The 288,358-nt window shown below is 35.8% G+C and overlaps 2 pseudogenes; both read right to left on the bottom strand.

The window, feature by feature from the left end:
- The window catches only part of LOC141576841 (kunitz-type protease inhibitor 2 pseudogene), a 911-nt pseudogene extending 87 nt beyond the window's left edge, over nucleotides 1-824 (bottom strand).
- Nucleotides 825-78,245: 77,421 nt separating this feature from the next.
- On the bottom strand, nucleotides 78,246-79,959 carry LOC141576840 (60 kDa heat shock protein, mitochondrial pseudogene; annotated as a pseudogene).
- Between the last annotated feature and the right edge of the window lie 208,399 nt (nucleotides 79,960-288,358).

The raw sequence follows: 288,358 nt of genomic DNA, 5'->3' as shown, positions 1-288,358 counted from the left end.
CAGTGTGCCACCCTGATCAGGCAGACTATGGAGGCTCCCAAGAGGATCAGGACCATCACGGACAGCCCTGCCAGGACCACCATCACTTTAGTGCCGTGGGGCAGGGCAGGATACAACTCCTTGCCGAAGCAGCGCTGCATGCACTCCTCCTTGGAGGGGTAGCTGTTTTTATTGCACTGGCACCCTCCATAGTTGAAGTTGTCAAGAGTTCCTCTCGGCATTAAAGTACCAGCGTGGGAAGGCTGCGCGGCAAGGCCCAGTGACCGCCTTGGCAGTGCAGTATTCTTCATAGTTGAAAATATCACTGGAGATGTCACCAGCATCCTGATTTCTAAGAACACTTGGGACAGAGGAATCTGCTCCATTCCTGCTGGTGGCCGGACCATCAATGGTGTTTTCTGTGACACCAGCACATTTTGCAAGGCACTACTCCTTGGTCATATAATTATCATCATTCCCTTCACAGCCTCCATACACAAACTGCTGGCAGTATCTGTCAGTGACATTGTAGGACCACCTAGGGATGGCGGCCCAGCATCTTCCCACTATTTTCAAACTTGGCAAAATTCGTGGATGACACATTCTCCATTGGCAGCCTCAGCCCCAGAGAAGAGCAGCGCTGCCAGCAGAGCGAGGAGAACCCAGCACCGCTTCTGCCTACACAGCTGCGCCAAGACAGGCTCCACCTGGCCGCGCGCCACCAGCCGTTGGGGTCTCGGGATCAGGTGCTGGAAGGGCCTTTCCACGCACATGCACTGGAGCGCCTCGCATTCAGGTGCGGGTGATCGCAGATGGTCCCAGGGTGTGGTGCTGGCTCTCGCCATGCAGGAGATGTCCGGGAAGCCCTTTTCTCAGAACTTAGGTGTGTGGACACCCTGGCTCCTTTGCCCACGATGCTTCAGTCCGCTCCTCGCTCACCCCTGACTCTCCCCCAGTTCAGAACCCCGCTGCACCCACAAACGCTTGGCGGGCGCTAGAGGTAATGGCAGCCGCTTAAAAGCAGCTGCCCAAGGTGGTCCAAGAATGAAATTTTAATGTATGCTACAACACGGACCTCGTAATCATTGTGCTTCGAGAAGTAAGCCAGATATAGAAGGACAAATATTGTATGATTCTACTTACATGAGGAACCTAGAATAGGCAAATGCATAGAGACAGATATAGTAGTAGTATTTTACCTGGGCTCAGGGGAACAGGTGTTACTGTTTTCATGAGTATAAACTGTTTTGGAGGATGATGAAAAAGTTTTGGATATAAATAGTGGTGATGGTTGCACAATATTGTGAATGTATATATAATGCTACTTAGGTATATACACTTTTGGTTAAAATGATAAACATTGTGTATATTTTGCCACAAGAAGACAACAAAACAACACATTTATTACCTCCCAGTCTCTTCAGTCTTTCATAAGATTGCAATCAATGTGCTGTCCAGCACTGAAGTCTTATCTAAAGGTTCTACGGGGAAATAATCTGCTTTCATACTCATGTGTGATTGTTGGCTGGTTCAGTTGCTTGAGGGTTACTGGATTGAGAAGCTTAGTTCCTGACTTGCTAGTGGCTCATGCTCAGTTCCTTGCCACATGGGTTTTTCAGAATGGCAGACTGCTTCATCAAAGCCAGAAAGAAAGGGAGAGTATGTTGGAAAAAGAGAAATCACAATCTTTTATAACCTAATCACATGAGTGACATCAGTGACATCTCATCATCTCTGTCATATTTTACTGGTTAAAATTAAGTGACTACAGTCAGAGGGAGAGGATTATACAAAGATAACATCTCAGGAGGCAGGGTTCTTTGGGGGCCATCTTAGAAGTTGCCTTGCTGCAAAGAGATTATATAAAATGATACCATAGTATGTGCATGAAAATTATTATCACACTATTGTATCATCATATAATACCAAACCAAATGTTTCTGAATATTTAGCAACATGTACCCAAGGATTCAGATGACAGACTTGAATATTCACCTTTAGTCTATATTTTTCTTGTGCCACAAAACCCAGCCACAAAGATAAACACTTTGATACGTCCACCATTTCTTTTTGAAATGAGAGCATTTTGCATGCCATGTTAGATAAATAACATTTTTTGAAAGATGTTCAAACTATCTGGCCTTCTGCGATTTTGCTTGTTTATTATTGAACATCAATACTTTCTTCCAACAACTTGACACGCCATTATTGTGACTGTAAATCTGTGCTACATCTTTGTAGAATTGTAACTGATGCCCAATGACATCTAGCTGGTACCTTAAATTGTTTATCAATAAAATTAATTATGTCTTTGAATAATATACAAACATATAAGAGTGTGTATAAATGTTTGTATATGTAATTTGTGCATAATTGACCCCAAATAGACCTATTATTTCTAAGAAAAATGTGGTAAAACCTAAAACTCTGCCTCAGTTCTTAATAAAATAAAACATTTTTCATCCTACCTGGTCTCTAAGCTCTGATTAAATTGACTAATTTACTCATATTTCCATAAGATTTAAAACAGACATGTCTTAACTGCCTATCAAGTGCCTGCACAGGCTCTAGTTAATTCCTGGCATGAAAAAGCCTGCTTCATTTCCTTTACTAACTGTGAACTTTGGGGCAATTTATTTAGTAGCCCTTGGTTTCGGTTTTCTCAGGTGAAAATTTGATTAATAACATTTTCTGCTAGATAGGGATATCACGAGGATTAAATCAGTTAATACTTATAAAAGTCCTTAGAACAGTGTCTGTTATATCTCTATATAAATACATTTAGAGATAGAGATAGATAGATAAGGAGGGGTAGAGGAATGATTGCTTACAGCAAAAATAAAATGTTGCAACAAATGTATTTTTATTGTCTCTATCTCAGCTCCTCGTCCTAGGAGCTCTAGTTTTCAGCTTGGTGTGGGTTGGGGGTGAGGATTAAGAAGGTCACAGCAAGGTTGATGAAACCCTCGAGCTTCCAAAATAAATATAACCGTAGTTTCTGCTTTAAAATAATCAACAACAACAACAACAAAACATTCTTTTAGGTTAAACAGTGTCTTCCAGATAATTACTCAGTTGATTCAATATTTAAACTTCCTTTCAGGGTTATTTCTCTCTTCCTAATCACTCTTCAATTAGTTTCTTCCCAAATATAGCTTTTTAAAAATCTTTAATGACAGCACTGATCATTACAGTTCTTTTAGGGACATAGTAATGTTTTTCTCTTTTATTACTACTCTGTTAAGGTAGAGAATTTTCAGCATCACCTGCTAAGTCTTTTCCTAAGTTATTTTCCTCATGAGCTGGCTCAGGGGTCTACAATAAGAATTCCGCCATTACTGAGTTTGTCTATTCCAACTATGCATTCAGAAATAAAGTGGTAATTGGTATGAAATACTAATGGTATTTGATAACCAAGTCAATTTATAGCCTGTGTTTAATAATCTTGAAAAGTTTGGAATTTCCCTTTTCTCTGTAACATTCTAACAATTGTCTTATGTTTCATTATGGGAAGGTTGGAAAAAAGACTCACAGTATATTAGTTGTGGGAGGATCTCAGGTCCTAGTCCTGTTTCCTCCAAGTCTAGGGAGTGTGATTACAGTGTCGTCCTTAGAAGCACAAACCCTGGGACCAGACTGCCTTGCTTAACACTTGCTCTGTAACTCACAAGCTAGGTGAGTGTAGGCAGTTAACTTTCTAGGGAAACTGTTTCTCCTCAGTAAAATGAGGTATGTGAACACGTACTTCACAGGTTTGCTGTGAGAATTAGCCAAGTTAAATAATTGACAGCTGACCTCTGAACCTCTGAACAACATGGGTTTGAACTGCACTGGTCCACTTATAAATGGATTTATTTTCATTTAGTCCTATACAGTACTGCACGATCCTCAGACTGAATTGAGGGTGCAGAACTGCAGATATGGAGGACTGACTATGGGACTTGAGCATCCACAGGTTTTGGTATCCATGGCAGGTCCTGGAACCAAACCCCCAAAGATACAGTGGGGCACAGTATACCTCTTAAAGCAGGAATATTAAAGCAATCCAACTACTGAGGGGCACAGGATTCTTCTGAGGGCTGGCTTTGATTTAAGAATTCAAGAATCTCCAGTGACTTTGGCAAACATTGTACTATTCTACAGTCTAGAACTTTTCCATCATGTAACTTCCCCTTTATCCTTCACTTGAGGTCAGACTTCCTTCAGGGTCTGATGACTATCCGAGCTCCTCCTGGATCTCTCTCCATTTGTTCTTATAAGCATTGAACATAATAAAATCCTTGCACATTTATTGTCTTGATATTTGCCTCTCAGAGAGTGTGTAGCAAAGGACTTGTTATCATTTGCGTTAACCAGGAAGCAGACTCTGAGATGATTAGCATACAATAAGCTAATGATCATTCTTGAATTATTTATCTGTGAGAATAATAAAGGGATCATCATCTGGGGAAAGGAAGAATTTGAGCTTCATGTAGTATTAACAAAGGTATCAGCAGAGCCTATAAGGAGATTCCAGTCAGAAATGACTTTTAGTATGTCCCAGTTTAGCACTGTGTCTCAATTTCACCTTTGCCTCTGTCAGTCATTGCATGCAGACAACCCCCGGGAGTGGAGTGTGGCTTTCTAATTCAACTGAAGGGAATATCAATGTATTGTATAATTATATTTTAATGAGTTTCTAATCTAGAGACAAGGTTTTGCATAGTTTCATATAACTTAATTAAGTAGACTCTACTTTTGGGGCTTGACCTATTCAAATACTAAAATGTATATACTGAATATTTCAATACATATTTATGAAACTATCTTATAAATATATATTTTTATAGAATTTTAAATCAGTTAATGGCTTCTGATATTACACATTAAGAACCTTCACTAATTGCCTATATTAAAAGTAAAATTTTTATATGGTACCATAAAACCACATAATAAAGTATTATTAGTCTCCTATACAAAGTATTTAAAAAAAATCCTAGGTTGGGGTACTCTGAAACTTAATGGTTTCTTCTGTAGTACTTCTGTAGAAAGACCAAATAGGTGCTAGATATACTCTTAGCCTTGAGAATATATTATGGTATTCTATAACTCTAAGAATTCAAGAATTCTTAGGGGTTCCAAGCAGAGCTAAACTACTAGGATCATTTACCCACTATTATGTTACTGACTATAACCTATGTAACCTGTCTGACCAGTAATCTTCACTATATTTAAATCAAGCAGGATTTTTCCATAAGTGAGCATTTTCTTGGAGCTTGCAATACTTATCCTAGGTTTCTGTGCTGTTAATTAGCCTGTGAACTCCAAAAATTAAGACTCTGCTCCAACTAATTTGCAAATGACCTCAGTATTACCATTTCCATAATATCTTTTATATAAACAAAGACAGTTTTAAAAATATATACCAAGAAGGTATAATGTGATAATGGATATTCTAAAAGAATGTTCTAATATTCTGACATTAAAAAGGTTGAACAGATGCTTCAGAGACTTTTGACTTTGATTTGTTAGTTATTCATCATTGGTCACCACTCTCCTACGTTTGATAGAGCATGAGAAGTGCTCCCCAAATATCAAAGTAATCATTTTTGTGATTCCTATAAATACAAGCTCTGGGGAAAAGACAACTGAACAATCAAGACAGGGTAAAGGCAGGGAAGTATTTTATTATAGGCCACTTCAAAGATCAGTTCATACTGCCCCATAATAACAAGTTTACATGATCCTGCCTAAGTCTGCTATTAGCAATTGCACAGTTACATTATGCATGACATTTGACTATTCATAGAAAAGAAAATGTACTGTATTCCATTAGTGGTTTCCTATGAGTGTAAGTCTACAAATTACTGGTGATGTTTAGGCTGATGTGTTACTCTTTTGCATATTTATAATGCTCCTGTCACACTCATTATTAATATGAATGCAATGTGAGGTATTAAAGATCAATATGATTTCTATCAGTTTCAGATTCTGTTTGTGCTAAAACTCTTATGCAAATATGATAGTGTATTTACATTCTGCACTTATGCATGATCATGAAGGAATCTTGTGCTTTACCTTATATCACAGCTGGTATACTAAAAGTGTAAAAAGACACCTGAAATAAGTTAAAGTAAATGCTGTTATTTCTGAAATCGGGAAATGATGAGAATCTCCAGTGGCTGGCTAGCCTTTTGATTCAGAACAACTTATAAGTTGTTGACAGTGTCTAGGAAGACCAGCAAATCATTTTTCCCCAAAAATGCAGATTTGTTTTTAATGGCAAATATTTCCAAAAGAGGTATTTTATAGAATGCAGGTTTAAGCAGAGTTTCCTGGACTCTAAGAAGTGTATCTTTCCCTTTATTGTGTGTGTGAGTATAAAGATTTTTGTGCCACATGCTCCTATATGATTGGTCCCTTAAGAAAGTTTAAAATTCTGTGATGGATAAGAACAAAATATATCTTACATTGTCAGTGTGCCTGTCACAAATTAGATTTGGGACATTTTAGTTCCCTGATCTCAAGAATTTATACACTTTCACGATGAAAATAAATTACTGAAGATTTTGCTTCCAGCTTTGACAGTATAGACATAATCAGACCACAAATACTAGTAATATTTTTTTTAAGGAAAAAAAAAAACCAAAGTGGAAAACAAACACAAATCTGTGTTCAAAGGCACTGGAGGGTAGTCAGTACTCAGGCCAAGATTTAAGAAGTAGAAAACACATTGAGGTGACCTATATTTTTGAAGGCATTGTTTTTTTCCCCTCGGTAACTTTGGCTGTCAGAAAGCAGGAACCTTCAGTTTGTAGCAATCTCACTGACTTACCAAGGCAGCCACGACTTGAAGAACTACTACCTCAAATAAAAGTCAACTACAGTTGATTTCAGGATGCAAATGTGTTTAAATGTTTAAAAATCTATCATGCACCTCACTACTTAGGAGACCAAATGAGAAAATTTGTATTTAATGCATAAATATATTTGATAAAATTCAGCACTCAATCATGGTTCGAGGAAAAATTAAAATAAGCCACACCAAAAATCAGGGTAGCCAAGAATAGTAGGGGTGATCCTTCATTTAATAAATGAGTATTTATATGAAGTACCGCATTAAAAGAGAGAATAGTGGAATCTCACTGCAGAAAATTAGAGAAGTCTATTTATTAAATTATTTATATTTTATGTTATTTTGGCAACATAAAAAATACAAGTATGACAAAGAGAGAAATAAAACTGTCTTAACACAAGGCATTACTGTTTATATAAAAAAATCCCGAGTATACATGTAAACTATTAGAACAATTAAATAAATTTAGCACAATCTCTGGATACAATGTCAATATACAAAATTAAATTGCATTTCTATACATCAGCAACAAGCTATTAGAAGATCTAATAAAAGAATTCATTTGTAATAGTACCAAAAATATCAAACTAAAATATATTTCTGAGAAGCATTAAAAAATCTAAATAAATTGAAAATTTATCCTTTTTATAAATGGAAAGATTCATTATAAAAATGTTCATTCTTTTAAAATTCATCTATGGATCCAAAGCAATTTAAAATAAAATATGTAGTTTTTTTTTTTCCTGAGAAAACTGACAAAATAAATCTAAGACATACGGAAATGCAAATGGCAAGAACAGTGAAGACACCCTTGCGAGGAATAACAAAGTTAAAGGATTTGCACTACCTGTTGTAGAGACTTATTTCCAGTTTATAATAATTAAAAGCATTGTTGAAATAAGAATTAAAGAGCAGACTGATAGAACAGAGTCAGACCTACTTGTACAGATACAAATCTGCGTATATAGTCACTTCATTCACAACAATAATCGCCACTATTTATTGTGGGTTCATCACCACTCGTGGGTTCTGGCCAGCAGAAGTCCTACTGAAACGGAATGAGTTACTCAAGACTCTATGGAAAAAGTCAAGAGAGCGAGAGAGAGTCGGAAGCCAACTCCCCGAACATCTCAATTGCTCCATTTACTGTCTACAATCAAAGGAGAAACCATTGACCATTGTGTGATGGAATGCAGCAATTTAGGGAAAGACAGGGTGGGATTTAGATTGTAGAGTCTAGCAAAGGTCAGAAGGCCCTCTAGGTTTTAGCAAGTATTATTTGTGTTGACATCAGGCAAGCCTTACAGCTTATCAGGGCAAAATGTCTGAGAAGTAGCTGCTTTAACATTATTCTTGGACTCAGGTGGCTGTGCCTGTCTTAGGTTGCCCCCCTCTGGGGGTCTTACCCGTCATTGGCTAACCAGCCTTTTCACCTCTGAGTTTGCAGCTTATCATCTTGGACTCAGGCGGCTGTGCCTGTCTTAGGTTGCCCCCCTCTGGGGGTCTTACCCGTCACTGGCTAACCAGCCTTTTCACCTCCGAGTTTGCACCTTATCATCTTGGAATGAGGCGGCTGTGCCTGTCTTAGGTTGCCCCCCTCTGGGGGTCTTACCCGTCATTGGCTAACCAGCCTTTTCACCCCTGAGTTTGCAGCTTATCATCTTGGACTCAGGCGGCTGTGCCTGTCTTAGTTTGCCCCCCTCTGGGGGTCTTACCCGTCATTGGCTAACCAGCCTTTTCACCTCTGAGTTTGCAGCTTATCATCTTGGACTCAGGCGGCTGTGCCTGTCTTAGGTTGCCCCCCTCTGGGGGTCTTACCCGTCATTGGCTAACCAGCCTTGTCACCCCTGAGTTTGCAGCTTATCATCTTGGACTCAGGCAGCTGTGCCTGTCTTAGGTTGCCCCCCTCTGGGGGTCTTACCCGTCATTGGCTAACCAGCCTTTTCACCCCTGAGTTTGCAGCTTATCATCTTGGACTCAGGTGGCTGTGCCTGTCTTAAGTTGCCCCCCTCTGGGGGTCTTACCCGTCACTGGCTAACCAGCCTTTTCACCCCTGAGTTTGCAGCTTATCATCTTGAACTCAGGCAGCTGTGCCTGTCTTAGGTTGCCCCCCTCTGGGGGTCTTACCCGTCATTGGCTAACCAGCCTTTCACCTCTGAGTCTGCAGCTTTTTATAACATCATTCCAGCCCAAGACTCATTTCTTTGGGGGCCTACAGTTTACCTTTAGGGAAGTCATGGGGAGAGGGGAATAATATACATTCTTATAAATATGTTAAAGTGGACCACCAGCCCAGAAGTGGCTGTGGTCTGTTAGAATTTGTTAACCCAATCATGGGCTCCCACAGTTTATGCTGGATCAACTGAATATTCAGATAAATGAAAATGGGCCTGGACTCTTATCCTATGCCACACTCATAAAAAAAAAAAAAAAATCCAGTTGAGTTGTAGTCATAAATGGAAAAAAAAAAGTAATTTTTCCAAAAGAATTATAGAAGAATATCTTCTGCTTACTTTGGGAGAACAACATTTTTTTTAAGATAAAAATAAAAGAGCAAAAAATTAATAATGAAGGAAAGTATTAATTAAATAGACCTTATTTAAATTCAGAATTTGTATTTGTAAAATATGTTACAATTAAGAGATTGAAAGTACAAACCAGAGAATAATTAGAACATATATCTCAGACCGAAGATTCATATACATTAGCATATAAAGATTGCCACAGATCAATGAGAAAGCACAGACTGTGCAATAAGAAAATGGGAGAATAACTAGAAAATGCTTTTCAACAGAAGATATTAAAACTGCAACACACCTACTAAAAGATATTCAACATTATTAGTCACAACCACAACAATTTACCTATATATCCCACCTCAACTAAAAAAAAAAAAAGTGTTGGTGAGGATATAGTGTGATTGGAATTACATTTATCATTGGCAGGTTTGTAAACTGGTGCAACCATTTTAAAAATAGTAAGTTCAATGTATGCATATCCTATTATATACCAATTTCACTCCTACATAACTTTACATCAAAAGACACGCATAAAATTGTGAAACCAGCATTATTTGTAATAGCACCAAACTGGAAATACCACAAATTCCATCAACAATAGAATGGACAAATAAATTGTGACCTTTGTTCATATGTAACATTGTTTAGTAACCTAAAGTAATAAATCCCCACTATGTGCAACAGCATGGATGACCCTCACAGATCACTGCTACATGCAACAACATAGATTAATTTCAAATTATAATCAGTGAAAGAAGTCAGAATCAATAAGTACTGTATGACTTCATCGATGGAAATTCCAAAACCAAGAAAAACTCATCATTGCTGACAGAATTCAGAATAATAGTTCTTTGGGGGCATAATGCCAAGGAAGGGGCACAGGATGTATTTCTGGTTTTCATGGTGATTTTCTATACTTTGATGTGAGAGGTTCTCAACACAGTTGTGTTAACACTGAAAATTAAAGAAGCTATACACATTTTATGCATATGTTTTCCATCCTGTACATTGTGTATTTCAATAAATATTTTAAATCAAGTATTTGTATAACATTGTTTTGAGGAAATTGTCACTATTCAAATAATAGCCGTATTTCTATTAGGAAATATAAAACCATACAATATGTGTTCTTGTAGCTGCACTATCCCACCATGACATTTACTTCTGAGAAAGAAACTGGAGGAAGAAATGGGACATGTATCCATTTATTGATTTCTTCACCCAAATATTAACCCATATTTATGAGAGAAAGATAACATAAATCACACTAAATATTTTGAAAAATAAAGACATTTTATCACAATAATATATATTTCAAGAAAGGGAATGAAAGAATGAACTCTCTCTCATTTCTGCTATCAAATCTGTACTCTTGCCTCAAAGTTATTTCAAATGCTAAAATTAAATGTAGTTTCACTCAGCTCTCCAGTCAAAATCAATGGGCCCTTCTGTTATTCCAGAGTGCTTTGCTTGATTTCCATATTATTATTATAATACACATATAATTCTGTTTTGCATAATACTTATTTGTTTAATGCCTTCTCCTTCATTAGGTTTATGTGTGACAATAACAAGTACAAAGATGAATTCATGAAGTTTCTGTCCCCTCATTTTTTTTTACTTTAAAGGAAAAGTACATACCTTTAATTGTATATTGCAATGAAAATCTATAATAAGGACTGCCATTAAGATGGAAGAAAGATACATTTGAACAAATTGCATCACAGGGAAAATCCTGTGACCAAGGGAGGGTATGAGCCAGATCTAAGTATATAGTAAGTCATTCCTTTGTTATTTTATTTAGTCAATTATTCAAGATTTATTGAGTGTTTCTACATGCCTGGCACTGAGACAGCTGCTGGAAATACACTAAAGAGTAAGATGCAGGCTCTAACCTAGAGAAGTTCAGAGTTTAATGACAGAAATCCATGCCTTGATATATAGTCACAGCAGAGTGGAAGGCATGTATAAGCTATGGTTCAAGCACTCTGACAGCACAGAGGAAGAAGAGATAGTGGCTGAGTGGTCAGTAGATATAAAAACAACATCAACCATATATATTTTTCACTTTTCACACATAAAGCACTTCTCTAAATTTTCCACACACGACTCCTTTCATTTGTGTGTACACTAAATCTCTTCAGCGGGCATTATTACTGAACTTAATGGATGAGGAAACCAGGAAACCAGGAGTCAAACTAGCTTGTCAAGGATACACAATTAGTAATTCACAGATCCAGGCTTAGAAACTAAAATCATCCAATTTCAAAGCTCTGAAAATACGATCTTAACCATTCATCATGTACTCTCTATGAACATACCCTCAAGTGACACTTTTCCACATGCAGGCATTAAGGTGAAGACCGAAAAAAAATCACAAAACTCTATTGCACTGAATACAGATGGGACTCAGAATTTTCTTCAACACAGGCCTACTGGCACTACTGATTTCTCACAGGTACACTATTAATTTCTGCCTTGAGAAGTCTGTAGAGAAAGAGAAACACTGAGCATGTAGGTAGGTGAAACAGTAGGTGATTATTAACCTTGAACTCTTCATCTGGTCAGTTGCTTATCTCCACTTGATTTTGTTCTTTTTCTGGAGTTTTGTCCTTTTGTTTGGAAGGTATTTTGTCTCCTCATTTTGCTTAACTCTCTGTTTCTGGATATATTAGCTATGTCTCCTGGCCCTGAATGTGTGGCCGTACATACGAGGTGATCTGTGGGACCCAGGGGCACAGTCCTCCCTGGTTAAAGAGCCAGGTGCTCACAGGTTATCTCCTGGTTGGGCCGCATGCACCCTCCTGTTGCGATTAGGCTGTAACCACTGGGGGTGTGCTGGCTGCCCGCCAGGCCTGCTAGCTGGGGAGGTGACTCCTTTGGGGACACTGTAAGGAAGGGCAGGATCTGGCCTGGCTGACTGAGAGGTCCAGCTGTGTCTGCTGCAGACACACTGATGTGTCAGGCTGGCCCCCCGCACAACTATCTGTGAGACCCAGCTGCATCTTTTGTTTGTGTGGTGTGTGGAGCTGGCCCCCTGCAGTGGGGCAAGAGAATACAGAGGTCATCACAGCATATGCTGATGTTGTTTCAGAATTTTTGTTTCTTCTTTTGAATTTCATTATTAATCTTTACAGTGAGTAACAAGAAATTTAGACATGTGATCATATATTCAATTTCCACTTTCACAAAGCAGCTCTGATTTTAGCATCTGGTATTAATATGGAGTGTTACTAAATTCAGGATGCAGTTAATGTGCATTTTAAATCTTAATTTGTTCCATGTCTTATGCATTTATTAGTAGAGAATTTTAAGGCAGTACTGTTTTTGTGGTGAAAATATTGAGACTTAAAACTTGATGTCTAAATGAGAATCAAAGCATATTCAATGGTGCTGCACCTCCTGAAATCTAAATGTGAGACAGTGCCAACCAAAAATGACAGGGACTCATGCTGCTGGAAAAGCCTTTCAACTTTGATAAAATGTCTGCTCCAAAGTATCCAATACTCTTCCACATTGAATACAAGCAATTGTCATTTTGAATTTTTTCATGCATGAATTACAGAATACAGAACTGAACAAAAAATATTTTATCTCTAAAGAGAATCAAAAAGAATGAGCCTCAGTTCGCGTATATAATATACAGTGCTGAAAAGTCTGTAAAAAAAATCTGTAGGAATTCCCGAAGCCTAATTTTACCTCATATTTTTCATGCACTTCTCAATAGAACTATTTAATCAAGAATAATGAAAATTAATGATTATCAGACAGCACTTCATTTCCAAAGAGCTGTAGGGAAGTTAACACCCTGTTATACAGACTTAGCTCTAACAGGCTTCTGGGTCACTGGTGAGCTGGTTCAAATGTGGATCTACTGTGCTGATTAGTCATGAGTCATGTGTCTGCAATTACAAGGGCTGTGCTTGGGTACTCTTCAAAGACAGCACTGTAGAAACCAGCTGTCTATTAAAAGCTTTTTTTCAAAATACATAAGTCAACTCAACATTGGAGAAATATCTCATTTTAAGAAAAAAAAGACCAATATAGATATGTGAGGGGGCACCTCAATTATCTAAGGAAGTTATCTAAGTCTGATTATCTAAGTAAGTTCTACAGTGGAACATTTTACTACAACAATTTTGCTTAGATGTCAGGTACTTTCTCTATGTTTCAAGTACAATCTTGCCAAACTAAATAATAATAATAATAGTATTTTTTCTAATTTCTTTCTCTCTGCTTTTTTTGTTTTTGAAATTCTTTTTTTTAAATCAAAGTTATTTAGCTTTATCTTTTTTGGGAGGCCTAACTAGGTTTGTTTGTTTGTTTATTCATTTATTTTAATGGCAGTACTGTGGATTGAAATCAGGACCTCATGCATGACATGCACTCTACCACTGAGCTCCCCCCATACTCTGCTTATTTTTATGTAGGTCTTCTGTTTTGGACAATATTTTCTTCTGACACTGGATGACATCATCCACTGCTACCTTCTCAATTTTCACATGTGTACTCCTTACTTGAAATCTACTCTTAACAAATTTCTAGGATGCAGTATATATAGTATTATTAAGTATATTCATCATGTACATTCAATCTCTAGATTTATTCATTCTTTATAACTGCAATTTTATATCCACTGAACATCTTCCTAGCTTCCCCACCCCACCACCATTCAAATATGTGCTCCTATGTATGTGACATTTTCAAATTCTGTGTATAAGTCAGACCACATAGTTTTGTTTTGTTTGATTTCTATATATGGCTTATTTCATTTAGCATAATGTCCTCCAGGTCATCCATGTTGTCATGAATGGTAGGGTCATTTTATTTTTTGAAATTAAATAATATTCTGTTATACATATATACCACAAAATTTCTTTATCCATTTATGTGTCAATGTACATTTAGGTTAAAATGACCTTTCAAGGATGCCAAAGCATTATAAAGATATTGTAATGAATTATTATTAAAATGCTTAAGACAAATGAACAAAAACAAAGTTTTAGCAATGAAATAGAAGATAAGAAAAATTAAATTGAATTTTATAAATAAAAAATAGAATAACTTTTAAAAAAATTGATGGACTGGCTCAACAGCAGAATGAGGTATACAGAGGAAAGAATCAGTGAACGTGAAGAAAACAGAAATTACCCAATCTAAACAAAAGTAAGATAAAGACTGAAAACAAAGAAAGCAGAGTCTCAGGAACATGTGGGACTTTAACTACCTATCTGACAACTGTGTCATCAGAATCCTGGAAAAACAGAAGAAAAGGGTGGGGCTGAAAATGTATTTGAATACTGAACTGAAAACTTCCAGCATTCAGCAACAGACATAAGCTTACAGATTCAAGAAACTGAACAAATGCCAAACAGAATAAACTCAAAGAAACCACACCAAGACACATGATTTGTCAAAATTCTGAAAACTAAAGACCAAGAAAAAAATTTTAGAAGTACTTAGAGTGAGTGAGACAGTACTTACATATGGGGGAAAATAACTTGAATGACACCAAACTTCCCACCAGAAACCACTGCAATCAGGAGTAGCCAGCACAAAGTTTTTTAAGTGCCTGAAAGAGAAGAACTATTAATCTAGAATTCTATATGCAGGAAAACATTCCAGAATGAAGAAGAAATCATGTAATTCTCAGAGAAGGAATGCTAAGAGAATGTGTTGCCACCAGACTTAAACTTTCTCTTAACTACTTATCTCTCAACAAGAGAATCACTTTGTTTCTACATCTCCTTTCAGAGGACCGAATACAGAGTACCTTCTTTTTAATTTCTAAAAAAAAAAACTTCTGGCAATGTAAAATATGTTAAAATTCAAAAAGCCATCTTCTCAAAAAGATTTTCTCATTCTTTTTGTTGACAGAAATGGATCTACATTCAATGTTGCTTTTAATTATTTTTCCCCTCTGGCTTACACTTACATAGTTTGGAAAAAGGTGGTACTTGTTCACCCACTTTTTATTTATAAGATTAAAGATTTCACTGTAATATCAACACAGTATTAAGGACAAAATAAATATAGTTGAAGTGGAGAAAAAGATCCTGAACTCTAGGAGATAGAAGAAAAATCAAAGAGAGACAGAGAAAGAGAAAGAGAAAGAGAAAGAGAGAGATATCCAGAGAAAAATTTGAGACAATTTAAATGCTTTGCAGTTTTCCTAGCCAAAAAAGAACAAAGACACTGCAGTATATTGGTAGAAAAATTAACAAAGCACATTTGTTCTGTAGTGTATGAATTTTCATTAATTAGTTAAAATAACAATAACTGAGATTAGTAATGTACATCCTGAAATTTTTTCACTTAAATATTTTTAACATCAAAACAAATGCTATCTTGTGCTCCAGGTACCAAGCTTGAGTCCCTGTGACTCTTTTGCACACAGTGTTTCAATTTAATGAGTTAATTTTGGAAAAGCATAGTAAGAGATATATTGTGATAATCTCTTTATATTTTAAATAATTGGAGAGGATATCATATGGTTAGGCAGATTTAATTTTCTTTCATAAATATTACATAATCTTTATAACTTGTGCTTCAAAGAAAATAATCAGTTTCCATTCTCATTTGATTTACAACAATTTAAAATGCTTACATCAATTTAAAGAATATCTTAAAAGTCTTTTAATTTTAAGAAATGGAATAGATGGAAATCTGATCATGTCTGATTTTATTAAAGTGATGTGGAATTGAATCTTGTAGAACCACTTCAGTTTATGGCAAAAAAAATCTGACCACAATGGAAAGGTTCAGGTACACTCTCAGTCTCTTTAATACACGTTCTCTCCTGTTAAATGCCTAGCATTCCCAAAGGTAAATGGTAAAGCACTTTCTTCACTATTTTCAGAAAGCAAACATTTTAGATTTCTAATCTTAGCACAATGACTTCATCTTCAAACTAAATTCTGTATAACACAGGCATGTGAAAATATACATACAATGTGATTCTACCAAGATATTAGGTTTCATTTTTGGGGAGTAAGTTTGAAAATTGTGTTACATATAAAAGCCAATAAGTAAACTTTATAAAAGAAACCATTTGAAAGAAGGGATTCTCCTATATAAATTAAATGATTTTTAAATGTATATTAGCCTTTATTCTTTATTCCATAGATGCTTAAGTGAATGAATGTCACAAATGCAAATTCAGATTTTTAAAGAAGTTTTTAAACTAACCTGTTTTTCCAGAAACCTGGTTTGGACTAGGTTTGATAAAGTCTAAGGGAAATACTGGGCTCACTATATTAAAGAATTAAACTTTAATTCTAAGTTATGTAGATCTTTGAGGACAGAAACAACTTATATTGAAACTATGATTTGGGTGGTAAGTTTCTATTTAAATGTCTTCAGATGATTCAACGCTTTCTTTCAAACAACTAAGAAACAAAAAACATTATGTGTACTTAAATATATCAAAGTGAATCATATTTTAATCAAGTGTTTTAAATCACTGTAAATCTGAACTCTAAAAAATTTTAATGACACTATAAAAAAGTCTGTTTCATTTTTATTTATCAGTTACATTTAATCTTAGTTTTCTCAATACACACTTCAATGATATTCTGTGTCAACAAAGAGTTTCAAGTGAATGATACACTCTATGTTATTCAGAAAAATTAGCAAGAGTTTGGAGAATTTTACAATTTAAGATAATTAAAGCAATCAAAATACAAACCTTCGTAGAGAAAGGTTATTGTGGGAAGCCTTCAGAGAAGGATGTTTGTCAAAGTTTAAAAAGTCTAATTTTTTAACAGAATGCAGAGAAAAAATCTCCTGGGAGAAAAATCTCCCTTTTGAAATTCTCAGTTATTATGTATATTCAGGAGGTTTCAGAATGAGAGAAGTAAGCTAGGAAGGACATGGGGGCAGCCAGTGTCTACCAAACCTTGAAGAACCAGAGCTATGTGTCAGAGATCCTAACATTTGTTACAGAAAAGTCTGGAAGAAATCATGCTCCAGGTCAATGAAAGACAATCCACAACTTCAGCTGCTATTGTTAGTAGAAATTCTGTTCTTAGTAGAAACTCAGAAGAGTTAGAATTTGATAATAAGGAAATATATTCACATATCACTCACTCATACATGAATTAACAGTGCTAAGTGCTTTTCTGCTTAATTTAATACATTAATATTTTTCTAGGCAATTAAGTGTATGCAGGAGATGGGATATTGGGAAAAGTACAAATTATAAGGCATACCAAACATTGTATTTTAAGTTCTATTCTTGGTCTAAGCTGTTTGCTACAAAAGATACCAATGGTAGACCATAAATCAGATAAGGATTAACTGTGCTGTGTTCATTTTTTAGCTATATTGCCTTGGGCATGCTATTAAACACCTCTGAACCTCAGTTACCCACACAGAATAAAAATTATTATAATGGTTTCCCTACAAGTTTATTTTAAGAATTAAAAATAATACTTGAGAAAACTAGCAGGAATTAGGCACATTACATATAGCTGATGATGAATTAGTGATCATGTTTTTTATTTTTATTATTATTTTTGTTTATTAAAGTATAGTTGATATATAAAACTATACAAGTTACAGGTGTACAATAGAGTGATTCACAGTTTTTAAAGATGATACTCTATTTATAATCTCATCATGATCTTTTTCCCTCTGAATAGGTCCAACCCTTGTCATTCTATTCCAGAAAAGCTAATGAGATCTCTGCATATTTCTTCCTTGGTTTCACACCATTTTTTCTCATAGTATAAACTCAAGGTGTTGAGTAATTTTTCTACCATTTGCCTGCCTTTTATTCTACTTAGGTTTCTAGTTTTGAAATTTAAGTGAGTCTTACTCAAAGTTCTGTTTTTCACACTTGGCCCTGATACTCTGGATAAATTTCAATCTAAAATTTTGCTTCACAGGGATCTCCTCTGGGTCTTTAGGTAATACCTTTCAAAAAAAATCACTTAATGTATTTTATCACAACTTTATAGTGCTGTCCTGTGCTGCCTCATGCCAAGACTTTACCTCAACTTGGTTTGTAATTTATTTCCTATTCCAGTAAAGATTTCTTTTATTTGGAAATGCTTTATGAAAAAACTCATGTCTAATCTTTGGCAAATTCTGGTTTTGTAGTAAATTTATTGCAGGTTCAATAAAATCTGAATACATGTAATAATCCTAATATTTATATTTTATAAATAATATAGCAGACATTCATCTGTAAGTCAGATTTTTTTTTAATATATCACAGAGGGTGAATTTTGGAATCAAAGAGAAATAACCTGGGATTCTTAAATATCTCCGGTCAACAATTCTGACCCTTCTCTGTGCTTTCAATGGAACGAACTCTGTTTAATGGCTACACCTGACAGTAGCAATCCATTACAAGTGCTTTAAAAGCAGACATAAGTAAAACAACTTAAACACATCCATTGTTAATAATTGATGCTTATACATCATTGGCAACTATTGATTATAGGCTTAAAAGGAAGTTCTTTTTGTATTGACTTTGGAACTTCTGCCTTGCTATATAGGACTACAGCCACATGAACTTAATGGAAGTGTGTCACAATTCTAAAAAAAAAAAAGTAGTCAAAGAAACAAGATGCAATTGAGTCTTCTGTGGACTAGAAACAGGCTGTCCTTGAAAAGATGTTACAAAATGATTCCCTTGACATTAAAAAAAAACCCAAAAAACAGCTGACTGTTGTTACTAAGGGTACAATTAAATTGAGAACTGTTTTATTCTAGAAGTTTTAAATATGTGCATTCTATGTTTTAGATAAATATGAATTGAAGCTGAATTTTATCAACTGTTTACAATACCAGTCATGCTGTCTGAAATATTTTCATTTCAATTATTTTCCTCATGACTTCAAACACTTTAATTCTGTGAAGTAACAGCGGCTTGCTGATATACTAATGAAACAGTGGGACCACTATGAGATGGTCTCCATGCTTACTGTGGCTACTTGCTGTGAGAAATTATACAAATAATAGGAGAGGAAAGAGTTAAAAGGGAGAACACACTAGGACAAATAATATTTCTGTGATATAAGAAATCCTAAATTGAGTCCTAATTTGAACAATTATAGTTACATTCCAATGTTGGAGATATTGATAACTAGCTTGCAACACCAACTTCGCACAATGTTTGTTGTTTCCTACATGCAAAATAAGTGAAGTAAAAATTTGTCTTAATTCTCTAATAGGATGTCATGAATAGTAAATGACAACATATATGTAGAAGCAAACTGAAAAGTGTGAAAATTAAAAAAAAATAAAACAGTGAAAGGTGGGGGCTTATTATTTCCTTAGACTTAAGATAGAGAAGATATGATGGACAATGACAAATACAAGGATGTTGGTTAAAAGCAATTTAAAAAGTGGTTTTAATATGTGAATACAGTCATCAATAGTTCTGAATGTCAACCTGTTAAGAAAAAGTCTCTGGAGGAAGATGAACTAGAATATTTACACCAAGCTGTTTCACTGTCAGTAACTTATCCTGTTTGGAACATAAGCAGACTAATAAAGTATGTGTTTTGTTTGCTTGGGAATTGTGCCCTTTCATTATATGCACAAAGTAAATTTGTAATAGTTTATTGAGTGACATTAGAAATTTCAGCCAAGTTCAAAATCATCAAAACTGTTATTTCTAAGAGCAAGTAGATTCAAAATCTATTGTCTCTCTTTGCCAAAGTATCAAAATGTTCCTTCCTGGTGCATCACTTACTACACTTTGGGAGCATTATTTATACATGTATCATATATAATCCACTTTTGGAACCCGGACTAATTTTAAATGCATCATCCCCCTATTTTTTTTTATATCTGTTGAGTACTCTTTCCAGGCAAGGCAAATAACACCTGAAAATAATTTTTTAATCTCTCAGAATTGGAAATATGCCACACAGAATACATTTACAGACATGATTGCTAGATAAAAGCATTTGGTCATTCTGCTTATAGTAAGAAAATTAAACTTATGGGCTAAAAACTTGTGATAAGCCATTTGTAGTACATGCAACATATACTGTAACCTCTGACATACTGTAAAAAAGAATTATTATAAATGAGCAACTCAGGGCAGAAAACAGGAAAAAAAGTCAGGTGAGAATTTCCTTTGGTTCAACTTTTCATTAAAATCAAATGTTTGTTACAATTAAATTTTAAGACAAAATCCCACAGATTATATGCCTCATATCGTGAAAAGATATTGAGAACAGACCATAAAAAACTGCCAACATCTTAAAAAATAACTATGAAAAAAGGTTTCAGTTTGAATTAAAGGCTAAGAGTGTCACTTAATAGTTTTTAAAAAGCAACTCCCTTTTCTTTATATTCCTCTAATCAAAATTGTACAAATATTTCACAACATGATGTAAATAAGTAGAAAACAACAGATTTTATTCTTTCTTTGGCAAGGAAAAGTATTTGGTAAAAATAATTTACCCCATTTTTAAAAGATTATGACTGTGAAATATCATTTATAAGTTAAATAATAGAGCTAGGAGTTTGATATCATGGTTTTACTAAAAGGAAAAGTCATTGGGTATTGTAAAAAAATTATGATAGCATTAAGCCATCATTCCTTAAACCATGAATCATTTGTCCCAGAAGCATGCAATGTGATTTTGTACTAATTTTTTGCATAATAGGGAATTTATCAACATATCTACCACAATTATTGCCATTTTATTTTTACCATATATCAAATATTTCCTATGGTTTACATACTAAATATGTTAGCTCATTTAATCTTATATCAAGTTGACAAGAGTTTATATCACTTTACATTGGAGGAAATGTGAACTTATAGAGATGAAGTAACTTTGTTATTGTTATAGAGATTGAAAGTTGGAGAACAGATGTAAATCCAGATGCACTGACTAAATTGTCTTGAGGCACTATATTGTATGTTTCCTTCTTTTTTGGAAAATGGATCTTGCCATCAGGACCAATCATTTCTAGAATGATAGCTCTAAAAATAAGGGAGAAACTAAGCATGATCGTAGTAAGTACTTCTTTAACACGAGGCTGAGGAGTATGCTTCAGTAAACATTAACAAGATAAAAGAATTTTAATAAGGACAATATGTGTAACTGCATACGTGACATCAAAATTTCCACCCCGAAAGCCAACTCAAGCTAAACCTGTCCAAAATAACTATCTTGACTTACTCACCATCTACAACCAATATTTTTCCTCACCTATGTTTTCTCTTAACAAATGAGTACATTATTCACATAGGTCCTCAAGAGACAAGGAATGCTGAAAACAGTTATCTTTTTCTAAGAAGTTGCACCCCAAAAGATAACATTATGAAACAAAGAACATAAATCTTTGGTAGACAGCAAGCTGTCTCTGGATTTTCTTACTCCTCTGGCCAACAAATATCAATGTGCAGATACTTGCTGCACCCAGAGCACCCTCACACTCTTCTCCAAACAAGCCATAGTTCCATTTAGTTATTTTATTTGGTTCAAAGATCAAGAAATTTAAATTATGAGAACTACTCCCCTTCACATTTAAATGCAGCTGCATATAATCTGGTATTCTATAAATGGGAAGTCAGTTTATCTGTCTACATTTTTTCCCACTACAGACACTCATAAACTAGTGCCCATTGGTGGCACAGGGGAACCATAACTGAAGTAAACACCATCAGGAAACATAAGAAAAAAACACAGTATCACTGGTCCATGACAACGATAGACTCCTGTTGGAGGATCCTGCTTTAAAGTTCCCTGTGAATCCCTTGATTCTGCTTTCCAGGAGGAATTTTTCTCTCTATTGTCCTTCATGTTTCAGACTTAACAGTAAGAGGTTTTCCTTGTCCATTTTCCTCCATATTTAAGGTGGGTGTCAGGAATGAAATCTCTTGGGGAGACTTAGGTTCTTTAAGTTTGGGGACTCAAGGGTTAAGACTCAAATATTCAACAAATGTCAGTGACAATGTGGGAGAAAAGGGAACCCTCCTACACTGTTGATGGGGATGTAAACTGAAACTAGTTCAAAAAGATACATGCACACACCCCAAAGTTCATAGCAGCATTATTTACACCTACCAAGGTATGGAAACAACCTAACCATCCATCAACAGATAAATGGATAAAGAAGCTGTGGTATATGTACAATGGAATACTACTTGGGCATAAAAAAGAATGGAATTCTGCCATTTGCAACAACGTGGATGGACTGGGGGGGCATTATGCCAAGTGAAATAAGTCAGACAGAAAAATACAAATACTGTTTGATAATCACTTATGTGCAGAATCTAAAAAAATACAACAAACTAGTGAATAAGACAAAAAAGAAGCAGACTCACAGATACAGAGAATAAACTAATGGTTACCAGTGGGGAGACGGGAAGGGAGAGAGGCAATATAGGTGTAGATTTTTTTTAAAAGGTTTATGATGGGATTATATGAAATCAGGTATGTGAAACTTTTGAAAATTATAAAGCATTGCAGAATTTAAAGAATCTTTCACTCAATAAAAAATAAAAGAGTCAAATATTCAAAGCTTTTTAAATCAGTAACTTATTTGACAACATAATTTTCTCAAACATTCAGTGGGACTGAGATCCATTTATTTATAGTTAGTTTTTTGAGCCAATAACCACACAAAAATCTTTTCCAGAGAAAACTTCTAAAACTGATTTATGTCTCTGTATTTAACTTCCTTGGTTATTGCTCTCAAATTAATATGCATCTTGAGGCTGCCTGAAAGAATGAGTTTGAATTGGAAGGCCCTATTCTTAATCTACTCTTGGAGGTATAAATCTGAATGGTCCTATGCCATCCAAATCCTTTTTCAATCACATCTTTTACTTTTGAGGATTAGAAATAGTTGACTTTCCAAATATTGGAGGCCCCAAGATTTTGGATCCTTTTTATTAGCTTCATTATTTGCTATCAGACTTGCTCATGTCTTGCCTGAGCTCATTTCTTTAATACCTTGCTGAACTCAGCCAGTTAAGAGCAAATGCACACTCAACATTTCTTTAATGTTTAAAAAAAATGATATTTATATACTATAAAATATAACTACACATCACCAAGGAATCGACCAAAGCTTAGTTAGGTGAAGCAAAAGTAAACATTTCTTCTGCATTGGTCCAGTATGAACCCACTCCACCCCGAATTTTCTGTGAACTGTCCTTTTTTTTTCAAATTTATTATGTTTTTTATTGAAGTATAGCCAGTTACAATGTGTCAATTTCTGGTATAGGGCATAATGTCTCACTCATGGGTATATATACATATACTTGTTTTCATATTCTTTTTCATTAAGGGTTACTACAAGATATTGAATATAGTTCCCTGTGCTATACAGAAGAAATTTGTTTTTCATCTGTTTTTATACACAGTAGTTAATATCTGCAAATCTCAAAGACATAGTAAACAATCTTATGGTTACCTGGAGTAGGAAGGGATAAATTTGAGGGTCTGAGATCTGTAAATGCTTCAACTATCTGTCTCAAATGTTTTCCCATAGAACCTTAGTCTCAGAAGGTAACCTGGTCAACTTTGCATCTCTTGCACTTTTACCAAGGAGGAGGTTCTGTCTCCAAATTTCCAGGTCTATTACCAATTTCCTCTCTGCCTAGTGAACAACCTCTAACAGAGGCTGCTCTTTTTTTTTTTAGAATTTTTAATTTTTGTTGTTACAACAGCATCTGATTTGGTTACCAATATATGTATTATTTAAAATAAAATTAGCAGCTATAACAATAAAGAGAAAATAATTTTAGTAAACTACTCTATTTCAGAGATCTTAGTCTGATTTGTCATCGATGTATCCCAAGTACCCTAGCTTATTTACAATATTGACTTACTTATCCAGATTCAAATTATAAAAATTATTGAGTATGTTGGCTTACATAGATGAATAAACAGGAAATTAGGCCAAGAATATCATGCCAATAGTAGAAATGAAAATCCATGGATGTTGGTACCTGTATATATAATTATTTAGTTCAGTTAATGATTTTGTTATTTAAAAACACTTCAGTGAAGCATTTTGTGAATTAGTAAGGGAAACAAAAGTGTATTAACAGTGACTATTCAAAAGGAAGAAAAATGACCAAAAAAGAGGAAAACTAAAATAAATTCTAAAACTGTCAATAAAACAGCAGGGTAAATCTATGTCCTGGGTGACATTACTTCTGTAACATCTCTTCAGTAACAAAGAGTGTTTCTGAAATCATAAAATACTCAGTTGGTAAACCAGTCATTTTGATAACTGCATTGATTGGTTTTCTTTGCCTGTGATTACAACAGTTTCCCCAAACTTAAAATATAAAGCTGTTTTATATATAGGACATTTCTCATGTACATCTGCTCAGTATATCTTTATCAACATTAATTTAACAAAAGAGAGTATAACCTACTTTGTTTTTAGTGTACTCTACATTTTCCTCAGGAAACCCCAAAACATCAAAGAAACACACAACACAAAATATAACTAATATGATGAGAAATATTAATTTTGGGAGCAAATGTAAATATGTTATATTTTAGAGATGAAGACTTAAAAATGTTAACCATTTTCTTACCTATACAACAAAATGATTAAATAAATGATAGTGCATCCCTTGAAGCGACAGTATTCAGGTATTTAAAATAACATAGTTTACAATATTTAACCACATGAAGATGACTGAAACAGAATATTAAAGTGAAAAATGTAAGCTAAAATATGTATGTATATATATTTGTATTACATATAGTATATGTATTATATATAAGGTACAGTATATACACTATGGATACTATATATTGTATTATATTACAATAAGTGATATATGCAATACATATGACATAAACACACTTTCATGATAAAAGTGCAGAAAGAAGGTATTTTGTGTATGTGTACACACATGTGTTGTGTATGTGATGTCTGATGACAATGGGATGATTGCTTATTTTGTTTTTCATCTTTTTTAACTACTGCATTTTATAAGTTATTAAAATTAGACCACTCAAAAATATACACACATAATTCAATTCAATATAATTATTTTTAACTGTTTGTCAGGCATTTTCTTGATGCTCAGACTAGAACTGAAGATGAATAGGAGGACGAAAAATGGAAAGGAATGGAAAGGAAATGCCATATACTCAGCACTTAACAAATAATAGATACCCTAGGAATTTAAATTTCAACAAATAAATGTAAGAAATTTGTATGGGAATGTGGGACCATAAGTGTTATGACAAGCAATGTGTTAAGCACATTATCCATTTTATCTAAATCTGTATTTGCCATCACCATATGAAATTAATTTTATTATTCCAGTTTTAACAGATGAGGAAATGATAGATTAACATACTTGTCAAAGTTGGCTAGCTAGTTAAGAGGGTGACTATGACTTTGATTCTAATTCTCTTCATCTCCAAAAACTGTGTACTGTTCTTGTGGATCTCAAAAAACACAGTTCGCAAGAAAGACAAATAATGCTTTGTTACTAATACTATAAACAGGCAAAGTTCTATGAAAGTACAGATTAAAGGGAGGTAAATTCTGGAGTAAATGGATCCATGATTGCTGTCAGAGTGGGGTGGGGAGGAAGGCAGAGAAATGCTGTCTGATCTGTGTCTTCAAAGGTAGGATGAGCAAATTTTAGCAAGCATGGTGAGGGACATAAGACCTCCAGCCAGCACAAAAGCATCAGCAGAGATCCAGGAATTCAGGACTGGGGGTAGGGAGTTATCCACAGGTTATGTTAAGGGTGAAAACTCTGGCTGCAAACAAAGCTCCACCCCTCCACCCAACATACAACTTCTACCATCTTTCTTTCTAGCTGATATCTCCATATTTCACCTTTTTATATAGCATCAATGTATCTTCACCTTTCATTATAAAGTGTTAACCATATTTGACTAAGCTCTACTGTGAAATTCTCAAAAACTGGAAATGTGTGTGTTGATCTGTATTCAGCCAAATGAGATATGGCTAAGGATGGAAAAATATTTAGGATAAGTAAAAACAGTTACATTTTTTTACCTCAATTCAAACAGGAAAAAAAAAAGTTTAATTAGTTATCTCTCTAGCTTTAAAAATAATTTTTTTAAAAGGAGAGCAAGTACCTATTATTGAATACATGCTTTTAAATTATATTTAAAAATCTTCCTATCATAAGCAATTATTCAGATAGTTTAATTTATCCACTGACTTTCGTTTAATGAAATTTCACTTTTTACTCCAATGCTTCTTAACCCAATGCTTATCAAATTTTCTCTATAGTTTTATTTAATATAATTTGAAAATTTTAAATACACTAATAAATTTAATAATAAATACCCATAGGTTAAAAAAAATAACATTGAGAATTACTGAAAGATTTCTGAAAACCTGACCAAAATTTTATGATTTTATGAGAATGGCTCTTTTTATAAATAGACAAAGAATATGTATGTGATGTGTGTGTGTGTGTGTGTGTGTGTGTGTGTGTGTGTGTGTACGTGTGTATTCCCATCCAATTTAGGGGCCTGTACTTCCTCTCAGTTACGCCTTAAGACTTGCCTCAGAAACCTTTCAATGTGGGTTACTCTACTCAAAGTAGCCCTCGTACTGTCAAAATGATGTTCCATCTGTCATGGGAAGAAGCTTTTGTTTTAATGTATTTAAGTATTTGTATGTATGTATGGATTCTCTTTGGATTATTTTATGTCATCTAATACAATGATATTATGCAGTGAATAAAATACACTGGAATAAACTAAAACCTACATATTCATGCTTAAGTTTTTTTTTTCTCATGAAATTTTTTCATTAAAGAATGCTTATTTTCTTAGCTATGTTATATTCAGAGTTTTACCATTTACATAACTTTTTCACTCTATGAAAATTGCTATATATAGTAAAAATAAAAGTTCTACCGTATAAACGGTGTGAGCTCTTACATAAACATGTATAGTTAAAACTAAATTGGTTTAATATCGTGGAAATAGATGAGTGGTATCTTTGTTTTTGCTTTTGCTTTTTGAGTGAGATGAAGAACTTCTGCAGCATTCTCCTCAATCAAGAAAGTATACTGGACATACAAATTAATATTTTGAACTTTAGAGAATTTTAACTGCTAAGATAATTATTGTAACTTTTGATGGATTAAACTTTAGTACTGACTCAGGTTTTAAAAGACTTGACCCTAAAATCAAATTTATTTTCAATTCCTGTTTAATGACTATATTTAGAATTTATTGCTTAATTGCATCACACATCAATGCATTTTGCATTTTGATTAGGTAGTAGTTTTATGTGATTCTCTGAATCATTTGATTAGACATCCATGGAACAACTAAACCACACCCATTAACTCCACAAAAGACAAAACTCTCATTTCCTATATTGTGTTTGTAAAACTAACTTGTCTTCACAGAGACTTTCTTTGTATTTCTTTGTATGCTTAGCATTGTACCATCCAGAAAAATTTTTGGTGAGTTTCATCACCTTGAATTGTATTTCTGATCTCTATTTCTCAGTTCTTTACTCATCAATTCCAATCCTTAATGTGTATAGCAACTCATTTAACAGCTTGAATGTTGTAATAAGATCTACTGAGTTAAGGATATTGCTAGTCTCACTTTAAAATTTTGAGATGTAGACAGATATGAATTATTAGATATCATGTATTATATGACTGCATATAAATGATTATTATATATTTAAGTATAATAAACATGTAGTATATATAATTATAAGCAATCATATGCATATGATTATCTATCTGCATAAGATCTATCTGTCTAAAACTACATCTGTGCATTATATCTTCCCTGTGTAAAATCTCACAAAATGTCATACAGTGGTTCTATCATTTTGATTATTTGGACCCTGTTATGGACATTTCTGACAAAATGTAATACAGACTCTGAGCAGAATTCAGTTGTCCGTACAGAAGAATGTTATACACACAGTTTATATGAAAATGAGTGTATCCAAGATACCTGCTCACTATTTAGTGAGAAAACATAAATTTAAATGGAGAGAGGTAAACCTCATAACTTTCATCCCTTTACTATTGAAAGATTATCCAGGAAAAGAGTAGGATGATAGAAGTGATGCAACAATTTCCACTCTCAGTTTTTTGAAAGTCTCTCTCAAACACATTTACAACATATTAAATTTAGATTTTTAGATCTTAAAAAAATACCATGTGTAGATTACATTTTCTTGTGGACCTGTGACAGAATCAGGTTAAACAAGTCATATTTCATATTGAATACAAAACAGGGACTCTCATTTTCCAGCCTGTCTTGAGCTGATAATAGTTGTGAAACACATTATAAGACTACAACGTGAGGAAACAGACCTTGATTTTGAATTTCCTTTGTGCTCTAGCAATGGGGCATAATGTTCAGTTATGCTGTTATGAGATATCACTTGCACAGCTTATCTTAAAAAAATCCTCTAGTAATATTATTAAGAATAAGTTACACCACATGTATTCTATACTCAAATTGAAATTCATTCAATAGAATTTAGAAAACTTCAGGCTATTTCAGATTTTTATTTTCCATTGATTTGTTTTTCTTATAGCTTTTTTTCCCTCCCAAACAGAGTTTAAATAAACAAAAAAAACTGGGAGGAAATTTTTTAAATAAAATAACACTTTCAAGGGATTATCTATCATTAACATTGTACTCTAGATCCTTGTGAGGTTAGATGATTTCCATCAGAAATTATATTTTTCATATTCAGTTATATTTCACTGTTGACTGTGTGATACCTTAGTGGTAGTGGAGGAATATAATTAGAGAACACAGCAATAGAAAATCACTAATGGGATAATACTCTTTGCAACTGTCAGCAGTTTTTCACTTTTCACGTGAGGATGGGTTTGCTAATTGGATTAAGTCTGTGTCTAACTGTAACCTCAGCAAGCATCAGTTAAAGAAAGAATTGCCATGTCATACCTGGGTTGTGCACTAGGTGGTGAAGTGCATAGTTAATAATCATTTAAAGCACAGCCTATGTGCCTAATTATGCCTATTTGTTTGATTAAAAATCTGCTTATCAAGGCTAATTGTTCAACAAAATCTTCAGGGATATCTGGAGTAACCACTTATAGTATCTGAACTAGAGGTGGATTAAAGGTGTCATCAAATGTTTTAGCTTTAAGGCAACAAAACTGCAGCTGATTTTACAGGCTTTTTTAAAAAAAGGAGTGCAAATACTGAGTTTTAGTGTAAGAGGACAGAATAGAATTACAGTGTCATTCAGAATATTTTTAGTGATGAAATCCATATGGAATGCAAAAAAGAAAAATACAGAGGAGTACCTGCTGAGTGTGGAATCTATTTGTGAGCTAATTTTGTGTCTATGAATAATTTAATGATACTATAGTAGAGAATATATGCCAATATCAATGAACTCTATTTTAAAAACTTTTGGACAACATCTCCGGGGTCCTTCCATCTACATGGGGCCAAATGACTTAGGTTTTAGCCAGTGAAAAGTTAAGAGAGGCTGGCCCTTAAAATATCCCTTGATGTCCTACAAAAGATCTCTCTTTTGTCATTGGCTAGGGACATGCATAGCTTCAAGTGGAGTGTACTCAAGTCTTACATCATGACCAAACCATCAGATGGGTAAAACTAAGTTCCAAATGATTGCATGCAGCAGAGATGCTTTCCCACCTCCACAGTCAGCCCACATACGGTATGTGTGCAGTGACAGACAGACCTTTCTTACATGTCAAATTAGTACACTAACACCTGGGAAATAAGAATTCTGAAAAACACATTTGGTAGTTAATATAGTTTGAAGTTTCCTCTGCAACTTGAGAGGTACTGAAACTGGTAGTTTCTTTTCTTCCCCAGTTAGTGGAGAACTGTGAGACTTCTGTTGAAAATATAAATTCCTTTTTTAATCTACACTGTTCCAGCCTCCATTGTGGTCAGCTGTAAAAGAGTTAAAATCCTAGGTAAATGTGAAATAACTCAGCTGGATAATTCAGTGCCCTGGACACAGTTGATTGACTTAGAACAATCACTAGTGATATGAGCATTGTAGCCCCCACTTTATTTGACCTTCAGGATGGTTTACTTGCTGGTGTTCATGCTCAGGCTCAACACTCTTGAGCAGCAGCAGCAGCATGTACAAACTCAAGAAATGAGTGTTTACCTCTCCTTCACATTTTTTATTTCATCCTTTGTGGGCTTTCATTCTCGAACATCTAGCATCAAAATGAGAAGCTCAAGTTTATTCCTACTATGAGCTTTTAGAGATATTAGAAGACAGACATGTTACCATGCACTTAGTCAATTCAGTTTGGCCACCCTGTGGTCGCCACCCAGCTGAAGCTCCAAGTAATACGCCACTGGGTAGCATGGTTTCATTAATAAAAGTGTGAGCAGCATGCTACAATTAAATATCTATTAAATATATGATGTTTTAACTCACGATTCTTATTTTATCTAAACTTACTGTAAGAAATAAGCAAATATAGCAATTTATGGCCATTAAATTCACAAACTTTATGAACCAATATCAGTTATACTGCTTGGAGTTTTGCATTTAGAAAAGGATTATTATACAAACTGAATTAAATCAGAGCATTCAGAAAGAAATATTAGGGCATTTGTCAAAGTTCTATTATAATGAATATGATTTTAAAGAAGTACTCTTTGTAATCTTTCTATTTCTATACCTGTCCAGGTACAATGAGTTACTATTACACAAATTTTTATAAAGAATATTTTCCATGGTTACCTTCTTCTATTCTGAGGAAATATGTAAAATTCTACATAGGAAGCCATTGTTTTATAGAGAAAGACACTTAACTAGAAGTGACAAGAATCCATTCTACCACTAATCACTTTCACACTCTTGGACCATTTCCTTACTCTCCCAGTAGTTTGGTGCATCTGTATTGAATAAACTGCAAGATTGCCGATCCTTTATGAAACACAGGAAATGAGAAGAGATTTTAACATTCATACAGTTCCTCTGAAATTTACTTTTGTTTTCACTTCAAATACCAATTATCTTTTTAACCATCACTCCCTGTCCTATTTCAAATACCTCAAACTCCCACATAATTTTGATTTAGCTTAAATCTCCAAACTTCTATGAAGCTAGTACCTGAAGAGACTCTCTGAAGGAAGAAAGGAGAGAAGTGAAAGCAGCACCAGCATGGTGTCCATGTCTTTTACATATTAGTTCACCGCAGAAGAGACTCAAGTATATATTTTTAATCTTTAAATCTTGCATTACCAGAGAACAACTGAAACATTGATTTTTTGTTTCAGCCATTCAATCCTCATGAGCCTCAAGATTTTCCTGGATCTGAGTTAAGTGCTACTGGAATGGAAAATTGTAAAATACCTAACTCGTGTATAAAAGCATGTCTGACCTTTATATAAATGTGTTCAAACAAGTTAAATGAGGACATCATGACAAAATGATACGAGAATAATCAAAGATTATCAAAAACTAGGCAGCATTTTAACAAAATTTAGATTAGTGGAACTGTAAGTGTACCTTTACATTGACAATAAAAGGAAATACAGAGAAAAATGAACCACATGGAATGTACAAATTAGATGTTTAAGCTTTAAAAAAACTTGTTCTTCAGGGAGGATAGCTCAAGTGGTAGAGCACATGCTTAACATGCATGAGGTCCTGGGTTCAATCCCCAGTACTTCCTCTAAGAATAAAGTAAGTAAACCTAATTACCCCCACACCCCCCCAAAAGTAGTAAAAATCTTGTTCTTCTAGTAAAATCCTCTAATAATTAGCATTTCCGTATTTTGTTTTCTCAAGCTACATCAAATAACCTAGTAGAAGAGAGACTTCATAAGATGATTTCACAGAACCTCTCTAACGTAATATTTTGCAACCTATATGTTTTGGGATAAGTTTCTTCCACAGAGGAAATAAATGTCTCCTCTTTATAACCAAATTTCCTTTGGTATTACATGATTTTTACCAAAGTGATTAAGATTAATCTGAAAGATACACAGATAAGGGAGTTATGCCTCACAGTGACTTGGTAGAATTATCACAGCAAATAACTCCTGCAATCCAATGATTTTTAAACAATATTTAGAATAATGCAGAAGATAAATAGATGTTTGTGTTTGTCCACTTAGAGAATAATCATATATCTCTCTTTATATTCAATAAGTACAATCTCTGGTGGTATGACGTGCTTTGACAAACTTTTTCAGAAACCTAAGTGCTAGGTACCAATGTGTTTTCCTTCCAATCCTTTGTTCTTTTCTTCCAAATCCTGCAAGTAGCTTGGAAACCTAAGCACATTGTAGAGCTTTATCTTAATAGTTTTAATGATGAAGTGAGCATTTACTCACCCATTTAATTGCTTATTTCTCACTGATATTTGCTTAAAATTATTCAATTGACATACTCCTTGAGAGAGCAACTCTCCCCTGATATGGCATTACCTGAAAAATCCTCAAAAATAGATCTCTATAGCAGAAGCACAGGAAAGCTTGCCCTGGCTTCCTCCTCTAATGATCTCTCTCCTGAAACTGCTCATGTAAACACTTGCACAAACATTAGTGGATAGGGAAATTATCTCTGAGAGCAAATGTGGCAGATTATATTTTTCCAGGTATTATTTCTCAATGACTTCGTTTGAACTTGAATACATGGGCTATAAAGAGTGGAAGGTTATTTTTTTCTGCTTTACTCTAATATATGCTTAATAAATTTACTTCTTCTATGTGATTATTACTATATGATATGTGTTTATATCATATTTTTATTGCATATCTATTTTTGGCACAAGTTTATAAAGATTGGTTAATTTTTAGTTATCTGTATCAAGGAAATTGAACAATGAAGTGAATAAACCTCAGTGGGAAACAGTCAAGATCTATGTGAGTCACAGGAATGAATTATATCTATACAATAGCAGGGGCAACGGGTTTGCCTTTTTAATTGTGTGTGTGTGTGTGTGTGTGTGTGTGTGTGTGTGTGTGTGTGTGTGTGTGTTTATAACTCAGGCTTATCTGAGTATTCATCTTTATTCTCTAGTTGGCTAGCATAAGCCATCTGAAGGCATGCCAAGTGGCTAAAGAATGGGCAGCCAAACCTCTTAACAAACAGTATCCTCCATTTCTTCTCCATCTGTTTCTCTCTGCTTATTAGTTTTCTTAATATAGTTTCTCTTCTCCAGATGGTGAGAAATACGGTCACTGACACTTCCTGAGTCCAGCCATTCACAACTTCACTAGAAGATTCCAAAAACACAGAACTTCTATACCTGCAGAAGATGACACATACTAAGAGGTCAAACTAATAGATCCTCAATAACTGGGGGAACTATAGTACAATGTCAGTTATAATTGTATTTTGTGTTATGTATTCTTAATCATCACTAGATTTCTGCTAATATAACAAAAAGACCCATTTTTTATAATTATATATATATAATATATAAAAGGGTATAAGAACAATTTTTACATATATACATAATTTATGTATATATATAAATATATATATTTATGTATATATAATATAATATAAGTTATACATAAATTATGTATATATATACACATATACATAAATATATATATACACACATATACATAAATATATATATATATGTAAAAAAGAGTTCCTTTTTTTTTAGACTGGCACAAGTATAGTGGCAACTAAGAACTTTCTGTTGTTATTTTCTCTGGCAATCATACCAGCAGTAGTAGAATTTCACTTTGGTATTCAGTTTCTATGACCTGAGATGTATTTTTGGTAATTCAACTTCTCATTAATATGCAGTATCCTTGTCAATGAAAGAAAACAAAATATAATTTCTAAATATATCCTAATTCATTGAAATGTATTTAAGTTCTTTTATCATAAGACAATTCAATTGCTTCTTCATTAGCTAAAGCATTTAGCAGGTACTTATCTACATGTAGCACTACAGAGGGCCAACTTTATGTAAAGGTTTGATAGTTCACTTAAAAGAAAAATTTTATTGTTTATTTTCCCCAAATCCTTTCCATTTATTGCTTATAGCTTTGAAATCCTTTAACTTTGAATCAAACACTATTTTTCATTGTTAGAGAGGCTGTTTAAAATTAAAATGCCTAAAGATATGACACATAAATATAAGATTATTCAGACTAATGTTTTAATAAGACAGAGGGAAGAGCATAAATGTGTGAAGGCCCAGGATAAGCCACCCCGAAATGTGCCTCAAAGGCATACTGATAATTTTGAATTCAGGTTACTTAAGAAATGGCCAATGCAAAAGGGACTCTGACCTTCTTTTCTCTCCCATGAAAGAAGGATATAAATCTCTCGTGTGAAAGGTGCACTCCCTATGTTTGGAGGTAGAAGGACACCCTTACTGCCAGAGGGGGAATTCACACTGAGAAGCCTATATAAACTAACCTTGTTACTTCTTTAATTTACTACCCAGAGCCCAGACTCTGTTTAAATTCATTTATTGAGCACCCAAAACCTAAGTTTCTTTGTCCCATCAATTCCTCACAAATGTAATGTTTCTTTGTCTAAAAAATACAAAAGCTGCCTCTTTAGGTCTCATTTTTTTGAGATCTCCAATATGCACAAATTAAAATTTGTTTATTTTTCTACCACTTATCCGATTTGTGTCAATTTTATTAGTTCAGCCACAAAAAATTAAGAGGAGTACAGGGGGAAATTCCTCCCACACACACACACACAAATAGCAGTGGTAGATTTGATAGATACCAAATTTTCTTAGTATAGAGAATCTGGAAAAATGACAAACTTCAATAACTTGATACATCTCCTTTATTCATTTTCTGACTCCTGAATTTATCTTAATTTTCTTTATGAGCAGAGATAGTTGCCAACAAAATAATCATTTTTTTAAACTATAAATTGGAACATATAATTCCCTTCTGAAAAGCCATCTGTGCTTTTTGGTTATACGTAAAAACAAACTCAGACTTCTTAATCTGTTCAACTAAGTCTTGAGAAGTTTGACTCATTCATAATTTCATATGCTGCCCCCACCATACCTGCTACACACTGGACTCAGTGGTCCACTGCCCATTTAGGGAGAATGAGAAATCCTTTAGGGACCTTCTCCCATGTTATTTTCTCTATTTGGTGTACTCTAGAGAAGTGGATTTGTCCAAGGATAGACTGATCACTAGTTAGCAAATGGTGTCATAGATCAGAAAATAGGTATGTTCTTTGAATGTAAATCAAACACTTCACAAAATTCAGCTAATGTTTGTTTGTTTTGTATTTGTTTCATTTTCTCCTTAGCAAAGCTTTCTTAATGAAGTGATTTGCTTTGCTTTTTCCAGATGCGTAGCTTGAGTAACAGTGAATTTTGCCCCCTCTTCTATTTCACCCTCTTCTAACACTCAGGTATACTATCACACAGATACCAGTTTTTGTGTATCATTAGATTCCTTCTCCTCTTCCAAGTCTTAGCTTAAGGGTAACCTCATCTGGTAGAATCTGCTGCCCACCAATTTAAAATAATTGCAGAACTACCTCTGTGTTTTCTATCAAGACATCTTATTTAATTTTTAAATAACAATAATCACAACTTGCAATTTTATATTTTATTAGTCACTCACTTGTTTGTTTGTTTTTTTGTTAGCCTCTCCTAGAACTGTGAGTTTAATAAAGACTCATGCTATTTTTACGCACTATGCCCAGTGTCTGGAAGGTAGTATTCAATATCTAAATTAAAATACATACGTATATATTTGACTACATATTTAGATGGTTACTGAGAAGACACAAGTCTCTCTCCTGTGTTCTTTTGCTCCAGTTCATTAAACTGTGGCTCAGCGGCTTAGCAAATACCTTTGGTTGTATGGAGTACAACCAAATAAATCATTGATTCTACAAATTTATGATTTGTCTCAAGTCACAGCTTCAGGATACATCTTCCCTAACCTTCTAATTTGGGAGATATAGCCCTCATGTGTCTGTTACTGCAGTTTGTGTATAACTGTATCCTAGAAAATGTCACTCCACACTGAATTGATCTGTTTATGTGCTGTATCATCCATTGGGCAATACACTGCTTAAGGATACAGATTTTTGTAACTGTCTTTGTACTGCCACTTTTGTTTTTCACCTTATGTGTTATCATATAACATGAAGTCTGACTAAAATTAACTTCTAGGAAGACATTTCTTATTCATTCATTGTTCTTCTCCCATTACAATGTGAGCTCTCTGGAAGCAGGGGATGACTTGTATTTGTCTCTTTATTACCAGCTACCATCCCAGTATTAGAGCACACACAAACCTTCTATACATTCTGGAATGAAAAGCACATAATATTAAGTAATGGACGGCGTGTTTAAAATGACCCAATCATCCCTTTCATTCAGAGATGGGGAAATGCTCTAAAAGGTAGTATAATTTTCCAAGAGCATAAAGCCAACTAGTGAGAGAAATGTGATTAGACTGATTCTCCTGTAGCCAGTTCATGGCTTTCTGGTATCATCCAGTGTATTTTTGGATGTATGTTTTAGTTTCAGCTCGTCTATGCCTTAGGCAGCCACAACCTGAACAAAAGAGAGGAGCTGTTGAGTTTCTGAAATGATTATGAGAGCCCAAAGACTGCATATGAATTAAGGACAAAAGCCTTCCTAGGATCCTCACATCAGTATATTCCTTCCCTTTGGCCATGAATACACTCAGCAGCTTAGACAGGTATCATAAGGGAAAAAAAAATTTCTACATCCTAAACCATTCTCTACCCTGAGAATGTTGATATTTTCTATTATGTTTGAATATCTTTCTTAAAAAAAAAGAAAGAAAGAAAACTTATCTCACTTGGACAGGCTGACATTCAGCCAAAAGTAATTTTCAGCATTCCCTTGGTTTTAGCCAGGGAAAGGGTGATTATAGAAAGACAGTCCCACCATGCCTTTAGGGTTCATGAATCAACATCCTTATTTTTCTCATCCACACTATGGACACTGACACTTTGGTGAACTAAACTTAAGAAAGAACAGCCCATTCCCATCAAGGTGTGCTAGACTAGAGCACGCATGTGCAATGGAGAGCAAGGCAATTCTGTCTAGAGTTGTTCTCTTGGTTACCTTGTCACCCTGGTGACGTGGAAAGGCATACTGGATCTGACTGCAAAAGGATAATGGAGTGATACTGAGATGCGGTCAAGAACATAAAGCAAGAATTATATGTTTCCCTTTCTGGTCACAGAAATGGTATCAATTCTTTCAACTTACTGAAAGGAAAAAAGGCACCAAAAACCAAAACTATTGTTTTTAACTTTGTTGTTTCTATATCTAGGCTTTCCTCCAGCTGGACCTGATTGTAGATTCCTAAACATGCTAGCAGGTGTCATCATGGCTTTGCTCAAACTGCTGCATAGGTCAGGAATGCACCTGGACACTGACCCCCTCTCTGGCCCACACTCTGGGTATAAATCATGATTGAAAACTAAGTATGATAAGAAATGACACACTTCCAGTGGATTAGGATGAGCAGTGCCTAACCAAAGCAGAGTTAGCATAAGAAAAATCAGGAGAGAGGAATGACACAGAAATCAGGCAAGTCAAACAGATCAATCAAGTTAAATAAAACTAAATTATTTTGTAAAATTAAAACTGAAAAGTATTTATAAGCAGTGCTGTAGAAATGGAAATCAGATCAATTTGGCTCAGACAAAGAATGGGAGGTGAGTAAACTTATAATATCCAACTCTTGTAATTATTTTAGTTCCTATTCAATTTCTTCAAAAAGTTATTTTAAAAAATAAATAAATTTCTTGTTTTAAAAAATACAGTTAGGAGGTTCAGTACTTAAATATTTTCTCTTCAGTGGTGCATGTTAATTCAAAGTAAGAAGATGACTATATTGTGAATGACTTCAATTTACAGCAATGGTCCTAAGGCAATGTTCCAAGAGATCACTTCATCAAAGTGATTTTGTTAAGAAATGGCATCTTTCATAGAAACAACAATTGGAACAATTAACTGGTTTCAATTTTAATTAAACGACGATCTCTTTAGCTCTGATTCAATCACAACAGCTAGATAAATCTAGACAGCAACATTTAGCTAATTTAATTAGATATGGCATTGCTTTTCTGTATTCCACTATGAATAACTAGTTGGGGGCCAGTGTTTCTCCTACACAAAGTTCTCTGTACTTTCATTGGACAGACATAGGTAAACAATAGGCAAATTAAAACTACCTGAATGACATTTACATTTTTTTCAATTTTTACTTTTGGAAAGATTTTATGATGAATGGCAAATAATTGTCTTTTTCTCTGTTTACAATAAAATCCTCGACAAAAGAATTGTTTAATTTTATCAAGACATAAATTTAAAAATGATTTTGAGATAGTAAGGACTGATTTCACTATAGAAAACCTAATCCTACCTACCTTCACTACTTTTTAATTATTTTATAAAAACTGCCTTTTAATCTTTTAGTTCAATACTTAGTCCAGAGTTGCAGTATTAAAGGAAAAAAAACACGCTGAATAACAAATGAAAGTCAATTTTATTCCAATGGTATTACAACAGGGGAGAGATACTGAACTTTATTCCACCAAAACAAAGAGTCTTTGTTTTGGTGGAATAAAAAAAGTAAAGAGTAAACTTTCTCCTATTCTCACAACAGGAGGTAGTTTTACAACCTGGAACAAGAAGCCTACTGAAGTCAGGCCCCTCTCCTTCCACAGAGAATGGGAGATAGAGGTGCAATCTTTCCTCCATGTTTATATTACAAGAGATGCTTCGTAGGTCCTTGAGAAAGACATTACCTGACTCATAAAGTTGACAAGAGGCTTTTAAGGGGATTTAGACACATTTCAGAGGGGCAGAGAAATAGTTTGCAACTGCAAATCTCCTAAATTAAACACTGAAAGAAAAAAGATAATAAGGGGCTCGAGTCAAGAAGAAACCAAATCTAAAGCTTAATCAATCTGATGGAAATGTTAAGGCCTTCTTAGTTATAGTCAAAGAGCATTTAGGAATGAGGTCTCTACAATCCTTTCTGCCTTTTTCTCATGACCCTTAACAAGGTGGTTGCTGCAGCTCCTGCCATTACATCTGCATTTTAGATGGAAAGAAAAGGAAGGGCAAAGGGCAAAAACAAGGAGGGTATGAGGTGAGTCTGGCTCTTTTTTAAAGGATTTTTTTAAAGTCAACCAAACAAATTAAACGTACAATGAAGTGGCCATTACTGAGTCTTACAGCCGTATCTATCTATGAGAAAAGCTAGAGAAGTAGTATGCATTTTTTTTTTTTTTTGAGTCTGGGCATACTGCCACTCGAGTACAACTGGTTTATATAATGTTGTAATAGTAAAATTTATTTAATTTATTAAGAAAAGTAATAAAGTTTGATATTAATATTTTATTTTAACTATATGATGTTTTCCCAAATAATAATTATAAATTATTATGATATTTTCCCAAAGAATAATTGTAAATTATTATGATATTTTCTTCTCAATTCAGTCTTTCCATATGTTATTAAAGTTTGAGTTTAGGACTACCTTGGGAGCTTGTTACTGTATGTTCTTTGCACCTTTGTTCTGTTGCTTTTCCGCTGCCTTTATACCCCTGGCCTTTCATATTCAAAGGACTTTAAACATCATGAAATATCTCCTGATGCCATTGTTAAGTTTACTTTTAAGTTACATTTGTTTTTAGGTGCCATGCTTTATTCCCTTTCTTCTATCCTTAGGCATTCACAGTGATGTTCAAGGATTTTTGTAGACAGACATGAGGATTGAGTCTATGTTTCAAGGAAACTATCTCTTTCTATGCTGGAGTACATTTAATGAGTTTCTCCAGATTAGTCACTAAATCAGCTTACCCACTGCAAATTTAGACACTCAGAGTTTGCCAACATCATTCTAGACCAGAAGAACTGGCAAAACTGTCTAGCAGGTCTTAACATAGTTATAACAGTTCATTTTTAATAGACGTAAATAAAGTTGAAATATGAAATGCATAGGTAAATAACACTTTAAAAGACTGTTGGGGAATATGAAATGAGATCTGAAATAATGGAAAAGAAAACATATTCTTTTGTCAAATAAGGATATTCAATACAAAGTTTTTAATATGAAAGTATCCATTCTCTGTAAACTGATACATGAATTTAAGATGATCCTGGCACTAGGCCCAGGACCTGGCTTCACCAGCCCCAGGATCTCCTGGACTCTGCTCCACCCACCAGTAAGCCAGGTCCCCCAGAGTTCCACAGCCAGCCATCCTGGCCCCACCAATCAGCAGCTGGCAGCCTCAGCACAAGGCAGGGCCAGGCAAGCAACTGGACCAGGGGCTAGCCACAACTACCAAACTGCCTGCCACAATAAAGGGACCCACACAGCCCACATGGGGCATCCCTGTTGAATAGCTCTGGTGACCAGAGAGGAGTATACAGCTGGAACTTGTAGGACTTCTACAAAAAGCCACTTCTCCAAGCTCAGGAAACATGACCAACCTACAAGATACACATAAATAAAAACAGCAAGTTAGGCAAAATAAGGAAATAGAGGAACATGTTCCAAGTGAAGGAACAAGATGAAACCCCAGAAGAAAAAGTGAAGTGGAAACAGGTAATCAACCTGTGAAAGACTTCAAGGTAATGATAATGAATATGATAGAAGAACTCAGGAGAAGAATGCATAAACAAAGAACGATGTTAGAAGTTTTTAACAAAGAGTTAAAAAATATAAAGATTAACCAAACAGAGTGGAAGAATATAATAACTGAAATAAAAAATACAATAGAAGGAATCAATATTAGACTAAATGATACAGAGGAATCTATCAGAGAGCTGGAAGACCGAGTAGTGGAAATCACTGAAGCTGGGGGGAAAAAAAAAAAGAAGAAAAAGAAATGAGGACATTTTTAAGAGACCTCTGAGATTACATTTAGCATACTGACATTTGCATTAGCAGTCTCAGAGAAGAGGGAGAAGAAGGGGCAGAGAATATATCTGAAGACGTAATAGCTGAAAACTTCCCTAACTTGGGAAAGAAAACAAGACATCCAAGTCTAGGAAGCAGAGTCCTAACAAGATCAACCCAAAGAGGACCACACCAAGACACACTGCAATTAAAATGGCAAAAAACTAAAAATAAAGAATATTAAAAGCAGCAAGGGAAAAGCAGTAAGTTACACACAAGGGAACTCCCAAAATGCTATCAGATGACTTCTCAACAGAAGCTCTGAAGGCCAGAAAGGAGTGGCACAATATGTTCAGTGTGATGAAAGGGAGAAAGCTAAAGCCAAGAATACTCTAGCTAGAAAGGCTTTCTTACAGATTTGGTCAAGAGACCAAAAGTTTTGCAGACAAGCAAAATCTCTAAGAGTAAGCACCACCAAACCAAATGTTAGAGATTTCTCTAAGTGAAAAAGAAAAGGCCACAAGTAGAAACATGAAAATTATGAAAGGAAAAAGCTCATTGAAAAGGACAATTATGCAATAATAGTAGTAAGTCAATCAACCATATACAAAGCTGGTAAAAAAGTTAAAAGACAAAAGTAGCCGTATCATATCTAAATCCACAATAAGTAGTTAAGGGATACACAAAACAAACAGATAAAATATGAGGTCAAAATTAGTAATCATGAGGCAGAGGAATAATCCTTTATCTATACTCATCAAGGAAACAAGAGAGAAGGCTCATATCAATAAAATTAGAAATGAAAAAGGAGAAGTTACAACCAATGCCACAGAAAACCAAAGCATCCAAGAGACTACAACAAACAACTATATGCCAATAAAATGAACAACCTAGGAGAAATGGGCAAGTTCCCAGAAATGTACAATTTCCCAGGATTGAACAAGGATCAAACAGAAAATATAACAGATTGACTACCAACAGTGAAATTGAACCAGTAAAAAACAAAAACAAAACAAAACAAATAAAAAACCTCACAATAAACAAAAGTCCAGGAGCAGAGGGTTTCAAGGTAATTTCTACCAAACATTTAAAGAGGAGTTAACACCTACCCTTCTCAAACTACTTTAAAAAATGGAGGAGAAGGGGACACTTCCAAACTCATTCTCTGAGGTCAGTGTTACCATCATAAAATAAATGATAAAAATCAGGCCAATAATTTTTTTGGTTATATTTTATACAGGAATTATGTAATGTCAGAAGAATACTTTCTGTAATTATAAATTCCTCTGTTCTCATGAGACTTTATATGCAATCTTTATTTGAAGTACCAGCTCTGCTGTAACTATTAGAGTTGCCTAGAATGACAGGTTAAACACCATGACTATTAAGGTACTTATGCTAGTTTGACCCCATTGAAAATGAACATTATTTCTGGAAATAATCTTTCTCATCATAAAAATTAAATTATTTCATCAGATCCAAAGCCACTTGTAGTTATTAATATGCAAGTATAATTTCATGAGACTTGAAGTGTAGATTTAATTACCATTTTAATATTTGATCTTGCCTTTATATATTAAATATATTATTGAAGCCTTTCCTCTAGGTATAATACATATAGGAATTTTGAATATGATGCCACTTAGGTGGAAATATGACAAATGTCATTGTCAAAATGGAAGGTCCAGAGCAATGTTGAATCAGTACAGTATTTATAGAAATATCAATATGAATGGTACTAGAGTAATTTATTTTCCAACCAACTGGGGGCATAGGCTTAGATTTCATGCTCTCACCATTCTCCTCAGCATAATTAGAGGGCAATAAACACATCTCCAAAAGATGCACATGATTGAGGAACAGAAACAGATTTCAGAAATGCCTGGCTTAACTGATGTCCTGAGGAACTAAAAAGGCTGGAGGTCTCACTACATTATGCTATTCCTTCATATTGGGAAGGAGAGCATGAGAAGCTCTCTGCAGCTGCAAAAACATCCACTATCTCATTTCCTTTTTATAACCATAAGTCATATTTTCCCAGTTCTATGGTCAGAATTTGTGAATAATTATCTGTTCTTAAAAGAAGTGGGGATTCTTTGAAGAAGTAAGGAGATTTTGCAGACTGCATGTTGAATTGACTCTCAAATTAAAAAGCAGTGATGGATCTTCTGCAGTTAAATTTCAGCCACCATGGACAGCAAATTTGCAAATTAACTGATTATTAGTTTGCTTTTTATATGTGTTGATATTCAAATTAACATCATCAAGACTGATACGTGGGGTCAGAGTGAGAACAGATGAGGAATCAGGCATGACACTGGTACTCAAATTTAAGTGTATAAAATCATTCAAGAAATCACTCAAAAAAAAAAAATTCACACTTAGTAAGTGCGGACCTAGGCAGAACACAACTGTTTTAATGGATGACAAAGAGGATCAGGTTCAAATACTCCTTACAAATTTATATCCAAATCTTTGCCTTACTCTCCTCAAATTAACTTCAGAATTTCTGTGGTTTTTCAGTTAACTAGGTAAGAAAAAAATAGGTATTTCAGTTATGTTGCTTCAGGGTTTAACTGAAGCATGAGTTTGATAATAATACTGTGCTTGTGTAGAAAACACAGATCATACAGTGAAAGGGAATTTTAAAATGACATCAAATACACATGCTGAAATTCCATTACAAAGTGAGATAATGGAAAGAAATGATAAGTGTGCTCTTGTTCTTTATTCTCAAAATTGCACAAATGATAGAAATAAATATTCAATTATTGACCAAATTAAATGATGCCTAGTTATAATGGGTTGAATTATGTCCTCCCAGAATTCATGTCCACCTGAAACCTCAGATTTTGACTTCTTTGTCTGGAAACCGAGTCTTTGTAGAAGTAACTACAATGAGCTCAGATCATGCTGGGCTGTAAATCCAATGACAGGTGTCCTTAAAAAGAGGACAGGACACTCAAAGATGCACAAAGGAAAGAAGGCCATGTGATAATGGAGCCAGAGATTAGAGTGACTCAGTACAAAAGAAAGGAATGCTAAAGACTGCTGGCAATGACCAGAAGCTACGAGAGAGTCACAGAACAGATTCTTCTGAAAGTCCAGAATAAACCAGCTTTGCTGATACCTTGTTTTCACACTTTCAGCCTACGGCACTATCAGGTAATAAATACCTGCTGATTTATGTCACCAATTTTGTAGTAATTTGTTATGGCAGCCTTAGGAAATTAATGCATCAATTAGTTAAAGGATAACACAGTGCATAATTTGCAAAAGAGAAAATGGGTCAAGGAAGCTGGGCCCAATTTTTCTATGCATGATTCTTTGATAAGAGAAATTTGTGCTAATATGTAGTATACACAGAACTCCCAATATTATCTTGAGACATTAGGCTGCCTCTCTCTTCTTCTTCTTCTTCAAGAAAAAAAAAATGTTGGCAAAGCAGAATAAATTACACCAAAGATAACATGGAAAATATCTGATGACACAGGGTTCCTACACTATATACACGAAAGTAAATACCAATTGATCTAGAGAGCTATAGAAATGAAAAATATATAAAAAATTGAATGAAATACATGATATATTTTATGATATTAGAGAAGGGAAGAAACAAAACAATGTAAGAAGAGGTTTTTTTTGCTATCTTTGACTAATCAAAGTTTGAAAAATTTATAAAAAAATGTACACTGTGAGCTGATATAAAACCCGAACTGCAACCTGTCACCAACAATCTGCAATTCACATAGCCCATCAATTATGGATAAAAGAGTACAAATTCTATTTCAGAGCATCATTCATTTACCAGATTTCTTTTTGTTTAAGTAGTACACCCACAGGTGTCCCATACTGTTGATTTGGTCCCAGATCACCTAGATTATTCTGTCTTAAAAATTGCAGTAATCTAATGATATTTAATGATCAGTATGATATAGTGCTATAACTTATCCTCACTTTTATATCTAAATATTTTAAAATATAAATATCGTAGAATCAGTTTTTTGTTGCTAACAAACATTCCCCAAAAATTTGGAATTCATGCTTTAAATTTTATTTTTTGCATTTTGCAACCACTTGAATATGTGTTTTGTGCTAGTCTCAGTATGCTGATAGCTGGTATTGTGGCTGGACTGGCCCATCTGGTTCTTACTATGATTGCAAGATGCCCTCAGAAATGACCATCAGAAACTTTGAAAGGGACAAAATTTATGACTTAGAAACCTTGGAAACTACATGACATACTTGGGGCCACATGTCAAGATCACAGGTAAAGAATGAGAGATGGAGAGCATGCAGGCCAGGGGGTCTGCTTTTACTGGGCTCCTGGGTTGGCATCTTGGGGTTTGGCAAGCTCTTTATTTATTGGTGAATTTAAAACATAAGAGCAGGAATTTAAAGTGCAGAAAGAGATAAACAAACAAACAAACAAAAACAAGAGTCCTAAATGGCAGTTATCTAAGAAACCTGGGGTAGAGGAGTGTCTACCTCTTTATCTAGTGATATGGCTAGCAACTTGTTTACTCAAGATAGCTGTCTTTGAAGTGGATGCCTTGGCAATCAAAGCTTAAGTCAACACTTCTATTACAAAAAAGAAAAACTCTCAGGGCTTACACTAAAATATGTCATAAAAACTGAATCATCTTCTTAAACAATCTTACACACAAACATACACCTACACACAAGCACACACATTTACACACATGATTTCTATACCATTTTAAACCACTTAAGGTCTTCCTAAAATTCATCCTTAAATACTCTAATGATTCTCTGATCTCAAGAATTGCTGCAGAGTGGAGAGTATAGCTCGGTGGTAATGCACAAGCCTAGTATACATGAGGTCCTGTGTTCAAACCCCAGTACACACCTCCATTTAAAAAACTAAAGAAAAAAAGAAAAATAATAATTTTTGCAAATAATTTTCTATAAAATGCATTCAATTCTGTTGTCTATGAATCACACAAATAAAACAATAAGAAAAAATTATTATGAATATTAAAATAGTATGGATTCTTAAAGATCATTTTTTTGTTTTTAATACAATGATCTATAGGAAGTCTCCACAGAAAAGTTTTATAATTTTTTCAAAATACTCTTTTTCATATACTTATTAGTATCTGTATCTTATAAACTCCTCCAAATACTGTCCTTTCATTTCCCTTCCAAAATAATTTGTCAATCATCCAATTGACTGACATGATTTTACAAAAATGTTGTTTTTTTTGAAAAATCTATCCCTATCACATCAATGATAATGTTTTGGTATTTTACTCTCTTTTGTAATTTTTTATTTCAAATATTTTGCTTATTAAAAGTAAAAACACACACAATGGATGAAAATCATTGCACATGGTCTTATTTCTTTCTGGAATTATTATTCCCTGTTTAGATCTGTACTTGATAAATAGTAAGTTTCAAAAAATACATGTTAAATAGAGTTTAACCATGGAATTCTAATTATTTCCTTTCCTATGTTAGCAATATTTTTCAAATTTCTAAGCTTAATTTTTTCATCTATATGAAATGAAAAATTAAATACCTACCTTCAAGGATTGATTTATACATTAAGAAAATTTATATAACAGCATTTAACAAATTTATTAGCTTATAGGAAGAACTTAATGTGACTTCCTCTTCTTTTCTGTTAAAATTTTTTGATCTATGAATACGACATATGCTGTGAATTATTTACCTATGATTGGTTTTTAAAAGCCCTGGTTAAAAAAAAATGAATTTGTCAAATGATAAATGCAGTGATGATTTATTCTTCTATGTTGGGACTAAACTGAATTTATAAAACATAGATTTGCAGATACTAACTACTATATGTAAAACAGATAAACAACAAGTTTATGCTGTATAGCACAGGGAACTAGATTCAATATCTTGTAGTAACCTATTATGAAAAAGAATAGGAAAATGAATATATGTATGTATATGTATGACTGAACTATTATGCTGTACACCAGAAACTGACACGTTGTAAGCTGACTATACTTAAATTGAAAATAATCAATTCAGGCACAATTTTAACATTTTATTAAATATCAACTTTACCTCAAACATAATGCTTATTTATAAGGGGGATTTGGTAAAGACAGAAAATATCAAAAGTTAAAAATTACCTTTAAGCCCCTGCTTCAGTCCTCCATTGCCTCAAAGATAAAGTCTTTTTTTCCCCAACCCAATTTCATTTCTAAGAAGTAAGCATATCAATGGTTTAGAGGAGGTTCTTCTCAGGCTTTTCAATATAATCTCACTTGTATGATGTATGTAAGAGTAAACCTTCATTGAAGATGCATTCTACCAATGTACTGGATACCTTTCTTTTCTCCCCATACCCACTTCCACACTTCTCGGCCCTGATCTGTGTCCTGGATAGCTTTCTTGCTCTCTGTCTTCCAATTCAATTCCCCTGCTAAAGGCATTAACAGAAGTTAAGAAGATGAAGAGAAAATAACATTACAGCATTTGTTACCCAGATCCCTTACACCAAGTTTCTGTGCACAGGTTTTACCTTTCAGTGTAAACAACAGCTCTGTGTGCAGGCTGCCCTACACATCCAGCTATGTCTCTGGGTTCAGAGTCTGCTTCTTCCCTTTATAATTTCAAGCTTAGTGATGTCAATAGCTTTCTGTTTCACTAGCCTTGAGATACTGTATCTTCCTTTCCCTAAGTCCTTTGTGAATAGCTTTTGTTATGTTTTATTATTGTTAAACTCTCCTCAGTTATAAGTCTGAGTGGCCCATCTTTTTGTTGCCTGGGTCTGGACTGGTATATTTATATGTATATGCATTTCTGTACTCATGAGTATCTTCCCACTAGAATGTAGTATACTAGGTAAGTAAACAGTTTACGTAATTTTTTTCATAGGCTTTTGTTTTCTCAATTGAGAAAATCACCATGTAAACAATGGGCCTTTATTACTTGCTTTTAAAATATCAAATTAACATCTTCTTTGTTCTGGGATGACAAATGGAATCCATCTATATGTTTATATAAATAATATATTCATATTTATATATAAATTTATATAATGGCATTACTATATACAAGAAAACAGTATGTGAGAAACAACTAAAAACTCTCTAAAAATTCCACTAATTCAAGGTCATCAAACAAGGACATAGACATTTTCACAGCAAAAACCATCAAAACCATCACTCTGACATGATCAATTACAAACACAATCTTTTCTGTAAGCTGTATAGCTCTTTGAGAGAGCTTGAAAGTAATCCTGAAGATTTGGGATGGATGGTTTGTTTTGTTTTTGCTTTTTTCTTTTGTGCAGATCTTTTTGTCCATCAGACATATTTCTATACGTATGTTAGTTAAAATCAATGCATCCTTATAAAGCCCTCCTGCCAAAACACACAAAAATTCCATGAATGACATTATTGGGGCCTTTTAGGGATCTATAAATATACTGATGTTCATTTCCTGCACCTTCCATACTTAGTTCTTGCCTGTTTCTCATTCACTGTCATTCTCTTTCTTGTGATCCTGCACAAGGCAAACCTTTTGAAGGGTTGTGTTTCTTTAGATACAAATTCTGGGATGCACATATTCCACTGGCACTCTAGAAGTACCTGGGTATTTTCATTTCCTTGGATTTGCAATTCTGAACAAGCTGACAGGCTGCTGTCACCAAGCTCTTAAAGTCATCAATGATACGTAGTAGTATCTCCTCTCTCTCTCTAGATATCCATTAGAATTCACTTTTTTCCCAATTCCTACACTTCCTTTGGTAAAAATGTATAGGCTTTTACCATGAAGATGTCCCACTGTCTTAGGAATGCTTGATGTATTTGTTGTGTCACTACCACAACTGTGTGTTTGGTCATGCAGTCTTGTGGGAAGGTGTCAGCTGGTTCTGACTTTATGGGTGAGAAGTTGGAGAGCTGATTAGAACTGAGGAGGCAAGTTGGTTTACAATTGGTTAAGCTTTGAACTTGAGCTCATAAAGCATATCAAGGTTGTCTTTCTGTTTTTGAAGATCTGGGGTCCAAGGTCAATCATTTCCTTATGATACGTAGAGACCACTTCAGGAAACGATCATCTCAGTGGGAGGTCCAACTGTACATCATTCATTATGTCTCACATTGCTCTTACTTCTATGCATTAATAGCCCAGTAAGATGTAAAATAATAATTTAAAATATGATAAAATAATTATTTAAGAAATATGTCTATGTGCACTTTAATTTTATTTTTCTTTTTCAGTCTTAGGTAAAGCAGTTGGTATGTGGCTTGTTCAGCAGGCTGAACAACATTAGCAAACACATTATTTGATTTTGCTTCTGTAAACTGGTAAACAATCTCAGTATCTCTGTGTGGAGGAAAATGAACAAAAGCATCAGGATAACTGAAGACAAGTACAAGAAAGGTCACTGACAAGCATCCACATGCCTTCTCTTAGTTCAGATTAGAATATGTAGTGAAGAGAGACCAATCGTTGGATCAGAATGATAGCCTCACTAGATCTTTCTGCTTTAAAAACTGTAACAATAGATGATTATCAAAATATCTCAAGGCAGTGCATCGTATTTAAGGAGTTTGGGAACTTGAAATAATGAGTTATATTCAAAATGCTCCACTGTCAGAACTAAGAACATAAATAACAAAGAACATTATGAGAGAGAAGGGAAAGCACAGACAAGAAGGTTCTAGACAGATAATGGATAATCTGAGGGCTGGTAATAACACAGAACAATATAAAGTCAAATATTTTCATATTTTAATGGGAGTGGAGTGGCTGAAGAAAAGCTGAGTATTTTCTAAATTACTCTTGGAGCCCTTCCTACTCAGTGGATTTGTAAGTATCATTAACTAGGGAAGCCACTGATAATGACTTGTTAGAAACATATAAAATAAGGAGCTATCTTCATTAAAAAAATAATAACATGGTGAAGTCAGTACTTTTTACAACTCAGAATTCTGGTAAATTAGCCTAGTGGAGGAGATTCAGAATACTGGGGAAGGCTGAGTTTAGCATTGACAGGAAAAGACACTGGTGTTGGACTATGTAGATGAATTAATATCCTATCTTCCTCATTCCTGATTGTAAATTCTTATTTTTCACATAGAGAAAATAAAGTCTATAGTACCTAATTCACAGTGTATTTGTGAAGGAGGCAAAAGACAACACATTAAAAGAGCTTCACATAATGTATAGTGCAGAGATATTAAGTTATTTATAGCTGACTACTATTATAGAATTGTGACAGAATGCAGAACAAGTAAAAATAATAGAGTAATAGATTAAATTTACTATCAAGTTCTTCAAATTCCTTTCATTCTACTATCAACCAAAATCTGGTTTCCAATTTGTTCAGAGGTGACTAAAATCACTAATTATCTTCCAATTACTAAATCTTATGACCCCTTCTCAGACCATATATTTTTGACCTCAAGGAGGAATTTGACAATACTTAAATTTTCCTCCATTGTGAATTCTCATTTGTCATGGATAATACAAAGAAGTTCTCTCTTAGTTCTATTACTGTTTGAATATTGCTTCTCAAATTCTATCATCAATCTTTTCAACATTGCTGATTCCATAGATTCTATCATTATTTTTCTACTTTTCACCCTACTAATTTACTCAGTGTGGTTCCATATTAAATTATAAAGTTTCAAGCACACGCACCACCATCACATATAACTACATACACAACAAATATCTCTATTTCTATTGAGCTCCACAACTCATGTTTCCAATAAGCTACTCAGTATCTTCACCTAGATGAGCCAGAAGAGCAAGGAAACTGATATTTCCAAAGATTTAAATCATCTCCACAAACAGGTGCCAGCAACTTAAGGACAAACTTGAATCCTCAAGTACAAATAATTAAATTCAAGTAGACAATCAGAATTGTCCTATGTTAAGCCAGTAAACTTCAGATTGAATACAGACAAGATGGTTCATATACACTTCCCTCTTTAAATTTATGGCATACACAGTATGATTTTAAAATATACTATACATTTGCATGTTATATAATAAATACATGTATATTATTTTTATGCATATATGTATATACAGGTATGTATGTATATGTGTGCAGATATATGTAAAATGACATTCCAAATATCCCAGTTATTATACTTTCTTCATGTTATCAATCATATATGTATAGGATATATAATATGTATCATATTATATATTTTTTGGAATTTAACACAATCGTTAACAATATGCTAATGTTAATCCAAAAATTAGCCTGTAAAACAACTACAGAAAGCAGTAGCATATTCATTGATAATGTAGTGGGCTCCTAAAGCATATGTAAATGATTACTATAATGATACAGTTAAAAAAAATTAATAATTCACACAGAATAAGGCCACTACCTTCATATCCCTGAATCAAATGTGTTTACAATAATCACTATTCCTCATGTAAATCAGACATATGCAAATCTTGTTCCAAATGTATTTGATGGATTATATCCTAAATTTTAACATTTCAGTGATATACAAATATATATTCCTGTATCAAATTTAGCCCAATTTTGTCACTATAAACTAAAAGTTGGTTATATAATGTCAAGGAAAAAGAAAAAATTACATTATCTAAAAACAAAGAAAACATTAAAAAATTAAATTTAGAATGAGCAAAGTAGTAAAAATCATGAATAAAATAGATTATAAAAACGAATTTAAAACATCAAGAAGAAAAGTATGAGGTAACTAATTTCATGTAGTAAATCTAATTGTATTTAATGTCTAAATTCAGATGAATTTACATTGTACAATGAATTTACACTGTAATGAATTCAGTTCATATTTAACTTCTGAGAAACTCTTATAAATTTACACATTACAGTAAAGAGATTAGAAAAAGTACTCATCAATTCATGAGCCCATGGCTACTAAACCTATTTACCATGGAAGTAAATTTCTTGGCTTTTACTAGCATTGGATTGTCATAAGAGATCAAAAATGAAAGCAGGTATGTAACCCATGCTGAGTCATAAAAAGCAAGGAGTAGAACACTTGTACTAATATTTTAACTTTTTCCTTAACATGAATCCCTGCATTTGTCATTTATAAATCTTCTCTCTAAATGTTCTCAGTATTGGAAGGAACATGAACGCCTTACATTCAAATTATGAATAAGTTTCTAATATAAATATCATATTATATTTCTCAAGAAAAGCAATCAAATGAATTCTTACTCAAAGCTTTGTTTGGCTTCAATCATGAATCATTTTACAAACTTTTTCCATACTTAATTGGAACAGATGCATATTAGATTCTATCCTTCTCTCATATCCAAGAGATAACCAGTTATATTCAGTCTTAAAAGTGGAAGAAGGAAAATTTGTTGCAGATACAAATTATATTTCAATCAAATTGTGGTCAACCGATTAAATGAAACTTCAGCAAATAGGTATATTGGCCACCTGCCATGTAATAATCACTTTTAGGTTCTTTAGGGATTAAATATAAAAGTGAGATATAATTTGTTGAATCTGTTTTATGTGTGTAGCATGGAGGAATATTTTGTGAGCATTTTCTGGCATTCTTTTATTTGTACTTGTGTGAGCCATGAAACAGTCTAAGTTGTGGTCATATCCGAAATAGAAACTGACAGTGGTGCATAGTTAGTATTATCTGTATGTCTATGCATTTAAAAATACTCCTAACTGTGCTATTAATATATTCTGGTCATTCTCTGGATAGCAGCTAGCTAGACAGAACAGATAAATAGACATCACAGATTGACTGTTTTTTCTGTTGTGAATTAATTGAAGGTTAATATTTATATCCACAAAAATGGGTTATATTAATTTAATTTTATGTATAATTACCTGTGTGTGGATTGTGATTTAAGTTGTTAGGTCCTTTAATTCTTTAAATCTGGCACTGTCTTTTTTTTTCTTTCATACTTTACCATTACTAAGCAAATTAATAAATATATAATTTTGGAAGTATATAGTTGCCAATTGAAAAAAGGGAATGAATAAATAAACAGCCATTAATTTTGTGTAGCCAATGATCAAAAGCTAGCCAAATTTCACATAATTAAAACTTTTTTAAAAATGGGAATATCAAGTGTGTTTTATGATCCTCTTACCAGGGACTATGACTTATTCTTTAAGTAATATGGTAGTAATGTCATCAAATTCCTTCTATGGATCACTGCATTGGGGCAAAACACTGAAGTTTCAAATCTATGTACCAGTGTCCCCTTAAAAATAATTTAATTCTTCAGTACTGAGAGTTGAGTGTTCACTAAGTGTACAATTATCCCTGAAGGTCCCATAGTTTTCCTTACCCCTCTCTATGCCTGAAAAATCAAATGACACACTTATCATTCCAGAGAATTCAAGGGTTTTAGAAGCTCTGTGTCAAAAACTGGGGACAAAAAAATCAAATGTGTATTTCTTACAGTATCACAGTGTAGTTTGTTGTTCTTTCTTATGCTCCAGTATTCACATTTCTAAAATCACTCTGAAACTTAGACATAAAGAGAGGATTCTTTAAATTTTTGACAGGGAAGACATCCTGTTATATCTTGGCTCCACTGGCAGAGATAAGGAAGAATGGTTCAAAAATGAACCTTCAGAATTCAGGAAAGCAGATGCTCTGAAATTCATGTAGTGATTTTGCAGTCAATTATGATTCTTATTTGAGTACCTCTGCAGGGTGTTCCAAGAAGGATAGTTGGAAGATAGCTGGTTTTATTTATTATTATTTTTTTTAGAGTTTTTATATGATGCTCTTGACCAGTCCTGTGTAGCTAGGCTAGAGCTCTACAAATTTGAACACACATAGAATGTTTGCTTTGTAGCTACAAACATTTCTTTAAACATGTTTCTCTCTTATTACTCATTAGGGTCAGTTTGGTCATATTTTATTTATTGTTCTCCTATTTAATTTCACTGATACCCTTAAATATAAACTGAGGCCTTGTGATAGTGTCTGTATTTTTTCTATACTTTAAAAGTACTTCTCTCAAGTTAAAAATTTATAATTTAGATGAAATGACTGTATCTCTTGAAATCTCAACTCTCCAAAAAAGATAAAAGAAGATGTGCAAAATCTGAATATTCCTTTATCTTCCAAAGGAAGGTTTTTATTGAATATTTATTTTTAAATAGGAAATTCCAAGCTTAAAGTTGTCACTGTTTAATTATTTCAAACATTTAAAGAAAGGGCAATACCAAAATCAGAAAATAACTCATACTCAAAACACATAATAAATTTGAAGAAACGTATTAAAAAAGAAACATAAAAATGAGTACAAGAATTTAAAAAGGTGCTTTATAAATGTGGATATCAAATAAGCCAATAACTATGAAAAATATTCAACATTTTTCATCTGAAAAATGCACAATATTATATTATCATTACATATGTCCCCTACCCCCATGATGAAAATTTAAAAGATTGATAATAATATACGTCATCTAGTATGTGGAACAATTGAAGCTTTTGTATACTGTGAGTATAAACTGACTAAACACTTGAAAAACCTTTTGGCATTTTCTACCAAAACAGAACATTCTCATACTGTTGACTCAGCAGTTCTACTTCTAAGTCTGTAACGAAGAAAACTGTATATAAATGTGTACCAAAAGACACTTAACAAAAATCTTGATTCCAGCACTGTTCATAAGTGTCCCAAACTAGAAACAACCCAACGTCTATTAACTGTAAAATGGATATATAAATTATGGTTTATTTAGTCAATGCAACCTGGTACCATAATGAGAATGAACAAACTACAGCTACACAATCAATGTAAATGGATCTCATAAACATAGATTAAGGAAAAGCTAGACTCAAGAATATTTAATGTATATTCTCATTACATACAATTTTAAATTAGGCAAAAATAATGTATGTACCATCTTAGTGTTGTTAACCTTTTAGAAATGTAGTGACTAGAACAGAGTTTAAATTAGTCTCTAGAGTGCAAGTAATTTTTTTTATTTGAATGCTGTGCTATATAAGGTGTGTTAACTTGGTGAAAAATTATTGAGTTGTGCACTTATGATTTGTGCACTTGTATGTGTATATTTCATAGTTCCATCAAGAATTTAAGTAAAACACACACACACGACTATATTCACTATTCCTTACTTAATTCTTCTACTACTCTACGTTCCCTCCCCTATCTGTTCTCTCCCATTCAATGTTCTTGTTTCTCCTTAGATTTCAGATGAATAATTCTGAAAGGTAATACCAAGATCACCAAGATACTCATTTTGCAGAGGAAAACTATTTTATATGCAAGTAACAGAATATTACATCTAGTAGAAAAAGTGTCTTTTAGTTGATCCCATTAATTCACTGGGACCATTCACTGGTATGACTTCTATCTAGCCAATATACGTAACGTGTGTTCAGTTACAAGCCAACATAATTTTCACTCCATTTTTAAATCACAAGAGGATTCAAAATATCTCATAACTTCTGATAATTTTTTTTGGTTTTGATTTGATCCATTGAGACTCTTTTAAGCAGATAAATCTAATGACATCTGCATTCTAGTCAGCTCATATCTAGAATCTATAGAAATGGAGTTCAAGGATAATGTTAATAAACCAAATAAATAGGAGAAATAATTCTGTTTTTGTCTTTCACTTTTCCATTTCAGATAGTTGCCATTTTGGTTGATAAATGGCAATATTAATTGATTATATGAAAATTTTCACTGGTTAAAAAAAGGTTAATTTAAAATTATCCAAGATATAACAGAATAAAGCATAAGATGAGTTCATTAATTATATACTACTGCCTAATAAAAGTTAACCCCAAAACTTAGCAGCTTAGAACAACAGCATTTATCATTCAATCATGTGAGTCAGAAATCTAGACCAGGCTTAGCTGGGTCCTCTGGTTCAGGGTATCTCACAGGGTTGCAACCAAGGTTTGCACCAGGGGCATGGAATTTTTCCCAGATTAGATTGAAGGAAGATTTGCTTCCCCATTTGACTGCCATACCTCACAATATGGCAATCTGCTTCATCAGACTGAATGAGTAACAAAAGCAAGAGAGAGAGAATGTGAATAAAATGGATGTCATGGTCTTTTACAACCCAATCTTGGAAGTGATATCCTATCACTTTTTCTCTAGTATATTTGCCAGAAACAAGAATTAGGTTAAACACACAGTCAAGGCTAGGAAATTGTACTATAGTTTGAACACCAGGAGGTGGCAGTAACTGGGAGCTATTAAGAAGTTGCCTACTGCAGTAGGAAATTACAAAACAAACAAACAAAGAAACAAAACCTAAATAATTTACAGAGAAAAATCCATATGGACATAATCACAAATTAACTAGAAAAAGGATTTCCTAAAACAATTAAAAACCTTGAGAGAGAGAACATGAAAAGTTTCCACTTCCTGGTAAGTGTAATATGCTGCCTACTAGGATTTGTAGTTTTACTGATAGAAAATTACTTAAAATTTCTTTCATTATCTATTGGCAATCTTGACATTTCCTAGTTTCTTTATAGTGAAATACTTTGTTTTTCATTTTTGAACATAAATTTACTCAGCTAATAAAGACTTTATAAGGTATAAGATTAATTTTATACTATTTACAAGATAATGCTTTATAAATATAAAAGTACTCTGTGCAGACTGAAGTATAATCAGCCTCTCTTTACAATTTGTTCAACTTAATCACATATGAGAATTTCCAGAGAAAAGTGAAAAGGCTGCATTAGAAGTGAAGGAAAATCTGATTAAGAATTAATTTACAGAAAATCAACATGGATATTCTTAGAATATTACAATACAATCTGAAATTCCTATAGAGGTCATAAGTTTCTTCAAAAAAAAAGTCAGAAATTAGTATTTTTGGTGCATTTTATTAGAGCATATTGCTATGATCTTTGGTTATTATTTCCTAAAGTGCCACTCGCAAATTGCAACCACCTAGAATGTTAATCTTGGGATGATTTTAATAACTGACCTCGTATTTCACTGGTGGTAACCCAATAGCCATCAATGCCTGACCAAGGTCTGTTTTTACCCCATGGCTCATATTTACACAAAACTGACAGTTATGGTGAGACTGAAATGTATTCTCTCCTCAGTATTAAACATAGAGATTAGCCCAACATATACTTATATGGTACACCAGAGTTTAAAATCACTGTAGAGAAGATCCCAAACTGAATCATAGATATCCTCAAGTTCTCCAACTTTCACAATGCAATCCATTCCTCTAACATGAAAGCTCAAGGTCTTATCCAGCAACACTGCAGCAGTTCCATTCTTCTACTGGGCTTTCCATCCAAAGGATTTTTTTTTTCCCTTCCTTCCTCTCTCTCTCTCTCTTTCTCTCTTTTTGATTTACTTTGTTTACTTTTTTTAAGAATTCTAAGGGAGAGCTCATATGGTCTAAAAATCCATTCTGGATGTCCTTCTATACCTCAGCCAATCATTGTTAAGGTGACCCTTATGTCAATTTTTATTTTCATAAATAACTTTTTTAAACTATTTGGAAACAGCATGTCTGAAAGCTCTTACTCTTCCTTGCTTGACTTCTTGCCAATCTCTCTCCAGACTGCTTAAAATGTTGAAAGAATTCAACCCTCCACTTTCCCTTCCCTTGTCCCAGGTCAACCCCAAAGACTATTTTCATCACCCCCAAATCAGGTATTCAGCCTCTTCCAGGATTCAATTAGAAGAGAAAAACAGGTTTTCCCTTCTTTCAGAGATACCTCTAGTTTGAGTGATACCCTCAGGGCTGCAATCCCATCTTTATATGGAACATTTAGTTCCTCTTTGTCTCATTACCTCACTATTTGTGATTAGGATTTTGGTATTAACTTCACACAACCAATTGGCCCATCTAAATGTTTTCCTATACAAATGATTCAGAAATCTCCTTGATTCTTGAAATGCATTTTGTCCCTCTTTCTTTTTATTTATTTATTTATTTATTTATTTATTTATTTATTTATTTATTTATTTATTTGATTCAAGTACGGTCAGTCACAATGTATCAATTTCTGAATGTACAGCACAATGCCCCAGTCATGCATATACATACATATATTTGTTTTCACATTCTTTATCCCTCTTTTAGTCATCAAGTATTCAAATGTCCTTTGAAAATACCTCACTATACATATGAAAACTATGTGTAAATTTTAACGAGTTTTTTAGTAGGATTTTTTTCAGTTCAGTATCTTGCCTCATAACTCTTTAAAAAATACATACATTAACATATATGAATACTGTACAACCTACAAATCTACTTAATTATGCACCTATCTTAGCATCTCATTCCTGGAAGACATGATATTTCATTATCAATGGCCAATCTCTCTACCTATGCCCTCACTTTTTCAAGTGCATTCCTTTCCTTTTCTACTCCCTGTTATGCATCATCAAACTTCCTCCTCTATTGGGTCATCCTCATCAGATTATAAACATGAAAGCACAGAGTGGTTAAATGTGTAGCTCTAAGGTCAACTGGCCTGTATTTGAATCATAGCTTCCCCACTTACCACTTCTGAAACCTCAGCTTTCTCCTTTGAAACACTGAGCTAATTATAGTTTAATATTTCCACTCATATTTGATAAAGTTATGCAGATTAAGTGACATGATACAAGCAAAATACTTAGCACAATGCCTGGTACTAGGATTTGTTACTGTTACTACCACTATCCTCAAATACCTCAAACTTAAGTAAAAATGTCCCAAATTAAAAGAAAAAATTCCTTTATTAAATATCAGTGTATATTTTTCATCACATTTCTCATTTCCCTTCAAATCCAAAGTCATAGAAATATAGGTAGATAAATTTTATCCATTTTAACTCATTAATTCTCTAATTTTCATTCTTTTGTATTCAATATTCCCCAAAACTTCTGTTATGTAATTTAGACCTAGATCCCTTTTCTTTCTACCCTGTGGCTTTAACTGGTAACATCATCTTTTACCTTTTCCCCACAGCTATCGATCATATATCTTCATGCTAAAAAGACTCAAATTTAAGTCTCCTGCCTCTTTATTGCAACCTAGCATATCTCACATGCATCTTATGTGCTTCAGACTTGATTCAGACATTGTATACAACCTAATTTTGCCTCGGTTTTCTTTATTTCAGGAAATGGCACCAATATGTACTGCATTTTTCAAGTCAGGAAACACAGCAAATTTGATCCAACAGAACTCCATTTTCTTCCCCTTCTGTTTTGCTAGTTTTTATATATTATATCCACACATGTCAGAAAATGAACAATCCTAGGTTGTCATGATTGCTTTAAAAAAGTTAAGTTTTTAAAGATATTAAATGCTGCCCTATTCTTGATAACTACTTTTTCTTTTGTTTCTTTTTAGGCTAACTTTATATTAATAGCTGATAAAATAAATTTTCCCAAAGTCAATTTTAATTACATTTCTGGTGTAATAACTCCCTAAATTTTTATTCAATAATCAAATAGTCATATCTTCTTCATATTTTCATTTTTTAATGTTTTTCTCTAACAAGGCAGAAAGTGGTTTGAGGTACCTTAATAGAGAGTAACTTAATAGTATTTTCCTATCATGTGTAATTTTGGCATTTTTGAACATTGGGTTAAATTAACAGAACAATGTTATAAAAAAATTAACAACTTGGAGTTAGGGAAAATAAAAATATGAAACAGTTCTAATGGCATTTTATCCTACTTTTTTTCTATCTGCTTGACCCATTAGCAAAAAAAAAAAAAAATCAAATAATCTACAAATCCAGATTCTAATTACATTAAATAAGCAAAAACATCTTAGCAGTGCTGTGTTTGGCCTGTTGAGTGGAGACTCCACATGTTGTGTCAGGTTAGATATGTGGAAATCTTTTAATATGTGAGGAATTGACATATTGGCATTTATCACCACTGTGTGAAAAACAGTATCAGAGACAAGCTTCTTTTTTCTGAAAGAGAGTGTGTTATTAAATGTTGGGAACAGCTGGTTTGACAGATTGTCCTTGTTTGTTCCGAGCTTAGATTTTGCTGAACACTTGAGCATATATTGGATATGCTATTTAGGCTAGACATGACATTTCCTGTACCTCTTTAAAGGTCAGAATGACAGATGTCTGGGTATAATATTCTCTACGGGAAATATTTAAACAGTGATCAATGCTTATGTATTTTTCAAATACTGCTCTTTATTTTAAGTGGTTTTTAAGAATTTGGTTTTTCAGAGACCTGGATTTCAGTCTTGATTTTTCTATCTCCTGGATATAATGCATAATACTCTGATAAAATGAGGTAATACAAGTGTCTACTTCATAAGATTATTCTGAGGACTAAATATATGAAAATACTTTGCAATTTTAAAGTGCTATATGAACACTAGCTTCTTCATTATAGGTATCATGTATGATTATTTTCTATGTGAATAAACACACATACTAATTTCTAAATAAGTGGATAAATGGATGGAAGGATGGATGAATGTTAGAATCCACATCTAACAGATAACTGGCTTCTTCATACGTTGGCTGTGCTGTCATCCAATATTAACCATGACACAGTAATCAATTCAGCATCTTTCCACGGTATGGAAATACTATAATACTATTAATATTCTAAGCACTATTGTATATACCACATTTCCCAGACATTTAATGAAGGAGACAGGAGAAGGCTTAACACATCTCAGAGCATACAACTTTATAAATGCCTCTATTCCCAAGTCTAACTGCCGACTAGGAGTGGTGGTTGAGTTTGGGTGTTATTAGTGCCTTTGATCAGTCTTCATTTTCCAGTCTCATTTTTCCTTCTAGTTCCTAGATTCCTCTTGCTTCTGCCCAAATTTTCCATACCCTTACCATACAGCATATTAGGTTTACTCCAGTTCTTCCCTTGCCCCTCAAAATCTTATGTATCACAATTTATAAAGCATGGCTCTTGCAGTCATCATTTACCAGGGTTCACTTTCCTAAGAAGCAGCAGATGATTTTAAACAAGTGTGCTTCCCATTAAACAGGCTAGTTCCTAAATAAAGATACTGTTATGTGGGGGAAATGTCATTATGTTTAATCTGCTCTTGCTAATTATTTTAATGAACTCTACAGATAGTCTGATACAACTTCACATGAATACTTTTTCATTAAATAGAAATATTAGGATTATTTAAATAGAAATTGTCTTTATCTTAAAAGTGTTTTTGAGTGGTTCTAACATTATTACATAGAGTTTAAATCATCATTCACAAAAGAAAAATGGGGGTTTTCATTAATGTAAATGGAAATTTTTTTCTTAAAATTTTCTGTGACTCTCCATATAGTGGCAGAATTGTGTCCAACCCCAATCAATTTAGGTAAATTGCCATATTCATTTAAAAATTAATCTTATATTGTCCTATAAAGTTGTCTCTTATTCCTGTCACTTTTCAAGGGTTTGTGAAAAGAATTCTTACCTTTCTCTTAATCAATGTAAATTAGCTATAGTATTTCATACTTTAAATTTTACAAATAACATAGAAGAAATTTATGAACTTGGGTATCCCATGGACAGTCAAAGGAGAAAAGTCACATTTAAACATTATTTCACTTCTGTCTCTAAGGCATACTCCCAATATACCTTATTATTATTAATTTCATATAATATACATATTTTTGCAGTAGAACTTATTTGTTAAAACTTTAAAAATATTTTGGTAAGTGATCTCTTTTTATTTCATTTTTAGGAAGTTTTTACAAGTTTATATTTATGTTCCTAAAACTCTGTGTGTGTGAGCTTCAGTTGAGTATGTCACCTGGATAAATAATAATAAATATTTATATTCTAAGATTGGAAATACCCAAAAGGAGCATTCTTATTTAGTAAAGAAATATGTTTTTAAAACACATCCTTAGAATTCAAACAATATGTAAATCTAACAAATGTTTGCTCATACAAAACTAGGATGGTTCTAAAATTTTATGGAAAATACTATTCCAGTGTTCATGTCCATCATGATAGAATATTGTGAAATTCATATGAATAGATCCTAGGGAATCTCTAGGTACAAGTGGCATACATTGTATTATTGTCCTCAATGATCCACTCTCTCCTGTAGGAGTATCATACCTCCCTATTCTTGCCAATTCTCCCTGCAGGTGCAGAGATTTAGTCTGAATTATTGGAGAGGATTTTGTTCCCCATGTTTTGTATCTGAGTATCATCCTATTTCCAAGGCAGAGACCTCACTTGTGTAATTAGGATGATTTTCAGATCTCTGAACTTAATGTTCATTAAATATAACTTCCCTTTTCTTTCTTCCTACTTTTCTTCCTCTCTCCCTTCCTTCCTTTTATTCTTTCTCCCTCTCCCTTTCTCTTTTTCTTTCTTTTAAATATAATTCAATTTCTAGCTCACCTGTTTTCCAGGCCACAAAGAAAATTTTACTTTGTTTTCTGAATTGACATTATTCAGTATTAATGTGTTGAGAGCACAAGGGGTGGTGATGGGAAATCTGATTATGAAGCTCTCTATCAACACAGGCTTCACTGAGATGTGCTTGATCTTTCTATCACTAAGACACCTTTAAGACTGATAATCTCTTGGCATATTTGTTCCCTGATGGTTCTTGAGGGTGGAGAAATAGAGGTGCATGCTTCAGTAAGACTTATGCTTGGGACATAGGGATCTTTGTGAGACTAGAAACATCTGCTGGATTCACCTGTGCTCTCTAAACAGAACAACAAAGACTGCATGACACATCTCTTTGTAACATAGTTTCCTGAATATTTTAAGCCCACTGTTGAGATCTACTACTTAGGAAAAAAAAAAGATTCCTTTTAAAATATTACTGCTCACTGACAATGCACCTGGTCACCCAAGAGCTCTGGTGGAGATGTACAGTAGATTAATATTGTATTCAAGCCTACTAACACAACATTCATTCTGCAGCCCATGGATCAAGAAGATAATCACCATTCTAGATGTCATGAAGACATTCATGATTCATGGGAAGAGGTAAAAATACTCTAACATAGAATTAATTTTTAAAATTGGTTTTCATTAAACTTTCTGAACACTCATACAGCTCATTATTAGGGTAGAACCAATCTCATTTAATACTAGAAACATATTTGGAAAGGTGCCACCCATTCATTTGTTTTCTTTTCAGGTTAAAACTATGGAAGTCTAGTAAATGTAGAAAATGTTCCAATGCTGACTGAGATCAAATGTCAAATCATGAATGTTCTTGTGACAAACACATTAAGAGTGTCCTACGTGGAGTGGGCAGCTGCAAAGTGCAGTGGAGCAACCAGCGCCACAAGAGGGTGGGCAGCCACCTCCCTTCCTGGCAGGAACGCATGCAGCACTTGGCCACGGTGCTGGGAGAGGGTGCAATCCACCCACCTGCCCCCCAAACCCCGAGCACAGCATCTGACTGCAGCATTGGGAGGGGGAGTGACCCACCTGCCCACTGGGAAAGAGCTCATCTCCTGACCCAGTGTTAGGAGGGGATATGATCTGCAAGCCAACAGCCACTGGGAGCAGCACAGACAAGGGTGCCAACAGAGGGCCTCTGGAAACAGCAAGCTGAGTTCACAAAACAGGGCGAAGACACAAAGACCTCTAGATAAAATCATTAAGAATACACTGTCTCCAGGAGAACTAGATAACTGATACTTCTTAAGCCACAGTGCCAGAGAGATATGAGCAATATGAAGAAGCAGAAGAGCCACTCCCAATTAAAAGTTCAAGAAAAATCCCCAGAAAGCACAATCAAGGAAATAGAAATTGATGGCCTACTAGATCAAGATTTTGAAAAAGGAACAAAAAGAAATAGTGTTTAGAGATATAAAATATGTCAAAAATGAAATAGAAGCTATAAAGAAGAACCAAGTAGAATTAGTAAACTCATTTGCTGAGTTGAGAGTTGACCTAAAGGGTGTACAAAGCAGGCTAGATAACACAGAGAAACAAATAAGTGACCTAGAAGACAGGACAACAGAAAGAACCCAATCAGAACAGCTGAGAGAAAAACAAATAAAAAACAATGAAAACAATATTAGGGACCTATGGGGTAATATAAAGCATGCCAATCTACATATAATAGGGGTTCCAGAAGGGGAAGAAACAACAAAGGGAATTGAAAAGGTCGTTGAAAAAGTCATGACTGAAAACTTCCCAAACCTAAAGAAGGAATCACATATCCAAGTACAGGAGGCTCAGAGGGTCCCAAACAGGAAGAACCCAAACAGACCCACACCAAGACATACCATAATGAAGATGGATATAGTCAAGGATAAAGAAATGATCCTACTTTATAATGATTAAAGGAGTGATACAAGATGAGGATATTACACTCATTAACATATATGCACCCAATATAGGAGCACCTAAGTACATACAAGAATTACTAACAGAGATAAAGGGGGCTAATGATGGGAATACAATCATAGTTGGAGATTTTAACACTGCATTAACATCACTAGACAGATCTTCCAGACAGAAAATAAACAAGGCAATAGAGAAATTAAATACTACAATAGAAAAACTAGATTTGGTGGGTATTTTCAGAGCATTACACCCCCCAAAAATAGGATATATATTCTTTTCAAGTGCACATGGAACATTTTCCAGGATCGATCAAGTACTTGGGCACAAAAGAAACCTCAACAATTTTAAGAAGATAGAAATTATCTCAAGCATCTTTACTGACCACAATGCCATGAAACTGGAAATCAACAAAAGAGAAACAAAGGAGAAAAAAAGGAAAGCATGGAGATTAAACAATATGTTATTGAAAAAACAATGGATCAATGAGGAAATAAAAGCTGAAATTAAAAAATACATTGAGACAAATGATAAAGAAAGCACAACCACTCAAAACCTATGGGACACAGCAAAGGCAGTGCTAAGAGGGAAGTTTATAGCAATACAGGCCTTCCTCAAAAAAGAAGAACAATCTCAAATAAACAATTTAACCCACCACCTGAATGAATTAGAAAAAGAAGAACAAAAAGCCCCAAAAAGCAGTAGAAGGAAGGAAATAATAAAGATCAGAGAGGAATTAAATACAATAGAGATTAACAAGACCATAGAAAAAATCAACCAAACCAAAAGCTGGTTTTTTGAAAAAGTAAATAAAGTCGACAAACCTCTGGCCAAACTTACAAAGAAGAAAAAAGGGAGAACACAAATTAGCAAAATAAGAAAGGAAAACGGAGAAATTACAACAAACAAAATAGAAATAAAGAATATCATACGAAAATATTATGAAAAACTATATGGAACCAAACTGGATAAACTAGAGGAGATGGACAAGTTTCTGGAAACATACTGTCCACCAAAACTGAATCAAGAAGAATCTGAACACTTGAACAATCCAATCACTAGAAAGGAAATAGAAATAGCAATTAAAAACTTCCCTACAAATAAAAGTCCAGGACCAGACGGCTTCAACGGGGAATTCTACCAAACATACAAAGAAGAACTCATACCAGTCCTTCTCAAACTCTTCCAGACGATTGAAAAGGAGGGAATACTCCCAAACCCATTCTATGAAGCCACCATCACCCTGATACCAAAACCAGGCAAAGACACTACAAAAAAAGAGAATTATAGGCCAATATCACTGATGAACATAAACGCCAAAATCCTCACCAAAATTTTAGCAAATAGAATCCAACAACACATAAAAAAGATTATACATCATGACCAACTGGGGTTCATCCCAGGGACACAAGGCTGGTTCAACATACGCAAATCAATCAGTGTAATACATCACATCAACAAGAGAAAGGACAAAAACCACATGATCATCTCAATCGATGCAGAAAAAGCATTTGATAAAATTCAACACCCATTTATGATAAAAACTCTCGCCAAAGTGGGTATAGAGGGAACATGTCTCAACATAATAAAAGCTATATATGACAAACCTACAGCCAGCACAGCACTCAATGGTGAAAAACTCAAAAGCTTCCCACTAAAATCTGGGACAAGACAAGGATGCCCACTATCACCACTCCTATTCAACATAGTCCTGGAAGTCCTAGCCACAGCAGTCAGGCAAGAGAAAGAAATAAAAGGGATCCAAATTGGAAAAGAAGAGGTAAAAGTGTCATTATATGCCAATGACATGTTACTATATATAGAAAACCCTAAAAGGTACACAAAAGCTACTAGAGCTGATTGAAGAATTCAGCAAGGCAGTAGGCTACAAAATTAACGTTCAAAAATCAGTTGCATTTCTTTACACTAACGATAAATCAATAGAAGAAGAAAGTAAAGAAACAATCCCCTTTAAAATAGCACCCAAAGTAATAAAATATCTGGGAATAAATCTAACCAGGAGGTGAAAGAATTATACACAGAAAACTATAAACCATTGATGAAGGAAATTAAAGAAGACTTTAAAAAATGGAAAGATATTCCATGCTCTTGGATTGGAAGAATCAATATTGTTAAAATGGTAACACTGCCCAAGGCAATCTACAGATTTAATGCAATCCCTATCCAATTACAAAGGACATATTTCACAGAACTAGAAAAAATCACAGTAAAATTCATATGGAACCATCAAAGACCTAGAATTGCCAAAGCATTACTGAAGAGAAAGAAAGAGGCTGGAGGAATAACTCTCCCAGACTTCAGACAATACTATAGAGCTACAGTCATCAAGACAGCATGGTATTGGTACCAAAACAGACATATAGACCAATGGAAAAGAATAGAGAGCCCAGAAATGAACCCACAAACTTTTGGTCAACTCATCTTTGACAAAGGAGGCAAGAATATACATTGGAATAAAGACAGTCTCTTCAGCAAATGGTGTTGGGAAAACTGGACAGCAGCATGTAAAACAATGAAGCTAGAACACTCCCTTACACCATATACAAAAATCAACTCAAAATGGGTTAAAGACTTAAACATAAGACAAGATACAATAAACCTCCTAGAGGAAAACATAGGCAAAACATTATCTGACATACATTTCAAAAATTTTCTCCTAGAAGAAATAAAAGCAAGAATAAACAAATGGGACCTAATGAAACTTACAAGTTTCTGCACAGCATTGGAAACCAGAAATAAAACAAGAAGAAAACCTACGGAATGGGAGAAAATTTTTGCAAGTGAAACCAACAAAGGCTTGATCTCCAGAATACATAAGCGGCTCATACGACTCAATAAGAAAAAAATAAACAACCCAATCCAAAAATGGGCAGAAGACCTAAACAAGCAATTCTCCAAGGAAGACATACAAATGATCAAAAATCACATGAAAAAATGCTCAATATCACTAATTATCAGAGAAATGCAAATCAAAACTACAATGAGGTATCACCTCACACCAGTCAGAATGGCCGTCATTCAAAAATCCACAAATGACAAATGCTGGAGAGGCTGTGGAGAAAGGGGAACCCTCCTACACTGCTGGTGGGAATGCAGTTGGTGCAGCCACTATGGAAAACAGTGTGGAGATTCCTCAAAAGACTGGGAATAGACTTACCATATGACCCAGGAATCCCACTCCTGGGCTTGTATCCAGAAGGAAATCTACTTCAGAATGACACCTGCACCACAATGTTCATAGCAGCACTATTTACAATAGCCAAAACATGGAAACAGCCTAAATGTCCATCAACAGGTGACTGGATAAAGAAGAGGTGGTATATTTATACAATGGAATACAGCTCAGCTATAAAAACCGACAACATAATGCCATTTGCAGCAACATGTATGCTCCTGGAGAATGTCATTCTAAGTGAAGTAAGCCAGAAAGAGAAAGAAAAATACCATATGAGATTGCTCATATGTGGAATCTAAAAAACAAACAAAAACAAACAAACAAAAACAAAGTATAAATAAAGGACAGAAATAGACTCACATACAGAGAATACAGACTTGCGGTTACCAGGGGTGTGGAGGGTGGGAAGGGATAGACTGGGATTTCAAAATTGTAGAATAGACTACACTGTATAGCACAGGGAAATATACACAAAATTTTATGATAACTCACAGAGAAAAAAATGTGACAATGAGTATGTATATGTTCATGAATAACTGAAAAATTGTGCTGAACACTGGAATTTGACACAACATTGTAAAATGATTATAAATCAATAAAAAATTAAAAAAAAACTACCCCATAAAAGGTGAATTATATAGTCATAGGAAAGAATAATTTTAACAAAGCTTTAGTGAGGTTACATTTGATGTAGTGTTTATCATTTTAGTATAGATTCTTCATCCTATTGTTCAGTCTTAGAAAGTCAGAGTTACTGAAATATAGCTGTGTGACCTTAGAAATGCCATGTAATCCCTCTGATCCTTTTCTACCTTAATCTGGAAAAGGAGCATTTATTAACACTTTATATACAATGCTGTTAGAAAAAAAGTGAGAGGATTATGTAATGTGAAATATTAATTACAGGGTAACTAAAATTATTGCCATTTTAACTGTAAGCAAGAGCTAAGATTATAAGGGAAGAAAATGACTTTTCTCACAGCTCATGCATGAACATGTTCCTTTCAATGAACTGATGATAATATTTTGCAAGGGTTTCATACTTATATCCTTATAGAGAATAGACATTAACATAAAATGTGTGAAGTGGAAGGATATAAGATTATGGAGAACAATGAGGCTCAGTTACTTAATAGGAATGTTCTAAAAGAAGCATTTACTTTTCATTTTTATTAGAACATGACACGACTACAGAGATGTCTGGCTTAAAGACAGCTAGTTTTAGATGTAGTTTACAGAATTACTCTCCAACTGCATTTCTTTAATAAATATTTTGCTTCAAAACTGTTGTTGTCTACAAATCAGCAAAATCAGACTGTGGAAACTTCAGTTTCCTAGTAACATTGATACTTGTCTTTTCAATTCTGCTCTTTTCTACTTTTCTTTTATTCTAAACATTTGCTTTACTACAATAAAGATCCACAAAGTGTTCCCTATTTACTTCTTCTATTTGGTACCCACTGATTAACTGTATTTTGGGATAGAAGGATGGGGGTCAAGCCCAATAAAAAACGTAAGAGAACAACACAGAAAAGAACCTAGAACTTTGCATGGGCACATACAAAGGAATTACTTCTGTAAGCTGAAGAGCTTAGAATGAATTTAGTGAATGAACCAATGGAGTCAACAGACTGTAAACGGTTTTAAATATCTGCAGTTAGAATATAATGACATGTAGAAGGAATTTCAACAGCCATTACCCTTTCAATCTCTGATAGAATAATGAACCGACAGCTTCATAAGCATTTCATCTCTACTGTAAATTATTACATCGCTATTGTATATCCTAAAATAATCATCCTGAGTTTCATTTATTCATATCTGAATAAATGTTTTCATTCTAGTAATGTTCAAATTAGTAAAGACCTAGCTTTGTGCTCTTAGCTGGATTGTGAAATGCTTGAGAAAAATGCTGTTTTTTTAATGGTGGATTGCATGTGTTTTAAAATTATTATAACATTAAGAAAATCCTTTCATAAGTATGAACTATATAAGGTTATGATTTTTATTAGAGAAATTATAACTGTATACATAAAATTTTGAAATGGTCTGTTTAATTAAAATCAATATTATCACCAATTACAGTAAGTGATCAAAGCAGATAAAAATAAACCCGATGTGGTTTGTCACCAAATGAGATAATTGCAAGTCTATGCTTTAATATTTTAAACTAATCATTTACATAAATATTTTAATGATTTTTCTTGATCAACTACAGTATATTTCATATTTTGTGAGCATTTCCTTTAATTCTAAATGTGATTAAAAAAAGACTGCCTTAAAGATTAAATATATGTTAACTTAAATTGATACCAAATAATATCTTAATGAATCCAGGCACTTGTGTCTTTGAAATTAATGTTTTTAAAAGCATTCAATATCCTTTGTCATGCCATCATTTGGTAAAAATGTCAATGCACATTTTAAAAAGCATTCTGTAATCTGGTTTGATCTTTAAATATACTTAAGAAATGTTATTATATTAAACTGGGAGAAGTATTTAATATCCCAGAAAGTAAGTAAAAAATAAATAAATAAATTCAGGTCACAAGCTTACCTAAATTTTTTATTCTACTTAAAAACACTTAAAAGTGTTCTTTTATAATCATTTTTTCAAAGATTCCCAAATTATGTAAACAACAACAGAAACAAGTACAAATCTGCAAACATACTGCTCTCCTTGCAAACTGAAATAGAGTTACACATTTTGAAATTTTACTTTTTGCAGCACACAGCTGAGAAAGATTAATATTGCTCCTGTTGGTGGCATAGAAGCATAGAACTCTTAGTGCCACTCTACCAACTCATTACAGACAAGGAAGGCACAGATACAGTGAGTATTAGAGATCTGATGATAATCTTTAGGATTCTCAATCGAAGAACCTGGAGATATATAAGACAAATGCAACACTGACACACTCAAACAAATTTGGTATAGAATTGTATGAATATACTCTTCATCTCCTCTTTTTCTGCTATGCTCCTTTTTCTTATCTATTGCTCATCCTAAGTTTTTCACTCTTGGAATCTCCTCTGTGCCTTCTTAAACTTGAAATATTTTAGTCAACTGTGTTGACATTTAAATCCAAGTCCCTGTGTTTGTTTAGCCATTCTGGATTGACTCCCATCAGCCAGTCAGTTCCAGGTTGATGAACCTATCACTTATGTTTGCCACACCTGTGACCTACTTGGAGCATATCTTTTCTGCTTCTGGACAAGCTTCTAGGTAATGATCCCCTATCTACATAATCAATCTGGCTTATTGCCTGAGACTCTGATCAGCGTAATTACAAATTTTTGGAATAACTAAGAATAATTTAGTTACATCAGCTATATATAAAGAAGTGATTAAATGATGGTTCTAGTCAGTGAACTGTGAGAAATTCATAAAGTCATGTAATCACAACCATGACTAGGATACAGAAGTTTCCTAACTGAAAAACAAAACAAAACAAAAAAAAACTCCGATTTTACTCAAATGCTCTCCACGTCTCAACCCATGGCTACTACTAATTGTTTTTACTTTTCTAGAAGGTCACGCACATGAAATCATACAGTATGACAGTAATCTCGAATTTTAATTCTTTCAGGACACAATACATTTGAGACTCCTCTGCATTGCTGCAAGTTCTTTTATTGCTGAGTAGTGTGCCATTGTATGAATGTACACCCCGTAGGACATCTGTTTCTAGATTTCAACAACTATAAATTATTCTGCTACAAACAGTCACATGCAGGCTATTTTGTCAACAGCAGTATTTATTTCTCTGAATATATAACTAAGAATGGAACTGCTGGGTCATATGGTAAGAGTATGTTTAATTTATAAGAAATATTGTTTTACATTCCCTCCAGCAGTGCATAATTTACATCTGCTCAGGTCCTCAGCACTTACTATTGTCATTTTAAAAATATGTATTCACTTTAATAGATGTGCAGTGGTTTCTCACTGGGGTTTTATTTTAGTTTTCCAATGCCTAATGATGTTGAGCATCTTTTATTGTGCATATTTGCCATTGGTATATCTTCAGTGATAAACTATCATTCAAATATTCAAATTCATTCAAATACTTTAACATTGTCTTTCAACAGATATGGAGAAAAATAGTTTCTTCTATCTTTAGTTTGCATCTTTACTCTCTTAACAGTTATTTTTCTCAGAGCAATTTTTAAAAATTTGATGAAGCCTAATTATCAAGATTTTCTTTTATGAACCATGCTTTTGATGATTTAACAAAGAACAGTTGAGTTAATCTGTGGCCCTGAAATTTTTCTTTTCAGTTTTTGTCTAAAAATATTAGTTTTACTCTTACATTTAGATTTACTACTCATTTTGAATTAATTTTTGTATAAAGTATAAAATGAGATTTACCAGACTATCCTACCCCAACATATGCCTCCTTGACATTGGGATTATTTTGAGCCAAAGGCCACTGAGAACCAAGAGACACAGGAAAAGCTCTAAAATCTGAGCACAAGTTCTCCTTTTTTAAGGAAATTTACATTTATAAAGTAAATTTCCATTTCTTTAGAAATGTCTACCAGGAAGAGGAAGACTCTTAACAATTCTTATTAATGGAGAAAACATTGACTTAAAGCTGCAAAGCAAACCTTACTAAACAACCCATGTTTACTATTTTTTTCCATAACTTGCTTTCCCTGCCCAGAAACCCCAAATTCCTTTTCCTTTGTTTTAGCCTAAGATGATATATAAACCCAAGTTCTTACCAATTTGAGTTACTCATCTCTGAGTACTCCCATTTGTAAGTGCTATGCACATGTTATTAAACTTGTTTGTTTTTCTCTCATTAACCTGTTTTTCTGGCCAGTCTCCTTTACAGGGCCACTACTGGATAACCTAAGATAGGTAGATGAAAAGATTTTTCCTCCTTTGCAAAGGCAAGATCAACTTTTGCTTTTTGCTTATTGATATTCAGTTGTTATAGTCTTTGTTTATTGCAAAGATATTCTTTTTCCATTGAAGTACCTTTGTCAAAATCAATTGACTATGTTTATGTGCATCTATTTCTGTATTCTATTTTACACATCTGTATGTCTATCCTTTCACAAAGATTATAGTAGTTTAATTACTGTAGCTTAATGTAGTTTACTTAAAACCAGATAGAGACTTGCAGCTTTGTTCTTTTTCAAAATCATTTTGCCTAATCCAGTAACTTTGCATTCCATAAGCAAGATAGACCCAACATAGAGATATCCCAAAAACTCCTGCTGGAACTTGACTGAGATTTCTTAAATTTATAGGACAATTTGAGGGAACTAAAATCTTAATTATACTGAGTCTTCAAATCCATGAATATGGTTTATCTCTCCACTTATTTATATATTCTTTTTCTTTTATCAGTTCTGTGTAGTTTTCAACATACAAATCCTTCACATACTACATTAGACTTTGGACCCAAAGTTGCTAATTCTGGGAGCAGTTTAAAGGTAATTTTTATTTCAGCTTTTAATTGGTCATTGTTAGTTAATAGAAGAAAAATAATCAATTTTGTATATTGATCTTGTATATTGTTATCTTGGTCAATTTTCTTTTTATTCCTAGAATCTTTTAGGTACAGCCCTTGGCATTTTCTATGTAAATAACCATTTCTTTTGTGATTATAAACAATTTTTTTTCAAATCCGTATGCACTTTATTTATTTTTCTTGCTTACTGCATTGTCTATGACTTCCAGTGAAATCTTAGATGGGGAGAATGAAACAGATATCCATGACTTGTTTCTAATCACAAAGAAATCATCTAAACTTTCTCTAAATATGAGGCCAACAGTGAGTTTGTCGATACTGTCAGGTTAAGGATGTTTCCTTCTCTCCTTAAAATGCTGAGAAATTTTATCATTAATGCATACTGAGTTATTTCAAATGCTTTTAAACATACAGTAGTATGATCACTTGGTTTTGCTTATTTATTCTGTTAAATATGATAGATTACACTGATTTTTTTTAAACTGATTTAGGTAGAATTTAATATCATAACATTTATCACCCATTTAAGTATACAATTCAATGATTTTAGAAAATTTATATGGGTGTGCAATTCACAACAATCTAATTTTAAATTATTACCATCACCCCAGAGAGTTGCCTTCATGTTCATTCAAAATTACTCCCTTCTTAAACTTTTGTACACTGTTGATGGGAATGTAAATCGGTGCAGCCACTGTGGAAAACAGTATGGAAGTTACTCTAAAAAAGCAAAAATGGAACTACAATATGATCCAACAATTCCACTCATGGCTATGTATCTGAAGAAAATGAAAACATTAATCCAAAAAGATGTATGCACCTTAATGTTCATAGCAGCATTACTTACAATAGCTAAGATATGGAAGCAACCTACGTGTCTATCAGCAGTTGAATGGATAAAGAAGTAGTGGTATATGTGTAGTATACACACACACACACACACAGTTACATACATATATGACATGGACTACTACTCAGCCACAAAAAAGAATGAAGTTTTCCATTTGCAACAACAATAGATGGATGTGGAGGGTATTATGCTTAAATAAGTCGGAAAAAAATACTGTATATTAACACTTACATACAGAATCTAAAAATAAAACAAACCATGAACATAGTGTAAGAGAAACAGAGTCTCAGATATAGAGAATGAATAAGTTGTCACCAGTGGGAAGAGGGACAAGACAGGAGTAGAGGATTAAGTGATATGAACTATGTGTAAGATAAATAAGCTACAAAGATATAATGTACAGCAAAGGGAATATAGCCAATAATTTATAATAACTATAAAGGGAATATAACCTTCAAAAATTGTGAGTCACTATTTTGTATACCTGAAACTTATATTGTAAATTAACTATACCTCAATTAAAAATTATTTTCATCTTCTACTACCAGACTTAGACAACCTCCCCTAGACATAAGTAATCTACATATTTAACATTTCTGTTGTTCTTTATAACATGGCATGATATTACTTCATTTCAACCTAAGGTATTTTTAGTATTTCTTGTAAGGTGGGTCTGTTAGCAACAAATTTTCACAATTTTTGTTTATCTGGTCTTTATTTCACTTTCATATGGGAAGTATTCTTTTAACAGCCTTATCGATATATTATTGATACACAAGGACCTGCATATATTTAAAGTATACAATTTGATGATTTTGAAACATACATGAAACCATCACCCCAATCAACGTAACAAACATATCCACCATATCCAGAAATTAGGAAGACCTTTTTTTTTCTTTCTATAATGTGAGTACATTCTTCCACAGCCTTTTGCCTGCCATTATTTCTAATATAAAACAGCCTTCAATAGTACTGATTTCCTGTGTATGAACCATTTTTCTCTTGCTGCATTTAAAATTTTCACTTTTGGCTTTCAACAGTTTGACCATAAATTTCTAGGTGTGGATTCTTTGTATTTATCCTGTTTAGAATTTATCAAGCTTCTTGGATATGCAGACTAATGTTTTTCATAAAATTTGGGAAATTTTAATCATTTTTATCACATTATTTTTCTACTCCTTTTTTCCCAGTCCTCTCAGATGCCTGTCACACATATTTTGGTACATCTGGTATTTTCTAAAAGTTCTCTGTAGCTCTATTTATTCTTCAGTCTTTAAAAGATGTTTTTTTCCTTCACACTGGATCATTTATTGCTAGTTAAAATTGTAATGTATCAGACCACGTAGAGTTGGTCCAGGTATAAAAAAATAAGTCAACAGGATAAAATAGAGTGGAAAAATAAATTGGCACTGGATATATGACCGAAGTCACACTCCTGTTTAATGGAGAAAGGATGGACTAGTCAATAAACAGTTTCTCAAAAATTACTTAACTGGACAAAAGGGAATGTAAACTAAATTCCACATTAAAATCAGCATTAGATGGATTAAAATATTTAATACGTAAGTTAAAAGTTGAAAAGCTTTAGAAGCATTCGTATAAGAATAACTTTATGACCTCACTGGAGAGATGGCTTCTTAAATAAGACATCATGGGAAAATAATATATTTGATATCTTTATATAAAAATCGTCTTTGTATCAAAAAGTGTGATAGAAAAAACATGTTACAGACAGAAAACATGTTTGAGTGCATGTAACCAACAATTAATATCCAAAACATAAGAAGGTATTTTATATAATTCAATAAAAACAATAAAAGTAAAATAAAAATCAATACACTAACTATATAACATTATTTTCAATTACACTAGTAATCAGCAAAACCTCAAAATTATGCATTATCATTCTATTATTGTGATCAAAAATAAACACACCTATATAAACACACATACAAACAACAAACATCACACACAAAAAAAACAAAAAAACATTTAACAGTATCACATGCAGTCATGGATATAGAATATTAGAATCCATAATCCACTAATATTGAAATGTAAATTGTCAAAACTACTTTGAAGAACTATTTGGCAATATTTAACAAAGCTGAATATACTCATACCCTCAAATTTCCACTACCAAAGGTTTAAGATATTATAGATTATACATGAGCATAAGACATTACAATAATGTTATAGTGGGATTAAAACACAGTGGAAGGAGGAAAACTGGAAATATTGAATGTAAACAAGTCTCTTGAATAGCAAATAGAGGTGTGTTCAAAATATATTTTTTAGATTGGACTGAAATAACCTCATGCATATGTGCTGAGTGGAATGATGCACTGACATGTATGGGATTCAAACGCTGGTGGTTAGGTAGACATGAGGGTGAATGTCAATGGAAAGTTTATGGAAATAAAGTGTTTTACAGCTTATTGTGTATCTTTATGGAAATAAAGTTAATCTCTCCTCTTGGATTCTAATTTCCACCTCTGCAATCCTTCAGACAAAGTAAAAGACCTATTTCCTCAAGCAATGTCTCTATAATAAATGATCATGACAATAACATTCATATAGAGTATCTGACCCTTTATTATTTGACAAGACCTGTCCTTGCTAAGGCGTGGAGAATCAGACTGAGAGAGGCTAAGATATTCACCGAAGATAAAGTAGCTAGGAACACAAATGTAAAATGTAAACCAATGCCGACTGACTCCAGAATTCAACTTAGCCAACTTCAATAACTTAACCCTGTCAGACTGCCCATCTGACTATATACATACCAGTTCTTTAATTTGCAACTACTGCTTAAGTGTTTTCCATATTTTCTTATACACATGCTTTTTATACTGTGGATTTTTCGACCATAACAAAACTCTGAGATAGCAAGCTTCGAGATACACTTTTCCAGTTACCTGGCAATAAGCTGCTTGACAATAAGGCAATAAATCTGAGCTGAGATAGTCTTCACTATTTTACATTTCTTGATCCATCCTTGTCTAGACTTATTCTGCTTCTTTTATCTTTCTAGTTATATGAGCCAAAAGTATTTTTTTCTTTAAAATAATTTGAATTCACCAAAAGAGAGCAGAATAATCCAATTCCCAACCTTCAGTCAGATTCAGTCTTTCCCTTCCTTATGTTCTCATTATAGTTTCTTCACATATAGCATTTAGTAAACTATCATTAAACTTTTCTGTATACATTTCTTATTTTCTCAAGATGGAAGGTAAAGACTATATCTTCTTTAACTCTGGAGTACTGCTTTCCCTGATAATATGCTTCTGAAATAGTTATTGTAGGAAAAATTATACTATACTAAAATTGATTAAAAAGAATAAAGACCTGTGGCAGAAATGTGGTCCTTCAGTCAAAAGAAACTGAATTCTTCTATAATTGATAACATTGCATTTTAATTTTCCCACTGGCATAATAGGGATTAAATGGCCCTAAGGTATTAAAAGTATTAAAATGGTTAATGTAGAGTTTCACATTTTTAGTATATGTAGATTAATTGTACTGAAGATTGTGTATATGTAGCTTCATTTCTTCATGAAGTTTTCTGTCTAAATATGAGAAAAAGACTTCTATATTTCACATTAGTAATCGATATGAGCAACATATTATTTGCTAGAAACAATTACCATGCATAGAAATAATTTACCAGTTTTTTACCTACCGAAATATATTGTAACTATTTCCATGTTGTCCATAATTTTAATTATCAGGAATACTTACTTCATTTCCTAATAAAAGTCACATTTATTGTAGAAATATTTATGGTTATGCCAAAATTTAGTATGATTTTTTGTCACAAATAAAACTAATTTTATCTTTTTAACTTTAAACAGTTTTTATTACAGAAAGGTTGTCACATAATTAACTATTTCTCTGCATTGTACACAATTATTTTTATTCCCCACAGTAAGACTGCTTCCTAACTTCCTATCTGATGTTGACAGGTACTAAAATTCTAGTTTTAACAGAATAGTAATAAAAATTCCTCAGTGATTTAGGTTGAAGGCAGTTCACTGGGACATGGCTCTTGCACTGTTACTGGGAATGTACAAATGTCTTTTTACTCTTTTGTCTTTCACATACGAAAAACAAGATAAATTATCTGTAGGCATGGGCAGTGGCAGCAGTAAACCATTATATGTTTTCCACTGAAACTAGTAACTGATGGTTATAGTTATTTCCTTATACAATAAGCCACCTTTTCTTCCTTCATTTCCTTCAACTGACTTCTCTGAAGTTATTGGTGAGGAACGCTGCCTTGAGCTTCCTTCACAACTCAGTAACAATGGTTAAGCACTATTTCAGAAATATAACATGCTACCTCCCATACCAACTCCCATTTCATCATTCTACCCATTAGAGGGTCCTTCTCTTTAGAACTTCCTGTGACTACATCTTCCGCTATAATTAACCAGGAGGCCTCTCCAGCATCATCCAATAAATTAATTCTTACAACCTTCATTGGATCTTTGATTCCTTTATCATCAAATTCACATAATCTACAAGTGTACTGCTGTAACCAACTCCTGAGGAGCTTTGCCTAATTTTCTCAGCTATCACTGATCCTTCAATATCTGAATTCTTAGTAATGGTCATTGCAGGAATTTTGAGTGTTCTTTTAATAATTTCCATATCAATTTTTGATCTGCTTTAGCTTGAGTTATTGAGTCCAAGGCTGGAATGCACTGAAGCAGAGCACAAACACCTTCCAGAACAATGCGTTCCTCAACAGCAGCTCATGTAACACTGAGAGCACCTGTAACTCTTTTTATTCACTTCAACACCATCTGTCTCAACCAACTTTCAGCAAAATTACTCCACCTGAGTTCTGTCAGATGATAATTTCACTTTATCTTTTCACATTTACTGGTTGTAATATATAATAGCTCAATGATCTCTTAAATATGTTTTGCAGTTTGAACTTTGTCACCTTTTTCTTTCAAGAGCATGGCATCATCTTTGGTCACAATGACCTCCCCAACTTCTCCTAAGTCTAGAGGCTTAACAACTTCAAGATTTAGAGTCAATCCTTCTTTTTCAAACACGGCAATATCAGAATAATAGCTAAGATTTTAATATGCTTCTTTCTATTTAATATGCTTCTTGGTCACCAAAACCAAGAGCTTTAACTGCTTTAACTTGAAGACCAACTTTTAGCCTACTCAAAACAAGTGTATCTAGACATTCTCCATCAACATCTTTAGCAATTATGATCAAGGGCTTACAGTGAGCATAGGCAAGTTAAGAGCAGCTATAATAAACTGAAAAGAAGAAATTTTCTTTCATTCAACAAAGCATAGGCATCTTGTAATTCACATTTCTGACATTTTGATGTATCAATACAGTATAGAGAAATATAACCTAAATAAAATTCATTCCCTCAGTAATTTCTAATTCATCATTAAATGTTTTTCCATTCTTTACTGTGATGACACTCTTTCTTCTAACCTTTTTTATTGCATCAGATATGATGTAGCATTTGTCTCCATTTGCAAAACTCCCAACAAAGTGAGCAATTTCTTCAAGGATTGCCACAGGTTTAGACTACCTCCCAAGTTCACCAATTACAACATCACCAGATACCATCACACATCTCCTGATTTTCACTAGATTAGCATCTTGGTTAATCTTCTAAAAGCCTTCTTTGGCAATAAAACTTGCCAGCACAGCAGCAGTAGCATATCATTCCCATCCTCTTCATTTATGCTGTTGGCAACATCTTAAACAAGTTTAGTGCTAATATTTTTGTATTTATCTTTTAAATCAGTGGATTTTGCAATGGTCACATCATCTCTTGTTATTTTGGGACTTCCCAAGCTCTGTTCAACAATCACTGCATTTCCCTTTGGCCCACAGTAACAGCTACAAAATCAGCTAAAAGGTGTACAGCGTGAAGCATTAAGAATAGAAATCTGCAACCAAGTTTACATATTTGGCATAAGCCTAAGTGTGATGAGAAGCCAGTGCCTTGGACATTGGTTTTATCTGGGGAAGGACTGTCAGTAATTGAAACATTTCTGCCAGGCAGCAGCAGGGCATCTGTGGTGAGTGAGGAAAAACTAAATTCCTTTCGCTTGTTATTCATTTAATCCTGAGGTAAACAAATTTAAATTTGAACACACTTGAATGGAATGCCTAAAGGGGTAAAATTCATCTCACATTTATGTTATAGAAACTATCATGCTCTTAGAACAGATACATTTGAACACAATTTTCTATTGAGTAAAACAGAATCAAAATTTGTAGTTGCAAATTAAGAACTCCTGAAGCCTACAAATAAAATGTGAAAGTTATATTTTGGGTATTATATCTGACTTATCAAGCAGTCAATTTTTTATCTACTCTAAGTTCTCTGAGAACTGAGTTGAAATTGACTTAATTTAAAAATAGAGCAAAGAGCCTTCTGCACATTCAAAACTTAAGACATAAACTCACTCAAATAAAATTTGTTAAATTCACTAATCAAAGAGTTCCTCAGGCCTTAACCCAGACTAATGCTTTTGAGTGACTGAGCAATGTCCTTGTTCAACAGCCTTAAGAGAGCCTTTGCATTTTTTATCAAACAATATATTGCAATTAACAATTAATTTTGCTTCAATAAACTTTATTTCCCATGGTAGAAAAACATGTGATATGTTTTCAAACAAATGCTGTTAAGAAGTGTATTAATTTAAAAAGGCTTTGGAATGAGGGCATGGCCAAAATGGCAAAGTAGGGAGACCCAGAGCTCATTTCCTTCTATGGGCACATCAATATGACAACTATTTGCAGAATGACTGTTGATGAGAAGGACTTGAAAACTAGCAGAAAACATTTTCCACAACTAAATTTATAAATAAAGAACCACAATGAGACAAGAAGGAAGGGCAGAGAAGTGCTATAGTCAAGATTCACATCCCTGGGTAGGAGACCCACAAATGGGAGGATAATCACAACTGCAGAGGTTCTCCCCAAGAAGCATGGGGTCCAAGGCTCCCTGCTGCAGGAATCTGAACCGGGAAGATGAGCCAGCAGAACATCTGGCTTTGAAGGCCACTGGGGCTTGTGTAAAGGCTTCTACAGAAGGCTGTAGAAAACAGAAACTTCAGACTTAAAGGGCTCAGGAAAATTCTCACATGCTCCAAGACCCAGCACAGAAGAAGTAATTTAAAAGGACACTGCGTCAGACCCACCTGCTGATGTTGGAGAGCCTCCCAGAGAAGTAGGATGCAAAAGAGAACCCCTGGGACACAGATGCTGGTAGAAGCCATTTTGGGGAGCTTGTTCTACCAAGAGGACACTCATGCTGCCAAGTGCCACTATGGAGTTAGCAGTAGGGGCTTACCAACAAACCAGCCAGTCAGCTCCAGTCCTAGGACATTTTAGGTAAAGCAGCCATTCATGTGTGGGCCTAGTCCCTACCCACAAGCAGGCTGGCATCAGGACCCCAGAACCCAACAAGCAGTGCTCCATGATGCAGCCCCATCTACCTGCAGGCTGCAGACAACTTGATGAAAGGACAGTTCCCGCTACCAGCATACTCACAGCAGTCAACTCTGTAACAGAAGGGCTCATGCAGCCCACATATGGAGCATCGCTTCAGCATAAAGCTCCTGTGACCAGACGGGAGCATGCTGGGGCCCACAGGATGTCTCCTGCATAAGGCTACTTCTCCAAGATCAAGAAACATAACTGACCTACCTAATCTGTAGAAATAAAAACAGGTATCAGGCAAATGAGGTGACTGAAGAACATTTTCACAAGGAACACAGTAAGACTCCTGAACAAGAGCTAAGTGAAGGTAGAGATAAGAAGTCTACCCGATAAGGAATTCAAGTTATTGATTATAAAGTTGCTCAGTGAGCTCAGGAGAAAAATGGATGAACACACTGAGTTTAACAAAGAGGTAGAAAATATAAAAAAGAACCAAACAGAGCTGAAAACTACAAAAACTGAAATAAAAAAATGCACTGTAACAAATCAATAGCAGACTACATGATACAGAAGAGTAGATCAGCAAACTAGAAGACAGAGTAGTGGAAGTCACCTAAGCAGACTGAATTCATATCAAGTATCTTTTCAGATCACAAGAGTATGAGACCAGAAATCAACTACAAGAAAAAAAAAAAAAACCTGCAAAAAGCACAAACATGTGGAGGCTAAACAATATGCTACAATATGCTACTAAACAACCAATGGGTCACTGAAGAAATCAAAGAGGAAATGAAAAAAAAATGCTTGGAGACAAATGAAAATAAAAACGCAATGATCCACAGTCTGTGGGATGCAACAAAAGCAGTTCCGAGAGGGAAGTGTATAGACATATGAGCTTGCCTCCGGAAACAAGAAAAATTTTCAACAACCTAACTATACACCTGAAGGAACTAGAAAATGAAGAATAATCAAAACCTAAAGTTAGTAGAAGGAAAGAAATAATAAAAATCAGAAAAGAAGTAAATGAAATAGAGACTAAACAGGCAGTAGTAAAGATCAATGAAAGTAAGAGATGGTTCTTTGAAAAATGAACAAAATTGATAAACATTTGGCAGACTTATCATGATGAAAAGAGAGAGGGCCCAAAGAAATAAAATCAGAAATAAAATACAAAGGATTAGATGAGATTACTACAATTATATGTCAATAAAATGAACAACCTGGCAGAAATGAATAAGTCCCTAGAAACATAAAATCTCCCACATCTGAAATCAGAAAGAAATATGAACAGACCATTTACAAATAATGAAATTGAATCAGTAATAACAAACAAAAAAACAAACAGAAAAATCTCCCAACAAACAAAAGCCCAGGACTGAAAGGATCAGATACCTTTATAGTAAATTCTACCAAAAACACAAAGGAGAGTTAATACATAGCCTCCTAAAACCATTTCAAAAAAACTGAAGAGGAAGAAACACTTGCAAACTCATTTTACAAGGCCAGCATCACCCTAATCCCAAAACCAAACACACCACACACAGAAAAGAAAATTACAGACCAATATCACTGATTAATATAGATGCAAAATCCTCAAAAAAATTAAGGAAGTCAAATTCAACAGTACAATAAAAGGATCATACACCATGACCAAGTAGGATTCATCCCAGGGACCCAAGGATGGCTCACTATTTGCAAATCAGTCAATGTGATACATCCCATAGACAAACTGAGGAATAAATACATTATGATCATCTCAATAGACACAGAAAAACTTTTGACAAAATTCAACATCCATTAACGATAAAAACTCAGCAAAGTGGCTATAGAGGGACTACACCTCAATACAGTAAAGGCCAAATACGGCAAGCCCACAGCTAACACCATACTCAATGATGAAAAGCTGAAAGCTTTTCCTCTAAGATCAGTAACAGGACGAGGATGCTCACTATTACTACTTTTATTCAACACAGTATTAGACATTTTAGTCACAGCAATCAGACTGGGGAAAAAAAAAGGAGACAAGGCTTCCAAAATGAAAATGAAGAAGTAAAACTGTTACCATTTGCCAATGACATGATACTATACATAAAAAAATCTAAAGATGCTGCCAAAAAGCTATTAGAACTAAAACATAAATTCAGTAAAGTTGTAGGATAAAAAATTAATATATAAAAATCTGTTGCATTTCTTTGTACTAGTAACAAATGATCAGAAAACAAAATTAAGAAAACAGTCTCTTTTGCAATTGCAGCAAAAACAATAAATCTAAGAAGATAATGCACCTGTATTCAGAAAACTATAAAACATTCATGAAAGAAATTAAAGATAACATAAATAAATGGAAAGATGTACCCTGTTCATAGATTGGAAAAATTAATGTTGTTAAAATGACCATACTACCCAAGGTAGTACACAAAGTCAATGAAATTCCTATCAAAATACAATGGCATTTTTCACAGAATTAGAACAAATAATTAAAAAATTTGTATGGAAACACAAAATACCTTGAATAACCAAAAAATTCTTGAGAAAGAGAAACAAAGCTGGAGGTATTATGTTCCTTGATTCAAACCATACTATGAAGCCACAATAATCAAAGTAGCATGGAACACGAGAATTAATATATGTATGCATATGCATGAATGCGACATTGTGCTGTATACCAGAAACTGACATACTGTAACTGACTGTAATTCAATTTAAACAAACAAACAAACAAACAAAAAAACACTATGGTGTTGGCATACAAACAGACACATATCAAGGGAACAGAACAGAGAGCCCAGAAATAAATCCACAAGCATACGGTCAATTAATCTACAACACAGGAGACAAGGATATACCCTAGGGAAAAGAGATGACTTTAATAAATGGAGTTGGGAAAACTGGATAGTTACATACAAAAGAATCAAACTGGACTAGTTTCTCATATACATACAAAAATATACTTAAAATGGATTGAAGAGTTAAATGCAAGACCTAAGACCATAAAAAAATATTCTAGAAGAATCATAGGTAGTAAGCTCTTTGACAGGGGTCTTAGCAACATTTTTTTAAATCTGTTTCCTCAGGCAAGAGAAACAAAAGCAAAAATCAAAAATGAGAATACATCAAACTAAAAATCTTCTGCATACAGAAAATACTATCAACAAAATGAAAAGGCTGCTGGCTGAATGGGACAAGATATCTGCAAATAATGCATCACATCTGATAAGGAGTAAATATCCAAAATACCCAAAGAACTCATACAATATCAAAAAAAAAAAAAACCAAAAAATTAAAAAAGGGACAGAGGACATTTTTCCAAAGAAGACATACAGGTGACCAACAGGAAGGTGAAAAAGAGGCTCAACATCACAACCAGCAGGGAAATGCAAACCTAAACAACAATGAGCTACCACCTCTGACGTGTCAGAATCGCTATTAGCAAAAAGAGAACAAGAAGCCTGGGCATGGTTGTAGAGAAAAGGGAATGTAAACACGTGCAGTCACTATGGAAAACAGATGCCTTAAGAAATTAAAAATACAACTATCATATGATCCAACCATTCCATTTGAGTATTTGAAGAAAACAAAAACATTAGTTAGAAAAGATACATACATCCCTATTTTGTTGCAGCATTATTTACAAAAGCAAGATGTGAAAGCAATCCAACTACCCATCAACAGATAAATGGATAAAGAAGATGTGGTATATATCTACAATGAAATATGAGACATAAAAAGGAATGAAATCTTGACAACTGTGACAACATGGAAGGACCTAGAGGGTATTATACTAAGTGAAATAATTCAGACAGAGAAAGACAAATTCCATATGATTTCATTTATATGCGGAATCTGAAAAATAAAACAGAGGAACATATGTAACAGAAACACTCATAGATATTCACAGAGCTGGTGTTTGCCAGAGGTGAGGGTGGATGAGAGGATGAGCAAAATGGTGAGGGGGATTAAGAGGTACAAACTTCCAGTTACAAAAAAATGAATCACAGGGATGCAGGGTACAGCATGGGGAATATGGTCAATAATACTTTAATATATTTGTACAGTGACAAATGGTAACTGGAGTTATCATAGTGATCATTTAGTAATGTGTAGAAATATCAAATCACTATGTGGTGCACCTGGAACTAACACAGTATTGCAGATCAATTATAGTTCAATTAAAAAATTAAAATAGTTTTATCTGCCCTATGCTATAGTAAAATCTATTTTCCTAATTAAGCATTGTGTAAATGTTTTGTGTTTTTCCAATAACTATCTAATGACATTAAAGTTTGTTTCCTAGAGCCCAAAGTGTCAAAATTTTACATGTGTATTTAAGTGTGTGTTTATGTATGTAAAGTATATGTACATATATATTTAATTACATCAAAGTACTTTTTCCATAATTTTAATTTTTGTTTTTTATTCCCAATCAAATTTAAGCATAATAGGAGGGCAGAAATTTTTGTTTTCCTTTTCTTGTTGTTCATTGCTGCCTCCCCAGTGCTTAGGTCCAACCGTTGCACATAAAATTTCAGTCAGAATATTTTTATAATGTGTAGATAAAATTTTACCCACTAATATCATCCTGTATCTGCCAACGTAGATAAGTAAATAAAAAAAATCTTGCCCCTCTACAATATGAAATTGATTTTTGCTGTAGGATGTCAAAAGTTAGTTAAAGTCTATGTACAGCCCTTCATTTAATGAGCCAGGAGAACCCTCAGCTTTTGCAGCAAACTAGTCAGCAATAGGAGAAATTCATCCAGATGTTGAAATAAGCCCCCTGGAGCTGGTGGATATCTGGGATGTGGAGCATGAAATGGGTCCATAAGTGCGGAGGCCGGGAAGATGAACTCCATCCAAGTGACAATGTAGGAGAAAGAAGTTATAGGCAAGTTGAAAGCCCTGGGCTTCCCAGAGAACCTGGTGTTCCAGAACTACTTTGCTTGTGGAAAAACAAAAAGCAAAAAATAAAACAAAACCAACCAACCAGAGACACTGGCTGCAACTTCCTCCTGAATCAGAACTTTGACGAGGAATGATACTGGGAGGGAGGGCAGGCCACTCACAGCCCCCATCCTAAGCTCACTCCACAAATTGGAAAACAATCAGAAGCCTTAAAATAAAACTCCCCAACTTCCCACCCTCCTAAAGTGGCCTCATTCCCACCTTGGCTTGAGAGAACCCATGCCAGACAGCTGTCTCCTATCCCCTGTCCCAGCCCAGCCTCCTGGTAGGATTGGGCCTCTGTCCCATTTTCCTACATGCAGATGGAGAGATGGGTGCTTGCTTCCCCCTCCCTCAAAGAATCCCTGAGACTTCCCCACTCCTCTTCCAAGTCGAGGGGAACCTAGAGCCCCAAACTCTCATCTTGCATTGGAGTGACCCAATCTTTCCATCTGGGGTGAGTACTCGGAGGTCCAAGCCCCCCTCCATTGTCTGGTATTGACTTTTAGCCCGCATCCCTTTGCTGGGGAGTGAAATGTCTGGTTTGTTTTGCCCGGGGAAGGGGTAAGATCAGAGCCGCTCTGAAAGTCAAGGCCACCACCTACCCCGGAATACAGCAGTGTCTCTAATAAAGGTTTCTAACTGAATAAAGTTTTAAAAGCCAAAAAATAAAAATAAAAGGCGAAGGAGCCAGCTCCCACAGAGCAGGGTGTCTGTACGTGAGCTAGGCCAGAAAGCGAGACTATTACCCTGAAGCCGCTCTTGAGAGAAAAGACTTAAGGAACAGGCAGCGATGGTCTCCTACCTTACAACTGCTAGGACTGACGTTCAGCCCCGGACATTCGGCCCCGAGGATGTTTCCCAGAGCACCTCCGGGTTGCCGCAGCCATGCACCTCTGCTGACTAGGGACGGCGGCCTCTGGAAGCCTCTGGAAGCCTCTGTTCCTGCCTCGGGCACTTCCGGCTCCCAAAAGGCGCGAGATTTGCAACCTGCACATGCGCAGTCCACTTCTTCGCCAGCCTCTGGTGCAGCCTCTCGCTCTGCGGCCTGTGTGCGGCAGCCCTTCCCTCGCACCTGACTGGGCGTCCGGGCCAGGAGCTGCTGCGCTGTGAGTCTAAATGTGGAATTGTAGAGGGGATAAGGGGAAACAGTCGTCTTGGAGGATTAGTGTTTGCAAGATAGGAGGAGATTCTGGCACCGGGGGTCGGGTGGGGGTGGGGGCACGTAGGTGTTTTCTCGCCCCAGGAATTCCTCTGATCTCTCTCGATAACCAGTGAGTTTCTTTTGGGAGGAGTGTTCGGGGTGCAGCGACTTGGGCCTGATTCTGCCATTCTCTGAGCCGCCTCTGAAGCTCAGCAAGCCCCAACCGATCCTTTTCCTGCCCCTCCATCAGGACCATAGGTGGCCTATCTAAACCACAGGTATTTGAATTACATGTCTTTTGATATACTAAAAATACTGTTATCGTTTTACCTCCTATGATTTTTTTTAACATCTATTTAATGAGTCATTTCCTGTGCCCTGGGTGAAAATTCAAGCAAGTATATGACTTTGATGTCATAAGAATGTGTCATTCAGGTATCTTATTGTAGCAAGCAGCTTAATTTTCTGATGGATCCTTTTGGATCCAATACTGAATCGCACGGGCTACTCATAGTCAATGATTACACACAGCAGGTGTACTAAAAAAGGGTAATTTATGCAAGATATAGGGCTCCTCTAATGGGCAACTTTTACTCAAAGATTCTCAGTCAACCTGGAGAAAAGTTTCTTAAGAGAGGTCTGTGGTCTGAGATGCTTTCCTCTGTCTCCTTCAGGGAGACAGGCATATGGCTTGCTTCCAAGTCTGAAGGATCTCCTCTGGCTCCAAGCTCTTTTTCTTCATAGGAGATTGCCTATATATATATAAAAATAATAGTTTAATTTTTTAAATAAGAATAAATAATAATTTATATAACAATACATAATAATTATATATATAAATAAATACACATATATTTAAAATCTTGGTGTCTGCTTTTTTAAGTGCCCAGACTAACAGTGGCTTTTCTAAAAATTACAAACATAATCTCAGTTAAGAAGTTGGAATTTTGAGTACAAATTATTAATCTAAACTCTGAATTTGTTTTAATGGCAGGTCTCTCAACTAGCTCAAGCTTGCTGTCAATAGAAGCCTTTGTCGGAATGAGGGCTAATGGGTTGATTTTTGTCTCTTTGTATTGTGCTTCTCCTCTTCCTCCCTCCTTCTCCCAGTCTCTATCTCATTAGCCAGTTTCTCTCCAGGAGACTTGGGAAAGAAGTTGAAGAGAATAGGAAAGGATTTCCCACTGGAAGCTAGCTTCTCACTCTGAGACAGAGGCATAAATCTAACTTTGGGAAGAAGTCTTTCTTGGGCCATTTAAAGAGTCCCTTTTAGGCCCTTTTGTTCTATAATTTCTATGATCTAGGTAGATAAAATTTACCACAGCCTTTAGGAATTCTGGGTCACCCCAGTTCTTTTCTGCTAGAATTCCTCCATTATCTGATAGATTATACATCGTGATTATATGATTTATAAGAAATATGTATTTGGTCTTTATCTCTATTTGTGGCACAGAGCTCCTTAAAACCATAAGAATTTCCTAATAAGAGTAATAAAAGTGTCTTGATATTCATAACAAATCCCTTTCAACAACTCCTGAGTTTATGTTAATGGGGTGACTTTTGGAAAGCACCTAAGGATGCGAAGGGGCATCCTAAGGAAGGGGGCTGGTTGCTAGGGGAGCCAACCATATAATTAGGGGTTGGAACTTTCAGTCCACCCCCTGCGCTCTGAGGAGGAGAGACGGGCTGCAGATTTAACCAGTCACTAGGAGTCAGTGATTTAATCAAGTATGCCTATGTAATAATGTCCCCATAAGAACCCAAAATGTTAGGGTTCAGAGAGCTTCTGGATTGGTGACCTTGTGGGGATGCTGGGAAAATGGTGCTCCCAGAGATCATGGAAGCTCTGTGCTCTTTCCCACATACCTTATCCTATGCATGTCTTGCATCTGGCTGTTCCTGAGTTATACCTTTTTTTTTTTTAATTATTTTTATTGAAGTATAGTCAGTTTAGAATATTGTGTCAGTTTTTGGTGTACAGCACAATACTTCTGTCACATAGGAATATATATTCATTTTCATATTCTTAACCAAAGTTACTACAAAATATTGAATATAGTACCCTGTGCTATACAGTATAAACTTATTGTTTACCAATTTTATGTATATTAGTTAGTATCTGCAAATCAAACTCCCAGTTTATCCCTCCCCACCCCTTTCCCCCTGGTGACTGTAGTTTGTTTTCTGTGTCTATGAGTCTGTTTCTGTTTTGTAGATAAATTTGGTTTTTTATTTTTTTAATCCCAACAGCAGTTTCCCAATTTGCTGAAGAGACTGTCTTTACTCCATTCTATGTTCTTGCCTCCTTTGTCAAAGACTAATTGACCAAAAGTTTGTGGGTTTATTTCTGGGCTCTCTGTTCTGTTCTGTTGATCCATATGTCTGTTTTTGTACCAATACAATGGTGGCTTGATTACTGTAGCTCAAGTATTGTCTGAAGTCTGGGAGGGTTATTCCTCCAGCTTCATTCTTTTTCTTCAGTAATGCTTTGGCAGTTCTGGGTCTTTTGTGATTCCATATAAATTTGGGATTATTTGTTCTAGTTCTGTGAAAAATGTCCTGGGTGATTTTATAGGGATTGATTGCTATAGGTTGCTTTCAGTATTATGGCCATTTTAGCAATATTAATTCTTCTAATCCAAGAACATGGAATATCTTTCCATTTCCTTAGTCAGTGTCTTATAGTTCTCTGCATATAGGTCTTTCACTTCCTTGGTCAGATTTATTCCTAAGTATTTTATCCTTTTGGATGCAATTCTTAAAAGGGATTGTTTCTTTATATTCCTTTTCTGATATTTCATTGTTAGTGTAAAGAAATATCACTGATTTTTGTATGTTAATCTTGTATACTGCTACCTTGCTGAATTATCTCTAGTAGTTTTTGTGTGAATTCTTTGGAGTTTTCTATATATAATAGTATATCATCTACATATAGACAGTTTTACCTCTTCTCTTCCAATTTGGATCCCTTTTATTTCTTCTCTTTGTCTAATAGCTATGTCTAGGACTTCCAATACTGTATTGAATAGAAGTGGTGAGAGTGGACATCCTTGTTTTGTTCCAGATTTTAGGGGGGAAGCTTTCAGCTTTTCACCATTGAGTACTATGCTGGCTGTAGATTTGTCATAAATAGCTTTTATTATGTCACAATATATTCCCTCTATACCCACTTCAGTAAAAGTTTTTATCATAAATGGGTGTTCAATTTTATCAAATGCTTTTTCTGCATCTATTGAGATAATCATGTGATTTTTTTTGTCCTTTCTCGTTATATCCTTTTATAATAAACTGGTAATCCAGTAAGTAAAATGTTTCTCTGAGTTCTGTGAGTTGTTTTGCAAGTGAATCCAACCTGAAGAAGGGGTGATGGGAAACTCCAACCTATACACACACAGTTTCTTTCTCTCCTGTGTGGCTGAATCTGGTTTATAGGAAATCCTGACATAAGCCTCATGTTTATGAATACTGGAAATGCAAGCCTGCCTCATGCAGCTGTTTCTGTCAGGCTGCCACAGTGCTCTTAACCTTGTGCTAGCCTGAGACAGGGCCAAGTTCTCTTTGTCTTCCCCTACAGAGGGCTCCCAGGACATCATTTCACCACCCTTCTGGGGATGGGCAGACTTCACCTCTCAGCAGTGCTCACAGACTGCGAGAGCTCATATCCAAGAGTTCTCATCAATAAGTCTCTCCCCCAAATCTGCTTATTTTCTAGCTACATCACACTTAAGGGTCTAACAGCTGTGAAAATAATTCTTAAATAATTACTTTGAAAATTTCCAAGAGATGATTTTCCCCCTTCACCTTCAAATGTAACATTTATTATATTTGTAGTTCTTCATATACATTCACAATAAACACGTAATTATATTAACTGTAAATGATTAAAGGGCAGCTGGGGATAGAGAATAAGCAGCAGATTAGAGAGCTGGTGTTAGGAGTTTCTTAGTTCTCTCATGTTCACAGAAAATTGCTGAAATTACTTAGGAGTATTTTGCTAGGTAACTAGGCTTTAGAAATAAAATCCAGGGTGACAGGTAAATACCTAAGCCAAAAAGAGTTTTTTAAGTGTAATTGGATTATTATATTCCCTTTGTAATGAATGTTTTACCCATGGTAGTTAATCATAATTAAAATTACATGTGATAATTTGGAAGCTTTATAAGCAGAGTACTTTGGGGTTGTGTCCCCATAGGGATTGGGTATTAATCAAGAGAAAAGACAAAGTGAGGGGAAAATAAGACAAGTTGGTTTAAAGGAAAGGGTAGTTAAATAAGATGGTGAGAATGATTGCAGATTGTTAATCATAACATCAAATTCCCATGTCTCAAGGAATAATACTTTTGTTTTTGAATAAAACTGATAATTTCAAGATTTTTAATTCTCTTTCCATGTGATGCTATCATGTAAGACTTGTAAATCTTATGATATATGGGTATATATTACCATGAGGAATTCTGAAATATAACACTTTTATCACTTCTCTAAGCAGTTGTTTTATATTAGAGAAAAATTAAGATGTGCAATGTTTTCCAAGTTACATTTGTATGTAAAAGTTGTACTATGCACATGTGTGGAAACCTTCAAGTTATTGCCTAAAAATTGTATGTAATTTTAAAGGTCTATTGTCTAGCAGCACTATATGCAGAATGCATAGATGTGTGGTTAGTAAACTCAATGCAAGATTGTTCTTTAAAACATTTTCAATTTTTTGTTATTGAACTTGAGACTAGACAAGTATCTTTCCAGTTTGCAGATCCATCATGCTACTGAACCTGATCTTTTCATCTTCTGAAGTTAAATTCAGATTTTGATAGTTCTTATATTCAGCTGGAGCAGATTATTGGCTTGACTTAGTAATGTTAACTCTTAATCTACAAGAATTTTCTTTCTAAAATATGCATCTTTTACATTAATTAATTGTACTAAAAGGAACTTTTGTCTAATCAGTAAAAGGAATTGTCTAATACATCACTAATTATAACAAAGTGGGATAAATACTATGATAAGGATAGGCCCCAACTCTCGGTGAAGCACTTGGGAGGGGGGCTGCAACTCCCTTATTGTTAGATGTGAACGACATCTATGAGAAAGAGTACATGATAGTAGGTGCTTACCAACTGGAGGACAATTTCCCCTCACATACATTACCTGTAAATAACAATCAAATTTTGTTGCATAGGTACATATGTTGATTTATGAGCTTACTTAGGGATTTATGCCCTTAAGTAAATACATAAAAAGTTATTTGAGCCATCATGTACCTTCAGTAGAATGAAAATGGTGTGATATGGTTTTCAAAGCCCCATTAATAGAAAGAAAGTAAAATTGAATTATTGATTTAAATATAAATATGTTTATCTTGAATGCTAGCAAGTAATATATAAAAAACTAATAAAGAAGGATAGTAAAGGAAATATAACTTTAAAACACACACACATTAAGAGGCACTATTAAATTGTGTGTAAGTATTTAGGCTCTGGAGACATAGTCTGTGGTTTTCAGTCCTGTCCCTGTAACTTACTAGCTTTGTGGCTTTAGAAAATTATTTTATATTTTGGTCTTTCTGGTCATTTTTCTGTGAAATGGAGAAGATATTAGGCTAAATCACATGAAGTTGTCATACTTGGCTATTTTATTTTACAGCTTTATTGAGGTATAATTGATTTACAATAAACTACACAATTTAAACTGTGCAGCTTGATGAATTTTCATAAATACATATATACCTAAGAAACCATTGCCAAAATCAATATGTAAGCATAGTAGTCACTCCAAAGAGTTTTCTTGTGTCCCTTTTAAATCCACGTCTCCCTACCTTTTATCTTCAGGAAAACACTGAATTGCTCTCTGTCTCTGTGGATAGTTTCTTTTTTCCAGATTTTTGTTTTTTTAAGTGAATGGAATCATTGCAATATATATCTTTTTGGTCTGACTTCTTTCATTCAGCATAATTATTCTGACTCATCCTTGTGTTTGGAGATATCAAAGGTAATTGCTGGCTAGTGTTTTATTGTATGGATATTCCACAGTTTGTTTACTCATTCAACTGTTAGTGGACATTTTGTTGTTTTCTGTTTTAGGCCATTGTATGTATTTAGATATTTTATATGATATATATGTTGGCTATAAATATTTGCATACAGGAAATGATAGAGAAAAAGAATAAGACAAATAAATGACCAATACATTTAGGAAAGAAAAAGATACAAGTCCTCAATATCAGAAATGACAGGTGAGATTAATGCAGATCCTACATACACAATGAGAATAAAAAGAGAATATTATTAACAGCCATCTAGGAAATCTGATTAATTAAATAAACTGGAAAAATACCTTGAAAGACAAAAATTACCAAAGTTCTCTCAAGAAAAAAATAGATATACTGAATAGTCCTATATCTATTAAAGAAATTGGTTTCATGGGGGGAGAAAAAAACTTTCCATAGAAAGAATTCTACCCCTGGATTACTTCATGGATGATTATACCAAATGTTTAAGAAATAATTAATACCAATTCTACACAAATACTTCTAGAAAATTGAAAAGGAAAGAATACTACAAAATGTATTTTATAAGACCAGTGTTATGCTGATAACTGATTTAGATGAAGATGTCTACAAAACAAAACCAGAAACCAGAAAACTATGAAAGAACAAAATCTGTGGATCTAGCTACAAAAGTACTTCACACAAAGTTAACGTATCAAATCCAATAATATATTAAAAGATTAATGTATCATGACCAATTGAGGATTATTCTGGTAACACAAAAATCAATCAGTGTAATTCACTATATTCACAAACTAAAGAAGAAAAGCCATATGATTGCCTTGAGAGGAACTTAAAAAAAGAATTTGGCAAAATTCAGTCTTCTTTCATGATAAAATCTCTCAAACTGATAAAGGATAACTGTGTAAAACCCACAGTTAACAGCATACTTAATAGTTAATGAATGAATGTCTTCTTCCTGACATAGAGAATAATGAGGCATGCTGTCCACTCTAACCATTTCTATTTAACATTGTGCTGAAGATCTTAGACAATGTGATATGTTAAAAAAAAAAATACAGATTGGAAAGGAAAAGTTAAAAAATTATTTGCAGGCAACCTGATTTTCTAAATATTAAAGAATCTACAGAGAATTTGACATTTTTAGACTCCCCAAAGAGGAATTCTCTTGTTTTATCCTAACAGTAATATAATCTATTTCAAAGATTCTAATGACATATTTGAATACATTAATATACATGTAACACTTATCATAGTGTCTGTTCCAGGGGAAGTAACCTGAAACTCTTAGCTCATGCTTTTTGCCTTGCATGTTATCAGCAAAACTTGGAAACAATACAACACAATTCAAAATTGAAAAAGAGAATTAATGAGCAGAAAAATAAATATGAGAGATGGAATATTATGACAGCTTATGTCACAATATTATGTTAGTTTAAAGAAAATTAACTCTGAGTGATGAGTAAAAACTGGCTCTTTAGTTTCCTCCCAAAGGATGCTAAAAAGTAAATACCCATTGTAATCACATGTTTATCAATATGCATACCATTTTGAAACAGTTTTTAAAACAGATAAAGATACTAAGGAGATGCATAAACATTTTTGTTAGTCTGGCCAAATAGAATAGTTCTGGACTCCATTAAAGACATAAAACAACCTAGTGACCACAACCCAAGTAATCTTTTATAATAAATAGAGCAACAAGTTTTTAAGTATATTATATAGGACTCATTTTCTTTTCATTTTACAAAGATAATCTTTGTACATTAAGTAATAATGTGTACTGAGCAACAATGAATAGTAATGTCAGTAATTATAATCCAGGTAGAGCTACACACAAGGCTCTACATAATTTACATTTATTATTTACAACCTTTTTGTAAGGTATTGTCTCTCGAAAATGAAGAAACTGATGCACAGAGAGGTTGAGTGATTTGGCTATGGTTACACATCTTTTTAAATAGCAGAGAGAGCATTCAAAGGTCAGGCTGTCTACTTCCAAAGGCCACTGTTGACCTTAACTGTACTATACTGCCTCATCTTTTCTTCTTTGTTATAATTTAGTATTGCAATAGTTTTGTGTTGTTTTTTAGTAATTGTTGATGTGATTTTATGCCTCTAACACTTTCAGGTAGACTCATTTACTTGTCTTGGTCATTCAAAATGAATAAGCTTGCTCCTCTGAATTTCCTATCTTAAATCCATGTAGGTGAAATTGATTAACCTGATAATATGGAGTCAAGACAGTGTAATGTTAAGCACACAGTATCTTGAGCTGGAATCTTTAATGTGTGTTTTTATTCAACTACATACTAACTCAGTAACACTAGATGAGGCACACAACCTCTCAAAACTTTATATTTTTCCTTTGTATAGTTGAAATAACAATAATAGCAATATAAGATTTACATGCATCAAGAAATAATTAAGATAATTAGGCAAGTGTTAGTTGAGTTGGGCAGTGGGAGAGGGTAGCTGCTTAACTTTGCCAAGGTTAAATAAATAGGAAAAAAACACAAAAATAATTTCTGTTCTCTTCCTTGTATTTTTCCCCTAGAATTAAGTAGATATTTTTGCATCTTTATTTAGAGTGAGAGATAAATTATTTTAAGATATTAATATTCAGTTTTTTAGTTAGCTTTTCTACCAAATGATTGTGAAAATGTATGCAATAAGGTGTTTTTACATAAGATTATCCACTTTATCAATACATTGTATTTCATGTACATTGGGAATAAAAGTCGTAACCCTTCCTCATGAGTAGCACTTAAAATGCTGTATTCTATTTTACCTGTTACAGGGCAGTCACCTCAATTAGAACAATTGTTCTTAACAAGTAAATAGTATGAGCTATGACATATAAAATTGTACATGTAAAGAATTTAAAATTGTCTGGTATATGCTAAATGTTGCGCAATTTGATTTGTAGTAGTAGGATACAAATAAGGAGTGATAGCAGTTAGTGGTAGTTATCTTTCTAGACTACAGGGGATGTTAAAGATAATAACAATGTGATTTGCTCTTGGATATACAGCATCTAATAGCTCTTTAAAAAGGCTTATTGAATAAATTGATAACTTATAATTAGTGAGTGGACAAGAAATATCTAAACACATTAAAATGGTGGACTACATTCATCTAGATCTTCTTCCGTAGAGTAATTAAATTTCAAGAAAAGTAGAAATATGCTTTAGTTTTTACTGAATCTTCAAGAATTTGATCATTTTGGTTTCAAACAACTTGTAGCAGTATATCCATGTCCATATATTCCAAGAGAAGTTAGGGAAAATGCAAAAAACTCAATATTGTCTTATGAAATGGTTCAGAAATGAGAATAACTATGGAAGTTTCAAAAGTTACAGGAGAGATTCTGATTTATTCTATGATATTGGGACTTGGAAAAGGTACAAAAATGGCACTGTTTAAATAAAATTTATATCTATTTTGCTTATGAACTTCATTTTAAAATGACCTTTAATATTTTTCTATGAAACCAGTGTTGTATGACTATTATTAACCTACAGTTACCATTGATGTGTGACTAATTCAGAATATATAGTGGTTTGATTTATATTATCTTGGAATCTGTCGACTGAAATAAAAGGCACAGCATGTAATTTGAGAGTTATGTTTTATTTGGTGGAGTTCCTGTGGACTCAAGCCCAGGACACAGCCTCTCAGATCGCTCTAAGAGACTTCCACCTAGGCAAGGGGGAAACCAGGATATATAGGAGTTTTTTTGCAACAAAGACCAGTTAGTTGAAAGATCAAAAGGTTACCGTTAATTAAAGAAAACCAGATTATTTCAAGTCAAGGAACTTAGCTGTTTTCTATGTATGGGAAGGTGTAAATGTGTGGCCTCACTGAAATCATTACTTTGATATGCAGCTAGCCATCTAGGGCCAGTATCCTGTTTTTCCATATCCAGAGTTCCCCTCGGGTATGCTGTTGAGTGTGGTTGCAGAGACCAGGCTGCCGGCTTGTCAGCATCCTGAGTTCCCTCTGCTCACAGTCTGGGGTGGCAGTAGTGGCTGATAACTTGAAAGCCACAGAATTATTCATTTACCGATATGGCTGGCAATATTTTTCATTCACAAATCTGTATAGTAAAAAATATGCTATACATTTTTCCTTTGATGTTTTGGATATATTATTTAAAGGAAAAATGTATTTTATTAATATACTTTTCAAATGCTGTGGGTAGTAAAACATTTATTAATAAAGTATAAAGAACACACTGAAATAGTTCTTCTGAGATACAGTTGAGGTTTACTCTAAGAAAGTACTTTAGGGGAAAGGGAGAAGGGTAAATTAGGAGTTTGGGGTTAGCGTATATAAACTACTATATATAGAATAGATAAACAAGGTTCTACTATATGAGGCACAGGGAACTACATTCAATACCTTATAACCTATAATGAAAAAGAATCTATGTATATAACTGAATCATTATGCTATACACCAGAAACTAACATTGTGAATCAACTATACTTAGAAAAAAGAAAAGTACGTCATCTGCTATTGTTTGTGTAATACCAATGACACAATAATCAAATATTAGGTGAAATTTAACCTAAGACCTCTCAGTGGTTTCTTTTGTAAAACTCCTGCCCAAATAATCTTGTCAAATTCTTGTATAGTCCATAAAATCTGGAAGGCCACCATCGATGACTAAAAGTTCATAGAGGTAGTAATTTGTTATATTGCTGAGATAATCATAATGGTTACCTAATGTTCTTCTTTGTAGAAAACCCTTTTAAGGGTCAAACATGGTCAGCTAATGGACTTTGTACAAGGGCAAATCAATGAATAACTGTTTCTTAATATTTACAGATGGATTGAAAAAAATGGTACTTAGTGGAAATCACAAATTCTATAACAGCAATCTCGTTACTAGTTTTTTTGTCTTTAATAGGAACATTGAAAGAGGACAAAATAGACACAGTGGAGAGTCTAACACATTTATGTGGTAAGTTTGTAAATCACAGGAAGTATTTATTTTTTTGCTGGAAACTAATTCAGTTAAAAAGATAGTATCAAAAATCATACAGTTTTAGAAAGTTAATCAATATTTTATAGAGTAACTCAAGATAAAGCATTTAGGAAGGCAGAATCAAGAATATAGAGACATATATCCTTAAAATAGTGTGTCCTTCTCTGACCTAAATATGATCCTTTTAAATATAATGTAGAAAAAAGGTAAACAACAGCAAGAAAATGATTGTCCACTGCTTGCTAGCAGTTGTGTCAGATATTTAGATATGCATCATTTTTCTTAATCTTCATGAATTTCATTCATTAGATACTGTTTGAATTAGAAACCAGTTGAATGTTTGATGAAATAAAAGAAGCTGAGGCTTAGAAAAAGAGGACAAATAGCACTTGAGATCAGGGAGGTAGGTGATTGAAAATACTTTGATGTATACCATAAGTGTCAGAGGAAGCCTCTGAAGTATTTTAAAGAGTGATATGATTACTCTGGCTGTTGTGCTGAGAATAGACTGAAGCATTGAAGCCTAATTCATTAATCCAGGTTAGAAATGATGGTGGCTTGTACAAGGTAAATAACAGTGGACATTGTAAGAAGGGAGTAGATGTTTTATTTTTCAGAAACAGAGGCAAAACAATGTACTCAAACAGCACATGTAAGCTGTAAGAGACACTGGTGTTGATCATGTTGCTAAGGTTTTCACTTGGAGATGGAGTTTTCATTAACTGAGAAGGAAAAGATTGTGCGAAAAGCAGGTTTAAGGATAGAGAAGAACAGTAGTTCAGTTCAAGTCATGTTGGGTTTATGTTAAGAAGGAAATTGGATAAGTTCAGAAATATATAATAGGTAATTTGATCTCAGAACTCAGAGGAGAAATCTGACTAGAGGTATAAATTTGAAATGTGCAAAAATACATAAACATAGCATGTAGATAAAGCCATGTGACTGATTGAGCTCATCAAGTAAATGGTTATAAACGTAAAAGAAAAGTCAAGAGGCAGAGCCCTGGGAAATTGGAATGCTAAGGAAATAAAGAGAAACTATTAAAGAAGCCTGTGTAGAAGACATTGAAGTAGGAGGATAATCAGGAGAGAAATGGAATGGTCTAATAGCCATGTGAAGAAAATGTTTCACAGAGAAGGTAGTGATAAACTATTCATAGTTATTTAAATGGAATGCTAAATTTTCCAAAAATGTTACAGTATAACCATGTTCTCAGGTAGTTAAAGATTTCTTTGGATAGTCAAAGGCAATATACAGGCTTTGAGTAACGGTAGACTACATAATTTGGGCCAACCATCCGCTTGAAAAAGTATGTATGTAGCACATATGTTTAAAGGCACTAGGTACCTAATACAATAGTGGAGAAATACAGGCCAGGAATGGACATGGTAGAAGTCCAATGCTGTGAGACTAGCAGTTGATGCCCCTTTGCCCTGTGTTTTTACTTAAAAATTTTTAATTTTGATTTTAATTTTTTAGTGAAGTATAGTTGATTTACAATGTTTCATGTCTACAGCAAAGTGATTCAACTTTATATATATATGTCTGTGAGTATTTTTTTTAAATTTTAGCCTTGTTTTTTAAATCTTTTTTTTTTTGAGGTGCATGTGTAGGTTAGGAAGCTGAGCTAAAGTTTTAACATCATTGTTGGCTAAGGCAGCAGAAATTTGTGTCCAGAACACAACGGAAGGGAACCCTTGGTTAACCCATTTGATCAAATAATCTTAATTATTGAAATCGGACAAAGTGCAGATCTGCTGTTCTTCAAACACAGGGCAGATGGAAAGGTAAGTTTCTCAAAGATTAACATGATATATTGTACCTCAAATTATTCTTGAAATTTTCATGGATATTTAGTGCTCAATAAAAAATAACCAGCCAGAGGCAAATTAAAAACATGACCAAAAGCAAAGAAAATTATAGAGAAGGAAAATACATTCACAGAAGCTCTAGATAATGGAGTCATCATACTTATGTATAAAATAACTATATTTTATATTTTAGAAATATAAAAAATTAAATATGTGACAGAAAACTATTCGAGAAACAGCCTAAATGTCCATCAACAGATAACTGGATAAAGAAGATATGGTGTATATATACATAGGAATGTTACTCAGCCATAAAAAAAGAATGAAATAATGTCATTTGCAACAACATGCATGGACCTAAAGATTATCATATTAAGTGAAGAAAGTAAGACAAAGAAAGACAGATTTCATATATCACTTACATGTGGAATCTAAAACAAAATGTTATAAATGAACTTGCAACTCACAGACATAGAAAACAAACTGATTACCAAAGGGGAAATGAGGGAGGGATAAGTTAGAAGTTTGTGATTAACACATATAAAATAGATATATAACAAGGACTTACTGTATAGCACAGGGACCTATATTCAATACCTTGCAATAACCTATAGTGGAAAAGAATCTGAGAAAGAATATATATATATTCATATATATATATATGAACATACATAACTGAATCACTTTGCTGTACACTTGAAACTAACACAACATTGTAAATCAACTATATATTCATGAAAAAAAAAGGAACTAGGAATTTCCACAGCTAAAATGCATAGTAACCAAAATTAAAAATGCAGTGGATGGATTTAATACCCAAAAGCAAAGAAATAATGATTAATAGGAAGAGAGAGAAAGAGAAGGGAGGGAGAGAGTAATTGCAAGATAAAGTCTATAACTAAAAAATATAGATGAAAAGCATAATATACCAAAAGTACAAAGAAGTAGAGAAGAGAAGAATTAGAAAGTAATGACAAAGACAATGACAAGAATAAAATAATCCTGAAGATTTTTTTTTTTTAATTCTAGTTAAGTTGATAAATCTCTGGCAAGTTTCCTCAGGAAAACAGGATAAAGAACAATTAACTAAAAGCAGAAATAAACCTACCATCTACAAGAATTAGCAAAAAAGAACAAAACAAGCACAAAGTCAGAAGGAAGTAATAAAGATGAGAGAGGAAATAAATAAAATAGAGTCAAAGAAAATAGAAAAGATTAATGAAACCAAGAGCTGTTTTTTTGAAAAGAGAAACAAAATTGATAAGCCTTAACCAGATTCATCAAGGAAAAGAGGATCCAAATAAGGAAAATAAGAAATGAAAGAGGAGGAATAACAAATTACACCTCAGAGATACAAGAAAAAAATCATGAGAGAATACTACAAACAGTTACATGGCAACAAATTGGACAACCTAGAAGAAATTAATAAATTTCTAGAAATATGCAATTTTTCAAGACTGAGTCAGGAATAGACTTCTGAACAGACTGATCACTAGTAGTGAAACTGAATTTTTCATCAAAAATCTCCCAGCAAGCAAAAGTGCAGGACTGAGCCGCTTCACAGGTGATTTCTACCAAACATATAAAGAATTAATACCTGTCCTTCTTAAACTCTTCTAAGCAATTGAAGAGGAGGAAACACTCCAAATTCATTCTATGAGGCCAACATTACCCTGATACCAAAACCAGAAAAAACATTACAAAAAATAGTCTTTTTTATTTAAAGTCAGTTGATTGTAAATGTTAACCACATTGAAAAAATACAAGATTAGTGCTTGATTAAATTTCTAGGGCAATAGTTTAATCAAATTGACACTTAAAGTAACCATCACAGTAGAGGAATTCATAAAGTATATCATTCCAATTACATAGTATCATTCCCATTTATGTATAAGAAAACTGAGAATAATATATTTTTATATAAAATCCCTAATTTCACTAAACTTATTTGTGGCTGAGCTAAGATTTTCATTCAGGTCTAGGAGTCTCTCAAATTCAAAGCCTTAACCAGTGTATTGTAAAACTAAGACCACAAAAAATATTTTTAAAACTATATTTGAAACACATCAGTATTTCTTTTAGTTTTATATTTGTCTCCCTTTTCCATGTGTGAGAGAGATTGAATAACAAATAGTTGGACATAGTCAGAATTCCACTATGAAGAACTAACTCTTCTGGTCATAAGCAGGTAAAGGAAATAATTATAGTGATATTAACATTTTTCCTTTAAAGTATGAAATACAAATATTTGATCTAAATTTTCTTTGATTAATTCTTAATATTTAGTGCCAATTGTATTTTAAGCTGCTAAATGTCAAGTCACTTGAGACATGAGATGACAAAAAGGTGTTTTACTTTATTTGTAAAAAGGGTTGAAGAGAACATTTTTCATATTCTTTTTCACAAAGTAAACAACTTCTGATTTATTTCAGCTTTTCATATAAAATACTGCATTATCATATTGTGAGTAGTAAGGTCACTCATGACATGCTTCTGCAAAGTGTTTTATTCTTAGCATTAAAGAAGAAACTAGTAAAAGGTCGTGCTTGTTGACTTCATTCGTATTCAAGTTGTCTAAGTCATAAACATTCCACCTTAAAAGCTTTCATATTCCCTGAACTGTTCAGTTACATTATTTCCCTATCAATCTGTCACATTTGTATTATGTCAATTATGCATTTTTCCCTCAATTCATATTTGGCAATCCTTTTCAAACATGAATTAAAAATAAAAAATAAAAATAATTTCAAAATTCATTTCACCCCTTTTAAAATTTTTAAATGGCAAGGTGGATTACTTAAGCTTTGTATTATTTGATAGAATAATTAAATTTTAACAGTATTATGAAAGTTTATTTGAGCAATGATCTGTAGGTGAAGTAAATTCTTAATGTTACATAAAAAGCCAATAATGTTTTCAGTCTTTAAAAATACATTATTAAACAAATGTTATTTTTGTATATTATTTATCATAATATAAATATTACGTGAATTAGGTTGAGAATTAGGAAAAAAATGCAAAAGGAATAAGTCAGATTTCATCCAGGAGCATGATTTCCTCATGATCTATCTTCAATATTAGAAAAAAGAAATGTTAAAAGTAAAAGAATAAGAAGACTTCAAAAATGATAAAGCTAATTTAGTAATACCAACATCCTATAAGTAGAATTTCAGACAAAAAACATTACTGAAGTTAAAGAGGGACATTTCATGATATAGCACCAACTTAAACTTCCTTATGTAATAACACCAAATGTATATGCATTAACATGATTTAAAATATATAAAGTAAAACTGACAGAAATAAAAGGACAAAAATATAAATTCATAGTCATATTTGGAAACTTAAAGTAAATTTCTCTTAGTAAGTGATAGGCCATGTAGACTAAAAAAAAAACAAAAACAAATTGAACAACATGAAAAACAAACTTGAACAAAATGACAGATAAAGCACATCAACACCTCCGCAATGAAAAGTATTTTCAAATGCACTTGAGACACTTACCAAAATGAGTCATGTACTGGTCAATAAAAGCAAGGCTTAACAAATTTCAAAAGCTAGAATAAAATATAAAAAAAAAAAAATGCTCTTTGACAACAATGAGACTAAGCTAGAATTAAATAATAGAAAATCCATTAAGCAAGCAAGCAATATGCTTCTAAATAACCCATAGGTTAAAGGAGAAATAAAACAAAATTTGAAAGTATTCCAAAATGAAGAAAATGGAAATATGAAAAATAACTGTTGTGGGGGAGCTAAAGCAGTGCTTTAATTTATACTCTAAAAATACATGTTTCTAACATACATACATACAAGTAGAAGAAAGGAAATAATTGAGAGAAAACCAGAAATCAGAATTAAAATATATACAGAGAGATCAGCAAACCAAAATGTAAATCCTTTGAAAATTAAATAAAATTGTTAGTCCTTTAGTAAGTCTTATGAATAAAAGAAAGGAATATAAATTGCCAATACTGAGAATTTAAAAAGTAATTACCACCATATATTTTTGTTATTAGAATAATAAAATATATTATGTATAACTAACAATAAACTCAAAAATTTTGATGAATGGGCATATTTCTTAAAAATATATAACTTGACAAATGCAAGAAAGTAGTAAACAATGTGTGGTCCTCTAGTTATTAAAGACACTAAAAAATGTAAATAAATAGGACATGGTATTCAGTGATAAATTATTTGAAATACTTAAGTAATAATATCATCAAAACAAACTTACAAAGAATGTCTTTCTTACTCATTTTGTGATACCAATAAACCATCCCAAAGCCAACAAACAAGACAATAGCATTTGAAAAAATAGTTAAATAAAGGCCAGCCATCCAGTAATATGAGAGAAACAGGTCGCAGACCAAATAAATTTGCTCTAACTCTTCCCACAGAAAAACACACTAGATTTTCCATGTTAGTGAATTGATTTTTATATTGGTTCTAGGGAAATCAATTTATATCCCCTGCATTATGGATAGAGACTTTTTGTTTCTTCCCAATATTTTTATTTAGATAAATAATTACATCTACTACATAATCTTGTTTTGCAGCACCTTTTTGCTCACTTGAACCTAAATCAAGATTACTTCATAGATGCTTTATATTTTGCTTCATTCCCATTGTCAAAATTGTAGAAATAGCTAATTCCAGATATCATTATTTAAAGTACAGATTTCACTGATGAAAAAAAATTCTTTGCTTGATCAAACTTTCAGACTCTTGAACCTTCTAGGCTCATCTGTGCCGTTCCTTGTAAAATCCAGTTTTAGTAGAAATTTTTCTCTCAATTTAGCAAGAACCCTCTACAGTATCTGATCATCCTTGATATCTGATCTGGCTACTAAAACTAGTTGCATTGAACGTAGGAGTGATGATATCTCTTTGAGATTTTGATTTCAATTATTTTCTATAAACACTCAAAAGTGGAACTGCTAGACCATATCATAGTTCTATTTTTAATTTTTTTAAGAACATCCATACTATTTTCCATAGCAGTTGTACCATTTTGAATTCCAAACACTAGAGTACAAGAGTTCTAATTTCTCTACAACCTTTGTAACACTTGTCTTTTGTTTTTTGATAACAGCTGTCCTAAGAGGTGTGAGGTAATACCTCACTGTGGTTTTGATTTGCATTTGCTAATGATTAGAGATGTTGAGAGTCTTTTCACATATCTGTTGGCCATTTGTCTGTATTCTTTAGAAAAATGTCTTTTCAAGTCTTTAACCCATATTTGAATTGGGCTATTAATTTTTTATGTTTTTGTTGTTGTTATTGTTACTGAGTTATAGCAATTCCTTATATATTTTGGAAATTAACCCCTTATCAGATACATGGTTTGCAAATATTTTTTTTCCAATTTCTTTATATACTGTTGATTATTTCCTTTACTGTGCAGAAGATTTTTAGTTTAATTTAGTCCCCCTTGTTTATTTGTTGTTGTTGCCTTTGCTTTTGAAGTTATATCCATGAAGTCATTGCCAAGACCTATCTCAAGAAGATTTTTCTCTACGTTTTCTTATAGAAGTTTTATGACTTTAGTTCTTACATTTATGTTTTTAATCCTTTCTGAGTTTGCTTTTGTGTATAAGGGTCTAATTTCACTTTTTTGCATTTAGAAATCTAATTTTCCCAGCACTATTTGTTAAAGAGACTATCCTTTTGTGTGTGTGTGTGTGTTTGTGTGTTTGTAGTCTTGGTACTCCTGTTGAAGATTGGATGACCATACATATATGGATTTAAGTCTAGGCTCTCTATTCTGTTCCATTGGTCTATTTATCTTGATGCCAAAACAACTGAAATATTTACTGTGAAATATAAATATATCTGTGACTTATTTTTGTGTGCATCAGCAAATTAAGAGCAGGAACATGATGTGTGTGTGGGGTGGGGTGAGAGAGAGATGTGTTACCACTGAAATCTGACAATTTCATTTCCATGTTTAGCATAACGTCCCCTTATACCTTTCTGTATAATGTTAGGACAGTTCATTTTCATTGAGTCTCTCCCATGAATTATCAGAAGTTTTGACTAATATCAGGCAAGTTGCCAGAAATCCATACAGATTCATAATGCACAGTGGTTACCTGATACTTGAGTAACTGTGCCAAACCCAAAACTGGGAATGAGAGGCTCTCTTTTGATTAAAATAAATTTGGAAAATAGAAACCTCTAATGGATGATCATTTAACTCAGGAGATACCAGAGGGATTGGACAAGAAGCTTTAGCAATCCAGCCACCACCATCTCTTAGGTCAAAGATTTCAGTAAGTACTTTGTTGGTAAATGTTCACCATTTCCCAAGAGCCAATAAAATTTTCTTTACTCATTTTATTTACATTTATATTTTATTTATCCAAACGCGGTTAGCACTTACTGTGCTAGATGCTCTGTTTTAAAAGCTTTACAAATATTAAATTATTTAGTTTGTTTATTCATTATAACATTATGAAATAGTTACAATTATTATCCCTATTTTACAGAAAAGAAATCTGAAGCACAGAAAAGTTAACCACATGGCTGGAGATCACAGAGCTGGTAAGTGACAAAACAAGGATTCAACCTAAGTGCTTTAAAACTGGATTCCATATTATGGACAGTTTTACCTTCCAAAATCCTAACTCTTTTCAAACTTCCAGTAGCTTCTCAATACTTACCATAAAACTTCACCTTCTCTAGCACGGTCCTCTAAGTCTTTCGTATATATGCTTGAACTACTACTTATGTCTCATCTCTAATTATTTCACTCCTTATTTCTATGTCATACTGATGCCTCATCTTTTATATATATGCAATTTTTATTGATTGCAATATTTTAAATCAATTATTTGCTTGAATCATACTAAGTATTACTTTGATATTGAACTTGAAGTGTTTAAACTTCCTTTTTAGTTTTATGTACATCTGACTCTCACATGTCCAACTTATTTCTGACATATTATTAATGTTTATCCTGACACCCTCTCATTTTCGTATGCCATGAAACTGAATTGTTTGTATCACTCTGACTTATAATCCTGATTTTAGCCTGTGCTTGTGTCCTGTTGATGCTCAGTTTCTCTTTTCAGAGCATAATATTCTCATCAAGCCTCTAGTTTTCCTGTTAGCTTTATCCCAGAATAACACAGTTAGTTATTTTCTTAGAAGTACAGAAATTAAATGAGAAACTGTAATAAAACTGTACCATCATTGGACTATAGGAATTAAAATGGTGTCATGGAGTAAATATTTGTTTATCCCGTTGCTAATCATTATTTATAATCACTCAGCAATAATGAAATAATCCCAGAAATGTCATTTATTCCTATTAGGGATTGTTGTTTTCTCATGATCACTTTTTAATTGTTTGTTTTGAAAGCAATATTGTACAAATTTCAACTTTTGCTAAGCAACACTCAAAGTAATTATTAAAACTCTACTATGTTTCATTAGAAGGAAAGTGTGCATTTTCAATATAAATTTTCAAATATGAATTAGAAATAGCCTGAAAATTATTTATAAATGAATATTGATTAATAATGTATGATAAATATTTTTCTACTGATAATATTATGCTAACAGAAGATGCTGTTTTGCAGGTATTATTTTTATGATTTGCATTTTAATGAAACCTTTTTTCTTACATGTATAGACCTTTTTCAGAAAGCCATTTGTTTTATTGTTTCATATGTTTTATTCATACATTAATTGCAGGGAACCAAGCATATTTAATGTCTATTATTTTACTTATCAAGATATAGTACTCTAAATTTGGACTTTTCTATTTTATTTTGATGACATGGGTAGCAGAGGAGCTTTTAATCATGTACAGTGTGATCTTGAAGAGGTCAATAAGAAAGACTCTTTTAAAGCTGTTTTTGCACATTGGAGTTGTAAACTTGAGTGAAAATCAGTACTAAGAGGTGAACTAGCATACGATATTTAATAAATATTAACCAGCATACATAGCATACTCCTTTTGCCAGTGATTTTTCATACATGTATACATAATGCAGACTTCATAAGTATTATATATTAACTCACACAAATTCAAACCTTGACAAATGTATGTATGTCAAATATTTAATTTTGGATTTTTCTTTCTAAGAGAAGACTAAGAAAACTAGAGTAAATTGGAGAAATGAAACAACCATACTGCTTTAGACTGAATTGTTTGTGTCTCCACAAAATTCTTATGTTGGAATCCTAACCATCAGGGTATTAGAAAGTGGGATATTTAGTAGGCTATTAGGTATCAAGGGTAGAGTCCTTATAAATGAGTTTTGTGCTTTTGCAAAAGAGGCCCCAGAGAGATCTTTCATCCCTTCCACCAGGTGAGAACACGGTGAAAAGATAGTCATCTGTGAACTAGGAGCTGGGCTCTCACCAGACGATGAATATGTCAGTACCTTAATCTTGGACTTCCCAGCCTTCAGGACTATCAGAAATAAGTACTTAATGTTTATAAGCCACCTAGCCTGTGGTATTTTGTTATTGCAGCGTGAATGGACTAAGACATACAAATAATTCAAGCTTCTTTCAAATGCTTTAAAAAAAAATCTAAGTATTCCAATCTAAAATTTCCTTAAAAGTAACTCTGTGGGAAAAAATGATAAGGCATAACAATTCTAATGTAACAATTTTTTTTACTTCATTAGATGTAAAAATGACATGTAAGAAAGCAAATTTATGTATTTAGACAGGCATTGCAGCCTAATAGTTATGAACTACATTTACCATAAATTCCATTCAGATTTTAAAATGTGATCCATTTGATAGGTTTCACTTGGCAGAGTCTTGAAAGTATTATATATATATATTCAACATTTAAAAGATAAATGCTTAATCTTTCAGATTTGGAATGATTGACATAAAATATTGCTGTCTCAAGTTTCAAAAACAGAATTCAACACATTTTGATTATATTAAAAATCAACCTAACAATATACTCAAACAGTGGTGTAATGTTTGGGAAGAAAAAGCAAAACTAAGCAACCAAAATATTAACAACAAAGACTAGTGCAACAGGATTTTAGTTTTAAATTTGTCTTTGTTAGCTTGGAGTAATATGTGATAGACATCACTATTTTCTAAAGAGAAGTGCCAGACCCATTCATGAAAGATGTACAAAAACTAAATCAAAAATATCCTGATAATGGCTTCCTGATTACCCATTTCCAGCCTAAGTATGAGGAAAAAATAGAAAAGAACAAGTCCAGGGTCTGTGATGTGCTGGCTTAGTGGATTATAACTACCTGTCCCTTTTCTTCTCTCCAGAGATCTTTCTGCCCCACTTTAAACAAAGTTGGTTGGGAGAAGGAAGTACCTTCATAAAGAGAAAACTAGTGTCTTTCCTCCTGGTTGTATATTTACTGAGTGAGCAATAGAAAATTATATAACCACTTCTGTGTACCAGAAAGAGAACTAGTGAGAGATTTTTTTTTTTTTGAGAAGTCACCATCTGTTTTCTGAAATAGGATGTCATGTATTACAACAAACTAAAAATAAACTGGAGAATTTTGAGAGTAATAGACTTGAGAATTTTGAGTGGCCAGCTGGAACTTCCTGAGATAGCTGGAATAAAGAAAGAAAAGCATTAGAGAAGTCTGTTCCACATGTAATTTTCATGTCAGGAAATCCAGAATTTCCAGTGGGAAATGTGTATTTAGAAAAGGAGCTGGATGTTCGCTATCTTGATGGGGACCCAACCAAGGTGGCCTGGTTGGGACAGAGTAACTGCAGCAGTAAGGGGTTACAGTGTGTCACTGTGTGGGGACAGGCAAGAGTGAGGAGGTTCAAAGAGGTTCACCAGGAAGTGCATCACAGAATTTGAAAGCTGAGCAGTTCAGAGGGTCCTGTGTGGCCAATGAATGACCCACATATCAGCTCCCCACAAGTGACCGAAGAGGAGGGCATCTGATGCCAGGCAGCATATGACTACGGAAAAATAGAAAAAAAGCATTTAGTAAAAAGCCAATAGTCACAATACATATAGTTATACATATACATATATACACAATGTGTATCTTCCCTGAATTCAGCCCACTCAAAAAAATTACACCAGACTTTAATCTGAAGCACTCAGAGAGAGATTTTCAGGTGGGAATAAATACATCTCTAGTAGTAGTTTATAAGATGCACTCAGTGCTTCCTCATATACCTCCATTGACTTGGGACATTTTTCATGGTTTGGAAAATAATCTGGGGTAGTTATACTTAAATGAATAATACTAGGAAAATAACTGGATTTAAATTAAATTCTCTCACCAGTTGCATACATCATACATTTTTCGCCTCTATACACTAATGTAATAGAACTCTAGATCTGTGAAAGTGTAAAAGAATCAAATTACTTTGGCTCTTGTAACATGTTTTAATTTTATTTCCTGTAAAATTGTCTTCATTATGCATATAATCATGAAAAAGTGTACCAACCCATTCAGTATATTCTGGGCCGTTCATATGGATGCATAATTAATGGATTCAAAATGTTTTTAAGTTGGGGAGATTTTATTGAGTATGTCATAAAATCCTTCCAAATTAAAAATCTGACTATTTGGCAGAAAATGTCCAAACACTCTTGCACAAACAAAATAATATACATGCATATAGTTTTAAATATACTCGTATGTATAAATACTGAATGATCTGTATTAAATCTCTTGGCACCCATTTGTCAAAATCCCACTGAATTATCATCCCCTGCTGTGTGTATGATATGTGTGTGGCTTTTTATTTACAAGCATAATGACATGCACAGGAAGAAGCTAAAGTACTTCAGCAGGCTATTTAGTTTGCTATCTGTGAAATTCATTTTAGTTAAAATTGTACTATTATTATAATCATGGATATGTAAGAATTCTTTTTCCCATAAAGGAAAGTGGGAATAGAAATTGAATTTCTTCTGCTGAATCTTGTCATTTCACAGTGTGATTTCTTACTAGGTTTGCAGCATCCATCGTTTCTTCTTTCCTTAACATAGGGTGAGTGCACTACAGTAATACTGTGTTTAAAGCCAGACTCATGATATGGTGGCTGTGGCTGAAATACCCATTTAATCCAACAGATTTGAATACAGTTTATAAATCAGTGTAGTGAACGAATAAACTGTTGTAGTGTGAGATTACTTGTCACAGTAGTTTATATTAAGGGAAACATCACTTTAAACTAACTCTTCACCATCTGTTGTGTACTCTAATTTAAAAAGATCATAATTTACAATTGCAAAAGTAGGTAAGAAACAAATGATTAAAATGCATATTGTGTGCTATATTCACCTGAACATACATCTGTTCTGTTTATCTCTGTAATATTAGATACTAATTGGGAGACAAGCTCCTCTCCTCACATAGGAGGATAGATTTGGGGAGGGATGAAAGTAGGAATTATTACTTTTAGTACTGTTTAAAGCTTTTATTGAGATATAGTTGGTGTACAACATAAATTACCGGTATACAACATAATTTTTAAAGGTTATACTCCATTTATAGTTATTATAAAATATTAGCTACATTCCTTGTGTTGTACAATATATCCTTATAACTTATTTATTTTATATATAATAGTATGTACCTCTTAATCCTCTACCCTTACCTTGCTCCTCCCCACCCCTTCTAACTGGTGACCACTAGTTCTCTGTATCTGTGGATCTATTTCCTTTTTATCATATTCACTAGTCTGTTTTATTTTTTATATTTCATACATAAATTATACAGTATTTGTCTTTTTCTGTCTGACTTATTTCATTTGGCATAACACCCTCCAAGTCATATTGCATTCTTTTTTAAGGCTGAGTAGTATTCCATTGTGTGTGCATGCATACGTATGTGTGGTATACATATATATACCATACACACACACACACACACATTCTTTATCCATTCATCTGTTGATGGAAGCTTATGTTGCTTCCATATATTAGCAGTTGTCAATAATCCTGTTACGGACATTGGATTATATGTATCTTTTCAAATTATTGTTTTGGGGGGTGGGATATATACCCAGGATTGGAATTGATGGGTCATAAGTAGTAATTGTTTTTAAGATGATTTCCTTTTACAGAGTTTTACCACAAATTAAATTGGGGCCCAGTTAATAATAATTAATAATTATATATGATAATTATTATTACATTTAACAAAAATTCTCTATCATGAAGAGGTTGCCAAAATTACTCAAGTGAGACCATTATTTTAATTACATTGTATTTAGGTTGATCCAAATGAAATTTTGAACATTGAACCATTTTTTCCTACATAAAAACCAATTTCTTATGGTCTAATCTGTTAACTAGGAGGAAATTGAGTCAGTCTGAAATTTAGCAAATGACAGAAGCCTTTTACATTAGACAATAAAACAAGTAGGGGTTATTGCATAATCTAGTCATGATAGTTAAGTATTCATTTAGTTTTTAGATATTGAATAACTCCCAGAGAACTTGATTTTGTAAAGATATATAGAGTTCCACTGTACTTTTATAATAATATATAATCTTCTACTTTCAGTCCTACTTTCTCCCTTTTATATAGACAGGATCATGGGGAATTGTATTACATTTTCAGATTATATTGCTAGTCAGTCATTACTTTCTCTCTCTTTCACACACACACACACACACAGACACATACACACACATACACACACATGTAAATATGTGGTTGCAGTAGGAAAGATCAGAACTCTGACCTTGAATTGGCTGAAACAAACATTAGGAAGATTTTTAAGCAATAGAGTGAGAAGGAGAACAACACAGGTCATTTGTGTTTGCTAATTTGCTTTACCCAAAGGAAAAGTCAAATTTCTTTTTGTGACAAGGATTAATTTTACATCTTGGAGCAAAGCATTAGTGAAGTTAGTTTTCTCACCTCACACAGAGACTGGTAGATGGAATCCTCTCTCCCTTGAAGATTACATTTCAAGGGGATACTCTCAGGTCCTTAAGAAAGACATTCCTAGATTGTTGTTCATAAAAAGGTTTACATATCTAAGGGATAGTGGAAGGATTTGCAATGATTTGTTTTCTAAAGTAAGTGCTGTAGGAAATAGAAAGTCAGGGGTCTAGAGTCAGAAAGAAGCTTTTCAAAAGTTTAGTCAAGCTGAGGGGAACCTTAAGTACATATTAGTCACTAGTTTAAAAAAAAAACTGCTAATTGTATACTAGACCTATATTTCAAACATGAATTTTGCAGAAAATATTGATCTACCTCTTCCATCTCCACATTTTTTAATGAATGGGGGGGGCAAAAAACAACAAAACAAAACAAAACAACTTATTAAAACACATTTGAAGCATTTCCAGTTTCCACTCCAACATGCAAAGAACTTGTAAACCACCACTTTCCCCCTCACAACAGGAAAAAAAAAAAGCTAAAGAAACTGAAAATAAACATTTCTTAGATTCTTCAGAGAATTGAGGTCACAGTATAAACTACCACCCTGAAAACTGGAAAGAAATGTGAATACAGAAACTATAGATCAGTTTACCTGAAGCTGAAGTCTCTGGGGCTGGAATACTTACAGAATAACTTAAGTAAACTCCTGTAAGCTGAGTGTGGATCAGTTTGAGGGTTGAAAACTCCTCAGGACCCAGTCTAAGCATCACCCCTCATAGACAGTTTTGTGGGTTTTACCTCTAGGAGCCCCACCAGATTCTTATGGTGAAGATCAAAGAAGAACCACCATGTACTTGGCCAAGGGGAAGGGAAAAGTCACCATTTTGACATATATTTAGAGACAGTGTGTTTTGAAAAAACCTCCAAACCTCCACAATAAATGCCTATCACCTAAAGACTTCACTAAAGTCTTATCTAACTCAGGGGAGAGAAAATTAACCAACTCCAGCCACCTCTAGTGTTCTTTCTCAATTAAGGGACCAAAACTGTTGTGAAGCCTTGTGAAGCCATGATACAGGACCACAGGTCTGCTACAAGACTGAGATTTAATCATAGGATTATAGAAAGTGCTCCCTTCCCATACACCACAAACTTTGCTACCACATTAACAGGCCACTTAAGGTACTTAAACAAGTGAGAAGAAAATGTATTTTTACACAGTCATCTGCACATAAATGTTTATCACAGTCTTATTCATGATTATTCGAAACTGGAAACAACCAAGATGTCTTTCAATAGGTGAAAGGATAAACTATGTACATCCATAGTGGAATATTATTCAGTAATAAAAAAGAATGAGCTATCAAGTCACGATAAGACCTGGAAGAGCATTAAATGCATACTCTGGAGTGAAAGAAGTCAGTCTGAGAAGACTACAATAATGAATGTGTTTAACTGTATAGCATTATGGAAAAGGCAAAACTATAGAAACAGTAAAAAGATGAGTGGTTGCCAGGTGTTTTCTGGAAGGAAGGAATTGTAGGAGAGGAAAAATACTTTTCCCTTTATCCTTCTAGGTTCTTGGCTGAGACAGTCTCTGTAGTAAAAGAGTAATAGGTGAAAACAAACAGAAATTCAGTAACATGTATATACCTCCTGCATACGTGGGATTTACCCACAAAAACTGAAGAACTCTCCCAAATGTCCCAAGTCACCACACTGAATACCATCTCAAGTGAAAGACAAACGAAGATGTTAGGGGTGAGGGGAAGCCAGTTATAAGAGGTTACTAGAAAAATCACAATAAACAAAGGTAAGGGTATATTGCAAATTTAAGTAGTTGGCTTCTCTACTGATAAGAGTTTCTAGAGATTTATAGTCACCCTTCTCTTCCTGGTACAGAAAATGAGAAAGTCTTATAAATGGAGATTTCCTTACAATGTAAATATCTCTTACAAAAGGGAAATTCTACTCAGTTTCAGAGCTCCTATGTCTGCTGTTTCTTAAAAATAACCAGTTCAAAATATTCAGTATGCCAAAAGTGCCGTTTTTTGGAGTGGTATAATTTGCTCCCCTTTGGAAAGGATGAGCAGGTGAAGCACAGGGAATTTTTAAGATGTGAAACTATTCTGTGTGAAACTGTAACTGTAGATACATGGCAGTTTGCCAAAACTCATAGAACTATAAACACAATGAGTGAAACTTTAATGTAAATTATGTATAATATTTAATAATGTATTTTAATGTAATTAAATGTAAATTATGGATTATACTTAATAATAATGTATCAATATTGATTCTTTATTTCTAACAACTATATAACACTAATGCAAGATGTTAATAGGGGAAACTGTGGATGTGGGAGTTGGATATGTGGAATTTTGTATTCCATCTGGTCAATTATGTAAGTCTAGAAATGTACTAAAATAAAAAATTTATTAATTATAAAATATAGAAATACAAGAGGATTTGCTAAATAATTTATTTGAATGAAACCCCTTCTGTCTTATGAGAGAGTTGTAATTTACCTTGAGAATACATGACATTTGCTTTTGAAAATACTTTGATAATTGTTTTTGACTATAAAATATAAGGCTTGTAGGGCACAGCTTTCAAGGGAGCAGTATAACAAAGAGATGGCTAAAATGTTCTGTATATGAAAAGAACAGAATTTGGAATATAACAGAATATAAAATGGGTGATTCTGAGAGATAAACACCCAAGTGAATCTCTAAGATGACAGTTGAGGATGAAGAGGGCCTGAGGGGAAGGATTGGGGCGAGAGACTTACAATGTCCCAGTAGATAAAAGAATCATAAAAGCAGAGATAGTTAAATTATTTGCTACCTGATGCTGTAAAGAAACATATTCCATTCCCTCAATTTTTCAGCCAAATCCAAGAACAAAAATACAGCCAACACCCGAGTTATACCAGAAATTATTTATCTTTATTAGTCTGTAGTTTATTTTATTCTATTATGACAAATCAGTGCTAATCCATTTAAGACACCAACACTGAAGAGAATCTGTTTTGCTCTGTGATTGCTTTATGGATATTGAAATATCTGTTATGACAAAGTTTTCAGTATTGTAAGTTTAATGTTTTGTAAGTAACAGCTTTTTTTCTTACATATGGTGACTTACATTTGTAAAAGCTACACACAGCTAAGTTTTGATACAATATGCAAGTTATTCTAGTCCACCATACTAACAATATTTCTGTTTTTTATTTTGGAGAAAAATCTAAATCTACTTTTATTAAATGACAAGTGCAAAACTCTGAGAATGTAATGAAATATTCTTGTTATTCCAGAGTTAACTGACTTGAAGATAAATATAGGTGGTTTGTTTTTCAAGCAAACTAGTGTTTTGCTTCACATGCCAGGTTCAAGAGTTACACATGGTTAAATGAAACCAGTGAGCACCATGTGGGAAATTAACATTAATAACTATTTATTCACTCAAAACCTCAAGGTCATTTTTCTCCCCCCAAAACTGAATTTTTTCATTCTCATCTGTCATTTACACTCTATTTTCTTCTTATTTTAGACCCCCCAATCTTTAAAAAAATGGAACCAAATAAGAAATGAAACTGCAGGCTTTTGGATTTTAAAAATAACAGCAGTTTCATTTATTTTTGTGTAGAGTGTACATTTCAGAGTAAAACATCCTAAAATATTTTCAGGTTCTGTAATTAGGTGACAGCTGGCTTGTGAAGTATCCAATGCCAATTAGCAGAAAAACTTTCATAAGAGAACAATTGTAATAAATCTTATAATTTTCAAAAGGAAAAAGTGAGGAACTTTTCTGCTCACATCAACTACAAGTTGATATTTTTAGGATACAAAGAAACTTCTTTCTCTGATTATGCTTGAATTTTTTAATGCCCATCATGTATGTATATACACGTGTCTGTATTAAAAACTCAAGCTTAATCTGGGAAAGAAGCTTCCTTATATCCTCTCTGTGTGTGCATTCATGTGTATGTGTTTATAAACCCCTTTTAGTTTAGAAATATACGCTCTGTTGCTAAGAGGTTCATTACCATGATGCAGTCTCTGTAGTATCTGTCTTGTAGATATGTAAAATGTAAATTATTTGCTCACTCTTTTCTCAAGATAATAAAAATTGTGAGGGTACATAAGTGACCATGGGGAAGAGAAACAAAGGTTAGTGTGTCTCTATCATAGGAATAGGGAGAGCAGTGATAGAAAATGTGACTGGGGAGATTGTCAGAACTTTCCAGGTTGCCTAAAGGTTAGGGATTTTTTGTTTTCTGAATATAACAGAAAAGCCTACTAAAAGATTATTGAAATTTCTAATGCTTGGACTTTGAAGGAGTTGTGAATTTTCTATGTATTGATACTTTGACAGGAAACTGGGCATGAGGCCACAGTGTTCAGAAGGGATGACTCAGAGAATATTTTCTGGGGTCCTAGGAGTAATTACTGATGCCCAAGGAGTGGTATAAGAAGTAACGGTACTCCACAACTGAATTAGGCACAGGTTTTTATTTTTAACTCATCAGTAGAATTGTTAGAGATATCTATATATCAATCATTTCAATTTTAAAGTAATTACTCTATGTCTCAGAGTTCTAATTGGCTATGAAGCGGTCTCTTTGCACCCTTCCCTTTGTCTGTTTTTAGTTTATGTAATTTCCTCATTTTCCCCCTGAATAGTAGAAATTTACAACTGAGGGACTTTATACTAAAATTAGGATAGAAAAACAGAGCTTGTAAAACAGAAGGAATATTGACTCAGATGTCATAGAACTTATAACAGTGGGTCCATAACAAGTGTTTCAACATTGGTAAATTAGATAACTTGATTTGAGGGGAAGAAATAAGCAATTGCAGGTTGATTGGCAGGTATTAGTCTCTAAAGAATACCATCTACCATGCAAATTCTTATAGATCATATTTAAGGTTTAGGTATAGGAATATTCTTATAGAATGTTCAAGCTGTAGATAGTTTATATTTATTACTTTACATTTCTTAAGGTCAAGAGAGTACATTCTCTTTTAAGTTTTGAATATTGGGTTTAACTTTTTAAAACCAGTGGGTTTAAAAACACAGATAATATATGATATGCTTCGTTATCTTAAAATCGATTAAGTGCTGATTGACCAAAGGAGTGGGTCAGAGGCAGGAAAGGATCTAGTAATGATGTGGTAGGCAGCCTCTGAAATGGCCCCTGATGATTTCCACTTCCTGATATTTACCGCTTTGTGTGAATCTCCTCTTCTGGACTGTGGACTAGACCTGATTATTGATACAACAAATACAACACAACAAAAATATGTCACATTAGAGATTGGGTTATAAAATCTGTGTCTTTTTTCTTACCCTCTCTCACGATCTTTCTTGCTTTGAAGGGAAGCTGTGCTATGGGCTGCTCTCCTGGGAGGCCCATGAGGCAAGGAACAGATGACTCTTGCCAAGAGTCAGCAAGAACCTGAGGCCTTCAAAAATACTCTTAGAAGTGGATCTTCCCCCAAGTCAAATCTTGACATGACCACAGCCCTTAATTGCAGCCCAGAGACAGAGGACTCAGTTCAGCTACTACTGAATTTCCAACCCACAGACACGTTAAGGTATTTTGCTGCTTTAAGTTGCTACATTTTGTTTATACAGCAATATATAACTGTTACAATAGGGAAAAGCCCATTTGATTTCAAAATATATTTTGAATGATTATCTAAAAATAAGTATAATTAAAGAATGATATCACCTGCACTAGTTTTTTAAAAAGGGTAGCTATATCTGTATTAAGAGACATGGTTGTTTCCTTGGCTTCCTCTTTGTATCATTCAGAACAGAATTGTAGAGATACAGGTATAGATGTGTGTTTTTTCACTCGATTATGCCACTTGCACTGCAGGTTAGTGCAGAGTGGGTATTGGACACATGTTCATCATAGGAAGAAACCCAGATTATTAATGGAGCACCCATCAGTCTCAAACGTTGCTGATCAGCATGCCAGAAAGAAAATACCATTCTTGAGAGTCTTCTACTAGGAATTAAATATTTTGGCCCAGAAGTGGCATGTATCTGATAACAACATACTGATCATAAGTAGCACTGGTAACTGTACTCAGCCAGAAAGGAGACAGGATTTATAATCTTACCATACACCAGGGATGGATTACAACTGGAAGTACTTAGCACCAGTGTAATTGGCTACTACATTGTTAAAAGCTTCTTGATACTCTCCCATTGTAAGATTGATTGATTGATTGATTTTAAAGATATATCAGAAGAAATCTTCTAGGCCTATCTTGGAGTATTATAAAAATTCATTGAAATTAATTGAAAAGCTATGCATGGCACATTGAGTTGAAATATTTTTCACAGAATTTCTGGTGGTATTTCATACCAGAGTTGAGTAATTGATCTTTAAGGAATATAGCCTACTATACCTTCCAGCACATACCTCCTTTTTCTGTTGTTGTTGTTGGTTGGTTGGTTTTTGCTTGTTTGTTTGTTTGTTTGTTGTTCTCTTCTTTCTCTTAAGTAACTCCCAAGGTTGTTTGTGTTGGGCTTTGGACATGGGGAACACAGTGGGCATCTGCAAGCTAAGCCATCTTTCTTCTTTTTTTTCTCTTTATTCCATTTTATCTGTGCAGGTTTCCCCAGTACTCACTTCTTGTTTGTTTGTTTTTGTTGTATTTATTGATGATTCTCTGGAAATTACCATACTGTATTAATCTGGATATGTAACAAGGCACCTATCTATTTTGTTCTTAATTAATTCAACAATGTGTAGTGCCTTTCTATTTTAGCAGCATTTTTCTAGTGACAGAATATAACAATAAAAAACTTTCAAAATTTCCTGCCATCACAGTACACATCTTTATGAAGGAGATAGACAGTAAACTAATGAAAAGTAAAATATACAGTATGTTAGCTGGTTAAGAGTCCTGTGAAGAAAAAAAATAAACAATGAAGAGTGGAGCCAGTTTTAAAGGCTTTGCTAATATGCTGATATTTAATCAGAAAAGTACATAAGATGAGGCAATGAATGAGTCATGGATATAAGAAGAAAGAGCATTCAAGGATGAGAGGACATCAAATGCAAAGACCCTGTGGTAACAGCATCCTTATTATATTGATATTGTAAAGAAGTTTGGATAGGGAAGAGTATGCCAGGAAGAGAATGGTAGTAATTAACCTATGACAGATAGTGTCCTGCTTATGTAGGGCATTTTATCTCACTTTATTTATCTTTATTTTACCATTACACAAAAACTCCTTAGAGGATATTGGGCAGTTTGATAGATATATTTTAAAAATATCAATGTGACTGTGAAGCAACAAGTATATATCAGACAGCACAGGGTAATATAGCCATTATTTTGTAATAACTTTAAAGGAAATATAATTTATAAACATATTGAATAACTATGCTGTGTGCCTGCAACTGACACATATTGTAAATCAACTATATTTCAATTGAAATAAATATCAATATGATGGTAATATTGAGAATAGGTAGTGGGGATATGATGGTAGCTTGAACACATGGATGGAAGCAATGGAAGTAGCATGATGTTATGTTACAGATTTATTTCAAAAGCAGATTTATTTTGAAAGGTTGGCTGTAGAGTGTGAGAAATAGGAAGAGTCAAGAGACTTCAACATTGTTTGTTTGCCCCACAGCAAAGAACTTAAACTGCAGAGGAAGAGAGTGGAAGAGTAAGTTTGGATAAAAAGAGTGAGAATTTAGATTTTTGTATGTTAGGTAGAAGAGGCCAATTAAATATACAAGTGGAGAACTGAAAGCATAGATATATTTATATAAAACAAAGTGAAGAGTTACAGCTGGAGACCTTCTTTGGGGAAGTTGTCTGTGTGTAAATTATTTTTAAAGCCATTAAGACTGTATATCATTACTGAAGAGTGAATTGGGTGAAGTCAAGGAGACAAGAGGTCTAAAACTTAAAACCCCAGGGAATTCCAGCATTTGAAGATGAAGAGATATGAAGGAACTAGCAAAATGCACTGAGGGGCATGATTAATCAAATACAAATAAAATCAGAGTGAAATCTCCCCTAGACAGATTTTTAAAAAATCAGGTAGTCAGTTGTGTTAATTGCTGCTGACCAGGTAAGATGAAGACTGAGAATAGACAACTACATTTTACAATGTTGAGACCATTGGTAACTTAGACAAGGATGGTTAAGGTGAAGTTGTGAATTAAGAATCTGTTTCAAATGGCTGATGCAGGAGTGGGAAGAGAGGAGTTGGAAGGGGAGCAGAAAAAGTGATGTAGTAGCTAAATGAATATTGGATCCAGAGAAAAGAATTGAGGTGAAAAAAATTACACATATTTAGAGGGGCTGGAGAGATTCGTCAGTAAATGGAAAAAGCTAGTGTTTATTGCAAAAGTGAACATACTCTGTGGAGCAGTAACAGGAGAGAAGGGAGAAAATATTGTTGAAGTTGCAATGGAGAACAAGGGCGGTACTGTGAACATAGAGTTCCAAGGTTCACAGCTGAAAGTGGAAAAATGTGTGAAATTTGAACACAGATAAGAAGGTATGAAACATTCCTGTGAATTTGTAGGCTTGGAAAATATAGAATGGTGACTGGGCAGCACTTAGAACAAGTTCAAGTGTTTATCAGTTTTCAATGAGGGTAGTTGGCATGTTGTGGCATACATTTTTGTTTAGTGTAGGGTTTTGGTTTTATTACCTCAGTTCAGGTACTTATCCAAAGCAATAAACGTACAGGTGAAGAATAGGAAGAGGGTGGAGATTAAGTGGTTTTGAGGTTTTGCCAGGTAGTTGTGATGGAAGTAGACAGTGACATAGGAGGTAAGGATACAGTGAGGGGAATAATGTAACAATGGACTGTGGGATTCTCACTTGGATGGGAGGGAATTGAGGATATGGATCAGTTAAGCAATATTGAAAGGTTGATACAGTAAATGTACTCTTAGTCCCAGAGGGTCAAATGATTTTGGAGATAGGATACTATCAGGAGTAAGCGGTGAAGTTAAGTAGTGCTGGTTGAAGAGTGGGATGCTTGCAGTGAAGATCTAATTATGGGTATAGACATCTCTACTGTAGTCATCTAGTAAATGGTTGAAGCAGAATAGAGGGCAAGATCTATGGAGCAGGCAAGGTCAAGGTATTGAAATGGCATTTCCAAATGTGACAGCCAAAACAAAGAGGAGCTATATAATTTCTGTCTCTATTTTTTTTAACATTTTTTATTGGTTTATAATTATTTTACAATGTTGGGTAAAAATTCCAGTATAGAGCACAATTTTTCAGTTATACATGTACATATATATATTCATTGTCACATTTTTTTCTCTGTGAGCTACCATAAGATCTTGTGTGTATTTCCCTGTGCTATACAGTATAATCTTGTTTATCTATACAATTTTGAAATCCCGTCTATCCCTTCCCACCCTCTGCCCCCTTGGCAACCACAAGTTTGTATTCTATGTCTATGAGTCTGTTTCTCTTTTGTATTTATGCTTTGTTTTTTGTTTTTTTTTTTTTTTTAGTTTCAAAATATGAGCGATCTCATATGGTATTTTTCTTTCTCTTTCTGGCTTACTTCACTTAGGATGACATTCTCCAGGGGCATCCATGTTGCTGCAAATGGTGTTATGTTGTCAGTTTTTATGGCTGAGTAGTATTCCATTGTATAAATATACCACCTCTTCTTTATCCAGTCATCCATTGATGGACATTTAGGCTGTTTCCATGTCTTGGCTCTTGTAAATGTGCTGCTATGAATATTGGGGTGCAGGTGTCATCCTGAAGTAGGGTTCCTTCTGGATATGTGCCCAGGAGTGGGATTCCTGGGCCATATGGTATGTCTATTCCTAGTCTTTTGAGGAATCTCCATACTGTTTTCCACAGTGTCTGCATCAAACTGCATTCCCACCAGCAGTGTAGGAGGGTTCCCCTTTCTCCACAACCTCTCCAGCATTTGTCATTTGTGGATTTTTGAATGATGGCCATTCTGACTGGTGTGAGGTGATACCTCATTGTAGTTTTGATTTGCATTTCTCTGATAATTAGTGATATTGAGCATTTTTTCATGTGCTTTTTGATCATTTGTATGTCTTCCTTGGAGAATTGCTTGATTAGGTCTTCTGCCCATTTTTGGATTGGGTTGCTTATTTTTTTTCTTATTGAGTCATATGAGCTGCTTATGTATTCTGGAGATCAAGCCTTTGTTGGTTTCACTTGCAAAAATTTTCTCCCATTCCGTAGGTTGTCTTTTTGTTTTACTTATGGTTTCCAATGCTGTGCAGAAGCTTGTAAGTTTCATTAGGTCCCATTTGTTTATTCTTGCTTTTATTTCTATGCAACATACACAAAATAAACTCAAAATGGATCAAAGACTTAAACATAAGACAAGATACAATAAACGTCCTAGAAGAAAATATAGGCAAAACATTATCTAACATACATCTCAAAAATGTTCTCCTAGAACAGTCTACTCTGTCCCTAATTTTAAGATTTTGCTTAAAGGTACTGTATGGCATAATGACTGAGCAGGTTTTAAACTCAATGAATGGTGTGGGTTTGAGAGACTTGGATGAGCCACTTAATCCCTCTATATCTAATTTTTCTCATGTATAAAATTGAATTGAACATAATACTAAACTCTAGAGGATGAGGGTGTGAAGTGAAAAAGCTAATACTTTTGCTTAGCTATTCTGAAGCTTTCAGTAAATGTTAATTATTATTTGTAGCATTGTTATGGTTTCCCTGAATGAGTTTGGTTCATATAGCAGACATTCTGAAAGGAAAAGATTTCTACACAATGTAGTAAAGCCTATTGGTACTACTTTAAGTTGTGAAATTCAAAGCCTTTCTAATGACCTTTAATATGCATGGAAACGTAAAAACTTCAGAAAGATTTCAATATTATTCTCTTTGGCAAAATTTGAACAAATTAATACTCTATAGATTTGTTGCTTTCTCCCATATGCCATAGGCACTCTTGGAACAAACTAAACAGGAAAAATGGGGAAAGTGGTTTAGGAGTAAAGAAGTTTAACTATAAAATAAGAGAAAAAAAAAGAGTCTGCAATGGGGATGGGACAGAAAATAAACTTAGTGTCCAGTTTGTAAGGATTCCTTCCATGATTTAGTGGTAAGAAATGACTAGCTGGAAGCACAGCAAGGTGAGTTCTGCATATTTTCTATTCTACTTTGCATAATAATATATAAAAATTCTACAATTGCTAAGTGTGTTATGCATTCTCTAGCATGACCTTAATTTTTCAAAACATAAATTGTCTTCAGAAAGATCAAAGTCTCTTCAGTTACGCTGAATAATTAGCACTAGCTTTAAAGTGTTTTTGCATCCTAAATTGCATATTATCTGATAAGGGCTTCCAATTTCAGAAATCCATTGAAGCAGTCTCATTTGGTTAAATAAGTATTTATATTTTTATACAGTAAATTTGAATATATGTTACCTTGATATATAAATTATCAACATGAAAGAAATTTCTTTCTATAATATTTGCCTAGGTATCCTGAACTTAAGCTCAAGATTGACACCAAAGCCACAAGAGTTTTATTATTGCACTTTTTATTAATTGGAATGTCTCAGTTGCTCCTAAAAATATATTTCATATTCCCAAAGGGAGAAAAATGTAATAATGAGAATTTCTCTCATAGAGAATCCCATGCCTCTAGCATATTTTATAATAAATCTCGAGACCATGAAAAGGAAGGATCTGATGAATTTTAATTATGATGAGCAGCAAAAAGATATGTATGATTCCTAAGGCAAAGAGTGTTCTAATCAAATTAAAATAATCATATTAAGTCTAATACCTAGGAAACCAGAAAGCATTCAACACAGTTTGAGGAGTACCAAGGTAACTTTTGACAGTACATCCACAAATGGTTTAATAAAAGATACAAGTAAATCAAGTTATAAAACTCTTCTAATGGAAAAGCGTAATCTGAATTAAGATACTTAAATTTATTGGCAAAAGCGAATATTGAAAATGCCCATTTCTTTGAGCAGCAAAAGAAAGTGAAATGCATGAACATCTCAACAAGTGTTGTATCTTTTAACACCCAGGGTAGCTGGAGTTATAAATCAATATGTGTATTAGTTATTTGAAAACATTTTTAGTTCCTGTGAACAGATAGATATGCTGATACTATTGTTCTCATTCCTGGAAGACTAAAACTAGTCTCTTTACCTATGTAGTATTTTTACTTACTAAGAATAAAATCCTAAGTGTAACTCAACACAGGCTTGGCTAGAATGAACAGATGAAAGATATTTTCATCACAATATCATCAATATCATATAATCAGTAATCAAAGAATCACCTACTCTTCTCCCTTATTACAATTTTTCCCTTCTTGTTTCAGTTTTATTGAGGTATAATTGGCATACAGTTCTGTGTAAGTTTCAGGTATACAGCATAATGATTTGATTATGTACAGCATGAAATGATTACCATAGTAGGTTTAGTGAACATCCAACATCTCATATAGACACAAAATTAAATATAAAAAATAAATTCCTTCTGATGAGAATTCTTAAGATTTACTCTTCTAAAAACTTCATGTATAACATACAGCACTGTTAATTATATTTATCAACTTATACATGATATCTGTAGAACTTCCTTATCTTAGAGCTGGATGTTTGTATCTTTCTACTGTCTTCATCCATTGCCCTTCTCTCCACCCTTGCCTCTGGGAAGCACAAATCTGATCTCTTTTTCTATGACTTTGTCTTTGAAATGTAAATGACTTACAACACTATGTTAGTTCCCAATGCACAACATAGTTTTTGCTGTGTGTACGTATGTCAGAATGATCATCACAATAAGTCTAATTAACATTTGTCACTATAGACAGATGTTGCATAATTAATGACTGTATTCCCCACACTGTACATTTCATACCCATGATTCATTTAATTTGTAACTGGAAGTTTGTACTTCTTATTCTCACTTACCTATTTCTTTTCTCCCCACAACCCCCTCCCCTCTGGCAACCATCTGTTTGTTTTCTGCTTCTGTTTTCCTATATTTGTTCATTTGTTTTGTTTTTTAGATTCTGCATATAAGTAGAATATAATCATACGGTATTTGTCTTTCTCTGACTTACTTGACTAAAGATAATACACTCTAGGTTCGTCCATGTTATGGCAATGGCTTCCTGTACTTGGATATCTGTTTCCTTCCCCAGGTTAGGGAAGTTTACAGCTATTATCTCTTCAAATAGTTCTCTGTTCCGTCTTTCTCTCTACTCCTTTTGGGACCCATATAATATGGATGTTACTATGTTTGATGTTGTCCAAGAGGTCTCAAGCTATCCTCATTTTTTAAAATACTTTTCTTTTCTTTTTTCTGTTCAGCTTGGGTAATTTCCACTCTGTGTTCCAAATCACTGATCTGTTCCTCTGAATCTTTTATTTCAGTTACTGTATTCTTCAGCTCTGCTTGGTTCTTCTTTATGTTTTCTGTTGTTGTTGACATTCTCACTGGGCTCATCCATTCATCCCTTGAGTTTGCTGAGCCTCTTGGTGATCATTGCCTTGAACTCTTTATGAGGTGTATTGCCTATCTCCACTTCATCTAGTTGTTTTTCTGAGATTTGTCTTTTTAATTTTTATTATTTAGAACATACTCCCTTATTTCTTCATTTTGCCCAATCTTCTCTGATTATTTCTGTGTGTTAAGTAGGCTGGTCACATTTCCCAGTATCAGAGAAGTGACCTTATGTAGGAGATGTCCAGTGGGGCCCAGTAGCACACTCCCCTCTGGTCATCAGAGCCGTATTTCTAGGAGTGCCACCTGTATAGGCTGAATGTACTTTTCTGTTGGGACCAGGCTGACTACTTTGGGCTGGTAGGTGGGGCTGGGTCCAGCTCCCATTGGCTGTAAGGCTATGCCTTATGTGGTGGCTGTGGGAGGATGTGAGTTGAGGGTTTTCCTACTCTGCTGTCTTGGCCACCTTCCTGTAAAAGCCAACTTTCGTTTTGTTTTGTTTTTTTACTATATAAATAATCACTCTAAAAAATTTTGAAACAGAAATAACTCACAGAAGTAAACCAAGTAATATGATTAGAAATCAGACAAAAAATACTGAATTTTCCATTTTTTCTTTTCATATGAACAGCACTTAAGGCAGAAAATAAATAGCCTTCAGTAACAATCAACACTGGCTAAAAGTCAGTAAGATGAAGAGCCAAACAATGGTAGTGAAAGTGTAAATTGTTTAAATTTTCTTTTCAACCGTTTTAAAAATTTTTTAACTTTTTTCCCATTGATGAGGTAATAATAACTTTACATATTCCACTTCTCAAAATCTAGTTTGAGGAAATAATCATAGATGAGTATTTTGAAAATGTCATGATCCATTCTTTTTTGTTGGGAAAATAGAGGCACTTTAAATATCCATATTTTTATGTAACAACACTGTCAAATAATTTATTATACATCCGTTTAATGATGTACTTTTTCTATCATTGAAAACCATTTATTATCAGTCTCTTTTACCTTTTCCCTAGCTAGCTGCATGTCTAATTTTTTCAGTTTCTTCTTGTCTCCATTAAATGTCATGTTAATAGAAAGACATTTCTTGACCACTGTTGGTATTAAAAAAAGTAACCCTTTCCAGTTATCTTCCCCCAGTGACCTTATCCCACTTTATTCCCTTTATAAAGTGAATGGAACTTAACATTACATATCAAGTTATTTTACTTTCTCTTGTTTATTTCCTATCTTCTCTAATAAAACGTGCCCTGCTTGAAAGTATACTCTTGGTTTTATTCAAAACTGTCACTCCGTGCCAGTAATTATGACTAATACCTGGTAGTTCAATAAATATGTATTTTGTGTGTGTATGGATGTAATAGAGTTCCTTATTAATGGACATCCTTCAGCTTACTTTGTGCTTAAAAAAAATCTGGTGAGCCTCTAAATATGTTTTAAAATATGAGAAATACTCAATTTGGAAGGTAATTTTAAGTGGTGAATAATCAAGAGAAATGACACAATTACATGTCATTCTTAGCACCTGTGTTCATATTTTCAAAGAAGCAAACAAAAAATTGCAATTTACAATTTAATATTCATTTCCCTAATTGATTATATACATAATTTAGTTTTAAATTATAGCTACAAATTTACTTTAAAATCCCAAATGTGTTTTTATCAACTAAAATTGAGGAAAATATGCTAAATGGCCTTATTGCATTCTAGTCTATGAACATGGCATCATATACTATATCTAGGGAATACTGAAAAACATAATATGGCATTCCTTTTTTAACTCCTGGGAAAAGTATGAATGATCCAGTCTTTTTAATAGTCATGTTTCTCATTTACATTCAGGAAGTTGACTTTCTGGGTAATTCATTCATCTTATTTAAGTTTGGCTAATGTGAGTGATTCTTTCTGGATCTAGCCATCTTCAAGTATACTGAAAGAATCTTATCCTTTTTCAGATAAGGTACAACTGAGAAACTATTCTCAACAAGGGATAACTTCCAGTAACTAAATTTATATTTACATATACATAGTGATAAAAATAATAAAGGATTCTGAGCAGTACATAACAATACTAACATATAGCCCATATATTTCAAGTAATATGCAGCTCAAATATTTGTGTAAGAATTACATTTTAAATTAAGAATTTGTGTTTTTTAAGCATTGCTTCAATGGTGCTTTTGCATTGAACTTGAGAAGGAAGTTATGGCTAATCAGTATATATACTGCTTTTTTCTCTGTGTGTATGCATATTTGTTTCTTTTAAATATATTTACTTAATATATATAATTATATTAGAAAAATATTTGGAAAAAATGTTCCCCTAAACTATAGCTTTTCCCCCTATCAGCCCAAGAAATAGATGGATTTAATCACCCTTGAATACATAATTGTATCCCCTAAACAGAGCCACCTGAAACTAAGGTATATAACTGAGAATGAGTTGGCTAAGGCTGTGGGTATACTGTTCCTCTTTTTAATTCCTCTGAGGTCAGCAGATGTCATACTTACCCTTTTTATGAAATGTGATTTCTCAGAACAGTCCTGCAAATGATATGGGGTTAGTATTGTATAGTATAATTGATTTGCTTATAAATTTTCCTGTTGTATCCAAGGTGTATACCAACTATGTGAGTTGTACAAACCTTGCTGTGGTCAGTATGGCAGAATTATTTCATTATGCAGTTAATAATGATAGAGTAAATCTGTAGGCCTCATAAAAACTATAAATATTTTGATAGATGTCATTCTCTTTTGTTCTTCAGATTAATGAGGTTTTTATTCATCTCTGTAAAAAGATCTATATACAAAAATGCCTTTAAAAAAAAAACAGAAAAGTAAGTCATCAGTAATTACCTTAACTGCTTAAAGAAGACAGGCAGAATCAGGTTAGTTCTTTCATCAGTCTAAAAGATCTATTGCTAGGCTTAGAGTAAATTGTACTGTAAGCAGTAAGGGAACATCAGATTTATGTGGATAATTTATTGCTTGATCTCTCATACATTTTGTCATTTCTGTGAATATTTATAAATCCCTATTTATTTAACACAGATAAACTCTAAGGGGAAAACAGCATGTGTTTCAAATGGTACAGCGAATGTTTGTGGAGTCTGTGAGTCTGGATCCCTGGGTAATTACGTAGAGTTCTTGCACTGGATGTGAACTTTGAGTGAGATTGTCATGTAAGCCATTGAGATGAGTGTGAATTTGTTAGTACAGTATATCCTAGCTTCTTCTGAAAAATATGAACATTTCAAGGACAAATTGTATGACATCTACTCTTAAATGTGTATGAAAAGAGAGTTTACTGGTACAAGCAATCTTTCTCATGAGACAGTGAAGATTTTGTAATTGATCAAAAGTTTCTGTGATACATTGTAGTGTCTGAACAAGTTTGTGTAGCCTCCTTTTGTGAAGGACTTTCTGTTTTGGTTTCTGGGTCTAAAATACATCCTCATCTTTGGAAATCTACTTATTGAAACTTTTAATAATGCCATCTGTCTTCCTTTTCCATTGAAAAATGAAATCTATATTCAATTATACAAGATATTTTTCATTGTTTAACTGTGTCACTACCTATTTCCTATTACTTATGCACTTGAAAATGAATATAGATCTTATCTTAGGTCTATGGTGATCTCATGCTCAAATGAATTTCAGAAAACTGGTGGTTATCCTTTTCCCTTCATTGATAAATTGATACTTTAAAAAAAATCACATCATATTAAAGAGTAATTCACTTTAACTTTTTGTTAACTCAAAGTTTTCATCCTCTCTTTTTTTTTCATCCTCTCTTTTTGTTAATTCAAAGTTTTCATCCTCTCTTTCTTATGTCCTGGTGCTATTTCTAAAATGTTTAGAATTGAGGATTTCTCTCTCTCTACTATTTCTGTAGAATAAACAACATTATACTGCAGGAATCTAAGATCTTATATCTCTCAAAATAATTCTATCTGAGCCATAATGCCATTTTTATGGACATATGCATTTAATGAATATATAATTATGTCATTTATCTCTCTCCACATGCATATATATATTTATTTGTTATAAAATTACATATATTTGTTTATAGATAGAGGTATATATATATATATAGTATCTCTATTTCTGTTTTTATTCTCTGCTCTAACATTAAACACAGCACTGAATTCAAAACAAATAATTCATTGAAGTTGGTATATTACATTTTTATTTTTAAACTATGCTATAAAGGTATTTTAACTGAAGGCCACTGTTACCTCTCCATAAATCTCAACATTCTCCTGAAGTGAGATTCAGTTGTCTCTTTTGCCACTTGGCCTAATGGAGTATTTATTTAAGATGGCATGTGAAGTATTTCAGAGTTTTCCTTATGCTCCTTGAATCTGCCTATGCCTGTTCATAATTACAAAGGCATTAGTGATCTTCTTCTAAAAATATAAGCCATATTGTGTCTCTCCTTTGCTCAAAGCATTCCAAGAGCTTCACATCATCCTTGGAATCAAATCTGAAATCCTTGTAATGGTTTTAGTAGGTAGATCTTACACTGTTCAATCCCTGCAAGCTTTTCTAATTTCTGACCATGTTTCCCTGGTCTGTTCCAGATGAGCTACGTGAGAGAACTTAGTCTGTGTCAAACACACCAAACTGATTCACACTTTACAGCCTTGCCATTGCTGTTTCTTTTACATGAAGTTCTGTCCAATTTCCATATCTCCTAACTGGCTCATTTCTTCACATTATTCATATCTTTATTCATGTAAGAAATATACATGTTGTCTCAGAGGTCTTCTTTACCACATGTCTTAGTCTGCCCAGGCTGCTATAACAAGATGCCACAAGGCTGGATGGCTTAAACAATGGAAATTTAGTTTCTCACAGTTGTACCATCTGAGAAGTCCAAGTTAAAGGTGTTGGCAAATTCAGTTTCTGGTGAGGAATTTCTTCATGACTTGTAGATTATTGCCTTCATGCTGTGTCCTCACACAACATTTCCTCAGTGCCTGAACATAGAGAGAACAAATTCTCTGGCAAGTCTCTCCTTATAAGGAAACTAATCCCTTTGAATCAAGGCCCCGCCCTTATGACTTCATTTAACCTTGATTACTTCATTTGAGGCCAAATACAACTACACTAGAGGTTAGGATTTCAGCATATGGATTTGAGGAAACACAAATATTCAGTCCATAACATCACTGAAGTAGTATACTTTGTCATCTGCTGTTCCATTCCCTAATTCTGCTGTGATTCTTCTGAATTCAAAACTATTTAAAATGGTACTACACATTTGTTTTCTTGTTTATGAAATCTCAATGAAGCCAGGTATTTTGTCATTTTTAAAAATTCGTATTCCTAGGATCTAATACTTGACAAGCATTTATTAGAATAATTAAATATTTTAAAGACAATTTAATTCATTACTGAATAATGATGGAAAGAGTCAATAGCATTTGGAAAACAAAGTTAGACACCAGAATATGATGAGCACTTAAGCCTTGTGACTTGTTAAGTCTTATGTTGACTTCCCAAATGAAATGGAGGATTGGGGATGTAGTCATATAATTAATATTTAACAGAAATTTTCTAAAACAATAGTTCATTTTTAAAGCATCATGGAAATTTTACCCATTCTTTACATACACATGAAATCACATGATGAGCCATGGAAGCTCACCTCACTCCTATTATAATTTGTGTTTCTCAAATTTCTATTAAGAAACTCTTCTAACTTTTTAAGCTGTGTTTCTACATAGTTCTCTTTCAAGGTGTCAACAATATATCCCCTTTGATGACTATAGGATGCAAAGCACATTCTTATATAATTATAGAAGGTATTTAAAATGCAAATACCCTTAGGAGAGAGGTAACAGTGAAATTACATAAGAGAGAAACAGTTTGTAAAGCAACTTTTTTAGAGTTTTACAGGCCAAAATAGTAGAATTTTCAAAGAATGCATTTTTTGAAAGTAATGAAAAACAAGTGTTTAATTTTTTCATTGTACCATTTGCATTAATCAAAGAATACATTTTTATTTAGACATTTTTTATTTTTTGTTTTGTCTTAGCACTGGTGTTCTCATTACTATGTATTGCCTATATGTTTAAAAAATAAAGATGTCTTCTCTTCACTTTCCCCCTCACATAGTATAAAACAAATTAATTAGTGCAAAATATTCATATTTGAACATATATTTTTCTTCCATGACTCTACAGTGCACTCACTAGGGGGAAAGATTGGTTGGGAAAAGTCTTTAGGATGGAATAATTACTTCTGATATGATAATGGATCCCTTGAATCTTGTGACAGTTTCATCACTTGGTCCATTGATTTCAGGGAACGTTTCTAGTACTTAAACAAAGCTACATTTTCAGCGGATGTTGGAAAGGATGTCAAGGAAAGCCACTCCTCTAAGCATCACGTCTAACCTTCAATATCTCATTATTGACCAGATGCTGGCTCATTCATTCAAATTACTTAATTGAACAATTCAATTCTAGGCATAAAGTAGACAAATTAATTTAGTGATTGTCAATAAGCTGACATTCCCTGTGAAAGTTTAGAAATTTTCCATATATTTTGCAATAGTATTCAGTTGACCCATTTTAAAAACCCATTATTTGAATAAGCCTTACCTTAGTTAGCTTTAAATTCTGCTTCCAAACACTATTTGTATTTTATGTTAGTTTACATTTTCTTTTCCTTATTCATGAAGAATTTTACTCTTGTGTTAGTATCTTGACTTGGTTCATCTTACAAACTTTATTTTAGCTTTATTGCTTACTAGTGTGGATACAACTTCACCATATAAATCAACATTTTTAGAAAAGTATTCAGTTTAATCTTGATATAAAAATTTTAGATGGCAGATAGGACATTGCAATCTAATCCATGCTGAAAACAGTGCAGGGTTTATGTTCTCAGTGCTGCTGTCACCACCATTTCCAAAGTTCCTTCAGTTTTTCTTCACAGATTCTTGGTTTTATTCACAAAGAATTAAGAACTTATAGAAATATTTTCCTTATTGAAAAGAAAATAACTCTTTAGGAAAGTGCTTAAAGTTAAAGGAAAATAATCATAGTTTCCTTAGATATCAGTTTTAATTTGTCTTTTATCTCAAGATCATAAGTGATATGAAGAATTTTGCCTATATATTCAATAATTTCCTAAGAATATCACATATAAACAAAATAATCTCTGTAAAGTGTACACATACATATTTAGGAGAGTTCTTTGAGCTTTTTGTAGGACAATTAATAATAAATTAAGTTTGAAGTTATAAAATAAAAAAATTTATATGTTTAATATATTAGTAAAAGTGAAGTCTAACAAAGAGCTAAAGTCAAGAATGGCATAGTTTTAAGTTTGGCTAAGTGAATTATAAGTTGTTTATACTTCTTTTTATATGGAAGAGTATATACTACATAATTAATTTTATATAAATTTCTAGTCAGTTGCAAAGAAGTCTGTGGTCACAGAAAGCAGGTGAGTGGTTGCTTGCAGAATTTGAGTGGGTAGATGAAGAAAGGTGGAGGGAGAGATGAGCACAGGGGCATGAGGAGATTTGGGAAGGTGAGCTACATATTCGTGATCTTGATTTTGCTAATGGTTTTGCAGTTGTACACACATGTCAAATCATATCAAATTGTACACTTTAAATTGCTGCAGATTATTATGTATAGATTATATCTCAGTGATGCTGGAAATATACTGACAACTGAAAGGATAAGTAAATACTGAGGAGCTTTAACACTGCTCGATAGTTAATAGAACAGATGATACATTAGTCAAGGTATAAAAGATTTGAAAAACTATTAAATAATCAGAATGACCTAATGGAAATACAAAGAATGTTGCACTTGAGGGGAAAAAAAGGACAGAATACATTCTCAACCACACATATACAATTTACCAAAAATAACTATACACTGGGAGATGGTATCAATGGTGAATACTTCTACATATTTAAGGCAAATTTCATATTGATTTGAAATAATTAGTCCAGAGAATAGAAAGTGAACTCTTTCCAACCACTTATATGAAGCAACTATAACTTTAATTAAAAATCTGACAATGATTTTACCACAAAGGATTATTAAAGTCCATTTTTTCATGAACATAGATGCAAAAATTCAAATCAAAATATTATCAAAACAAATTAGAGCTATAAAGCAATAGGGCTTTGACCGAGATTTACTTTTGAAGTAAACCCCTAAATTTATCTGTTCCCACTTCCTTTCCCCTGGTAACCATGAAATTTGTTTGCTGTGTCTTCGAGTCTTTCTGTTTTGTAGATGAGTTCATTAGTATGGTCTTTTTTCTTTCTTTCTCTTTTTAGATTCCACACATGAGTGATATCATATGGCATTTTTCTTTCTCTTTCTGACTTCAGTTAGAATGACAATCTCCAGGTCCATCCACATTGCCATAAATGGCATTATCTTATTCTTTTTATGGCTGAGTAACATTTAATTGTATAAATATACCACAACTTGTTTATCCAGTCCTCGGTCGTTGGACATTTAGGTTGCTTCCATGTCTTGGCTATTGTAAATAGTGCTGCTAGATCCTATATCTTAGTAGTGCCAGGTACACAAATACATGGTTCCAATTATTTCAAAGAGGTGTTAAGTATGTGTCTCATCACAAAAATTTGGATATATTATAATATTATACTTGAAAATTATGTGGCTTAAAAAAATTATATCCTGTAGTTAGCCTTTTTTCTCTTTTGTTGAAAGATTTATTTTTTTGTGGAAAAATACATAGTAGTAAGGACAAAGTTTCATGACATTCCAAAACACAATTTAAAGCCAATTTGCAGTTATCAATCACTTTTGATTACAAACATCACTGATTTGCCAGACTTTCATTAAATATTTAAGAACATATAAATTCCATCTTATTTTTAAAAAATTGTTAATTATCTTTGGATTGTCTGCAAATCAACTGGAATGCTATTAACTAATTCACAGAACATTGCTTTTGAATGTCTTCACTTAAATGATACAGCATTTATTTCATTGTAATAATAGATAGTGAAGTTCTTTGGATTCTTTATATGATAGTAATTTGAACTGATAAGCTTGAAAACTATTAATGAAAAAGGGTCAAGTACCTGGTAAAGATGCCAGAAATTCTGACATTTTACTTAGTATTTAACCAACACTACTGAGAATGAAAATTAATAAGCAGTTAAATAAAATGAATTAATTTTGATACTTTTACAAAGGTATCAATACTTTTAACACTTTCAAAAGTAACCATCCATCATTCATGAAAGAAAGGCAATTAATAATTTCCACATAACAGTATCCTCTTTGTTAATATGGTTTCCCAATATTTGAGTGTATATAGCTTGCCAACTTTGAGTGGCAATTTAGTTATTGGCATAATTCTAGTAAGATGTTTTGCAAATAGCTCAGTTCTTGTCCATCTAATTACACAAATTTGGGAGATGAATATATCAATATGTGTACCTGAAATTAAGAGGAGAAAACAAACCACAAATGCTAAGTAATGTCAATAGTTGAAATTGTCTTGAACGGTTGTATCTCAAATTTGACATATTCTCAAGAAAAAAAAATAATGAGGGCTATCAGGACTGAATTGAATAGTTTTTAAAATTACACTACAGAAACATTTATAATATAGAATGAGATATCTATATAGTAATGTAAACTATAAAGTTTGTATTTAATATAGTAATACAAACCATAATATTTGCAACATGCGTAGAACTACAAACCAGTGAAATTCAAATTAAAAAATTAGTAGATTTAAAATAATTTAAAATTGTACAAATATTTAAGCATCATATAGGTTTAGTAATAAAATATAAATTTTATATTTTACATTTCACTTATAGAAGTGCTTCTTTTGTTCTTAGGACATAGATCATAATTAAGAAAATTATTACTTTAATTTTAAAAAATAATTTTAAATTGAAGTACATTTGAGTTTGACACATTTTTACTAACTTGCAATATGATTTCTCAATTCTTCCTTTATATGTATTTATTAAAATACTGCAAATTCTTATTCAGACACTGCACAGTAAAATGGTGTCAATTGACAATTGAAAACACAAACTTTTGGTCAATAAAATAAAGTTGATTATTCAGTGTTAGGGTGATTATCCAGATGATCCAGATGTGCTCATGTTAATTTTTAGATTAACATTAAAATTTAAAAATTAACAATAAATTTAAAGGTTCAAGGATTTTATGGAGGTAAGAAACTACATATATAAGAAACAATGCTCCAGGCAATTCAGATCAATACATTGTACTTGTGTCTAAAATTTCCAGATCATTATGGATACAGATGATGTTCAGTGCTAATTTTTACATTTCTCTCTTTGAGTCTACACTTTGCAAATTTGAATATAGATTTCTTATTTCTCCAAATTTTCCTGGTGGAAAATTAATTAACTTACCAAGTATTTATTGATTGCCTGATATAACCCTGGGTACCATGTAATACTGAAGCATTAGGTAATTTAATCATTTAAGCTAAACTCTCAGCCTTAGAAATCTTTTTGTAGTTTTGACATGTAGAAGCCTGCCTCTGACTTATCATTGGTTTTTTTGAAGAGATAATTGTTTCATGTTCTCAGACTCCAGGGTTCCAATTTCCCTTTCAGGACAAAGGCTTTTGAAAGTTAAAAGTCAGTTTTGTTTGTTTTCCATGGTAGCATCCCTTTCATTACATAATAAGCATTTAGTAGTCTAATACCATAATATATGCAAAGAAGAAGACGAGTACATGTGGAAGAAGAGATTCTCTCAGGTAGTGGGAAATAACAGAATATGCATTTTTGCTTATGCATCTAAAATATTGTACACACGTGCATGAACAATACACAGAATGCTCACTGTAAATATGTATTAATTTAGTCTGTTAAAATAATTAAACCACTTCCAAGTACTAGATGTCCAGTTGCAGGAAGATTATAACATAGAACTTACATTTATACACAATATATAAATTCTGAGTATATGAAATGTCTGTTACAGATTTCCACCCCACATTCTATTTGGAGATGTAACCTAGCCCATTAAATGAAGGAGAGTATTTCTTTTCTCCTTATATATGAGCTGACTTTTTGACATATTTTAGCAGACAGTATCTTGTGGAAGTGATACTGTGTAACTTTCAAGGCTAGATTGTAAGAGAGCCACAAGTTCTGCCTTTGCATTTTGGAACACTCTTGGGAACCTGTGTATCTTCCTCTGAGGATGCCCAGGCAGCCACCCAGGGAGGCTGGACCTGTTAGAGAGCTGAAGCCTCTGACAGGCTAGGTTGGGCTCTCAGTCAGCAGCTAGCACTGAGCACCAGCTGGGTGAGTGTCCATGTTCAGATTCCAGACAGCCAGTAGCTGGAACCAGGAGAAGTTCAAGAACTGCCTGGTCAACTCACAGAATCAGAAGAAGAAATAAATGGTTATTATTTGGGCTGCTAAGTTTTGGGGTGACTTGTTATACAGAAGAAATAGATAACTAAACAAGTCATGAATTTATAGCTCTGGCTTAAAAAAAATGCAGTGAAATCTTTTCATGGAAAGTATTTGGAGGATCATCTTATACATTTATCTTCCACTGCTGTTATCTACCTCTTTACCAGTAATCCTAAAATATGTGTTATTTAAACCAGGGGTTAGGAAACCGTAGCCCAGGGAGTTGTTATGGGTTGAATTGTGTTCTCCAAAAAGATTTGTTGGAGTCCTAACTCATGGTCCTTGTGATCTTATTTGGAAATAGGTGGGCCCTACTCCTTATAAAAAGAGGAAAAGAGACACAGAGACAGACACAGGGAGAACACCATATGACAGTAGAGACAGATTAGAGAGATACCTCCAAAAGCAAAAAGGTATTAAAAGGATTGTCAGCAACTACTAGAAGCTAGGAGAGAGGCCTTGAACCAGTTATCTTCAGGACACCCAGAAGGAATCCACCCTACTGACACCTTGATTTCAGACCTCTAGTCTCCAGAGCTGTGAGAACATAAGCCGTTGTTTTATCCGCCAACGTGTGCTAATTTGTTATGGTAGCTCTAGGATACTTATATGAGGTCAATTCCAGCCCACCACCTGTTTTTGTAAATAACATTTTATTGCACTGCAGCAAAGTTTTTCATTTATGTACTGTCTATGGCTGCTGTCATGCCACAGTGGCAGAGTTCAGTAGTTGCTGCAGAAACCAAATGGCCTGCAAAGCTTAAAATATTTACCATGTGGCCCTTCAGAGAAAAAGTTCACTGACATCTGATTTAAAATACATAGAGGTGTTGCTCTATAGGGTCAGAAGTGGGCAAGCTTATAAGTGAATGTTTCTGACTACATATGTATGTACATGATCATATACATACACACAAACACACATACACTCACAAACATAATGTATAGTATGTAAACATATACACAGGAGTATATATATTCACATGCGTGTGCATATATGTAAGTGTACATCCATGTATATGTAAAATGTCAAATTCTTTCCATTGGAGATTTCTGAGGGAAAAAAACAATACATTTGCAGTGTCTTCCTCTGCAGCAAATACTACAATAATAATGCTCTATTGTAACGGGGATACTTACCAATCAAATAAGTCACCTATTATAGTATTTGTTTAGTTCCTTGTACAGATTTTGTGATACATAAATAGGATTTTTTAATATTACTTTTTCCTGGGAACATTAAAATTTTAGCCTTTTTTTATGATGATAGTTTTAAGTATAGTGTTTTGATTGCTAAATAAAAAGTGTCAGTTGTTTTATGGTATCTCTTTACACAAAATCAAAGAACTGAAACCTCGTAGTTGCTTTTAAATCACATATGAAATCAGTAATATTTGAATTAAACTTGAAATTGTGAATTTCAGCTGGTTCTGATTTAGTAGCTCTAGAAAATTGGAGAAAATATTTTGACATAAAATCTGAAGCTCCAGTCAGAATTTCCTGAATATACGTAATCATAAAATAAAAGAAATATGCTGTATTATCCTAAAGATAACCTTCGTAAGATTGGAATGGTCTCCACATTAATGAAACATGGAAACCTCAATCAAAAAATATAAATCTTAAGGAAACCCAAATCAGCCCTACATAAGTTTTATATCTTCTGAATATACATTCTCTTTGTACACCATCAAACTTTAAAGTGATTTTTTTCAACTAATGCCTTCTTCCTAGTATAATTACTGCTAACATATGTCTCTGGAAGAGTCAGTCTTTATGGAAATAGTTCTTTGACAGTATATTTTACTTTATATCCTTTGGTGATAGTTTCCTTCTTTTAATCAAAAAGTAGAAAACAGCATTGTCTCCTGTATTTGGGATGGGTTAAAATATGTTATGTCTGTGTGTATGTGTGAGCAGTATTAAGGGAGATAGCACAGAAAGAGAAAAAAGAAAATTCTCTATGGGAGGATTTGGCTCTTATCTTTTAAAATGATTATAGTTTCAAAAATTCTGGCTTATCTACTAGATGATGTTTAGTGAATATCTTTTTTGTATGTATTTTTTTTATTATAGTCAGTTTACAGTGTGTTAATTTCTGGTGTACAGCATAATGCTTCCATCATACATGAACATACATATATTTATTTTCATACTATTTTTCACCATAAGTTACTACAAAATATTGAATATAGTTCCCTGTGCTACATAGTATAAACTTGTTGTTTATCTACTATGTATATATATTAGTTAGTATCTGCAAAACTCGAACTCCCAATAGCCCTTCCCACCCCCCTCCCCTGCTGGTAACCATAAGTTTGTTTTCTATGTCTGTGAGTTTGTTTCTGTTTTGTAAATAAGTTTGTCTTTTTTTTTTTTAAGATTCCCCACATAAGTGATATCATCTGGTATTTTTCTTTCTCTTTCTGGCTTACTTCGCTTAGAATGACATTGTCCAGATCCATCCACGCTGCTGCAAGTGGCGTCATTTTATTTTATCTTTTTTTAATGACTAAGTCGTATTCCATTGTGTAAGTATACCAACAGCTTCTTTATCCAGTCATCTGTCACTGAACATTTAGGTTGTTTCCATGTCTTGGCTATTGTAAATAGTGCTGCTATGAACACTGGGATGCATGTATCTTTTTGAAGTAAGGTTCCCTCTAGATATATGCTCAGGAGTGGGATTGTTGGATCATGTGGTAAGTCTATTTTTAGTCTTTAGAGGAATCTCCATACTGTTTTCCACAGTGGCTGCCCCTAACTACATTCCCACCAACAGTGTAGGAGGGTTCCCTTTTCTCCACAGCCTCTCCAGCATTTATCATTTGTAGACTTTTAAATGATGGCTATTCTGACTGGTGTGAGATGATATTTCATTGTAGTTTTGATTTGCATTTCTCTGATAAACAATATTGAGCATTTTTTCACATACTTATTGGCCATTTGTATGTCTTCATTGGAGAATTGCTTGTTCAGGTCTTCTGCCCATTTTTGGATTGGGTTGTTTAATGAATATCTGGTAGCACTTTTGATTTACATATGTGGTCTATTTATGAGCAATATTTAAAATAAATGTCAGTGAACTTACACCATATTCTATCAAAAAGTTACAATTCCTCTATGAAGCAGGAATAAGATATTCAGTGGACTTTCACTGTTCACCAAGCAATGACAACTGGAAATGCAAGTTAAAGGTTGAACGAAATTAAGAAAGCTTCATTATAAAGGAATCTTAAGAAAGGAGAGCATTTTAACGGGAATGAGCCAGTTCTATTGCCTCTAATGATCACTCTAGCCCTCCCTCCTCTTTTGTACTAACATCAATCTAGGAGAGGGAAAAGAGGTTCCTTTGAATTATGAAGGAAGGGACATTGTGGTTTTGTTTCCATTTTCCCCACGGTGGAGGGGGGGTGGGTTGACTGTGCTGTCCTTTCAGTAAAGATGATCATGTTCAAGAGATTAACTCCTAGAGATTGCTGTGCCTAAAGGAAGGGGAGACTGCCTTTCTTTGAACAGGTATCTGCTTATGCAGTGCATTTAAGGTTATGTGGAAAATGTGGTATAACCTATAAACAGTCTCAGTCTAAATAAAACAATGATACCATAACTAAATTATCTTCAGTGAATCAATGTAAAAAAGTTACCAAAATGTAAATACATGTTTAAGTATTGAACATTTAATTTTATAGACCATAATTATTAAATGCAAAACACGTTCAGATTTAAGAAATATAATCAACAAACTAATAATACTTGTATGACTGTAAGCAATGGGCTATCCTTCAACCAGTGTCTTTAGTCTACCAATAGTAGGATTTTTCCTTTTAGGAAGAACAGATTACTAAAATCATGGTGACTCTCAAATGTTTGAATGTTTGGAGCAATGTACTTTCAAATGTTCCAAGACTCTACTATCCCAGACTGGTATTTCCAAACTCGATGATTTGGGCTCATGAGCCTCATTCCCAGCATTAACTGCAATCTTACCACTCTCCTCCAATAAGATTACAGTCCTACCAGCTGAATGTGTTTTTAATATATTTTAGTTTTTACTTAATGATTCATGTTCTCTCTAAAGTATTCAGCATTACTGATTTTCCCACTGTTTCTAAAAGCACATCTGTTCTGAACAAATAAAAGTATTTTGGATAAAAAGATAAATATTTCCACACAAAATAAGTAAATTTTACTATACATTTGGAAGCAAAAAGGCATTTGAACTAATATTCAATATTTAATTTTATCTGAGAATTCTCTGTTCCTTAAAACACTTTGGAAAATACTTTTAAGACAAATAAAAGTCATGCACTTGTAAACAGATGCTATGTAGTGTCTCTTTGTACCTTAGTATTTAAAATGTCTTTTTACATCCCTGCAGAAAAACAGTGCCCTCTCGATTGCTTTCCGTTCCCTGAGCCTAGCATTTTCATGGTTACTGCTGGCTCTGAGCTCCTGCTTTGCTGAATTAATTTAATTTAGGAATCATATTACATTTCACTTGTGTTTTCCTGCTTATACCTTAGTGAAATTCAAGGCCTTTTAATTTCATTTCTTCCCCAACAGACAACTTACATAGTATTAGTTTGCAATAAAGATTACAGAAAAAAATTGGAAATTGAAGTTAAGTATTCTAATTCCAATCAATTCTTCATCCTTTAGAGCTCTGAAACTTGAGTTGGCATCCTTCGTGCTTCACATCTTCCGTTTCACTTAAGAAGCCATTGAGAAACTTACATATATAGCTGTCTCCTACTTGATAAAAACTTTTAAATTTATTTTTATATTTAGTTAATGGCTCATATTTTCTCCAAAATGTTCAGCATTACTAAAAGTTAGATAGCTATAGAGAACTAATGGGTCTAATAATACTCTCTTTCCATGTCCTAAAGAAACATCATGATAGGTAAGTGTCTTGTTTTATTCTTTCATAAAACAAGCAAGCATACAAAAAAAAACCCCAACTTTCTCAAAAAGGGATAAGATATAAAAGACCTCTTTCCCGGTTTTTAGTGTTGCCTAGAATGTATTCAGTTGAAATGTCTTCTTTGCTATTGTAGTTATTAACTCATGCACAGCAGTGGGAAAATTTCTATAATCATAATACACAGTCCAAGTTTCTCTCTAAGGCAAAGAGCATCTATTATAATACAGTGGTTTAAGAAGCTATAGGAAAATGACAGGAGGAAGCCAAGGGATTAAGAAAACTCAAGAGATGAACTTTGGGAAGAAATCAGATTTATCTATCTATGAGTATAAAGCACAGAAAGCTAAATTTATTTCTGGACTGAATTACATCACCTACCCTGTAATAAAAGCATTATGATTGAATGATTTAGGCACATCTCTAGATGAATCCAATATTCCCAATACTATTATCATTCTCATGTATATTCATCTTAATCATCTGAAATTTTCAAAACATGATAGATATATGGAATGTTGGTCCTGTAAGGAAACTAGGAGGGTATACCCAATCCTCTTATTATAAAAATTAATAAAGTATAGATGATGAAATATTTTCATCAAAACTATGCAGAGAAGTGCCCAAGTAGAATCCTGATCGCCTGCCACTGACTCCTGAGATTATTCTAAGGTTTTTTTGTTGTTTTTGCAGCTGAGGTTTAAACTATTATACTGTTCTCTTATTTATAATGGAAAATGTGTAATTTTTAACCTATATATATCTGTGTTTAGCACAAGTTATAAAATATGTATTTTTAGAAAGGTGTATGTCTTAGTTCTATACTATAACAAAAATACCATAAACTGAGTGGCTTCAACAACAAATAACCATTCTTCACAGTTCTGGAGGCTAGGAAGTCTAAGATCAAGGTGCTGGCAGATTCTGTGTCAGGATTTCAACAATGGTTTTAGGCTTTTGTAAAAGAGTAAAATAAAGCTTCAGATTGCTGAGCATGATATTTATAGTTATGGCATTAGGTATTTACTATTTTGATGTTTACACAATATTTTTTATATTCTTTTCTCATTAGACCTTCCTTACCAGCCCTGTATGTACTATAAAGAACGTTTGTCACATGGCAGTTTAGACAAAGGTGTTTACCTTTCCTTGTATACTGAAACTTTGCTGATGTGAGAACAACACAAAGAAAATGTATAAACCTATAAAAATAAAGAAATTAAATAGATATTTTCAGTAAGTAGTGGAAATAAAAGGATTTAGCATTGCTGAAAGATCTAAACTCCAGGGGCCTGCATGGACTCAGGGAACGGTTACTTAGGACAAGAAAGATAGTTCAAGCCACATATTCCCAGAAAGCCTCTGGGATTGGAGCCAGCAGGTGTGATGATGAAGGCAAGATGAGTCAGTTGGCTAAAGACAGGGGAAACAGATGAGGGCATGCATAAATGTAGTGAGATCCTCAGTTCCCTCCCCTTGTTTGCATACCTGCATAAGAACCTCCCTGCCCACAAATATTGATATATTTTCTATATATAAATTGGAATAGAGAGACTAAAGTCCTAGGGAATTAAGACAGGAAAAGCCAGAGAAACAGGAGAGTTAAGTTGCCTCTATCGTTTAATCCATTACATTATCCAAAGTTTCTTAAGAAGAGAAATTACATATGTTTTAAGAAATTCTATGTTTATAAATGACCTCATCTAATATGCATTACTTTTTGGAGGAGGAAAGTTGGGTATAGATTTTTAGATAAAATTTTTTTCAGAATTTTAAAGAGGTTTTCACATTGTCTTCTAGTATGCAGTGTTATTAGTAAGAAATTCTTTCCAATTTGAATTCCTAATCTTTGGCAAGTAACCTATTTTCTCTGTCTCTTTCTTTGATTTTGGTTTTAGTTTCTGTGACTTTTGTGTTAGATAACTTTCTCAGATGTTTGGAAATCTTTGTTGTCCTGTCATTCAATGTTTGAAAGCAGCGTGCATGGGGAAAGACAGTCACCTGCTGTGCTGACTGACTGATGGCCGGGAGAGGAGTCAGCCATTTTGTTAGAGAACCCCAAACACTGGAATCTATAGTTTTAATTTTCTGTTTCATCTCAGGCTATTCAGTTTCTCCAAAGAAGCATCCTCAAATCTCCTTCCAGGAGGATACACACTTAGCTAGACTTCAGTATTCTTGAAGCCTAACAATGCAAGAGGTTTGGAGGAATGAGTACTTTTACTTATTCCCTTTTATGGCTGAATAATATTCCACTGTATATGTGTGTATGCATATATATGTGTATGTATGTATACATGTGTGTGTGTATATATATATTATATATACATATAATATATATATTTGCTATATATTTTTTGGATATATACCCAGGAGTGGAATTGCTGGATTATATGGTAATTCTATTTTTGCTGAGGACCCTTTTTTACTATTTTCCTCAGTGGTTGCACCAATTTACATTTCCACCAACAGTGTACGAGGGTTTCTCTTTCTCTACATCCTTGCCAACATTTGTTATTTGTGTTCTTTTTGATGATAGCCATTCAGACAGGTGTGAGGTAGTATCTCATTGTGGTTCTGACCTGCATTTCCCTGATCATTAGCAGTGTTGAGCATCTTTTCACATGCCTGTTGGCCATCTGCATGTCCCCTTTGGAAAAACGTCTATTCAGTTCTTCTGCCCTTTTTTTAATCAGGTTTATTTTTTTGATGTTGTGTTCTATGAGCATATTGATGGTTTTCTTTGCTGAGGAGAAGCTTTTTAGTTTGATGTAGTCCCGCTTTTTTACTTCTGCTTTTGTTGTCTTTGCTTTTGGTGTCAAATCCAAAAAATAATTTCCAAGATGGATGTTCAGGAGCTTACCCCCTCTGTTTTCATCTAGAAGTTTTATAGTTTCAGGTCTTACATGCAAATCTTTAACACATTTTAGCATTAATTTTCCTGTATGACGTAAGGTGACATCTAGCTTCATTCTTTTGCATATAATTATCCAGTGTTCCCAGCACTATTTATTGATGAGACTATCCTTTATTGTGCATTCTTGAGTTCTTTATTGATAATTAATTGACTGTATATGCATGGGTTTATTTCTGGAATGTCTATTCTGTCCCATCCTGTGTGTCTGTTTTCTTACCATAGCTTTATAATGTATTTTGAAATCAGGACATGTGATGCCTTCAGCTTTGTTCTTCTTTCTCAAGATTGCTTTGGCTTTTTGGGGTCTTTTGTGGTTCCATGAAAATTTTAGGATTGTTTTTTTTCTATTTCTGTGAAAAATGCACTAGAGTTTTTTAATTGTTCAGCTGTGCTAGTAAGAACCCAGGCTGTATCAATCTTTATATTCCAGTTACTGAAAATGTTGTCTTGTCACGTATGTCATGGTCAAAAGATGGCTACTGCAGCTTCAGATACTAAATCTACGTTGAACACAGGAAGCAGGAGTGAAAAGGGAGCCAACAGTAACAACAGCCACATTGTCTTCCTTAGTCAGGAAAGCAAAAGCTTTATCAAAACCCCATACTAGTGTTCCACTACTTGGGCTGCCCAGTGTCGTATGGCCATTCATTGCTGTAAGGGAGACTATGAATGTATTAAGATGAGGCTGCCTGAAGCAAAGTATTCTTTTTTCAGGGAAAACTGAGGAAATGAATAATGAGTAGACAATTAAAACACTGATCATCTGCCCTTATTACATTTATGGATTTCAGAGACAACACAAATAGATTCAGTGTTTTCAAATATCTTATAGGTAGGAATAAGTAATGAAATAAATTTAACGTGACATGCAGTATGAAAGGAGAAAGTAAAACATTTGTTTCATGCATACTTGTCCAAGACAGTTTACATACATATTTCTCTTTCAAGTAACCAGTTGAGATTCAAACCCAGATTTATTGAATTGTAATTCTCATGTGCTTTCCGGTACATAACACGTAGGGATTTTTTGTTTGTTCATTTTAGTGGAGTGAAGTCTAAGCTCACACAATTATGGTTCTAAAAATGTACAAGCACATGTAGAATTTTGTGTTAAAAATCATTGGGAAAAAGTTTAGGGGGCTTAGTTTACTATAAGCTCACTGTAAGTCAAAAGCAATAAGATTACCAGAAATTTCATGTGCACTCTGAGAGTAGCTCAGTAGAATAACTTCCAGTTCAGAAAGATTCACCATATGGTAATTAGCTAACTTGCATGCAAGCCTCAGTGGGTATGATTTTCATAAGCCAGACATTCTGATGTGCAGAAACCAGAACTGTCTGTTTTGACTTATGCTGGACTTCATGTTTATCTCATTTCTATTTCAACCTGCTGCCTAAATTTAATTTAATAATTTCCAGGAAAACAAAATCAAATTTAAGGATTCTTTTCAATCATTTTAGATTTGAAACTTCCCAGCCCACTCTCCCTTCTCCCTAGGGTTATGTCTGAGTGCCTGGCTTATATATTTTTATGACATTGCGGGAGGTGTTGTGAAATGGTTAGACTTAGATCAGTACTGTTCTGTTCTCTGAGAGTATAGACTACTTGTTTGATTTTCAGGATTTCCTCCCCCTGGTGTCTCATGAAAGAACAAATATCCTACTGGCTTCTGAACTTAAGATTTAGTAAATTGTGTGCAATTCTGTCCCTACTCATTTTTGTGAGCCAACTCTATTGCCTTCAGACCATGGCTTCTTCCTTTCAGCAACTTTTAACTAACTTCTCTGCCCTACATGGAGAAATAGGGAAGATTACACTCCAATAAATCTTTAAATCTCAAGAGAAATTCTGACTCATCCTAAGGAGGAATTGTTTGCTCCTGACCATTTATTTCCCTCTATGAAGCTGTTGATTGCAGTGTCAGAAGGCCTAGAACACATCACCCTTCTGTTCAACTTATAATGAAGAATTGTGGCTATAGGGACTCTTCTGTGAAAGCTGTGAAAGTTTCTATCTTGCTGATTCTTCTAACTGCCTCCAATCCAAAAAGAGAAAGAAAAAAAATTCTTAATCAGCAATGAGAATGAAGATATTTACCTTTAGGTGTAGGGGATGTGTTCTTGGTCTTATTAAATGTCAGTCTCTAATGTTGATTAGTATATTGACCTTTTTGACATGTGAAAACCAGCCTTTAGAGTTTTGAGGAAGGAGAAATAAGCAAGATCATTTGGGAGGAAAAATGTGGGTCAGGAGAAACACGGGTAGTAATAAAGCTATCGAAAACCTAAAATATGGTTTAAGTGACTAACCAGTCCTGAATCAAAGAAAACTTTCTCTACTTTTTTGTCCTTGTAACAAATTAATAGGTAGTTCTCCCACTCTTTAAAATATTTTTATTTTCAAACAAAAACAATAGATAATAAATTGGTGCTTTTTAACACTGATTTCTAGAATGCTGAAGCTGTGAATTTTGTGCATCCCTTTTAATTAATTTAGTGAATCCCCACCCCTGTTTCTAAAAATGTGCATTGAAGACTGCATCATGTTTGTCTAAGGACATGAGGTTTGAAAATCTCTGTCCCCAGATTGTCTCTTCTGTGTTGATATAACACTCAGGTCACTCACTGTCAGGAATATTCTGTGTATTGCCCTTCATGAGCATCATACTAGGGCTAGGAAGTTTTATTTCCTCCGGGAAATCTCTTTAAGCTTTTGTAAGTGGTGCATTGTACTATGCAAGAAGCAGACCTCCAAGGAAAAGATAAACTTTGTCTATTTGGGTGTCTAACACAGACTAAGAACAGACATTTTTCTAAAAGAAATGTAATCATAAGATAGATCAACTACAACTATAATGAACACCTGAGACCTGTTACTTCTAAGGCATGAAAGTTACTGATCTTTTTTTTACAAGAATGTGAAAAATACAGCTCTCTTTAAATACACTGTCATGTACTTTTTTGATAACTTCTAGGACATTTTAACCCATAAGAAGATAGTATAAATTCTCTATTTTTTTCTTACCATTTTAGAATAGTTTTCTCACAATCCATTGGTGATTATTAAAAGATCACTTTAATTCAATTGTACTAATGTTTACCTCACCTCATTACCAATTTAAGGACACGAGGGCTGTGGGAAGCCCAGACTGTGCTTGTGAGGAGTAGTGTACACTGGCTAGCCCCTGAGGCAGGGCAGGGGGAGGTCTGCTCTAGCAGCTGCCGCATTTCCCACCACCACCTCAGCGTGCTCCCCAGAGTGCACTGAGCAGAAGCTCCAGCCCTGCTCACTCCCTGCCACAGTTTATTCTGGGGAGGCCAAGAATGAGAAGATGACCTTGGGTTGCAGAGGTGACCCAGTCCCAGAGTGGAGTCTGGGTTGGGTATGGCAGCCGTTGTTGGCACTTAAGCAGTACATCAGAAGCAGCCACTCAACTGCCACTCGCACCCCACTGTACGCCCAGAGTCTGCATTCACCCCACCCTGCAGTGTGGCTCCATAGCAGGACAAGGATGGCAGAGGCTGGGGGAAATGATCAGTTGCAAAGGACAGAGGACTTGCAGTGAGACTGTGTCTGAGCAGATCAAGGGAAACAATCGTGGGTGCCTGCACAGGCATGGGAGACAGCTCAGACCTCTGTTTGCTGCCACCATGAGCTGAGAGTCCATACGGATCCCCTCTGCTTCAGCCCTCCCCCTCTCTGGGTAGAGGCCCTGGTGATGCAAGAGGAGAACACATACTCAAAAGGAACAGAGCCAACTTGGGCTGAACCTCAGGGCTTCTGCTCTAGCAACTTGAGACTAGACCCTACCCCTGATAGGATGATATCAGCCCCCGAGCAGAGGAGAAGTTCTGCCTCACACCTGACTCCAGCTCTACCTCTTCCATCCCCAGCCCTGTCCCCTACCAAGGTGGTAGCTGCCAGCACACCCTGACATGACTTGTGTCCCCACCAAATCTAGCTCTCTGACCAAAGGCATCGGGCACACATAGCCTGTGTAAGAATGCTCCCATGTAAGGGTACCTCTTCAAGACCTCACTAGGTAACTGTTTCACCTCAGTTTTTAGAGGCAGAAAAACTTAGGTAAAATGAAAAGGCAGAGGAACTTTCCTTACTTGGAAAAATAAAACTGCTGAAAAAATAATTAATGAAGCAGAAATAAACAATTTACCAGATAAGATTTCAAAGAATTGTTTAAAAAAAAGATAACTGAATTAGGGAGAAGAATATATGAGCACAGTGAGAATTTTAACAAGAAACTAGAAAATATAAAAAAGATCCAAGACTATATTAAATTTAGGCAATATAGTGGGTGCAGATATAAATGAAAAATTAACACTTTTCTGTATGCACAGTAGTAATATTCCTATTTTGCATGAGATAGTGTTGATTTTTAAAAACCAGTCACTCTTCTCTGATTTTTATCTTCTTGCAGCTTAGGGCTTCTAAACGTATATTAAAAAGATCTTTAGATTCTTGACATATTATTTTTATGCATGAATAAAACATAAAGAAATAATTTTGAGTAAGTTATTTCTAAGGGAAAAACAACAACTTCATCACAACTTCTACCTGGCTAGTTGTTAAGACCATCCTGCCTTTAGAGACATCAAAATGTGAAACCAAAACAAAAACATCATACCCACAGTCTTGCCTAAGAAATAGAATAATTCCCAACAATGTTGATGTCCCTTTGTGCACTTCTCTGGTCGCATCCAGAATGGGAAATGGAATATTGGAATATTGAATATTGAATATTTCCCATTCCCTTGTTTTTTCTCTACAATTCTACCAAATATTTAACCTAAATAACTTATTGTTTATTTTTGTTTGTAGCTGATGTAACTAGATAACTATATTACATGTATTCTTATGTGACTTTTTTTAAACTTAGCATTATATGCTGTTCATCCACACTAATGTTTGTAACTATTATTCATTTTCCATGTTGTATAGTATCCCACTGTATGCGTATATTTCAGCTGATAAATTTTCCTCTTGATGGACATTTGAGCAGTTTTTAGTATTTTTTTATTACAGATACATCTGCTATAAACATTCTTGTTAGCTGTCTCTTGGAAAGCTTATCAGGGTTCTCCAGGCTGGATACCTAGAAATGGAATTTCTACCTCTAGATTGATGATGTCCAACAGAACTTTCTGCCATAATATAAATATTTTATACATCTGGGATGTCTAATAGGTAGCCACTAGCTGCATATACTATTGAGCCCTTGAAATGTACCTAATTCATACTAGAGACCTGGATTTTTAGTTCTATACAATTTTTTAAATTGAAGTATATTTGAGTTACAATATTATATTAATTTCAGATGTGCAACATAGTGATTCAGTATTTTTATAAATCATACTCCATATAAAGCTATTATAAATTCTGGGCTATATTCCCTGTGATGAACATTACACCCTTATAACTTACTTACTTTATATGTACTTTGTATCTCTTAATCCTCTTCACCTATTTTGACTCCCCCCACTCCTCTCCTCTCTGGTAACCGCTAGTTTGTTCTTTGTATCTGTGAGTCTGTTCCTGTTTTGTTATATTTGTTTGTTTTATTTTTCGATTCCATGTATCCATAAAACATACAGTATTTATCTTTCTCTGTCTGATTTATTTCACTTCAGGTCCATATATAATTTTATTTAATCCAAATTTAAATAGCCACATGTGTCTAGTAGTTATAGTATTGGACCATACAAGCCTACATGATAGGCTTTCCTATTTTATTGGTGTCAAACACTGATCTGTTCTTCCTCCTTCCCCTGAATATCCCATGGAAGGTCAGTCATCCTTTCCTTGCTTCCCAGCCCAAAGTCTTGGAGAACTATTGCTGTAAAGATGTTGAGGCAAAGAAGAGAACTCATATTGACTTTCTGAGCAAAGGTAGAGGTGTGTGCCACAGCATAGTTTGCATCACTGCATCCACTTTGAGATCACTACAAGGCTGTGCAACACAGGAATTAAAGCAGAAGATAATCATTTTGTTTGGAGAATGTATAGTTTTATTTTCTACCATTTACTCAAATTGCAGTAAAGAAAGCTAATATTGTCCATATAAAGATTCTTTCATGATCTCTAATCATGAAAGATTGGAGCTTTCTGCTCTGGATCCTAGTAAACAAACTTCCCAAGTTACTGTCCCTTTGGCCTCGGATATGCAATACCAGTGATCTTTGGTTCTGCACTCTCTGTTCTCTCCATGATGTCCCTCCACATTGCTCTGCCTCTACAGCCTCAGACAATGCCCACCTCTTTTGTGTGGTGGGGCCACTCTCTTTGTAGTGGGACAGGCTTTGAAGCTCTTCAAGAAAAAGCTGATTCTGCTGAATCTCATACTCACGGAACTCAACCTGGTTGTAGATGTGTTTCTACTCGATAACTAAATGCCTTAGATTCCTATACAGGTGAATGTAGCTAGTACGCTGTTTGCTAACTGAAAGACCTGTATTCACCGTGTCCTCATATGCTCTTTCTTTTATTTATTTTTCATAAACTTTGTTAGTTCCATGTTTGGCTCAGGACTGATGAAATGAGAATTTAAGTTTGTTGTGGTGTCAGTTTCTGCTGTCATTCCTGCTCCTGCCCTTTTGTCAGGCTCTCATTGTGCTGCAGTCACACAAGAACTTAAGCTTGGGATGAACACACTGGGAATTCCATGAACAGAGTATGTATGGTAGGCATGCTGGATTCTCCTCTCCCCAGGGTATAACCAGCATGGATTGGACTAAGACAGCTCAAACCCTTTGGGGGCTTTGATGCTTGCTTCATCCTAATCTCCTTTTTCATGAAGCTCTACGGCCACTGAGCTCTTCTTTTTCTCTGTGGCTAACATAGGATGCCCGTTGTGTCTTCAACTGTTGCTCTTAAAAAACTGATAAGCTCTCCCCTTTAGGGAAGTCCATTTTTAAGTATGCTTATGTTTCTCAAGATCCTTGGATGTAGAAGTTTGCAAACTTGAAGGGAAGTACCTTGGTTAACTCTAAGGCATTTTAGGCTTACATAGCCCCTTTCCTTGGTGGACTGACCACATCAAACAAGGAATTAGGAAAAGAGAAGACTTGAATAAATTACCCAAGTGCACAAAGCTTATAAATGGCAAATCTGAGATTCAAATCTAGGCCTTATGGTTCCAGAATCTGTGCTTGGTGAGGTTCACTTCTCTTCATACTGATGCTCTTTTATGTCACTTGTCACAGTTGCAATTTTACATTTGTGCCTTGTTCATGGTAAGCACTCAGGATTTGTTAAGTAAACAAACTAGGTAAGTGGAGTAAGATGCAGGTGAATATAGTGGCAGGTAGTATTTAAGGTAGAGAGGCATTGGTATATCAATGTCATGGTTTGTCAAAGATAGATGATATGTAAAGATCCCAATACACAGGCAATAGGTCAGTGTAAGTGAGATTGTGTAAAATATGGTGCCATTTTAGCCATGGACCTGGAATTCAGGATAGAATTTTATTTTCCAGATCAGTAAGACTGAAATTCACAAGTAACCTAAAGTAACTGAAAGTATATGAAGGTATACTTGGACTGAATGAAAAGTATCAAGGTTTCAGTTGTGAAATGAGGTAATGAAGCCAGAACCAGATAAACATAAATTTTTTCTTGTATTCACCTGCTAAGACAATATTTGTTCTGGAAGCCTAAGGATCCAGGGAATTGGAGTTAGACATCAGTAATTTGTTAATGTATCATCTCAACCTTGCATTACTGATGAATTCTTAATCAGATTCAGTGCTTGTGGAGTTGAGAGTTCTGCTGATTTGCAGTTTCTGTTTGTTGAACAACTTCCTAGATTATATCACAAAGATTCATTCTAATATCTCATGTCTTAATAATTTAGTACAATGCAACTTATTTCATATTTTTAAAATGCATTTTGTGAAAAATGACTGGGATGAATCCTCATTCGTTATTTAATTTATTTGATATTCAGTTCATTCCTTAATCGTTCAATAAGCAGTTATTTTGTTAGCTTTTTAGAATAATATAATGAAAAATGTAGATGCTGTTGCTATCCTTACAAAGATACTAACTGTTAATATACAATATGATAGAAATTTGCTGGATAAAAATAGAGAGGACAGTTTAAACCAAAGTCCATAAAAGAGAAAAACTGTGAAGAGTTTGAGAATCTAAAGGAAGTTCACTATAAATAAATTATAGGTTACAAGGAAGGCAAGGCAGGGAGGCTAATGAGAGATGAGACTGTATGGGTTAAAAAAAGCTCAAATTACTAACTAATTGTGTACCATCTGTACTGAAGATTATCCAAATGTCAGAGGATATTACTAAAGGTGCTTAAGGAAGTGAATGATATCATTACATTTTATAAAATTGATTCTACACATCTGTGCTGGAAATAAATCTAAAAGGATAAACAAAATGTGCTGTATATGTATATGTATATGATGTATATGTATATGTATATGTATATGTATATGTATATGTATATGTATATATTCACACACACCACACACACACATACATGCAGTGGAAAATTATTTGACCTTAAAAAGGAATGAAATCCTGTCACATGCTACAATATGGATAAACCTTGAGGCCATTATGCTAAGGGAAATAAGATGGCACAAAAAGACAAATGCTGTATGATGCCACTTGTGTGAAGTATCTAAAGTAGTCACAGTCATAGAAACAGAAAGTAGAACCGTGCTTACTAAGGTCTGGGTGAGGGAGAAATGGGGAGTTGTTTAACAGGTAACAGTTTCCAGTTTTGTAAGATGAAACAGTCCTGGAGATCTGCTGCAGAGCAATGTGACTGCACTTATTGGCAGTGAACTATGCACTTAAATGGTTAAGGTGGTAAAGTTTGTGTTACGTGGTTTAAGACTATCTTCTGAGCATTTTGAGCTTTATAGCAAAATTGAGAGAGATTCCCCAGATAATCCCTGTCCCCATACTTGCATAGTATGATCTCCATTATCAACATCCCCTACCAGAGAGGAGTCATTGTTACAGTTGATGGAGTTACACTGACACATCATAACCACCCAAAGGCCATAGTTTACAGTTCACTCTTGGTATTGTACATTCTGTGAATTTGGACACTTGTATAATGACATGTACCCATCATTAAAATATCGGATAAAGTATTTTCATTGCCCTAAAAATCCTCTGTGCTCTTGCCTGTTTAACTCTCCCCTCACAAATCCTGGCAACTATTGATCTTTTGACTGCCTTCACAGTTTTGCCTTTTCAAGAATGTCACATAGTTGGAATATACAAGATATAGCCTTTTCAGATGGACTTTTTTTTTCACTTACTAATATGCATTTAAAGTTCCTCCATATCTTGTCATGGCTTGATAGCTCCTCTATGTTTGGTGCTGAGCAGTAAGTATTCCATGATCTGGATGCGTCACAGATTACATATCCATTCACCTACTGAACGGTATCTTGGTTGCTTCCAAGTTTGGCAGTTATATAAAACGCTGCTTAAACTTCTGTGTGCAGGGTTTTGTGTGGAATGTTATGTTTTTTTCCTTAACCATAATACAATCTAATATTAAAAGCTGATATAACAATGCTCAGACACAAAAATCCAAAGAAGGAAACATGGTGTTCTAACCTTGAGTAGCAATAGTGCACATGAAGAAAGGTAATTATATTCAATTTTTAACTTTTTAGAAAGTAGAAACAGTTTGACCCATGTTATTTATTACTCTAGGGAAATAAGCTGCATAATTAATTTGGATAAGGAAAGAATAATTTCACTTCTGATATATTGCTTTTGAAGTGTACATCAGACATCCATGGACCATTGGAAATATATGGACTCAGGAAATAAATTTTAGGCATAAAAATACATTGAATTCTGGGGAAGGTCAGTAGAATTCAACAGTTACCAATACTCTTTCTACAACAGCCTTTTTATGACAATAATTCACATTAAAGATGATATCTAAACAGAAGGCAAGAATCTCCTAGAGGGTAATGTATTGAGTATTGGGTGATGGGGAGGGGTATGTAATTTTCAAATGCCCCTTGATGTGTTTGATATAAGCTTTTCCCTGCCAAGTGGAAGTTGCATCTCATTGCCCTATTTTAAATAACTGACTGATAATAATTAAAGATATGGCAGTAAATGAAATTTTTTAGACAGATTTTATTGTATGAGAAAGGGCCATGGAAAATCCTGAGGCACAGTACAATTTAAGAAATGAATAGAAGAAAAAATTCCTTTGTTTTGAATAGAATTACAAAATCCCAACAATCGTATTCCTTAAGTTTTCTCTATAGCTATTTTTGTTTGTTTATTTTTGTTTTACAGCTGTTTGTTTTAAAACTGAGGTTAAGTGGGGTAAAAATTGGGAGGAGAGACAGGGAAAGGCAGGGAGAGGAGGTGTTCTATAAATAATGTTTCTGTTCTGTTCTTGACTGCTTGGCTGTTCGTCCTTCTTCTTACCTTTTAGATCTGTGGAATTAAAGCAGGTATAGAATGACAGTTTCCCAAAGGTGCACTGAGGTGCCCCCAGGACACCACAGCAGCTACATAGGGGTGCTGTCAAAGAAAAATTGTACCCAATAGACAGGCAAGGAAGATTTTATTCAATACTGTTGCAACAGAGAAGAGAGACTAAACTCAACTCTGCTGAAACCAAAGGCAGGAGAATTTTAAAATATTGGGGTAGGTGAATGGAGAAATACTGAAGGACATGAAGGGTGAATCTGGTCAAAGTAATTAGGTCATCTGTCTTTTCTACTTTAGCAAACAATGATGTTAGGTTTATATCCTCCAACAGAGACTGGAAGATAGGGGCATTGTGTTTCTTGATGGTTACATTTCAAAGGGATGGCTCACAGATACTTGAGAAAGACATTTCTGGGTTGTAAAAAACTGGCAAGAGGCTAGGTGATTTACAACTCAAAGGGGCAGAGAAAGAACTTACAATGGGAAGTTTTCTGAAGTAAATGATGTAATGAGGTCCTCTGCCCATTTTTTAATCAGGCTGTTTTATTTTGTTTTTTGTTTTGTTTTTGTTTGATATTGAGTTGTATGAACTGTAGTTTGTAAAGACTTGATGAGGGCTGAAGGATTCACTTCCAGGGTCACTCACATGGCTGTTAAGAGACTCCATATAATTGGTCACAACATGACTTCCCCTAGGGCAAGTGAGGAGAGAGACAGAGGGAAGAAATGAATCAGAAGTTACACTGCCTTTTATAACCTAATCTTGGAAGTTCCATACTCTCACTTTTGCCGTATTCTGTTTTTCACACTAAACAGTCTTGGTACAATATGGGAGGAGGCTGTATACCAAGAGCCATGGATCACTGGAGGCCAATTTGAGGCTGGCTACTATAGTAACCTATAGGCAGGAATAGAGAATGCAGTCAAATTCGCAGAGGGTGATTTTGCCAAATGGATAAACTGGAAGCATATTGGAAAATGAATTAAGAATTTTGGCAAGAGATTAGGTAAACTGCTGGGATATGAAATTTGGTCTATAAATGAAAAAGAATGAAAGATCTGTTAGGTAGGAGAGAAGTATAGGAATATTGGAGTTGGATAACTAAAAGGAGTCTGAAGTTATTTCAAATTATTATTTGAATAATATTTGGAGATTATTGGAAAAGGAATTGTTAAGTCAGGATGTGGAAATTGACATGGTATGGAAACAAAGACCGTAAGTTAAGGGTTGGGGTTTTTTTATATTGGAAGTGACAGAGTTCAAGACATAGATGAGGAGAGAATATTTTTAGTCAGGTGATCTAAGTGTCAAAGAAACATTAAACAGCTCTCTACTCATGAGCAAATAAGAGAAACAGGTTGGAAAGCATCAAAGTAGAGGAACTCTAGGTCACAGTTTTAGTGTTCATTGGATGTAGGACTTGAAAAGATGTCATAGAAAGCCATATCCACATCGACATTTTTTAATTAAGAACAAAAATGATGGCCCAAGGATGTATGGAAAATTGTTTTCCATAGAATCGAGTTTTCAGAGAACATGAGTTACAGGATGGGGTAAAAAGAGGGGCAAAGTTAAGAGGAGAGGTGTGCAGGGTAGAATATGATGACAGTCTAAAGGCTCTCATATTCAAGAATGCGCAAAGATACAAGGCTGTGAGATGAAATGAATTTGACTGGCTAAAAATTTAACAAGAAAATTAATTTCAGCATCCCACCAGTCTACTGGTGTCTGAGGGTGGGCTATGTGGTAGCCTATGTAGGCTACGACTCTGAATTTCAACCTTCTCAGGATTTAGCTGCAACCCTGGGTGGAATCTTCTCAAGAAGTTCAACTTGGTAGTGAATGCCGGAGCCCTCATAGCTCATGATCTAAATGAAAATACTGTATCATGTTTGACGGTTGAAGGGAGTAGCATTTCTGCAGCAATGGTTGAGCCTCTAGTATGTGATGATACTCTTTGAAGTGGATATGAAGCTTAGTGGAATATACTCTGCATGATAGATGGTGGGTGGGGGCACTAATATAAGAAAGACATGATGATTCAGTTATGAGAGGTGAAAGATTAATTGATTCTACCATATGCAAGTTTGAAAAAGTTGCAGAAGTTTTGTAAGTCACTAGCTTTCACTGAGCTTGATTTCTTACTGTCTGCTGCAATATTAAACTTGTTGACAATGGTGGTGGTAATGGAGAAATGAAGAAGAGAAATTGCCTATTTATGTGCATTTTAGAAGGATAATTCAAGCACTGTATCTCAAGTACAGCACCCATTCTATACAATGTTCTTTGTTTTTTGACGTTTGAAAGACCATAATTTTCTTGAAAGGAGAAGATATGTTTAATTTGTATTTGAACTTTCAGTGCCTAATACAGTACCTAGCTCATAGTACGTGCAGAGGGATATTATTTTTATTGCTCAATTTAAGATACAAAAAATTTAACTGAAACTTGCCTAAAGTTAACAATAGTCAATTTAAAAATTAGAGAGAAAAAAGCTATTTACACCATAGACTTTGCTGACTCAATATTTATTCACTGTATTTATATTTTTCTATGTATGGGTTTTGCTGTCAGTTTAGCTTCATTAAGCTTTGAAGATTAAATTCTACCAATGGCAATTGAGAATTGTTCTCACTTAATTAGGAAAGAGCTATTTGAATCCTGATCCCCACCTTGAAAGTCATCTCATAATTTCTTTTAAAGATAGATATAAAACACATCTGAAGATCTTATTCCTATCATTTTGCTATTATCAGTAATTACTTACCTTAGTAAAATCACCGTGTTCAGGTAAACTTGTATGCAAAAGGTTGATAATTCCCTAGTCTTATCTCTCTTCTATTACTTTTCTTCATTTTATGCAAATTTCTAGTGTTGCAAATATAACAGTGATGTGAATTAAATGAAAATAGGTTGCCAATTGTTTGGGGACTTTTATTCTTCAATTCATAATGGTCACAAAAACAAACATACACTTATGAATTTCTCTTTACAAGCTTTTTTCAAAAAATGCATCAGTATTTCTATCCTTTCCACCACCCTCAATCTCTAGCTTGGAATTTCAATAGGAAAATAAAACCTACAAAATGAAAACGAAAATCAATCTTTTATTTAGGAACAAATTAAATTGCAAAATAACAGGATACCAAATTCTGATTTTTTTTTTTTGATCTTTCAGTATTTGATAATGCCTAGTGAACATGTTGATACATATGAAAATAAGAGGCTATGGACCCATAATGCCAGACTTTAAAAATTTGTATTTTAATGTGGAATTGCATTTCCACTATTGTCCTAGCCTTCAGTAATATTTCCAGCTGTTAGAGAAATACAGTGCTACTTATATGAATGACATTTATTTTAGAATATACATTTTTTTGTAGTTAGTAACCATCTTCCCCAGTTGTCATTCTTGACAATAAGAAAAACTATTCTAGATTAGCTTTAAATTGCTTAACTATTATTGTTTTCATGTTTATGTATTTATTTGTTTATAAATATCTCATTTAATTGTCTTACTTTGAAAAGGAAATATCTTCCTCATTTTATCCCTCAGGACCTTAGGTAGCCAAATCAAAAGAAGTATGTTTGCAATAAACTAAGAGTTGAGGTCTGCTTTTGCTTTTGTTTTTTGGTTTTTGTTCTTTTTGCCTGAGATTGGGCTAGCTAATTGTTGAAGTCATTTGAGATCTTATAGTATCAAAAATAACAGCAGCTCCTCCTGTTATGTACAATGAGTGCAGCACATGCTGAGTACGTCAATATTTTAAGTATTCTAACTTGTTTTATGTCACAATTCTGTGAGGTAAGTAGTATAAACCTCATGAAAAGAAGAGGACGTACATCCTCAGAAAAGTTAGTTTTCTCAGTGTCATCATGACTAAATAAATGGTAGAGTGGGAATGTTGACTCAGATGCAATGCATATTATATTTATAATCTTTGCTATACAAACAAGTAAAGATTACTATGAAGAGAAACACAAATCCTAAATAAGAAAGAGTCTCAGAATTAGACAAAGCTTTCTTTCCATCAAACTCAAGGAGGTTGTTACCTTCCTTTTAAACAATGAATGGTGCAAGAATGAAAATGTAGCTTCTCTTAAACGTTGAATTGTAATACATTCATCATTCTTTTGATGTTAGGAAAAATACTCTTATTAGTGCATGTATGACTTTTAACTTTCACATTTTTAATTTTTTTCTTTTTTGGGAGGTAATTAGGTTTATTTTATTTTTACTTACTTATATTTTTAATGGAGGTTCTAGGGATGGTACCTAGGACCTTACGTTTGCTAAGCACTTGCTCCACCACTGAGCTATGCCCTCCTTGCACTGACTTTCACATTTCTAAAAAGCGCTGATTACTACTACAGATTTGTGAAAGGCATAGTGAAAAAGGATTTATAACTGTTGTACTGGAACATGAGGATGCCAGGATGGGAGAGAGGTCTACTGTGGAAAATGTTATATATGATCACTTACATGTGTACTTGTATGTAAGCACTGAAAGGACACCTACTCCGTCTGATTTCATAAGTGACTTAAAGAGATCCTTAAGTATTTATATCATCTATTTTGATGGTCCAAAATTTTGGAATTTTTATAAAATGGATTCAAAGTCAAGGCTAGGAAATTAAAGAATCAATGAAACATAGAATCTGTTTCTTATGGAAGCCAAAGAACAAAGGTGTGAAACTAAAGAATGAAGGTTTACTAAGTCCTTTTCTATCCATTTATTTTCTATCGGTTCACACAGTCTGGATACCATACTTGACAACACAACCCAATGTAAAGGAATAAGATAACATTTGCAAAGAATTGGAATAGGTTGAATATTACCTTGTTTCATGATCTACAGTGCTGCATAGACTAAAGAATAACCTTCTTTGAAGTAAGGCTCATAAGTCTCTCTCCAAGACATGTATTCTATCACAATTCTCATCTCTGCTTTATGATGATAGAGCAGATAGGTCAACTGATCTCTGCCTTTCAACTGTGGATGAAAGTAACATTGACTTGCACCTCATTCATCTTTTTGCAAGAATGCAAAAAAGAAGCTGCATGAAAACTCAGCAGTGGCTGAGTACAGTAGAAAAATTTCCCCAAATTTGGAATTATATTCAGTACTCTCTGCATGGTAGTAAACTCTTATTTTTTCAGAGTTATTTAGCAAAAGTGAAGTGTCATGTAGGTTGTAATATATTTTTGATATCATCAGAACTTCAGCTGTATTCAACAACTCTTTATTCATCCTAAATTTGAAGTTCATTAGGGATGATAAACACAGTACTTTTATGAAACATTATGCAATTCCTCAGTGTACATATCAGTATTTTTTACAGTTAATTGTTATTTATGCCTAACACTCTTCCTCTATTGGTCAGTAAAATCAAATTATAGTTTCTGAATTATGTTGTAGTATGATATAATGTATAAGAGGACAAATAGCCAAATTTGAATCAAATTGCCAAAATTTGAACCTCAGGACTATATTTACTGAGGGACCTTAATCAATTTACTTAATTACCCTATTCTTAGATTTCCTTAATTTTCACTCAAGTATGATAATAAGGGTACCTACCTCATAGAGTTTTTACTAGAATTAAATTTCTAGACATATGTAAAGCACTTAGAATAAGACTGGGTTTAAAGTAAACACCAGAAGTTTTCTAATAATAATTCCATAATTGTACACATTTTACTCTGTTATATGCATTGCTATGCATTTAACTATACATTATAAACATACACATTCAATTATATGCTATAAACACTTCTGTATATCTAGCTACACACTACTGATAGTCTGTAATTTTACATATTTAACTATGTGATATGAGAAAGGTTAGATGTAGTATTTCTAAATCTGTCTTTGCCAATGAAAGGAGAATAAGAACTAGAAGCTTACCTAGCATCTTTATGATAGATTTAGGTGGAAAGATAATTCTGGCATAAATTATTAAATTCCATTGTTAAAACACACAGAAGCTATTCAAAATGGATTCAAAATTTGAGAAAACTTTATGAAGTTAAGGCCTTTTGCATTTGTTAGTCACAACTGTGTATTTTTCCTCCAAACATAGGGAAAAACAGCCTTTATGCAGCAGTTGAAAAAAAAGTGAAATAAATTTGAAAGTGAAAGAGATGGTATAGTTACTACGCAGGAGATATTTGGCCCCAAACAAATAGATCTTAGATGAGCTTAGATTTTTAAAGAGGTCACTATGGGTTGAAAATCTAAGTAAGGATTGGAGGATAAAGTGAAGTATATAAAATAAATGAACCATAGGGAAAATAAATTTGAGTAGGGTGGTACAGATTAAGAGAGGATCAAATTAAAAACTTGAATTGTCAAACAGATAAATAACTTAAAATATATTCCACATGATCACAAAATAATCTTAACTGAAGAGTGACAATAAATAGTCTCTCCAGCACAAGTAAGGTTTATGGGTTTAAATATCTATACTTAGAGCTTCATCTATTTAAATAGATAAATTGAGAAATCAGGAGTATCACTTAGCAAAAGTATGATTAATATAAATATATATGTATATGATTAAGGTCATATGTCATATATTACATATTAGTATGTTTATATTACTGTAAATAATAGTGTCTAGCATCATAATGTGCAAAAGCACCTTTTAGACTAAGCATATGACATAATCTTTTGCTTTGAAGATATTACCTTACAAGCACTGAGTTCCAAGTTTTAAAAATAGGGCAGAAATGGTTTAATTAAGAGAAATAAGATTAAACTGTGTGATATGAACCACAGTGTGAAAAGATTATTAAAATGGGAGATTCAGAAACATCCTGATACATCATACAAGATTAGAAAGTTATTAGGAATTGGTCATGTAGCATTTTCCAAGAGTGAAACATTACAGTTGAAAAATTTTTTAAAAGTTCTTTAGCTCTAAGGGACATTTTCTTTTTTTTCTTCCAAGACTTAAATTTCAGTTTACATCCCGGGAATGAGTGTAATGATTTTAGAATGTGCTTTATTGTTGTTTGTGTGTGTGTGTTTGTGTAACTAAATTTGGGTAGAACATTAACCAAAAATGGAGTGTCTATTTAGATTATTTGTATTTTTCCCAAAGTTTTTTTGCTAATATATCAGTAATCATGACCAGAATCTGATATTTACTTGAAATCTCAGGTACTCCTCCAAAACATTTATTGAAAGTCAAGAGTTAGGGTTTTCATTACTTATCTTTCCATACTTGTTAATATGAATTATTAACTTTAAAAAATGTTAAAATAACATATATCAGAATTTCTACATATATATTAATTTATTATATAATTTTTGGTTATTTTAACTTTAAAGTACCTTTTTTTGTTGTAATTTTTAATAGTCTACACTCACTGCCTTCACTGCCTTGGATTTAATCCACAACAAACTGGCTTTTACCTCCTCGTTTGTAATTAAAAGAAAGTATATATATGTGTATATATTTAATATAATATTTATTAGGAAGAGAGAAAGAGGTGATATATATCCAGAATAGCTCTTGGTACTGAGGAACAATAGTAACAAAAATAGACAAGATAGGTACATTTTCACACAGAAGTAGATAAATAAGCACAGAAAATGCCTAGAGCTAATGAAATGGTGTGGAATAATTAATGTTAATTTTGTTAAGTATTTGAACAGACCTCTCTGAAGTTGTGATATTCTAACTTTTTTCAGAGAAGCTAAAAACACTGCATTATTATGTGAAATATCCTTACTTGTAAAAGTTGGGAGCTAATTGGAAAATTGCCAAATCACCATACATGCTATTACTTCATAGGCCAAATTGAGTATTGTTACTTGGGTTTGCCTATTGGTGGGTATTGAGCCAAAAGATACAATCAAGCCAATGATTGGAAGAAAGAAGGATTTATTACTTGGAGCAAGTAAGGAGAACACCAGGGATCTTTCCCAAAGCAGCGTATCCCTGAACAGCAAAATTGGGGGAGCTTTCAGCTAAGGGTACATGAATATTAATGAAGGGATTTGGGTGGGATGTGCATATTCATGAAAGGGCTTGAGCAGAGAAGAATTAGCACAGCACTGGGGCAAAGGTTGACAGTCCAGGCTTTGGTTGATTGAAGTCGTGAGGGTCAGAAAAGGTGAACATCATCATTCCTTAGGTTACATCTGTTCTGGTAGTTGAGGCTAGAGGGGGCTTGGAATTCAGCAGAGTAGCTCAAGAAAGTGCTCCAGGCTAATCTTTACCATTAAGATAGAACTGGGTGTATTAGCAGCTGATTTATTATCTTTGCTGTTGTTACTTCTCTTGCCTGTTAACAGTTGTTTGTTCCTGCATTCTTTTGTCTCCTTAAGATCATGAATTACTGTGACCTATTCAAGAGCAAGCATTATGGCCAGGCTTAGATCACAAAATGGCTTAGGGCAAAAATGGCTTCTCTTATGTCAGGAAAGCCATACATTCTCTTTCTCTGAGGACCCCTTACCCTATCTATTTACAGTATGTCTATGAACTTCTCCCCTCTATGGAGACTGGATTGCACCAATTGCTCCAAACTCTCTTTTGAAATGATACATTTATTTGTGTTATTTAGATCTACAATGCTTCCTTCTACCTCTTTTAATCTATAAATTATAATTGTCAAATGATTAATTTAAATATGACCTATTATGATATTGTGATTTATAATAAGAACTCTATGTTTGGTTTTTGTCCCTGTTCCTGGCATACAGCTCCTAAAATCCTAGTAATTTTTTGAGTGATAAGAGCAATAGGAGTATCTTTTGTTACAATATTCGATCTTTTGTCCTCAGTTCCTGAAATATTGCCAAAGACAAAAAAGAGAAAGGAGTGTCTTTTGCTATTCATAACAAGCCACTTTCACCCACACCTGAGTTTATGTTAATGAGATGAGTTTTGGTAAGCTTCTAGATAATCACAAGATGTGGGCTGGTTACCAGTGGAACCAAGTATATGACTAGAGGGTTGAAACTTTTGGTACTATCCTTGACCCCTGGGGAGGGGCAAAGTGCTGGAGGTTGAATTAATCACCAGTGGCCAATGTTTTAATCAATCGTGCCTCCCTAAAAATCCCTAAAATGCAAGGTTTGAAAAGCATCTTGCTAGTTAAACACATGGAAGAGCTCAGTTGGTGGTGAGCCCAGAAAGGACACAGATGTTTCCCTTGCACATTCCCCATACCTGGCCCCATGGATCTCTTTTATTTAGCCATTAATAAATTGAAGCTCTAGTGAATAACTTGTTCTCTTGAGTTCTGTGAACTGTTCTAGCAAACTACTGAGCCTGGGGAGGGAACTTGTGACTTACACGTGATTAGTTAGAAGAAGAAGTAACAACCCGGGCTCACAACTTGCATCAGAGTTGGGGAGGAACAGTTTGGTGGGAATGAATCTTTAACTTCTGAGATCTGATGCTAGCTCCAAGTACATATTGTTAGAATTGTGTTAAGTTATAGGACACCCAGTTGGTGTCCGTAGAGGACTGTGGAATTGCTTGGTGTGGAAAAAAATATGCATCTGGTGTCAAAAAGTATTCTGTGAGTAATTAGGAGGAAAACAACTATTTTCCTTTCATTTGGTAAGCAGACATGAAGTAATGAGTGTACAGTTGTGAGTAGAGGAAGTAGAAACATAGGTTTTTCCTTTCATCTGGATACTTTGTAGATCTCTGCAATTTAATATGCTGAATATCTAGTTCATTCCTGTCAGTTTTTTACAACCCAGTGGCTGCAGATGCTCGCACTATTCTTCTTGACCTTGAATAGTGATTCTACCAATTACTAACTGTGAACTTGGGCAAGTCAGTTTACATTCCTGTGCATCGATTTCCTCATATGCAAAATGAGTATGTCAGTCAGAGGCCAATCAGACAATGGGAATCAATAGTAATTGGAAAAATAAATCTTTACTATAAAGAATTATGAACTATAACAGGGGGATTTCCTATAAAGGGTAAAGAGAGCTCTAAAAAATACTCTAGGGCTGAGGAAAGTACCTGAGAAATGAATAAACCTGGAATCTCCCTTCCCCCAGGTTGTGATTCAGATCTCATTAGAGAAGATACGGTTATAGGTAAATAGATTGTGGAAAAGTTCTCTGGGTGGTTCCAGGCCAGAGTTGATCCACATTCTGTGGGCAGAGGCTGGTGGATGGAGAAGTACTGCTAGATCCTGTAAACAGGAAGTAACTCTCTAGTGTGCTGGCAGCTTGAGACAGGGAAATCTGCCCTGAAAGATATCTTAGAGTCTCACTGGGAGTGGTCTCATGGAGGTGCAGCTGACATTCAGTGTAGGAGAGCATCCCTGAATGTTCACACAAACCACTGGTAGGCATGCAATCAAAGCAAGAAGAAAAGAAAGCAAAATAAAATTTAAAAGAGAACAGGACCTGGAAGAGAAGTTCTGTCTTCCTACGGTGTCCCTCCAGCACTGTCTCTTGTCAGAGCTTAAGATGGTGCCAGCTGCAAAGAAAGTGCCCACTCCCAGAACATACAAGGAAGGTTGAATGTGGAGAGAAAGAGCAATAAGTTGATAAGTGATGCATTAGTTTCCAAGGGATTTCACAACAAATTATCATTAACTGGGTGGCTTGAAATGGCCAGAAGTGTTCTCTCATAGTTCTGGGGCCAGAAGTCTGCAGTCAGTATGTCAGCAGGGCTGTACCTCTGGAATCCCTGGTGGGGAATCCTTCCTTGACTCTGCCAGCTTCTTATGGCTGTCAGCATCCTTGTGACTGCATCACTCCAGTCTCTGCCTCTGTCTTCTCATGGCTTTGTCTGCAGCTAGCCCTCACATGGACACACTTAGGGATAACCTGTGTAATCCAGGATGATTTCATGTCAAAATGTTTAACTTATCTATATCTGAAAAGATCCAGTTACAAATAAAATCATGTTGGTTTGCAGGTTCCTGGGGTTAGAACATTGACCTGTCTGTTTGGGGACACCATTTAGCCTTCTTATTTGGGGATTATAACAACAGTGTTTAACTTACCACCTTCTTAATAATAATAAATGAATTAATCAGATAAAATACTTGGAACAATGTCTTTAATCAGATAAAATACTTAGAACAATGTCTTCTTCATAATGAGTTCCCAAAAAGTATTTGTTGTTGCTGTTTTCATCATCATTGTCATCATCATCACATCATGATGGTCACCGTTCTAGCCATGTATCATCTCCAGTCACTACACTTCCATTTGATAGAAAGGATAATTATGGGATAATCAGAAATTGTACCCTGACCCTGTATTTGTCAGATGAGTGACCTTGAACTTAATTTCAGAAAAGGAGATTTTTTTTTAAATTTAACTTTTATGCAGGTAGTCTTATACTAATTGACAATAAACCTCTAGAAGTGACACAACTTATTTACTGTCACTTAATCAGTGGTGATGACATCATTTAGTTTAGTCTTTGTGATATAGTGTTTAATTACTATTACCACTATTGGTACTAACTTCTACTTCTATTATTACTATTATCTTCACTAATGATATTGCTGGCTACCTTTAAAAAACACATATTAGGGACTTCTCTGTCTCCCTCATTTCCCTTATTCTCTCTTTTTAATTAATTAACAATTCTTGGAAGTCTGTTAGAAGGAAACACAATTTCCTGAATTGGCTTTCTCTCCTAATTACCTTTGTAATTGCCATTTCCTATTATTTTGTACCCTTGTAATAAAATACCCTCTTAACTGGTCTCCCTAACTTTTGTGTCACCCTTCCCCAATCTTTATTCCACATAGAAAAAAAAAGTTTGTGAAACATAGATCTGTTGTCACTCTATTGCTTTCAAGTTCTTCCGTGATTTTTAAGGTTCTTCAGTTTTTGGAGCCAAACTATTTTTTAGCCTTATCTTCTGACTACATAAACTAGATAAATTATTCACAGAAGTTCTCCTTTCATATTATTTAGAATTTAAATCTAGCTCAAACATCACCTCTTCTGTAAAATATTACTCCAGATCTCAAAAGGTAAAAGAACTCTTATCTTCTCTGCTCAGACCAAGTATGACCTTTGATTTCACTACAGAGAGCACGTGATTAATGAAACCATAGAACTATAACCTAGATCCCCTCTCCTGGAGAGTGTTTGGATGCCCATCTTCACTTTTCTGGAAGTAGGAACATAAAATGTTATACATTGTTGAATGACAGAGACCAAACAAAAATTTTTTTTAAATTAAGGGTTCACATTTTATAAATACTTATGAGATTTATAATATGTTGCTCCATTGTTTCTTTACCCAGGACTTCTTTTCCCAAATAATGAATATGAAATTATTCTGATTTTCTCTATATTTACCAGAAATAAAGTGAAATTCCATTACTCAAATTTGCTTTACAGTGCATTTTTGTAGTGATTAATGCCCATTTTTTTTCCCAACTAGCCTGCTATGAACTTAGTATGTAATGTATTTGCTCAAAAACTTATTGGGCTACTAATATGTGTCATGCAATATAATAATAACTGTATATATTCATATAATATTATATAATTTTATGATTTGCCAGACCTAAAGTGCAAGGATAAGTAGCACTCAATAATGTATATATCATATCTAAGATTTAAATCTCACAAAATTTTTTTCTTTAGCTTCAGCTTTGCTTAGAGCTTGCTTTCCAGCTTAATTATCTAACAGCATTCTTATATGATTCTGATTTGTATTATTTATTTACTTTGAGCTTCCTTCTCTTTCATTCCACCACCTTAGTTTGTGTTTGATTCTTTTTTTCTTAATCAATACATTTCTGATCCAACTAATATGCATTAGTTTCTTGCTCTGTGCCAGGAAGTGCATGGTGCTTTCTCATGCAACATCTTATTTAATCTGCACAACAAATCTATCACAGAACATATTATTTTGTTATTAAGACATGTTAACAGAAAAATTAATGACTTTCAAAGTCAGACAGTGATTAAAATTACAGAGATAACATAAGTACAAAGCAATATGATTTGCTCCACTCTATTATGTGCCCCACTGCCCTCTCCCTTAAATTTTCTAGAGATATTTCAGAGTATGGTTTTCTCCAATATGTCAAGTAGAATATTTTATCTGAGCCAAGAGCAGGGCTCATATGCAGTAATTAGATTTATATTCCTTCTCCAACACACCATTTAACCTTTTGAGTTTGAATGTTACTAACAGATTTGGCTATGTGTTTTTCACATTTGCATAGAAGAATTTACCTAGAGGTATGCAGGAGGAAAACACTAAATAAAGGTGGTATGATCTGGGCCTCCTTTCTTTGAGGATTAATTTTTAATTAACATTGTTATTGAGATAATTATAAATTCACATATAGCTTCACTAAATAATACAGAGAACGTGTGTCCACTTTACCCAGGTTCCTCCAACGGTAACATTTTGCAAAAGCTACAACATACTACAGCAACCAGGTTATTGACATTGATACAGCACACTAATCTTTTTAGATTTCAGTGGTTTAACTTACACACACTTGTGCATGTGTGTGTGTTTGTGTATTTAGTTCTATGCAGTTCCATGTATAGAACAAGTTTTCTGTCCACCATCACAGTTCAGACACTGAACATCTTCATCATCACAAGTATCCCTTGTATGGCCCTTATATAAAACCACACCTCCCTTCCACCTCCTCTACCCCTGCCATTTCTAACCCTTGGTAACCACTGAACTGTTCTCCATAAACATCTTGGCTTAATAATATTGAGAGAGTTAATGGGCTAATTGCTGTGGTACACTCAAGTAGAGCATCAGTTCAAGGTCCCCATGGTGGCTGATGCTAGAAAAATTTTGGACCTTGTTATCCTGGTGGCAGCTTGCACCACAGAGGACTGGCAGTAAGAATGAATCTAAAGCCTGGTAAATGTTGGAGTCTACACATATATAACAGTGTTGATTTTGAGCACATTAGCCCCTGAGGAAAGCACCATTTTTCCTTGTATCACAGGAAATTCACTCATTCAACACATACTTATTATGCTACTAATAAAAGGAGATGGTTCCACCAGAGATAGGCCAGAGGTAGTCATGGTCTTTGGGAAAATGATTTTAATCAAGTGAATCATTTAGCCTTCAGCAAAGAGTGACCCAGTGCCTCCAACTTCCATGATAGAGGTGCCAGAAGCATCAAGAATGAGGGACTTTGTCAGAACCTTGAATGCTCTGGACAGATCAGGTGTTTGGCGAAGGACACCCTGATAGTGAGGGTAGACACTATGTAAGAACGTACCCTTCAAGTTTCAGGCACCTTGGGACCACTAACTTCTTCAAATAATCTGTCTTCTTTTAAAGGGGTGTATTACAGAGGACATCTTCTCTTCTCTCTGTGATGGTGGCATGCATTATGTTCCCACATGCACTAGCAGTATTCATTGTCCTCCGTCATTTCATACTTTTTGGCCATGTTGATTATAACAGCACTAGCAAAAGTTGGAACAGAAACAGTGGCAAGAAATGTTATGTCATGAAACTTTCAGGACAGCTGTCACCAAGCTCGGCAGTATTTCAGCTCCAAAGGTGTATCTGCATTCCTGCTCTGTCAAACACTGAGTGAAACCAGGGCTGGTAACTGGATATCAGCAAACAGACTTTTAGATGTAGGGAAATATCAAGGGAGGAAGTTCTGAGAAAAGTCTTCTTGCTAATTTGGATGGGAGTTCAGAATCTTAATGTAAGGGTGGCCTCATTTATGCCCCAGGATGGTGATACTTCAGCATACTAGAAACATATTTCAATAAAGAATTTAGGCTAACAGAGGGCTGTATTAGCATATTTTCATATATAACAATGGCTTTGATCTGCCTGTGTTGACTGATTTTGTTTTGTTCTGTTTTCTGATTAGTTAACTTAGAAGTTATTTCAAATTTAAAATGCATTTGTACTCTATCACTGTGCTGATTCTATAAACCTGTCATTAGTCAATGTTATGTTAAACAAATAATCTTAGATTTAATAACAGAATGGGTATATTTAGGGGTGCACAAAATGAGAAGGCCAGCCTTGTGCCAGGATTTTTTTTTTTTTTTTTTGGTGAAGAACTGTAAGCTCATTGTACTATACAGCAGACATCATATAGTAGGAAAGCATGAAAAAATATTCCTAAAGGAGTCAACTAGATTAGAATCTAACCCTCTGATAAACCTTCAATTCCCCAAAGAATTTTTATTTAGCTTGATTTCAATGATAGAAGAATTATTTAAAAGACAGAAGCTAAAAAACCTTAATCATAAAAAGAGAGAGTAAAATGGTGGTTACCAGGGGCTGGGGGTAGGGTGGATGGGAGAGATGGGGTTTAAGGGTGCTGAGGTACCTAAGCATACTTAGTAGATAATTAATTCCTGGAGAGCTAATACACAGTACAGTGATTATAAGCAACAACACTGTATTAGAAACATTAAACTTGCAGAGAAGCTAGATTTTACTTATTCCCAGGACTGAAAGAAATGATAATCACGTGACATGATAGAGGTGTTAGCTAACTCTCTGATGGCAATCTTATTGCAATATAAATATATTGAATCAATATGTTGTACACCTTAAGCTTACACAGTATTGTATGTCAAATACAATTCAGTGCAAAAAGAGCACCTTTATTAAAAATAACAAAAATAAAAGGACATGTAAAAGATGAAAGCTAATGCTAATTACAGTTTTATTTGTTGATATCCAGGTATTTGAACCTGAAATATAGGGTCTAAAAATAGGCATTTTGAACAGTTAAACAAATCAATTAAATGGATATCAAAATAATAAAAAATGACAAGCATTACATAAAATAATGGCCAGATGTATCCATCACTTCGAATTCCCTGTCACTAAACCATACTCCTGTGTAGAGAAAAATCCCAATGCACTGCAGGTGGAATTAGGGTGTAATAGTTAGACTCAAAGTCATGGTGAACTACAGTTACAAAGATATGTCTGTAAGATCTTCTTGTTTTGCTCCAAGGGTGCCAGACTCGTGGAAATGACTGACTTGGGATTTTGCTGGAGAGAAATAAAGAGACAGGAAGGAGGAATTGCACCGCCTGACCTCTGAGAACTAATTGTTCTTATGACTTTGCGAGAAACATAGGAAAACATGGCAGACCCTGGCAGGGAGGATGGCTGTCCGACAGCAAAACAGCAAGAAGGGCATTGTTGTGTTTGAGGAGGGCTCCACTGAAGAAAACCCCAACAAAAAATGGATTGAACACCTGCTCTGGGCAGTCACTGAGGTGGTACTGAGTGATGAGATGAGCAACTGCATGTGCGCATGGCAGATGCTGATGTGAGCCTTCTTAAAGCATTCTTTACAATGAAGTCCCACTGGTAGTAGGAATGTATTATCTTGCTATGGAAAACGCCTTGGATAGCTTTTCTAATGGTACTATACACTTGCACAGAGTAAGAAGTATTGTGTAATAAAATGTATTGTTATAAGAATGTGAACAATAGACAGCTTGCTAATCCCAAAGACACCTCGGTAAAATATCTTCTTTATTACTTCGCATTGCAAATTTTTTTACCAAAAGGAAAATAGAGCAATTGAGGCAAATGACAAGCTTCTTCCTTCTCTGAATGGGCCACAGGAGGAAATAAGGTAATTATGTATAATTAAACATCATCCTTAATTCATTCCTCCCCCTCTTTCTAATATTATAGACTTGGGGAATATAAAATTTACTTGCTGCTGTGGATAGAAAGCAATGGTGCTCTATAAAAAGCCAATACTCTATTCCTTGAAGAATGTTTCCTTTTAAAGTGATATCCTGAATTGCAAGGACACTTCTCTGACTTACCTAGGACAAAGTTAAATCTTAGTCTAAGTGAGGAAAGGACTTTGCATCTGCAAACATTTCTGCATTTCTGAGGGAGAAAAATTAAATACCATAAGAATATGTTCTTATAGAAAATAGAGAGATGAGGTGGGTATATTATTTCTTAGCCCTAAATACAACTCTCATCCTTCTAAGGGTTTTGGTTTTGTAATCTCTGATCAGTGATCTTTGATGCTACAAACCACACCCATATAAGATGGGAACTGAATCAGTAAATGTGTGTGTTCTGCCTGCTCCACTGAGCAGCTGTTCCTCAGTCTCTCATTCTCTTGTTCCCCAGGCTTCCTTATTCCCTGAGACACAACAACATTAACATTGGGCCAGTTAATAACCCTACAATGGCCTCTGTTCAGGTAAAAGGAAGAGTCTCACATCTTTCACTTTAAAACAAAAGCCAGATATAATTAAGCTTAGTGGGGAAGGCATGTTGAAAGCTGAGACAGGCCAAAACTTTCCTCTTGTGCCAAACAGTTAGCCAAGATGTGAATGCAAATGAAAGTTATTGAAGGAAATTAAAAGTGCTGCTTCAGTGAACACATGAATGGTAAGAAAGCAAAACAGCCTTATGGCTGATAAGAAGAAAGTCAGATACAAGATCAAACCAGCCACAACATCCTCTTAAGCAAAAGCCTTATTCAGAGTAAGGCCGTAACTCTTCAATTTTGTGAAGGCTGACAGAGGTGAGGAAGCTGCAGATTAGTTTAAAGCTAGGAGAGTTTGGCTCATGAGGTTTAAGGAAAGAAGCCATCTCCATACATACAAGTGTCAGGTGAAGCAGCCAGTGCTCCAGATCTGGCTCAGGACATGCACGATGGTGGCCACACTGAACGACAGATTTTCAATGTAGACAAAACTGTAGGTGTGAACGTACATGTTTCCAACACACTTATTACAAACCCTAGATTCCTAGATTATAAAGATTAGTAAATTCCCCCAAGGCAATCATAGATTCAGCTTTAGCTAGCCCTAAAATTTTCTGTTTCTGCTTTATTTTGTTGGAGGGTTGGGACTAGAGATCTGTTTTTACTTTTTTAGAAAATCAGGTTTGGACCTACATGAATTGGCGAGTTAGAACTGGGACTCCTCTATAATGATGTGACCCTTAAAGAGTAATAACCTCTGTAAAAATAAAATATGAAATGTGAATATAAGCACAGGAAGATAGCCCAGAAAAATCCCATGAGAATTAATAAACAAAGCCTCTTTAGTCTTTGGTTGAGTACTGATACGCATGTGAGGAAACTACATAAAGCTGGGGAAAGAATATAAACTTACCTCTAAGTAGAAGGTTGATCAATTCCGAGACCTCAAAGGAATCTAGGAAAAGACTGTGTTCTAGTGAACCAGAAGGAAAATCATTGTAATAATTTGGGCACGAGAGAGAATTCTCAGAAGAGTATTATGTTACTAGTGGTTTAAATTAGCTCTAAACTAATGACTACTCTGGACTCACTGTAACAAATTTTAAAAAGTAAGTATCAAAGAAATCAGACTTCATGTAACTTAACAGCATGCCAGAACAGAATCCAGTACCCCAAAATGGAAAATTCACAATGGTCTGTGTTTTGGGTTTTGTTTTGTTTTTTGTTTTGTTTTGTTTTGTTTTGTTTTGTTTTGTTTTGATTAACAGACTTTATTTTTGAGGGCAGTTATATATTTATGGAAAAATTGAATGAAGAGTATGGAGAGTCCCCATGTATCCTCTTAATGCCCCACCCCGCACACAATTTCCCCTACTATTAACATCCTGCATTAGGGTGATACTTTTGTTACAATTAAGGAACAAATATTGATGCAGTATTAACTAAGGTTCATAGTTTACTTTAGGGTTCACTTTTTGTGTTGTACGTTCTGTGAGTTTTGACAAATGTATAATGACATGTATCTACCATTACATCATAAAGACTAGTTTCACTGCCCTACAAATTTTTCTGTGCTCCACATATTCATCCCTCCCTCCCTCCTTCTAAACTTCTGGCAACTTCTGATCTTTTTAGTGTCTCCATAACTTTGCCTTTTCCATGTCACATTCTTAGAGTCATACAGTATGGAGCCTTTTCAGGTTGGCTTCTTTCACTTAACAGTATACACTCCTCCTCCTTGATAGCACATTTCTTTTTTGTTGGATATTATTCCATAGTGTGAATGTACCATGGTTTCTTTATCCATTCACCTGTTGAAGGACATCTTGATTACTTCCAAGTTTTGGTAATTATGAATATAACTTCTATAGATATTCATGTACAGGTTATTGTGTGAACTTAAGTTTTCCACTCACTTGTGTAAGTAATAAGCAGCACAATTGCTGGGTTATATGGTAAGAATATGTTTAGTCTGGTAAGAAACCACCAAATGGTCTTCCAGAGTGGCTGTGCTATTTTGCATTCCTGCTAGCAGTAAATGAGAATTCATGTTGCTCCACATCCTGGTCAGCATTTGGTGTTGTCCATGTTTTTGATTTTAGCCATTTAAAAGGTGTTCTTTTGAATATAGTTCCCTGTGCTATACAGTAGGAACTTGCTGTTTATCTATTTTATATATAGTAATTAGTGTCTGCAAATACCTTGTAATAGCCTATAATGAAAAAGAATATGAAAAGTTATGCATATATATGCATAATCACTATTCTGTACACCAGAAATTAACACAACATTGTACACTGGCTATAGTTGAATAAAAAAAATTTTTGTTTTGATTTCTACTTTCTTAACGGCATGTGATATACAGCATCTTTTCACATACTTATTTGCAATCTATATGTATTTTTTGGAGAAGTATCTGTTCAGATCTTTTGCCCATTTTTAAAAATGTTTGAATCAATGTTTTTAATGAAAACATTCAGTGATTCAGTGGACCACTGCCATCTTCCATTCTCTCTTTCCCTCCAAAGAAGTAATCATAACCTTTATTTTTTTTAATTTAATTTAATTTTTTATTGAAGTACAGTCAATTATAATGTATTGGTTTCTGGTGTACAACACAATGTCCCAGTCACACATATACACACATATATTCATTTTCATATTTTTTTATTAAAGGCCACTATAAGATATTAAACATAGTTCTCTGTGCTATACAGAAGAAACTTTTTTAAAATCTGTTTTTATACATAGTGGCTAACATTTGTTAATCTCAAGCTCTCCACCTTTATCCCTTTCTACCCTCCTTTCCCCGGTAACCATAACATTACTTACTATGTCTGTGAGTCTGTTTCTGTTCTGTAGATGAGTTCATAGTGTCCTTTTTTTTTTTTTTTTTGTAGATTTTATCATATGAGTGATATCATATGATATTTCTCTTTCTGGCTTACTTCACTTAGAATGACAATCTCTAGGTCCGTCCATGTTGCTGCAAATGGCATTATTATTATTTTTTATGTCAGAGTAGTATTCCACTGTATAAATATACCACAACTTCTTTATCCAGTCATCTGTCAATGGACATTTATGTTGCTTCCATGTCTTGGCTATTGTATATAGTGCTGCTGTGAACACTGGGGTACATGTGTCTTTTCACATTAGAGTTCCCTTCAGATATCCTACACAATGGTCTGCTTTTAATAAAAAAAAAATGCTAGGCTTACAAAAACAGGAAAGTATAATCCATAATCATGAAAAAAACATGGAGCTAGTAGAAACGGATTTTTAAAGCAGTCATCATAAATATGTGGCATAAAGATAAATAGATGACTGAAACAAGGAGAAATAGAAGATAATAAAATATAAGGGCATGTGATTCAAAGTACTTGGGACATGAGAGGTTGGAGGGCCACTGCAGAGAGAGTTGCAAGAGATACAATATCATTAAAGCCAAAATTTCAATTAAAATGAGGAAGTGAAGAAAATAATTCAAAAAGACACTAATGACTTAGATATTGTTACTGATGATTGACTGTGTGAGTTCTAGGGTGCACATTGGAAAGATCATGGGATCTGCTGTGGGTATGAGATGAGGCAGGAAACCAACATGCAGAGGCTTAACAGGGTAAGAGTGTTGAATTAGTGATGACATATCAGGCAGACCTTGTTTTCAGGTTGTGAATGAGATAAAAATATACAAGCCGTGTTGGGAATAGTCCTGGTGGTCTATACAGAAAATACGATGGATAATTTTTTATTGTAACCTCAGAAATGGTCAGCCAGGCAGCTTTCCCTGGTTACAAGCTAATATGTAGCTCTAGTGATGGGGATGCAGGATAAGCATGATACATAGGTTTTAGCACTAGGAACATGTGCGCTCCTTTGGCTTCCTTCCCACTGGGAGTTGTTTCTGGGAGACAGTGTTATGGGAATATTGTGGAGGTGCACAGACATGCTTTACTTTCTCCTATAGGTATTGCTGCTGATGAAGGTGAGGAATTTTCATAAGAAACACTTTAAATCAATGTGCAGGTTGTTGTGTTTGCCTATATTTGAAAGTACAGTCTTTTAATATGAATAAACTCAAATTTAATTCAGGTAAGAATGATCTGGAATATTTCTGTTTATTCTCATATTAGAATAAATGGTCTGAGCTTGAAGATTTCTGAATTCCAGTCCATCTCTTAGACTTTGTAATATATATCCAGTTTTCTTTTTTTCCCATGTTTGGGCAAAGTATTTTCCTCAAAAACATAATACTGAGACAATCTTCATTTGAACAAGGAGATATTAAGATAGAATGTTGACCACACCAGTGGAATGGTTATTCTCAATCCTAAAGCTAGAATTATATTTGCTCATAAACTGAGATGATTTAAAAGTTTCAAAAAGTTACATACATATGGTATATATGTAGAGATATAATCCATTATCATTCTGGAAAAGACTTGGTGATTTCATCAGGGCAAAGATAACATAACACTGAATTGCTTTTGTTATCAAAAATCACTTGGGCATATTTTTGTGGGTCTATCTCCAGGTTTGCTAATCTGTTTCATTGTTCTGTGTGTCCATCTCTCTGCCAATACCATGCTGTCTTATTAGCTACATAGTAAGCCTCAGCATTAGTAAGAATGATTCCTCCCACTTTATTCTTCTTTTTCAAAATGATTTTAGCTATTCTAAGCCCTTTGCTTTTCCATATAAATTTTAGAATAAACTTTTCTGTCTCTACAAAAAAAAAAAAAAAATCCTAGCTGAAGATTTTTATGGGAGGTGCATTAAACCTATCAATCAGCTTGGGGAGAGTTGATATCTTTAGAGCATTACATTTCCCAATATATGTACAGGATGTGGCTCTCTATTTAATCTTCTTGGATTTCTTTCATAGTATTTTATAGTTTCTAGCATACAAATTGAGTACATGCTTTGGTAGATTTATATCAAGTATTTCATTTTCTTTGAAGTTACTGTAAATGATGCTATATGTAAGGAATATTTTTGACTTTATGTTTTTCATAATTTCTATTGTATACAGTGTAAAGAAGACAGAAGGAAAAAGACAGGGAATGAGAAAAACTGAAAGTAGGAAGATCAGTAATAATCTTTCAATAGTCGAAGTGGGAGATTATTATGGAATGTGTTACATTCATAGTAGGAGGAGTAGAGATACATTGATTTTATTGTCAGCATGAAATGTCATTATGAAATATCTAGATAATTAAAATTATGGCTTGGAATTAGGAGAGACAACAGAAGATATAGCTTTGGATATCATTGGTATTAAGAGTAGTTGAAACTCTGTATATATATATGTTTGCTTGTGAAGAATATACAGAGTAAGGAAAAATAAAAACCAAGAAATTGATCATGATAGGAGATGTATTAAAAAAAAACAGTCTGTGAAAGAATATCCAGCCAAAGAGATTAATCAGGGGTGGTATTAATCAGGTGTGAGGGAAGAACAAGGGGAGAAGTATGTCAGAAAAGCCAAGAGAAGGATCAAAAGACTAGGAATAGACTTACCATATGACCCAGGAATCCACTTCTGGGCATATATCCAGAAGGAGCCCTACTTCAGGATGACACCTGCACCCCAATGTTCATAGCAGCATCATTTACAATAGCCAAGACATGAAAACAGCCTAAATGTCCATCAAGAGATGACTGGATAAAGAAGAGGTGGTATATTTATACAATGGAATACTATTCAGCAATAAAAAATGACAACATAATGCCATTTGTAGCAACATGGATGCTCCTGGAGAATGTCCTTCTAAGTGAAGTAAGCCAGAAAGAGAAAGAAAGATACCATATGAGATCGCTCATATGGGGAATCTAAAAAAAAAACAAAAACAGAAACAAACAAAGCATAAATACAGAACAGAAATAGACTCATAGACATAGAATACAAACTTGTGGTTGCCAAGAGGGCGAAGGGTGGGAAGGGATAGACGGGATTTCAAAATTGTAGAATAGATAAACAAGATTATAATGTATAGCACAGGGGAATATACACAAGATCTTATGGTAGCTCACAGAGAAAACAATGTGACAATGAATATATATATGTTCATGTATAACTGAAAAATTGTGCTCTACATTGGAATTTGACACAACATTGTAAAATGATTATAAATCAATAAAAAATGTTTAAAAAAATAAAAATAGAACTAACATATTATCCAGCAAAAAAAAAAAAAAAAAAAAAGCCAAGGGAAGGAATTTTAAGAAGAAAAGTGGTGAGTGAAGTCAACTTCTTTAAAGAGTCTAATGTAATGTGTCATAGGTCACCACGTTTCCATGATGTAGCCTTGATATTTGTAGCATTCAGAAGTTAAGACTGCAGGTCTAGCTCTGTCCCCTACTCACTATGTGACCTTGGTCAAACTGCTAATTCTTTATCTTGCCTTTTTCATTTGAAAATAGAAAAATAGCTATGTTTATCTTACCTAATTTTAATCTTCATAAAAATTTTTAACACAAATGTTCAGAATAATGCTAGGCGTATAGTAAACAGCTGAAAAATACATTAGTTATTATTGTGAAATTGTCAAGTGATAACTGGAGAACATAAACAGACCTTTCTCAGAACAGACATAAATAGGAACAAGGCAAAGACAAGGCCCTCCATATCTATAAAAATATCAAGGCTTCTTCTGACCAAAGTGGGTCATTACTGCATCTTTACTAAGGGTAACTTTAGTCCCTTTTTAGTTCTTCCACCTCCTAGATAGTAATTGTTAAGATAAATATCCAAATTGACCCTTCCTCTTAACAGATCTAATCCAGGCCTCCAATTCCTTAATTTCTCTTTTCAGACATCCAGGAAAATTTCAAACCCTGTAAGAAGTTACTGCAAACTCCCCTTTTCTGAGAAATCTCCATAGCCTTGGATTAAGTTCTTTCTTACTGCAGCAAGTTAATTAAAACTGAATTTGTTTGACTATAGTGTGTTTCTAAAGATGCTGGCTAGTGAATAACATCAATATTATAATTATTATCATTATCACATTTGTTGGTCAACAGTGTATTGCATATACTTTAACATAATACTTTGCATCAAAAAGTGCTCAGAAGTATTTGATGAATAATAAAAAAGCAGTGGTCAATTAGGAAGCACTTGGCTTCAAGTAGGGCAGTTTCAGTAGTGGAAAGGCAAATGGAACTGTAGTGGGCTGAAATGTGGCCAGAGGAGAAAAAGAGGAAATAATAATGAGGATTGGCAGCCCACAACTGTCCATCCACTAGCCACGCCCACCCACCGCATCTCAGAAATTGGGTTGTGTGAGGTAAGAATACAATAGATAGCTACTTGTGGTATGCCCTGTGCAGACATGTTAGACAATGAACTTTAAATCAGAAGGACCTCAGTATCTCATGTCTTTTGAGGTTACTGACTTTTTAAAAATATTTTTCTTCTATTGGTATGTCACTCTTGTGATACTATCACTTTTGCAACCCAATAATTTTGAGTCCTCCTTTCATAATATGTAGGGTCTAATTTTATATTCTCATGGAAATCAGAAAATCAAGTTTGGTTGACATGTATATAAACTGGGTGTAAGCTGAGGTAACTTTCTCTTAGGAAAATGCTTAAGTATCAGTGTGTGATTTTGTAGTTTTGATTCAAGCTCATTTTAAAACACCTTGGATCTTGACAAAGTTCCAAATAAGAATTTGTTCTACATATCTAATAGTTAAACAATTTGAAAAGAACAGATTGAGCAAACTTCAAGGGCTCATCAAAACTCACAATACATGAAATAATTAAATTAAAGTTAATTAATTCAAAATAATCAATCCTAATGGTCTTCTTACATTATGAATGTTTCTTCTGTTTCTCAGTTTCTTCATCTGTAAAATAGTATATACATATTTATTTCATAGTATTATGGTGAGAATTAAAAATAATATATATTAAACATGCTATACCTGGTGTGTGCCTGCCAGTTAGCAGACTCTGTCAGTACATGTTAGCAGCTTTCCATTTCCTGACTAAAAATTGACCAAAATACAGGATCAAGTCTCAGCTTATTAAGCCATGTTTATGTCACACATTAAATGGGTAAGCTGGTAACTTTCTTTAATGCAATAGAGTCTAGATGATTTCTAAAAGCATTTAGACAGAATGTTATTTAAAAGTCAGTTCCTTCTTCAAACCCAATTTACTGTATTAAAATTTTTTTGCTATAGTTTTCCTGAACACCAGAATTAGATGCTAATTGATGACATTTATGTGGATAACATTGGGAAATATATCTTTGCTGTAGACAGTAGTAAAATTAATTTAGTACATATTTGTAATCTAAACAAAACTTTGCTTAGAACACTAGTAAAAAGTCTAATTTATAAATTTTGTGAAGTGATGGTTTGCATATTTTTTATTATTTTTCTATGACTAGTATAGAATTTTCTATTAGATTCAGGTATATATTTCACATTTTCAATTAAAACTGACATTTTAAAGCCTCTTTTTTGAGTAGAGGCAACATAATAAACTATTTTTATTCTTTAGCTTGAAGGCAGGTTATTCTGTTTGCTTAAATTGTTCACTCTTTAGAGCCATCCAGCATTCTGCTTGTTTCTTCTGCCTAAAATAGCAGTCAATTTTAATTAACTTGGTGCACAGAAGTCTTTGGCATTTGTGGAAACTGGGCACACAGCCACTCCTCAAAACACCACTGATCAATTTGCCTAGAAAGAAGTAAAGAAATGGAAGATATTGGCTTTGAAGAGCTTTTGAATGTTATCCTAAAGTTGAGCCACTAGAAATTCAAAATTAAAATGTAAAAACAACTTTAACTCAGCTAAAATATAATACTATGTTTTAAAATTATTGATTTAGTAATTATTTGGAATTTTTTTATTGGAAATGAATGATGAGTGGTTAAATGCCTAATTTAATTTGTTATTTATTTTTCATATCTACATAAACAGTATTCCCTAGAGTTTTAATGCAACAGTTCTGGAGGAAAGTTGATGGGTTTTGGCAGCGTTCTTGGACTAACTCTCTGAGGAATCATTATGGTGTTAGAGTTGTATATTGTGTTTCAAAGAATAGCAATATTTACTATGATATTATCTCTGAACTATAAACCTCCTGATATTTAAAATACTCAGCTTCTTCTCTTATAAAGCAGGATGTACATGAGTAATAAGACAGATGTCCTTGAATATATGTAAATTATTTTACTATTCTCTCATAAATAAAAAATTACACAAAGCCTTTCAAATATTTTCATTGAGAACATCTTAGAAAAGATACATTTTCTCAGTCTATCCACCATATCTTCCTTTGTTCAACAACATTTTGTTCTTTCATATCAAAGGGGAAAATTTAATATCTATTGCATTAAGAAGAAATCTTGTGATTCTCAAAAGGGTGTCATACTTAATGCCAACAAAGAATGTAAAAGTTAAAATTTCATCCTAAACAATGTTTTACAAAATAAAAACAACTTTAGTTATATACTTTATTGTATCTAGTTCTTTTAAGTGTGAATAGAATACACTGCAAGGTAAACTAAATGGTGCAGGCTTTTTTTCCCCTTTGTTATACATTTTTGATGATCAGTTTTATTAAGTAAAAAATTTTAAAGATGCATTAATTATATAATGTTGACTGGAAATGAGAAAATAATACATTTTTTTCTACAAGTTAATATGATTGCTATTTCTCTGAGATTTTCCAAGTTGAAAATTTGTGTTGTCATGCATTTCAGTCTTCCTAAACCAAGTGTCAATTTGTGTCACATGGTCAGAATTGAACTGAATGGACTGACCTGAACTTGGTCTACTTGCTGTTACAACTGGTGTGCATCATGCTGAAAGATGAAGTGGCAACATATTATAGGAGAATTTGAATATGACAGAAACAAACACAAAGGTATCATAGCATCCACAGAAGGAGGTATCATAGCATTATACACACACACACATATTTGAGATCTCATTGTGCTCACTGCTTAATTACTCAATGGTAGTTAACAGAGTTTATTGAAAAATCCATATTATTTGCTCAGGACAGGAAAATGTTAGGGTGAGAAAAATTTTCAGGGGTGTGTGATAGTGGAGGAAGATCCTCTGTGCAGACTAAAGTAGATTTTAATCTGTGGATATCATTGACGTATTTTTATGAAATCTTAAAAAGTAAACTAATGTAGAAAACAGATAAAAGGAGGGACAGCTCAGGTCAAAGAAGTGAGGAGGCCAGGGTTTTTATCTGCTCTCCCCACCCATCATCCTCTGTATCGACTTTTCAAATACATTTGGAAGTCTAGACTTCCAAAGATTAATTTGAAAAACAATGGCCTAATCTATCATGTAGAATTTATATGCACCAATTTTTAAGACAAATGAATTCTTTTGGATTTAGTAGATGTTCAGATTTAAACAAGTCATTTAACATTTACTGCATTTTTCCTTGTTTGTTTTCAGGTCTGTATTAATCCCTACCGCCTGTCTGTCCCCGTCTCAGCACATATACATTTGCAAAATTGCTGTGAGAATTATACAGATAAAATAATTTGAACATGCTCTGACAGGAGGATGAGGAGGGGCCATGGGGATTATAATACTTTCCTGAATAGAGTCCCTAGTGGAGAAATGAAGATATTTTGGTATGAACCTGTGTAGGTGGACAAGTCAGGTCAGCTTAACACAGAGTTTGTCTCTTGGGAGGAGAGTGACTCATCCCCAGTATCATCTCATCTGAGAGCTATTTCTGATCCACCAGGATGTGCTGGTGCCACATCTTTCCCCTAAGGGCTTCTTGGTCATTACCCTAGATATGGTATTATTACTGTTTGAGTGTCTTTCTTCTCCACTAGACTATGTGGTAATTCATGACCATTTACATTTATATAATCACATAGCACAGCCTCTTCAAAGCAGCTGATAGCACAGCTCATAGACCAGTCTATGCTTGTTGAAAGACTCGCTAATTGAAAAAATAAATAAGTGATGTGCTCAGTGTAATTATATCATTAAGAATATCTCTTGCATTGCAAAACATGATCAGTGACTCATTAAGCAAGAAAATGTAGTAACAATATTCCTTTTCTGAAGGCCTTTATCTTCTTGGATTTTCTCTCAACCGAAAGTTGAATCATTTTTAAATTATTTGAAATTAGTTTTTAACTAGCTTTGGGGTTATATTAAGCATATTAAGCTTTGGGGTTATGGAAAACAACTGCTTCCTGTTTCTTTCTACCTCACATCTTTACTGTCAATAAACATTTTCTTTTCTCAAAATTGTCCCTCAGAGTTTACTTTCTCTTTTGATTAATTTTTATAAATTTCATTTATCATTATTCACTAGCTCATCCATTAGTTCATTAAATATTTATTTAGCAGCTGCTATGTGACAATCACTGAAATAAAGTCTGGGAAAATAGAGATGAAAAAGACATGACCCCTGTCCTTAAAACTTATAATCAATTAGAGAAGACAGAAAAAAACCCACAGATATCACTCCTTGTTTCCCCAGCCTTCAGAACTGAGGGCTAAAACCAGAGTCAAAATAATGGTAGCAAGACACTGTCTGTTTTTTCTCTTGCCAACAATTATAGAAAGGCTAGTTTTTTATGGAAGTATTTTAGGGAATCCCAAAGATGGTTAATGTTTGCTCCCAAGCTCAGTTCTTTATGTTATAATGCTGGTAGGGCATTTTATGCCTTGTTATCCATTTTTTGTGGAGGAGCCAGATGTCCACATGCAGGACATGGCATATGTTGATGTTGAATGTACCTGCGAGGCTGTGCTACAGCTGCTCTGTGCTGTGCCATGGCTGGGAATCTGACAGAAGGGTGTCTGAATCAGCCCCTGCTGCCCTCTGCTCTTACACTTATAGTAAAGAGTATTCAGTAGTGACAAAAGGCATGAGAATTGAAATACAACTAATCTGAGACCACACCTTGCCCCCTCCTTTTACAAAACATAAGCAAAGCCTTCAATATGTTTCCTTAATCTTTCTAAGCCTCAACTTTATCACCTATATAATAAGACTGTCTACTTTGTGGTTTTAGTATGCAGACAATGTATTTGTATGGCTGCAAATACTTAATTGTAAACTTCCTAAACTCCAGGATTACTGGGGATTTAAGCTTCCCTTTAGATCAGGTGCATGTACTATGTACTATCTCAGTGAACAAACTGGGTAAACGTGAACAGCTGTTAGCTTGCCTTACCACTGACTTCCTCATACTTGTTCCCTTCAAGTAAGGGTATCAGGCTTCACTTCCACAAGCTTTTTCTTTTTCTATTTTAATCATTTTTTCTTAATTATGAAAGGCTAAAGCAAAAGTGAGCTGGAATCAGTTACATTCTGGCTACTAGATGATAAGGAGTAATTCTGTTTAGAGGGTAGCATGGGAAAATATAATATGCAATAAAATACATGTTTGTAAGAATCATTTGCATACATGTATTTTCCTGTGGGGGGGATGAGATTTAGCTGGACATATCTTGCCCATCTTAAGGAAGTCAATAATTTATGATGCCTTCCCAACCCCAAATATGACACTACTATATCTCCTCTTTGTAACCCTAATCCTAAACCTTCCCTGTCAAGAACTGTGAAGGTTCTGAGACAAGCTAACAAGTCAGCCTACCACATTTTTGATGCTGGTGGAAAATACAAGACTCATGTCAAAAATAATGTTGAATTTATTACTCATAAAAATATGAGTAGTCAGAATGTCAGCAACTTTCCCTTAATTCCCTCAGTTCCAGTTCTTACCGTATGACATACGAAGGCCCGTATGGCACCTGTACAGTATAACGTATTACATTATAGGAGAGCAACACTAAGCTTAAGGAACCTAAATATTTTATTATGGGCAGTAAGCTGTCCTGCCCTTTGCTCTTTAGGAAAGGCATTCTCTTTATTACACTGTGAAGTAAGTAGCCTGTCCTTGACTCTGGAGGGAGACTCTATCTTCCAAAGCTGTTTGCTATATACTTCTTAAAGAGATGACAAAGGACACAATGTCTTGCTCACAAGATGTGCAGAAACATAGGAGACCCATGGAGACTGACTCAGTCCTTGAACCCTGTCTGACTTTTTAACTTCTTCAATAATTACAACAATTTTAATAATGCATTTCTACATCAGTGCATAAATAAAAGCAATCTTATCAAGTAGCATGTTTTCTGGGGTCTGTGGGAAACCATAATTCAAAAGTGTTCTATTGAAGTTATAACAGTTTTTATGCACATTGTTAACACTTTGTTTTATGTTCTTTCCCCTCACAGCTCCTTCCTTCTGGAATAAAAAGAAAAAAAAATGGAATTGCGTCTTCCCTCTGAAAAGGTACATGTTTATTTGTTTTATTTCTATTTTATCCATGATCCAAAACAAACTATCCTATAACCATGAGGTAGTATTTCCCACGTCTCAAGTCATCTTTTGATAGTTGATTCACATTTGTTTACACATTCTGGTTTCTTTTGCTAGATGCTTCTGTATAATAGCCTATTGATTTTATTCCTAATCTATGATGCAACCGCAAACAAACATCTACACGTTAAATATCTGTTTATTTTCTTGTTTTAACCAAGCAGTATTTTCAGGAGATTGCATTATAAAAAACAACTAGACTGAAGAGCACGGCCAGTTGCTGGAGGGAATGGACATAGCATTCCTGTTACTGAACAGTATGTCCATTATTGTAACTAAAACAGATTGCTTACAGTAGCAGAATTCGCACAGTTGCTCATTGGTCATAATGGATCTGGGGCTGTGGGGAAGGCAGTGATATTGTCCAAGGTTGGTATTTTTTCTTACATGCATGGCATTTCTAAATAAATGAGAAAAGCTGTAGAATAACTACCCTGCCCTTGCTTATTATAAACCATTCACATTTTGGCATTAGAGATATGAATAGGCCCTCAAAGAAAGAATGGATTCTAATTCAACAACAGAAAGAGACCACTGGCCAACGGAGGGAAAAAATGTATGAAACTACATTATTTCTAGGATTGGACTGCTCTACCAGTTAGAAGTGAGGGAGAACATCTGCTACTGATTTGGTTGGAAATTTTTGTTTTTCAAAGTTAGCAGGAGGGAGTAAAGATAAAAAGAAAAAAATACTAATTATTTGGGTTCATCCAAAAAGTAGGTACATTTTCTCCAATACACTGGAGTGACTATGGCTGTTTCCTAATCAGATCCATAGGTGCTTAAATCTGAACATCCCAGTTAATCCAATGACAATTCTTTAATGTATGTTTCATATTAAGTGCAAGGTAGAGCATTGTGCCATGAGCCTAATTTCCTAATTTTGTTTTACATATTACAATATTTGAGAAATTACAAAATAAAAGTAAAGTAGATTTCAAGCCCAAACTAAACTTTTTTGTAGTGTGTGTGTGTGTGTTGGCAGAACGGTGGCTGAACTTAACTTGAAATTCTTAATAGACATGCTCACTTCCTTCATGTTTATGTGACTTAAAATCTTCCTCTTAAAACTATATGCAGCAAGATATCAAAATAAGAATTTAAGATCATTGTTGGGCTATATAGAAAGCCCATCAGGTCTGTTTACATGACAGAGATAAAGTGATCTTTTGGGAAATGTGTTTTGTTTACTTTATGCTCTAGATCTAATGCTGTTCTCATTTAGAGATTGTGGCAGATTCCAACAAAATAAAACCCATAAAAATAGGAAAAAAATTTCACTAAGATCTCTCAAACCTTGGAAGCACAAAGAAGTATATTTTGATCTATGTATGTTATGAAGCTTTCTGACTGCAGCTGGGGAGTCAGTAGCCTGATCAATTGGCTCTTTGCATCACTGTGACAACATCAGCAAACATTGTGTGAAGGATATTCTCCATTTGCTTCTACAGACCAACTCCTTACCCTTCTCTGTTAGCCAAAAACTCTGACCTCTATCACACAGGCTCACTGGCCTCGTACACACAACTCATAAATTTTCTCTTTGATTTATTTGGATAATAACATTTAATATTGATAGACTACAATGCTAGCTAGAAATTTAGGACCCCTATCATGAGAATCTGGATAAAAATCAAAACAATTTTATTTATAAATATAATTTAGTAAGTTTTAAGTTAGGAGTAAAAAAGTTGAACATTTGAATAAGTACCTACCAAGTAAAATATAATCTCAGCAGCTCTGTTTGGATGGGATATAGCTTACATTTGAAGAAAATATAGAAAAAGGAGAGCAATTCTGGTTTTGTTTTTTTTTAATCTTGGTTCAAGAAAATAGTTTAACTATTTTATGTCTATTTTAAATAACAGCAAAAAATGCAAATTACAAGCACACATTTTTCTTGTATCCAGAGTTCTATTTCAGAATAGAACTGCAAAAATAATGCTACCCCACTGTGTAAAGGAAATGAGAAATTCAGAGACCATTAAGGGGGATTGTGAATTTATATACTGCATTAGCACCAAAGGATACAACATGGCTATGTCTTAAAAATTCAGTGTTTAATGGCACTTGGATTTCCACCACTATCTGTCTGAGATATTAAATCCATGGTGGGGTCATAATGTATCTTATCTTGCCAAAGAGTTTTGAGATGATATTTTTCCTTGTCAGTTTCTCACTTTGTTTACACAGTTTTATTTATTTAACAATGAAGAAATTGTTTACTTTGAACCCTCTGAACAGAGGAAACACAATAGCACTTAAGTTCTTGTCTGACTAAACCATAGTGAAGTCAGATAAAAACTGTCTATATTGTTTGAGGGTGCTAGTTCCAGATGTTTTTGTCCAGCATCTGTTATTACTGAGAATTAAGTAAAGACAGTAGAATTCTGTCTCTCCTTTTTTACTCCATTCCATTTTCATGTTGCCTAGCCTCTGCCCCACCTTCAAAATAGAAAAGAGTAAATTGGCACATTTAAAATCTATCTATATATACACATATATACGTTCAAATGTTAATTTTAGGTCTTTTCAAATTTCTTATAAAAACAGTGCTTGTGTTTTTATATGTTTGTGTTTCATGCTTTTAGTATTTAGTCATTCAGATTCCAAAAATTTGTGAAAGATGGTTTTTAATAGATTCTGAAAATAAATGATACCCAATTTATGAAGAGAAGGTCCAGATTCAAATACAGAATATTTTATTCAATAGATTTATTCATCAATTTCTTCTTCTTTATTAATATATTGGTGAAATTTCATTTTCTGCTATGTGTAGTTTTTTAGTGAAATATATTGGTATTTCTATTGTAGGGGAGCAAAATTTGACACTCCCAAAATTTGTTTTTGATATGAGTATTAATTTAGGCTGATTATTTTTAAGAAACAGAGGACTCAAAATTTTTTTGTGTTATCTCTCTCTTAACTGCCTAAACAAATTTAGATAGAGGATCTGTTTCCAGAATAGAGCTATCACCAGAGATATTTGCAAAGAATATTGACTAGGTAGGGTGAGGGAAACAGCAGGGCCTAGAGATCACAGTTCACTTTGTGTGCCATTGTTTCCGCTTGGCTCAGCAAAATTTGTTTACCAGACATTTGATTTTCCATTTCCATGTGAATTATCTTCCCTGTCTTTGAAGTCTCAAACCACTATCCTCATCATTTTCTTTTGAATTTAGCTGAGGAAGGTATTTAAAGTAAGGGTTTCATCCATTTTGTTGGTTAAATTACTCAATTTTCCTGGATCCCTCCAATATATACATGTTATTAAAATTTTGTTGAATTTTACCTTGTTAATCTGTCTCGTGTCAATTTAATTCTTAGACCAGGCAATGAGCTTAGAAGGGTAGAGGAAAATGTCTTTCTCCCTGACAGTATCAGGTATAAAGGCAAAAATTACACACTTCTGAAATTTTCACTATTGTTCTGGTTTCACACTGGTGCTCTGTGCCACGTGCATTTTACGCCTCACATGATTAGTAGTAACTAAAGCAGTAATGAATAAACTGAATGGAAATTAAGGAAATAATTTTATTTACAATAAAAACACTTGGAACACATTAGTCATGAAATATGTAGCTCACTCTGAGTATTGCCATCTTTACAATATGAACTCTTTCAATCTACATGCATGAGATATACTTCATGCAGGTCTCCTTACAGTTTCTTTTAGGAATGTTTTGTAGTTTTCAGGGGATAAGTCTGCAAACCCAATTTTATTTTTCTCACAAAATGAAGGCCGATAATTTCATTTCTTTTCCTTGTCCAATTGCTTTGGTTAGGACTTCCAATACTATGTTGAATAAATGTAGTGACTATGGGCATTCTTGTCTTGTTCCTGATCTTAAAGGAAATGCTTTTAGCTTTTCAGCATTGAGTCTGATGTTAGCTGTGGGCTTATCTTATATGGCCTTTATTATGTTGAAATATGTTCCCTCTATATCCACTTTTGGAGAGCTTTTATAATAGAATGGATGTTGAATTTTGTCAAAATTTTTTTCTGCACTTACTGAGATGATTATATGTTTTTATTCTTCAGTTTGTTAATCTAGTATATCACATTTATTGATTTGCTAATATTGAACCATCCTTGCCTCCCTGGAATAAATCCCACTTGACCATGATCCTTTTAATGTATTGTTGAATTTGGTTTTCTGATATTTTCTTGAGAATTTTTGCATCTATGTTCATCAGAGATACTGGCCTATATTTTATTTTTTTGAAGGGAGTATATCTTTGTCTGGTTTTGGTGTTAGAGTGATGCTGGCCTTGTAAAGTGAATTTGAAATCATTTCTTCCTCTGCAATTTTTGGAATAGTTTGAGAAAATAGGTGCTAACTCTTCTCTAAGTGTTTGGCAGAATTCACCTGTGAAGTCCTGGACTTTTTTTTTGTTGAGAGATATTTGTGTTTGTTTGTTTTGTTTTATTACTGATTCAATTTCATTCATTACTTGTAATGGGTCTTTTTATACTTTCTATTTCTTCCTGGTTCAGTCTTAGTAGAGTATACATTTCTAGATATTTGTTCATTTCTTCTAGGCTATCCATTTTATTGGCATATACTTGCTCATAGTAGTCTCTTATGATCCTTTGTATTCCTGTGGTGTTGATTGTAACTTCTCCCTTTTCATTTCTGATTTTACAAAAGCAAAAATAAACAAATGAGACCTAATTAAATTTAAAAGTTTTTGCACAGCAAAGGAAACCACTGACAAAATGAAAAGACAACCTACTAAGTGGGAGAAAATATTTACACATGTTATGATTGATGAGGGGTTCATATCCAAAAAATATAAATAACTCATACAACTCAACATCAAAATAGCAAATAACCTGATTAAAAAATGAGCAGAAGAGCTGAATAGATTTTTTCCCAAAGAAGGCATTTAGACAGCCAATAGGCACATGAAAAGATGCTAACCATCACTGGTCATCAGAGAAATGCAAATTACAACCACAATGAGATATTACCTCACAACTGCCAGAATGTCTATCATCACAAAGACCACAAATAAAAAATGTTAATGAGGATGTGGAGAAAAGGGAACCTCAGTATAACTGTTAGTGAGAATATAAATTGGTGCAGCCACTGTGGAAAACAGTATGGAAGTTCCTCCATAAATGAAAAATAGAACTACCAGATGATCCAGCTATTCCACTCCTGGGTATATATCTGAAAAAAATGGAAACATTAATTCAAAAAAGGTATATGGACTGTAATGTTTATAGCAGCAGTATTTACAATGGTCAAGATATGGAAGCAACTTAAATTTTCATCAACAAATGAATGGATAATTCATCTGTTAATGTGCACTTAGGATGCTTTCATATCATAGCAATTATAAATAATGTTGCTGTTAATAGGGGTATGTATCTTTTTGAATCAATTCTTATTTTGTGGTTGGCTTTATTCCTTTGATAACTATGTAAGTTTAAAAAGCTAAAGCTCTAAATGTTCTTAGAAACAATGAACAGTACATATATGTAACTTTTAAAAATATGAGCAGTATAATGTGTATATGTATTTACATGCAAGGTATTGTATATGTGCAGTCAAATTGTAACAATTTTACCTAATAAAGCTGAAAAATGAAAAAAAAAACAAAAAAAAGAATGGCTAAAGAAGATAAAAAATGAATAGTATACACACATATATACACATATATAATGGAATACTACTTAGCCATAGGAAAGAATAAAATTTTGCCATTTGCAACAACATAGATAGACCTGGCAGATGAAATAAGTCAGGCAGAGAAGAACAAATACTGTATGTTATCATTTATATGTGGAATCTAAAAAAATAAGCTGATGAATATAACAAAAATGAGACAGCCTCACAAATGTAGAGAATGAACTAGTAGTTACCAGTGGGGAGAAGGAAGAGGGTAGGGACAAGACAGCGGTAGGGAAATAGAGATACAAACTACTATGTATAAAACAAATAAGCTACAGGGATATACTGTGTATCACAGGGAATACAGCCAATATTTTATAGTAAGTATAAATGGATTTTAACCTTTAAAAATGGTGAATCACTATGTTGTATACCTGAAACTTATGTAATATTGTGCATCAGGTATACCTCAGTTTAAAAAAAAGCCAGTTCTTATGGAATTTCTGGGGAACCTGAATAGTCAAAACAATCTTGAAAAAACATAGTTGTAGGACTTACACAACTCAGTTTTAAAACTTACGGGTAGACTACAGTAATTGAAACTGTGGTACTGGTATAAAGATTTCCATATAGTCAATGGGATAGAATTAAGAGCCCAAAAATAAACCCATACTGTCTATGTCTAATTGATTCTTCACTAGGATCCTAAGATGATTCAGTGGAGGTAAGTTAGTCTCTTTAACAAATGGTGCTTGGACAATTGGTTATCCACCAGCAGAAGAAAGCAATTAGACTCTTACCTCACAACATGTAAAAATTTAATTCAGTATGGATCCAAATACTTAAATATAAGAGCTAAAACTTAGAAAAAACTTAGGAGTAAATCTTTGTGACCTTGGATTTAACAATGGTTTCTTAGATGTGATACCAAAACCATAAAAAAAAGAAAAATAGGTAAATTGGAATTGATAAAAATTTAAAATATTTGTGAATCACAGGACACTTAGTAAACTGAAAAGACAGCCCACTGAATGGGAAAATATCTGCAGATTATACATTTTGTAAGTGTCCATAGTCTAGAATATATAAAGAACACTTATAGGTCAACAGTAAAAAGACAAACAACCCAACCAATAAATTGACAAAGACCATGAGTAGACATTTCTCCAGAGAAGATTTACAAATAGCCAAGAAGCACACGAAAATATGTTCAACATCATTAGTCATTAGAGAAATGCAAATCAAAACTACAATGAGAGACAACTTAATATTTAATAGGATGGCTATGATGTTTTTTAAAAGGGGGAAAATATTCAGTGTTACTGAGAATTTGGAGAAATTAGAACCCTTATACATTTCTGGTGAGATGTAAAATAATGTAGCCACTTTGGAGAACAGTTTGGCAGTTCCTCAGTAAGTTAAATATAGGCTTTCCATGCATAGCATAACTATAGTTAATAATAATGTATTTATACTTGAAATTTGCTAAGAGAGTATATTTCAGGTGTTCTCACCAAGAGAAAAAAGAAAAAAATAGTGTAACTCTGTGAGGTTATGGATATATTAATTAATTAGCTTGATTGTGGTAATTATTTCACGATGTATACATATATCGGAACGTTAGATTGAATCACCTAAATATATGCAAATTTTACTTGTTGATCATACCTCAATAAAACCGAAAGAAAAAAGAAACAGAAAAGTCTGTCAAAGTAAAAATCAAATCCATACAAAAGAAAATTATCCCTGAAAAATATCTCCAGTTCTGGGCAGTTTTACTGGTCTCTTCATTTCTTTCAAACCTTTGTTTCCTGCCATGTAGATTGTTCCAGGGCAAAGTAATGCAAAAATCTCCAGTATCACTCTGTGAATATTATATGCATACCAAACCCTGATAAACTTAAAGATGAAATATTACCTGTAAGTATATATGTAAATATTTTCAAGAAGATAATGAAAATCAAGTCCAGCACAAAAGAACCATAATCATTGGTAGGAGTGTAAATTAATTTGGATGATAGAACATAAGCCTTAAACATGTTTTTCCTTATAGTGCAGTTTCTTTACTTTTAGAACTTTAATCAGAGATGGCCTTAATTATCAGATAGAAGTATTTTTATCACATATTTATAATAATTGCAATGAATTAATGATAAATTAGAGAAAATCAAATTATCCCACAGGGTATTTCCCACATTGCCTCCAATGAGTCTGTTTTGATTAGAAGCATTAAATATTTTTAGGTAAGTCATATATGAAAAAATACATAATTTTTATAATTAGGAAACCATTAAAATATTTTCAGTTTCAGTTACAATAACTTTATACTCAAAGGGAAATAATGGTAAGAGGGAGAAGATGGGAACATCCCCTAATTATAATGCATTAATTATGGACTGACTTTGGTGTTTCTGGGGAAAAAAATACAGTAACATTTCAAAAAGGTAAGGCAGCTGCCTGATTGGAGACAGCTGCCTGATTGGAGACAGCTTTAGCTATTTGGAACAAAAATAAACTGATAGAGTAGCTATTTGTCAAATAAGCCTTGAACTTGAACTCTGCTCTTTGCTCAAACTGTGCTGTACATCTTCCCTCTCACATGTACTCGTCAAAATTGTACCTATTCTACTCACAAAACACTTTGCACTACTTACATAGATTCCTAGATTATAGCTATTTGTGAACATACTTCACCTCACTTCCTGACTCTTAGAAGACAAGAAGCCTTATTCTGTTCATTGCTGTGTCTCTCACAGTGACAGGTAGCACTGTGCCTGGCATTTAGCAAGTGATTGATAAATATGTGACAAATAAGTAAATGTTGACTAAATTGGGTCTCTTGTCAGGGTCTTGTTTTTTGTTTTTTGTTTTTTGTTTTTTTAGTTCTTTATTCCAGTTTTCTGAAGTCTTCAGGGAACTCAATAATTCAGTGAAAGGATTAGAATTTCTGGGATGAAAGCCTGACACAGATATTGCTAAATCACACAGCACACCATGCATGGAGGCTGTACCTATATTTATTCTGTTTTTCCCTTTATTTGCCTATTTCCTATCAGTTCCATTTCTGCCATGCTGGCTTCAACTCTGTGCTGCGAAGGCTAGAATTCTGCATTCTCCATCTCCTAGACTTCCATTTAGGTTCTGCCAATGGGAGTCACTGGCAAGAAATTGAAATTGTGGAGGGAAAAATTATGTTCCTATTATTTTTTTCTGTTTTAACAATGGTTCTGATGAGAGTGGACCACTGCACATAGCAGCAGGAAGCATCTGAACCCAGCATCCCTAGCATTGAGGGCTGTGCTAGTCCTGCTGGCTGGTTGGTGGCTTCTGGTGGTTCTGGCAGAAGCACTGGTACTTTCATCGGTGGCATGGGGTCTTATTCTGAATATCACCTCTAGGTCAGTGTAGAAACCTGTCTTTGTTTATTCTGTTATAACAAAATACCATTGACTGGGTGGTTTATAAACAACATAAATTTATTGCTTACCATTCTGGAGGCTGGGAAGTCCATGATCAAGGCACTGGCTGACTTAGTGTCCCGTGAAGGCCAGCTTCCTGCTTCCTAGATGGTGGTCTTTTCCCCAAGTCCTCATGTGGTTGAAGGGGTGAAGGAGCTCTCTCTGGTCTCTTTTATAAGGCTACCAATCCCATTCACAAGGGTTCCACCCTCATGACCTACTCACCTCCCACAGGCCTCTCCTCCAAATACCGCACACTGGGGATTAGGTTTCAACATATGAATTTTGGGGTGACATAGACATTCATTCTATAGCAAAACCTAAGATATGGGATGTCAAAAGAAAGTAGTGCCAAGAAAAATTGATGACCCACACATACTTGGTTAGCACTGTATTATTTTATTTCCATCACCAGGCTGAGTAGGACGTGACCTAGTGGCTCTGAGGATGTGTGACAAGTATTCACTACTTAATTTGAGTCAGCGAGTCTTTCTTTCTCTCTCCAGCTCAGCCACCACTGTCTGACCTTTGACAGCAAGTTAGCTTCCTGTAAGAAAGCTGCAGTTGCCTCACCGCTGACTGGGTCATCCATAACAAAAGTAGATCAGTGTTTTCTAGAGGTATGCAGGGAAGTCAGTGCTCAGAGATGCAGGGCCAGCTGGGCTTTCATGCTGAAATTATTCTTCAGGGGTTGGGAGTACATCAGGCAAGGGTGTTAATAAACATCCTATAGGTGCTTCCGTAGACTTTCTCTTAAACACAAACAGCATGTTTACATTGCTTGTTTTTGAGGGTAAAGACATTTTCTTTTTTCAGGAAACAATCCTCAAAAACATGTTCAAGTATAAGTTTCCATAAATATATTTGTAGCATTTCTTAATAAGAGCATGATTACAATTTGATAAAGCTGGGCGGAAACACCCTGTCAAAGCAAGTTTACTTTTGGTGGAGGTGAGGCGAGTGTTTTACATACTGACCACGTCACATGATGGTTCCCACAGCAGGAGTATAGTTCCACCAGTGTCATGGTGAGTGATCTCTCTCAAGACTGTTTCCTCTCTTTTGTTCAAAAGGCTGAAAGCTGCTTTCTGCAGTTACCCATCTCAGGGCTACCTCTCAGATCACCCATTTATTCTTATAGTCCTTCTATCATTTTTTAGACCTAAATCTTATTATTAAATTCTCTCTGCTCTCTGACCTTAGCGTGGTTCTTTCCTTCTTTCCCTCCTTTCATTTCTGTAACTGAACTATGACACACAATACTAGTATGAAACATCTCACAGATTTAAAATTCTTCTTAGTGATAACATTTAGGAAATAAGGAGAAGCAAATTAATGTAATAAAATGATTCAAGAGTTTGACTGACAATGGGTTAAATATATTGAACAAATATTTGAGACATTCCCATGAACTAGGCACTGAGATAAGAATACAGCATAAGCTTTATCACACCTCTGTGATGATGGTACTCATAGAATGCATATTTTACATATACTGATACTGAGAAATAAGCATGCTAAGGAAACTCCCCAAGGTCATACAGTTGGAGAGTTACATAACCGAGACTCAAATCATGGGTATGCATCTTCATTAATTGATACTCATAAATAGTAATAAGTAATTCACATTGATATTGATAATGCATATTTATTAATTAATAATTATTTATTAAATGCCTGTTATCAGACACTAAGGCTGTATGTATTACAGCCTTGATGGAATTGAAGAAAAAAATCTGAATGCAGTGTAACACCCAGACCCTTACAAACACTCTTACACCACCTTTCACAGCAGGGCAAACCAGAGGCACAGTTAGCTGCTCTTACCTCAGTCCTGTTCTGATAATAATATATTTTTCAGATCTTTATTAGGAGTAGGGAAACATATCAAAGTAGTATTCTTTAAAGACAACTGAAGGCATCTCATGAATAGTTGTCAGTTGGTGATAACTGTATTTTCAGAATTTTGTTTCACTATGATATCATTCCCCAGAGGGCATTTTGTAGCCTTCTGGTGGTTCCTGCAATACTTTCAGAGGGTCTGCAATGTCAAAATTATTTATACAGTAATATGATGACATTATGTTACCTTTTCTCTGTGCCTTTTTCGTTGTTTGATAATTTCATTGACGGTGAAACAACTGTGGTGGAAAAACCTGCTGATAAATTAGCCCAAAACAAGGCAGTGGACCTCAAATGTACTAGTGTTATATATTCCTCTTCAACCTAAACTATGAAAAATTTAAAACTCAGTTTCACTTAAGATTGTCCTTAAAGATACACTAAGAACAATTTTATTAAATCTCAATGTTTGTGTTCCTGTGTTTTTAATATTTTGTAACAAAATGAAAAATATGCATAAATCATTTCTACTGTATAATGAAGTGTGATGCCTAACTCAAGGAAAAGCACTTGTGCAGTTGTAATAGTAGCTGATTTAACTGCTTTTTTTCATGGAAAGTTGTTTTTACTTGAAAAAGGAAAACTAACAGACAACCCACAGTTAACCAGACTTGAGTATTTGACATACATTTTCTCAGCAATGAAGAGTCTGTAACTTCAAGGAAAATAACTGACAGTATCTTTTTCAATGATAAAATGTGGGCCTTCAAGTGAAAATTAGAGTTTTGGAAAACTTGCATTATTCCCCTGGGGGCTTGAAAGCTTCCAGAACCTTAAATACTTGACAAATAAGATTGGTTGTAATATTTAGAATATGGATTTTTTTGCTGTGTAATGAAATGCGTCAAACATTTGGAAGATCTGCATAACTCAGTGAACTGGTATTTCTAAAATAATCAATGTCTGATGTTACCAAAATTATGCATGAATAAAAGATCCATGTAAAGTGCAAGACACATCAGTCAGTTTCATGGAGTTTTAGATTGCTGACTTTTGCTGTGGTATCAGTTATCACGTTTCCACAATTTTCATACCTCTAGTATCTATGTGATGCTGGTTTCTGTATTTACCTCAACCAAGACAACCACGTCCTCCTGCAGATTGAATGTAGAAGCAGATATGAGAAAGAGACTGTCTTATGTTTAGCCAGTCATTACAGATATGTGAAAGTATTTAATACAGTGTCATCCTCCCTAAAGGCTTTTATTTGAAAAATAATTATTTTTATTAAAAATATGTGTGCAAATATATAATGTAGTTATTATTTTACAAGTATTTCCCTCAGTGTTAATACATAACATGATAAATACTAATAGGTATAGCACACATGAACATCTCCTTATAGTCCTTGATAATTTTTAAGCAGTTTGAAAGGGTGTTATTTTGCAGCCTCAGGAGTCCCCTGGGTGAAATCTGAAACTGAAACACGGAGGGCAAGGAGAGATCGAAGGAAGAGGCACGCCACCCCAGACTGGTAGATGGCAGGTCTAACAAGCATGGGAACTTACATACAAGGCTTGTCTTGGGTGCTACAAGTAGATCTCTACACACCAGGCCAGAATCTTAAAGTTTATTTAGAGGCCTAACTGGGGCTCAGCTACGTATTTAGTCCAGACGATCTCAGCATCACCTTACCCTCTCAAAGCCACGTCCTTGAAACAGCTCCCAGTGTGGCAGTGGTGGGCAGAATGTACATTCCTATGACTGAAGAGTGGGTGAGGAGGTGAGGAGCCTCCAATTGCCCAGGTCCAGCTTTTGGGTCACCTGGCAGTCACATCCTCTGGATGACTTCCTCTGACAAGAAAAGTCATTAGTAGGTGATGGGATTAATGTTTGCCAGGATTAGATGTTTCCCTCAGTTTAATTAGTGTAGTTATTCTTGGGAGAGAACAGCAGTCCTCTTCTATGTGTCTTTGCTAAATAACAGAGCCATAGTCCCTCCTCCCACAGGTAGAAAGGAAATGAGTGTCTGCTGTTTGCGTGTTGAAAATTAACACATTGAATGAGCTCCACATGGCTTCCGGGAATGGGTAACATCTGAATCAGGAATTCTTATTTTCCTGTGGTACTTGGACCTGGCTCTGTTGAGGCTTACCTTCTAACCCCTGGCTATTTCTAGTTTCCTATATTTATTCCTTTCTCCTATTTCTTTTTTTTTTTTAACATCTTAATTTATTTTATTTCTTTACAAGTTAAAGATGCATTGAAAAATAAACCAGTGAAGAGAAATGAGAGGGCCAGAGCAGGGGCATCCCAGGCTGGGAGCAGGCAAGCATAGCCTCCAAGCCTAGTCCTTGTCCTGCCTCAGCCAGGTCACATTGGAAGAGAACTGTCAGCCACTCTGTCAATGCCAAAGCCTGAGTGATGTCCTGGCAGGAGAGACCAGCCACCTTTGCCACTCTCCCCAACAACCCCCAGCTTGGAGAGCAGTGTTTCCAGCAGGAGCCCAGAGTGGGATGTGGGCTGGCTCTGTGAGGTATTGCGAGTTGATGACCAGGTCTCCTATTTCTTTTTAATTTTATTTGCAGGAATTCTCTCCCTTCTCTCTTTCTTCCATCCCTTCCCTATTCCACCCCTGCCCCACCCTTTCTTTCTAACATTAATGCAGTATTAGTGGAACCAGTTTAAAAAGGCTTATGTATATGATCAGGCTATTAGGTAATATTGGATCTTTGGAAAATATTTTAATTGTATTATCTCCAAGATTATCTTCATTTTTTAACCACTCTCATTTAATGGTGGAATAGGCAACTCTAGTTGTAATAACTATATTATATAAAAAGTGACAAGAAAATCACATAATCCTTTTGATGCATGTAATAGACTCCCTGACATAGACAATCAAGAGATAAGAATACTCTTTTAAGCCTAATCTATGACAGGACAATTACACAATTAGAGATTAGTTTAAAAATGCATGCATGTAATGTGATTCAATATGACCATTAAAAATCTTTATATTCAAAGAATATCCAAGACGTAATATTTGCATGATATGCAAGTTACAAAATGGTATGAATATTCAGTATGTATATGGACACATAAAAAGGCATTAAAAGTGAAGAAAATACACTAAAATATGCTGATCTAGGGTTTGAATATTTATAAGTGTGATAAATCTGTTGCTTTTGAAATCTGATTGGAGAGTGATAATGAATACTTCTAAAAGACAGCAAGGGACAGAGCAGGATACTTCACTACCCAGTTGGCTCTGATGCAGTGTTCTAGTCTGAAAGAAAAACTGGGAAGCTACTTTGCCAGTTTTACTACCTAGGCTGTCAGAATTCTCAGCTTATCTTGTGCAAGTTATAATTATTTTTCCAAGAATCCCCATCTTTATTCAATAGGAAATGGTACTTCAGATCACAGTCTTTAGATCACAAATGCTCATTGCTATATGTGGCCATTGTTTATAAGTCTATGTCATCTGATTTTTTTGCCTAGAGATAGAAATTATTTTTCCCTTTAGTATTCAGGAGTTTTGCTATATTAACAATATCTTATCTATTCTGAATTTTTATTTTCAAGTATAGAGTGTACTTTCTCAATATGTACTTTCAACTCTTTAGTATTTCAGAAAAGCCTCTTTTTTACTATGATTTTTAGTATTAACTACAGTACTTACTTTGGATCTCTTCTTCAGGATCTCCTTTTATCTCCATGTTGTCTGTATTTAGTATTTCACTTTCTCTTAAGTTATTTTATCTCTGTATTATTTGATTTTTTTTCCTTTCTACCTTCTATTTTTCTCAAGGCATTGGCATTTTGTTGTTACTGTTGTATTTAGGCACTTCTCTGTTGCTATTAAAGTTTACATTTCTGGAATGATTTTTCTTTTATTTTCAGGCATCTCCTGAGTTCTTTCGGTGGCACTTCTTTGTCTCTGTTTTTTCTATATTGATTAGTTGATTTCATTCAAAAAGTTATTTTTCCCACTGTTTTGCCTGGTCCTGGAAAGAGCCTTGGAAGCTCAGTTTAAGGGATTTTTAAGGGTTAGATTGGTCCAGCCCTGTTATGATCACCCAAAAGCTTCATACTTACCATCTAAAGGGTGAGAGAAGCCTTCTCAGTTGCAGCTGCAGTTCTGTAATCCACCTGTCATGTTTTAAAACTGACAAATTCCTATTGCCTGTTTAGGGTCCTCCTTTTTTTGTCAGGTTCATCAGATCAGATGTTAGCCCGCTTCTCCCTGCCTCTTCCTGCACTGTGGCTGATGACATTGCATCTGCGGCTGCATGTGCTTCTCTCTGCCTACTTGCAATTTGGAGTTTATGTGATTCATTGTCATCTAGTTCTATATGAAACATTTCATGAATTTTGTTTTGTTCCATTTAGTTTTTCTGTTTGAGTTTAAAGATTCAGAAAGTATAAAGAATGATGCAGCCACTATAGTTTTCTCCAAATCTGCTTCATATAGTTTAGATTAAGTTACTTGAGAAATAAAGTTTTAACCCTTGGCCTTTACTTAGAACATTTCTTTTTATGGAGACAACACATGAAAATAATTATTCAGATGCCTTCAATCATGTTCAGTTGATTTTGAGTAATTTCTGTTGTACCAAACGTAGCACAACATTCTTTCTTTCCATGATATGAAGTGAATTTGAAATATTGTGAAAGTGAGCCCCGTGTTTGTCTTTCCTTTCATAAATAACATAAAGAATTAGTGTAGTCCTATTCCAGGATCAAGTATGAAGTATATGTTTTCTATCTAAAATTAGTGGATGCTGCCCAGCTCTATTGAAGTTTCCTCTAGGTGGACAACTTCAGTACACCACAGAATGTTTGCTCATCGGGGAAAAAAAAGAGAGCAGCATGATTGGCAATGGTTTCACATTTTCTAGTGACCTTAACAGTCATACCCTGATCCCTTCGTTAGTCAGGGATATGGCTGTCGTGGGGTCTGGGACTCGTACAGCTGGTGTCATCTAACTTCCCTGGAAGCCAGAAAGAGAAATACTCACATTGTTAAAAATATTAGTCCTTATTTCTGATATGCTTTTTAAGTAAGCACCTGCTTGTATTCTACTTAATTCAACTTCTTTTTTTTTCTAGGCACTTTAAAGAATCTTAGCAGATTATTAACACTCTTATTCTTCTTGCACTTTTTAAATTGTATTTTTGAAACTATATAAAGGATTTTTTTAGAAAAGTTATCTTCCCTAACATCTTATCTTTTTCCTTAGTGTTTAGAAGTTTCCTAACTCACTGCTTTCTGCATTCGTTTTTTTCCGCCTCTTCAGTCAACTCCTTCCTCAGCATCAGAGCTAATCTTTTCTCATAACCATGTTAATGTGTAAAATAGCACTAGGAATTATGAGAATGATGCATTACATTTTGTGTATAGCTGTACCCACATAATACAGTTAATAATTTGCTATTTACAAACATGTTATATCTATTTAGTTATTTTTAGAATTTTTGAAGCTAGAAAAAGTCTCTCTCAACTTATAAACCATGTTTTGTGTTTTGCTGTTTTACTGTCTATATGGAACTTTTAAAAATACAAATTTAGTATTTTATTTTAAAATTACTCAAAGTCCTTATTTAATGTCCCTTGGACATTCATGAGCATGGTAAATATGTCTGTCTCATCACTTACTTTTGTGCTTTATAGATGACCTAATAGTGGATAAGTAAGTATATGATTCAAAAGTAACTAAAAAAACGTTTAGAGTTTCTGTAATTTCAAACAGACATATAATATTTTAGCATTCTAATGCATTTTTCTGTAACAGATAAAAACATGTTTTGGTAAAGTACTTTTTCAGTGTCTAAAAAAGGAGTTATCTATATTTATAAATGCTCAATTGGATAAGCTAATCATTATAGCCAACTTTCACTGCTGTCCTTTAAGAAATCAAGCTTCCCAGATTGAGGCCCGAATGACGCCCTTCTCCTGTTAACTTTTGCCTTAGTCACATGACTGGTTTGGGCCAAATTTTCTCACATTTACTAACTGCATAAACTAGGAGAAATTACTTAAATTTACCAAAGTTCAGTTACTCAACTTTTAAAAATACAAGTAGTATCTACCCAGAAATTTGCCAATGTGATTACATCTGATAACTCCTTATACAGTTTAATACTTTTGCCCTCAGTGACTGAGTTAATGGCAGTTACAAAGCAGACACTGGAAGGAATTGAGTCCAAAGCATTAAAATAATGAAATGACTTTGTTTAGCTAGAAAATAATTAACTCAATATATCAATGTTAATAGATTTAATCATTTAATTTGAATATACTAAATAGTGTGAATATTACATTTATCCACTTGTGCATGTGTATTGGTTGCAGCTACATTGGTTCTCATGCATATGTGTTTCCTGACTGTACACAGTGTCTCAGATAAGTATTTCCATTCTTTTGTAACTCTGCAGAGAATTATATTTGATAACATCAGTATGAAATAGGGCTGAAATACTGACCCTGTCTCATTGACCTTTTAAAATGATTTCTGAGTTTCTGATTGAAGGCATGGTGTCCTTGTAAATATGGCAGGGTGCCTGAAGATATCTACCAGGGTGAACTGTAAGAAAGACAATGTGTTCATCAAGGAAGCCTGGCTAAGTTTTGGTGGGAGCTGACTGTCAGGAGTCTGGTATCATTTGACACTGACACTGGATATTTGATTGGGCTTTCAGTAAAACTGCTGTGCTGTCTTGAACCTACTACTAAAAATAAAACAAGCATTCTTGGAGGGTGGTATTGGAGGGGCACAACCTTTTTCAAGGCACTTAGTACTTCTACCTATAATGTAGCTATTTGTAGGTATGTATCTATATCATCTTTAACAGTTTAAACTACTATAGCAGGATACCATAGAGTAGGTGGATTATAATTAACAGAAATTTATTTCTCAGAGTTCTGAAGGCTAAAGTTCAAGATTAGAGTGCCAGCAGGGCCAGGTTCTTACAAGAGTCCACTGCTGGGTTGTAGATGGTCATTTTCTTATTGTATCCTCACATGACAGAAAGCAAGCTAGCAAGCTCTCTGGGATTACATTTTAAAGACCACTAATCCTATTCTGGAGGTCTGTACCCTCTGGACCTAATCACCTCTCAAAGGCCCTACCTCCTAATACTATCACACTGGAGGTTGGAATTTAAGCATATGAATTTCAGGGAGATACAATAGTCCATTAACTGGTTTTTTTTCATATTCAAGATAAGTAGCAATTTGAAGTCAAATGATATTCATTTTGTAATCTTCTAATAATTGCAAATATTATAGATATTCAGTAAATATTATACAATATTATGAAAGTAAAAATGTAAAGAACTAGAAAAGGAAAGGTGTGAATGAGGGAGGGATAAAGGGAAAAAAGAAAGAATATTATATATATATATATTCTATACATATCAAAATATTCCTAGAACTACAAAGAGGTCCATAAAATATCTTGTCTAATTCATTAAATGTTTGAGATGCTGCCTATAGCCAAGCAATTGGGAACAAACACTTAAATTTAAATTTATGCATCTTTTATGAAAAGTTTGCATCTATTAAAAAGTATCAGTTTTCATATCCATTGATCCTGTAATGCCACTTCTAAAATTTACCCTAAGAAGATTGTATAATATACATTCAAAGATGCAAGTCCAGTAATGTTTACTGTAACATTTTTATGTAGTGGGGGAAAAAGCTACATGCTCAGCAATAAGGAATCAATTTAATATGAAAGGACAAGAAGTACACAGTTGGACTATATGTGGCCATAAAATTATGTCTTTGAAGAATATTTAATAATATGGTAAAAAAAAAGATTTATGACATAGTAATTGAGGGAAGTAAAGATCAATGAGGTCAAGTAGTTTTAAGGCCACACAATGCATAAATGAAGAAGTGAAAATAAAATAAGATTAATTGTACATGTACATATGAAACCCAAAATCAGTTGCAGTTAATTGTTACCTGCTTGTTTTCAAGTTCATGAATCTAAAGTTCAAAGTGTCCTATGGGATGGAAATATATATATAGAGAGAGATGTTTCTCAAATTACCACATTATACACTTTAAACTTATGCAATTATATTTGTCAGTAATTCATTAATAGTTAAAAAATACAAAAGAGTAAAAAATTTAGGAGAAATAAAACCAATATTCTGTGTGCCAAAGTTAAATAATGTATGAATAAGGACATTTTAGCATATAAGCTATTCAAATATATATTTTAACTATTGCAAAATTTGAATAATGAACTTGCTAATGACCTTCAGTAAAAGATCCTATGGAGAAAAAGTTAGGAATATAAAATACGAACAAAAACAGCTGTTCATATCATTAGAGAGAAACCGAAGTGATTGAACAAAATCTTCCACATTTTTTACATAATAAGTTACTAGTTTTAGTGAAAAGTAATGAGGAAAAACAGGAGAGTAATTTCCTCTTGAATTATAGCCATTCTTTGAAAAAATAAAGGCCATTACACTAGATATTTGAAAAATAAAAACAAAAACCTATGGGTATTTCAAAAAACAACACAAAGTTAAAAAGAAGTACCAGACATCAAACAATTTATTTCATTTTAATGTCATTTCTCTCCCTTGATGTCTCTACACAGTAGATACCTTGTGATTTAGAGCTTCCTGCCAAGACAACTTCAGGGTCATTCTGGAATCAAGCCTTGACCTTGTTACACAGATGAGTTTTTAAATTAGAACTTGCTCACAGAAGTGCAAAGGCAGCGTATTGTTGAAGCTGTGCCTGAGTGTGACCGAGTCAGTACAAGCTAAGACTGTAATTGCTTGTTTGTGCTTCTTCTTATCCTGATGCCCTTACCTGCATCTACTTGGACTTTCTTTAGGGTAAACCTGCACTGTGCTGTAAGAGTGTCAGTATTCGTGATTATTTTTTCATCCTTCCAACAAAATCATTTACCTCTTTCCAGCTAGTACAGCTTTAGACCTAAGTAATCTCTGTTTTCTTTTGTTTTCTTCTTTGAAAGTCAAGTTAATATAGGAATCTTTAGGAATACTCTGAAGACTCAGTGTCCCTGACATGATAACCTGATTTAAAAAAAAGAAAACAAAACACTAATTCAAATCAGTTTTTGACTAGTCATCCCCCAGATATCATGACGGAAGACATATTATCCTAGTAGTCTTTATTTAGTGCCATTCCACATTGTTGTTTGTGCTGGTTCCTTGTTCAGGGCCTGTCAGCAGTAAATAAATTACTCCCCAGCTAGTAAATCACAAAACTCTCTTGAGCTTCTCAGAGAAACAAAGCAAAATGATGAATCTCTTGCCCTAAGAGGTTTATTCATAAATATCCATTTTGTTTGAGGCACTTTGGGTCTACTCGATGGAAGACCAGTTTTCTTCCATAAAACACTAGAAGAGTGTTTATCTGGAAAGAAACACAAATGAAAGAGTGTTCATTCTCTGGTCTCCATCAAATTTCAGGATTTCCATATGATGGCATTAATAGTATGGAAAAAAAACTTTGACTTGTCTTTAGCTATTTGAAGTGAGGACAGATATATAAAAGTCAGAACGGAAGAAATAAACCCCCTCCTCCAACAAAAATTGAGTGATCAGTGATTTTTCTTTCTCTTTCAGCTCTTCCCACCTTTAAGAAACATTCCTAGATTTTCTGGGCAAGGAATAGCTCTCATTTGTTCATATTTGAAGTGAAAAATAGAGAAAGTACTGGTAGTCAGGGCTATAGATCTTAAGTGACTCACGTAATAGTTTTAGTAAGTGCCTTTTTCTTTAGAGATTCAAGCCCAGACCGGGAGCAGCTAAGAGCATTTCCTCACTGACAATGTCTGGACTCGCAAGGGAAATATATTCTGTCACTGTGAACTTATTCCTAAGTGGGATAAAATTTTCTGACTAGCATTTAGCTGCTTAAAATTCAGTTGACTAGATACAATATTTTATGATTGCAAAGCATAGATCATGTCAGTGAGGCAGCCCTAGGTATTACTATATTAACTAAGTTTTAAGAAAGAGAGACTTGCAGAAAAATTACAGAAAGTATTTTTATACTTTGTTCTAAGTCCGTACTATCTACAGGTATACTTAGAAACAGCCAGCTGTGTGATATAAAGAAGATACAAATTGTGTATTATGTAGCATAGTGACAATCTAGAGCTGTTTTTTAGCTCTAGTTTTATCCTCAGCCCTTTGGCCCAAGAATCTTAACCAATTAAAACCAATGCATTATTTATAAGTGATTTTGAAAAAAAAACTCAAATAATTAATATTTTATTTCAAATTAGGTTAAAGTTGAAATTTAATTTCCCTCAGTCAAAAAGTTACTGAGAAAGGAAACGAAGAGCTACATGTGTCTTTTATTGTGCATGCTGAAAATTTCTCAAGAATGAGGAACACATGTGAATTAAGGACAATGAGAACCCAGCTTTGGACCCTTACAAATATAGAGTTCTGTTGATTTTAGTTTCCATTTTCTGTGGTCAGAATGTACTTTGTTCTGTGGAACAGTATTGATGAGGTTGTAGTTTTGTTCTATCCATACAAAACATTTTATATTTGCAGACTCCTTGGTTATTTGTTTGTTTGATTTCATCTCATGAGGTGAGTGACAAAAGCTATTATTTTCATAAAGAAAAGGCCACTGTCAGCTTTAACTCAAGGTCAGTGTGCTTTATTCATGGTCACTGGGGTTTATGTTTTCATTATAGCATCTGCCTTAGAACATAACTGAGGAAGGCATTTCAGAATTGAAATCCCAAAATTAAGTTAAGCACTTGTAATTCATGTTGTATCAAATCATACCTTTGGGGTATAGGAAATGCCATTCCGGGTCTGACAAAGACCCACTGATATACACCAAGATATTTTATTGAGCACTTGAGGAAGTCATAAAATTAGCCAATGTGTGGTCTTGCCTGCAGGTGTTTCACCCACTGGCTATATATTCGAATCACCTGCATAGCTTATGAAACCTACTAACGCCCAGCTACTGACAAGGATTCTGATTTGCCTTGCATGCCCTCTGGGTTGATCCAGAGTATCAAACTTTAGTGTGCACATGAAACATTGGAGGATATACTTAAAATGGAAAATCTCAGTTTGTATGTCTGGTGTGGCCCCTGCTATTCTGCATTTCTAACAAGCTATGAAATAATGTTAGTTTAAAAATAAAAGTTATAAAGGTAAATACATATAAATAAATGTCCCAGACTCCCATTCCAAATAAATACAAGCAAAACTATGTCAAATGTAATTAGGTTCTAACCAGTGAAATAATAATTCTTAAAAGTACAGAAAGCTCCTTATTAGCCTGTGATCAATATCAGAATAAAGGGCCAAAAAGGGAATCCAAAGTGACTTAAAAAAAAAAAAAAAGGTTAAAAAAAAGGTGGAAAAGGAAGCTAAACAAGTAGAATTTTTTTTTAAGTATTGAGAATTAACTTTAGAAAAAAGTCAAGTATAAATTGATCTTTAGTAAAAATAAAGTCAAGATTATAACTACAAATGTATATTTAACACAAACAAACTAAGAATAGATTTTTTGTGGTAGCATTTTTTGGGCAGAATTTATGATAGTATCATGATAGGATACTTGTATAGTTGATTTTTATAGCTTGATATCAGTTTAATTAAAGTGCAGAATTTTCACAATTTTATCAATGAATTTCCTCAAATTTTTGATAGTCAAACCATCTTCTTTTGAAAAGTTATCCTTATTTATATTCATTTTTGCTACTCTTTCCATCATCAGATATTCATTTGCCAAAATCTCTACATGGTATAATATGTTCCCTCAAACCATTTCAGCAAATTTCAAGTTATACAAAACCTTTTTCAGGTATTTGTAATTTTATTCTGTTGCTGTTTTGTTGATTTTTTTTTTCCTACCTGTTTCTGTAGTTTCTCCAAACCAGGTAGAAAATGACCTAGGTATAAATTATTTGGAAAGTGCGGTTATATTTTCAGTTTGAGTAAGGGGAGAAATGATTGAGAAGTGATTAGTTTCATAAATAGTCCAGTTTTTCATAAATATTTTAGTGTTATGGCAACTCTGATTTCATCAGCACACTGGTACTTGCATATCACCACTTATGTAATGAAGGCTTTCTGCTCTAGAGTTCCCCATTCACATTAATCCAACTGCACTGTGAATCTGCTTATAGCATTAAGCCAAGTGGAAGGAACCCGTGCATTGAATTTGCCAAGTAACAGAAGCTTGAGAGTCAAAAAAAAAAAAAAGAGGATATTGGCTCAGTCCAAAGACCTTTGCTTCCATTTCATCTGTTTACCCTGCATTTGCTCTCTTTACACAATCAGGCCTATTAATTTTAAACACTCTTTGTCCTTGCTTTCCATTTTTTGTTGATGTCTTTGCAACTGAGTAAACTTTGACCTCTATTCCATGGATTATTCACTCTGTTCTGACAGTGCATGGATGCCCCTAAAGGCTGCTGCTGTCTAATAGTGAGAGAAATGTTATACTCATTTCCTTATGTCATCAGCTCTTCTCCCAGAGACCTCCACAACTGCACTTCTGCATAACTGACCATTGCCATATTTTATTTACTTCCTTAAATGGTAGAGATCATTGATCCTGCAGTTCATCCATCCCTCAGCTAGAAATACCTGGAGTTTCCCATCTAACCCTCAATACTATGCATTCCACTTCAAGATTTTATTCATGTTCATAGTTTGAGAACATTTACTGATGCTCTCTAAACAACCTAAATTTCTGGTTGAGTAATCTGAAAGAGGATGAATTTTAAAAACACAGCATCATTGTTTTTATTTATTTATGTTTTTATTTTCTAACCAATATATGTGTAGTTATGTCACTGAGCCAGTAGTTTTCACTTTTATCACCTTTAAATGTTATGAAGACTCACAATCTTCTGCACTGAAGCACTTCATTTAATTTTGTAAACACAGCCAGCTGTTTATAAATGCATTTCTGGAAGAAAATGTACTTAGCTATACATCTCAATTTCTCTTCATTGTTCTGGCTTTTTGGAAAGTGAGGTTAGTATATGTTTGCATAACCCTGTGTTTAAATTATAGAAGAGATTTAATAAGGTAAGTGGTAGTTATATTGAGAAAATATTCCAGATATTTCAAGTTTCATAATGAGTTTGGTTTTTACTACTTTAAACAGATTTTTTCTTAATTACCCTGAATATTTATTTCCCTGTGTCCTAATGTCTACAAAATATCAACATATTATACATTTGAGAAGTAATACATCCATTCTAGAATTTTAGAACAGTATAATCTTCATCTTAGAATGCAATGATAAAAATGAAATGTTCTGAAGAAAGCAGACAAGCAATTACCTAATAGCCATGTCTAGCCCTACAAATCAATTTTATAATGTACCAAGAATACTCTACAAGTATCATTTTAATAAACCTTTACTAAAAAAAAAAGAGTTACATGCATTCACATGAGGAGAATAAAATAATTATGCAGTGTTAAAATATGGGTTACCTTTTGAGTCATTTGCCTGTTACACAGCACTTTGATTTTTTTGTCATTTAATTAGGGATAATGCCATCCCTTTAAGAATACAACTTTTTTTCCAAGTGCTGCATACAAGGATCAATTTTTCTAATTTTATAAAATTTTAAAATTATATTATTTATGAAAAGCTTTCTTATTTGTCCAAATTTGATATTTTTAGATTTCTATAATCTTTTCTTTTGGTATTAGTTGAAATGACTGCAAAGATCTAAGCTCATGATTTGGGTTTATTCCATTTATTAGCTGTTTGTCATTTATTTAAAGAAAAGTCCACATATCTAAAGTTTGCAAGTTTTTATAATGCTATGTTTAATTACATCCATATTGTACATCAGTTGTCTTCTGAATATCTCTTAGCCCTCACTGAATAAATAACTCAATGAATTTTTATCCCTCTATATTTTGTTTACTTGTTTCATCACATAAGGAGATTAAATTTTGAATCCTAAACAGCTCCTGAGTTCTCAGAAACCTGTCAACAAGCAGAGGCATCTGAATGCAATAAATTGCTTCTTGACTCAATCTCAGGAGTGACTCTTCATCTGATGGACCTGTTTGTGAGGCCTGCATTTGTTGTTAAGCTATCAATTATATATGTGGTTCTCCATCTTTAAAATTGCAGGAGATGGATTTAGTGCCTAGGAGCCATGATTGGATTCAGAAGTTGGAAGGCAGAGAGCCAGAGTACTGTTCTTATGGAATTGAAAGCTATCTGCTTAGTCAGCCACAGTCCATGCACTTTCTCTGCTTGGTTTCATCTAATGCCGTTTGGTTTGGGCACAAAGGGATTCCCTTCAGGTGAACTAAGGGAGTGACGAAGTCTCTTTATTCTTTTCAGCCTATCTAAGAGTTAGGAAATAAACCAAGATGGAAGGAGTGGTATTTCATTTCAAGCTTTTAATAACTAAAATCTTACTGTTTTGAGTTTCTGTGGCTATAGTTGTATTTGAACTACATATGATCAAGTCAAAGAATCTAGACAGATTTGGGCAGCTGGTTTCCTTTATCACTATTGTCTTATCCATTAATATAGAGCTAAGATTAAAGTTATTGACAAGAGGGATATTAGTACTTAAAAATAGCTCAGTATTGTAAGAAATATTGATGTCAGTATTTAAAAGGCTGAGTCTTAACTCCATTAACAAAATGAGTCTTTGCTCTGAGAAAAATAATTGGTTAACTTTATGTAATCAGTGAGTGAAACACAATTAGAAAACTTGGGAAGAAAATAATTCTTATAAAGACCAAGTTTCTATCAAGTTTTTAGACTAAGTCTCAGATTATTAGATGACAATATCATGGGCCACTTTTTTCTGGCATTGATATAAAAATCAAATATTACTGTTTCAGAGTTAGAGAAAAATGAGAACTATAAAAAATATTTTATAACCCATGCATATTTTTTGAAGTTTTAAAAATAGTGCTTTCCTCAAATTCTGTACTTTTGGATACGATCTATCTTTTTAATGCAGATTTTCTAGATAAAAGAATATTTTCCCCAACTTTAAGTTTTTAGAAAAAAAACACTTGATTAATATTAGTTTTAGATATTACTTAAACATACAACTTGATAAATTTGTTGTGGGTTTTTTTTTGGCTAAAATTGTGTTATAATACTGATTTGTCTGAAATCTGGGTAAACAAAACTGAAACTCATTTCTAATGTCATCTGGATATTTTATTTCAAAATACTAAAATATTTTAATACCAACTTTCATCCTATGTTGAAAGAGCTTAAGCAAGCTTAACTGCTGAAGCAGTTTTCCATTAGAAAAGTCACTAAACTTGATTTGATGCAGAAAACTTGATGATTGTTTTAGACAACCATTTTTAAGATTGCTGTAGAAAGATACAGTTTTAACTAAGGGTTAGAAACTGTCAAGGGTAAGTTTAGGGTTAGTTTTAGTTGTAGAATTGAGTGGGTTAATTTATTGAGCACTCAGTGTTAGAAAAGATCTTTCTGCCTTATTCATATCATTTTAGATCTTTGGGCCTCATTTTCTTTCTTTGAAAAATATGGAGTATGATACAGTTATTTATTTATCTCCAGTTTAAATAATGTGTATTTCAAGAGCCCAAGCTCTTATCAGCATTACAAAATCTAAGTTCACACATAGTATTAACAATTAAAAAAAAATCTGAATCTATATCCTGATTTTACTGCTAATCACTATTTGAACCAAACTAAGGTCTCTGCCTCTCTGGGTCTCCTCTCCTTCACCTTTAAAATGAGGATGATAAGTGATCTTTAATGAATAATTCTGAGTTTATACTCGATAACGTATTTGGATAAATTTTGCACCATTTTAAGTATTAGTCCATTTTGGTCCTATTTGGTCTTCTTGTGATTTTTATCATATGGATAAATGTCATCATTTTATGAACATAAATGATCTTTGCCAATGTTAGAAAGTAGATTGTTCATCACTACTGATTCCATGGGCATTAATAGTATAATACAGAAATACTATGAACAACTCTTTGCCCACAAATTTGGTAACTTAGATGATATGAACTAATGTCTTGATAGACACAATCTACAAAAGCATACAAAGAGGAAAAAGATAACCTGAATGGCCATTTGCCAATGAAAGAATTATAATTAGAAATTAATAAACTTCCAAAAACAAAAGCACCAATACTGGAAAAGAAACCCAATAAGACATTGTAGGATACTTATCAGAGGCAGAAAAAAAAATGAGTATCTAAAATTTGAGGGAATAAAAGAGAAAAGTGAACATTTTTCCCTAAATGGGAGTATAGACTTCCCTGACTTTACAACAAAACTGATTATTAAATATTTATTAACTTATAAGTATCAACCACAAGGAAGAGTTTTAGAGTATATATTAAGACCTTAAAAAAAAATCATCATTTTTGTTAGTTTCCCGTCATGTATCTCCAGATTTTCTTACCAAAAACAAGTATATTGATTAATTTAGATAAAGTGTACCCTTTATTTAAAAGGAATGAGTAGTAAGTATGGAATTCTGAAACATAATAGGAGGGCCCCATACAAAAATTTAATTGCACTCCCTGATTTGTTTTCAAATCCCATGAAGCCTATGAGGTGTTTCTGTTTACCACAATATTAAGCATTGGTTGTACCATGTGGTGGCACTTTATCAGGTGTTTAATCATAAAGCTTTTATTGAAAGAAAGTGTCTTCATGGGTGCATAATTTAGAAAGACTGACCGACAAGTTATAATACAAATAAATTGTTTAAAAAAAAGTTTTCTAATTCATTTGTTCCTTGCTTTGATTAGATCTGTCTATCTTTAAATACAGAAGCATCCAAAACACCTTTGCTCCTTCCCGGAGTGCCTTTATCATAGGGAAGCAGAGTGGGCAGATTCACGAGTGGTGTTCACAGAACTGTGGTAGGAGGTGTGGGGGTTAGAAGCGGGAGCATTACTTTTGTCACTGGCAATTAGCAGGCATTGTGAATTGAGGCTACCCAGTTAGTGCTCTTTTGTTCTCAGCAAATTACAGCTCAGAAGGAATGCTGGCACTTTGGTTTGCTAATCTGTGTGGCTTTGTGTGCTCTGATCTTTCAACCACAATCAAATAATCATTTCCTCTTGTTTGTCTTCATTCATTTCCTGCCCCCCCCCTTGGATTTAACTATCAAATGTCCTTTGCTTTTGACCTGAGGCTCTTCAACAAAAGCCCTGTAGTTCCTGACATCATTATTCTTTTGTAAAAAGCAGTGGTTGGGCATATACTAATGTAAATAGTTTCTTTTTCTTGGCCAAAGGCAAGTGTTCTGTGTATTGTACTGGTATTCTTATACATTGTGTATCAGACTTCATTCCAATACAGTATCATAAAAGGATTTAGGAGAACAGGAGTTGTGAACAGAAAATTGCATCGTGAATAATGTTGTCTTGACATCTTATCAAATCTGAAATCTTCACTTGGTTTTTAAGGGTTTTAATTTGTTTATTTTCTTCAAAACAAGCTATGAAGTATAAAGGTATCTATCCTCTACTGTCTGTCTGTCTGTCTGTCAGTCATCTAGCCATCTATCATCTGTCTATATGTTTCATCAGTCATTTTTAAATTACCATTTTTGTTAAAGCTTTTTGTTGGTAGCAAGTTTTTTTTTCCCCCTGCTAATACCTACTCCCTACCAAGTCACAGTGCCTCCCAAGACAACAATTTATAAAGCAAAAAGGGGTACATTTTAAAAGTGATACGTGGGAGGTATTAGAAAAAAAGCTGTTATACATGAACAGAATTTTTGCACATAACTCCCTCACAGTTCTTTAAAAATGTACCCTTTCACATAAAAATATCTGCTTGGAGCTAAAAAAAGCAGAAAAAAACCTTTTTTTCCTTTTTAGGTGCAATCTTGTCAATGCAACTTAATTTGATATTTCAGGTTGCTCCCCCCAGAAAAATATGCAGGAGTCCCAAGATTGTGTGTATGTGTTAAGAGGTTCAGAATGTGCCACCCCAAAGTAAGCCACTTTGGCATATTGACAGTTCGGAGCTGAGGACACTTGAGAAACAACAGATGCAGGAAGGACTCCCTGACCTCCTCCTTTCTAATTAAAAGTAGGTTATAGAATTTCCTATGAGAAAGTTGTTCTTCCTGCACTAGAAAGAAAAGAACATTTCCTCTATGGGAGGTTGGAAGCCAGTGGTGAAATGGATGTGTACACACAAACCTAAAATAACCTTTATCTTCCATTAATTTTCCCCATAGATTTCTTAGTCATTTTCCCAGAATTCATCTCCACTAGAAATGTAACCCCCTTTTCCTTTGTATCATCACATCTCCACAATTTTATCATTCTTTGTTAAAAAGCTATATAAGCTCTTGGCCCCAACTTCTTCTTTGAGTCTTCATTTTTCCTGTGAAAGCTCTTGTGTACATGTAAAAACATTAAATAAACTTTACATGTTCTTCTCCTGTTAATATGTCATTTGTCATTCCAATCCTTAGGACCCAGAACCTAAGGAGGTGGAGAAAATGTATTTTTCATCCCTACAATTACGGTGGCAAGGATGGAATATCATTGGCTGGGACTCCCCACTCTCTTAGGACACCTAAAATAGTCAGCAAAAGGTAAGTGACTCTTGTGCTGTTTGTTTTATGCTGCAAAGTTATCGAGCTGGTATCTTCTTTTCTGGGCACAAAAGCCAGACCCCAGCCACCAGGCGTGACGGTGAGTGAAAGGACACAGGGCCCCACTCTTGCAATGCTCTCTGCTGGTAGAACAGAGAAGACGCCCTTCCTAGGAGCTGTTTGTTTTAATTGCTCTTTTCCATCCCAGAGATAGACATTGTTTTCCTTATGGGTCATATCAGCCTGTTGTTTGAGCTGGTATCACAGATAGGTGAGTATACTGTTCTCGCTGGATAGGAGCCTGTTTGGACAAACTTTGCTGTGGCTTGCCAGTAAAAATACTAGGTGAGGTTCTCCTTTTACCTTGTTTCATATTCTGAGAGCCTGGCTTGTAACCTCCTCCCCTCTACCAACTGGAAAGGAAGCTGTTGGGCCTGCATCAGGTAGCTAGCCACCAGACGAGGAACCTAAGACACAGAGTGTGCTCGCAGCATTTTCCGTCTGACTCTGCCAGCTCTGGAGGAGTCTGTCTTAGTATGAGTTCTCAGCCCTTAAAGGGCCTTTGTCATCTCTACCCTCATTGCCTTGTCAGTGCTGGAAAAGTTGCGTCTCCATACTGGCTGTCTGGTATCAGATTAGCAGATCTGTGATTGGAAGCATCTTACTTTGGTGGGATGCTGGAGACACAAGTTCTCACAAACACTGTCATTACCATTTGTGATAAAAAGGTTGTGGCTTTCGTTTTGAATCTGAGGTATAGTTGGTTTATAATATTGTATTATTTTCAGATGTGTACAACTTAATGATTCAAAATTTTTATAGATTTTCTCCACTTACAGTTATTATAAAATATTGGCTGTATTCCCTGTGCTGCACAATATATCCTTGCAGCTTATGTATTTTATACATAATCATTTGTACCTCTTAACCCCTTACCTCTTCTTGCCCCTCCCCACTTCCCTCTCCCTACTGGTAACCATTAGTTTGTTCTCTGTCTGTGAGTCTCTATTTTGTTATATATATTTGTTTTATTTTTAAATTACACATATAAATAATAACATACAGTGTTTTTCATTTTCTATCTGACTTATTTTTCTGAGCATAATACCCTCCAGGTCCATCCATGTGGTTGCAAATGGCAGAATTCCTTTCTTTTTTATGCCTGAGTAGTGTTCCATTGTTTATATATATCACATCTTTTTTTATCAATGTATCTGTTGTACACTTGGGTTGCTTCCATAGCTTGATCATTTTAATTAATGCTGCTATGAACATTGAGGTGTATGTATCTTTTTGAATTAGTGTTTTTGTTTTCTTTGTATATATACCCAGGAGTAGAATTGCTGAATCATATGGTAGTTCTGTTTTTAGTTTTTGAGGACCCTCCATACTGTTTTCCACAGTGTACCAATTTACATTCCCACCAAGTACTGAGGGTCCTATTCTCTGCATTCTTGCTGATATTTGTTATTTGTGTTCTTTTTTAATAATAGCCATTTTGACATGTGTAAAGTAGTATCTCACTGGGGCATTGATTTGTATTTCTCTGATGATTAGCAATGTTGAGCAAATTTTCACATGCCTTTTGGCCACTTGTATGTCTTTGGGAAAACGTTTATTTAGGTTTTCTGCCCATTTTTAAATCAATTTTTCTAATATTGAATTATAGAGCTGTTTATATATTTTGGATATTAACTCTTTATTGATCATACCATTCGCATATATTTTCTCCCATTTAGTAAGTTGTCTTTTCATTTTGTGAATGGTTTCCTCTGCTTTGTAAAAGGTTTCAAATTTAGTTAGGCCTTATTTGTTTATTTCTGCTTTTGTTTCCTTTGCTTTAAGAGACAGATCCAAAAAAAATATTGCTACAGTTTTTGTCAGAGTGTTCTGCCTATGTTTTCTTCTAGGATTTTTATGGTTTCTGGTTTTACATTTAGGTTTTTAATCAATTTTGAGTTTACCTTTGTATATGGTGTGAAGAAGTGTTCTAATTTCATTCTTTCCCATGTAGCTGTCCAGTTTTCCCAGCACTGCTTATTGAAGAGACAGTCTTTTCTCCATTGTATATTCTTCCCTTCTTTGTTATAAATCAATTGGCCATAAGTGTGTGGGTTTATTTCTGAGCTCTGTATTCTGTTCCACTGATCTAGGTGTCTGGTTTTGTGCCACTACCATACTGTTTGGATTACTGTAGCTGTCTAGTATAGGCTGAAGTCAGAGAGAGGTCTTTGCTTTCTTGATCTTTCTTTATGAGTGACTTTTTGGATCATGTGGGCTGCACCACCTCCAGGAATCTCTTGCATCCATGAGGAAAATTTATTCTAAGTATGGAAAGTTACCTTTAAGTCTTTATATGGAAAGGCTTACTGGATTGGGTCACTATTGAAAGGGGTACACCTTTAAATATTCTATTTGTTAGTGGCCAGGTGATCCTTTGATTTGAAAAAATTTTTATATTTGGAAAAAAAATTTTTAAAGAGCTCTCATCCTAAATACATGTCCTATTGGTACCTATGGAATGATCAAATTGAAAGAAGGATAAAAAAGATCGTTTGGGTAGCCTTATGGACACTTTAAACAAGATTAAAGAATGGAAATGAGGTTCAAAACAAAAGTTAAACTCCACACCACAGTAAAATCCCCTTCTCCATGCTCCTTCACTCTTATTTATCCCGAACTCCCTGTCTGACGCTTCAGAAGATCTTTTAGATCTCTGGACCCCTGTCTCAAATCCCTCTTCCCCAAATTCAACCCTTAACAAATTCCTTCAATCCTTGAAACTCTTTCAGCTTCCCCAGAGAATCCCTTAAATACCCAGCTTACCACTTTCTTCTCTTACCTTGCAAAAATTACAGAAAATACTCCAGCCTGATGTCCAGGACTGGGTATTCAGGTTACTTATGTAAATACTGATGGCAAAGAAATAACTTTGGCAAAGGCCTCAGCACCATGCAACAGGATCTATTTTGCTATTCTGTTTTATATATAGTAGTGTGTATATATACTAATCCAAACTCCTTATTTTTCCCCCATTCCCCTTAGGTAACCATAAGTTTGTTTTCTTTGTATGTGATTTTGTTTCTGTTTTATAAATAACTTCATTTGTATGAGCTTTTTAGATTCCACATATAAGTGGTACCTTATGGTATTTGTCTTTGTCTGACTTACACCACTTAATATGATCATCTCTGTGTCCACTCATATTGTTGCAAGTGGGATTATTTCATTTTTATGGCTGAATAATATTTCATTGTATCTATCTATATCACATCTTTTTATTCATTCATCAGTTGACAGGCATCTAGATTGCTTCCGTGTCTTGGCTATGGTAAATAGTGCTGCTATGAACATTGGGATACATGTATCTTTTTGTGTTAGAGTTTTTATCTTTTCCAGATATATCCCTAGGAGTAGGATTGCTGGATCATAGGGTAACTATTTTTAGTTTTTTAAGGAACTTCTATATTGTTTTACATGGTGACTGCATCAATTTACATTCTCACCAATAGTGTAGCAGGGTTCCCTTTTCTTTACATCCTCTCTGTCATTTATTATTTGTAGACTCTTTGACAATGGCCATTCTTACTGGTGTGAGATGATACCTCATTGTAGTTTTGATTTTCATTTCTCTAATAATTAGTGATGTTGAGCATCTTTTCATGTGTCTGTTGGCCATCTATGTGTTTTCTTTGGAGAAATGTCTGTTTAGAACTTCTGCCAATTTGGGGGATTTCTTTGGTTTGTTTGTTTGTTTTGATATTGAACTGTATGAGCTGTTTGTATATTTTTGAAATTAATCCTTTGTCAGTTGCATAACTTGAAAATATTTTCTCTGATTCCACAGGTTTTCTTTCATTTTGTTTGTGGTTAACTTTATTGTGCAAAAGCTTGTAAGTTTTATTAGGTCATAGAAATCTTTTAATTTCCACCTTAATAACAGGTCTTCTCTCTGATATGAAAAGACAAATCCAAAATGGTGTGGTTGGCTATGCAGAACAATCTCTCAGTGTTATTACTGAAGTTGCTATTTCATTTTTTGAAAATAGCTTGCAGGAAAGCAGGAGAAAATAGGAACTGAAATCAACAATCCTGCCTTGCAAATTGAGTGTTTAAAAAACATAAATATGACTTTAAGGGTAATTTAATACTCACCAATTTTTCTTGCCAACCACAGAGCCTCCCCATCCATCTCAAGCTATCTGCAAATACTGTAAAAGCTGGTACATTGGAATGCACATAAAACAAAAAAAGTCTTACATAAAATTTCCCTAGATTCCATGTGCCTCAGAGACACTTTTCACTTCTATAGGGTAATTTCTGATCAATTGATGGGGTCAGTCAATTCTCAGTTGCACCCCAGAACCTACCATTAAACTTAAAATGGAGTATCAGAAACTGTTCTCTTAGTTGATACTCATTCAGCTTTCTCTACCACTGGCTTAGAGGATTATCTCTGTCACCTCTGATTCTGTTCAAGCTGTCAGAGTCTCTGGGCAACCTATTTTACTGTCAGATCTCAGGTTACCCCCCCAAATCTTTAGGCCCTCTAACCACCCATCAGACCTTTCTAGTTTCTCATTCCTCATCAGCAAGCGTTTTAGGTAGAGACTTATGTAAATTTAATGCTACCAAACTATGTAATGAGAAAGGTGGGTTTTTTTCCCCCTGTGCTCAGGCCAAATCTCTAACTTCCTACTTCCCCTAGTAGAGACCTATCTCTATTTAAAATCCTCTGAAGAGAATGCAGCCTTAAAAGATGTCCTAATTAGTCTCTGATCCTCACATGCAATTGAGGTTGGATTGCTACTCAGTGTAGAGCCCATGCATATTGTCTGGAAAAGGAATAAACCTGTCCCAGCAGTTTTAATTAGGGTGGCAGCTGTGGCAACAACATCCTCTTGAGAGAGACCAATATCCTCTCTCTAGAAGCAAAAAAGGAATTGAATCTACAGTAGAGCCAAGTTCTTTACTTTCTCACCCTGCGGTACCTCAGACTTGTCAGTAATGAAAGAAGGGAAACTTGATTCAGATGAAAATCAAGTTATTGCTTTGTACAAGATGCAGGAGCCATCAGTGCTTTTGTAATTCCTCATCTTATTGGAGTCCCTAATCCAACTACTATTCTTAACTCAGGTCCTGCTGACATAGCTAGAGTGTTAGAAACTGACTCCGGCATAGCTTTCTAATCCCATTGCCCCTGATTTACAGTTTCCCTTTGTGTTTATGGTTAGAGGAAGACAACTAACATGGACTTGCATACCTCAGAGACATTGGGAGTCTTCCTCAGTATTCTTCCAGGTCCTTAAAGCCAGCTTAGACTCTGTAGGCTTTACCCAAGGCTCCACTCTTAGTCAGGATGTTGATGGTCTTTTACTTTGTAACCGAAGCAAGGTGTTCTTACAGGTTTCCACATTCTCCTAAAGGCACTAGCTAAACAAAGCCACAGATCTTCCCAAAATAGACTTCAGTGGGTAAAGCCAGCCGTTACCTACTTAGAACATGAGATATCTCAGGGCACTCAGAACTCATCCCAAAATATCTTGAGTTAATTTTGTCTATCCCTCTCCTGCAAAAAAACAAAAACAAAAACAAAAATAAAAACAAACCTACAACTATGAAAATGTTTAAGGGCAGCTTCTGTTGTTCCCAATAGACTTCTAACAGATAGGGTTCACATTAAATCTGCAGACTGCTCTGGGCAGGACTACCATTTTAACAATATTAATTCTTCCAGTGCAAGAACCTGGGATAGCTTTCCATCCTTTAAGTCCTCTTTAATGTCCATTGTCAGTGTTTTGTAGTTCTCCGCATGTTAGTCTTTCACGTTCTTGGTCAGATTTATTCCTAAGTATTTTATTTTTTGGATGCAATTTTAAAAGTGTTTATTACTTTCATGTGAAGCCAGGCCCCTGACGTCTGTGTGTGGATGTTGTTGTGCTGCTGCCTTGTTGGGTAGTAGCTCTAGTAGTTTGTGTGTGGAGCCTTCAGGGTTTTCTATATTTAGCATCGTGTCACCCACATATAATGACACTTTGACCTTTACTTTTCCAGCTTGGATCCCTTTTATTTCTTTTTCTCATTTAATTGCTATGGCTAGGAACTCTAAAACGATATTGAATGGAAGGTGAGAGTGGGCATCGATCTTTTGTTCCAGATTTTAGCGGAAAGGGTATCCATTCTCTTGGTAGGGTATTATGGTGACTGTAAGTTTGTCATAATAGCTTTTATTATGTTGAGACATGTTCCCTCTATACTGACTTTAGTAAGACCATGGGCGCAATGCGGCCAGGGGGCTGGGAAGATGGCAGAGGCCATAGCCCTGGTGGCGTGGGGAGGGGGGCTGCCGAGTAGGAGGCAGTCATTTGCCCCCATCTCCTCCACAGCCTGGCAGGGTGTGGTCTCTGCTGCCCAAGGCTCATCTTTAGTTCAGACTGCACCCTAGAGGCCTGTGTGGTCCAGTCAGGGAGAAGCGGGGACAATGGCAGGTGTGGCAGCTGTGGAGGTAGAATAAGGGGGGCTGCCTTGTGAGAGCTGGGGGATTTGTTCCCACCTTCCCCACGGCCTGGCCTGGGGGCGGCCTCTAATGCCCCAGGTTCGTGGGACTCATGTCTCCTGGTTAGCTTGCTCCCAGGATTGCACAGTGTGGTCAGGGGTTTTGGGGGCCAGTGACGGGGGCGGGTATTGGGGGCCTGCCCTGGATGCTCTGTTCTGGTCATCTTGCTCCCATCTCCCCCATGGCCTGGTGTAGTGGTGGCCTCTGCTGCCCCAGGTTCACGGGATGCCGGGTACAGGTCAGCCTGCTGCTAGGAGGCAGGCGCGGAGCAGTCAGTGTGGGGGCTGGCAGCAGTGACAGCGGGAAGTGGGAGCAAATCCCCGGGCTCACACGGGGTGATCTTTGTCCCCTCCACCTCTACCACCACTGCCGCTGCCTGACCTCAGGGCCCCAGCCTCCCAGGAGTAGACTGACTTGTAACATGAGTCCCGTGAAACTGGGCCGGCAGAGGCCACCCCTGGACTGGACGCAGGGAAGATTGAAGCAGATCTACAGGTTTGTACAGGACAGCCCCCCTACCAGCTACCACTGCCCACTGACCACACCCCACCCACCTCCCAGGAGCAGGCTGAAATGAGGAGGTGCCTCCAGCAAAGCTGGGGCAGCAGAGGCTGCCCCCAGGCCATGTCGCAGGGGAAATGGGGGCAAATATACCAGTTCATGAAGGGCAGCACCCATCTTCCTGCCACTGCCCCAGAGTCCCAGGTCACTTGTTTCCAGGTGATGTGGCTCCCAGGAGGCAGGTGCAGTGCTATCAGGGGGCAGTGGTGGCCAGGGGATGGGGGTTGCCCCGGGGGAGCAGGTGGACTTGCTCCCACCTCCCGTGTGGCCTGTCCTGGGGGCAGTCTCTGTTGCCCCAGGTTCACTGGGTGCATGTATTCATGTCAGCCTGGTGCTGGAAGGAGGGCGCAGTGTGCTCAGGGGGCAGTGGCAGTGGTGGGGCAGGGCAAGGTCTTGTGAAGGACTGGGCTCCAGCCCAGGATAACTGACTCTCCTCTTTTTTCTCTTGCTTCTTCTGGTAATGGCTGAAGTGGTTTTTCCATTATAGGTTAGTATGAGACATTGAGCAGAGATCTCTGTGTTATACAGAGGAAACTTTAAAAAAAACCTGTCTTTATATATAGTGACTTACATTTGTAAAGCTCAAACGACCAAATTTCTCTTTTCCCACCCACTTTCCCTGGTAACCATAAGATTGTTTACTGTGTCTGCAAATCTCTTTCTGTTTTGTGGGTGAGTTCGTAGTGTCCTTTCTTTAAGTTTCCACATATGAGTGATATATGGTATTTTTCTTTCTTTTTGTGGCTTACTTTACTTAAAATGTGTTCTGATGTATGCGGAAGGGACAGTGATATTTTTTGGTGACTAGTTAGACTCAATTGTGTGAGTAAGACATCTTATCAACTCTGTGAAACTCAGTGCTGTTTCATCACATTGTGACCAACCTCAGGTTTATGTCAGACCCTGCTGCGAGGAGCGCCCTGCCAGGTGGGCCGTGTTGCCCCCTCTGGATTGGAGGACACTGACTCGGTCACTCTGGTCTCACAGCTGGTTGAGGACGTGAGAGGGGACTCTGCTGGGGTGGCTCCTGGGACATGGATCCGACCCCACCTGAGCTGCAACCCTGTAGTCCCTCAGTGCCCTACTAATCACCGATTCTCAGCTCTGACTCTTGGAAGCGGCCACTTCCCTCCACATCTGCCAGCACCCTCCGGTCTCCCAGTTCCCATCTGAAAACTGCTCTGCCTTGCTCTGTCCAGCCAGCCCCGCTCGTCCAACCTAGAGCAGCTGGAGCAAGTCCGCCCCCCAGTCCTGTAGGGCTTCTGTGGCTCTGAGTGCATGGCCAGCTGTCTTCGCCCCCTCTCCCCATGCCCCCACCCAGCAGCAGAGAGTAGAGATCCTGCCTCTGGTCCCTCCCCCATGATCGATCATCTGAGGCCTGCCCCATGCAGGACCCTGGGGTGGAGGGGCACTGCTGCTGTGGCTGGAGGTCAGAGCCAGAATGTCAGGTGGAAACCTAAGTTTTGCAACCAACTGGCTGCCTCAGGCCAGAAGCAGTCTTTGGAGAAACACCGGGAGTAGAACCCCCACCTGGTTTCTTTCCATCCAAAGGCACCCCACTTGGTGCTGGCACCAGGAGGTCGGGCAGGGTGTCATGGTGCTGGCTCTGTAGTTCACAACCATGGAGACACCTGCCTAGTGGACACCAGCCCGCTGAAGGGTGTGAGGACTCCGTGCAATGTGGTTCCCGGGGCCACCATCACTCGTGGACATGTTTTGCATTCCAACACATTATTTACTGACAATTCACATGCATGGGAAGCTCTCCTCCCATGTTCCCCACCCCCTTTCCCCCCAACTCACCCCCCACCTGAGTGCACCCCCTGCTGCTGAGGGAAGAATTAAGACACATCACTGAGCAAACCCTCCAAGGTCCTTTTGATTGCAAGGACCTCAGCCTCCTGCGTGCACCACTCTTCTTGCTGCTGCAAGGCCTCAACTTCCCAATCCAACTCATAATACCTCACCTGCAGCCTCTGGAGCTCAGCCAAGGACTCCTCTATGCTCAGGGCCAGTGGATCCCCTGGGATGTGCCCACGCCCCTCCCTCCCTGCCACGAACCTGGGCTCCTGTTCTGCTGGCACCTTTCTCCTCTCCAAGATGAGTCTGAATAGGAAGATGACCCCACAGGTGTTACAGAACCAGGACATTAAGTGGAATGTGGTCCCAGGCCAGGGGCCCGCCAGCACCTCAGCCCAGTGACCCATAAGGAGGAGGACCATGCTCTCAAGGGTCCTGGGCACCAAAATGGTGATGTTGGAGTGCCTGCCCTTACCAAAGCCCGCCGTCGCCTCCTTGGAGCACCACTGATGTGACTACTCTGGCTGCAGCAGAGGTATATGGAGCCTGGCCTGGGCTGGTGGCCTGGGATGTTTCCAGTCCGTGTCAGGTTCAGGACAGCCTTTGGGTCCAGGTCCCTGTTTCTGCTCTGTCTCTCGGCCTCCCATCTGGCTGGCTGGCTGTAGGGCAGGCTGGACTGATGGTACCCGTTCTTCCCTTCGTGGAGGAGGTTGGGGCTGAGAGGGAGGGAGTGAGGTCTGAGGGAGTGATGTCCAAGGGAGCCAGGGCCAAGGTAGGGGACGGCTCGCATGAGGATCGGCAGGATGTCTTCCTCATCCACGGTGTAGCAGCCTCTTCCTGCCAGCTGACCCAGGACCAGCAGAGGTGCTGATGACCAGAGGCAAAACATGACTTGCGGTGCATCCACATGAGGCTTGGGGCCGGATACCTGCAGCTCAGTTGGAGGAGGTCCTGGGGAGTGCGGCACAGGAGTCAGCAGCTGCCCTCTGTCAAATGTCTCTGTGTGGTCGCTTGGCTGGCTGGTTGGCAGCTGTGTTGGGACAGCAGAGGCCTGGGAGGGACAGTCCCAGGATGGGCAGGGGTCCACTGTGCTCCTGTTGTCGGAGCCCGATCCCCCACTGCGGGGCTGGAACCAGAAGGAGAGGAGCCAGGCCAGCCCATGCAGGTACAGGGGGCCCTGGGTGTGGGTACGTGGGCTTGCTGGCCCACAGAGGGGCCCGAAGGTGGACCCTAGGATTACAGTAGAGTGCTTGGTGTGGGTGAGGGTCCCAGGGCAAGAGGAATGGGCATGGAGTGTGTCAGAGGTGGGTATGGAGAAGGCGGTTGAGGACATGGCCACAAGTAGCAGGAGAACCAGAAAGGCCATTTCTGCTATGACTCACCTTGGCAGCGGCGCTGGCTTTTATAACCGCCCATGGTCCATCATAATGCCTCCCTGTGACCCCTGCGGCCTCTCCGGCCAATCACCAGGCTGCTCTCAGCAGGCCACGCCTCCAGCCAATCCCCAGGAGGCTGTCACCATGTCCCTCTGTAATGGAAAAGAACAAATCGGACTCCGTGTTGGCTCTGCTCCTGTGGCTTTCACCACTGTGCCTTGTTTTCCAGGCTTAGTCTTGCTAGCTCTGCACCTTTTGTAAAACAGTGTTGCATTTAGCCTGCAATGCACAGGAGAGCTTGTTCTAGGATGTTAGCACTTGTACACTGATGCAGAGATGGCAGGTTGCAAAACAGAAAATAGCCTTTGTTTGTTGGAGGTTTACAGGGACACCAAGGCCTGACTCACATGGACAGCTGCAGGAACAAAGGCTTCCTGTGGCAAGAAGTTTGCAACAACCATCCACACCGCCTCGCATTTTCCTGTATAAAAGGAGACTGTTCTGACTGGAGTAGGATGGTTCTCCAAGACATTAGTCTGCCATCCTGTCAGTCAGCCAGCTTTCCGAATAAAGTCACTATCCTTGCCCAGCACCTCATCTCCCATTTTATTGGCCTGTTGTGCAGTGAGCAGAATGAGTTTGGACTCAGTAACAAGTGGGATTTCCCATCACCTAAGATGGGCACCACGGGAGGGGCAGGCTTTAGGGGCCGGAAAGCAAGGGCGAGCTTTACCTCGGGTGAGCGAGTTTTGAGGTGCTATGACACATCCAAACAGAGCTGTCAAATGCACAGTTGGGAGATACAGGTCTGAAGTTCAAGAAAGAACTTAAAAGGACAGAGATGGTAACTTGGAGGCTCCTGAATGTCCCTTCTACCACAGAGGCACTGAGCATATGGCTATTCATGGAGCAGTTGCCTCTGAGAGAAACCCACAGCCTGGCTGAGTGATTCCTACACATAGGGAAACAAAACACCCACATCAGAAGGGGTAGGAAAGGCACATCCCCACCATAAACCCCACCCCCAGCGCAGTGCTCTGCAATTGACTGGGCCCCCAACTCCCAGCTTCTCCCTTTGGAGTGAGGGGTCTAAACTGAAAAACTCACACCCCCCCACCTTAACAAAGGCTTCCATCCAAGGGACAAGCTCCCACGTCACTGCGCTCTGAAAGTCAGCAGGGCCTGTGTCCACCAGTCCCACAGGAGTGTGGCAAATGGAACCAGTGGGAGCACCAGCACCTGCTGGGCTCCTCCCAGAGGCCCCAGCTCAGAGCTTGCAGGTAGAAATGTGATCTTCCTGCTTCCACTTGCCTGGAAGGGGTTTGGCTGCAGATTTTGCAAAGGGCCGCCTGGGGCCCTGCATCTAATTAGCACACACCCAGGTGCCAGCTGTGACCCTCCCCAGAGCCCTGCCTTCTCCCTCTGGCTCACTCCAACAGTAAAACCAAGCATCTCCCTGGAAGGAGTTTGCCCACACATCTAGTGCCCCAGCTTTTATAGCTGCCATTCGAGAGATGGGCCCCCAGTAACCCAGGTTTGGTAGCCTGTAGGACTTCCACTCCTGAGTCCCACAGGACTAAAAGAAAGGTGCGCTTTTTAAATGGACACAGGAATACCCCCCTCAGTTATACCCCACAGCTCAGCATGGGGTGAGCAAGTAAAACACTCATCTCCAAGTTTCTCTATAGAAAGGGCCGTATTACACACTTTCTCAGTCCTGTCTGAGGGTCCAGCTTCCAATCAACCCACATTTAGGCGCTGCGTGAGAGTTTCCCCTTTGGAAAACTGATGGATCTAGGGAGCCGCTAAAAGAAAGATAGCAGTTTGGACAATCGCAGAGGTTAATGAAGATACAACCAGGAGCTCAGGGCTGGCTGACTGCCAGGGTTCAACTCCTCCAGGAGACCATTCCACCCAGACTGGGAGAGGTGGTGGTTTTATCTAATGTGCAGAAACCAACAGAGAGGGTCAAGGAAAATGAAGAAACGGGAATAGATTCCAAATAAAAGAACAAGTTAAATTTCCAGAAACTCACCAGAATGATCAACCTGAGAGAGAGAGAGTTCAAAATGACAGTCATGAAGCTGCTCACTGATTCAAGAGAGCAATGCATGAACAAAGTGAAAACTTTAACAAGAGATAGAAAATATTGAAAGGTAGGAAACAGCAGTCATAGAACTGAAAAATAGAATAAAAATAATTGAATGAAAAATTCAGTCGAGAGGTTCAATAATAGACTAGATTGAGCAAAAGGAATGATCAACAAACTTGAAAACAGGGCAGTAGAACTTATTCAAGCAGAGAGCAAGAAGGAAAAAGAGTGAAGAGTGAAGATACTTAGGGGCCTTTCAGGAACCACCAAGCAGGTGAACATGTACGTTATAGAGGTTCCAGAGGAGAGGAGAGAGGAAAAGAGGCAGAACGCCTATTGGAAGAAATAATGGCTGAAAACATCCCTAAATTGGGGCGAGAAACAGACGTCCTGACCCAGGAAGCGCAGAACTCCAAATAAGCTGCATCTAAAGAATCCCACAGTGAGACACATTGTAATTCAACAGAAGTTAAAGACAAGGAGACAGTCTTAAAAGCAGCAAGAGCAAAGCAACTTATTATGACACAGGAATGCTCATAAGACTGCCAGTGGATTTTTGAGCAGAAATTTTGCAGGCCAGAAGACAGCTCTCAGGATGAGATAGATTCAAAGTGCTGAAAGAAAAATCCTCTACCTGGCAAAGCTGTCCTTCAGAATTAAAGGAGAGAGAAAGAGTTTTACAGACAAACAATAGCTGAAGAAGAAAGAGGAAATGAAATGATGCAAATTGATAACAGGAAAACAGAGGAAAGCATAAAGCTCACCGGTAAAATTAAAAATAGAGTTCCATTCAGAATACGCTCCTATTGTAATGCTGGTGGTGGTGAAATCACTTATAAATATAGTATGAAGGTTAAATAACAAAGCATTGAAGTAACTATAATTATAATAATTTGTTGATGGATACACAGGTAAAAATAGATAAATTGTGACATTAAAGACCTAAAATGGCAGGGGTGGGGAGTAAGAATGCAGAGCTTTAATGTGTGTGCAAATTTGTTATCAGCTTAAAGCAGACTGTTACGTTTTCTGTAATTCTCATGGTAAACACAAAGCAAAATTACACAGTAGACATATACAAAATGAGAAAGGAATTTAAGAATAGCACTGCATAAAATTACCAAGTCACAGAGACAGAGAGGAAGAGAGGAAGATAGGAACAGAGGAATTACAAAACAGCCAAGAAATAGTGAACTAAATGGCAGTAGTAAGTCCTTACCTATTATTACTTCAAGTGTAAATGGCCTAAATTTTCTACTCAAAAGACACAGAGTAGCTAAATGGATTAAAAAAAAAAAAAAAAGACCTAACTATATGCTGCTTACAAAAGACTCACCAGCTTTCAAGACATATGCAGACTGAGAGTGAAGGGATGGAAAAAGTTATTCCATGCAAATGAAAACCAAAAGAAAGCAGAGGTAGCTGTACTTACATCAGAAAAAATAGACTTTAATCAAAATACTATAATAAGAGACAGAGAAGGTCATTTCATTATATAACAATAAAGGGTCAATTCAACAAGAGGCTATAACATTTGCAAATATCTATATGTCCAACATAGGAGCAGCTAAATATGTAAAGCAAATACTAATAGGCCTAAAAGGAGAAATAGCAATACAAAAATTATGGGGGGGGGGACTTTGATACCCAACTTTCATCAATGGATAGATCACCCAGACAGAAAATTAATAAGGAAACACTGGCCTTAAAGAACACGTCAGAACATTTCATCCAATAGCAGCAGAATACGCATTCTTCGCAAGTGAACATGGAACATTCTCCAGGATAGAGTCTATGTTAGGCACAAAATAGGTCTTAAGGAATTTAAGAAGACTGAAATCATATCAAGTTTCTTTTTCTGGCCACAATGGTGTAAAACTAGAAATCAATTATAAGAAGGAAACTGGAAAGTTCACAAATATGTGGAGATTAAACACCATGCTCATGTTTGACCAGCCCACAGCTAACATCATACTCTACAGTGACAATCTGAAAGCTTTCCCTCCAGGATCAGGAACAATCAGGACATCCATTCTCACCAGATCTATTCAGCATTGTACTGGAAGCCATGGCCAGAGAAATTAGGCAAGAAAAAGATATAAATGGCATTCAAACTGGAAAGGAGGAAGTAAGATTTTCTGTTTACAGATGGCATGTTATTATATACAGAAAACCCTAAGTGTCCATCAACAGATGAATGGATAAAGAAAATATGAGATATATATAGATATATATATATATAGATATACACACACACACACACACACACACACACACATATATATAAACAAAGGAAGAAAATCTTGAAATTTCCAACAACATGGATGAAACTTGAGGGGATTATGTTAAATGAAAAAATCAGACAAGGACAACTAAATACTGCATGATCTCAAATGGAATTCAGAACAGTCAAACTCATAGAAAGAGACCAGATTGGTGTCGACCAGGGGTTGGGAAGTGGGCAAAATTAAGACATGTTGATCAAGGGTACAAACTTCTAGTTTGTAAGAGGAGTATGTTCTGGGGATCTAATGTACAATGTGGAGACTACAGTTATAATGTTGCATTCTATAATTGAAATTTTCTAAGAGAGTATAACTTAAGGGTTCTCATCACATAAAAAAAAGTGAGATTTTGGAAGTGTTCATTAACTCAGTAAGAATCCTTTAACAACATCCATGTATTTCAAATCACAGACCCTTTAAAAATTTTACAATTTTATTTATCAAATTTGTGTTAATAAAACAAAAAAAAAATAAGGATTTAGCAGTACTATCATGGAGGTGAGTTTTAACCTGCAGACCAATCACAGACCTCTGGTTACTTTACAAAACACGAATAAGAAAAACAAAATCAAAACATTAAATTAGCATTTAAAAACATTTATTTAGGGACAACAGAACCATGTCAACGTAAGTTTATTCTACTGCTACAAATGAACATAACCTCACAAAGAAAGAAAACTAATAGATTTCAGCTTTTTTTAATGAATAGTGGTTGAATTTCTTTGTAATAGCATTTTTCATATATGTACATGAAACAAATATATGCAATTTTTGAAGATATAGAAATAATTTTAAGAATAAATATTCTAGTTATTACTTAATACCCAGTTAGAATTCATGCCCCCATCTTTAAGCTTTTGAGTCATCAGGCACAAAGCCAAATCAAGTGTTTATGGGTGTTTGAAAATGAACACAAAAATAATGTGACCATATGAATTGGAATACATTAACTCTTAAATAGTATACGTAATAAAATTAGTGGAAAGTATTTAAAGTCATGTAAGGTAAATATTTATGTATAGAAAAACAAGATCTTTTACATACAGGATAAAGATTTATGGAATAAACAGAAGAGATTTTGAACTTGTATTAAACATTGTTAAACTGGATAGTAAATCCTGTGAGTGTAGAAATAATTTTCTTATAATTCTCAGAGAAGGAAGTCATATGACCTTTAATTCATGGTAATAGAGTTGGCTGGAAAAATGCCAGTTTGACCTCTGAGCTTTCCTTCCCACCAATCAAAATGTGAGTCTGTTTTTGATAAAACTGTGATTCTGTCTCCAGCTTGAAAATTCAAGTCCCCCGGCTGTTGTCCTTCAGAAGAATACAGTGCTGTCACTTCTGTAGGCTGGTTTCAATTGCCTAAAATAAGAAAAAGTATTTATTCACATTTTTATGAGGAAACTGGAAGCATGTGTCAGCAGGATATCCATTAACAACTCGGGGCTTGGTGTGTGGATGCCTTGGAAACACGTGGGCTGTGTGAGTTCACCACACTGAAGAGCACACGTTTGGTAATAACATTCCCTAAATCCACACGCGTCAAACTGCATTTGATTATGTAAACATGTGTTTAGCAAACATTTGTGGTTATGAGTTTAAATTTTGGATAATCTATAACATTTCTCAGTTTTTCCTGTTTTAATAGAATAGTCAGGATAGTTTCCATGAACTATAGTTATCTGATGAAAGTCGAGCCTTGTGCTCCTGATTGGATCATTACAGCCTTAACGTGAACACCGAGCTGTGCAGTCACTGGCTTTGAGGACTCCGGCCCTGGTGCCCATGCCATTGCAGCTGCAGACACTTACCTCCCCCAGGCTTTTATGGCTGTTCTCCTGCTGTGCTTACTGGATCCCTTCTCTCAAAACAGACGAAATTCAAGTTTGCGCATCAAGAAGCACGTCTACATGTGTTTAACAGGAACTTCTACACTGCGTCTAGAATTGTGGATGTTGTAATGGGAAGAAATACCTGAGAATTGAGTGGGTAATGAGTAAAAGACATCAAATACCATAAGCTGTGTAGCATCACAAGAATTCTACAGAAACACACTTTCTGTGTCCTCAGCTACATGGAATCCAGCATTTCCAAGTTCTGCACAATTTTGTGCATACATTAGGCCGTTGGGTGCTTGCATCTAAGAGCAAACATACAGAAAATATAAATAACCAAATTCTAAAGCCAGTTACTTATTTGAGCCTATAATACTATAATAATAAAAATAAACTGAACTTGGCCTGTCAGTAAGAAATAAAAATAGTCATCACTTTAATTAAACTACCTTGACTGAAGCACTGAATTTGTATCTCACACAAGATGGTGCTATAGCTCTTTCTATAAAGCAAGTGTCTTGTAGTTGAGTTCTCCCAGAGAAATAACCTTGATAATAACTAATCCCACTAGCAATATTACCAGAATAGTCCTTCCATAAAATGAAGTTCTTTATATTTTTATATTTTATACTGTATTTATTCTTAATCTATTAATTTTAAGACATAAAGCTAAAAGTATGTCACTAAAAGAATAAAACTTGACAGAGCCTGGATCAAATCAAAACCAGTTGAATGACTACCAATATACTGATAAACAGTCATTGCTGAGCACCAGGGAAAGTAGCTGTCACACTACGTTGAGACCAGTCCTCATGCCACGCCACATTGTCACCAGATCAGAAGAATGCAAGTTGATGTTGAAGAAAAATCATTCTGAACATTATTTTCTTATCAATAATTATACTCATGACCTCCCTATGGTGCTCAATCTCAAGTAACCGAACTTAACTAGTGAAAGCCCTCAAGTCACTCCTCCTCCTTCTTGTCCCCCAGACACGATGGACAATGGGAAGCAGCAAGTGAAAGGTGCTTGTGAGCATCAGGGAATATTCTGAAAGCCACAGCCGTCTTAGTTGCCGCACACATACCCTGTTTGGAGCACTAACTGCAAAATTAAAGATGCGTAGGAATGCTGCTGGCAGGGTAACAGGTGTCCCTCCCTGTGTGCGTGGTCAGTCTCTCCTGTCCACTGAGCCGGGCACTGTGGTGGGTGCTGGACATGCCCACGTGTCCCCACTGCACAGAATATGAACCGAGACTTGCCAACGTTAAGTGGTCTGTCCCAGGGGTGGGAGCTGGCTCTGGGAGGTCTGTCTCCAGCGCTCTTAACCACTATAGAGATTACACCCCAGGGTCCTCAGCAACCACACACCTCTTAAATTGCATTCAACAGACACAGCCGAGATTCAGCAGAGCATTTTGCTTCAGTGGAGCAAAATTTCAAGGGGAATTAGTCTATTCTCCTGCATCCCTGTGTTATCAAGACCGTGCAAATAGTAACAGCTGATGCTGATGCTCCTTGGTAATCACTGACACCTGGAGTGGTGCCTAGTGGCTGTAGGAATATATTTTATGCTGAATAATTAGGGAAGAAAAGATATTAGGAACTGAAGAAGAGAAAAGGCAGAGGGGATCACAGACTTGATTGACTCCCTGCCCTCTAATTTGCTCTGTCATCTCCAGATGAGACAAGGGTAAAGCAGTAAAGAGATGGATGGGTGTGAGGAGGGGGCAGCGCTGCTGGGATGCAGGAGGCCCCTCTTTCCATCCAGGCTGGAGCCAAGACGAGGCTGACGAGGGGGCTCATGCTGGCAGAGCTGGGGAGGGACGTGGCTAAGACAGGCAGACGTGGGTGTGCCAGATGCCTCACCCAGCTGACTCATCAGGCAAAACCCCCATCTCCCAGGGGACGAGTCTAGGAGTCAAGAGTTTAGTCTGTTGGGAAAGTTCATCCACCTGGAAACAAAGCAGGGAGCCTGGCCTGAGTGAAGGCAGGTGCTCCCAGAAGGGGACAGCTCATGAGCCACTAGGTGCCAGGCCTGCTGCTAGCTTTGTCTTCAGTGAGCTGGGATGCTGTAAAGCTCCTCTTTACTGTGAATATTAGGGATAACTTCCATAGGAGATGTTTAATGTCCAAAAAATGATTCATTAAGAACTGATGAGCCAAGGAGACATGTTCTTCCAGGAAGGGAGGCCACCCTGGAGGCCACGGAAGCCCAGCCCACAGGGTCACTGAGCAGCCCTCACGCACAGGTGCCTGCCCTCCTGAATGATGCGTGTTACTTCAAGTTTTGCATTCTTGCACTTAAAAAGCCAAATCTGGGGATCTTTAAAGCAATTGATCATTTTTGTCATAATATTCAAGTTTAATTCAAATAGAGGTTATTTTTCTCTCCCAAATCAGGGCCACACTTAACAGGAGGCAGATCATAATCAGCCTCAGTGACTGGCAGCTACTTTAAGGCTTGCAACTAAGAAGGCTGGGTCCATGGGACTCCACTGCCTTTTTACTTCTTGGTGAAGCCTGCATAGTGTAACCCACATGCAGCCAACACATCTGGCCCCAGACTCAGAAGAAGGATCTCAGCCTTTCGAAGTTGCCCTTCAAGAAGCAGCCAGAAGTAAGAGAACACAGCTTTGGGGCTCTTTCACATTTACTGCAGTGATGAGCTGGGTAGGCAACTTGATCCCGGCACCAAGGTTCCACCCAGGCCACATGGGGCCACATCCTCTGTAGGACCATGAGTGTCATGTTTAGTGAGCCAGACAGGACACCTGGGGAGGCCACCAGATGTGGGGTTCTCAAAAGGCAAAGTCCGGGCCATTTGTGGTTGTCACAGCTGGGGAGGGGGCACTACTGGCCCTAGGTGGACTTAGTCCACAGGTGCTGCTCAGCCCCACACAGCCAGGACAGCTCCCAACACGGAGCTGCCATGTTCCCACTGACAGTCACAGGGCAGGTGAGAGGCCAGGGTGGATGCTGATGGAGGAGGCACAGGCCCAGTTACCAAGTGCAGAGACCAGGGCTGCCAGCGCTTGCTGTGTCCCTCTGGGAGACCCGAGGACATGGTTCGAGCTTCCAAAAGTGCAAAGCAAATGTGTGCACATCTGGAGAATGGTGGTCACACAACCTGTCTGCGGGCTCGGGGCAGGCTGGGGAGCTGGCCTGTGGGGGGCCGGGCATCCTGCACTGGGCGGTTTTCCCCTTGGGCCTCAGGCCTGTGGCTTGTGACTTCTCTCCACAAGGATGATGGAACAGGGTTTAAGGACATCCCTGGTAAGAGTTTTAACTGCTTTCACAGCTGCTTTTTTTTTTTAACACGGTAATGGAAAGTAAGATTTATCTTTTAAATAGACTTTAAATCTTCCCTTTAATTTTCTTCAAAATCCTTTGTATTTTGAGAAAGGACTAAAATATAAATTAATATTAATATTAACTTGGTACCTACTGTTTGTACAACTTGTCCTAATCCTTCAAATATAGAAATAAAACCCAACCAACCGACCAACCATGGGAGGAAACATTATCCTCAGTGAGTGGAAGTACAGGGTGTGAGTGTGAGCCTCTGTCTCCAGAGCCCACTTAGGGTTTTGTTTCTTATTACTAAACATTTTCCCTGTTTGCCTTTAAAGAAATATTTCTAATATGTTTGAGACACCTGGACTGCAGGTGCAGACTTCAGACAAGTCTGAAGAAAGGAACTCCAGTTCCCAGGCCTTTGCAGGGGGTTCACAGCCTCTGCACACTGTGGCCAATGTCCCTGGGCCCTTGGGGCAGCGGGCACCTCCTAGCAAGTTCAGCCTGTCGACTCCTCAAGTTCAACATCTAACTGCATAGCATGTTTTAAATGAAGTGCTTCTCAAAACAAGGTGGCTAGTCTATAAATCAAGCAAGGGGTGCTGAACAGTTGCCCAGATATTTCCACAACCTGCCAGATTAAGTAGGAATTTTGTGATTAGAAGATGGTTATGAATCATTTTCAAAACAGAGATATTCTTATTTACCGACTCTTTCATGACAGCTGGGAAGTTCAGGACAGAGCTTATTTTCATTTCTGTTACCTGCAAAAATGAAACAGATAAGTATAAGGGGGAACATTTAGAAAATTTATTAGTATAGTATACAAAACACCCCAGAATGCCAAATCTTGTCTTGCTGAGCAAATATTTTAAGTTACTCTAACTGATAGAAATATCATTCATCACCTTTAAATCAAGAGGAGTACCTGAATAAACACAGGAAATAGACCAAACATAAGGCAGATAGTGAATGTCTGGTCTGCTGTCTGTGTGACCAGATGCATATAAATGGCAGCTCAGGGCCTTGCAGTTACATGTTTATGAAAAACATGCACATCTTTTTCCAGAAGTGATTATAAAATACCCAAATAAAAAACCCTGCAATCCCCAAGCCAGTGATTTTCAAACATCCTTTCTTGCTTAACACCTAAAATAATTTTTAAACAGCAAGTATTCACTAGTATATTTTTAATTGGTATCTAAAATTGTTGAATATAAGCTTAAGTGTATAATGTTCATCATATTTCACTATCAATTACTTAATCATATTTCTCCTTTTAGGAATAAAAGGATCTTAAAGTGATAGTGATTTGAACTCACCATCATTCACTAAAGAAAATCAGTGAGATTTTTTTTTAATAGAGATTACATACTGTTCATTTTTAACCTTCAAATCATATGTTCATTCCATTTGTCCCCAAAGTTTTTATTCATGTATTAATATTATATTTTATGTAAGTTTACAACAAAAATGTGTACATAAATTTATTTTTAAATTTTAAGTAACACAATCCTCTATTAAATAATTTCTTAGATTGAGTTTCATTTTGGTACACATTGATCAAAATGTGAAATATATGATGAATTTGTTAATTTACTCAATGTGAAAGTAAAATTTTATTTGAAATACATCCTAATATAGGGGCAAGACTTAAGAATTCACACACAGAATGACTATTTCTTGTTTCTGGAATGACGCAGTTCAACATCAAATTGTATTTCAGTGTTCCTTTTTAAAGATATAGGTGCTAAGAGAGCTGATTTTTATAAAAACTAGAGAGGGCAAGAAAGAGATATTTTACAACAATGTAACAATTCTTCTATATCCCCTCCAAGATAGAGGTAAAAAAAAATCACAAAGAGACCTATCATCAAAAAAAAAAAAATAATAATAAAGTACTATTTATAAAGTAATAAACTATTACTACTATAACTTTATTTTGGTGATAGCTATGTGATTTTAAAAACAATATACAATGATAATATTAATTACTACTCTTATTGTAAATTCAGAAAACAATGTCATTAGGTCCCCCTTCAGTTTTGCTGAAAGCAAGAAAAAATGCAAATCACCTAATCTACAGAAGTGTTTACTGCTCATCAGACTGACTACACCAATATCAACATCCATAATTCACATTGGATCATTATCCTTACATTGTGGGGACAGTGCAGTGCAGACGATGAAGATTTGGTGGTGCTTTTAATCGAGTGTGAAAAAGCTCGCATGAGAGGCTAGCAGAGGACAGCCTCATGTCACGGGTCTGCTTTGAGGAGTAACACACGTGGGAAATGGAGATCTGGAAATCCTGTTTCCCATATTACCTGTGCCCACGTGCCCTGCGCAGTCTCTGTGTACCCCAAGGTGTGCTCCAACGTGAAGGCCACTGGCCTAAGAAGTTTATGTCTATAAAAATACAGAATTAAGCGTTGAGGGGGCAGTCATGGGGGTGGGGTGGCGGGGGAGGCAAGCAGTGGGACTGGGGCTGATGGGTGTGGCTTGGCCCGGACCGGTGGTGGTTCTAGTTGGGTGCCCGGACCGGTTGGTGGTGGAGTGGGGCTGTTTTGGGGATGGGGACCCGGCCTGGGCTGGCGGTGGGTCGGAGGGGTGGGTCTGCCCCTCCACCAGGCACGCCCGGCTCCTCCAGGCCTCGGTTGCCAAGTCTGGTACAGCAGGAGCCCTGGCCCAGGGGTCCCGCTGCGGGAGGGAGGAGGAGGGGCGCGCACGCGCATGGACGCTCACACTGGGACGACGGAACCGGCGCAGAGCGTGTGGAAGGTGGTGGGAGCCGGGTGTTCCTGGACCGGCTTCCCAAGGAGGAACACGGCCTGGGGTCCGGGCCGCCGCTTGTGTTCGCCGCCGCTGCAAGCCGCCAGGCAGGTAAGGGGGCGCTGGTGGGGGCGCGCAGGTCAGGGAGCCGGAGGGTGAGGCCTGGGCTGAGCAGTTGGGGAGGGGCACAGGGAGGGGTGTGTGGGTGAGGCCCGGACCATGTGGCCCATTCGGACCCTGAGGGGTGTCGGGGGTCCGGAGGCTTGGTTCGTGGTGCCCCCCCTCACATCAGTAGTGACTGAACCCCGCATCTTGGCCGCCTCTCTTATGCGGGTTTGGGAAAGCAGGTGCAGCCCCGGGAGGTGGGAGGGCGCCGGATGGGCCACGGAGCACCTCCTACTGGCCCTCAGGCCGTGGCCTTTCTGTGTAGGTGAGCCTGCCTGGCGACCGCAGGCCGCCCGACCCTCCTGGGCACAGGCGGTCTTGGGCGGAATAATTGGCGAGGCCTGGGCCTTTGGGAGCTTGTTGGCCTGCCCCATGAAATCAAAAGTTTTTGGCAAGTCTATTTTTAGAGTTTTGAGGAATCTCCATACTGTTTTCCACTGTGGCTGCACCAAACTGTATTCCCACCAGCAGTGTAGGAGGTTCCCTTTTCTCCATGGCCTCTATTTGTTATTTGAGGACTTTTGAGTGATGGCCATTCTGACGGGTGTGAGGTGATAACTCATTGTAGTTTTGATTTGCATTTCTGTGATAATTAGTGATATTGAGCATTTTTTCATGTGCCTGGTGACTATTTGAATGTCTTCATTGGAGAAATGCTTGTTTAGGTCTTTGCCCATTTTTGGATTCAGTGGTTTGTTTTTTCGTTGTTCAGTTGTGTGAGCTGTTTCTACATTCTGGCAATTAAGCCTTTGTTTGTCGAAACATTTGCAAGTATTTTCTCCCATTTTGTAGGTTGTCATTTTGTTTTTCTTATGGTTTCCTTTGCTGTACAAAAGATTGTTAAGTTCATTTAGGTCCCGTTTGTTTATTCTTGCTTTTATTTCTATTGCTTAGGTAGACTGCCTTAGGAGAACATTGCTGAGGTGTATGTTAGATCATGTTTTGCCAGTGTTTTCTTCTAAAAGGTGTGTAGTGTCTTGTCTTTAAGCCATTTTGAATTTGTTTTTGTGTATGGGGTAAGGGAGTATTCTAACTTCATTGATGTACATGCAGCTGTCCAGTTTTTCCTACACCTGTATGTTCTTTACTCCATTGTATGTTCTTGCCTCCTTTGTCGAAGATGAGTTGACCAAAGGTCTGTGGGTTTATTTCTGGGCTCTCTATTCTGTTTCATTGGTCCATACGTCTGTTTCTGTACCAACAACATGGATGGCTGTAGCTCTGTAGCATTGTCTGAAGTCTGGGAGAGTTATTCCTCCAGCTTCGATCTTTTTCTTCAGGAATGCTTTGGTAATTCTAGGTCTTTTGTGATTCCTTATAAACTTTTAGATGATTTGTTGCAGTTTTGTGAAAAACGTCCTGGGTGATATGATAGGGTTCACATTAAATCTGTAGATTGCTCTGGGCAGGATGACCATTTTAACAATATTAATTCTTTCAGTGCAAGAACCTGGGATAGCTTTCCATTTCTTTAAGTTCTCTTTAATTTCCTTAGTGTTTTGTAGTTCTCCGTATATAAGTCTTTCACTTGCTGGGTCAGATTTATTTCTAAGTTGTTGTTTTTTGGGTTTTTTTTGGATGCAATTTTAAAGTGTTTATTACTTTAAGGTAAAGAAATGCCCCTGACGTCTGTGTGTTGCTGTTGTGTCCTGCTGCCTTGCTGCTTTCTTTTCTTAGCTCTAGTAGTTGTTGTGTGGAGCTTTTAGATTTCCCTCAATGTAGCATCATGCCATCTGCATATAATGACAATTTTACCTCTTTTCCAATTTGGATCCCTTTTATTTCTTTTTGTTGTCTAATTGCTATGGCTAGGACTTTCAATACTCTATTGAAAGGAAATGGTGAGCGTGGGCATCCTTGTCAAATTTTAGTGAAGAGAGGCTTTCAGCTTTTCACTTAAGAGTGTTATGCTGGTTGTAGATTTGTCATAAATAGCTTTTATTATGTTGAGATATTTTCCCTGTATACGCACTTCAATAAAACCATGGCTGGGGGCTGGAACTAAGGCAACAGAGGTAAGGGCGGCGTCGGGAGGAGGGGGGCTGCTCCTTGCGAACTAGTCATTTGCTCCCATCTCCCCCGTGGCCTGGCCTAGGGCGGCCTCTGCTGCCCCAGGTTCCCCAGATGCACCACTTTAGGTCAGCCTGCTCCCTGGAGGCCTGTGCGATTTGGTCAGGGAGCTGGGATGACCACAGCTGTGGCAGCTGTGGTGGCAGGAGGAGGGGGGGCTGCCCATTGGAAGCTAGACATTTGTCTATGTGTGTGTCTGTCTGTATGTCTAATGGAGAAGGAGGCTACTAGTATGCTTCTCTGTTTGCTTGCCTATGTATCTATCTATCTACCTATCTAGTGGAGGCATAGCAGTAGACTAGTGTGTCTTTTTATTTGTGTGTCTGTTGGAGGAGTAGGTTAGTGTGTCTTTCTACCTATCTAAATATTTGAGGAACAGGAGGATGGTGTGTGTGTGTGTGTGTGTGTGCTGGTCTATCAATGTATCTGTAACTAAAGGGGGAGGAGTCTACTGTGTCTATCAGTCAATGTGTGCATCTAATGGAAGAGGAGTAAGCTAGTATGTCTCTCTGTCTATCTATCAGATATCCATATATGTACCTATATCTAATCGAGACGAAGGAGACTAGAGTGTCTATCTCTATGTGTGTAAGAGGAGGAGAAGACTAGTGTGTATGTCTGTGTGTCTGTGAGTCTCTACTATTTTCTAATGGAGAAGAAGAAGATTTTAAATGTGTCTCGCTATCAGTCTGTCTCTCTACAGGAGAAGGTAGAGGCTAGTGTGTATATCGTCAATCTCACGGACTATCTATCTAATGGAGGAGGAGAAAGAGTCTATTAAGTTTGTCTATTATCTAATCGAGGAGGAGATTGATGTGTCTCTCTAGCTACTTAATTAAGGAGTAGGAGGAGTCTAGAGTGTGTGTATGTGTGTGTGTGTGTGTGTGTCTGTGCACCTGTCTGTCTATGTATGTATCTGTCTACCTATATAATGGATGAGGAGGAGGAGGTTAGGATATATGGCTGTTTCTAAATGGAGGAAGAGGCTAGTGAATCTATTTATTTGTCTCTCTGTCTGTCTAATGGAGGAAGCCTCCCAGTATTCCACCAACCTGGAGGGATGCCAATTACCGCCCTGAAGCAGCAGAGTGCGCCCCCATTGCAGGCTGAGGGGGACACTGGATGGAAAACCTCAGGCTTGACTGGGCAGCCCGTGCCTCCCGCTTCAGCCCTCTCTGTCGCCGCCACCGACCCGCCACCGCCCCACCCCCTGACCACAACGCACCCACCTCCCGGGAGCCGGAAAAGACAGAGATGAGCACCTCGTGTACCTAGGGTAGCAGAGAACAACCTTAGGACCGGCCAATGGGGAGACCTGAGCAAATACACGGACTCCATGGGGCAGCGCCGCCTACTCAATGCAGCCCCTGATTGAAACGCGCCCACCTCCGGGGCGCAGGCTGACATGGAAACATGCATACTGTGAACCTGGGGCAGGAGAGGCCATCCCCCAGGCCAGGCCCTTGTGGAGATGGGAGCAAACTGATCAGCTCACCCAAGGCAGTCCACTCCCCGTGATGTCTCTGTCCCCTGAGTTCACCTCGACAGCCTCCCAAGACCTGGCTGACAAGTAGAACTTAATCCCGAACACCTGGGGTAGCAGACGCAGCCTTGAGGCTAGGAGAGGGGGAGATGGGAGGAAAATGACCAACACACTGAGGCATCCCCCTTAGGTGCTGTGCCGCTTCCACATCTGCCGCTGACCTCTTCCCCTGTCCTTAACACGCCTGGTTTCTGGAGCAGGCTAACTCCAAATGTTTGAGTCCATTGAATTTGGGGACCCGAGGCCGCCCCCAGGCAATGCAGCAAGGGACATGGGAGAGAATCCTATGGCTCTCAAGTGGCATTCCTGTCCCCAGTCGACGCCGCTGAACACAGTCCCCAGACTGCACTCCACCTCCAGTGTGTCTGCTGCCTGACTGCCTGACTACCTATCTACTGGAGGATTGGAGAGGTAAGTGTATGTGTGTGTCTGTCTCTAATGAAGGAGGAGGCGACTAGTATGTTTCTATGTTTCCTGCCTATCTATCTATCTATCTATCTGTCTACCTATCTAGAGGAGGCATAGCAGTAGGCTAGTGTATCTTTTTATTTGTGTGTCTGTTGGAGGAGTCGGTTACTGTGTCTATCTACCTATCTACCTATTTGAGGAATAGAGGAGTTTAGTGTGTGTGTGTGCGCGCGTGCGTGCTGGTCTCTCTATCAATGTATCTGTAACTAAAGGGAGAGGAGGCTGCTGTGTCTGTCTATCAGTCTATGTGTGCATCTAATGGAGGAGAAATAAGCTAGTATGTCCCTCTGTCTGTCTATCAGATATCTATATATGTACCTATATCTAATGGAGAAGAAGGAGGAGACTAGTTTATCTATCCCTTTGTCTGTCAGAGGAGGAGAATACTAGTGTGTCTGTCTCTCTCTGTGTCTGAGAGTTCTCTATCTATATCTAATGGAGAAGAAGTAGGATTCCCATGTGTCTGGCTATCTCTCTGTCTCTCTAACAGGAGAACGTTGAGGCTAGTGTGTGTATCCGTCAATCTGACTTTCTATCTATCTAATGGAGCAGGAGAAGAGTCTATTAACTTTATCTATTATCTAATGGTGGAGGAGATTACTGCATCTCTCTGGCTACTTAATTGAGTAGGAGGAGGCTAGTGTGTGTGTGTGTGTATGCGCGTGTTGGTCTGTCCATCAATGTATGTGTAATTGAGGGGGAGGAGTCTACTGTGTCTGTCTATGAGTCTATGTGTGAATCTAATGGAGGAGGAGTAAGCTAGTATCTGTCTGTCTTTCTATCAGATATCTATATATGTACCTATATCTAATCGTGAAGAAAGAGGCTAGTGTGTCTATTTCTCTGTCTGTCAGAGGAGGAGAAGACTAGTGTGTATGTCTTTCTGTGTGTCTGTGAGTATGTCTCTATTATTTTCTCATGGAGAAGAAGAAGATTTCCAATGTGTCTATCAGTCTGTGTCTCCTCAGGAGAAGGTAGAGGCTAGTGTGTGTATCAGTCAATCTCACTGACTATCTATCTAATGGAGGGATAGAAAGAGTCTATTAAGTTTGTCTATCTATTATCTAATGGTGGAGGGGATTAGTGTGTCTCTCTAGCTACTTAATGAAGGAGTAGGAGGAGGCTAGTGTGTGTGTGTGTCTGTCTGCCTATGTATGTATCTGTCTACCTATATAATGGAAGAGGGAAAGGTTAGGATATATGGGTGTTTCTAAATGGAGGAAGAGGCTTGTGAATCTATCAAATTTATCTGTCCTTCTGTCTGTCTAATGTAAGAAGCCTCCCAGTGTTCGACCCACCTGGAGGGAAGCCAATTGCCACCCTGAAGCAGTAGAGGGCGCCCCCATTGCAGGCTGAGGGGGACACTGGATGGAAATCCACAGGCTTGCCTGGGCAGCCCTTGCCTCCTGCTTCCTCCCTCACTGAGGCCGCTCCCGCCCCGCCCCCGCCACTCTCCCTGAGCACCCCTCACCCGCCTCCCGGGAGCCAGAAAACGCAGAGATGAGCACCTCCTGTACCTAGGGTAGCGGAGACCAACCCTAGGACCGGCCAAGGGGGCAATCTGAGCAAATACACGGGCTCGGTGGGGCAGCCCCGCCTCCTCAATGCAGCCCCTGATCGCACTGCTCCCGCCTCCGGGACGCAGGCTGACAAGGAAACATGCATACTGTGAACCTGGGGCAGGAGAGGCCGCCCCCAGGCCAGGCCTTTGTGGAGGTGACATAAAACTCAAAGGCTCACCAGAGGATGTCTGCTCCCCGAGAAATCCCTGTCCCCTGAGCTCACCTCACCAGCATCCCAGGACCTTGCTGACAAGGAGACTTAAATCCCACAAACCTGGGATAACAGAGGCCTCGCTGAAGTCAGGAGAGGGGGAGATGGGAGGAAAATGACCAAAACGTCCAGGCATCCCCCTTTGCTACTGTGCTGCCTCCGTATCTGCTGCCGACCTCTTCCTCTGACCACACCACACCCGCTCCCAGGAGCAGGCTGATTTCAAAGGCTTGAGTCTGGCAAACATGGGGCAGCTGAGGCCACTCCCAAGCAAGGCAGTTAAGGACATGGGAGTGAATCTTATGGCTCACCAGTGGCACTCCTGTCCCCAGTCGCCGCCACTTAACCCAGTCACAAGACCGCGCCCCGCCTACAGTGAGTCTGTCTGACTGAATGCCTGACTGCCTATCTACTGGAGGATGGGAGAGGATAGTCTATGTGTGTATGTGTCTGTATATCTAATGGAGTAGGAGGTGACTAGTATGCTTCTGTTTTTGCCTGCCTATGTATCTATCTATCTATGTATCTATTTATCTATCTATCTAACTATCTACCTATGTAGAGGAGGCATAGCAGTAGGCTAGTGTGTGTTTTTGAGTGTCTGTTGGAGGAGGAGGTTAGTGTGTCTTTCTACCTATCTAAATATTTGAGGAACAGGAGGATGGTGTGTGTGTGTGTGCTGGTCTCTCTATCAATGTTTTTGTAACTAAAGGGAGAGGAGACTGCTGTGTCTATCTATGTGTGCATCTAATGGAGGAGAAATAAGCTAGTATGTCTCTAAGCTAGTATGTCTCTCTGTCTGTCTATCTATCAGATATCTATATATGTATCTATATCTAATCGAGAAGAAGGCTAGAGTGTCTATCTGTCTGTCAGAGGAGGAGAAGACTAGTGTGTATGTCCGTCTGTCTGTGAGACTGTCTCTATTATTTTCTAATGGAGAAAAAGATTTCCAATGTGTCTGGCTATCAGTCTGTCTCTCTACAGAAGGTAGAGGCTTGTGTGTATATAAGTCAGTCTCACAGACTATCTATCTAATGGAGGAGGAGAAAGAGTCTATTAACTTTATGTATCTATTATGTAATCGAGGAGGAGATTAGTGTGTCTCTCTAGCTACTTAATGGAGGAGTAGGAGGAGGCTAGTGTGTGTGTGTGTCTGTCTGCCTATGTATCTGTCTACCTATATAATGGATGAGGAGGGGAAGGTTAGGATATATGGCTGTTTCTAAATGGAGGAAGAGGCTAGTGAATTTATCAAATTTATCTGTCTGTCTGTCTAATGGAGGAAGCCTCCCAGTATTTGACCCACCTGGAGGGATGTCAATTGCCACCCTGAAGCAGCAGAGGGCGCTCCCATTGCAGGCTGAAGGGGACACTGGATGGAAATCCTCAGGCTTGCCTGGGCAGCCTGTGCCTCCTGCTTCCGCCCTCTCTGTAGACGCCTTCGCCCCGCCCCCGCCGTGCCCCTTGACCACCCTGCACCCGCCTTCCAGGAGCCGGAAAAGACAGAGATGAGCATCTCGTGTACCTAGGGTAGCAGAGATCAGCCCTAGGACCGGCCAAGGGGGAGCTCTGAGCAAATACACGAGGTCGGTTTGTCAGCCCCGCCTCCTCAATGCAGCCGCTGATCTCACCAAGCCATCCTCTGAGGCGCAGGCTGACATGGAAACATGCATACTGTGAACCTGGGGCAGGAGAGACCGACCCCAGGCCAGGCCCTTGAGGAGATGGGAGCAAACTGATCGACTCAGTCCGCTGTCCACTCCCCGCGACGTCCCTGTCCCCTCCCCGCGACGTCCCTGTCCCCTGAGCTCACCTCCACAGCCTCCCAGGACCTGGCTGACAAGGAGAATTCAATCCCGCACACTGGGGCTGCAGAGGCCACCCCGAGGCCAGGGGAGGGGGAGATGGGAGGAAAATGACCAACTCGCCGAGGCAGCCCCCTGACGTGCTGTGCCGCCTCCATATCTGCTACTGACCTCCTCCCCTGTCCTTACCACGCCTGCTCTCAGGCGCAGGATGACATCAAAAGTTTGAGTCCGTTGAATTTGTGGGAGATAAGGCCGCCCTCAGGCAAGGCAGCTAGGGACATGGGAGAGAATCCTATGGCTCGCCAGTGGCACTCCTGTCCCCGGTCGCTGCCACTGAACACAGTCCCCAGACCGCAGCCCGCCTCCAGTGTGTCTGTCTGACTGCATGCCTGACTGCCTATCTACTGGAGGATGGGGGAGGATAGTCTATGTGTGTGTCTGTCTGTATATCTAATGGAGGAGGAGGCGACAAGTGTTCTTCTCTGTTTGCCAGCCTATCTATCCATCTATCTATCTATCTATCTATCTATCTATCTATCTATCTATCTATCTATCTATATCTATCTATCATCTATCTATCTATCTATCTATCTATCTATCTATCTATCTACCTACCTATCTAGAGGAGGCATAGCATTAGGCTAGTGTGTCTTTTTATTTCAGTGTCTGTTGGAGGAGTAGGTTAGTGTGTCTATCTACCTATCTACCTATTTGAGGAAGAGGAGGAGGATAGTGTGTGTGTGTGTGTGCTGGTCTATCAATGTATCTGTAACTAAAGGGGAGGAGGCTACTGTGTCTATCAGTCTATGTAGGGTTCTATTGGAGGAGGAGTAGGCTAGTATGTCTTTCTGTCTGTCTATCTATCAGATATCTATGTATGTACTTATATGTAATGGAGGAGAAGGAGGAGGCTAGAGTATCTATCTGTCTATCAAAGGAGGAGAAGACTAGTGTGTCTGTCTCTCAGTGTGTCTGAGCGTTGTCTCTATCTATATCTAATGGAGAACAAGGAGGATACCCATATGTCTGGCTATCTGTCTCTCTAACAGGAGAACGTTGAGGCTAGTGTGTGTATCCGTCAATCTCACTTTCTATCTATCTAATGGTGGAGGAGAAAGAGTGTATTAAATTTGTGTATCTATTATCTTATGAAGGAGGAGATTAGTGTGTCTCTCTACCTACTTAATTGAGTAGTAGGAGGAGGCTAGTTTGTGTGTGTGTGTATGTGTGTGTGTGTGTGTCTGTCTGTCTGTCTATGTATGTATCTGTCTACCTATACAATGGATTAGGAGGATGACGTTAGGATGTATGGCTCTTTCAAAATGGAGGAAGACTCTAGTGTGTCTGTCTATTTATATGTCTCTCTGTCTGTCTAATGGAGGAAGCCTCCCAGTATTCGACCCAGTTGGAGGGATGCCAATTGCCACCCTGAAGCAGCAGAGGGCGCCCCCATTGCCGACTGAGGGAGACACTGGATTGAAATTCACAGGCTTGCCTGGGCACCACGTGCCCCCAGCTTCTGCCCTCTCTGTAGCCGCCAACGCCCTGTCCCTTCCCCCCAACCTGACCACCCCGCACCCGCCTCCCGGGAGCCGGCGGCTATGGAAATGTGCACCTCTTGTACCTGGTAGCAGAGACCAACCCCAGGGCCGGCCATGGGGGCGATCTGAGCAAATACATGGGCTCGGTGGGGCAGCCCCGCCTCCTCAATGCAGCCCCTGACCGCACTGCGCCCGCCTCCGGGTCGCAGGCTGACCTGGAAACATGCATACTGTGAACCTTGGGCAGGAGAGGCTGCCCCCAGGCCAGGCCCTTGTGGAGATGGAAGCAAACTGATCGGCTCAACTGAGGAAGACCACTCCCCATGACGTCCCTGTCCCCTGAGCTCACCTCGCCAGCATCCCAGGACCTCGCTGTCACGGAGACTTAAATTTCACATACCTGAGGTGGCAGAGGCCGCCCCGAGGCCAGGAGAGGGGGACATGAGAGGAAAATGACCGACTCGCCGAGGCATCACCCTTAAGTGCTGTGCCGCCTCCGCCTCTGCCACCGACCTCTTCCCCTGTCTTTACCACGCCCGCTCCCAGGAGCAGGCTGATTTCAAAGGCTTGAGTCTGGCGAATTTGGAGGAGTCGAGACTGCCCCCAGGTAAGGCAGCTAGGGACATGAGGGAAAATCCTCTGGCTCTCCATGGGCACCCCTTTCCCCGTTCGTCTTCGCAGACTGCATTCCCTTACCGTGCCCTGCCTCTAGTGTGTCTGTCTGACTGCCTGCCTGACTGCCTATCTATTGGAGGAGGGGAGAGGCTAGTTTGTGTTTGTCTGTTTATGTAACATAGGAGGAGGCGACTCGAATGTGTCTCTCTTTGCCTATCTATCTATCTATCTATCTACCTACCTACCTACCTATCTATCTATCTCTCTCTCTATGTTTTGGAAGCCTATAAGCAGGCTAGTGTATCTTTTTATCTGTCCATCTGTTCGTTGCATGACAAGTTTAGTGTGTCTATCTACCTACCTACCTAATTGAGGAGGAGAAGGCTAGTGTGTGTGTGTCTGTGTGTGTTTGCATGAGGGTCTGTCTGTCTATGTATCTGTAACTAAATAGGGAGGAGGCCAATGTGTGTATCTATCTCTATGTATGCATCTAATGGAGGTGGAGTAGGCTAGTATGTCTGTCTGTCTGTCTGTCTATCTATCTGATATGTATGTATGTACCTATATCTAATCAATAAGAAGGAGGAGGCTAGAGTGTCTATCTTTCTGTGAGAGGAGGAGACTAGTGTGTCTGTCTGTCTGTGTGTCTGTGAGTTTGTCTCTATCTATATCTAATGGAGAAGAAGGAGGAGGCCCGTGTGTCCGTGTATGTGTCTCTCTCTCTAACAGGAGAAGGTAGAGGCTAGTGTGTGTATCAATCTATCTCACTATCTATCTAATGGAAGAGGTGAAAGTGTCTATTAAATCTGTCTACCTAGTATCTAATGAAGGAGGAGATTAGTGTGTCTCTCTACCTACCTAACTGAGGAGTAGGAGGAGGCTTGTGTATGTGTGTGTGTGTGTGTGTCTGTCTGTCTGTCTATGTATGTATCTGTCTACCTATCTAATGGAGGAGGAGGAGGTTAGGATATATGTTTGTTTCTAAATGGAGGAAGAGGCTAGTGTGTCTGTCTATTTGTTTGCCTGTCTAATGGAGGAAGCCTCTCAGGACTCGACCCACCTGGAGGGATGCCAATTGCCACCCTGAAGCAGCAGAGGGCGCCCCTAGAGCAGGCTGAAGGGGACACTGGGAGGAAATCCACAGGCTTGCCTGGGCAGCCCACGCCTCCCGCTGCCCCCCTCTCTGCATCCGCCCCCGCCCCCTCCTCCTGACCTCACTGCACCTGCCTGCAGGGAGCTGACTGACCTGGAGATGTGCCTCCGGTGATCTTGGGCCTATTGAGGCTGCACCCAGGCCAGGCATTCATGGAGACTGGAGCAAAATGACCAACTTGCCGGGGCAGGTCCCTTGCTCCCTGTGCTGCTGGCTGTTGTTGTTGTTATATATTATTAAGAATTTCTATGTGTCAAGAATCCAGGCGTTGCTTAGTTGAGTCCTGCTTCAGGGTCTGTCATGAGGTTGTAACTAAGGCGTCATCCAGGGCTGGGGTCTTCTGTGAGCACTAAACTTGGGACGTGTACATCTCCAAGCTTACATCATTGTTGACAGGGTTTAGTTCCTCTAGGCCTGTTGGACTGAGGGCCAAAAACGGCTTCTCGCTTTGTCAACGTGTGTAAGTCAAGAATGCATTAGAAAGTCTAATTGTAAGATGGAAACCACAGTTCTACGATATATAATCATAAAAGTGATAACCTCTCACTTTTGCCATAGTCTATGGATTAGGTCCCACCCACACTCATAAAGTCAAGGCGTTAGACAAATTCATGAATGTCAAAAGGCAAGATTAATTGGTGGTTATTTTTAAACTTGTTACTACAACTGCCCTTCCCACCTGTGTGTCTCCCACATCTGGGTTAGGAACTACCTTTGTATGGGTTAAACTCACCCAGTTATTGGGTATATCAATCACATTATAATTATACATATTTTTTCCCTGCTAGCATATAAACTCCATGAGGACAGAAATAGTCTTATCTCTGTCATTTCTTTATGTTACTTCACATAAAGTAAACTTCTATTGACTGTTTACTTGTTCCTTTGAATAGGAATCATTTATTTCTATTTTCAGTGCTTAGTACATTAGCTGTTACATGGTAGACATTCAACCCAGCTTTGTCAAAAGACTGCTTAGATGAAAAATGTTATTATTGAGATAATTCAGAAGAATTTTATTCAGAAAAAAAGAACTTCACTGTAAATTTAACATTCAGAGTCACTCCTTAAAATACCAGTAACCAGGGTTACAAATATCCACACTTAAAGATAATAGCACAGACAGCATTAGACTGCAGGGGCAGAAAGGGATTTCCCAAAAACAAGAGCTATTCTGTGAATCCCATGTCTCCTGCTTCTCTGATACAGCTGCACATATTCTGGATTATGGCGAGGGAAGTTGTACACCTCAAACCATGGGCTTAACTTCTCAGTATACACCAAGGCCACGCAGCCATGCCCTGTGAAGGAAAAACAAATGCCATTGCTGGCATTCTGCTCTCCATTCCCTCCCATTTACCAGGCAGGTTGCATGGCTGCAGCTTGGGCACCGCCACTTCTGGAGTGGTTATGTTCCCTTGTCCCTGAAAACTGAAGACGGTACTTACCTATAGAAATAATAGTATACATTTGACTGGCTTCCTGGGCCAGCCTACAGTATAGATCTAACTCAATGAATGGCCATATTACCTTTTTTGCATTCAAAGTTCTAGAATCAACATTTGGCAAATTTATCTGAACTACCATGTTCTGTCTACATTATAGGTTAAATAGACTAGGTTGGAGCCTGAGCAATAATTGTTAATCTCCGTCTGAAATATGGTTCTCTCTGATATTCATTAATTAATTCATTAATTTAATGAACTTTTATGAGGACATTCCCATGCACAGCTAGAGCATCATCACTGTGTGGTTGTTAGAGCCCCAGGTAGATGGCAGCACCAGAATGAGACGCACTTATACAAACTGATAATTATGATTTAAAGCAGAGTTTGTGTGAGAGAAGAGGTGAGCATGCAGTGTTCTGGGGCACCAAAGTGGGATTCTGCCTAATGGAGACTTGACTCTATCTTCAAGAATTAGGAAGCATTTATCCTAAATAGAAGGGTGTGTGCGGCATTTTAAGTCAGAGGAACGCCACATGCAAAAGCCACAAAGTTCTGAAAGGCATGGTATTATTTAAAAATGACCAGAAGAAATCCAGTGGTGATAAATAATGAGAAATGATGGGAGATGCAGAAAACGGTTGTCAGAGCCTTGACTGAAAAGGTTCTATTATCAAGAGTGAAAATATTTCAAGAAGGGCTTCAGTGAAGTTTATGCAGAAGAGTGACTGGGTATGATTTTTTTGTAGGAACTCTGGGAGCAGAAATATCCATTAGAAAGCTCCTGAAAATGTCCAAATGTGAAACAATGATAGTCTTATTTTGGCAATGGCGGCAGCAGAGTTGAAAAGGAGGTTGTTCATGCAAGAGACAATCCTGAAGTAGACATATCAGAATCTGATGGCCAACTAGGGAGGCAGTGGCAGAGGACAGGAAGGATAACAGTGTTGGAAGAAATGGGAAAAAAGAGTAGCGGATATTGCAGAGATTTGTGTTTGAGGAGCTTAGGAAATGTGCTCGTGAAATATGAGAGAATGAGCTGAATTGAAGTGATAGATAATGAATAGGTGATGCTTGGAGTGGAATTACAGTTTTAAAACTTAGGAGCCTACATGATTTTCTGAAAATCTCTTCCAAGTTTCAGTATCTCCTTTTACTTGTTTCATATCTTGGGGCCCAAAGGAGTGACTGATTTTCATTTTATTCTCAAATGTGCCTTCTAGACAATAGACACCAATCTCAGTTCAGTGTTCCTTTGGAATCTAAGCGAGGCAGAATTACCATCCCTGTCTTGGGCCCCCACTCTACTCCATGCAGACAGTTTTATTTTTGTTTTAATGAAAATTTGTCAAGACCTGTATCTTATATGATGTATGATTTTGGCACCCAGAATAAATGGGTAAATGAATGAATAAGTTGGGTTCTGGTTCAAGATGGTGGTATAGGAAAACCTTGAACTAACCTCCTCCCAGAGACGTACACAATTACACCTACATAAAGAATAATTCATCCTGAGGAATACTTGAGGGCTGATTGAAAAGCTTCTGCCCAAGGAAAGATAGAGGGGCCACACAGAGATGGGTAGGCGAGAAAGAGCCATGGTATCAGTGGGAACCCCACCCTCAGGCTGCAACTTGTAGTGGGAAGGGAAATCACTGAGGGGCCAGCATGCAGACTCATCCACCATGAGAAATAGTGGAAAAAACAGTCATTTAAAGGGCACCAAGACTATGTGTGAAGGAAATCCATTTGCTAGCCCTAGAATATCTGCCAAACAGGCAGGGAGCTGCTAGAAGTCTCTTTGGGCTTGGAGGTGCTCAGGAGTACTATGTTTTGCATTCTTCCAAAACCTTGATTGTGCCAGGGGGAACATGGTTCAGGCAATCTAGCCAGCTTGCCAAGGTTACCGCAGAGTGCCCCAGGGCCCTGGCACACACCAGGTACAGCCATTCTCCCAAGGAAGACCTGGTACAACATGCCCTTGGCTCCCCTGCCCATACCCATTCCAGCACCATCTGTCTCACCAAGGCTGCCCCATCACAGCACACCCCAGGACCCCACATCCATATCTTTTCTAACTTGAGCCATTCCACCAAGGCAGCCCTGTTGCAGTATTCCTGGGACCTCTGTACAGGTTTGCACACACTCCATCTCCAGCCAGCCAAAGCTGCCCAGAACATGCAGTCTACACCAGGAATGTGCCTACATATACAATGCCATGCTTTCAAAACCAGGTGAAGTAACTATTTTGCCTAATTCATAGAAACATACACAGAAAGTCAAACAAAATGAGGAGACAGAGTAATATGTTCTGGGAAAAAACAAGCTAAAACCTCACAAAAGCCCTGATGAAATGGAGATAAGCAATTTACCTGATAAAGAGTTTAAAATAATGTTCATAAAAATGCTCACCAAACTTGGAAGAATGAAGAAGAAAAGATCTTCAACAGAGTTAGAAAATATAAGAATCAATCAGACCTGAAGAATATACTAACTGAAATTAAAAACTTACTATAGAGAATCAACAGCAGGAGAGATGACATGGAAGAACAGATCAGAGAGCTGGAAGATGGGAGACAATTTTAAAAAGATAAGAATAGTTTAAGGGACTTCTGGGCCAACAGTAAGTATACTAACATTTTCATTATAGGGGTCCCAGAAAAAGAAGAGAGAGAAATGGATAGAAAACTTATTTGAAGAATAATTCCTGAAAATTTTCCTAACCTGGGGAAGGAGACAGATATTCAGGTCAGAAGTTCAGAGTCTCAAATAAAATGAATTAAAAGGGATCAACACCAAGGCATATAATAAAAATGGCAAAAGTTAAAGAGAGAATTTTAAAGGCAGCAAGAGAAAAGCAGAGAGTTACATATAGGGGGCCCCCATTAAGTTAGCATCTAATTTTTTAGCAGAAATTTTGCAGGACAGAGGGGAGTGACATGGTGTGCTTAAATTGCTGAAAGGAAAACACAGTCAAGAATACTCTACCAGGTAAGACTGTCATTCAGAACTGAAGGAGAGAGAGAGCACTTCCCAGACAAGCAAAAAGTAGAGGAGTTCATCACCACTAAAGCAGCTTTATAAGAAAAGTTAAAGGATCTTAAGTGGAAAAGAAAAGGCCATAACTAGAAATAAGAAAATAAATGAAAAGAAAAAACTCACTGGTAAAGGCAAATATATAGCAAAGGCAGTGATCACCACGTTCAGCATGAAGACTAAAAGACAAAAGCAATAAAATCACTGATACCTACAATAAGTACCTAAGGGATGCACAAAATAAAAGATGTAAAATATAATATCAAGAACATAAGATTTGGGGAAGGAGGTAAAAATGTAGTACTTTTAGAAGGCATTTGACCTAAGCAACTATCAGCTTATTAAATTAAGTGCTATATGAATAGGTTGATATTCATGGACCTCATGGTAACCACAAACTAAAATTTACAATAGATACATGACAAATAACACTAAAGGGATTTGTCAAACCATACGGGAAGAGATCAAGAAAAAAGAGTGGACCCAAATAAAATCAGAAGTGAAAGAGAAGTTACAACTGAGCACAGAAATGCAAACAATCATAGGAAACTTCTGTGAACAATTATACACCAATTTTTCCAAAGAAGACATACTGATGGCCAGTAGGCACATGAAAAGATGCTCAATATCACTTCAACAGGGAAATGCAAATCAAAATCATAATGAGATGCTACCTTACATCTGTCAGACTGGCTTGTATCAAAAAAAAAACAAAAACAAGAAATAACAGGTATTGATGTGGACGTGGTGAAAAGGGTACCCTTGTGCACGGTTGGTGGGAAGATAAATTGGTATAGCCCCTATGGAAAATCATATGGAGGTTCCTCAAAAAATTAAAAGTAGGACTACCATACATTCAGCAATTTCACTCCTGGGTTTTTATCCAAAAGGAACAGAAACACTAACTTGAAAAGATACATCCACTTCATTGTTCATTGCAGCATTATTTACAACAGCCAAGATATGGAAGCAGCCCAAGTGCTCATTGATAGATGAGTAAAGAAGATGTGGTGTATAAATCTACAATAGACTATTACTCAGCTCTAAAAAGAATGAAGTCTTGCCTTGGCAACAGCATGGATGAACGTAGAGGATATTATGCTAAGCGAAATAAGCCAGACAAAGACAAATACTTTATGATTTCACTCATATGTGAAATCTAAATAACAAATGAACAAATATGACAAAACAGAAACAGATTCGTAGACTCAGAGAAAAAACTGGTGACTGCTAGAGGGTGGGGCATGTGGTGGATGAAATCGATGAAAAGGATTAAGAGGTACAAATTTTCAGTTATAAGTTTTTTATAAGGATATAATGCACAACACAGAGAGTATAGCCAGTAATATTGTAGTAATTTTGTACGGTGACCAATGGTAACTACACTTACTGCTGTCATCATTGCATAATGTGTAAAAATAGCCAGTCACTGTGTTGTGCCTTGATACTTATATATATTGTAAGTCAATTATACTTCAGTTAACAAAAGAGAAGAAATAAACTGCAGTGTTTGCCATCATTCCTAGTCTTTTAATTCAGTATCAGTAAGGAATAAACTGGAGAAGTAGAAACAGTTGCAATATAGATGTATTTTTTGTTTTTCTATTACAAATCAGAGGCTTGCTTACAGGAAGTTAGCTTGTGGGGCTGGATAAGCAGCTCCTGCCTGGCCGTCTCTGCGCCTGGTGCTGGCCTGACGTTCAGAGGGCAGGCAGTTGGGAAGCAACAGTCACCAAGCAGACTAGAATCACATGAGACTGTGCTGGCACCTCATAAGGATGGATGGAAATCCATGTTCGTTCTTGCGGCCTCTGACTTGCTGATGTGGGTGATCTGCAGAAGCTGAGGCCCTTCATCACAGAGCCAGACACACACGCCTGACCCAGGCCCTGCTTCGTATCAGGGAGGTCCGTTCCCAGACTGGCTTTGAAAGCTTTTTTAAATACAACTTGGACATAGTGTTCTACGGTTTTTGTTACTTTTACACAAGCTAGAGAAGCAGCCCCATGTCCTTCAATCACACTTGGTTCTTTCCTAATCTTGGGTAAGCCTCAGAAAGTTTAGCTCTGTCTGTGACAGTGACATCACTGCATCAGCTGTGCTCCTGAGCATTTATGCCACCCAAACTGCACTGGCTCTTCACTACTCGTTTCCTACTTGTTTATTACTTCACACTGATGACTTGCAACTCTGTCTTTTCTGAGCCTTTTTCATACTTCTCAAGCTCTCAAATTTAGCCTCAATCTTCTAACATGGGCTATAACTTTATCTCTTCTATCTCAGAGAATATAAGAAATAAAATCATGTGAAATTCCTGAATTTCTTTTCCTTCTCTGTGGCCTCAGAGAAAAAGTATCTGAATCCTCTCCTAGGCAAGTTACTTTCCTAAAACTGGTGATAGAACTTCACTACCTCAACAATCTCTTCTTCCTTTTGAATCTTTTCTCTCTTCCCCTCCACTAAACTTATATACATGTTCACATCATCCATTTCCTTAAAAATGTATCTTGAGTCCCACCCCTATTCCTTTTTTAAACCAGCTTCTACCACAACCACTCTATGAAAAGTCCTAAAAACAAATAACCTCCTAACTGGTAAATGTAACAGCCTCTTTCCTGTTGTCATTCTCCCTGGCCTTTCTGCAACCTGTGGCCAAATTTCCATCTTAATGCTGTCATCTTCGATCTCTCCCCAGTCTCCTTTGTCATCTCCTTCTTTCCTGGCTCCTAAATGTAGGATTTTCTCAAGATGATCAATATTCTTTCCTTGGCCTACTTACCCTAAGTTGTTCCTTTTGTGATCCCTTAAGAATTCAAAGGGTTCCTTTATGTGAATAATTGTCCAACAAAGATATAATTCAAGCCACATATGTGACTTTAATTTTCCTAGTAGCCACCACAGAAAAAGTAAAAGAAACATTAATTTATCATACTTTAATTGAATATACCCATGATACATTTTAACATGTAATCAATTAAAAATTACTAATGAAATATTTTGCATCCTTTATTTGTAACATGTCTGTCAATATCCATTGTGTATTTTACACTTAGAGTACATCTCAGTTGGTACTAGCCTTATTTCAAGCACTTGCTAGTCTCATGAAGCTATTAGCCACTGTCTTGGGTGTTCCAACTATGGAATCTACAAACCTGTCCTGTATTCTGAGTTCCACAGCTGGAATCCAACTGCTACTAAGATCTAACATTCATCCTCTTGTATAATCTGTCACTCATAGTGGTAGCAATTATCTGTAAAAGTATGAGACAAAGATTTTACCCCATTACTCACATATCTTTATGGATTTCTACTTGCCAAATGAAAGGCAGCATGATGAGCATAAATCTTGGAGTCACAGATAATTAGACAGATAATTGAATCCAGGCTTCATGGCTAATTTGTATGCAATTTGGGACAAGTTACTTAACCTTCGTGAGAGTCTGTTTTCTCATCTAAAATTGGGAACACAGTCTTTCCTTCTGGGTTTGTTATAGGAAGACGTTGCTATTATTTCTCGCACAGTGCATGACCCATAGTAATGTCACAATAAATGGTAACTGGGCCATTAACATGACATTCAAGTTTCTCCATGACCTGTTTCTAATATACCTTCCCAACTTTGTGTCCCACTCTGACTTGTACTCTCATTCATCTATGCCTTCATACTTTCATTCTTCAAAAAACAAGTACTGTGTGCTGGGCCCCATCACTAAAACTTTACTTAAAGAGTTTACTTCTTTATTTACTTATTTGCTCATTTGTTTCTTCGAGACGAATTGATTAAACATTGACTTTGTGCTGACTTCTTTTTAGATGCTTGAGATAAATTACTGAATAAAACAGACAAAACATTTGCTCTTGAGAAATGGACATTTTAGTTGGGAAGACAGAAAACAAAGAGTAAACATAATTAATTAGAGAATGATAAAGAATAGGAGAAGCCTATTGTGCTGTGAGGAAAAAACAAAAACAGAACAGGGTCAGTGAGATTGAGGAGGGGAGGAGTCTCTTACCCACTGTTAGCATCCTGGATACAACAGTTTCTCTTATGCATTCACAATAGTACATAACTAGTGCTTTGAACATAATAAGGACTAAACAGAGAACTAATGAAATCAGTGGGAATGCATGGGGAAATGAGATCTAATTTCTAACTAAACAGTTTAGACATGTACTTTATGAACACTTTCTATGTTAAATTGGAGCCCTTTTGATATTCTCTAGCAGAGTTCTTGGAGCTGGCATTTTAATGGGTACCTTTGTTTCCCCACAATTTTAGTCCTTCTGATAGGGTGCAAGGAAATAATTATAGGGGTGGGGTATGGATCCTGTGCTAATTGGAACTGAGCGCTTATGTAACTATGGATAGTTATAGTTCTATACAAACAACATGGTGGGGCTGGTAGTTAGCCCCCGAATTTTGGAGCAAAGTCAAGCAGTCTTAAATATGTGAATGTATCTTAGACTCTCCAAGAAGACTACTGCATATAATACACAGCATTTCTTAAAATTAATTAACCATAGAACTCCTGGTGTATAGAGAAATTTGAGTTTAGGTAAATGTACATTTGGAAATGATATTCTAAAAAACAAATGGTAATGTAGTCAGAAGTATTTAGATTATAAAGAGGAAGGTCATATAATTTATCATTTAAGACAGACATTTTTGAGAATGAAATGGCACTGTTAATAACTATGCCAGGAAAGCAGGAGTCAAACAAGTTTACCCCAGTAAATTAGAACATGTGGTCGCTGTAGTTACAGTTTACTGCACATTCGTATCTTTCCCCCAAATACACTTTCTAGTTTCTCCCGCTCCCTTGGGAGGTGGGTCCAGGGAAGCCATGTGTGAAAGGAGGCAGAATAGCTGCGCTCCTTTTGGAGGGAGGTCTTTTGAAATCCTCAGCAATGCAATGCACCATAAAAAAGAAAATTAAAAATGAAAACTTCGAGGAAATATGTGTTTAGCCTTTTCAAGCAAAATAAGGAATTAGGTCTCCCTGAAGATGCTAATTTACTGAGACTTTTCAGCTTAAGGAATTACTTTGGTTACCTTTCCAGAGATATTATAAAAAAGATCATCTTAGATATATTGATAAATTTGTGGCTGTGTTTGATATGGGGATCACTATCAATACCTATGGAGTAAGGTTTAAAAAACCTTTTTAATGGGCTTGGAATTTTATAATAAAAAGTAAACAATAAGAATATAATGTTCATTAAACAACAAAATAAATTTTGCATTTTAGTAAATACATGAGTGCTCACTTGTATATTTACATTTTGTGCATCTCACTGTAAAAACCTATACTAAACTAAGGAATATATCAAACTACAGTCTTTTGCAACAAGTTCTATTTTTGTTCTTCATGTAAATAGTCAACCAATAACTTGCCATTCTCAAAGTGGAATTCAGTATTCCTTATATTAATTATAGCCTTCCTTCAGCAAACAGTTTTTAAACACAGCATCTAAATTCAGGATCATTGGGCACTAAAAAAAAGAAATGCTATTCAGAAATGCTCCATAAGCTAAATGGGGTAATATTTTTATAGACTTTTGGATAAATGTTGTATGACTCTCAGAAGAGAGAAGTTCTAATTTTATTAAAGAACATTTTGTCCTCAAATCTCCTTTCCAAATTCAATAAATAGAGAAAGCCCCCCAGTGCAAAAGCATGAAGTGCCTACGTATCCACCAGAAAATAATTATGTTAAGGAGACAGTAATATTTGTAACATTTAAAGAAATTCATTATTAAAGAGAAAACTTCTCTGAGTTGGGGTGAAGGACAATCACATTGTAGTTTTTCTGAAACAGCATGAACATCATGATTTGCATTTTCTGTTTCCTTTGACCTGATAGTCTGATTGTCTCTAAATGAAATAACTGGCCTTGATGTGTATAGACAGAGGACATGGTTACCCTGGCAACAGGTACCATGGACCACATGTGACCCTTCTCCAAAGAAAATCTATGCCTCTTTTTTAAAACATAAAACAAAACAAAACAAAGTCTACTGTCTCCTACTTAAAACAGAACAAAATAAAATCCCAGTTTATTAACACTAACAGAAGAACATTCCCAACTAATTTCAGCTTCTTTATTTAGCAAACTGTTTTCCTGTGGATTTTGAAATGGATCAACATCACTTCTTTGTGTTAATCTCATCACCATGAGTAATCCAATTGGTTGGGTAAATTTAAAGTACTGAAAACTCTTTCTGGCATTCACAGTCTGAAGGTCCAGCAGAGGGAGCCCACACATTACTGCTGTTTTTTAAATGTCAGTCTAAAATGATGATACAATTTTAAAAGTTCCAGTAATAGAACTTTCGATATTTTGGGACTCTAGAGATAACTACATGGCAAAGTGTAAATCCTCTAATGTCATTTTGTTATTGTTGATGTTTAAATCTAATGAAGTGCCAGTATTTTTTAACATGTTTATGTAAGTAAAGAGTTTTTAGATCTATTTATGCAACCAATTCAAGGCTACCTAATGGGATAGATCTAACCTTTATTTCAGATTTCCCAAAAGTTTTTAGTCATATCCACATATCCATAAACACGCATCTCCTAAAATGTTGGCTGCAGACAACCAGGGCACACCCATGAAAAATGTCATGGAATAATATTTTAACTGAGAATAAAAAACATGAGGAATCCCTAGCTGGTTCCGTAAAAAGAACACAATTAGTTTTCACGGCATTGTTTTCATGTCATGAAAGATGTCTTTGAAAATGACATGCCTTCCATGGGAAGCTGTGGGGCCCCAGGGCCATCCTTGCTCCTAGAAGATACACAGACATGCTAGGTGATGCTCATCATCAGCCAACAGTCACTTGTCCAATCTTTTCCTTCAAAAATGTTACTTGATTTCCTTCTCTCTTCTGGTTACTGTTTCAAGTTTGGAGAGCAGAAGCATAATAAAAATAGCTAGCATATATTGTGTTGTTATGATGATGTAGACACTGTGATGCATTCTCTCTTCCTAAGGGTTACAATAGCTAATTTACTGATGAAAAACTATGTATCTCAGAGAACTTAAATAAATTGCCTACAGTCCCAAAGGTAGTTATTGACAGTTTGCATTTGAATGCAAGTCTCTAAGACCCTGCAGTGCCCACTGGTAACCACTGTGGAATACTGCCTTACTAGACTCAGGAGATTCACAGCCCATCAATTTCACTCTTGTTTCTACTGAAACAAGAATTTCTTGTCCTTAGTGCAAAGACTTCTAGAAAGGAAAATGAAAAGTGGAAAATATTTGAGTGTTTATCATGAGCCAGTCACCACATTAGATGCCTTATATGTCTTATTTAATCTTTACAGCAGCCCTAGGAGGCACATATTATCCACATTTTACAGGTGAAGAAATGGAGGCCCAGGAGATTATACAATATACCCAAGATATAACATGAACTCAGGATTTGAATCTAGATCTTTCTGATTTTAAAATCTTCATGGTCATCCTGCTTCTAATTATGCAATTATTTCTTTCAACAGTTTCTCAAAAATAAAAAGTGCCTCAAGTAGTAATTTGGAGTTAGCTCAGTAAGAAGAATTTTTAAGGAAATTTTCTAACCTTCAACTCAAATATTCATTCACAATTAAGTTTCTTTCTTTCTTTCTTTCTTTCTTTCTTTCTTTCTTTCTTTCTTTCTTTCTTTCTTTCTTTCTTTCTTCTCTCTCTCTCTCTCTCTCTTTCTTTCTTTCTTTCTTTCTTTCTTTCTTTCTTTCTTTCTTTCTTTCTTTCTTTCTTTGTAAATTTATATTAATTTTTACATAGAAACATGGTTAATTTTTACATAGAAACCATGTTTCTCATCATATAATCTAAACAGAACCTGTTAACTGAAACAATCATAGGGTTTAAAAACTGCAGTCAGTGGGCCTTAGTACTCATTAAGTCTGATTCTCTTAGTTTATTAGTGAGAAAACTGAGGCCCAGAGGAATTGACTTGGTTGATTTCCTATCATTACTAAGTGACAGCACAGAACTACCATTCTAACCCAGGAAAGCAACATTCCCTTTACCCTGCTTCAAAAAGGATTTAAGATGACTTGTATTAGAAACAGATCTAATCCTCGAGTAGTGACCTGGGTCATAACCTGACATTGAGTTTGGAAAAGTTAAAGTCAGTTTTATGAGGCCAGTGCTGGATTGTACTCATGGCATGAAAATAAAAACTAAGGCAAGTTTTATTCAAAGGTAAAAAAAATAAAATGGACTCACTACTCAAAATTTAATTAGTTTCAAAATTCTTTTAAGATCAAACTAATGAGCCAAAGATAAAATTTATAGAGTTTTTAATTTGGGTAAAACAGCAAGTTGGACTATATAATGAGTATTGCAGTATCAAGTTCAGAAGATGTGATTATGTCATTGATTTACTATGCCACAACACTAATTTTAGCTACACATGTATATTGTACATTTTAATTCAGCATTGCATACAATTTTTGTGGCTCCCTTCTGTTATTTGCAGGTGGACAGTTTCCACAGGTAAGTTTCAAAACACACACATGTGTACAAGCACACACATGAACACACACAGTTTTTAAAGCAATCCATGACACCTGCCATGTGTTTAGAGTCACAGCAGAAAATTTAGGTGTGTGAGGACAGGACAGCAGCTAAATCCTGTTGAGATCCTGACCCCTAATATCTTGAACAGTTCTGAAAAAGTCCAGTCTGTTGGGGTGACAACATCTGATTGGGAAGACAAGTTAGTTTTTAGAGGCCTTGCTTTCATAAAAGTCCCCTAACCCTATCAGTTTATACAGATGTCCATAATATGATCTCAGCAGTAATAAGACTCATGTATAAGAAAGTCTGGCTGAGCCTTAACTACGTTATTGGTTGAGTATGTACCCCCTAAACTTTCAGTACTGGCCTGCAGCAGAGAAAAATTAGTCAACCACAAAGTAATTGTATGCTAGGAGTGACTCAAAGGGAACTGCAGATGTGGCCTACAGTTTTAGAGGAGCTCATAAGCCATTGGCAGAAATAGGGCCAATGGAAAAATACCCAAGTTCACAAAAATTTAAAAACAAAGTAAAACTTAAAAATAATATTTTAACCATATTATCATCCTACTTTTAGTCATTTTTTATTTGCTACCCATAGCTTAGTATCTGGTAATTGTAGGCATTCCATAATTGTTGATTGAATGGGTAAAACCTGGCAGCCAAGATTTATTGAGCACTTTCTGTGTGCTACACAGTAAGAACTTCTAACTGCATTATCACACTTAAACCCATGATAATTCTATGAGGTCTGGTTGTGGAAACACGACTTCTGTTACATATCCAAGGTCACCCAGTGAGTGTGGGAGGCAGGATTTGAAGCAAGGTCTGGCGCTCCAGGGGGGTTCTTTTGATCACTAGGATACAAATCCTTAAAACAGGTTAAACTTGGAGTGTTTCTATCAGGAGCTAAAGTGTTGGTGAACTCTTGTCCTGTTCACACAAACTTTGTTATTTTTTTTAATGGTAATGATTATAGCATGGTCATATTGTTGCTGCAAGTTTTACTGGCTTATGTAAGGTATTTTATCTGGTTTTCTATAAATGCCTCTTTAAGAAACACAGGGACACTGGACTTAAATGTAACTTCAGGTCACTCGTCCAAAAATTGCTGTGAAAATGTCGCTTCCCATGGGTAAAAGATAAATTCAGGATATAGGAATTGATGCACAACATTTTAATTCTTGCTACAAAGCCCAGGCTTCTGCGCATAAATGGGCTTTACATCATGTCATGTTATAGCAGTCTACAACTGTGTCACCTGGGTGTCACCTTACTGACATTCAAATTCCAGGAGAGCTAGAAAAATTTCTTTTCCCATTAAACAGTACTTTAAACAAAACTTAAACCCAAAGTGGGATTTGGAGCTCACCTCTGAGCTCACGGAAATGTGAAGACGGTCTAAGACCAGGTCAAAGCGGTCAAATCGCTTGGAATTCGGTCTGCTTTTTTTCCTTGTTAATTAAAAAAGGAATTATTTTCTCTTGCCAGTGAGTAGCCTTTGGATTGGGAATATTGTATAACCCAAGAAACCATCTTAATAAATTAGTCAGGAAATATGTTGTTCAAGCAATCTTGTTTTTTGGCCTTTGGGGAGAATATACGGATAAGTGATCCAGGGGGGAGGGTGGGGCAGGAAATCTGCAAGATGAATGTTGGAGAACTGCGTTCTTTGTGCATTCAGGATCCACCATAATTCATTGTACTGGTCAGATGCTTATAAAACAACTTCTAGTATGTTGGATCCATAAAAGACACTTATCACTTTTAGAATAGTTTACTGCCTAAGAAAATCATTTGTTACATAATTGAATAGATTAATATTTCTTCCTATATGTCCTTCCATGATGCCATAAAACAAATTAGCTCTATTTTTTAATTTTGAATTCCTTTTTCTCACGGGATGCAAGTTGAGACAAAATATGTCCTAACTGGCCATTCCTCTGCAGATGACCTCTTTCATTTGGTATAAATATGGATAAGTGTCTTGCTTAGCCCAAGTCATTCCTTTGAAAATAGCTTGAGTTAAACGTGATTTTCAAGTGACAGTCTTGAGATGGAATCTAGAAACAACTAGATTAAGCTACCTCTTTAATCACAGAATCTCTTGTTTGAAAGGTACCTCAAAAGGCCACACAGTATAACCACATTAACTACAGTTTACCATTAACTACAATCAGTCAATATTCATGGAATACTTGCCAGCACCTATGCTCCAAATTTGTTTAATTAAAAAACAAAGAATTTAATTTGATTCCCTGTGCCTTTATTGTCACTTCAGGACCCTCTAAACAGTTCCTGCTCAATGCTATTTAAGATACAGCACGATAGTGGTCAGGCAAGGAACATGTCTGTGGAAATTTTGATGACAGAGTGGTATTGTGTGACCACTGACAGGCTATGTTGCCCATTAACTGCACAAAGGGGCTTGTCAGGAGAAGGTTGTCTGGGTTCAAACGTGGCTGTGATGTTTGCTAGCTCTGCAATCTCTGGTGCTGTACAAGTCTCTAAGTCTCTCAGTTTCCTACTGTATCAAAAGGGATAGCAATGCACTGGTCTCACAAGTTTGTGTAAAGGTCAAATGCAAAAGCACACATGCACAACTTAGCATGGCTCCTTGCCCACAGTGCGTGCTCAGTTCACGCAGCTGTTACATAGAACACGATTATGTGATTATCATACTGTGGCCCTTGTGACAGCGTAGTGTCTGCCACATAATGGGTGCTCAGCCCACATTTATCAAGTGAGTGAATGAACAAATGAGGGAGACAGCTCCTCTACTGTGAGAAAAGTTGATCAGAATGTGTGCAGTCAGCTCAGACATTTGCTATACAACACCTCCGGGCACAACCTGTATTCCCAAGTAAGTTGATAAAGTTGTCAAACTCGGTCAGTAATCTCTACTCTTTTCTGGAATTCTAGATCTTGACTACAAGGTAGTTGAGGTTTAGGGGCAAACGCAGCATGCGGTAATTTTACCTGGAAGAAAAGCTGCCATTTTTATGTACAGCTAAACATAGGAGTCTTGGCTCAGACTGGCTTCATGGTCCAAAGAGGTCTGGTAGGTTCGAAGCAAATAAAATGAACAACAGCTTTTGTTTAAATAAGGCCATGCAGAGACATGGATTCAGCGTCCTTACATTGATTGTAGGTGGTGTTTACATTTCAAGATACAAAGTGGTGTTGGCTAATTTCCACAGTAGAAAGTTGCCCTAGTGAATATTTTCAGTAATTTCTTTTTCTTCCTTGTTCTTAATAAAGAAAAAATATTTGAATATCTGATATGAGTGATTGAAGCATGCAAATGCAAATAAGAAAGACAATTTTATTGCAAATCACTAATAACAATAAAAAAGACATTAATTAAAAAGAAATAAGACATAAATTTTTGAAAAAGAAGTTTTTCACATATATTTTTGAAATATTGAGGGATTATGGTATTTTACATTCTTAAATTAACAAATTCTTAAAAGCTTTATTATATTATCATCTATCACTTTTATCGTGGGTTGGTTTATTTCAGCACAACAGCTATTTTTTGAGCACTTACTTTGTACTAATGATTTGGTCCCTGAGGGGATTGCACAACTTGGGGAATAAAGCTAGTTTTAGTTAGAAGACAGTAAGTGCTGTGATGAGTAGGAGGACATTATAAGAGAAACCAAACATAGGTCAGAGTGGTTAGAAAAAGTTTCCTAAAGGAGATGAAACTTGAGTCGTGTTTTGAAAGATGAGTAGGACTTAGTCAGAAGGTGGAACGGGGCATTTCAGGTAAAGGGAGCCAAAGACACGTGGGAAGAAACATGCTGCTCATGAGGAACTGCAAGTCACAGGACCCTCAGGAGGCACGCTGTCGGGGGGAGAGGGCAGAAGATATGAGGGCAGCGGGCTGGGTCAGTCCATTTACTTTACTTCATTAGTGTGATCAAATCACAGTGTGCCAGCATTTTCAAACTGTGTTCCACTGCTTGTTAGTAGCTGTTACTTTGGGGAAAGCAAGAGATCATGAGTCAAACACTTACGGGCCATGTTTTGTTATACAATATTGTGTGTTTCTTTACTTCAAGTATTTTCAGGACCTTTATTATGTCGATGGCCTTTGTGATTTTGCAAGAGAAGGACACAGTATGCAGCGTTTTCTAAACTTACCTGGACACAGCTCATCTTGTAGCTTTGTGTAGCATCTTGCAGGATTTGAAGCATTTTCTGAACTTTTTTCAGCAGGTCCTCTTGCAGGACTTGCATTTCATGGAAAACCCTTTTGGCAAAAGTGCATTCTAGTAGAAAGGTAGAGGAAGAATGTGAAAGGGGAAAATTAGATGGAGGCAGATTAATTATGATCTCATTGTCATAGTCCTGGAGTGGCCTAGAGAGGGACAGGGCAGAACCAACCTTCATTAGTAGACAACAAAGATGAAGAGCAGGTGATTGATTGAAAGCATTTTGGAATCTATGTGAAACACGGATCTGGTGATTGCCTTCTCCCATTAAATTAGGAGGTTAAAGTCAGCAGGACTAGGCAATTGATGGCCTATGAAGGGTGAAGAGAGGATGAGTGAATCAATACTGACTCAGGTTCCTGATCTGGGAAAGTGGGTGACAAGTGGTATTTTCAGTGAGACCTGAAATACTAGAGGAACAACTTGGATCTAAGAGTGCTGGGAAGTAGGCTTTTAGACATATAAATGTTAATGTGTCCAGGGAACAAGTTGAATATTTAAGTGGATGTGGGAGACAGGAGCACACAGCAGTAGTTCGGTCCGTGTGAGTGGATGAGATTACTCATCCAGGGAGGAATATGGGTCATTTTACCAAAAAGCAATTTGCAAAAAGCTGTCCTTCTCAGGGAATTGCTTTCAGAGAATTATCCATTTAGGAAATTGCCTTTTGGCTAATTGTACACTGGCAAACCATCTGTAGGCAAATTGACCTAGAGCCACCAGGAAAGCTGTAGGGCACGAGAGGATTCAGGACAAAGATGAACCTTTGAATTAAGACATGGCAGATTCAAAGAAAAAAACTCAGAAAAAAGAAATGAAGGACTATGGAATGAAAGGATATATTTTCACTAGCATAATTTGTTCTGCCAAACAAGTATTTATTTATATGAAAATGTCTGCCTCAACAGAAGAATTAATACCAAACTCTTTAAGCTGCAAGATAGGTGGGAAGCTGTGTTTGTTCTGAAGTGTGCTTGAATAAATGGTCCAAGGTCAGGATTAACTGAACTTCTTTATCTCTAACAACAGTACCCTGTTACCGGTGTTATCCATGCCTACTGTGTATTTTTAACATAGCTCAAACTAAGCCTAGATCTTCTTGCCTATAATAGTGATGACTGTACACTGCTAGACACATTACATGCACATAATAGCAGCCAACATGCTTCAAGATAGAAATAATATGACTTTTATTTTTGATATCTCTTGCTTAAGTAAGAAATGATGATGATTCTTGGATTCTAATTTTGTACTCTTTAGTGAAATCATGGGTTTCTTCAGCAATGATCCGTCATCTTCAGAATTAACTGTGCCTTGTATAGCTGCTGCTGCTGCGCTAAGATCTGCGCATAAGATCTCAGATTATCACCAAGGAGTAAGTGTGTGGCCTTGTGTGGGGGGACTGTGTGGCCATTAGAATGAGCAGAAGACAGGCTTTCTAGGCCCAAGTTTTGTTTATTTATCTTTATTTTTATTTTAGAAAGAACACTTAACATGATATCTATCTTTGTAACAAATTTTTTAAGTGTGCAATACAGGATTGTTGATTACAGGGACAATATTGTAGAGCAAATCTCTAGAACTTAGTCATCTCACATAGTTGAGACTTTATGCCTGTTGCTTAGAAACTCCCCACTTCCCTTCCCCTCTATCCTTTGTCAATCACCATTCTAGTCTCATTCTATGAGTTAGGCTATTTTAGATACCATGGATAAGTGAAGTCATGCAGTATTTGTTTTGCCACGACTGGCTTATTTTATTTAGAAAAATGTCCTCATGGTTTGGCCATGTTGTCACATACCACCACACACTGGATTGCTTTTTAGCAAAAAGAAAGGAAAGGAGTATATATCGAGTTCTATTGCAAGTGGCTGTAAAGCAGGGAAGATAAGCTAGATCAGAGGCCTAGCAGGAAAGCAGAGGACAAGCTGGGTGTCGACAGTAGCTGCTCATTCTCTGAACTCCCTGAAGTTTGAGTTTCAATTATTCAGATAGGCAATGACGATCCATTCCTTAAATGAAAGTCTTGGGTTGCAAACTTCTAAAAAGAGAAAACAAATACTGGGAAACCATGTTTGAATGATATCAACATCCACGAATTAAAGAAATGTTCTAATACTTTATCCACCTAAATCCAGGTAGCCAGACATTGGTGTCCTGCACGTTCTTTAGAGATGAAGTATTTCCTCCACATTGTGCTGGGCCAGTCCAGCCTGGCATCTAAGGGCATGCTGTGCCCATCCTTTTAGCCATACAGATTCTATCTGTCCTTTATGATTTAGCTGAAGGTTCCTTTTGTCCATGAAGATTCTCCTGACTTCTCTTGTTAATATCTCATTGCTCTATATCATTAGTTCATTCCAAATATATTTATTGAGTGTCCATTATGTGTCAGACTCAATTCTTGGTCAAGGGTTATAGCAGTGAACAAAACCAAGCCCCCTTTCTCAAAGAACTTACATTCTAGAAGGAGAAATTGAGTAAGAAAATAAATAATCTCTTTGTCTCTAGATAGATAGACAGAGAGAGATAGAAATGGATAGATGGCTGGAAGGACAGATGGATAGATGGAGATAAAGTTGATAAAGGCTATAAGAAAAAAATAGGAAATAAATAAATAATAATACTAGCAGATAAAGAAAATGCGAGTGAGTGATCAGCATGTGTGGCGAAGGAGGGCTGACAAGCAGGACTTATTATTATTAGCGTTTGCTGCCATATTGTGAACTGCTTGAAGAGAAGTGCTCTGTTCTGTTTCTCCTATGCTCTCATCAGTGCCCGAGCACAGGGCTGGATATAGGCAACAGGCTTAACAGATGTTTGTTTATTGACACAGTTTTTCACTTTTCATCCGGATGTTTTGGCATGACAGAGGTGCAGCTTTAGTTTCCATTGAAATATCAAATTGGTCTAAATAGGCTGGGCTAGAAGTTTGGTTTCATGTTTGTATGCAGAGCAATATGCTCTAAATAAATCCAAGGGGATTCAGTTACAATTTTTGGCAGCAGTTTCTCCTTTGTGCTTCTATTTTTACCTTTCTTGGTTTTCCCTTATGTCCTTCCATTACTGAGATTTCCGAGTGCAATTAGTGTGGCTCCACACAGTGACCTTTTGCCTTTGCCCTGAACAGATGATAAAGCTGAACCAAAGGAAAGGAGGATCACAACAGAGGCCACTGAAGAGCACTCTCTGGGCCTGGGAGGAGTGGGAGCATGTAGGGGTGATGTTCTCGTCCATTTATATCTCACCCCCTTCAGATCTCACTGAACCTGCTGGAGAAGGGCACAGGCTAACAACAAGAAAGACTTTTGCCTCAGGAGTTACCAGGGGCAGTGCCAGGAAGGAGAAAAGCGGAGAGAGAATGGAGGAGGGAGGGGGAAAAAGGATCTCAGGATAGGGGGTCAAAAACAAACCAGGCCAGAAAAATGCTTTTCCTAGCTTTTGTATGAGACATGGCATCCCCAGAGAGAATTTCTTAAACTCAGTGAACTTTCAAATGGCATTAGAAAGGTTTCCACCTGGAGTCTGGGGAGAATTTATAGTATCCTTGGAAAGGGTTTTTAAACATCTCTAGCCTGCAAAGAAACTAAAACAACAATCTCCTTTGCTCTGTGCTGTTTGTATTTCCCCTCCTGTTTATTAATGCAGTATAACTTTATCAACACAAATGAGAACTGCACGAACTGGGCCTCCGTGAACACAGGCCTTCTGCCCGCACTGTCTAATTTCACCTCACCATGATCCCTGGGAGGGAGACACGGTTACTTCTCTGTCACAGAGGAAGAAACCCAAGTCTGAAGAGATTAAGAGCCTTCCCCCAAGCACACAGCAGCTGTGTCAGAAAGGAGATTCGAACCCAGGTCTCTGGGGTCACAGTCAGAGTCCATGAATTCTTTATGTCTTTTAACAGGAATCAAATTGTTCAGGTGAGAAATTACAAGTATAGTGCTGATGGCTGAAAATAGAGTTACCGTTCTCCCCATCACACACACACACACAAACACACACACAGCCTGGATGTAGAGGGATGTAAATAGAATAACAGGTCATGTTACCGTCCGTCCTTGCCTGGCTCCATATGGGTCTTCTGCCTAATTTCTTTTTCCTGCTTGGATTCCTCTCAGGCCGTGGGCACGCAGGCTGGCTTTTATAACCGTGATGATTTATAGTCATGTTTTACTTGGTTTGCCATGTAGGAACTTATCCCTAAGATCTCCAACCCCCTGAAGGTGTCAAACAACCTTACCATGGGATTGGAAGGTAATTTTTATGAAAATCAGGCAAGACAGTGAAGAAAAGTAAGTGAGAGAAGATTCTATTAAATAGACTTCAGCGGTAAAGATTAAAAGTGAAAAATAAAATTTGCTTTAGGTGCTCGGCTACTGAAATCCTGATTTGGAGCCTGCCCTTCAACATACAAATTATAAAAGTACAGTGAAAATATTATGAGAGTGTGTCAGCTGACTTCTAGTTGAAAGCCACTGTGACCTGGGGAAGTCCTTGAGTTATAGTTTCCTCGTCTGCAAAATAAAGGGATATATTTTAGATCATTTTGTGTCAAATTTTACGTTCTTTTAAAATTTCCCTTGTTTAAAGTTATGTTTTTTGAGCCTCTAAAATGACTCAAATAATATTCTAAATATTCTTTTTAAATATTTTATTTTAAAAATTACTATCTGAAGATTGGACTAAGTGTACAAGGAGGCCTAACCTGTATTTTGTGTTCATAATTCATCTAGAATCACATGGATAGAATTATCCTCACTGCCGTGGCTATTTGTAGAAAATGGATCCATTTGGGGGTCATGAGCATGAAGTCTGGAGGTTCAGGGCAGTGACACTTGCTCTCTTGCTGAGGAGATTTCAGAAACATCGTGCAGCCTAGAAAAGCGGCCCTCAGGACCTGTCACCTAGTGAAACTGACAGAGCAGCCTGTGAGGAGGCCGCCAGCCAGGGACACAGGCACACAGCAAGTGAGGGGCGCCAACAGCCTGCTGCTTTTGGTGAGCAAATGCAACAGCCTCAGCCAACAGCCACCAGAACAGCTGTCATGCTGAGGTCACAGCACAAGGTTACAGGACACAGCATCCGGGAAGCATTATAAGGACAGGTAACACTTCAGCAATAGCTAAAGATCAGAGAGAAAAGAGATCTTTTCAGCTGAGTGGAAGACAGAGACATAAGGAAATATTTATAGCAAACGATTTCCAGTGTAATCTAGAAATGTTCTGTGGCAGTCATTGAAACTTTGTAGTGAAACCACAGTAATTCTTTGGTCTCAGTTCTTAGTGGGGACTTTGGGTATACATGAAAAACAGAGACTTTGACCAAACTGAGCTCCAGACAAGCAAAAAGTAATTCAGCAGATGGCTGTGCATTTCTGAATTCTCAAGTATTACTGAGCCTCGTACCCTTGGATCACACGTCGTATCCCATTGGTATTAGAGATTGTGGCTTTTCCTTTCCTTGCTGTGTGGCCGTCTGGTGCGGTGTGTATCTGTGTTTTTCCTCTTTTTAGTACAGGATTCATCAAAGTAATGTGTATATTTCTTTAAATTCTGCTGTTTAGAAATGTGTTTATCTTATGGGTTTTATGATCTTTCCTTTTAGAAATTGACTTGAATAATTTTGATGTTAAAACCTTTATTTGATTTTTAAAACATTTTATGAACATTCTTTCTCACTTCTGACTGACCCCGTAACTACAAGATATGTAATAGTGCCTGTGTGGAATTTTAGGGACATTGTCACTTTGCTTATAGTGGGTCTTAGGGTGTCATATGACAATCATCCTTAAAATGAATGAAAACATATTCTTAGAGGGAATTTTGGTCAATTTGAGGATGTTGTCTTTTGGGAAATCTGATACTCATCAACCAAGGCTGGGGATTACTGTTCTGAAATTGTAATTTTGCATAGCAGTGATCTTAGAAAATGTCTACAGTGTTTGTAGCTGCCCCAGAATCTTTCTTTTTAAATGAAGAATTGGCCAGAATTGAGAGCTGTGTCTGTAGAGGAAAGTTCCACAGGCTGGTGATACTTGCAGGAGGAAAACAGGGAGGCCTGGTTCCATCGACTGTGAAATTAGAACACAAGTGAAAGGACAGGGAGGGAGTGAGGCTGGGGGTATGATGACCGGGGACACCAAGCCCGCTCACGGCTAACCAAAGATAAGGTGGGGGATGATAGACATTTCTTCCTTATGTGAAGTGCAGTTCCTTTGCGGGAACAGATGCAGGAGATCTGAAGGGAAAAATCCCACTCTTCAGGCTATGGCAAGAGATAATCACTGGTGTGCCTGGGCACTACGAGTCCCAGGCCCTCCCCAGTAGGAGGAGTTCCCACTCTACACGGTGGAGACCAATGGAAGCAGGAGAAGCCTCAGCATGCGGGAGGCCAATCTGAGGAGCTGTTCCCATGGTTCATTACTGACCCCTGCACCTGGTTGCCTTCCTCACAGGTGGGTGCCTGGAAGTAGAAAATTTGGTTGGGGAGGGGACAGCAGAGATAGCAAAAGTTGTAGACAGAAATAAGAATATGGTGCTACAGCGGGTAGCAGGGGATTCTCTGAGCAGCAGCAGGACAGGAGGCCAGGGGTATCTCCATAAGCACCTAGCCACCAAGAGAAGCGAGGCAATTGAGGGGCACCCCAGAGGGAAGAATTGGAGGGGCTGTTGTTCCAGGGACTCCACTCTGTTGTCCCTGTTTTGTTCTGTAACTGCATCTAGGCCTCGAGAAAAGCTTTTACGAGTGAAACAGAATTTTGGAAGAATGAATGACGAGTGAGAAGAATGAGTAAAGAACTTACACTGAATATTAGAGGGCTCTGTGTCCATTGACTTGTTAGATTATGCCTTGTTTTGTATGTTTGCTAGCAACTCATTTTAAGAAAACTGAAAATAAAAAATAATGTGTCTTCCTTTCATGCCATTCCATGGTTCAAAAGCATTTTCACATGTTTTACATCATTTATAAAAAGAAAAAATTACGAGATAAACAAGGTTTGTTTTTCCAAATTTGTGGATTAAGAAACCAAGCTCAGGATGATGGTTAAGTTACTGTTCAAGGTTACATAGTCTGTAAGTGAATCAAGGTTTGATTCCAGTTCTTCTTTGCTTTTATTTTATTATGTTTCTTTTTGGTTTGGATAGTTTACACATTCACATGATTAAAAAATCCAACTGTAACAGCATTAAGAAGTCCCTCTCCAGCACCTGTCCATGTCTACTATAGTCACGCCCCCTTTTATAAATAAAAGATATCATACTATGTACCCTTTTTTATGACTTTTTTTTGATGCAGTTAGTAATTTATCCTGGAGCGCTTCCCAGGACCACGCACAAAGTGCCCCCTCCTTGCTTTGTGTCGCTGTATGCTGCTCCCTTGGGTGGAGGGTTCACAGGGTATAAGTTTGAGTTTGATAACATTTGGGTTTTTTTCTATTACAAACAAGGTTTTAGTGAATAGTTGCACATACATCATTTCCTTTTATACATATGCTTCTGTAGGATAATTCCTCAAAGCAAAGTCTTGGGTAGAGGATAAGTGCATTTATAATTAAATAAAAATTGCCAAATTTCTCTTCATAGGAGTTACACTATTTTACACTTTCACCTGTAATATGTAAGACCGTCAGTTTCTTCATAAAATTGCCTGCAAATTGGTATTGTCTAACTTTGAATTTATGCCATTATGATTGTTTAGGCTAATTGCTTGGTGTAACCCTAATTTGCCTTTTTGGGGAAATTTCTCCTTTTGATTTTAATTTTTTATTGAAATATATGTGATTTACAATATTACATTAATTTCAGGTGCACAACATAGTGATTCTAAATTTTTATAGTTTGTGCTCCATTTAAAGTTATCATAAAGTGTTGGCTATATTGTCTGTGCTGTACAATATGCCCTTGTAGCTGATTTATTTTATACATAGTAGTTGTACCTCTTAGTTCCCTATCTCTGAATTTCCCCTCCCCCTTCTCTCTACCCACTGGTAACCACCAGTTTGTTCTCTTTATCTATGAGTCAGTTTCTGTTTTGTTATATTCATGCTTTTATTTTTTTAGATTCCACATATAAGTGATAACATACAATATTTTTCTCTGTTTGATTTATTTCACTAAGTATAATACTCTCCAGGTCCATCCATGTTGTTGCAAATGGCAAAATTTCACTCTTTTTTATGGCTGAGTAGCATTCCATTATATATATATAAATCACATCCTTCTTTATCCATTCATTTATTGTTGGACACTTACATTGCTGCCATATCTTGGCTATTGTAAATAATGCTGCTATAAACATTGGGGTTCATGTATCTTTTCCAATTAGTGTTTTTGTTTTCTTTACTTATATACCCAGGAGTAGAATTTCTGGATCAAATGGCAGTTCTACTTTTAGTTTTTTTGAGGAACCTCCATACTGTTTTCCACAGTGGCTGCACCAATTTACATTCCCACCAACAGTGTACAAGGGTTCCCTTTTCTCAACATCCTCACCAACATCTGTTATTTGTGGTCTTTTTTGATGATAACCATTCTGACAGTTGTGAGGTGATATCTCATTATGGTTTTGATTTACTTTTCTCTGATTAGCAATGTTGAGCACCATTTCATGTGTCTGTCGGCTATCTGTGTGTCTTCTTTGGAAATATGTTCAGATCTTCTGTCCAATTTTTAATTATCTGTTTTTTTAAATATTGATTTGTATGAGCTGTTTATATATTTTGGATACTAACCCCTTGTTGGTCATATCATTTGCAAATATTTTCTCTCATTTAATAGGTTGACTTATCATTTTGTTGATGGTTTCCTTTACTGTGCAAAAATTTTAAAGTTTACTTAGGTCCCATTTGTTTATTTTTGATTTGTTTCCTTTTCCTGGGGAGACATATCCAAAAAAGTATTGCTACAATTTATATCAAAGAGTGTTCTGCCTATGTTTTCTTTTAGTAGTTTTATGGTGAATGGCCTTTAATCCATTTTGAGTTTCGTTGTGTACGTGCTGTCAGAGAATGTTTTAATTTCAGTCTTTTACAGGTAGCTGTCCAGTTTTCCCAGCGCCACTTACTGAAGAGACTATCTTTTCCCCACTGCATATTCTTGCCTCCTTTGTAATAGATTAGTTGACCATAAATGTGTGGGTTAATATGTAAGCTCTCTATTTTCTTCCATTGATCTATGTGTCTGTTTTTGTGCAGATACCATACTGTTTTGATTACTGTAGCTTTGTGGTATAGTATGTAGTCAGATAGTATGATACCTCCTGCTCTGTTCTTCTTTCTCAAGATTGTTTTGACATTTGTCTTTTACACTATGAATTGAGATTAATTTTTTCCTCTATAATTTGTCTTTTGACTTTGCTACTTGTTTCTTTTCTTTTTCAATAATTTTTTTATTGAGTTATAATCAGTTTACAATGTTGTGTCATTTTCCAGTGTAGAGCACAATTTTTCAGTTATACATTAACATACATATATTCATTGTTGCATTCTTTTTCACTGTGAGCTACCACAAGATTTTGTATATATTTCCCTGTGCTATACAGTATAATCTTGTTTATCTATTCTATATACACTTGTCAGTATCTACAAATTTCGAGTTCCAGTCTGTCTCCTCGTTTCTTTTTAATTTGGTATTTAGACTTATATTTTTTGGTAAACAAAATGATTATTTTTTTTTTTTTACAATTTAAAAATGATTCTAGATTTTAAATTAGAAGGGCTTTCTCTAACCTAAGGATATGTTTTCTTCTATTGGCATAACAAGGTATAAAAATAAGATCAAAGCCAATATCTAAAATTTCAGTGTCTCCAGGTTAGCATGTTTCATACCAGCAATGGTGGAAGGCTAAATTTGTGCCCTCATTTTCCCATGACACTAGCAGAAACTGTAGTGCAAGACCTTTTCAAATACTTTTATGGGTTTTTCCTTTTTGAAACTTATGTAGATATTTGCAGCATATCTTCTTGAGAAGGTTATCATCATTTGCTAATGCCAATTCTTCACTTGCCAATCTTTCTTAAATCAACTCTGTTTCAAATCAGCAGCCTACATTCCCACTATTCTTCTGAAATTGCTCTTTTCAAGGGCATCTATCACCTTCATGTTGCTTAAACCACTGGTCAATTCTTAGTCCTCATATTAGTTGATCTGAAAGCTACATTTGTCATTGATCATCCTTCTCCTTGAAACATACTTCATTGGTTTCCAGGACACACACTTGCCTGCTTCTTTCCGACTTCATTGGCTACTTCTTCTCTTCAGGCTGCTTTGTGGACTCCTCCTCATATTCCTAATCTCTTGACACTAGGGCTCCTCGGAGTCCAATCTTTTCTCTTCCCTAGCTACCCTCACTCCCTTGGTGGTTACTTCTGTTCTCAAAGCTTCTGCTTCTCATGTCTCTCACCTCCTGAACCTCCCAGATGATACCCAGATTTACATTTCCATTATGGGTCATTCCACTAACTCTAGGGTCATCTATTCAGATGCTTACTAAATGTCTCTTCAGTAAGTTCCTCAAATTTAACATATCTGAAACTAAGCTCCTATTCTTTCTCTTTTCTAAGTCTGTTCATAGTTTTCTCCATCTCATTTAACAAACTTAACTTCTCATTTGCTCAGACCTCTCTCACACCCAACATTCAAGCCCCAAGGAAATACTTCTGAACTCAGCTTCAGAATATTTGCCTGACTACTCATCCCCATAGCCTTTGCCCTCATCAAAGCCACCATCGCCTGGGCCACTGAAAGACCCTACTCAGTGGGCTCTAGGCTTTTATCCTTGCCCTCCTACAGAGCAGCAATCCCTTTAAGATGTAAGACATCACATTCCTCTGATTAAAAATTCACAATGGCTTCCCACCTCAGAGTTAAAACCAATGTTATTACACAGGCCGCCAAGGCCATTCATAATCTTCTACCTCCACCCTTTCACTCTGACCTCATCTTCTAATACTGCACTTCTCCAGACTCACAGACCTCCCCACTGCTCCTTGTTTAATAAGCAAGATACTCCCTCACTGTATTAATTTTCTACTGCAGCTGTAAAATATTATCACAAAATTAGTGATTTAAAGCAACACAAATTTATTATCTTACAGTTTTGTAGGTCGCAAGTCTGACCCAGGTCTCACTGGGCTAAAATTAATATGTTGGGATGTCTGTATTCTCTTCTGGGGGCTGTAGAGGCAAATCCATTTCCTTTCCTTTTCCAGCTTCTAGAGGTCACCCACATTCATTGGCTTTTGGTGCTTTTCCTCCAACTTCAAAACAAAAATGATAGCATCTCTCTGATCCATCTTCCATAGTCACATATCCCTGTGACCATAGCTGGGAAAGGTGCTTTGATTTTAAGAACCCAGTGTGGTTAGATTGGGCCCACTTGGATAATCTCTTCATCTCAAGGTTGGTAACCTTGTTAATATCTGCAAATTCCCTTTTGCTATGTAAGTTAAACACACTTAAGGTTCCAGGAATTAGGATGTGGATATCTTTGGGAGGAGGGCCATTATTTTGCTTAGCACTTTCATCTCTTTTAATATTTGCTCATAGATCACTTTTCCTATTTAGATCCACCACTACCACAGTATTCCCTCTCTTACATTCCTATTTTTTTGTTCTAATAACAGTAATCATATAATATACAGCGTGGTATATATTAATAATTGTTTTTTTCTGTCCCCCCTCATCAGAGTGTAAGCTGTGTGGTGTCGCCAAAGTTTATGTTTGTTTCATGCTCTACCTGCAACGCCTTGAGCAGTGCCTCAGGATAGCCTCAATAGATACTTGCTGAACGAATGGATGAAAGGAGTGGGGATTAAAACCCAAGGATCCTACCTTGTTTCTAAGGTAGACTTTCCAAATCAAGGGATGAAATACATTTTGAGCCAGTATCCCCATGGATTGATTGTAGAATTTATAAATTTACTTTTACTGATGGACTTATAATAAGTAATGGAATTTACTGGACTTTCACATGTGTACAGTGACATAGTGGATCCTTAGCCCTTATAATAGGGCCTTATTCATAACACAGGATATGATCTAATTTGATCTCAGTTGATCTCACTTGATCTATAGTTTATTGATTTCATAAATATCAAGTTGAAGATGATTCCTTCTATTCCTAGTTTTCTGAGTTTTCTGAGAGTTTGTACCATGAATGGGTGTCACACTTGGTCAGATACTTTTTAAGCATCAGTTGATGTGATCAGATGAGTTCTCTTCTTTAGCCTGTTGATATGGTGGATTATACTGATTGATTTTTAAATATTGAGCCAGACTTGTATCCTTGAAATAAACTCCACATGTTCTTTATATGTTCCTGGATTTTATTTTCTAATATTTTGTTAAGAATTTTTGCTTGTATATTCATGAGGAATATTTGTCTGAAGTTATAATTTTTGTACTATCTTTGTCTTACTTCAGTTTCAGGGTAATAGTGGTTTCATGGAATGAGTTGAGAAGGGTGCCTCCTCCTCTGTTTTCTAGAAGAGATTATGGAGAAGTTCTAGCTGGGGAAAGAAGGCAGGAAAGGGAAATAAAAGACATAAATTAGAAAGGAAGAAATATGCTGTCCCTATTTGCAAGTAACATGATAGTCTATGTACAAAATTCAAGGAAATCTACAAAAAACTTCAAGAACTAAAAAGTGAGTTCAGGAATTTAGAATATAAAGTAAACATTCAAAAATCAATTATGTTTCTGAGTGTTAACAATGAAAACATAGAAACCAAAGTTATATAAAAATACCATTTAAATCCATTCAAAGTTAGTTGTAAATTTAATAAAACATGCAGGACTTGTATGCTGAAAACTACAAAACACTGATGAAATAAATCAAATGAAGAAACAAACCATGTCCATTGATTGAAAGACTCAACATAGTAGAGCATTGCAAAGATGTCAATTCTCCCCAAATTAACATACAGATCCTATAAATATCTCAGGGAGATTTTTTATAGATGTAGACAAAATTATATTGAAAAGCGAAGGAACTAGAATAGCTTAAACAATTTTCAAAAAGAATAAAGTGGGAGAACTCACTCTACCTGAGTTCAAGAATGATGATGCACCACAGAAACCAAGACTGCGGTGGTACTGGTGAAAGGAGAGGCCCAGAGATCACTTGGATAGAATAAAGAACTTAGAAATAAACCCAGACAAATACAGTCAACTGATTTTTTTCTAAAGGTGCAAAAGCAATTTGATGAAAAATGAATAAATTTTTTAATAAACAGTGCTGGAGCAATTGGATGTCCACAAGCAAAAAAAAAAAAAAAGTTTCAACCTAAGCCTCACATGTTATACAAATATTAACTTAAACTGATTAATACGTTTAAATGTGCAATGTAAAACTATAAACATTTTGAAGATGACATAGGAGAAAATTTTCAGTACCTAAAGTGAAAATTTATTAAGGACAACACAAAAAGCATTATTCACACAAAAAATGATAAATTAAACTTTATCAAAATTATAGACTTTTGCTCTAGGAAACCTTATTAAGAAAATTGAAAAGACAAAAGAAGACTTACAGACTGAGAGAAAATATTTGCAAGTGATATATCTGACAGCAGACTCACATCTAAAATATATAACGAACTTTCAAAAATCAATATAAAAGTAGCAAATAATCTAATTAGATTATGAGCATAGAGAAGAAGAGAAATTTCACTGACAGGAGTACATTATGGCAAATTAGTACATGAAAAAAATGTTTAATGTCACTAGCCATTAGCAAAATACAAACTTAGATAACAATGATATATTAAGCCACACCTCTTAGAACAGCTGAAATAAGAAATAGTGACAATACCAAATCAGCATTTGGGAAGGACGTGGGGCAAGTGGATCTCTCATATATTGCTGGTTTGGCAGTTTCTTAAAAGAACTAAATATACATTTATTATAAAATCCAGCAATAGTATTTCTGGGCATTTATTGCACATTTATTGGAAATTTATGTCTACACAAAAACCTGTACACAGTTATTTGTAGAAGCTTTATTTGTAATAGCCCCAAACTAGAAGCAACCAAACTGTCCCTTGGGAGGTGACAGTTAAACAAATTGTGGTACATCCATACCATGGAATATTACTCAGTAGTGATAAGGAATGCCTGCACAACTTGGATGGATTTCAAGGACATTACAATGAATGAAAAAAGCCAATCTCAAGAGATCACATGCAACATAATTCCCTTTATATAACATTCTTTTTTACAACATTTTTTATTGATTTATAATCATTTTACAATGTTGTGTCATATTTATATAACATTCTTGAAATGACAGAGTTATAGAAATAGGGAAACAGACTAGTGGCTGCCAAGGGTTAGGGATGGTATTGAGCAGAGAATGTGAGCACGACTGTGAGGAAATAGCATAAGGGAGATATTTGTGCTGGTGGAATATATCTGTTTCTTGATTGCAGTCATGCTTATACAAATCTATACACTTAATAAAATGGAAAAAGCCCAGTAAAGGCTTGCTTTCAGCTAAGTCTAGGTCTGGGGTAATCGTGTAAATCGAATCACAGAGTTTGTCCCACCTGGAGGAAAGAAATATGAGCATGCCTTGAAGATATTGTGGGTTTGATTCCAGACTACAATAAAGTGAATATCACAATTAAAATGACACAGAACTATCCATGCATATAGTAGCAATGTCCAATTCCTGATTATAATATTATACTATAATTATGTAAGATGCAGCCAATGGGGAAACAGAGTGAAGAGTATATGGGTCCTCTTGATTACTACCTTTGCAGTTTCCTGTTTAATCTATATTTTAAAATAAAAGTAAAAAAAAAAAATACATGTTTTATTCCAGTGCATCATGGTTATCTAAAGAAAATACAGATGCCAAATATGCTTTTTAGAGATATAGTGCCACTTATTTTGAAAAACTATTTTTTATTGAGGAGAAATCACATAACATTAAAAAGTAACTATTTTAAAGCATACAGCTCAGGGGCTTTTAAGTACACAAAGCTGTGCAATCATCATCACTATCTAGGTCCAAATCATTTCATCAGCCTGAAAGGAGACCCTGTACTCATTAAGCACTCACTACCACTATCTACTCCCCTCTACCTGCAGCCCCTGGAAAGCCAGTCATCTACTTGCTGTCTCTACTACAGATTTACCTGCTCTGGATATTTCATATAAATGAAATCATACAATATAGGACCTTTGTCACATGCTTCTTTCACTTGGCATAATGTTTTCAAGGTTCATCCATGTTGTGGAATATATCAGTACTTCATTCCTTTTGTGACTGAATAATATTCTATTATAAGCCTGCACCATGGTTCGTCTATTCTTTCATCTGTTGATGGACAATTGGGTTGTTTCCACCTTTTGGCTATTGTGAATAGTCTTGCTATAGACATATGGTGGCAATTTAATACAAGAAAGTAGTCCATGCTTTCCTTGCAGAAGGTGTAGAATCCATGTAGGTTATATACTGTGGGTTACAACCAGTAACTCTAAGCTTTTGTCATTTATTTGGGAAAGATGACCTGTCACTGCAGTTTTCTTAGTCATTCATTCATCCCAGGTGAATCAAATATTGGAGCACTTAGAGATAGCACAGGCACTGACTGCTTATTTTGGGAGGAACAAGTAAGAACATTTTATGAGATCAGAGACAAAATGTCATCATAAAAGCAATTATAAATTATTAGATGAGAGTCAACATTGTTCTCATAAGTGATCAAGACATAAATATTTTATTCTTTAAAGGCTTCAAAAACATAAAATAGGAGACAAAGTTCTTCAGCAATAAAACAATGTGAACCATGGAGATGCTTAACCTCTTGGGTTCAGTTTATTTAATATGTGGTCATCTTTGTGTCCTTAAATGCTTTAGAAATTAAATATATAACACTTTAGTCACTAAAGTCATTGTTTTCTAATCCTAGAACTAAATAACTCTCCAGAAATGTTTTTAGGCATAGCCAAGTAAGTTTACTCTTTCTTTGTACAGAACCAGTCCAGCTCTTTTCACAGCCTTTCTTCCTGGTTAGCTCTTTCAATTTGAAGCCATTGCTTTCCCAGCCATGCTGCGTGTCAGAACCGCCTAGTACATTTCCTAAAATACCTTTGTCTATGGTGCCACCCAGATCAACTGAATCAGAGTTTTTAGGAACAAGCCCAAGCATCTTATTTAAGTAAAATTCTCAAGTGACCCTAAGATGCTACCAGGGTGAGGGAGTAATGATTCAAGCCAGTGGTTCTCAAACTTGGATGAGCATCAGAATTCCCTACAAGACTTGTTAAAAAGAAGCTGGGTCCCACACTTTGGATTCTGATTCAGTGGTTCTGGGTGGGACCTGACGTTTTATGAGACAAACAAGATCCCCAATGATGCTGATGCTGCTAGTCCAGGATCCAATTTTGAGGAAAATGAATTAATGTCCTTTTCTCTCAGTGACGATGAGTACTGGCCAAAGTCCTCCATATAAATACCTTTAAAATTATTCTTTTTACCTATTTTGAAGAATTTCCTTTAGCATGTTAATTAAGATGATGCGCCTTACAGTCAGAAGGCCTGATTAAAAATGCCCCTTCTTCTATGTAACTTTGGTCAAATTTCTTATTTTTTCTTTTTCTTTTTTCTTTTTGTTAATGGAGGTACTGGGGATTGAACCCAGTACCTTACAGTTCCTTATTTTTTAAAGCTCTGCTTTCTTCATCTGTGAAATGGGTATGATATGCTTGTTTTAAGTGTTAAATTTGATAATATATGTCAAGTGATTGACATACAGTAAATAGAATCTTTAACTTTTCTTGATAGCTTTCATTTCCAACTATCACAACTTTCCTTTATTCTAATTGGCTGTCAAGTTCTTTTCTTCTTTCTTATTGGTTAACAAATAAGGAGGTGTGTGTTAAAAATCAAGAAGATAATTAATTTGGGAGTTCAGCTGAGGCTCTCAAAGAACTGAGGGTATTTACTGTTGTATGTAGTGGGTAAAAGCTTCATCTCTGGAGTCAGAAAACCCAGGGTTTGAGTTCTGTCTGAAACTTCTCTAAGTTTGTTTTCCTCTGTAAAGTGATGGTAATAAGAGTTCCTACACATTGAATTATTGTGATTGTAACAGAACAGATAATGCAATGCAGTGATTAGATAGTCCTGGGCATGTCTTAGGTACTCAATAAATGTTAACTATTATTAATCTGAGGGGTAATTGATTCCTAACTGCTCCTTTAAATATTAACTCTCGTTTTCCTCTTTGAGCTGATGTGTTTTTATAGTTCTTTGAGGTATGTCAGGAAGGAATGTAAATTCCCCACGGGGAATGCAACTCTGGAGAAGAAATTTGTTTACTGTTTCTGCAACACTCTTCTAAATGCAAGACTGAGAAGGAGTGAAGAGTTACTCTTCAGACACTAAATAACTTCACTATTATTTCCATTGCGAGAATCAAGAGAAGAGATGTTGAAACTCTTGGTCAATCATTAGTTTCCATTTCAGACCCTCACTTGGGCACTCTGTCAGTGGACAGCATTACAAACAGGGCTGCCGGTCCCCCTCTGTGGCTTCCTGGCTGGGATGAAGGGAAGTCCTTCACATGCTCTCTGGCAGTGTAAGTGCAGACACCTCTATTCAAAAGCTTTTTTGTTTTTTGTAATTTTAATTTGATTACAGAATGGAAACCATCCCCAAATGCTCTGGATGTGATGCCAACTGATCTTGAGGCACAGCAGCATCTACAATAGTCTTTTCTGCAAATATATTAACAGGGGGTGTTTCTTCATTCAGTTCTCAGGAAAGGATGACTCTGCTGCTGATAGCACTGAGTCATGTTTCCTAAAGTTTGGTACACATCCCATGGGGGACATGAAATATTTGATGGGTGGTGAATGGACAGGCACTTATTTTAATATTCAGTGTTTAATATACATTAGGAAAAAGCAAACATGCTTGTTTTCCCAGATACTCTTGTTTAAAGTAAATCCAAGATACATAGAAAGCTTAAAATTTGAGGTAAGGAAATATTAGGTGAACAATAGTATAAGGGGCATGTATGCAGTTTTGATAAATACAGTGAAGGTGAATGTGATACAAATTTGGGAAACGTGTTGCAAAATATGCAGGCTGTTTGGTGCCTCAGGAGCTAAAAATGATCCATCTGTATATATCACAAGTAGGGGAACATTTAGCTGTAGAGAATGAAATGGCTATGACAGTCTTTTCTAATTTTTCATTCATGTATGGTTATCTTCTATACCAGCTTTCCTTTACTTGTCGCAATTCTCCCCTTTAAAGATTTTACTAATTATAAAAGAAAGATAAAGAGGAAAGAACCAACACACATATTCAGTGAAAAAGAAAGTGTAAATTTTTGGATTAATGGGTACTTCATTTAAGATGGCCATTAATATGACCAGACTTTCTTGTCAATTTATGAAGTAAGAGCCTGGCTCAAGCCATTATATTTTCACATGTTTTATGTAGCACTGGAATTTATTTTGTAATTTAATGGCTAGATTCTTAATCTTATTGGATCCTGAAGGGAAGCAAAATTAGTACTGGAAAAAAAATAAATAAAATAAGTTTTCTTTGCTTATGTGCAAGTCATGCCAAGCTGTATGTTTCATGTAAGATTAATAGTAGAGTGTTTCAGTTCTTTTTTATCAGAAGCAAAAACTGGCTAATTTATCTCCCCAATCCAGGAAACAGAATGGAGTGATATATGCCACAAGACCAGGCATAAAAGAAGCTCTTGAAAATAAGGTCTTCTAAGTTGAATTGGCCAGAAATGAGTCAGAGAACAAGTCATGGTGATGAAGCCATAAATGGCATCCACATTGCTACCATGGTTTCCAAGGAATAATATTCTCATCGTACTACCAAATGTGACTGGTTTATATATCTGCCCTACTATTGTCTCTGTGAAGTAGTATATATATATATTTTTTTACTAAATTGTTTTCATCTTGTTTCATTTGTTCAACAAATATTTATTGAGCATCTTTGATGTGTCAGGCACTCACCGTTTCAGGTGCTGGTGATGTAGCAGTGAGGAAAACCACTGAATTCCCTGCCCTCAAGGAAACCAGAGCTGTTTATGCGAACTATCATTGTGAACATGATTACCTTCCTACATGAAAATGTACTTCTTAAATATTCTTATTTTCAAGAGGTTCAGAAGTGATTTTAAACAATTAGGAAATGATCGGGAATAGAGTTAGGTCATAAAATTCACTTAAACAAGTTTAGAGGTAGCACACAAGAAAGAGAACTCACATTTAAAGACAATAAGAATGAACATTTAGAGCACTTGATATGCTCTGGACACTTTGCTCAGCACTCTGTATTTATTATCTCATTTAATCTTCACATCTCCCTTATATAAGTGGTACTATATTATCACCCTCATTTTATGGATGAGTACACTGAACTTAGAACAATTGAATGTCTTTTCCAATGTAACCCAAGCTTGTTTAATGGCATAAATAAGAAATAAAAACAAAAAGAAAGCAATCTGCCCCCACCTTAACCACCATAGAACAGTTCATCCATCCTGGCAGGGGGAAAGAGAAAAAATTAGATTAACACAGAGTATGAATACAAGAGTAAAAATCAAAAAATGGTAGATTTTAGAAAAATTCAGGGATCCTATTTCCATATTTTTATCTGAGTTTGCAATATTTGTGATTGATCCGCCCCCGCCTCCCCATCTCTGACAACAGGTTGTCACATATTTCTAATCACAAATGCAAAATCACAGAAAGTCCTGTATTTTCAAGCCACTGCTCAATGGAGGGCACTTACCAACTTTGGCTACAAGGATTAGCCACCACTCAAGTGCTGCTGGATACAAGAGTCTTCAAATGGGGATTCCAGCCATTCCTTTCAAATACATACTAGTTCTGAGTTTTGGAGAACATGTAAAATATGTATTTTTTCTTGAATTTGGAAAAGTTAGGGCAGAGAAGCCATTGTGTTTTTCTCTCCTCTAGGGAGTAAGACTTAATGTAGGGAAAAAAGCAAAGGAGACAGTAGATGCAAAGTGGTCTATATGTGTATTCCTGTAATAAAATCCCATTACACTGGGTCTCCAGTGGATATCTTCCTCCATCCTGGTGGGAAGGGAGTGCTGGCATCTGCACGTGTGCTGGGTACCTTCTCCAGCTGCTTGTTTACTTTTCTAACTTGGGTACATGTAGAAGTTACCTCCACTGTGGAATTAACAAGTAACCTCACCCTGAAAATTATTTCTGCAGTGTTTCTTGAATGGTTCTTCAACCACAACAATGCTCGTGAGTGGCTGGGAGTGTTAGGTTCTGTTCCACTGCCACTTCTGGGATTTGCTTTGAAATCTGTGGACTCTGAGTCTCTTACGTGTCTCTCCAGAAAGTAAGGTTTTGGGACCTAGGCAAGATCAGCACATGAAAACGTCCAAGAGAGAATAATACTTTCCTGTCTTTAGATCTCTTCATCAAGGATAAAGGTGAGTGAGTCAGCCAGACAGCTGAATCACAAATACTTGTCAGTTGCCTCCTATGTGCCAGGAAGAGGGGACAGAGCGACTAATGGCCGGCACAGCCCCAGCCCGAGGGAGGCTCTCACCTAGTGTGGAAACCAACATGGAATAGGTGACTTTGTGTTCACATCAACAGTCAAAGGAACCCAGAAGGTAGTTATTCCCACACATGGAGTAGGGGCCAATGATTTTTCTCATTCACTCTAAAGAAGCCTCTTGCCCTCAAGCGTATATTTTACTGAAAACAATAAGAGGGATTTTTATCTCACAGGACAGGAAACACCATTTCTCACCAAACCTGCGGACTTGATCTATATTCCCAAGTTCCTCACAGCCACAGAGCCACATGTTTTCTCTCTCTTTTGACTCTTCTCTAAACCTCTCTAGTTCCAGTCCTCCATTTCCAGATCTTTCCTTGAATCCTTTCTCTCCTTTCTTAAATAGAACAAATTAATTCTGTTTCACCTCTTTCTAACTTTCATAGCTGCCTCTAAAAACTGAC

Source organism: Camelus bactrianus, unplaced genomic scaffold (genome assembly GCF_048773025.1).
Source record: "Camelus bactrianus isolate YW-2024 breed Bactrian camel unplaced genomic scaffold, ASM4877302v1 HiC_scaffold_41, whole genome shotgun sequence".
NCBI lineage: Eukaryota > Metazoa > Chordata > Mammalia > Artiodactyla > Camelidae > Camelus > Camelus bactrianus.
This window is presented reverse-complemented; position numbering and strand designations above follow the sequence as displayed.